This window comes from Watersipora subatra, chromosome 1 (genome assembly GCF_963576615.1).
Source record: "Watersipora subatra chromosome 1, tzWatSuba1.1, whole genome shotgun sequence".
NCBI lineage: Eukaryota > Metazoa > Bryozoa > Gymnolaemata > Cheilostomatida > Watersiporidae > Watersipora > Watersipora subatra.
The window spans coordinates 76,812,793-77,037,872 of NC_088708.1; the positions used below are offsets into that span (position 1 = coordinate 76,812,793).

General features: G+C 37.0%; 11 protein-coding genes, 1 long non-coding RNA gene and 1 pseudogene across 15 annotated transcripts; 4 read left to right on the top strand and 9 right to left on the bottom strand.

Moving 5' to 3' along the window:
• LOC137391719 (probable helicase with zinc finger domain) overlaps positions 1–693 on the bottom strand; it is a 10,083-nt pseudogene extending 9,390 nt beyond the window's left edge.
• Positions 694–8,165: 7,472 nt separating this feature from the next.
• LOC137405594 (probable helicase with zinc finger domain) lies at positions 8,166–30,828 on the bottom strand. 2 transcript variants are annotated; one of them, XM_068091905.1, is made up of 22 exons: positions 30,729–30,828; positions 19,260–19,479; positions 19,105–19,162; positions 18,883–18,992; positions 18,330–18,516; positions 16,448–16,555; positions 16,013–16,201; positions 15,647–15,846; positions 15,290–15,463; positions 14,886–15,096; positions 14,508–14,618; positions 14,301–14,422; positions 13,991–14,194; positions 13,632–13,882; positions 12,127–12,245; positions 11,824–11,926; positions 11,455–11,645; positions 10,076–10,268; positions 9,796–9,985; positions 9,597–9,691; positions 8,823–9,013; positions 8,166–8,575 (listed from the first exon to the last, which is right to left on the bottom strand). In XM_068091905.1, the coding sequence occupies exons 3-22, from the start codon at positions 19,120–19,122 to the stop codon at positions 8,366–8,368; spliced, it is 3,177 nt and encodes a 1,058-aa protein (XP_067948006.1). In that variant the 5' UTR covers positions 19,123–19,162; positions 19,260–19,479; positions 30,729–30,828; the 3' UTR covers positions 8,166–8,365. The 2 variants fall into 2 exon arrangements, with proteins under 2 accessions (XP_067948006.1, XP_067948016.1); XM_068091915.1 differs by lacking the exon at positions 30,729–30,828 and having other exon boundaries at positions 19,105–19,180; positions 19,260–19,294.
• A 395-nt stretch (positions 30,829–31,223) lies between these two features.
• Positions 31,224–60,552, top strand: LOC137399939 (regulatory-associated protein of mTOR-like). Its single transcript, XM_068086208.1, has 27 exons — positions 31,224–31,357; positions 33,536–33,823; positions 33,980–34,082; positions 35,332–35,492; positions 35,649–35,729; positions 36,045–36,203; positions 36,673–36,896; positions 37,466–37,566; positions 37,907–38,051; positions 39,607–39,868; positions 40,086–40,196; positions 40,321–40,395; positions 43,596–43,763; positions 45,611–45,844; positions 45,931–46,033; positions 46,140–46,226; positions 47,272–47,489; positions 47,917–47,958; positions 48,836–48,970; positions 49,182–49,363; positions 49,661–49,791; positions 50,620–50,724; positions 52,912–53,158; positions 56,394–56,477; positions 56,610–56,726; positions 58,752–58,881; positions 60,148–60,552. The coding sequence occupies exons 2-27, from the start codon at positions 33,629–33,631 to the stop codon at positions 60,214–60,216; spliced, it is 3,669 nt and encodes a 1,222-aa protein (XP_067942309.1). The 5' UTR covers positions 31,224–31,357; positions 33,536–33,628; the 3' UTR covers positions 60,217–60,552.
• LOC137399970 (cyclin-dependent kinase 1-like) lies at positions 60,501–77,339 on the bottom strand. Of its 2 annotated transcripts, XR_010979196.1 has the most exons (9): positions 77,257–77,339; positions 66,093–66,136; positions 65,771–65,927; positions 65,501–65,624; positions 64,931–65,101; positions 64,673–64,836; positions 63,832–63,976; positions 60,782–61,040; positions 60,501–60,733 (listed from the first exon to the last, which is right to left on the bottom strand). XR_010979196.1 is itself a non-coding variant. In XM_068086254.1 (8 exons), the coding sequence occupies exons 2-8, from the start codon at positions 66,127–66,129 to the stop codon at positions 60,936–60,938; spliced, it is 903 nt and encodes a 300-aa protein (XP_067942355.1). In that variant the 5' UTR covers positions 66,130–66,136; positions 77,257–77,339; the 3' UTR covers positions 60,501–60,935. The 2 variants fall into 2 exon arrangements, 1 of the variants encoding a protein (XP_067942355.1); XM_068086254.1 differs by having other exon boundaries at positions 60,501–61,040.
• Positions 77,340–79,227: 1,888 nt separating this feature from the next.
• Positions 79,228–80,984, bottom strand: LOC137391729 (uncharacterized). Its single transcript, XM_068078264.1, has 3 exons — positions 80,236–80,984; positions 79,886–80,002; positions 79,228–79,834 (listed from the first exon to the last, which is right to left on the bottom strand). Exons 1-3 carry the CDS (start codon positions 80,982–80,984, stop codon positions 79,228–79,230), a joined length of 1,473 nt encoding a protein of 490 aa, XP_067934365.1.
• Positions 80,985–95,940: 14,956 nt separating this feature from the next.
• LOC137401873 (WD repeat-containing protein 18-like) lies at positions 95,941–108,879 on the bottom strand. The gene is made up of 10 exons (XM_068088349.1): positions 108,789–108,879; positions 107,987–108,178; positions 107,797–107,907; positions 107,464–107,597; positions 106,717–106,858; positions 106,422–106,565; positions 103,814–103,884; positions 100,047–100,171; positions 99,485–99,651; positions 95,941–96,652 (listed from the first exon to the last, which is right to left on the bottom strand). Exons 1-10 carry the CDS (start codon positions 108,813–108,815, stop codon positions 96,371–96,373), a joined length of 1,395 nt encoding a protein of 464 aa, XP_067944450.1. The 5' UTR covers positions 108,816–108,879; the 3' UTR covers positions 95,941–96,370.
• Positions 108,880–110,079: 1,200 nt separating this feature from the next.
• On the bottom strand, positions 110,080–112,476 carry LOC137410598 (uncharacterized). Its single transcript, XR_010981227.1, has 3 exons — positions 112,406–112,476; positions 110,948–111,067; positions 110,080–110,300 (listed from the first exon to the last, which is right to left on the bottom strand). It is a non-coding gene; the product is annotated as an uncharacterized lncRNA (long non-coding RNA).
• A 3,906-nt stretch (positions 112,477–116,382) lies between these two features.
• Positions 116,383–130,713, bottom strand: LOC137409718 (cell division cycle-associated protein 7-like). Its single transcript, XM_068095585.1, has 9 exons — positions 130,663–130,713; positions 130,366–130,406; positions 124,853–124,960; positions 124,251–124,496; positions 123,809–123,970; positions 122,974–123,051; positions 121,846–121,932; positions 117,317–117,516; positions 116,383–116,784 (listed from the first exon to the last, which is right to left on the bottom strand). The coding sequence occupies exons 2-9, from the start codon at positions 130,396–130,398 to the stop codon at positions 116,766–116,768; spliced, it is 933 nt and encodes a 310-aa protein (XP_067951686.1). The 5' UTR covers positions 130,399–130,406; positions 130,663–130,713; the 3' UTR covers positions 116,383–116,765.
• Positions 130,714–144,351: 13,638 nt separating this feature from the next.
• LOC137399962 (uncharacterized) lies at positions 144,352–150,403 on the bottom strand. Its single transcript, XM_068086242.1, has 8 exons — positions 150,225–150,403; positions 149,595–149,719; positions 148,016–148,076; positions 147,563–147,682; positions 147,394–147,481; positions 147,022–147,110; positions 146,814–146,924; positions 144,352–145,195 (listed from the first exon to the last, which is right to left on the bottom strand). Exons 1-8 carry the CDS (start codon positions 150,360–150,362, stop codon positions 145,007–145,009), a joined length of 921 nt encoding a protein of 306 aa, XP_067942343.1. The 5' UTR covers positions 150,363–150,403; the 3' UTR covers positions 144,352–145,006.
• A 6,763-nt stretch (positions 150,404–157,166) lies between these two features.
• LOC137398217 (mitochondrial import inner membrane translocase subunit Tim22-like) lies at positions 157,167–175,618 on the top strand. Of its 2 annotated transcripts, none has more exons than XM_068084328.1 (5): positions 157,167–157,178; positions 168,839–169,079; positions 169,388–169,581; positions 170,250–170,322; positions 175,309–175,618. In XM_068084328.1, the coding sequence occupies exons 2-5, from the start codon at positions 168,863–168,865 to the stop codon at positions 175,389–175,391; spliced, it is 567 nt and encodes a 188-aa protein (XP_067940429.1). In that variant the 5' UTR covers positions 157,167–157,178; positions 168,839–168,862; the 3' UTR covers positions 175,392–175,618. The 2 variants fall into 2 exon arrangements, with proteins under 2 accessions (XP_067940429.1, XP_067940424.1); XM_068084323.1 differs by lacking the exon at positions 157,167–157,178 and adding an exon at positions 168,308–168,360.
• Positions 175,420–181,565, bottom strand: LOC137398213 (fatty acyl-CoA reductase 1-like). The gene is made up of 11 exons (XM_068084320.1): positions 181,237–181,565; positions 180,437–180,612; positions 180,007–180,186; positions 178,831–179,008; positions 178,559–178,603; positions 178,267–178,468; positions 177,035–177,116; positions 176,840–176,929; positions 176,177–176,306; positions 175,872–175,999; positions 175,420–175,721 (listed from the first exon to the last, which is right to left on the bottom strand). The coding sequence occupies exons 1-11, from the start codon at positions 181,420–181,422 to the stop codon at positions 175,562–175,564; spliced, it is 1,557 nt and encodes a 518-aa protein (XP_067940421.1). The 5' UTR covers positions 181,423–181,565; the 3' UTR covers positions 175,420–175,561.
• Positions 181,566–181,764: 199 nt separating this feature from the next.
• Positions 181,765–187,432, top strand: LOC137407860 (uncharacterized). The gene is made up of 9 exons (XM_068094243.1): positions 181,765–181,960; positions 182,468–182,663; positions 182,791–182,910; positions 184,351–184,429; positions 184,575–184,765; positions 184,939–185,074; positions 185,328–185,437; positions 185,665–185,762; positions 186,527–187,432. Exons 1-9 carry the CDS (start codon positions 181,815–181,817, stop codon positions 186,693–186,695), a joined length of 1,245 nt encoding a protein of 414 aa, XP_067950344.1. The 5' UTR covers positions 181,765–181,814; the 3' UTR covers positions 186,696–187,432.
• A 25,890-nt stretch (positions 187,433–213,322) lies between these two features.
• On the top strand, positions 213,323–214,726 carry LOC137385472 (muscarinic acetylcholine receptor gar-2-like). The gene has a single exon (XM_068071941.1). It carries the CDS (start codon positions 213,323–213,325, stop codon positions 214,724–214,726), a length of 1,404 nt encoding a protein of 467 aa, XP_067928042.1.
• Positions 214,727–225,080: the final 10,354 nt, after the last annotated feature.

Genomic DNA, 225,080 nt, shown 5'->3' on the forward strand with positions numbered 1-225,080 from the left:
CCTGACTAAAATAAACAATGCAGTTTCTCAGGCTGCTGAAAGATAACTTTTTAAACGGCACGAAATCAAAAAAATTGTGGGATCTGGCAGTTTTATCGAAAGCTGTAAATGTTTTTTAAGGGATGCAAGATGAGATGAAAACCAGAAATAAGTAATTTTTATTCTGATTAAACCAGTTAGTCAACTGAGATTTTTTATAAACCGACAAATTTCCAAAATTAACAAATAGAAAGCAAAAATTGGCATCTTGGCATCTTCTATTTGTAAGAAATGAAAATGATGAACATGCAATAAATTAGCATGATCTCTGCCACTACTGAACTGAGCTACTCGCCTACGCGCCACTACACCACTCGCTGAGCTACTCAAATATTCGGCATATTTCACAAGTATAGTCAAAACATTGGTATATAGTTGTTTATATCCTGCAAAAAGCTTAGAAAAATGTTTACTTACCGATTACAAATTGACATTTCCTCTCGAGCCTGCTGGCCCACATAGACTGGCTCGCCTTCATAAAATCTAACATCTATACCATCCCAGGCAGTACCAAATTGCCATGTATTCTACAGATAGAGGAGATCAACTATGTTTCTCTGAAGAGTGAAAGGTTACTTCAAGGATTACCAAACAGCTTCAAACAATGAAATCTATAAGCCTACTGCATACACTTACCCAAGTATAACCCGCCATGTTCTTCTGTAGATGTTGAGATATATTTAACCAGATGAGCCTAAAATGATAATACGACTTGTGAAATATGTACTAGCATACAGCTGTCACATCCATCATAGAGATATGATACTTATAGACAAATGACAAACATTTTTAATATAAAACTCACCGAATGTGTACGATCTGACAAAAGAGAGGAGTAACTAAGAATCCAAGTATCCGAGGTTCTTGAAAAAGAATGAGAACAGAGAGTCAGCACTCTCGTCTTTATGTCTTCATCTCACACCGGAAATAAATAACCTCATAAAAGTGCATTGCTCATTGGACGGTTTCTTCAAGGGTCCGCCTTCTGGACTGCTTTCCAATCGAGAGTTTATATGACATTCGCTTTAAATTGTGTAGTAAAAGGGAGAGTGCAAAGTTATTGGAGTTCCTTACAATGGAGACAAACCAACAATTATCTTTCCAGACGCTATTGTCAGTGTCTACCAGAATCTTTAATTGCAGTTTCTATAGTCGAAATACTGTGAAACAGTTAATATCTTAATAGCTGTGAATATAATTGAGGAGAATAATCTTTTACAGAATTAGTGACTAGCTAATGACTAGAGTAAGAAATGAGGGTGACGCATGAATGTGCCACAGAAGATACAGCTCAAGCAGGAGGTCATAATGTATATCAGTATAACTAACTAGATAGATACATGTTTAGATCAAACCTAGACATTGTCATGGTTTTGTTGAGCTCACAATAAAACTTGACTTTGGTTTAAAAAGCTTCAGAAAGTATTGCTGTTACTCATGCTCATGATATGAACTGTTATAATACTGTTATGTGTGTAACAGAAATGAATAAATATAAAATAGCACATTTGTATCAAACAATAAAGTCTATATCATATCTGATAAAACTATTTCACAATAACTTACATAGAGTATTACGGTGTGTCATTATTTTACGATGTCATATATTATTATTAACACAGGGATAAAGGATAGTGTAAATGGTGAGCACTCTATTTTCATAGGGTTTACATAAAAAAGAAGGCATCGAAGCTTTAGGAGTTCTTGTAATAAGTTGTAAGGTAGGAGGTTACAGTAAGATGTACATGAAGGAATTTCTAGGTTAGAGAAAGTAAAGCTGTTAGGAGTATACAAGTAAACAATAGAAAGATTAAAATGGCATATAAGAAAGGGTTTAAAGTGTACAATGGGTATTTATGAGGCGTGTTTGGGGTCTCTGCAATTATAGGGTAAGTCATGTCCTCTTCAACATCTTGTGAACTTCAAGAGACCATGGATGGTTGATATCTAGAAGTTTGCAATTGTCTTGCAAGTTTTAGTCACGAATTTAGCCGTGAGAAATATTGTAAAGTTGTCCATAATAACTCGCAGAGAAAGACCTCAGTTTCAAAGGCGATTATCAACAATCAGAAGAAAGAGGCCCTCAAAGATTATCATTCATATTTATAATAATGATGATGGTAGAAAAAAGATACAAATATACAAACAAGTATCATCCTTCATAGGAATAAATGGTACATCTCTTACAAATATATTCAAAATGCTTTACAGGAAATAAAAAGATGACACCATAACAAGAATACCGATAAATTCACTGTGGATAAACGATTACTTCTCCTCCGACACGTATATTCCAAGTTTACGATTGGCAAATAGTACTAAAAGGTTAAATATAAAACACATATGAATTTAGACCAACTAAATCTATGAGTAGATTGTCACACCCTAACAATAAATCCTTGAACAAACTTACAAAAAGTTTTAGTAGATTTTATCAGAAAGTATCCGTATTTTTCTATCATTTACGATTGTTTTTGATGTTTGAGGTGATCTGACTGGCAGGAAGTTTCAAGATTAAAATAGACAATCTTAATTGCGATTAAAAGCTCATATGAAGAATGCTTGAAAATTGACTTCGTTAGTTATTATCATAGCGATTGTGGATATCTACTATATCGTTGAAGCAGTAGCGTTGCAGATCTTTATTCTGTCAGTATTTTTGCAACTGCAGACGTCCTAATCGCATCTTTGCTTACTCTGAGCATTTTAATTGTGATCAAGTTTTGTTAAATTTAAGCTTCAAACATCCTGGCAGTCAGATTACTACAAATATCAAAAACAATCGCAAATGATAGAAAATTACCGATACTTGCTATTAAAATTAACTAAAATTTGGTGTAAGTTCATCATTAAATAATAGTGACAACAAAAGATGCTGACAACAAGATTAAGGTAGCGACTCTTGTAACTTTGGTAACAACTGACAAGATAGCACCGTGCTTTCTGGTTAGCATGAGGGCAGGTACCTCAGTGTCATATCAGCTATACAAAACACCTTATCAGGCTATCAACTCATTTAAAACTTACATGTAGCTCACCTTACCTATGATCATTTTCACACGAAATAATCAACCTCGTTTGAATAGGAGGAAAGCATAATAAATACGCCGATCTAGTCGAGCTGAGTTGTCAATAGCTATCTACTAAATTTCCATGTTTCTCTTGGTGATGAACTGTTTTACAATACTTTACCAGACTTTTAAGGAACTCTTGAGATGACAGGATTCCGCAATAACATGACATAGCATTTCAGATACATATTAATGGAGCAGAGAATTGGGAATACTATTACCTCTTACATAAGCGATGCAATTAATGAAATCTACAGAAGTTTATTATTCTTACATCAATTTATCAAAGTAGAAAAACTTGAGCCACTGAGGCTTTTATAAACAGAGTCTATACTAGTCAGATTGGCATTTTGGTGTATGCTTATGTGAAAGTTTAGCCAGAAGTACAGAGATTAACATCAAAAATATTTAAAACAATCTTGTCATATTAAAGTATTTACAGCAATTTGCTTACAGAAAAAAGCGAGTCTCATGAGACACTTTTCCTTGGAAGTGTCAAAGTGACAATCTAATCGCTGGAACCTGATGCTCTGCAACACAACCTACCTGACATACACTGTTAAATAGTAGAACACAAGTAGTAGAAACAGGAGCTAGTAATTACCCTAATTACATAATTAGTCTGCTAACATTATCTGAATTAATTTAAAATCCTTTATTTTCAGGACCTATCTTCAAGATTCTTCAGAGTTATCACTGGTAAATGAGAGAATATTACAAGTTCTTTAATATGATTAAAGTGAGAGAAATAGTGAGCATGTATTGCAGTATCAAGGATGTAACTGGTTAAATGAGAGGAATAGTGAGCATGCATTGCAGTATTAAGGATGTAGCTGGTTAAGTGAGAGGAATAGTGAGCATGTATTGCAGTATCAAGGATGTAACTGATTAAGTGAGAGGAATAGTGAGCATGTATTGCAGTATCAAGGATGTAGCTGGTTAAGTGAGAGGAATAGTGAGCATGTATTGCAGTATCAAGGATGTAACTGGTTAAGTAAAAGGAATAGTGAGCATGTATTGCAGTATCAAGGATGTAGCTGGTTAAGTGAGAGGAATAGTGAGCATGTATTGCATTATCAAGGATGTAGCTGGTTAAGTGAGAGGAATAGTGAGCTTGTATTGCAGTATCAAGGATGTAACTGGTTAAGTGAGAGGAATAGTGAGCATGTATTGCAGTATCAAGGATGTGACTGGTTAAGTGAGAGGAATAGTGAGCATGTATTGCAGTATCAAGGATGTAACTGGTTAAGAGAGAGGAGTAGTGAGCATGTATTGCAGTATCAAGGATGTAACTGGTTAAGTGAGAGGAATAGTGAGCATGTATTACAGTATCAAGGATGTAGCTGGTTAAGTGAGAGGAATAGTGAGCATGTATTGCAGTATCAAGGATGTAACTGGTTAAGTGAGAGAAATAGTGAGCATGTATTGCAGTATCAAGGATGTGACTGGTTAAGTGAGAGAAATAATGAGCATGTATTGCAGTATCAAGGATGTAGCTGGTTAAGTGAGAGGAATAGTGAGCATGTATTGCAGTATCAAGGATGTAACTGGTTAAGTGAGAGGAATAGTGAGCATGTATTGCAGTATCAAGGATATAACTGGGTAAGTGAGAGGAATAGTGAGCATGTATTGCAGTATCAAGGATGTAACTGGTTAAGTGAGAGGAATAGTGAGCATGTATTGCAGTATCAAGGATGTAGCTGGTTAAGTGAGAGGAATAGTGAGCATGTATTGCAGTATCAAGGATGTAACTGGTTAAGTGAGAGGAATAGTGAGCATGTATTGCAGTATCAAGGATGTAACTGGTTAAGTGAGAGGAATAGTGAGCGTGTATTGCAGTATCAAGGATGTAACTGGTTAAGTGAGAGAAATAGTGAGCATGTATTGCAGTATCAAGGATGTGACTGGTTAAGTGAGAGGAATAGTGAGCATGTATTGCAGTATCAAGGATGTAACTGGTTAGGTGAGAGGAGTAGTGAGCATGTATTACAGTATCAAGGATGTAGCTGGTTAAGTGAGAGGAATAGTGAGCATGTATTGCAGTATCAAGGATGTAGCTGGTTAAGTGAGAGGAATAGTGAGCATGTATTGCAGTATCAAGGATGTAACTGGTTAAGTGAGAGAAATAGTGAGCATGTATTGCAGTATCAAGGATGTAACTGGTTAAGTGAGAGAAATAGTGAGCATGTATTGCAGTATCAAGGATGTGACTGGTTAAGTGAGAGAAATAATGAGCATGTATTGCAGTATCAAAGATGTGACTGGTTAAGTGAGAGGAATAGTGAGCATGTATTGCAGTATCAAGGATGTAACTGGTTAGGTGAGAGGAGTAGTGAGCATGTATTACAGTATCAAGGATGTAGCTGGTTAAGTGAGAGGAATAGTGAGCATGTATTACAGTATCAAGTATGTAGCTGGTTAACTGAGAGGAATAGTGAGCATGTATTGCAGTATCAAGGATGTAGCTGGTTAAGTGAGAGGAATAGTGAGCATGTATTGCAGTATCAAGGATGTAACTGGTTAAGTGAGAGGAATAGTGAGCGTGTATTGCAGTATCAAGGATGTAACTGGTTAAGTGAGAGGAATAGTGAGCATGTATTGCAGTATCAAGGATGTAGCTGGTTAAGTGAGAGGAATAGTGAGCGTGTATTGCAGTATCAAGGATGTAACTGGTTAAGTGAGAGGAATAGTGAGCGTGTATTACAGTATCAAGGATGTAGCTGGTTAAGTGAGAGGAATAGTGAGCGTGTATTGCAGTATCAAGGATGTAACTGGTTAAGTGAGAGGAATAGTGAGCATGTATTACAGTATCAAGGATGTAGCTGGTTAAGTGAGAGGAATAGTGAGCATGTATTGCAGTATCAAGGATGTAACTGGTTAAGTAAGAGGAATAGTGAGCATGCATTGCAGTATCAAGGATGTAACTGGTTAAGTGAGAGGAATAGTGAGCATGTATTGCAGTATCAAGGATGTAGCTGGTTAAGTAGGTATTAATAATTGTTCAGTGTGAATACAGGCCAAATTAGAATAAACAACAAACATAGATAAACTCACAAAACAACAAAAACTTGTAATTATATATCAGATATGGTGCAGCCTGTGAATCTCTCATAAAATTTCTGCTAATATTGAGTCTGCTTATTATCATCACTCAATATTAATCTCTTAATATTTGAGTAACATAATAAATTAATTCTTAAACATGTAGATCCACAAATGCAACACTAAATTACTATTGCTACAAAGATTTTAATCCAACAACACCTTCTCAGAAAAGACAAAAAGACAATGGGCAGCCCTAGTTATGCGGACATCCAAATAGCTAATCACTTTGTGTGCTGGAGTATGCTTAGTATCCATGAGCATACTTCCTTTCTTATGAAAAGAGTTTGCGCCTTTTTATCTGGCACAAAAAAAATCTATGAAATTTATTGTAAAGATGGTGTATGATCATTATGATCATTTCTCATAGACTCAACTATAGAAGCAGTTATCTTCCCCTTATTGATCAATTGCGTTGCATCATGTATTTGAATACAGAATGATCTTGAGTCAGGCTGCGTGTGACACACGTATCGTATCGGTTTACGCTTTGCCTAGAGACGAATAGTGCAAAGCCCGCGACCTATGTCTACTATGTGTCTACTATGTGTCTACTATGTGTCTACTATGTGGCTATGAGTTTACTTGGCCTTTATTTTTATCGCATGATTGGCTGGTATGGATGGGCCATACTTGTTAGCCAGTGATATGTGATTTCAGGACTGGTCGTTGACCTGTGAACTCTGTTTTAGCAGCCGGGGATCGCGCCGTTAGTCCACGCAGTCAAAATGACACAATCTACTTTGCTTGCAGCTGATCATGTATTTGACTACTAAAAGAATTCTTGTTGCACCAAGTCTCCAAGCATACCTGCCAACTTTCACGCATTGGGCGCGAGACTCGCGCAATTGCCCCATGCATCTCACGCCCGTGTCACGCAATTGCCCCTTTTACCCAAGCAACCCTGTTTTTTGCCCCAATCTTCAAGTAGTAATCATATACTTACTACTAATAAACAACTATGTATAAACATATTTGTGGCATTCTCATCTTTCAACAACCTCCACGACATGTGGTTTCCATATGGAGTTATATTATCTTTCACTGTGGTGTTTTTATACGCTATGAAAATTTACCCCACTTATCAAATCCTCGCGTTTTCATTGCCCCCAAAATAGACTCTCACTCCTTTCCCCACTCCAAGGTTGACAGGTCTGTCTCCAAGGACTGGGAAGCAAAAGGTACTAATTATGAACTTTCCGTTATTTTTTAATCTGTCAGTTCTTGTTCTTTCATTTGCCTATGATTGTACTGTACGAGCCTCGGGACGTTGCTATTCATTCAACTAGTTTGGAACTCTTATGAATACTTGTTTTTGTGTTTAGAGTTCGCGGTCATACCTGCTAACTCTCACGCATTGGACGTGAGACTCACGCAATCACTCCAAAAAAAATGAAAACGCGTGAGATTTTATCACCAATTTTATATATACTATCATTGATACATCGATTGCCCCAAAACCAAATCTCAAGCATTGCTCCACTCTTGGGTTGGCAGGCCTGTTCGCGGTGGTCCTGTGGCTGAAAGTGAAGGTTCAAACGCAATAAAGATTTTTAACACCATTCACGTCAATTGTTACCTACTACTATTACCTCATCGGGTACGCTCTATTCCTTGGCTGTTTTAAGTGTAGTGGAACACTGCATCATGTCTGTGATCACACTGCTCAGTTATTCCACTATGACCTTGATTAGTTGTCAAGAGAGGGAGTCCATATAATTTATGTTGTATGAGCGACATTAGCGGAGTCTGTGTTATCAATGGCTCAGCAGCCGTAACTCAAGCTAAAGACTAGATAGAGATGTTAATTATTGTCTCTGTGTCTGTAATTGCATGTCATCGCCACTCCTTTCCTGTAACTGTGGTTCTTACATCACGGCCCTCTTTTTGTTACAAACTGCTACATTGTTGATATATTGTTGATAACATATCTGAAAACTGTTAACAATACAGTTCTGTATTTGCTAATATTTTATTTCACATAAAAGAAAAATTTTACGTAGCCAAGCAGACGTAAGCAGTTAATAAAATGTTTTATGACAACCTAAAAAGAATGCATGCACAAAGTTTCACCCTATAAAAGATTTACAAATTGAAAAGGAATATCATATAAAAATATCTCTTCAGACCATGCCCAGATGGTTTTAAAATAATTAGCTCGTGTGGGCCCTCCAAGAGGCTGAGAGCTCAGCTAAATAGTTTGACTGTGGTAGAGGGGTCAACAGTGGAGTCTGTGGTCGGGAATATACTTGCTCGCTGGAATATTCATTTGCTGCGGTGCTGTAGAGTGTCTGTGTTGGCTGGTATGGCATAGAAGGATATCCTGGGGCACTAGTGACATATTGCACGGATGGGGGTGCTACCTAGAACATTACAAAACTGATCATTATGACAGCATGAGAAACAGAAGACACTTTTTGCAGATATTGAGAGCGCTTTTAATTTTTTTATGAAAATTTAATAAATTCTAGATTTCATTGCTACAAAAGGCAATAGCTTTTATTAATGCTGGGTGGTTGCTGAAACAATGTTCAACCACATCAGAACTTGTATTAAACGAAAGATAAGATCCCAGCAACTATTATACCTACCAGTGAAAATAATGCTAACCTGTACAGGTGGGTGCCATCGAGGTTGCGTAACTCCCTGAGTCAATACGGGAACTGCAACTGAAGGTATCACTGAAGCAGAAGCTACGAACTGTGGCGGCACTAACCGATGAGAAGCTGCCACTTGTGCTCGAGCTGGTCTTGGTACAAATTCTCTAGCTTGAGGATTAAACTTGTAAGATTTCTCTATATCTAAGAATACAAGGCGACACCTGAAAGACTGAGTAATTGTTTAGGGTAGTAGCAAACCATCCCTGTTTTATTTTATTGTATAAAGTATATGACTATATGACCGACCCATCATTCAGTCATATGATAATGAGTAAACAGGGAACAAAACTGAGACTGACACCTTTCAACAGACAGATATTATTCCTAACTAAAATTTCAACTTATTGAAACAAAAATTTTCTTTGATCTGAGCAATAACCTTGTAGGGGGATATGAGTAATTATACATTTTCTTCTTGGTTGTATTTGGAAGAATGGAAAATGAGTCCAAACGATGTACGAAATCATTGTAGATTTTTCCAGAAAGTATCGGTATTTGTATCGATATGGGGTCATTGTCTGTGGGATTTGTTTTACAAAATTTTGATGTCAGTTGTTGCTAGGGTTGTGATTCAGTTCAACAACTTTACTATAAGTTTTATGTAGACAAAAACATTGGGTTTAGGATCAGGTGTGCGGTATTTAGCAATACAAAATGAAACTGTCACAAAGCCAAGTGCAGTTCAGCAGACACTGGTTCTCAAAATTAGACTGTTTATACTCACCCATATAGTTGAGGTAGTCCTGCAGCTGGGCAAACGTCACTCCGTGTAGACTCCCATTGCACTGGCATTGCTCCAAATAGTGGATCCAGAGGCTCCTAACAATGAAATAAAGTATGTGGAGAAAAACGTAGCTTGCAAGATAACCTTACATTTGTGTAAATAAGAAAATAACACTGTATTCATTTGCTGCGGAGCTCACCTGCACTTGCCGACAGTGACGAGTGAAAAAGGATCTCCTATGATGGTTACTAGGGACTGGGCGCGGGTAATGGCAGTGTTGAGCAGCTTGGGGTTGGAAAGAAAGCCAAAATCTGCTTCATTCTCATCAACATTCAGACAGGAACGATATGTGCGCACTGCATTGATGACAACGACACGAAACTGTTTACCTAGAAAACAAACCTGAATTGTGAAATACGGTTATATTTAAGCATCAGTTATAAATTTACATAAAGCAAAGCGATAACTGCATAACACACCTTGCACATTCGATATTTTTTCCACTTGAATCTCACGAAGAGGACTAGGCTTTTCTTTGAGCAACTTCCTCACAATAGCTACTTGATCTGTGTAGGGGAGGATGATTCCGACTGACTCTGGATTGAACTCACCCCATAGGTCCTCAGGCCAGTTGGCCAGCAGGTCAGTGACAAAGTCAACTGTTTCATAAACCTGGTGAGTGGTGACAGGAAACAAAGTCTGCAATGGCTTACTACAACAATTCTAGATATAGAGCCAACAAGTTTATGAAAAGAAATTTGGTTCAAACAAATTATGCTTTAAGATTGTAAGCCCGGAGCTCGTGAGCAACCTTCACAGATTTCGTGATATAAAAATTACAGACAATAGAGATGTTGTTCTTGGTTAAAGATCCAACACACCTCCAAAGCTCTCTACATGTATTGATTCTCTAAATATCTTAAAGGTTGACTTGCAACAAAATTCACATTACAGTTATTTGGTATCAAAAGATTCACCATGTCTTACTCTGTTGTGTTGTAGGTGCCAAATATGTGGAAATGTGATTACAAGCTATTAAAAGCTCAAAAATGAAAATTCGCCATAGATTGTAATCTCTTTATTTCTCTGACGTAGTCATGAAATTTATTTTTCGTCTTGTCACATGATGTTTTCACGTGAATTGAAAGGCCAATAAAAAGCTCAATATAAAACTTATCGTAGCACTAGTTTATGACAAACACTTCGGGTTTTACCAAAGACCCCGTATCAAATATAGATGCTCGCTACTTTACAGTTTTGTTTCGGTTTGGTCTAATCGGCAAGTCGTAATCTGATCGTGTGACCCAATACTTCGCAAATAATTTCTGCAGCACTTTTCGATTATCACAAGTGACCAACAAGCTCGTCATGATTATCAGACAATGATATGTACTCCTTCAAGCTAAGGCTAAAAAATTAAACAAATTTTTACGGTAAGTTATAAGATATCACTGCTAAAAGTGACAGCATTACAATGACGATAAAACAGATGCGTAAGAACAATAGACATGGTTTTATTGAATGCGTGAAGTATATTCGTGAAAATATTTCGACGAATAAGGTTGCATGAAAGTGTAAACAGAAATCATCTACCACAGTTACGTCACATTTGAGCCGTTTTGGAAAGAGAATCCAAACTACGAAGGTCTCGTGTGGCTGCAATTAACTGTTCGTTTTTGAGCTTTTAAGAGCTTGTAATCACATTTCCACATACTTTGCACCTACAACAGAACAGAATAAGACATGGTGAATCTTTTCATATCAAATAACTGTAATGAGAATTTCTTTGCAAGTCAACCTTTAACTAGTTTAGGGCGTCATCAATAGAAAAATACCAAAAGGGATCCGGAATACCAACCTCTGCCAGATTATAATACCCTGTGCCTTTATCATGTTGTAAACTCTCACCACGGGCAGCGATGAATGAGAGCGGGTAGAGACACGGGTGGCTTGGCTGATTTCCTTTAGCTTCCAGCATACCATTATAGAAATAACGAGAAGAAAACCTGACGAGAGACTCGTGGGATCTGTAGTTCTCATTTAGAGTAACTAAAACATGACCATAGAAACTTTAGCAAAAGGCCATCATTATTGGTAGGAAATATAATCAAACATGGGTGAAAGTGTCCAAGTATGATAGGCTAGGTGTGATGCTGCTAACTGCAAACATCAAGTATCTCTAGCTAGAAGCAGCAACGGTATGTTGATTAAATGTGTTATAGTTTACCTTTACATTCAAAGGTGTCCGGGTAAAGCTTGGTTAATCGCTCAAACATACTGCTAGCCAACCCATATTTCTTCGCACGCTTTGAGAAAACATCCGGGTTCATCTGCAATTTATGTATAGAAAGGAAACATGACTTTCATGGCTGACATATATGTATTTAGTTACATTATCATATTTCAACAGGTGTGCAGTTTAATATTTTTATAACACAGTCCATAACAATAAAATCAGCTGAACTAATGCTCGAGATGACATTTACCGATGCATATTGAAACAAGGCTATACTAAGCATTCTAAACTCACCTGCATGTGATCACCCGCCATTATAATCTTAGTGTTGGGTCCAGCTAGTGTGAATGGTATGATTGTATCAACTTCCTTTGCTTGTGCCGCTTCATCCACCATGATATGGGTAAAGAAACCTGTGAACAAAGCGCAGAAAGTTGCTACAAATGATCTTCCTGACTGGTTCCCTAGTTAAGCAAGATGAAATTAGTCTGGTAGATACAGAGTGCATACGTATATAAATCTCAAAGTGTGTCATCGTCTGTTGTTACCTGTCTGTCTGTCTGTCCAGCTATAACTATTAAAATCTTGGAATGAAGAGCTCTTTTTGTGCTGGATTGGAACTCACGAAGATCTGCAACTTGGATTGGAACTGCAAGTTTCTAAATGCGCCTCTTACTACAAGACTACTCAGCTCCTACAATTCCATCGCTCTCACCATATACTGTATACCCCTTTCTCGATTGCACATGCTAAATGACGTAATAACTGATACACGGGTTATAATGCCCGTTATAAGAATTTGTTCGCCTAACTCTATGAGACACGATGCTTTTTAGTTCTCGCAATGTTAGGACGAATTTTTTTTTCCCCATAGAATATTATCAAAACCAACAATTTCTTGAAATTAAAATTTGGCAATTGTTGTTCTGACTACAACGAATTAACAAAAACGTCGATATGCTATTCGCCGAAATACCTCCCACAATGATGGAAAGAGATATATGTTGCTCGCTATCTCAGTTCAGTTTTACCTATTATGGTAAAAACCATCAAAATGATGGTAAAAACCATCAAAAACCATTATGGCAAAAATTGTTATGGCAAAATTATGGCAAACAGATGAATGACAAAATTTTAGTTACAAGTTTGAAGTTTAGTAAAATACATAATAAAACATCCTTTAACTAAATGTGTTCATTTAAGTTAGATTCAGCGCTTATTCTCGTTTGTCTCGAAGGTAAGATCTTCTTTCGGCACGTTCCGCACATAGTAAATGGCAATGTTACATTGTGCATATCATAACCACTAAATACACTAAAGTTATTGTAGGTAACTATAGTTACTATGGTAAAAAAACATTGTCTTGCTACAGATTTTTAATGATGTTGATTTTGATGATATTTACTAGGTGTTTGCATTAGATATTTACCATGGGATTCTATACCACTCAACACGATATTTTTGCGTTATGATGCCAACACTGAAACGAATTAAAATCATATAATTGTATACCAAACAATTTTTCATTGTAATCGTAGCAAAGCAGACTATATTTAGCCATTACTTGCTTATGATTTCACATTTACATTTAAACACAGTTACATTTTACAGTTTTATTTTTCCTCCTAATTTATTTCAACAAAACACTTCTTTCATGATATGAAGTAAAAATGGTAAATATTTTATGTTGAATAAAAAATAATTTTCTGTCCAAATACTTTTTTATTACTCGGGCAATGCCAAGCATTCATCTAGTCACTGAACATAAAAATAAAAGTACCAATTACAGCAAAATGTACCTTTGGGTAGCTGAAGACGAAGCAGGCTGTAACAAGATGCAAGGGTGACAATGACAACCCTTACATCTTGCAAGTCGCTCATAACCGGGTCACGAAAGGACTGCGAGACACGGTCGAATAGGGTGTAGTTCTTGACAGTGGGATGAACAGCTGCACTCCATCGATGTTTGTAGTAAAGCCTCAGTACCTTACAGGATGGTTTAGTGGCTAGATACGAGTGAATATGCTCTTTGATATACAGGTCAGCAGCGCTGTAAATGAGGACACATAATCAGCTGCAACACCTTTTCATTAACTTTCTCAGACATGAACAAAGCACTGATCTAATGGCAGTCACTAGATGTGTTGTTGATAAAAACCTGTTGGAGTGGGTGCAGACAAGGATGCGGTTCTCAATGTTTTCTATAAGATGTAGCAATGTAGCAGCCAATGTCAATGTCTTTCCTGTTCCGAAAGGTCCGATAAGAAGAACAGGATGAGGCTGGACAGGTTTGGTCATCGCATTGAAGCCGTCTTTTTGTTTCCGGTTCAGTGTAAATGTTCTTGATCTGATCTCATCGGTGCTACAAGAGGAGGAACTGGTGAACTATTGCAGCTTCTCTGAATGATGAAGTTGCCCATGGAAAATAACAGTCCAAGAAAAAGAACAGCCCAAATATGGATACTCACGGTGCCTGGAATTGAAGAGCCTGCATATATTGTGGTGCAGGGAAAAACCGTACAATGTTATTCAGTTGATCCAAGGCTGAGTGCATCTCACAAAACGGTAACCTGTTCACGACAAACTGTACCTATAAAGTAATATAGGCATGAAATTGTAGAAAATACAAAAAACTTTACCAAATCTATAGCAATCCAGAGCACCATAAATATTACCTGACATCTTCTAGAAGTTTGTGCCTTTATTTTAGAGAATTTTACCATTTCAGCAGTCACCCTGAAGATCACACCAGCCTTACCTTGGTCTAATATTGGACACTCAAACACCTGGAAGGAATAAAGCAGCTGTGAGAATGGAAACGAATGCAATAAATGAGGGCCAAACTTACACAAAGATGCTGTTCTAAATTTTTTCCAACTACTGTAATATGTAGTTTTATCACACATACATGTAGTTCCTAAAGAAATGAAGCAATGAAGATCAAATACCAAAAGTTATGGGTCAATATCGGTAATAGTTTGCAGTTCAAAACAATCGCTCACACGTTAGCAGAACATGCCAAGGTACCACAAACTATTTAGAAAGATTCATACCACTGAAGGACATGGGTCTGTGTCACATGTTATCAGTAGGCTGTTAACATTCTGCAAGAGAATCCTTCCAGGCACTGTATCCTCTGATAGAGCATTGTCGAGTGGCAGTTCTCCGAATAGTTCAGCAGGCCGAGCATAATTAGTAGTGCTGTCGATAAGAGATTCTCTTGTGTAGGTCTGAGTGAAATGTACCACCCCACTCAGCTGGAGCCTAAAGACCAGCAGAACAGCTTAAGAGATTTAGTTGGTGGCCTGTGAGTTGAAATCAATCAAAATTAATACCAAAAAAGCATAACGTCAGAACAAGACTCGTTTCATGTGCAGTTGTATAACATGAAGCGGTAGAACTACTAAAACAGAATCAGGAAAGTTCAGAGTTGTAGAAGTGTAAACAGGCTACCAACTTGGAAAGTTCATGGAATTGCTCCATCTCCTCGAGATATAATAGTGAGTGATTGTAGAGTCTGTAGTTGGAGGCGGAAAGACTGCCTTGAGACTCAACGATCTCTACACAGTCTTCAACATTAGAAGGTCTCTTGTATTGTTCACTCAACTGTTCATCTTGTTCTGAATCCATTCTAAATATAAAGAGGGACTCGAAGTCACTAACAACATCATTATATATTAATCACAACATTACAATTACAAGCTATCTTTCTTATTGATCTTTGTGGCTATTTTAATGAATAAGAAAAGAAAGTGAACAGCATTAACAAGATACTTCAAATAAGAACTTATGGTAAAAGTAAACAGACACTTACGACTCCTGCCATTTAACGATGCGCAACTCAGGCAGACTGTCCCATCGCCGGCTTTCCGTGACAGCTAGGTCTGTTACAGGATTGGTCATTGTCATCGGCCGAACTGTCACTTTCAACTTCCTGTACAAGTACCTTTCTAGACCCATTGCAAAGACAACTCTTTGTTGATAGACGCCATATGCATTGCATTTGAACTCAACCTGCAAGGCGAAGATTCTTAGATGAACTATGCAAAACTCACGAAGTATGTTCATGAGGGGTAGCTGGACCACGGAGTTGACAAGATGAATTTGTGATTTCCTTAATTGTAATTCTGTGCAAACGAAAACATTGCGAGACACTTCTAATAACAAGGTCATTGCACACCTTTACTCTAAAGGTTTGTGGAGCATCCGCTCTTGTATCACAATAAGGAAACCTCCATTCTCGCTGACCACCTTGTCGTATTGGCAGTCTCTCAACGTCTCCCGATCCCGAAACATTTCTTGTAACATATTGGAGAGAAAAGTTGGCTGCTGTTTCATTGTCCATGAGAGCAATTCCTGTTAAACACTTCTACAATAACGAAAGTCACATGACAGATGCACCACTCGTGTTTCATACGCTGACCATGACACTGATTATTTATCAACATTTCAGCACATTATGTTAAGGTGATACTATACAAGAAACCAAATTTAGCAGTAATAAAGTTTCAAATAAATGATAAACATAACATTATTAAAAAGTTATTATGAACAAGTATTGATTATAATTATTGATTATAATTATTGATTATGATGCTTCTTAGCGAATGCTTACCGATGATGAAACATTAAATATCCAGCTAACCACCTCAGACTTGCTCTCTACCACAATGGTATCTTGTTTATCAAGGTACATCTCAACACCATCCATGTGCTTTGTCAACTACAACAGGCCAAAACGAACCTATCACATACGCGCAGCTGCAGTCAGCATGAGAATATACATATATAGCACTCAGTTCAGAGAAAAACCATTTACATGAGGAATATTAAACACAAGGAGAACAATGTCCAGAAATTGGTTAAACTTCATCGCCTATGTACTCTAGAACAGCTGATGCAAGTAGCTACCAACAATAACCTGTTCCCCATCTCTAGATACCTTTGACTAGTAACAGTGCAAGAAAATACTCATCAAGTGCTTGAAATAGGAGAACTTGCTGCAATAAAATTACTGTAAAACCTCTAATTGAACGCCATAGCACTCTATTTTTCAACCCTTCCTCTATAGTGTCGGTCAAATAGAAGTGCTGTTCAAATAAAGGCTGGCATTGCTGGCAATCAAATCGCTCGTCATAATTTAGGGAAGATAAAGATTTAGCGAATGTCGCCTATATTTTGTTCTTTTTCCCGGTGGAGCGATATTAACCCTTTTAGATGCAATAAATCTGCTAACTTACCTCCAACTTGTCAAATACATAGATCTCTTAATAAATATGCATTGAGAAACTGAGAAATATCTCTACAAGTTGATATCTATTGCTTGCAATTAACCAGCAAAGATATAGCCTGTGCCCTGCTTTACAATCTATTGGAGCTTTCAATTTTTATTTCATTTTACACTTGAAAACATATTTTTATTCTATATTTATAGTTAAAAATGTTGCATAAAAGTTCATTGCACTCACTGATATGTTTGCTACATTTTCAGCCAAAACTAGTTTTTATGTGCATTTGAAGAAGAGTTACAAGCGTCGATCCATTGTAAGATCAGATTACCGCAACGATGCTATCAAATTATATGCTATAAATCTGCAAATTTATTAGTTATATCACAATAACCTATTAAATGCTACAAATATATATTAATGAACAAGTGACATAAACGAACCATACTTATAATACATGCAGAAACAAAAATTAACGTTTTTAAAGCAAAAGTATTTGCATCATTTTCTCAGCCAGTTGTGTTCTGATTGTCGCTTTTGACGGAACGAACATCTTCTGTTTGTTCAATACCTTCTACAATGTCTTCTGACCTCAACTCTTTTTCTGCACTGCTAAACTAGGTGATATTGGCGTCAAAACCATGTTTTTAGCATAGAAAACACCTTCACGCGTTGCATTTGGCACAAAAACATGTAATGATAAACTTTTAGCCGCATGCGCATTAAGCACAACTTTTAGCCTAGAACTAGTTGTTCATACGCCATTGTAAATGTACACCATTTTTATATACAATTCTTCGAAGTATCAAGACCGCATTACACAAGGAACTACTATTAGTCATAGAAAGTTAGTAATTATATCTATGTTGCTATCTATGCTTTCAAAGTTTTAACAAAAACAACGAAAGCCATGGAGTTGGACAACGAGAATATTGATTGTTATTGATGTAAATGATTCATTATTAATGCAAGTTTGTGGATACTTTTCTACTGAGCACTTGCTATTATGGGTTCATAAAGATCAAAGAATATCAAAGTGGAGGTCAAATGGAGGTGGCATTCAATTAAAGGGTGGCACTCTATTTTTCAACCCTTCTCCCATAGTGTTGGTCAAATAGCGGTGGCGTTCAATGAGAGGTTTTATGGTAGGTGGTAAAATTTTAGCTTATGAAAATACTGAAGTGCTCGGAATAAGGAAAATTCGATGCAATAAAATTAGGTGTACATGTTTGTGGCCATCAAAAAGCTAAACCAAAAGACTTGACTCACAAAATGAGAAGGGTGCTGTAACAGGCTAAGGAGATGATGCAACCTTGCAGTAAGCCGAGTTGGCTCATTTCCTGAAGTAGCAGGGGTGATTAGATGTCTATCCACATTCATTCTTAACATTCGTAGCTCCAGCTCTTCCTCACTGTGTGCTCTGTTGCATGTAGGCCGACGTGAACAAGCTCCCTGGCTGAAATAAACAATGCAGTTTCTCAGGCTGCTGAAACTATTTTTAGATGCCATAGAATCAAAAGAATATGGGATCCGGCAACTTGATCAACAACTCTAGATGCTTTCAGGAGACATAAATTAGTAGAAACCCAGTTAGTCAACTGAGCTGTGTTTATGAATCTACAAATTCCAAAAGTAATAAATAGAAGGTAAAAATGAGTTATTGGCATTTTCTATTTGTAAGAAATAAAAATGATGAACATGCAATAAAGTAATATGAGCTCTGCCTAGCTTCTACTCAAATATTCAGCATGTTTCACAAGTATAGTCAAGGCATTGGCAGTTGTTTCTATCCTGCAAAAAGCTTAGAAAAATGTTTACTCACCGATTGCAAATAGACAATTCCTCTCGAGCCTGCTGGCCACCATAGACTGGCTCGCCTTCATAAAATCTAACATCTACGCCATCCCAAGCACTACCAAATTGCCATGTATTCTACATACAGAGGAGATCAACTATGTTTTTTGCAGATTGAGCTAAAAATTACTTAACATATGAGCAGACAACTCCAAACAATGAATGCTATAGGCCTACTTCAAACACGTACCAGAGTATTGTCTGCCATGTTTCTTGGTAGAAGTTGAAATATAACCAACCAGAGGAGCCTAAAATGACAACACGACCTGTGAAACATAAACTAGCATACATCGGTCAAATCCTATAGACCTGTTAAATGGCAAACATTTTAAGTTTAAAACTCACCGAATGCGAACAATCTGAAGTAAGTGACGATTAGCAAAGAATCAAAGTATCTGAGATTTTTGAGAGGGAATGAGAACAGAGAGTCAGCACGCTGCTCTTTATATCTTCATCTCAGACCGAAGTTAAATAGCCTCATAAAAGTACACTAGCCATTGGATGGTTTCTTCAAGGGTCTTCCCATAGGACAGCTTTCCAATCGAGAGTTTAAAAAACACTCGCTCTAAAATGTGTAGTAAATCTAAAATGTGTAGTAACTCTAAAATGTGTAGTAACTCTAAAAAATGTAGTAACTCAAAAATGTGTTTTACTCAAAAATGTGTATTAACTCTAAAATGTGTAGTAACTTTAAAATGTGTAGTAACTCTAAAATGTGTAGTAACTCTAAAATGTGTATTAACTCTAAAATGTGTATTAACTCTAAAATGTGCAGTAACTCTAAAATGTGTAGTAACTCTAAAATGTGTAGTAACTCTAAAATGTGTATTAACTCTAAAATGTGTAGTAACTCTAAAATGTGTAGTAACTCAAAAATGTGTTTTACTCTAAAATGTGTATTAACTCTAAAATGTATAGTAACTTTAAAATGTGTAGTAACTCTAAAATGTGTAGTAACTCTAAAATGTGTAGTAACTCTAAAATGTGTAGTGTCATGCAAGTGCCAAGTATTACTGGTACTTTGCCAACAAACATTATGCTTTTTAGCTAAAGCTTTATACAAGCTAATATTATATAGTACTGTCTCATTATAGCTATTAATAATGCTTGTAGCTTTTTACAAAGCTTTTCTATGACCAAACATATAAATACTTGGGTTTTCTGTTATCAAATCAGTTGTCTCTGGAGTGTGCAATAAACCATTTCTCTAATTTAATACTCTATTTAATTGCTTCTGTGCAGAAACATAACAGAAGCTAATTGGCGACAAGGATTTCTCTTTTGAACAGTTACAAAGAGTTTGTTCAGATATTATCATTGATAAAATCGATACAAAGCGTTCTAGTTTATTACAAGAGTAACTGTTCAAAATTGCACCACTACAATGGCAGAAGTAGCAGACCTGATCAAGCTAATGCAGAAGCAGCAGGAGGACCAGAGACAGCAGCAAGAGGAGCAGAGAAAGCAGCAAGAAGAGCATAGACAACAGCAGCATGAGGAGTTCAAGCAGCAACAAGAGGAATACAGACGTCAGCAAGATGAAAGAATGGAGGAGAATAAGAAACTGATGGAGCTACTACTACAAAACCTACAACGGAAACAAGAAACAGCTGCAACCGCTGTTCCAGCCTTCCCAGGTTTTGACCCAACAGCAGAGCTACTAACAGATTACATAGACAGATTCAACACATTCATTGCAGCAAATTCTATTCATCAAGACAAGATTGCTGGCACTTTTCTCACCAACCAACAGCCTACACTCTACAAGCAGCTTAGTAATATGGCAGCTCAGCTTTCAACACCCAAGCAGATCAACGACCTCAACATGGATGAAATACTGGAATTTCTCAAAGACCAGTATGACCCTAAGCGCTTCATTGTTAGAGAGCGTTACAAGTATTGGAGTGACATGCAGAGGAAACCTGGAGAAACTATTCAAGAGTTAGCTGCCAGAATTCGTCAAGACGCAACTACATGTGCCTTCATAGACATTACAGATCCATTAGATGAGGCTCTCAGAACAAGATTTATCTGCTCTGTAAACAATGAAGTAGTTCTCAAATCTCTCTTCAAGGTCAAGGACAATGAACTCAACTTCAACAAAGCTATACAGGTAGCACAGGAAACAGAAGAAGCAGCTAAAGTTGCCAAAGAGACAGTTTATGGAAACTCGTCTAAAGTCAACAAGGTTGCTCAACAGAAATCAAGATACAAACCAATCCAGAAAAACAACTCTACACCTGACAAGCAGAAGGAAGGAAAGCTATGCTACAGATGTGACCGAACTAACCATACAGCGGATGACTGCAGATTCAAAGCAGCCACCTGCAACTTTTGTTCTAAACAAGGTCACATAGAAAGAGCATGCAAGAAAAAGAAATCATCTGCAGCAGAAAAACCAGTAAAGATGATAGAATGCACATCAACCAAGATGGTGAAACTTGCTGAAAACATCAAACTGGAGGGAGACAACTTCACACTTGAACTGGACACTGGAGCATGTGACAACTTCATCTGTAAATCAATATGGGAGAAGCTAGGAAAGCCAAACCTAAAACCTACTACAGTTAACTACAAATCAGCCTCAGGACATCTCATAGAGACGCTTGGCAGATGTGAGCTAACTGCCCAATTGGATGCACAGAAAGAAGTCAGACTACCATTTGTGATTAGTGCTGTACAAGATCTCAACCTACTAGGAAGAACTGCTATACAGCAACTAGGCATCTCTATTGATGACAAGCTACAACAGAACCTTGTATCAACAATCACAGAGAACCAGCCAGATGGGAGGTTACAAATCAAGTGTAAGGAGATGTGCAAAGAATTTCTAGAAATATTCAAAGACGAGCTAGGATGTCTCAAGAACTTTGAACTAGAGATAAACTTCAAACCTTCAACAAAGCCAGTCTTCTGCCGACCCAGACCAGTTCCTATTGCCTTGACAGAAGAGCTCAACCAAGCATACGAAGCAGGTGTAGCTAAAGGCATATGGGAACCAACTCAATTCAACCAGTATGGAACACCAGTTGTACCTGTACGCAAATCTACAACAGGTCAAGCTGCAGGGAAGATCAGAGTATGTGGAGACTACTCCAAGACTATCAATAATCAGCTAGAAACACATAGGAAACCCATCCCACTACCAGAAGATCTAATCAGAAAACTAGGTGGAGGCTATTGCTACACAAAGATTGATTTAGCAGATGCCTACAATCAAATATTGTTGGCACCAGAAAGTCAACGACGACTAGCACTATCAACACACCGAGGAGTACTACTACAGAAGAGGTTGCCCTTTGGCATAAGCTCAGCACCAGGGTATTTTCAAGAAATCATGGAGCAACTGACACAAGACCTCCCAGGAGTAGCAGTATACCTAGATGATATACTAGTGAGTGGAGCCAATGCAGAGAGCCATCTACAAAACTTACGTCGACTTCTTCAAAGATTAGAAGAAAGAGGGCTCAGATGTAGAAAAGACAAGTGCTGTTTTGCTCAACCTACAGTAGAGTATCTGGGACACAAACTCACTTCAAAGGGAATCACTAAAGGAAAGAAGGCAGATGCAGTACAACAGATGCCAGTCCCAACAGACTTAACTCAGCTAAGATCTTTCTTAGGAGCTACACAATTCTACAGCAAGTTCATACCCAATCTGTCACAACTCACAGGACCATTGCACAAACTGACACGCAAAGGAGAGACCTGGAAGTGGGGCACTGAACAAGAAAAGAGCTTCAACAAACTGAAAGATATGCTATCAACTGATAGTGTCTTAGCACACTTCAACCCAGATCTTGACATTGGAATCTCATGTGATGCTTCAGAAACTGGACTGGGAGCTGTACTATTTCATCGTTATCCTGATGGAAGGGAGAGACCAATAGCCAATGTTTCAAAAACACTGACCAGCACACAGAGGAAATATGGACAAATACAAAAAGAAGCTCTCTCAATCATATTTGCTCTAAAGAAGTATCACCAGTACCTGTATGGTCGACGGTTTATCTTGGTAACTGACCACAGACCTCTTCTCACACTTCTAGGACCTACCAAAGGAGTTCCAGCTCTAGCAGCCAACAGACTAGCAAGATGGGCACTGGTACTAAATCAGTATGACTACACCATAGAATACAGATCTACCCAGCATCATCAAAATGCAGATGTCCTCTCAAGACTGCCAGTTGGACCTGATAAAGAGTTTGATGCAAGAGAAGATGAGGATGATGTTGATACAGTATGCACTATTCACACTATTGGACAACAGCTCAACTCTACAGACTACAATGTTCTAGCAAAGGAGACAAAGAAAGACCCAACACTAGCCACAGTAATGCGCTACACAGCAGAAGGATGGCCTGGTAACAAAGAGATGAAGGAGACTCAGCTGTCACTCTTCCACAAGATCTCAGATTCACTTTCTATCACTGAAGGTTGTCTTCTATATGGCAACAGAGTAGTCATTCCTGTCAAGTTACAACAGGAAGTATTAAAGATCCTTCACCTTGGACACTTTGGAATGGAAAGAATGAAGAAGCTAGCTCGAACTGCTGTCTATTGGCCTCGCATTGACTCTGATATAGAGGAGACAAGCCGACAGTGCACTGCCTGTGCTGAACACCAGAAGCTTCCACAGAAGTATCCTATACATCCCTGGATGCTACCTGAGAAGCCATGGAGTCGTCTTCACCTAGACCATGCAGTGAACTTCATGGGCAGCCAATGGCTAGTGATGATAGATGCCTACTCAAAGTATCCATGCATACACAGGACGTCATCTACTTCTACCAGAGCTACCACAGACATCTTAGAGGAGATATTCGCACACTTTGGATACCCTCACACCATAGTCACTGACAATGCTACCAGCTTCACCTCAGGAGAGTTTCAGCAGTGGTGTCAAGAGAGAAGCATTGTTCACCTCACTGGAGCACCCTACCATCCAGCTACAAATGGCGCAGCTGAAAGACTAGTACAATCCTTCAAACAAGCCATGAAGAAATCGTCACTCTCACCTAAATCTGCACTACAACAGTTCCTGATGCACTATAGAAGGACACCACTTCCTACAGGATACTCTCCCAGTCAGCTGCTGAATGGAAGACAGATGAGATGCAAGATTGACACCCTATTGCCATCACCCGCACACATAGCACAGTTTCATCAATCCAGAGAAGTCAACCGATCGGCAGAAAAGACAGTTAGCAAGATACACAGCTACAATCTTGGCGCACCATGCTATGCCTTATATCATGGACCTAGACGCAACAGACAACCTAGATGGGTTCCAGCCATTGTTACTAAGATATATGGAACTCGTAGTCTCAATGTCAAAGTGGTACCAAAGGGACCTACTTGGAGAAGACATGTTGAACAACTCAGACCAAGATACTCAACAGAAGAAGATCAAGACCCTGGAGATAAACCTGATATAACAGAGGAGACAAAACTGCAACTACCAGCCCCTACAACTGTAACGGAGCAACCTCCGTCTAGAAGAAGACCACGCAACCCTCGTCTACCTGATGGAGATGAGTATAGCAGAGACAAACCCCGAAGGTCTAAGAGAACCAGAAAGAACCTTTAGCTTAGTGAGGAGGTGTCATGCAAGTGCCAAGTATTACTGGTACTTTGCCAACAAACATTATGCTTTTTAGCTAAAGCTTTATACAAGCTAATATTATATAGTACTGTCTCATTATAGCTATTAATAATGCTTGTAGCTTTTTACAAAGCTTTTCTATGACCAAACATATAAATACTTGGGTTTTCTGTTATCAAATCAGTTGTCTCTGGAGTGTGCAATAAACCATTTCTCTAATTTAATACTCTATTTAATTGCTTCTGTGCAGAAACATAACATGTAGTAACTCTAAAATGTGTATTAACTCTAAAATGTGTAGTAACTCTAAAATGTGTAGTAACTCTAAAATGTGTAGTAACTCTAAAATGTGTAGTAAAAGGGCGAGTGCAAAGTTATTGGAGTTCCTTACAGTGGAGACAAACCAACAATTATCTTTCCAGACACTATTGTCAGTGTCTACCAGAATCTTCAATTGCAGTTTCTCTAGTCTAAATACTGTGAAACAGTTAATATCTTAATAGCTATGAATATAATTGAGGAAAATAATCTTTTACAGAATTAGTGACTAGCTAATGACTAAAGCAAGAAATGAGGGTGACAAGTGAATGTATCACAGGAGATACAGCTCAAGCAGGAGGTCATAATGTATATCAGTATAACTAACTAGATAGACACATGTTTAGATCAAACCTAGACATTGTCATGGTTTTGGCGAGCTCATAATAAAACTTGACTTTGGTTTAAAAAGTTTCAGAAAGTATTGTTGTTACTCATGCTCATGATGTGAACAATAATACTGTTATGTGTGTAACAGAAATAAATAAATATAATATGGAACATTTGTATCAAACAATAAAGTCTACACCATATCTGATAAAACTATTTCACAATAATTCACCAGATTCAGTAGGCAAGAGTACCAAACATTGCCCTTTATGTATACACATCATACATGTATATATACAGTATTTTTATAGTGTCTATGAGCATCTCTCGTCATAATTTCCTCTAGAAGATCTATTCAATAGTTCAAATAAAATAATGGTAGCCATGACTTTTGTCAAACCAGAATAGTGGTAGGTGAATAGTACACTCAACAGATACAGGCCACCATTTACATAGTTATATATCATTAACAACTACATACACTGTCAATTAGTGATGGTATAAGTGCCAACGGAATTTGCAATGATGTCTGATGAAAAGCATATGCTTTTACTATGTTATATTAAATCATTCTAAACTATCAATGAATTTTTCTTAATGTTGAGCCAGGAATCAAGAAGTCTTTTCAGGAATCAAGGAGTCTTGTGTTAACCATAATTAACTTTTGTTAACCATAATTACCTAAAGCTATACTTAGTATTACCAATGTATCATTTCAAATGATTTTCTGAGCAAGTTTTGATAAGACAATTTGTTAAAGGTTGACTTGCAACAAAATTCACATTACAGTTATTTGGTATCAAAAAGTTCACCATGTCTCACTCTGCTGTGTTGTAGGTGCAAAATATGTAGAAATGTGATTACCAAGCTCTTAAAAGCTCAAAAACGAACAGTTAATCGCAGCCATCACGAAAACGCCATAGTTTGGAATCTCTTATTTCGATGACGTACTCAAACATTGTGGTTATTGTTTTGACACTTGATGCTATTATGCGTAACTAAAGGCCAATAAAAGGCTCAATGTAAAACGTCTCGTAGCACTAGTTTATGACAAACACTTCGGGTTCTACCGGAAAGCCCGCATCAAATACAGATGCTCGCTACTTTACAGTTTCGTTTCAGCTTGGTCTAATCATCTAGTCGTAATCTGATCATGTGACCGATACTTCCTGCCAAATGGCGTGAACAATTTCTGCAGCATTTTTCGACTATTTTAGGTGACCAACAGGCTTGTCATGTTTATCAGAGGATGATATGCACTCCTTCGAGCTAAGGTTAAAAAATTTAACGAATTTTCACGGTAGGTTTTGAGATATCAGTGCTCAAAGTGACAGCAATACAATGATGATGAAATAGAGGCGTAAGGACAATAGACATGGTTTATTGAATGCGTAAAGTATATTTGTGAAAATATTTCGACGAAAGAGGTAGCATGAAAGTGTAAACAGAAACCATCATGTTCAACTACGTCCCATTTGAGCCAATTTGAAAAGGGACTCCAATCTACGGCGTTTTCGTGATGGCTGCGATTAACTGTTCGTTTTTTAGCCTTTAAGAGCTTGTAATCACATTTACACATATTTTGCACCTACAACACAGCAGAGTAAAACATGGTGAATCTTTTAATACCAAATAACTGTAATGCAAATTTTGTTGTAAGTCAACGTTTAAGTATTGTGTATAAATTCTTCAACCTATCAACTTTTAATATTCTGGGCGATTGCAAAAGGTGAAAGCATATGGCTGTGGTTTTTGTTGATCACGGTGTTATGTGAAAAACGTTAAATTATTATCATGACACTCTCTCACAGTACTCGGGACTGCCAATGCACTAATAGCAATAAAACCTGGTATTCTTTTGCAAAGATGTGTAGGTCTCAAATTATTTTATGTTGATTACTATTTTTGAATAAGAACGCTTTGGTTTTTGTCTCTTGAAACATCTCAGCTTCAATTTACTATTAGAAGGTTTAGATGTAGAATCAGTTTCAATTTAAATGTGAAACACCTATCAATGCTTCCTTAAAGGTTGACTTGCAACAAAATTCACATCACAGTTATTTGGTATCAAAAGGTTTACCATGTCTTACTCTGCTGTGTTGTAGGTGCAAAATATATGGAAGTGTGATTACAAGCTTTTAAAAGCTAAAAAACGAACAGTTAATTGCAACCATCACAAAAACGCCGTAGGTTGGAATCCCTCTCCAAAATGGCTCAAATGTGACGTAGTTGAACACAATGTGCTTCTGTTTAGTTTCATGCAACCTCATTCGTCAAAATATTTTCACAAATAAACTTCACGCATTCAATAAAACCACGTCTATTGTCTTTATGCGTCTATTTTATTATCATTGTAATGCTGTCACTTTGAGCACGGATATCTCAAAACCTACCCTAAAAAATTAGTTTCATTTTTAACCTTAGCTCGAGGGGTGCATATAATCCTCTGATAAACTTGAGGAGCCTGTTGGTCACCTGTCATGGTAGGAAAATGTCGCAGAAATTGTTTGCACCATTTGGCAGGAAATATGGGTCCACATGATCAAATTACGACTAGATGATTAGACCAAGCCGAAACTGTAATGTAGCGAGCATCTATATTTGAAACGGGCTTGCCAGTAGATCCCGACGTGTTTGTCATAAACTAGTGCTACGAGACATTTTATATTGAGCCTTTCATTGGCCTTTTAATTCACGTGATAACATCACGCGTCAAAACAATAACCACATCGAGTTGAGTACGTCATCGAAATAAAATTCCAACCTACGATCATTTTTTTTAAATTGTTCATTTTTGAGCTTTTAAGAGCTTGTAATCACATTTCAACATATTTTGAACCTACAACACAGCAGAGTAAGACATGGTGAACTTTTTGATACCAAATAACTGTGACGTAAATTTTTTGCAAGTCAACCTTTAACATCTAACCATGTGATCTTTGTAACAAAACTGCTGCCTCTGTTAGCAAATGGTAAGTTGTGCAGAATCATGTTCTTACCTTTCATACTAAAAGTAATTTGTCTTCATATTTAGCGGATAATATGCAGTAGAAGTCAGTTTATAAAACTATCACTATAAACTAAACTGTTGGGCAATAATTGCTCAGCTTTGCAAAACTGGAGTTTTCGCGTCATAATAGTGTTAAAGCACATAAATTACATAATTTTTTTATTATATAGTTCAATACATCAGAGTCTTGGCGGTTTGGTTGGTGTTTATAGGATTTCCCCAGAGCTCTACTGCAGAAATGTTCAATGGTATAGACTCGAAAATTGTGATTTCACAATTTTCATATGCGGTGTTGTGTGCTCTTACCGCTTATTTTATTGCTTACGGCTTATATTTATCAACTACGATAATGACGCTAGTGGCAAGCGAAGGTAGGACAACTCCAGGAAACCAATGAAGATGACAAAGGAATCAGTGTCATTAGCTCTCCATGTACAGATTATTTCTATGATAAATAATTCAGATTCCAAGCACCATACTATGTTTTCCCGATGATATTATGCACTAGCCCTCTCTTTTTATTTTGATGTTGAGGGTATGACTGAATGACAACCTCTATGATAAATAGGTTATAGTCCCCGGTCAGTAATGAACACACTGAATGCCATAGTTTTCCAAAATACTATTAATACTGTCCAAAAAATCTAATATATACTCAATGATCTTAAACTATGTTATTAGCCTGGCATATTCCTAGCGTAATGAATGCAAATTCTCATACAGCGATGGAAAAAAGTTTAGGGTTGCTTTAGAACAAAGACTATATCTTGGAAGTTCTCATGCAACATTCATGTTTGATTTCAATGTAAAGAAAACCAACATGTAACAAACGCAGTATCACTGAACGCAGAATTTTTGATAGATTCTAAAAAATCATACTTTTGTCATAAAATCGTCCGCACAAATTTCACCAAATTTAGTGTGAGGGTGTCTATTTCACCATAAAATATAGCAATAAATATTGCAGGTTTTAATAATATTTTATTTGAATACTCGATCAAATAATCCTTTTACACAAATTGGGGGCCTTGAGAAGGGCCAGTGGGGTGTAATTAGTGGTAGAAAGTTACCCTATTTGATTGATTCGCTCTTGGCTCGCCTTTTCATGATCTTAACTATCTTTTTCAGGTGCTATTATGTAACTGTGTGATGTTTATATGGTTGCCTTGACCCTCACTAGCTGCTCGCAGAGCATCTGCTATAAATTTTCAATGGGGTTGAGGTCAGGACTCTAGGTTGGTCAGACAAGGTGCTCCATTCCCTTTTCACAGTACCAATCTTCCATCACACTTCATTTAAAATATTGCAAAGTGCTTTGTCGTCTGGAAAGAACCACTAGCTCGCATCTGCGAAAAGATCCTGGAGGCTCCTCAGCCTTTTTTTCTCTAACATATATCCATACCTAATTCCATTCATCATCCCTTCTCAAACCTGCAGGCGTCAAACTGCATCAGCGGTCATACAGCCTTAAACCATTACGGACGTGCGGTGTTGCACTATCAGTTGTAGGTATTGTGGTAGAAACTCCTCACCAGAGCTTCTATGCATGTATGCATTCCCTGAGTGATTGTAGGTGATGAAAGTGAACTCCTTTAAAAACAGAGCATTCTTCAACCGAGGGTAGCTCCAGAAATGATGGGTCTTCATTCACTCCAGTCTCTTCTTCGTGTGCCTCGGTTAAGAGTGTTTGTTTTACGTGCCCTCCATCCACACAGCTAATTCTGATTGGACAGCAGAATCCGCACTTACTTTCCAGATTTTTGTGAGCTCAGGATTAGTCATGTGCCAGTTTGTACGTGAAAGCCGCACCAATACCGTTTGCTCGCTGTGTGGTCTTGCTTGGCTACCAGCTCTTTGAACGTGCAGCAGAGCTTTCAGTTTCCTAATGTAGATTAAAGACTGTGTGAACTTCATTCTTGCTGCACCCCACCTACTCAGCACACTGGCTAATAGTCTTCTCCTGCTTTTGAAGGTGGATGATCACACCTTGTTTGTACTCTGAGAGTGATTTACCCATCTGTACTGAATTAACCCTTATAAAAACACTTGAAATCAACCCTATCTCTGTGCTCCCTTTTAAAGCGCACAGTGCGCTTGTCAATTTTTAAAATCCAGTCAGCGATTGTTGACACTAGATGGACTTTTCTATACACATAACAGATTCTTTCCATGCGTCCTCAAATCTATTCTACAGCAATTTATTTCCAACAAAATCTGGGTTTTACTATGCAGTAACTATCAGATAACAATGCATATCACTAATCTCATTGTATTAATCTCATCATCAAGCAATGTGAATAATATTAATCTAGACGCATTGGGCTTCGCTTTGGTACTAAGTATGATACAATCAAAAATGAAATTACATGAATTGCATAAAAAACAAATGTCAATACTACCAAAATGTTCATGCGTTCTCCGACGCTTGTTCAACACTAACTTATAAAGCACTAACTAATAAAGCAAGGTAAAAACGTTTAAATAAAACGATTGAAGTTCAGCATCAAGCTATACATTTGTGATACGGCAATAAATATTTTATTCTGTTTACCCAAATACAGCAACGGTAGTCTACAGATGTAAGGCCAAAATGAATCAGACTACAAATAGTAGACCTGTAAATTAAATCTTTTGGCTTGCTAAATTCTAGCGATTTAGATCAGTTTCAATAGCCTTAGAACCGCAACGTGACCAAAGCTTCATACTCCGTGAAGTAATACTTTCTGGATAGTCAGTAACTTGTATCGGAGGTTAATCCGCGCGAGTCTTACAATAACATTTGCTAAGTAAAGTTCACATTTTGAAGTAAAGACCGAGCCCAACTGCTTCGGACGCGAGGGTCTAGCTTTGTCGCTTCATGTATGTCAGCTCGTATGACTTCAATTTTCGCGACGGAATTCACGTAGTTTGCGAAAGCTTGGCGAGATACACTGTGTGAATTCAATAGGACTGTTCGTCGGTAACTTGCCGTGAACTCACATGAAGGCGGCCTGGCTACGAAACGAGGCGATAAGTTCTCTGCAAACCGAGTTGTAAAAAATGGTTGTATAGGTTCATACAATCAACACACGCATAGTTTACACGCTGGTTTTAGTTAACTATTATTTATACACCATATGACATAGTCTTTTCGAAGTTTTACGTTACGCTAACTCTACAAGCTTACTCTGGCATTGTGGGGTTAGTGAGCATAACTTATCAGTTCTCGGTTGCATTGGGAAGCTTTTTTGTAAGCGTATATTTCAAAATAACAGATCGCAAGGATATTTTAGATTGTGTTTCAATGATTATATTGAATTATTGTAATACTCTTTTATCAAACCAAATAAACACGGTTCTCAATAGGTACAAATAATCTCTGAACATAGTCTTCATTTGAAACATATTTTAGCGTTTAATTTGCAAATACGAGACTGTTAAAGCTGTAACTTCTATAAAGTCGTGCTTGAATAAACTGTGTTAATATGCAGGGTTCTCACATATGAGTTATCTTTTTACGGATTGCACAAGTTCTTTGTGATCATGATATAAAATATAGAGATACTGCAGAAATAGCTTACATATACAGAGATACTGCAGAAGTAGCTTACTTATTTTATTATAATATACATATTATAATAAAATAAGTAAGCTATTTCTGCAGTATCTCTGTAATACTCAAAACATTTTGATATATTCCGTTGTTGATATGGCTAGAAATTTTACAAAGTTATTTCTTTTTACATCGAAAAAATTGTCTAAACATCACCCATGTTCAATATCTTGTCTGTGACAGTTAGTCAAAAATGTGAGATTTTTCTAGGAGATCAAATTATTGTCATTTAACCTGACAGTTTAATTTAGCGTTTGTTTCCATCTACTCTACTCACTTACAGACCATTTTCTAAGGAGCTTGTTGCAACTTTTAAAAGTTGCCATTAGGTACCAGATATATTCTTCATTCTTTTTCAAACATACTGTTGCTCAAACTTTTATTAGAGGTTAGCATGTCTAACATACGCTTACAATTATAACAGGCATATTATAACATGTACATTTACGTTGTTTACATCAAGCATACCATATACTAAAATTCACAAAAAACTGTCGAAGAGAAAACTGAACCATGCTGGCAGTCAGTAAAACTAATTATTTCATTTCTGCACCGAAGAGTGTAATAGAGCCTAAATTAGGATGTGGAAATGCTCAACCAACGGCTAGACTACTCCATGAGAAATGCATGTTGACTATAAAAAATTCAACTTCACTGCTTTTACATGTTTATATATTACCAGTTTAGGATTTTAATAAAGATCCGCTGGTGAAATTCAGATTACAGAATAAAGTTTTGTCATTAGTATTTAAAAAAATACTTTTGGTTTGAAATATGCATTAACTGTTGTATCTCAAATGCAATGGAATTTTAAAGATGTAAGCTAAGCTAGTGAGGGAGCAATTAAGGTTAGAAGGCACCCTCGGAGCGACGCCTCTCTATATATAGTGTTACAAAATGAAAAGGTCATATTCTGGTGTAGTTTTTCGAGACAAATCCAATGGTATAGGCCTACTTGGTTTGTTCACCAGACAAACGGTCCTCATTTTATGAATCAGAATGTGGTTTCGAAGTCATGTTTCTCATGCAAAATATCTGGATGAAAGTCTCAGTGTATCCACTTTAAAAGTGGTTATTATAGTGCCAAACAGTGTGCGTCATGAGAATATGGAAGTAGAATTTTCAATTAGAACTTTTATTCAGTTAAAAAGAGACAAAAAGTCATATATGCGAAATCAGGTTGGAGTTTGGATCGTGGGTTGGACCCCCTAAACAGAGAAGAAAAAATCTGAGACCATAAATACATCAGTTAGATTTCAAGGAATGGCCATACAAAACTTCAAGTCGATATCTTTAAAATGGACAAAATGACAGCGTTTTAAAAATTGAAAACACTGACAAAAAGCAAGTAATGAGAAAACGCTGCCAAAGTTTGGGAATAGAAAACGGATGATTTTTTTATAGTTATGGACAACTGGATTGTCATGGATACATCTCATACACTTTTGAAACCCTCCACTTGAATATGTATTGTTAAAACCCTCCACCTGAATATGTATTATCATCTGGTGCAGCTGACCTTCTATTTGCCTTCCTAGCAAATGCAAGGAGCTTGTGAGGTTGCTAAAGAATTCCAAAAACCACGAAGTAGTTATTTTATGTCTGAAATTAAAGTTAGCAATATCGTGAGCCAGAGCTGTTTTATGGAGTGGCCAGTAGGTGAATAAGAGGATCAGTTCAATTTGAAACTAAGTCAGCTGCCATTTATGCAATGAGGGATTTACTAGCAGAAAACTGGTTTGATTAAAACTTTTTTGTAAACACAGAACGTTGGTATATCACCACCAAGCCTAAGGGTTGGTTGCGGCAAAGAATTGTCTCGATAGCGACCACTCTATGCTAATCAGCTCAAGACAAGCATGGCAATATCAGGAGGTCGTGAAACATATGACCTTTTGGGAAGAGATGCCGCAAGCAGAGAAGAACAAAATATTACTACTGATGAGCTGATGAGGTCTGAATATAATATGCCCGTGGCCCTCATGGAAAGGAGACATCTCGAAAGAATCCTTGGTACACCACAAACCACAGGAACATGGCGAATGAAAGAGAGGGCATGTATTCTTATGTATTTTCATTACATATGTACTGACCTATTCTCCTTCAAGGAAGGGCTAGTCATATTAAATAAATGTCTGTATACATAAGCCCATAAGATTTATTCCTGGAGAATCGTTATTAGTATAGCTCTGTTTGATGATATTATGTAGATGAAGACCGTCAGTGTAGCACTTGTGCTTTGTCTCAATGTCGGTGTTGATCCCCCTGATGTTATGAAAATACAGCCTTGCGCTCGTGAAGAATGCTGGATAGGTATGTAAATCTAAGTTTCTTTTGTAGTCGGTTTGCTATATCTGAGACGACCGATGTTTCAATTAAAGAAACAATTTTTATTTAATTGATGGCTTAATTTTGGTGACAGCTATGCAATACCATTATAAAATTATTCAGGATTTAGAAGCTGTGCTCTCAGTAAACCTGTTTTGCATGTCAGAATCATCTCATTGACTAACCTTGAATTCACCTTCATGTCAAATTACCGATCAGTTAGCCATTCCTGCAGTTTGTAACGAGTTCTAGTTCGATCTTAGATTACTGGTAATACGTCTCCATCAAATGTATACAGTGGACCCCCGCCATACGACATTAATTCGCTTTGATGTTGGCATTGTAAGACGAAAATGTAATATAGAGTGGTATGGAAACCCGTAGTAATTATCTAATGCAATCTAATGCAAACACTCCCTAGTAAAGAACATCAAAACTTTGTATACAAGTAATGCCCATATTAAAAATTAATAAAATAATATATGTATTAACCTTAGTAACTATCGTAACCTACAGTAACTTTAATGTGTTTGGTGGTTATGATCTGCAATAAAATATTAAAATGTAACAGCATGTACAGTACGTCTTGTACTGAGCTCTTACCTTCGAAACAGACGTATAACACAAACTTTGAATTTAACTTAAGTGAATTTAGCTTACTAAACACACACTTGAGGCTAAGTTTTAGTATGTATTTTACTGAACTTAAATTTTGTCATCGTACTTATCTTTATTACCCGTTTCTGGTTTCATTTTCACCATAACTTTCACCTGAACTAAGAGAGAGCGAGCATTGTATCTTTTTCAGGTGTTGATAGGGATGTGAATAACATAATGGCATCTTTGTTATTTCGACTTATTTAGCACACCAACTGCTAAATTTGAATTGCGAGAGACATATTTTTTTGATGTCGTGTGGCGAAAAAATACAGTATGGAGAGGACAAAAAATCATTGTTTCCATCGCCAAGCAAATAAAACCGTAAAACAAGGAAGTTGTAACCCAGGGGTGCAATGTATTATATCACGCCATGATAAACAGTATTGTATGTTATATCATGCCTTACCAAATAGTATTATAAGTTATATCATGCCATACCAAACAGTATTATATGTTATATAATGCCATACCAAACAGTATTATGTGTTATATCATGTCATACCAAATAGTATTATATATTATATCATGCCTTACCAAATAGAATTATATGTTATATCTTGCTTTACCAAATCAGATCCATTGGTGATGAGTCCGAAGAAAGCCCTAGAAACTATAGGCTCAAGTCTGCAGAAGCAATATGAGCGGTGGCAGCCAAGAGCTCGGTCAAAGCTTAGTATGGATCCGACCATGGAGGAAGTGAAAAAGCTATGCCAATCTTTAAGACGAAATGCCAAGGTTGATAAAAAGTATTGCTGTCCCACACTGTGTCGTCATAATGAATCTGTCTTAGATTTGTCTCCCCTATGTCATACGCGTGTCATGCCGCTGTGTTAAAGATTTGTAAACTGCTAAGTTTGGAAGTATCTTTCTCAGCCGCTTGTCTTACTGTAGGAGGAGCGAGTTTTGTTCCATTACAATGGTCATGGAGTACCCAAGCCAACAGAAAATGGTGAAATATGGGTTTTTAACAAGGTGAGAAGGCCATGCAGTTTAGAAGTTTGTGTCATCGAGCATCTCATCTGTTTTTTTATTCAGCCTAACTTGTCCTGAGGAAACATCCAGTCTTTTATTTCAACCTTGGATGACTCCTTCTATGTTAGTTAGTTGGTTCACTTTTTCTATGTTAATGTTGTGAACGAACAACCAGGCATGTCATTTATTCCTTACAATGTAGATGATATTATTTTCATCTATCATGTGTTAACTCTATGATACTATTTTCATCCATCATGTGTTAACTCTATGACAATCGCAAGATCTTCAGGCTTATTCTTTGACTTTTTGCAGAACTACACACAGTACATTCCCCTGTCACTCTATACTCTACAGCAGTGGATGAGTACGCCCTCCATTTATGTATTTGACTGTTCAAACGCTGCCTTAATACTCGATAAATTTACGGAATTTCAGCAGACGAGAGATGTTAAGATGGAGTTAAATGAATCGGTAAACAACTAACAATTATGCGTCTCTTTTGAGACTGTTGCCTTTGTGATCATAATACATCGTGGTTTTGTATTCCTCACATATAAAGCATGCATGTACCGTTTGTACGGCATTGTGACTGTTTATTGGCAGACTTCTCTCAGTTTATGGTACATCTGGCCTGAGTCAAACGAGGAATAACTACTTGAGCAGCTGCTATGCAATTACGTTTTTGCGATATATTAAAACACACTTGGTGAAAAGTTAGACCTTTATCAGAGATCAAATTGGTCAATGGCTTGCTTGCACATCACAAACAGTAGTTGAATGATGTGTTTCTTTTCATCTGCTTATGATGTCAGCCATCGATATTTACAGTTGGCTGTGACATCAATTAGAATTGATTACAGTAAAGCTGCGTTAGTTATCAGCATGGCAAGCGCTTGACGAATGTGTATGCATTGGTGTTTTATTCGACAACTGATTGCAGAGTATGGCATCTAGTACTGGAAGCAGTAATAGCGGAAGCGAAGTCTGTAGACAATGCATACTCCTTGGCGCTTGCAATTCAAACGAGTTACTGCCGCAAGATCCTAACCTACCTGCGGACCTGTTTACCTCATGTCTGACGACTCCAATACGTATGGCCCTCAGGTGGTATGTCCTGCAGAGTGGGAAGCTTGTTAAAGGACTAACAAAAGAATTGGTGGATAAGTATGCTATAAAATAATTATTCCAATATGCGATTAGCTGGGTATTTCTATATGTAAGAGACTTGTTATTTCTGCCTGTAAGAGACTTGTTATTTCTACCCGTAAGAGACTTGTTCTTTCTACCCGTAAAAGAGACTTGTTATTTCTACCGGTAAGAGACTTGTTATTTCTACCCGTAAGACACTTGTTATTTCTACCGGTAAGAGACTTGTTATTTCTACCTGTAAGAGACTTGTTATTTCTACCTGTAAGAGACTTGTTATTTCTACCTGTAAGAGACTTGTTGTTTTTGAATAATTTGACAAGAATTTGAAAGCATATTTTATGTACACATCATTAGAGTATTTTGCAATGCTTTTTTTGGGTAATTTAGATAGCATTTTCTGAATAAATTATTTACTTAATTTGCTACGAAACATAAAATAGAGAATCTCCTTTGCTTTTATTCTAATTAAAGGAAAAGAGCTGACAACTCTCTCTGTCAGTTAATGGGATTTTACACATGATAACTGGTTCAAACCGCATCAAATGTAAAATAAGTTCATTGAAAATTTTTTCATGACATTTTAGAATTCCTGGAGCGTTAAACGACCGACGAACAATGCTAGGTGAACTTAATTGGATATTTACAGCCATCACTGACACAATAGCGTGGAATGTTCTCTCCAGAGGTATGGGATATGATAGTCCACTAGATCTGTGTGTTGCAATTGTAGTAATAAGTAGTCCTTTGTGTTTTGGACTTTGGCTATGCCTCTATCAACATGCGGTGGCCAATTCCAACTATGTATATCCAACTGACCTTCATTACTTACTGAAGCTTGAGCTATCTCTTTGGTTTATGATGTCTTTTATATGAAACACAGAATGGTACAACCGTAAAACTACTGGAGCAGGCCATCTGGTGCAGCTTGTTTCCATTCCCATTTTGTCTGGCCCTACCTTTATGCTGGTCTCTTGTCAAGGAATGCTTAGGACGTCATTGTGGTAGTGAGTCACCTTCTTTTGCAGAAACCTTTCAAAAACTCTTTCGCCAGGATTTACTGGTCGCAAGTCTGTTTAGGAATTATCTACTCGCCGAAAGAATAATGCGGTCTTATAGCTGTACAGTTGTGTCAAACCAACGACTCCCTCCTACCCACCAGCATCCTATGTGGTCAGTTTACTGTAATAGTCAATATATGTCATCTTCCATTAAATTTGACAACTTCCTGCAGGCTCTTTGTGTTTTCTAGAGTAACTAGACACTTATAGTTAAACTAGCTAGCTTACTCAAATTAACCAATGACAAGTTCTACATAACCCGCCGTTGTTTATAAGCTGTTTTTAATACCCGTGCAATGCCGGACATTCATCCAGGTACTGATAGCAAGTACATATTTATTTTGTAATTTGCGATCATGATAAGAGTAAATGAAGAGTTGATCGTAATAAGAATGGCTTAGTCTAGTGGTTATGCGTGCTCGTTTGGTGACATACAATTTGAATGTCGAGAGTTGAAATCTTCCGCGAAACGGATTTTTTCTTACCAATACTTTATCGCTCTAACTGGGCATACAAAGGATGACAGATACTCACATTTATATATATAGATACTAGGTACGCTCAGCAGTCCCGTGCACCACGAGAGATGAGTAATTAGCAGGTGCATAAGTATTTCTTTCGCTACCAAATTAATTTCTTTACCGGGACATACGGTACATATTCAATAAAAGCTAATAATTGTCAAGGGTGCATATGTAAATTGTCGTAGATTTTGAGTCACATGGTCTATAAAAAATATTTTGGTACCAAGGTTTATAGATTGCTTGTTAATCCATAGAAATACTACATGAAGGTTCACAAATTTATGCCACTTGATACTTACTTTTTGATGGCTCCCCATTTTCAAACAATTATATTTAGACTACAAAAATGTGGGACTATCACTCTACCCTTTCTTATATTGTCTAGCCAGTTGTATAGAAAAAGCAATGGGGGACTATCACTCTATTCTTTCTTATATTGTCTAGCCAGTTGTATAGAAAAAGCAATGGGGGACTATCACTCTACCCTTTCTTATATTGTCTAGCCAGTTGTATAGAAAAAGCAATGTGGGACTATCACTCTACCCTTTCTTATATTGTCTAGCCAGCTGTATAAAAAACTATGATAGCCAGACATAGTTTCTTTCTACTTAGCATTTTCTTAGCTCTCTTTATACTGGGACAAGCAATGGCTTGCACTATTTCAACTTGCAAGGGTTGCCATGTGGCTACATGGCTTCAAACATTTACAGCTAGCATTTATGTTGGTAGCTATTTATTAACAATGTTGTATGTTAACTTTGGATCAAATTTCATGCAGCTTCCATTCTACTATGGAAGGTTAAGTTCTGAAGGCTGTTTTAAAGAGCAGACTATTACTAGTCGTATTACAAACATGGTGTCATGCGCATCAGCGGTGATATGTAGAATTGAAACACCGAATCTTGTCAGTGATTTACCTTTTACTATGTTATTCTAGTAGCTACTGCGTATCCTCCCTGCCTCTCTCAATGAATTTGGGTAAATATCAATTGACACATTTAATTGAATGGTAATGTCAAGGCTGTTTGCATTGCCCTATGACAACTAGATTCATCGATTCCGTAGAAAACTTTCAAGCGACTCTTCAGTACTTAGGTATTTCGTACTTGTGATTATGGCTAGTTAGTGTGGTGTATGCGGTAGGCAAGCCTGGGACTACACGCTCGATGCCTGTCTCTCTCAGCTGCCGGCCATAGCAAGCAAGAAAGCAGAGTTCCAGTACAGCACTTTCTTTTCTGAGCAGCTGACAGCTTTTCAGGTTTGGCTCGAGCATCTTCATGTGAACTCAAGCTCTCCAGATCAACTGCCCATCGTTCTTCAGGTGCTGCTCAGCCAAGTGCATAGGCTCAGAGCCTTGGAGCTGCTCAGTCGTTTCCTTGACCATGGACCCAAGGCTGTCAGTTTGGTTGGTATTAACATTCAGGTCTTAAGCTATCAATTTCATTTTGAATGGCATAAGCATATAGAGTAGTTGAGTGAAAATTATTTTTGTTTGCAGTCACTCATCCTAGTAATATACTGAAAGATACATTTTACACTAGGTCATTCCTTGCAAATGTTAGTATTTCTGTAAGCTTTGTATGCGCCTCATTCACTAATACAGTTGAGATTTTCTGTTGCAGGCCCTATCTGTAGGAATCTTTCCTTACGTCTTGCGACTCCTTCAAGGTTCTACTCGAGAGATTCGACCTCTACTTGTCCTCATTTGGGCTAAAATACTGTCTGTGGATGGTGTGAGTTATTCCGAACCTATTTCTTGAACCATCTGCTTGTCGTATGGCTGTTGTTGGAGTTGTCAGTTCTTCAAAACTACTTATTTTCACTCAAGTATCACCTGGGATGTTATTATGTTTACAGTCGTGTCAGGCAGACCTAGTCAAGGATGGTGGACACAGATACTTTCTTCAAGTGCTTGAAGACAGGGAAATGCCAGTAAGTTTATCTTCTGCTTGTTTATTTACTGTAGACAGTTTTTGTATCAGTGCTTTGCAAAGGTTTTAAATTTTACACTGATGTAGAGAGCAGCATTTTCTATCTAAGGTGTTCATCACGAGGAGATTACATGTGTATTCTATAGTTATGCATTCGAGTGATTCAAAATGATCACTTATGGTAGCTTAAAGCACATCAATTACATAATTTTTTTATCATATATTTCAATACATCAAAGTCTTGGCTTTCGAATGAGTCATTGTTTGACGTGTGAGACAGACGTTGGTTGGTGTTTATAGGATTTCCCCAGAGCTCTACCGCAGAAATGTTTAATGGTATAGAAAATTGTGACATCACAATTTTCTTATGTGGTGTTGTGTGCTCTTACCGCTTATTTTATTGCTTACCGCCTATATTTATCAACTACAATAATGATGCTAGTGTCAGGCGAAGGTAGGACAACTCCAGAGAACCAATGAAGATGACAAAGGAATCAGTGTCATTAGTTCTCCATGTTCAGATTATTTCTATGATAAATAACTCAGATTCCAAGCACCATACTATGTTTTCCCGATGATATTATGCACTAGCCCTCTCATTTTATTGTGATGTTGAGGGTCACGACTGAGACTAATTAATTTCAAGCATTGCGTGATCTCGCGAAAGTGCGATTGACATATTGTCCTAAGCCCCCCCCCACGCAACCGCAGGTCACAATTTAATCGATGTGATTTCATTACTTTTATCAACGACAGCATATTTATTGAAGCATAATTAGTTAACTCAGAACATGTGTTTCAATTGGTCTATGCACGATCCCCGGGCATTGTTGATTATCTAGAATCCTAGTTTATTATTAGCGCTCTCTGGGTTTAACAGCGCCGAAGCACCGATTGTCACAGAAAAGCGCAGCCTCAATGGCAGCGAAAGGGATTGACTACCTTAGGCTAAATAGTAATTATGAAATCACATTGTGGGAACCGCAACCAAGTGTTTTTTTATTGCAGGACATACTTTTGACACCCTGTTTTTCATAGTTCTATTATTCTTTGTGTATTGAATATAGACTCATTTGAAAGCCAAGACTCTGATGTATTGAACTATATAATGGAAAAATTATGTAATTTATGTGCTTTAACAGAAATAATACAGCTGATGGGGTTACAATGATAACAATTGTAGTACGCTAACTTGGTAAAAGCGTCAGTGGTGCCAACATCTGAACATAAAACTAATATGAATAAGTATTTTATCTCTGGTTGTGACTAAATACAGTGCGCTTTGATGTTGTGTGCCACTATACCATCAACTAATCCCACGACCAAACACGAGCAAAGCGAGTGTTTGGGTGCTTTATGATAAATGCATATGTGCACGCAACTCCCGAAAATTATTCATCGACGGCCATACCCCAACCCTTGTACTGAAATCCCATCAAAAAAGTTAACCATTTTTGTGTGGAGTGTAAGTATAATAATGATACAAAACACATATAAACCTAGTTACATATGTTACCAAGTTTTTGAAAAGTGTCGCCAATATCCTAAAACTTATCCACCTGATCGGATTTTACATAACTAGAAAGAATAATTTGGCCTAAAATCGCCATTAAAACTTGACAAGTATTTTTAATCAAAATTAAGACGGGCCAACAAAACGCTCATAAAGCCGTGTGACAGATAATACAACCATAAAGCCATGCGCATTTCACGAAAAAAATGTGCACATTTCTCCAGTCTATGGGATTGTCCAGTTGCCGAAGGTTTCTATAATAAACATAGACCATTTGAGGCGTAGACCGATTTACAGGTACGAAAATGTGGTACTCAGTTTATCAGCCTATGTTTTTTTGTCCAATCACCGAAGGTTCCATTAAATTATCTAGAACATCAGCCAAATTTCTTTACATCTTATGTACAAGCTCGGGCCAAACTACAATGCCCCTTTATGACAAGAACATTTCTTTATTTTGCTCTTATTTTCTTTAGTTTGCAGAAAACTTCCAGACACGTGAATGCTAATGTTTGCTTTCTGTTACAGATTGCTGTCAAAACCATTCTACATCAACACAACCAACTTTCAAACTATATTACACGACAGCTTGCCATTTCACTTCTAATATTGCATTTCTCTTATTGCAGGGGAGAGATATAAACATACAGTCAAACATGGATAACTCGTCCTCGGATAGCTCGAACACGTGGTTAACTCGGAACTGTTTTGTTTGGTTCGTTCCCGCGATAAATTGCTTCAGATAACTCAACCTCAACTTCGTTAACTCTTAACTGTTTTTTGCCCAACGGCTACTGAAATGGTTGTTATCAATTTAGAATATCACTTTATTTCAAACCATAGAGATAAACCTCAACTTTTAGTAGTTCGTAGGCTTCGTTATTACCATCATCGGCAAAACATTTCTGTCAACGAATTTTCTGAAGGTTTGGTGAAATTTGATTTTTATCAAACATCCGCTTAGCAATGGTCCTTCAAAGGCAAGGAAAAGTGAGGTAACCTTAGCAATGGTCCTTCAAAGGCAAGGAAAAGTGAGGTAACCTTAGCAATGGTCCTTCAAAGGCAAGGAAAAGTGAAGTAACCTTCGCATAAACTTCAAGAAAAATCGGCAAAATTGATCTTGATTAAAACACTAAAAAAAAACATGTATTTTGTTCTGAGCATTTCAAAAAAGCGATCAAATTTTGCTAATTTTAATCTGAAAACGTCCTGGCAGTCACATCACCTCAAACAACAAACCAATCTCACGTGATAGAAAAAAATCTCTATACTTTCTAATAAAAAAATTTTAAACTTTACATTAGAAACATTTAATTTGAAACAAGCCATTCATCCTTTTGATTTATATTATAGTTTTTATATGTACATGTATCTACTAATAAATTCATGGACTTATGACAGCGCTCTGATAACTTGAACGCTCTGATTACTCGAACACTTTCACTCGGTCCCGTGAAGTTTGAGTTATCAATGTTTGACTGTATAATCTTTTCCTTTCATTATTGCTGTTTGTTGTACATAATAACACCCAGTACATTGCAGCTATCATTGCAGTTCTCCTATTGCACTGCAGTTCCATTTGACTGCTAATATTGCATTTCTCAACCATCAGTACACTTTCTTTTTTCCAATATCACTTTGGTAGTGGGCTGTATGACAGGGGAACTTCTAGTTTATTTATGTTCTAGTCAGAGTACAGAACGATGGCAGCATTTGTTTTGTCGATGATAGTCTACAACTACCAGCCAGGACAGGAGAGTGTGTATCAGGGCAAGGCAATCTATATCTGCTTGCTGCCTCTCGACTACACACAGGACTACAGACTGCGTACCTGGTGTGCGCTTTGTCTCGGACAGGTGTGCTTATACTCTTCATTTTGTTGGTTTTGTATTAATTCATCCTTGCTTCTATGGATCTAATCAATTCATCTTTACTTTCATGTGTCCTACCAATTCATCCTTACTTTCATGTATCCTATCAATTCTTCCATACTTTCATGTATCCTATCAATTCATTCTTACTTTCATGTATCCTATCAATTCATCCTTTCATGTATCCTATCAATTCATCCTTATTTTCATGTATCCTATCAATTCATCCTTACTTTCATGTGTTCTATCAATTCATCCTTATTTTCATGTATCCTATCAATTCATCCTTACTTTCATGTGTTCTATCAATTCATCCTTACTTTCATGTATCCTATCAATTCATCCTTACTTTCATGTGTTCTATCAATTCATCCTTACTTTCATGTATCCTATCAATTCATCTTTACTTTCATGTATTCTATCAATTCATCTTTACTTTCATGTATTCTATCAATTCATCTTTACTTTCATGTGTCCTATCAATTCTTCCTTACTTTCATGTATCCTATCAATTCATCCTTTCATGTATCCTATCAATTCATCCTTATTTTCATGTATCCTATCAATTCATCCTTACTTTCATGTGTTCTATCAATTCATCCTTATTTTCATGTATCCTATCAATTCATCCTTACTTTCATGTGTTCTATCAATTCATCCTTACTTTCATGTATCCTATCAATTCATCCTTACTTTCATGTGTTCTATCAATTCATCCTTACTTTCATGTATCCTATCAATTCATCTTTACTTTCATGTATTCTATCAATTCATCCTTACTTTCATGTATCCTATCAATTCATCCTTACTTTCATGTATCCTATCAATTCATCCTTACTTTCATGTATTCTATCAATTCATCTTTACTTTCATGTATCCTATCAATTCATTCTTACTTTTATGTGTCCTATCAATTCATCCTTGCTTTCATGTATCCTATCAATTCTTCCTTACTTTCATGTATCCTATCAATTCATCCTTACTTTCATGTATTCTATCAATTCATCTTTACTTTCATGTGTCCTATCAATTCATCCTTACTTTCATGTATCCTATCAATTCATTCTTACTTTCATGTATCCTATCAATTCATCCTTACTTTCATGTATCCTATCAATTCATCCTTACTTTCATGTATTCTATCAATTCATCTTTACTTTCATGTGTCCTATCAATTCTTCCATACTTTCATGTATCCTTTCAATTCTTCCATACTTTCATGTATCCTATCAATTCATTCTTACTTTCATGTATCCTATCAATTCATCCTTACTTTCATGTATCCTATCAATTCATCCTTACTTTCATGTATTCTATCAATTCATCTTTACTTTCATGTGTCCTATCAATTCTTCCATACTTTCATGTATCCTATCAATTCATTCTTACTTTCATGTATCCTATCAATTCATTCTTACTTTCATGTATCCTATCAATTCTTCCTTACTTTCATGTATTCTATCAATTCTTCCTTACTTTCATGTATCCTATCAATTCATCCTTACTTTCATGTATCCTATCAATTCATCTTTACTTTTATGTATCCTATCAATTCATCCTTACTTTCATGTATCCTATCAATTCATCCTTACTTTCATGTATCCTATCAATTCATCCTTACTTTCATGTATCCTATCAATTCATTTTTGCTTTCATGTATCTTATAAAGTTTGCTCCTCTGTATTCTTTTGTACTTTCTCTATAAATATCTTGTGAACTTTATATTCGCAGTATATTTTTCCAATTTTCACTATTCGTAGCATAGAGATAGATTCATCACTTATAGTTGCCTGGTTATTAAAAGCTTGCATGAAATCTTCTTGCTATTGCAGATATGGCATCGCTACCCTTTGGCTAAGTGGGCAGGTGTGCGAGACACTGCCCATGAGAAGCTGATTTGTTTATTGACTGATGAAGTACCAGAAGTGCGCTGCGCCGCTCTCTTTGCTCTTGGGACCTTCATAAATCAAGTAGAGGGTCGGGGGGAGCAGTCGATTCACGTTGACCACCATGTCGGCATACAGATATGCAAGATGTCAAGTGACCCTTCCCCAATGGTTCGAGAGGTGAGGAGTATTTGTACATTTTTATTACTATTCAATTTAACAAAGGGAGTTATATTCGCTAATAGACCATGTTTGTTCTATTTTAGGAAGTTCTTGCTGCAATCGCTGGATTCATAGCAATATCAGAGGCACCATTCTTAACTGTTGCTAGGCAGTCTATAGAAGAGGAGGCATTGGCTGTGCATATCGGTAAGATCAGCACTGCTCGATGATATTACTTGCGCCATAAGAGTTGTCCTCTTAATGTCATCAAGGGTTTTACTTTCAATCTAAGCAATAGTTTTCTCTTTTGTAGCCAACAGTCCTCCAGCCATCTCAAGCCCTAGAAGTTCACCAGTGGGCAGGTTAAAATCTCTGGTTGGCTCGCCTAAGTCTAAAAATGGTCTGTAATCGCTCTAACTCTCTACACTTTGCCTCTATTTATCTACACCTTGTCTCTAACTCTCTGAACCTTGTCTCTAATTTTCTACACCTTGTCTCTAACTCTCTGAACCTTGTCTCTAACTTTCTACACCTTGTCTCTAACTCTCTGAACCTTGTCTCTAACTTTCTACACCTTGTTTTCAACTCTACACCTTGTTTCTATCACCTTACACCTTGTCTCAAACTCTCTCGACCTTCTCTCTAACTCTCTACACCTTGTCTCTAACTATCTATGCCTTGTCTTTAACTCTCTACACCTTGTCTCTAACTATCTACACCTTGTTTCTAACTCTTTACACCTTGTTTCCAACTCTCTACACCTTGTTTCTAATTCTCTACACGTTGTCTCTATTTATCTACACCTTGTCTCTAACTATCTACACCTTGTCTATAACTCTTTACACCTTGTTTCCAACTCTCTACACCTTGTTTCTAACTCTCTACACCTTGTCTATAACTCTCTCTTACCTGATTTGCTTCGTAAGTTATCGCTAGTCTATGATTGCTAAAATCCAATTTGAAGCCATATTGACATTAACAGTGTTTAGCAGTTGTCGTGTAGGTCATTGCAAACACAAGTGGTTACTTCTCTCTAATGGTACATACCGCATGTTGGTCAAGTTTTGATGTTCTGGTGCACACGTTAGCCATCACAGTTTGAAGAATAGTGGCTACTTTCTGTGATCAAGATCTTGAAAGCTTACTGTTAATTGGTTAATTAATCGGTTAAAAGGAACAACTATTATACTAGTCAGTAATTTGTATTTTGATTTTCCGTGGATGCTGTTGTTGTTCAATGACATAAAAACTCCATTTAGTAGTATGTTTAATTTTAGTGAAATTTGCAACATCTCAATCCTTATGTACCGCAAAATAACTCGATCGACAAGTTGTACATTATATCGAAACAATGCTGAGGTGTGCGCGATCACTAAGCCCTTACATCTGGTCTGTTGGCAGTATGTATTAGCAAAAAATTTGGCATATAATGAGTGTTTTTACAGAAGGAGGCTTTATGAATGGTGGATATGGCAGCCATGATAGGTTGAATGAGCTCGCTCACTCAGCTAGTCCTATCAGAAGAGTACCGAGCACTGGCTCAACTCTGGCACTCACTAATGTCTACAACAACATGTGGCGAACTCTCCTACAGATGACAGCTGATCCATTTCCTTCCGTTTTTCAGCAGGCTGGTATCATTGTCAACTCTCTTAAGCAGAAGGTAGGCACCTCACAGTATATAACTTGAGGAAACCTGCTCTGGCCTCTTCTCTTGCGAATAGGCGTGGCCAATCGTTAACCATAAATGGCACACTCACTCTCATATACCTCCAGACTGAGTCGCTCCTCATCATGCATTCATCATGTTTATATTGTCTACATTCTGTCTATTTGATATGATGTTGTTTTTATGGTAATTTCTGATCAATTGTCACATGAAAGATGATTTGTCAAAGGATGCTAGTAGAAGGTCTAAGAAATACTATAATACAGTGTACCCAACTGTAAAAGTTCAAATGTAGGGAATCTACTATAACTCACAACTCATTATAGTTTATAGAAAGGTTCAGTTCGTGCCATGGCATCACGTGTTTGAGTTGATATAATCTCTGTCTTTTCACCACTTTTTTCTTCTGTTTCTTATGCAGGCTTCGTCTGGTACAGCTAGCCGAAACGCGTCTGAGCACCAGGTATGTATGTAACCAGGTATGTGTGTAACCAGGTATGTGTGTAACCAGGTATGTGTGTAACCAGGTATGTGTGTAACCAGGTAGGGTGTAATCAGGTATGTGTGTAACCAGGTATGTGTGTAACCAGGTATGTTTGTAACCAGGTATGTATATAACCAGGTATGTGTGTAACCAGGTATGTGTGTAACCAGGTAGGATGTAATCAGGTATGTGTGTAACCAGGTATGTGTGTAACCAGGTATATTTGTAACCAGGTATGTATATAACCAGGTATGTGTGTAACCAGGTATGTGCGTAACCAGGTATGTGCGTAACCAGGTGAGTGCGTAACCAGGTGTGTGCGTAACCAGGTGTGCGTAGCCAGGTATGTGTGTAACCAGGTATGTGCGTAACCAGGTATGTGCGTAACCAGGTATGTGTGTAACCAGGTATGTGTGTAACCAGGTAGGGTGTAATCAGGTATGTGTGTAACCACGTATGTGTTAACCAGGTATGTGCGTAACCAGGTATGTGTGTAACCAGGTATGTGTGTAACCAGGTAGGGTGTAATCAGGTATGTGTGTAACCAGGTATGCGTGTAACCAGGTATGTTGGTAACCAGGTATGTATATAACCAGGTATGTATATAACCAGGTGTGTGCGTAACCGGGTGTGTGCGTAACCAGGTGTGTGCGTAGCCAGGTATGTGCGTAACCAGGTATGTGCGTAACCAGATGTGTGCGTAACCAGGTATTTGTGTAACCAGGTATGTGTGTAACCAGAGCTGTAAAAGCTGTTGAATTTGTAGAGGATTTGGAAGGTCGACAAACTTAAGGTTGGTTACTCAAGTCTTATGGTTAGCAGTTTTTGCACAATGCCGCCATCTTTTCCTTTACAGCACTCAACCTCTAGTCGATGTGACAAGATGATCGACACGGAGTTTTTTCAGTGGTGCTGTAAGATGTTTGAGAAGTCAGTCATGGCGGAGTTCTGTTCTAGTCATCCAACCAATCAGCGGCAGCTCGAGCAAGAGGTCGGTTGTTGACCTTATTGCGCAACTGTGAAGCAACCGAAAATGTGCTTGATTGGTGCTTCAGTCAGCACGATTTGCAAGTCCTATCACATTTAACAGATCATTTTAGGCAACTTTTCAGACTGCGGTGGATGTTTGATTTAAATTGCTGAACCAGTTAATAGTTTATTAGTGTAATTTTTATGTTGAGTTTGTATGTTATTTTTTGCAGAGGCAAGCCATATATACATCTAACGTGCAAGTGAAGGTGAAAGCTGCAAGAGAGCACCTGCAAGCACCCTACACTCCCATTGACACAGAAGTTTTTTCAAATAGAATGTCTACTTTGCCTGTTCATCTTAGGTTCCATCCATATGATATCCGGCTGGCTGTGGCCGATACCGACTCTGTCTCGTATGTTGCATGCCTTTTGTTAGCGTGTTTTCCTTTAAGTTGGATGGTATTCGACAGTAAACCTAATTGTTTGTGTTAGCATCATAGCAATTGTTTAAGACATCTTTTCAAGATTGTACGAACAATTAGTGTAAATTGTATGTTTTACACACCGAATAATGTTAGTGCTTGTTTCATATTATTTTGCCTCATGCCTTACCCGTAATGCATTATAATTGTATAGCTTTATAAACCATGTGCCATTGTCTTTTCAATGTTGAAGTCATGGTCTGTCTAACGGATATTGTGCACCTGCAGGATCTGGGACTGGGAGGCGAGTGTCAAACTTCATCAGTTTTACAATCATACATCTAAATCCTGCAAAATCAGTGGTTTGCACTACTTAAATCCTCAAGAGGGAGCCAAATCTTTGCTCGCTGTCGCTTCAGGTTAGACACTTTACTACATGTAAGCATTTAACCATGTTTCACCATGTTATTCACTGCATCACCATGTTACATCACCAACATGCATCTGCATGTTATACTGTACACTTATTCGCTGTATCACCATGTTATACTGTACACTTATTTACTGCATCACCATGTTATACCATACACTTATTCACTGCATCACCATGTTATACTGTACCCTTATTCGCTGTATCACCACGTTATACTGTACACTTATTCCCTGTATCAAATAACAGATTGGTTTATTTAGGATATCACTGTCCGTGATGGATTTTCCTTTTACAAAGTAATAATCATAAAGGTAGTAACAATAAAGGGAAGTATTGGTGCATTTTGACTCGAGTCATTTTACAAATTGAAAATAGAGAGTTGAGTCAATTCGTTTATAGTGACAGTAAAGAGCTAATTCAATTTTAGTAAGTAAAATATACCAAGCAATTAATCACATTTTAGTTGAGTTGAGCCTCAACACGTTTACTGAGCAAGCATGTTAACTCGAGTGCCCATCTGTGCTATGTTATATCTTATGTACCCTGTTGTAACTTATTTGCTGTTTACATGGGCTTCCTCACCCAAACATCCATCTTTCAATTGCAATAAATAGCTAGTTTGCTATGAATTTGCCTTGATTTTACTTGATTACATTTTAGGCTTTCTAGCTATAGGGTGTCTTGTGAGGTTATTTTGTGAGTCTACACAATAATATCGGTCAGTTTACTCAGGGTATTGGCCCCGAGGCTTCCATATATATAGTAGAATAGGAGGTTCATTCAACCTCAACCTCACCACTGCTTCTTTTCCTAGATGACGGGGCCGTGCGAGTATGGACAAATTCTAGTAGTCGACATGGTGAGGTCAGCTTAGTAACAGCCTGGCAGGCCATTTCAGAATCTCCTCACAGAAAGTTTGGTTTGTACATTATTTTCTCAGATCCCTGCCTGGTGGGTAAAGCATTCTTCCGGTTTTAAGGCCTATAGATTTTACTGATGATTGGGTTTTTGATAGAACTGCAACAATAGGCCTTGCTGCTTGCTTATATTTCTTATCCTTTTACCCTGCAGCTCTCGTTTGGCAGCGTACGCTAGGCAGCATGCGCTAGTCCACTCTGGTTTCACAGCCATGGCACCAGCTATTACTAAAACATGCTTTCAACTTTGGTAAATGTTATGGAGACTTCATACTAAAAAAACTTTTCTTCTTGCTGGTTTAGTAATAATGCACCCGCTTCTGCATTGAATGCTGTCCGTGTTCCTTATAAGGTGATGACATTGTTGCTGCTGTTAAACAGGAAAGGGATGAGTTGCTGCTGTGGCAGCGACTCATCCCTTTTTTGTTTAGCACGGAAATAGGTCAAGGTTCCAAGGGCTGATCAGGATTTCAAACATGTTTACTCCAGCAATATTCTGAAACATCCTTTCCGAGTTTCTCAAGTTACCTTATTGCTGCTACATCCAGGGTCTTTTCATGAGTTCAATTGGTCAGCGTCGTTTATAACATAAACCTGCGGAATGCTTTTATTGCGTCAATACTCATTGGTTTACTTTGCCCGCTTGTTCCTTATAGTCATGGTAGATCCTCTACGTCTAGTGAAGGTAAACAACAAGTCAATCTTTCTTGTCTCACCACCGAGCTTTTCAAGCTTGAACTTAGGGGGATTACAAAGAGGTATTGTCTTTTTGTTTACCACTGCTCTCAATGACTCGGTTTCCATGCCTCGAATGGATTCAAAGTTTCTTCAACTTTGAATCAGAGAAACGGTAAAATCCGAATGGGTTTGATACCATTTCGCTTCGCAAAATTTGTGTGAAGGCATTCGCTGCGAAACTACTATTTGACATCACAAAGGCGCTCACTGCAGATGGATTTGAATCGATAATACCTATTTAAACTCTTCTCAGTGGAGGTGAAAAATTCTGTGCATTTCATCAGACTATTACGCAAGTATATTATAACTAGTATTGCCAACGACAGGTCGTTCATTCGATCAGATAATTACTTTCTTATTTATTTTATTACTTTTCTCATTAAAAAAGTGAGCCTACCGATTGTATAGATTCCCACTGCACTGGTGCAGACCGCTTTCTATGCTTAACGCTTCAAGCATAGAAACAAATGTTGTACTAAAAGCGATTGTCGTTCATGCGACCTTTCATGTAATATTTGTACAGCCAATAGTAAATTCTGTTGCTGTTTTTTAATATAGAGGGATATTAATATTATTAATAATAAGTAAAATTCTGATCAAGTATCCCGGTTGAGTTAGTGCGACGATTGTACAAGGCGTGAATTGAAGTGACCGTGACCTTGAAGCAAGTCTACTTTGATAAGTTCTGTTTTGAGGAGTACAACGATAGTCTTGGAAAAATCGATAAAGTGCAACCCCCAATCATTGAAACTTTAGCCTGCGAATTCGTCGGCAGAGGTCAACTCCGAATGCATTCGAAGCATAGAACCCAGTGAATATCTGATATAACGCTTGTCTTGTTTAACCTTACCACCAGCTAACCAAAAGAATTGGCTACTGGATCTGGCACTACTCTGAGCATTTCATCATCCACCTTTATTGGAGCCACCAAGATTACCACCATGGTGTTGTGGTGGTCTGTTTCTTCTTTCTGTCAGTCTCACTTAATAACCCAACAGAAAACACTCTCGGTTGTTGTGGCAGGAATTTTTTTGTAACTAGCTGTAGTTTACTCAAAAAAGTTTCCAGTATAGGCGTATGAAAACAATTGGTCATCATGTGAAGTACATTGAGTGTACATTTTCAGTGTTACTAGGTCATGTTCAAGTTGCTTTTCTAGATTTCGCTGTCACAACTTCTATAGAGTTGTTTTACATACAAGTGTGCACAATGTATTGCTATCTCATCAGCGTCTAATCAATATTTTTAGTCATTCACCCATTCCCTCCCGTCCCTTGCATGTGGATCATAAAAAGTCTCACTGGAATTATTGATTTATCGCTGCAATCTGTTATATATGAAATCTTTATGCATTCATGTACTTGTAATATTTTTAAATAGTTCTTTTGAACTGGAGGACATGTTTGTCATCACTAGATTTATGCCTCATAACAGTTGTTTGTATTTTATAGGGAATATTATACCGAGGATGATCATGGAGTGGCAACAATCAACAAGCTGTATGTATTTTGGTGGTGCATACAAGTCGGTGCGCATGTTTGATGTGAGCAAGGAGTGTAGTGTTATGGATATGCCTGTCGGTTATGATGCCTGTGTGACAAGTCTCAACTGCGACTCTCTGGCCAGCCACCTTCTCACAGCTGCCTGTAGCGATGGCTCCATTAGAGTATTTGACAATCGGCTCCCTTCTGACTCAAGGTCGGTGAAATGTCACTCAGACTCCTACTTGGCTCACACTGATGTTTTACCAGCAAGGAAGTCTATCATTACCTCAACTAACAGACATTGTTTTCTTCTTTGTACCATTTTATTCAGGGGATGAACAGATCCTACATACAGTATATATGAGACCATAGGAGTAGTTTTGGATACTTTAGATATGTACGAGTTATCTGCCTCACAAGAATGTGCTATATGTGTTCCGGAACTAATCACTAAAGATTAGAGAGTTCATTAAAAAATGACATTACAATGCGGTGCAGTCATACCTTGACATACTTACATAACGCTTAAAGCGTTGAGGGGCTCAGCTCGTAAGTCAATTCTCTCATATCTGAAATCAAATTTGTTGATTTTGAAGGACTAAATATGAATTAATCTGTTCTCATCCTTTGAAAAAAACACCTAAAACAGGATATTACAATGAAAAAAACACATTTCCAATTATTCTAATTTACCACCTATGCTCACAAAGGAACAAATACCAAAAATTTTGACGTATAAGTGGAAAATTTGACACCAAATCTCAAGCTTAAAAATCTATCCCCGGCTTATACCGCAGTCACGTTTTTCATGACACGAATTGTACCACAACTCAACTTCAAAAAACTATCGCAAATCAAATTACATAATATGACATAGGGATTTATTTATGAAATAGTAAAATACTAGAAACCCTACTCAACATGAGATGGATCAAACACAAACTCCCATTCATCACCATTCAAATTGTCGTTGTTAGGATTCCCTTCTGGAATACGGATTCCCTTCGTGCTTTTTTAATTTAATGCTTATTTCTGGTATCTGCCAACAAGCCCAGACATGGGAAATCCATTTGACTATCCAACTAATCCACTAGAATTAATATTTTTTGTGTACTCGGATCACAATTCTTGACAGAAATCTGTCATGTGGCATGGCTTTTCCGTCCCAAACGGTCATATTATTAAAGGTGGCAGTTTCGTCCTATTGGCTTTGTGGTCTCTACTAGAGCTATCGTCTTTCGTTCTTTTGTTAATTGTTGTATGTATTGCCGACAGTACTAAAAATACATGCGTGTTTATGTTCATGGTATTTTTAATGCCACTTCTTCAGCTACGCATCCGCCCGCCTCGAATGCTGTTAGCAATCAATTAATAACTATTAGCGATCAAGCAATTTTAGCCAGAGAAGGGGGGTCGACTTATATGGCAGGTACATGTACATGTCAAAACCAGGATTGTTAAACCAAACTTTAGACCTCGACTTATACGCCTGGTCGACTTATAAGCCGGAATTTACGATACCTATCCGTAAATTAAACCATAACTGTCACATACAACTTTGATCGTATTTACTAGGTAAACCAGACACGCTGATTCCGATTTTGTACTCAAAATAAAGATCGGTCCACTAACTCTCAGAGTAATGAAGGCTTTTTTACAGCGTTTTAATATTGGTCTCAAAAACAACACAATCGGCACAACAAGCTCCTTCCATAAATATGTGACGTAACTTAGCTTTTTAAGAATGGAAGGGATGTTCAGTCCGATTTAGAATGATAGAGATGGGTGTTTTAAAACCCATTATTATCTAAATTCAGCTTTCAAAATAATTTCAGTCGTTTCTAAAAGGTAAATAAGCTATTTAGCAATGCGTATTTAAAAATGAGCTCAAAAAAGCGCAATAACAATGCTAGCTTGTGATAAAATTGCACTTTTTTTAGCTCATTTTTCTCGGCGTTCAGCTTATTAACCATCGTGTAACAAGCTACGAGCAATTTTAAATAGTTTATATACCTTTCATAAAAGACTGAAATTATTTTACTGGCTGAATTTAGATAATAATGAGTTTTAAGACACCCATCTCTATCATTCTAAATCGGACTAAACATCCCTAACTTCTGTTCCTAAAAAGCTAGGCCACGTCACATATTTATGAGCGGAGCTTGTTCTGCCGAATGTGTTGTTTTGGAGACGGATATTGAAATGCTTTAAAAAGCCTTCATAACATTGAAGGTTAGTGGACCAATCTTTATTTTGAGTACAAAATCAGAATCAGCATGTTTGATTTACATGAAAGTTATGGTTTAAGTAAAATCCATGAATTGATTAAAATCTGCAATAAAATGTGATGTTATTATGTACCGTATTGAGTGTTCTTACCATACGGTAGCGGCTAACGGCGGTATGAGAGAGGCTTGACGGCAACATGTGCGGTATTAGAGAGGCTTGACGGCAACATGTGCGGTATGAGAGAGGCTTGACGGCAACATGTGCGGTATGAGAGAGGCTTGACGGCAACATGTGCGTATGAGAGAGGCTTGACGGCAACATGTGCGGTATGAGAGAGGCAACATGTGCGGTATGAGAGAGGCTTGACGGCAACATGTGCGGTATGAGAGAGGCTTGACGGCAACATGTGCGGTATGAGAGAGGCTTGACGGCAACATGTGCGGTATGAGAGAGGCTTGACGGCAACATGTGCGGTATGAGAGAGGCTTGACGGCAACATGTGCGGTATGCTGCACTTTTGTGAGCACAAACTATAAATTAAGCTTACATGAACTTAGCTTACTTTACAAACTCATAAAATTAACTTTTAATCATACGTTGCAAATGATTTGCACTAAACTTGATTCTAACTTCTTTTTCAGCTCTTTACTCTTCTTTTTCCGGCATCCGGTTCTTCTTGCCTCGCTTCCACCTTCAGTGGGTTCTTCTTGCCTCGCTTCCACCTTCAGTGGGTTTTTCTAAAACTTTCTCAAACTCGTTTGAAGAGAAAGATTAAGCGATGCGGTGTTCATAAGTGGCCTCTCACATACTCAGCCACCTAGTAGCCGCATAAAGAACCATCCATATGCTCACATGCCAAATTCATCTCATATCTCAAGGCAAACATTTGCTCGGGTTTTTTGTTGTATCTCAAATTTCTCATATGTTGAGGTATGACTGAAGTGTAAATATGAATCTTCAACTTTTGGGGAATATTTTGTTCTGAAGCCATGCATGTGTCTCAGTGGCTGAGAATTTGCCTAATAGAGATTTTGATCGTAATGAAATATTATACTGTCCGAACTTTGGCACTGACATTCTATAAGGTGAACTTAGATTGACTCAGTTCTTCAAGCTGATACTTTCACTCTAGGTAGGGAGGTCTGATTAGTTGTTACTTTATGAATTCAGTCATGCATCCCGGTTTCTACAACTATATTATCTACTCTCTATGTTTGCAGTCCAACTTGCATTCTTAGACACGGCTCCTATGTACTCAACTGCCAAATGCTGAAAGGTTATGGAGATTCTCTAGTCTCTGCGTGGTACGTGTATTATTGCTATCTATCTTCTCAGACAAATCCTAAGTCAAGGCATCACCTATAGCAGCATTATATGCACGCTAACTTTATCTTGAAATATGTCATAAACATCACTTCAATTTGACCTCTTTACAGTCGCTCAGGAGAAATTAAGTTTTGGGATCTTAGAAAACAGGAAAGTATTGGAGCAATTTCTACTGGATCTACTCTTCGCAACATGGTGCTACATAAACAATCTGACCTCATTGCGTGGTGAGTACATGTAAAGCACCATCCATCACTTATAGTTCTTAACCCTTTTGCAGGCATAGCGACATTATTGTCGTTTAGAGATACTGATGCTGATGGGTGTAGCGACTATTATGTCGCCACACAAACGTTTTTTATAAATTGGTTTCTGCTTAACTTATTGCTTTCTTTTGTTTAATTTTTAGCAATGGTAAACTACAATAGATTGGTCTCTGTTAACAACCAAAAATGAGCTGTTTTTCAATACTAAACGAATGAAAAATCCGAAATAAAAACGCCTTCAAATAAAACTGGGAATTTCATTTGTAGCTTGTTTCTGCTTTCTGAATGTTTTCTCAGAGTGCAACAACTCTCTTTTACTGCTATGGTGTCCTCCAAAGGCTATAGGCAAAAGCAAGGCTATAGAGAAACAAGAATAAGCACATGGTGTCAAGACTGCGGTGGAGGCCTCTGCAAGGGCAATGCTTCCAAAAGTACCATAGCTAGAGAAACAGTTAACTGAAGAATTGACTTGAAACATGTTCATTTGTATTTACCGGTATCATAAAAAACATAATTCACATATACAATATCATAAATAAGAGTGTATCAATGATTTTTTTGAGTTGATTTGTGAAAAATTAATTTGCCCAATGGGTCTCAAATAGCTCAAAAAACTCGCCTGCGAAAGGGTTATGCTGAGGCAGCTAGTTGATAATAGCAGATTGCCAGTAGTCGATGATTACCTTCAAAATGTATCATTTGTGAAGAATAGCCTCCGTTCGAAGTCATATTGAATTCTTACCTACTTGTGTATTAAATATGGGGGTTTAGTTAAGGAGATTTCAATGTTACGAGTAGTACATGTATCTCATCACCATGTATGATTTGATATATATCCAACTTCCACAACATTCTAGTTCGTCGGGATAGATCTTCAGATGTGTCGACAAAACAGAGAATAAATAGCTGCGCAATTGTTAAGAAAGAAATTTTCTTAAAAGTGATCGATTGGTGCCGGTGTTACAGCATTGATTCACCAATATGAATGCCACGAGTTGGAGTATCATCGAAAGATATCTTTTATTCTAATCTTGATCCCCTAGACTCCTAGGCAATTAGACAATGGATGGGTACACACCGTTCTTTTTATAGTGAAAATTTATTTTTGTTTTTATTGTAGACATATAAAAATATTTGTTGTTAGTTTTTTTTTGCAGAATAGGCCTTGCTGTCTAGAAAAAATACACATTTTCGACATATTTGCAAATGGATGTCAAAAATGTTCTTAACTTATTGTAAAAATGCCGCAATCATGACCCAAAAAACGAATATAAAGTGATAAGAAAAAGGAGAAAATTTTTCGATCCAAACCAATAATACTGCAGTTACAATACATGTACAGCCAACAAATTAGAAAGTCAAGTCCTCTTTTTCAAGTCTTCTTGTACAAAAAGAAAGTGTTTTTTTTGTACGGCCACAAAAGTTAGTTTGGAAACATTTTGGAACGGATTAGGCAATTTACATGTATTTTGCCGTTTGTAAAACCGTCACTATAGCGTAAAATATAATATAAACTTTGGCCAACTTTCCTGGAACCGATTATTTACAGTACATTGTAGGCCTAATGTTCATGGTTTGTGCTTAGGTTGTTTGTCCTAAATATTGATCCCCAACGTTGTGTCATACCTTGCGTTAGAGTGAAGCCTTGATTGGTTTGTTTAATTGCTCTCGCATGTTTTTAGTTCACACTTGGTGCTGAGTCTGTAACTTCAGTTCAGTGTATTAAGTTAAGTTACCTTTTGTTGGGTTCAAAAATATAAACACAGAAGTGGTAGTGACTGCTAATAATTTGGTGGCTTCGGCAACCCCAACAAAACTAAAAACTGTTCGATCAGCTTTTTTTTAGCCAAACTGATATCATCTTAATTTCAATTTTATGTTACTTCCAACCAAGCTAAACAGTATTCCCTAAACTGCCGAGGGTCACTTGACTCCATATTAATTTACACATGGCTGTGAATTATCTGCATTGCAATTGTTTTGTAGTGGCCTAAGTGAGCAGATGATCAGTGTATACAACATGACAGGTGATGTAACCAGCCTTATCAAATATCACGAAGGCTTTATGAGCCAAAAGCTTGCCAAGATTAGCTGTTTGGAATTTCATCCCCATTTGGTAAGATTATTAAACTCTTTAAATCATGCTCGATTGTATATTTCCAATGATATTGTAGGCTGTATGTATAGCATGTACAGAAAGTGGAAAAGCTATTACTGTACCTAAGTCCTCATGCTCATGCCGCGCGGCTTTTCGTTGGCCGCGGCTTCTGGTTCAAGGTCATAGACCGCGGCTAAAGGCCAAACTTTTAAAACTTATGTGGTGCTCAGGGCGGCTTCTCAATAAATGCGGTCTCTGCTAAGCTCCCGCGCTATAACCATAGAATCACATTCATGATACACTTTTATGTACGAGAGTTTTGGCGACCTCCTCTGTTATTTTCAAGGTCATGTTTATGGAATACTTTAAACTAAAGAAGAATTTATCGCTCTAAGTCGAGATGAATTTGTGACACACGAGTGAGAGACAAGTGGTTGGGGGGCGTGTTAATGCCTGCTGATATCGAAGCATAAACTATGGACCAAACTGAGTGCAAAACTCACCACATCAAACAAATTGCAGCAAGCCACAGGCGTTCAGTTATTTCACATCGTTAGCAGCAGCAAGACTGAACTCATTAGCTTGATACAACCATGTCCACTAGTGCTAAACCTTCACGAAAAACCTACAGTGTAGCTTATAAGCCCTCAATAACAGCGCAATAAAAATCTAGCTGAGACATGGCAAGTAAGTCCTTGATGCAAGGGTTCAGGAATTTTAATTCGAACTTGTAAGTAAAAGAAAATCCTTTTCACATGTACCGATGTCGGACGACAAGATGTGTACAAGGACGACAAAACCTGTCATTAGCCGCGGTCTGTGGGCATATGCGGCTTGTTGGTAAGGGCGGCTAGATACCACAGGCGGCTTGTTGAAGGATTATTTTTTCCTTCATGAGTCATCTGTTTGCGAGCACAAGCCGCGTGGTTCGAGCACGAGGACTTACGGTATATACATTCTGATTTCTCAACACGAAAGAACGTAGAGATGAGATACTGTAAGCGTTCTATCACAACTTCACAAGTTGAGAATTTTAGATCAGATACAGCTAGTAACGAACTAGCATATGAATTTAATTTAAAAATACCTGTTTAAATTCACCTCAAGGTGTGTAGGTGAGGTCACACACAGCTCACCCACACACCTTTCCACTGTATCCATCCTCTTGGCGCAGCTGTATTTTCTTAGTACACAATTTTTGTTTGATGCCAATCTTGTGTTCCAAAAATTTGTAGTTCAAGTTTTACAATAGCAAACTGCCTAAGAGGTGATTTTGTGTTTTAGGTCAAGTTGGCTTGCGGAAATCAAGATGGAATGGTCAGTGTATTCACCATGTCAGATAAAGCAAAATGAATAGCGATTTCGTGTGCCAAATTTCTAAAACTCAACATTGGATTGTAGAAAACAAAGTCTAATAATCACTGGTCCAATTTTAATTTCTGCAAATTCCTGGTGTGCTATGTTTAAATGCGTCAAACTTTTATCAACAGGGTTATTGGTCTAATCAGTTGTTAAAATCATTTTGTTAAAATATGATCCGTAGATAGTGTGTGTGCATGCTCATCTGTATTTATGTTGTGTGTACATTTTTTCACATTTTTTATTGTATTTGACCTATTTTTGTACACATATTCAGAGAGATTATTAATTGTATATTTCTACAGATTAATGTTAAAAAAGTAAAACGTTTCTCAATCATCCATTTCACTGACATACCAGCATACACTTTACATGGAATACCAGCATACACTTTACATGGAATACCAACATACACTCTACATGGAATACCAGCATACACCTTACATGGAATACCAGCATACACTTTACATGGAATACCAGCATACACTTTACATGGAATACCAGCATACACCTTACATGGAATACCAGCATACACCTTACATGGAATACCAGCATACACTTTACATGGAATACCAACATACAATCAATGCATTGCTTTCTTAGATAGCATAAAGGTTTCAAAAAGGTTACATGCTTTAGCATCAGCACTGAAGAAAATATAAAGCCTTCAAAGAGTGTTGTTAATAAACAAAAACTCAAACAACTCGCGACTGCTAGCCCATGGCAGGCTGGGTGTTTTTGTCAAGATCATTGAAGTAGGGGTGTAGCAACGCTTGCTTGCATGACATTCTTTTGCTTGGATCATATATGAATAGTTTCTGAAAATATATATGAATATACATTGAAGAAATGCAAATGCCAGATAGGACATCATATAATCTATACATAGAAATCGCAACATTTGTCTGTCGTCGTTCGTCAATCCAGCTATAGCGATTAAAAATCTTGGAATGAAAAATGCAGTTCGTCCTGGTTATGAACTCACTAAGATTGCAACCACAAGGCTACACCATTCTCACCATTCCCATCGCTCTTACCATATACTGTTTACAGTTTGAGGTTGCACACGTTACGACGCACCAGTTATAAATTTTTTTCACTGTACTTTATGAAACAATGCTTTTTCGTTCTCACCATACCACATGTAAATCGAATTTGTTTTCCGCCATATGTTATCAACAAAAACTTCCCTTGAAATTTGGCAGTCGGCGTACTGATTACGACCAATGTCCCTATATGCTGGTCGCCGAAATCCTTACCACAACGTCTAGAAAAGATGTACGATGCTCGCTATTTCAGTTCAGCGTTATTCAGTCAGTGATAAAATTTTAGACTGACAATGTTGAAGATTAGTAAAATACCTACTAAAACTTAGCTTCAAGTATGTGTTTAGTAAGCTAAATTCATTCAAGTCAACTTCAACGTTTATGTGATACATCTGACTTGAAGGTAAGAAAAACTCCCCACAGTACGTACTGCACACAGTAAATTGTAATGTTACATTTTATTGCAGATCATAACTACTAAATACACTAAAGTTACTGTAGGTAACTACAGTGACACATTAGCATTTAAACACATTTACAGTTGTTTCGTTTTTTCTTTTCATTCGAACTGCACAAAACACTTTTCTCGTGATATGGAGTTTGCAAATGAGAATGGTCACTGTGGTTATGTTAAATAAAGAAAAATTTACTGAGCAAAAACCTTTTCATTACCCGCGCAACGGCTGGCATTCAACTAGTCCCACGACCAAACCGAGCAAAGCGAGTGTTTGAGAGCTTCATGATAAATGCTATTCATGATAAAATTATTCATCAACGCCGTACCCAATCCCTTGTACCGAAATCTCATCAACAAATTTTACCATTTTTGTTTGTAGTTGTTGAAGTATAATAACGATACAAAACCTATTTAAATGTGTTACTAAGTCTTTGAAAAGTGTAGACAATGTCCTAAAACTTAGCCATCTGATCGGATAATACATAACTAGACAGGTTTATTTGGCCTAAAATTGCCATTAAAACCTGATAAGCCTTTTTAAATCAAAATTAAGACCGGCCAACAAAGCGCCGATATAGCCGTGCGACAGAGAGTAGAACTAATTGCCGAAGGTTTCTGTGATTAACGCAGAAGTACTGAAAAGTAATCGTTTCTTTTTTGCTGATTTTAAAATGAACTCTGACATTTTGGACACTTATAATGAGTACTTTGGTATTCCAACTGATGTCCAAAGCAGTGAAAGGAAATGACGATGATATTTTTCTAACGATTATTTTAAGATTATTACAATATTTAATTACAAGAATAATTATTCGATTTTACAAATTGCAAGATCGAAGTATATAGTGACCGATGGTGAGCAATATGTTACTGTTATTGTTTTTCTAAAGATTTTGTTGATGATATTACGGCTGTGCCCAATATCGCGGTACTGCCAAGCCGTTTTTAATATCCAGCAAAAATATTTAATTATAAGAATAATTATTTACTATTATAAGATTTAATTATAAGAATAATCATTCGAATTTATAAGATCGAAGTATATAGTGATCGAGGGTGTTCAATATGTTACTGTTATTATTTTTCTAAAGATTTTGTTGATGATATTACGGCTGTGCCCACTAACGCAGTACTGTCAAACCGTTTTTAATATCTGCAAAATTAAGTAATAGGCTTACATTTTCTTATAGATATACAGCTATTTCTATGACAACCAAATAAAATCTGTTTAGATTTTTAAATTGAGCATAATTTTTTGCATATTATAAATACCAAAATCTAGATAGATATCACAACTTCTTGATATTGGTTGCTATGACGTTTTGAAATGTAAACGAAATTGGGCATTGGTTTTCGTTTTTCAAACTTTAACACCAGTTTCTCAGAACTATGTTTTCACACTAATGGTAAACATGCATTCAGTTTATTGACCATAAAATCTGCTGTAATTAAGCTGGAATTAAATTTTTTTTGCAAAATCATTGAGAATTTTCTCCTGCTAGTGTAGATAACTCTAAATCTCACACACCCGACTTAACCGGGGTTTCTGTGATCATGACCCATTTCTTCACTTTGATTACAGATCGCTGTCAAAACCATTCTACATTCAATACAACCAACTTTCAAACTGTGTATATTACACAGCAGTTTGCCATTTTACTTTTAATATTGCATTTCTCCTATTGCAGGGGAGCGATATAAACAAGGGTTGGCGAAAATATCGATATTTTGAAAAATATATTACTGATATATATCGATATTTATTGATATTTTTGAAACAAATGACATTTTTGAAAAAAATTTGAAGCTAGGTTGAACTTGTACGGTGTTAACATTGTGATTGATATAATGTTTAACATGTTTAATACCAAACACTTGAGTTTTTATTATAAGCATAATCTTTTCCTTTCATTATTGCTGTTTGGTGTACATAATAACACCCAGTACATAGCAGCTACCATTGAAGTTCTCCCATTGCACTGCAGTGCCATTTGACTGCTAATATTGCATTTCTCAACCAGCAGTACCCTTTTTTTTTTCCAATATCACTTTGGTCGTGGGCTGTATGACAGGGGAATTTCTAGTACATAATAAATTTATCCTCACTTGTAGCATATCATGGCCTTTTTCATCCAGTTGAGGTATGGCCTCTTTCAACTGATCTTCAGGTTTCCAGTTAGGGAAGTTTGATTTATAGTCAGGTAGCTCTGACACACCTGGCCATGTCTCCTCTGTAGGCGTACCGAGAGTTCTATAATAGAGAACATTCGTATGATAACTCTGATTTATGTAGTTAGAACCTTGATTTGTTGAAATTAGTTTTTTCTGCTATGGTAAAAACTATGTAATTTCCTTTTTAAATATATTGACAATTTTTAATGAGATGATAAAATTAGAATTGTTGAAATTGGTTTTTTCTGCTATAGTAAAAACTAGGGATGGCATTTGTAGTTTGGAAAGTGTGATCGACTATCATTGGAGTTGTCCCACCGATAGCGATCGAATTATCAATGAGCAGACAGAGTTCACTGATAGTTATCGCGTGACTTGGCAGCTGGTAAAACTATCGTATTATCGAGTTACCTGATAGGTAACTCGATAATTACTTCATTAGCCAGATGACCACACGTGCCTGAAAAGATCGTGTAAAGGGATGGGAAAAGCTGCAGAAAAAACAACAAAAACCATCTGTAAAACTATCGATTCATATTCTTTTTTATTATTCGATAATGACATATAAGTTCCGGATGTTTTGATAGACTAAAAATAGGCAACAATCATATCGAGAAGACAACTACCGACTATCGCAGTCGACTATCGAGTTATCGTGCAATTTTAGTACAAATTATGTAATTTTCTTTTTAAACATATTGGCAATTTCTAATGAGATAAAAAAAAATTGTGGGGTTATCAAACCAATTGTCCTTCCCTCATTTGGTGCCCTTACCTGAATATCTTAAAAATTTGATCAATTTCTGAGTCTCCATGAAATAGTGGCCGTTTTGTGCACATTTCTGCAAAGATGGTGGCTATGCTCCAAATGTCCAGGGCAGCCGCATATCTAGTGGAACCTAACAGCACTTCTGGAGCTCTGTACCATAATGTCACTACCTGCGAGAAGATCAGGACAGCAAATAGTAATACAATCAAAAACAGCTTACTTCAGCCCCTTGTGATCATATCCATAATCTCTGAAATGGCCTACCTCATGGGTATAGACCCTGACTGGAACACCAACTGCTCTGGCAAGACCAAAGTCGGCTAATTTTATTGTCCCTTTCTTATCTATGAGCAAATTCTGTGGCTTGAGGTCTCTATGAAGCACTCGGCGTTGGTGGCAAAAAAGTGTGCCCAAGAGGAGTTGATACATGTAACTCTACAAAAAATAAGTCCACCTCATATCAAATGCAAGTCAAAAGGATGCCAGTTGAAGAAAATACTTGGGACCAAAATTCTAAAAGACAAACAAAACACATGGCAAAGTAAAACGCGCATTCACATAGATGTACGTGCATGTCCCTGCGATAATTTCTTTAGGTCATTGGGACAAACTTTCGGTCTCGCGTGAGATTAACACTTGCAATTGGGCATGTAACATACTATGAGGAAAATTTGGCTTCACAGATAAAGACTGCACGAGTTAACTTTAATTTATGGTAGAATAAACTATTTCATGTGTTCTAACATTTGGGGCACACTATTTGCAACATCCTTTTGAGTAGCTTAAATAACCGGACTGAGTCAAGCCATGCTATTGGTTCATATGTGCAGCAACCTTGCAGAGAGCAGGATCCATAAACTCCCCCTTGGGAATTGTGTCTAAGTACTTCTTGAGGTCCATAGAGAGAAATTCAAACACAAGGAAAAGTTCTTTCTCCTGCATGAGGACATCATTCAACCTATAACGTAAATGCCCAATTAAATGCCTGGTCACCACTGACTAGCAACAGTCATCAAGCAGTAGTTTTGCAAATGAATAATACATGGATCGACATGACTTAACGTGTTACATTGACCTACTTACGAAACAACGTGACCCACTTACGAAACAACATTCGGATGCTTGAGTTCCTTGAGAAGAGATATCTCCCGAATAGCAGTGGAAGGCACCCCTTCCTCTTCACTCTCCAAACGGATTTTCTTCAATGCTACAATCTGGCCTGTCTTCTTATTCTGACCTTTGTACACTACACCATATGTACCTGTTACAGAGCACTCTTAATGTAATCTTACATCTTACTTGTTACATAACATATCGAAAACAAAATTGTGCACCAGCCATGCATACGGCTGTTACAGTTGTTTCAAACATGCTGTTGCAACAGCCACAATATAGATTACAATTTCAAAGGAAAGCATCTTCTTACCCTCTCCAATCTTCTCTACCTTGACATAGTCCTCCATGTTGCAACTAAATAATAAAAACCATAGCAAGCTACTTAATAAAACAACAATAGTGCTATAGAGCAATCAAATGGATAAAACAAACAACTACCCACTGTCAATGAGGCCTACCAGTCTCGGTATTTTACAGCAGTGATTGGAACTGATAATTGGTCAAGCATTACATGCTACTTTCGCTTTTAAAGAAACTTTCAATGAGGCAGTGTAATTATTTGAGATGTACAGCGTATAAATATCCTTGTTTATCAGGGTTGGAAAAAACCACGGTTTTTATGAAAAAAAACAGTTTTTTTGGATTAAACCGGTTTTTATAATTTTACCAAGGTTTTTACAATTTTAAGTCTAATTAAAATCCCTTACTATAGCTGCATGATTGAGTATTGAACATACATATGTGGAATCATCTGTTAAAGATGGTACTGTGGGAGTTGTTATGGGGAAAAAAGAGAGAGAACATGGAAATTTCAGAATGAGTTGTAAATCAAACATGAGCGATGAAATACATAGCAGAAATCTTATCACATAAAGTGAATATTTTACATACAGCTCTATTTATAAGTAGAAACTTTAATCCCAGTGATTAGTCGTGTGGTAGTGTAGAGCAGAGCATAATGCAGATGCATTGCTAGTGTTTGGAGCTGTGGCAGATGACTCAACTTCTATCACTTGAATATTAGCATCGCTGTCTAAATTGGTGTTTTCAGCTTGACATTTTGCTACGTGAGCTTTAAGCCTATCTGCGTGACCTCGCGTTACGACAGCACACCTATTACATTTTGCCTTAAGACCTTTGCCTTTCAAAACTTTTCATAACACAACAAACTTAATAAACTGAATTGTAACAATCGAACTACTTTGGCTTGTGCCCAATAAATAAAACATTAGTTTGCAAACTTGAAGCTTTTGCCCAAAAGGATTTTATTGTTTTAATTTCTAATTATAAGTAATCCTTTCTCACTGGCCAGACTTGAGAAAGTATTTATTCATTATTAGAGACAATGATTGGATTAGTATATTTCACATGGTTTTTATATTTCATCAGTAAAGAGATCATCATATCACTTGATAAAACCAATTGAAAATGAAATTCACTAATTCATTGTTGTGCTAGAATTTCATGTAGTTTCAACTTGGAACTCTGCCATCAATTTACTATTGTGTCCTAAATAAACTTCCACAGCTGATAATTACATATAATTGCATTTCTACCGTACATGAACCACTAGGAGCTTAAAATATTGTTTTTTCACGAAAAATAATGAAAAAACCATAAAAACCGGTTTTTCGGGCTGGTTTAAACCGAGCCAACCCTGTTGTTTATGTCATTCAAACTGTTCTTAATAGCCAAAAAAGATGGAATTGAACTTTGCGCTGGCTTCAGGTATCCAAAAACAGCAAGTAATTTAATAAAATATTGACATGTTGAAACTGGAAGTTTGATAAATATCGTTTATCAGCTGTTACAAACTTAAATTTAGAAATAAAGCCTTTTAGGCACATGAATTCAGTGTTCTATTGACATTCGCAAACGTCGTAACTATGGTAACGGAAGCACGAAAATTAAAACTGTACATTTGCAAATATTAGTTATATAAATTTGGCCACAACGTGATGATCAAACTGGTCAGTTATAAAATTTTCAAACTCAACACAAGCACTTTTTGTGTAATAAGTTGGACTAGTTGTTAGAGGCCTTAGCTGGAAAAACTATACAGATTAAAATGACAATGCCCAAATAGATAGATATAGATAATAAACAGATAGATGCCTAAATAGATACATCGTCATTTCAAAAGATGGAAATAGCTGCTCAAAGTGAGATCCGTTGGTCAAACTGATTGGAAATCAACCTACAATCATTTTACAAATTTTCACTGTGACAAAATTTAGGTATATACAATATATTTGTGTCGACAGATACGTTAATAGCAAAGATACAACGTCTAAAGACTCAAAGCATGGCAATACCATATATAACTGCATGTTTATGCCGCTCTACTTTACATAAATTGCTTCAACATTGTTCAAATAATATTAATCCTTTGACCGGGTATAAGCCCCCCCAAAAACAACCGAGACTCGTGTAATTTATTTTCGAAAATTCAAAAAAATCGATATTTTATGAACATGCATAGCTCAAATCTTAAATTTAGTTCAATGAACAAAATTTTTTGTACATATACATTCATTCACATATCTACTACTCAAAAAAAATTACAACCATGTGCAATTGTCCCTGTATGAAATGCTTGGAAGCATCTTTTTCGGTAGAGTCAAACGCTATAACGTAGTCGTGCGAGCCACCATAACGATCGTGTTCTCTGAATATTCCAAGTATATTAAAAGTCCAAAAAAGTTTACATCACTTCTATCATTTGAATTAATTTTATTCTGATCAGACAAAAAATCACTAACGATCGCAGGATAAAATAATCTTTTATTTTACCGTTTTGAAAGTCGAGCCGATGTTGACTGGTTTTTCCAACTTTTAATCTTTTCCAAGGAATCGCGATTTGTTTAGCTTTTAGCACAAAGCAACGCCTCTCAGATAATCGTTTCATATTGTAAATCATCGACTGATATCTTGTTGATGATATTTAAAACTTACTAGTGTTCATATCCTTTGTTTAACGTTACTAGACGACAGCTTTATAAACGTCTACCGAAATAGACATAAATGTCGTTTCCCCACGCAACCGGTAAACGACATTCTGGTCGTTTCCCCTGTCAAAGGGTTAAACAGCGCTTCATACATTCTCATTTTCATTTTAAAATGATGGAATCCAAAAAGCAAGTTGAAGTAGCAACAAAAAAGGTGGCAAAATTGTTGCAAGAAAAATATATAATAGCAACAAAATTGTTCAAGCATTATATTGCATGCATGACAATAGTGAAGAGACAGTTTGGCTGCATTTATCGTCAGCTTAACTGTACCCTGAAACCGCATACATAAAAATCAGAAAACCATAAAACAGCATATGATCACAAAAAATTACCACAAGAGAATGTAAACATAAAAGCTTGTACCATAAATTAAAAAATCTCACTCCTACACATATCGGAGGGATATTAAAGAGAGTAAAGAATGAACAGAATAAAATTCAGATACAGTGAATAATATTAGCAACAAATTTCCTGGTTAGTAACAAAGCACAAGCTTTAGTAACTAGTTATGGAATGAGACTGTCCACAGATGGCATCGGAGAATCGTACACATTTTGTCTCTGTGTACGGCGTGGAGATAAAACATCTCCACCGTTGGCCTTGCCATTAACTAGTGATGTATCATCGTCCTTGTTTATAAAAGATTTACAATTAAATAGCTGGCTTGTATTGTGTTATCATTCCAGCAATACTGAAACTAACATGAGCCAACACTTAAATCTTAGTTTACAAACTTTCCGAATCCATCTGGAATCACAAAGAAAAAAAGTGATGTGAAGAGAAAAAAGTCTGGAATTAGTGCAAGTGTGTTGAAAAACAATGCATAATGCCTCAGCTAACACTAACTGACTAATGGTTGATTCATGCTAAAAACTGATATGTCAATTATCTTTTATTTCGTATTTTATCACAACAATCTCGTGTTATATTACATTCCATTTAACATTTGTTTGTTCTCAAAAATAAAGTCAAGAACCATCACGAGTTTGTCAGGTGACCTAGTAGAAAATATTAGTCTTGCACCAGCCCTTCACTTTGCTGCCAGTTAGTGACCTACCATTGATTCATGGTTACCTCGACAAAGTGTAGAGGCTAACCATGATAATCGAAAACAACATTGTAAAAAATGATGTGAAAATATTTATGCAGTGAATAAGTTATGCAATTTTTAAAGTTAACTGTGTCCAAGTGAGGCTAAATCCACACAGCTGCCATATCCTTGCAGATTGCATTTTATACTTATTATTTCGGCATTTTACTTTTTTGCGTACGCGCGCATGCCCACGGCTTTCTTTGGATTGGCCATGCCCAAAAAGTAATGTTCAACTCTACACTGTATGTGTGACCTAGAACCCTCAACTTCACTATTCATACCATAATTACACATGGTGCCTCAAGTGTAGTAAAGTTAGAGCATAACGAGTGTGTGGTCAGTCCGGACAGAAGCATGTTCTGCTAACAGCTAACATTACTACCAGTGGTGGTAACGATTTGATTTAACAATGAGATAGCTGTTGTGTCCCGAGTCGTTGAAGGAGGGTGGGCGTTGACCTCCCATATCAATGGAAATTTTTTAAAAGAAACATTGATTTATTTATCACAGCCATAGAGTTATCTTCCCTTAGAGTGATAACAACACGAGCGTTTCCGGTACCACCAAGGAGTGTTTAGGCCACGACCCTTTTTTGTGCTAGTCAATCGTACAGATGACCAGCACAAAAAAGGGGCGCGGCCTAAACGCTCCTGGTTGGCACCGGAAACGCTTGTGTTGTTGAAGGCACTGTTATCACTCTAAGGGAAGATAACTCTATGATCATAGCATCCAAAAAGAGCTAAGGAAACTTGAAGGTAAAAGTAGCTCTGCTATTGAGAATGATTGACCCTAAGAGTCTGGACATGTTCGACTCGTTGACATGGACTCAAGCAACTAATAAAGACTTTGACACAGTTTGTGAAACTTTGAGGAATACTGTGCGCCTCGGATAAATACGGTGACAATGATGGTTTGTGACAGAACTTCATAACATAGCAAGGCTTTGCAACTTGGGTGAACTACGTGAGCGCATGGTTCTGCAGGCTCTCATTTTCAGTATAGATGGTTACAGCAGCCGACACCGACTGTTTGAAAGGTCCAACATAACTCTAACACTGACACAAGACAGAGGCATTAGACATATGACCCTTGGTTGAGAGTGCAAATAAAGATTTGAAAGCATTTGAGTGTAGATTCCATAAGGAAGTTAAGCTGGTAACATATGGTAACAAAATAAAACAAAGGAGGACGACTGAGAATCCAGCAGGAGCATTGTCAACGCTGCATAACAAAGCACCCACTCAGATCATGTCCAGTCTATGGCAAATGTGGAAAGATGTCGCAAATGTGGAACAACGAATCACTATTCAACTCAATGCACATTTAAGTGGCAACTAAGGGAGGAAAGGGGAGACAAACCTAGCAGGGAAAAAGCCCACCAAGCAAGTACTACTTGGAACTACTTTTCGGATGAACAACTGAGAACTGTTGATCAAGCAACAAGGAAAAAAGCTACTGGTTTCCCCGATGGTACTACAGGCCAACTGAAAACAGTTTTGGAGTTTCAGCTGGACACCGGTGCCACATGCAACAGAGAGACCACAGATCACTGAGAAAACCAAAACTGCAGAAAACTACAACCCAGCTGACTGGCTACGTTTTACTATGTGCTCCACTGTGTTGGTGTTTCCTGGAAACCTTGGATGGAGGCAGCAATACACATTAACTAAAAGCCTGGTAATTAGCACAGCTTGTTGTTAGCCATAACATGCTTAGATCTGGTTAACCTGGTATCTAACACTGAAGTTGATGCTCTACTGCAAGAATATGAGGGGGTTTTTCAATGACTGGAACTTCTGGTGAATACAACATCGCGCTGAATGCTGACTTGAGACCAGTCCTGATATGCCCATGGAAGATACCGGTGATGATGGAAGAGAATGTCACGAACGAAGTAAGTAGGCTAAAGCAATGTGGAGTTATAACAAAGGCAAATACCTCAACCAAGTGAATCAGCCATATGCTGCCTGTCAGAAAGCCTAATGGGACAATACGCATCTGCATTGACCCACAAAATCTGAACAAAGCCCTCAAAAGGAATCACATACCCATGCTAACCCTTGAAGTTGTGTTGCCTCAGTTGAATGCTGCAAGATACTTGTCCCTCGTATGATGCTACAAATGATATCCAACAAGTCAAGTTATCAGATGAAGTAACAAAATCACCTACCTTCTGGACTCCAAATGGGCGTTACAAATACCTGATGATGCCATTTGGTAATCAAGTGCACCGGAGGAACTTTAAATAAGGCTGGCTGACACTCTTGTCAGACTGAAAAGGGTAACAGTAGTAGCAAGACCAAAAGGAACATGACTACAACTTGAGAGGTCTGCTGGAATGTACCAGAAAAACTGGTCTGAGACTGAATAGGGACAATAGCAAGGTTTTTTAGCAGTAAATGTCACAATTGGCCATGTGCTCACATCAAATGGGCTAAAACCAGATCCTAAAGAGTGAAAGCCATTTCCAAGATGGAGTGACCAACATCACCAGAAGGGGATAGGCGCTTCTTGCGACATGAGACATAAATGTCAAAGATTACTCCAAATATATCAGCTGAGACGGAGCCTCTAAGACTCCTGGTGAACAAGAGAGATTTTGTGTGGGATGACATCAGGTGGGATGATATCCACCAGGAAGCATTTTCCAAACTGAAGGAGATGCTCAGAAAAACCGAGAGATCACAATACTTTGATGTGAAGTAATCAGAATTCTTCAGACAAATGCCCAAATGACTGACCGAGGAGCAGTTTTTTTACAACACGGAAAGCCAGTGACATGTGTCTTATCCATTAAACCATAACTGTCACGTACAACTTTTATCGTATTTTCTAGGTAAATCTGACACGCTGATTCCGATTTTGTACTCAAAATAAATATTGGTCCACTAACCTTCAAAGTCACTAAGGCTTTTTTAAAGCGTTTCAATATCCATCTCGAGAACAACACGATCGGCATAACATCGGCATGGACATGTGACGAAACCTAGCTTTTTCAGGAACGGAAGTTAAAGATGTTTAGTCCGATTTAGAACAATAGAGATCGGTGTCTTAAAACCCATTATTATCTAAATCCAGCCTGTAAAATAATTTGTTTTTTTATGAAAGGTATATAAACTATTTAAAATTGCTCGTAGCTTGTTACATGTTTAAATAAGCTGAACACTGAGAAAAATGAGCTGAAAAAGCACGGTTTTATAACTGTTGGCGCGATTTTTTGAGCTCATTTTTAAATATGCAATGTTCAATAGCTTATCTACATTTCAGGAAAGACAGATTATTTTTAAGACTGAATTTAGATAATAATGGATTTTAAAACGCTCATCTCTATTATTCTAAATTGGTCTAAACATCCTTAACTTCCATTCCTAAAAAGCTATGTTACGTCACGTATTTATGGGTGGAGCTTGTTGTGCCGATCGTGTTGTTTGCGAGACCGATATTAAAACGCTGTAAAAAGCCTTCATTACTCTGAAACTTAGTGAACCGATCTTTATTTTGAGTACAAAATCGGAATCAATGTGTCTGATTTACCTAGTAAATACGATAAAAGTTGTACATGAAAGTTATGTCACATAGTATGATAGTTTTATTGGCCTGTCATTGGCCTCTTCATCACGTGTAAAAACAATAACAAGAATGTTCGAGTACATCGGCAAAATAAAAAGATTCCAATCTAGGGCGTTTTCGTGATGGCTGCGATTAACTGTTCGTTTTTTTAGCTTTGAAGAGCTTGAAATCACATTTCCACATATTTTGCACCTACAACACAGCAGAGTAAGACATGGTGAACCTTTTGATACCAAATAACTGTAATGTGAATTTTGTTGCGAATAAACCATCAAAGTTAAATATAATTTACCCCAAATCACCCGAACAGCGGCCTTTTTTCCCTTGTTTTTGATTAATATTTTGCCACCCCTACCATAAAATGAGTCTTCCATCGTTGTCACATTGTTTGACCTGGTCAATAAAATGGCACAGCAGGCAAAGTTGTGCAGTGTAGTTCTCATACTCAAAATCTAAAACCAAATTTGGGCCATTACACAATGGTGACTATTAAAGATGTGATTGCGTCAAAAAGGTCGACTTGATGAAATTAAGACCAATAAAAGGCTTAAACATCAGCTACAATTTGATGACATTTTTATCTTTATGGACCTGTCCAGAGATATAAGCGTTTGAATGAGGCCATCTTTTAAAAAGCTCAGATTCGAGGAGGTGCTTCATTCGTGATGTAACAAGTGATACATATAAAAATAGTCAACGAGCGATAAATATTAGATCTCTTCATTAGCCAATCATCAGCACGATATTTTTATATACATGTAGGTCGTATTAAATGTTATCGCTCGTAAAACGGTTTGTCTGTGATTTCGAAGATTCTCATTGTTAGGAATTTTACTCTATGACTAGTTAGTTATGCGCATTGGCTAGTAGTAGATTCTAGTAGCTACGTGCATCGACATTTAATTTACTGATTTAATTGACATCGTTAATTTACTGAATTACTGCATCGACACATTTTATTGACAAACAACAGAATTGTAACAGCGCTCAGTTCAGGGAAGGTGACTAAAGGTTTTCTGAGCGTCAGGTGATTAAAGATTTGGGTAGACAGGTTATGGTTAGAGCTGACAGGCATTATGCTGCAGAGAATGATAGGAGAATAGAGGTAAATTTATCTTCAACTTTGAGTATCCTTTACATATATTCTAAACTAACGGTAATCATTTTAGTACTCATGAATACATCTACTAATAAGTAAAATTATAACTTTTTGCGTCATCGTTTCATAACTTTTTAATCTTTTCACAACATTTTATCGTTTCATCTAGCTATAACATTTGCTTAAAATTTTTTTTGGCGTTTTAGCTGGTAGATTTATGATTAGAATTTATGTTCATTTCTCACTTGTAGAAAGTGAAAAACACCGATTGATCGATGCTCATCGTTAACTCTCAGTAAGCTTCGAATTGTTGGCTTTGCGTATTTATGCTTTTGTTAAACATTTAGTCATTTTGAAAATTACACTCACAATCTATCAAATTGAAAGCTTTCCGTAGATACGCATTAGAACGACATATATATGAATGACATTTATACATTTGTTTTATTGTTACAGGATGTTTATGTGGTTCACTAGGGAGCAGTCAGGTCGGTCTGGAAACTGCCATAAATGGGAGAGAGGGAGACACAAATTTGTGCCGCACAAACCATAATATGTTTTGTTTGAGTTTGTTGCAGTAGATTAATTTGTCCTATTATAGGAGTTGAAACTATGTGAATGGCCACGACTTGGATGGATGTTTTTAATAAAAACTTGACGATGCGATGAACATTTTTTTGGCTTGTAAAAATTATGTAATAAAATAATATTGTTGAAGACAATGCAAAACATGATTTGCAGAACATATCGAATACATCATAGCCCTGTTGCCATCTGTGCTGAAATCTTCTCTGATAGATGGATTTATGAAGTGTAATCAGAGCTGTATTGGCAGGTATTTCTGCATAGCTCGACTCGGACAGACGGAATTCCAGCAGACCAAATATTAAGTTTAAAAAATTTTATGCTCCCCCCTACTAAGTGAAAACAGGTGAGTCCACAAACCGCCAACTAAATGCAATAACCGCTTTAGTAATCCTTTGCCAGAATCGGTGGGTTAAGTGATTTCAACAAAACTGATGTTTTGCGTTCACTATTTCAGTCAAATCATAAAACCATTTGCTTTGTACTTGAATGAACTAATCGAATGTGATCAGTAAATCTTTTCTACAAATTAATCCTGATAATGACTAGATAACGTCGACTACACATTACTTTTTGGGATGCAGTTGGTTTCGCCATATATTTGAACATATTCTTTTCAAAGATGGTGGCGCGCGTATTTTGTTTAGTAGCTAGTTTCCAGTGTGGGTAGCAACGGAAAACTTAGCTGATACAAAGGCCACAATGAAATAAGTTAACTCGACGACTTAATTACCATAGACCGGGAGAATCGTAGTCGGTACTCACACATTTACACAGCATTTAGAGGAAGCTAATATGGCAAGTTTTCAATTTCCCTTATTTGAGACATTTATAATAATGTATCTAGCTGGATTTAAAATTTTAGTCTAGCCAACATGAGCAAATATAAAATAAAATATATAAATGCTAATAGGGCCACGTAGGACGAGACTTTTATCGCAATAGCCGATGTGAACACAAGCGATAGAGACAGGTTGTATCATTCGTTACATCGTTTAGGGCATGTTCTTTTAGCCTGAATGTTTTTACCGCGACCAATTCCTGCTGATATTAATCTTCAAATATCTTGACAATGAGATCGCCTAACACAACAAACAACATATCAACTGATGGACAAAAAAAATTTGCATTTAAAGTCAACTAAAATTTGACGCAATCACATCTTTAATATCATGAATGCTTGTGAATGGCAACTGACTGAACATAACTGTGACAGTATTGGGCAACTATATTTATTTGACAACAAAATGAAACCAACATATCAGTAAAATAGCCACCATTTTTCATATAAATTTGTAAATTTACAAGGGGCTTTATTCAGCATATTTCTTTGTTCTGGTGCTACGTTCGGGTTCATCGTAACAGAGCTCGATCAACAAACCCGCCCACACGATGGTCGTAACCAATCCTGCGGGGTTTTATATCATTGGTTTCATTGAATTAACCAGACATAGCTTGAAATCGTTCCTAGTACGTTGAACGATTTTACTGACAATGAATTTTTATCGGCTATTGTAGTTGCTCACAATATGCTAAAGCAAACTAATATTATGATTAGAGTGTGCATTATCGGTCCTATCGAACTCCCAACTTTATTTGGCGAAATTAGGCAGCACATATTTGTCAAAATATCATCCTATGCTAAGCGTAAATGTACTACAAGTTATTACAAGGTCAAAAGACAGAATGTCATACTTTAAATTAAAAAACTTGTCCTGAGATAAAATATATTTAATAAAAGAAGATAAAAATGCTAACACGCTAAAAAAATTCAATTATACTATAAGCAAAATAAATTAGTCAAAACATTTGCTGATCTAATGAAAGTGCAAATCCCACAAACTAAATTCTATAGTTGTCAATGCCTAGACACCCAAACAAATTAAGTATCCACGACATTAACTGCTTTACAGTTCCAGGCTGATATAACTAAATCGATATCGATTCTGACAATCTTCTAGTACCTTTTTGCCCAATTTGTCAAAAATATTTAGAACAAAACCGTAACCAATTGCATCTGCATTACCAGGGCTAATAAGAAGATTGCTATACATGTCAGTAATCAGCAATTACAGAGCTTCACTTAACTATAAAAGTAAAACACAACCAGACATACTTCGATATTACAAACTTGACAGTCAACAGAAAGCTACAAGAACAGAAGGAGTTGCTCTTCAAAATGATAGACTAGCCGCTGTTTTCAAATAAACCAATGAGTGACGGTATCTCCGACCAATCAGAATTGAGTAAATATTCTCGGCTTTAGACGAGCGTTTGCTACGCACGCTAGATGTACGTCTATCACGTTAGCGTTCTAGAAGTAAGTTATGCTACGTGTAGTTTATCGTCAATATTGCTTTCAATTGGAATTCAGTGTCTGATAAAAATATTATTATACGTACACAAACATTGAAATACACTTATAGCAAGTCTAGATTTTGTTGGACAGTGCTCTCAAAAACGTCTTTAGGAAGTTAATTGTTAAATACGTGCACGTTGTTTCTCCGAACGTCCAACCCTAGTCCGTGTGTTTATTTTACTACTCAAATTGTGCATATAGCTAAACTAACCAAATGACTGGTGTTGCACGGATAGTAAAGGGTTACACAAGAAATTTTAGCGACTTACCTGGCATACTAGTAAAGACATTACTAGGTATGCTGATGCATACATTTACTGAAGGGATTGCCGCGTTTGCAGACGGCTTAATAATCGTTCCGTTATGCGTAACTGTCAACCGCGCTAGCGTCAAGGGCGTCAGGCGTGAGTATTTCAATCGATGTAATGAATATATTTGTGGCTAGTTGATTTTCTCGTCACACACACAGAATACAATTAGTCAAAGCACTTTATTCGCAGCAAGTGATTACATGTACACATCAACATGTGCTAATTCATCTGACTCATCGCGTAACACACAATTGCTCTATCAAGCCTACTGCAATGGTTACATAAACTAAAATTCCTGTGGCATCTACTGTACTCGCTGCGAGCACTGTCAATGGGCAACTATAGTTGAAGCTGACAAGAGTACTGTAGGTGTCTGCAAGCATTACGCACACTAATGATACAGTACAAATATTAGCAAGCATTACTTATACAGCAAAGCATTACATAAAACACAAACAATATTAAATGAATACTACTTCAACATGTTCAGACAATTCCTATTTACATGAATACTACTTCTACATGTTCAGACAATTCCTATTTACACCTCCTTCTGATTACGAAATCACATCAGTCAATTACATAAAAATCAGCCAACCATTGTAGTGGGCGGCGTTCTCTATGGCTGATACGAGCTTCATTATGGTCATTTCTTGATTAGCATTGTTTTCGTTTCCAATGTCTATATCATTGTCGTCGTCGGGTGGTAATTGGTATTGTAAGTCTATAGAAACTTCTGCATCACTGGCTGGATTACTTGGTGAGATTCGGTGACAAAACCGCAGATCTGCTATGTGTCGTGGTATTTTATCTACTTTAGCAGCAGTGTTTGATAAGAGTGCTGTGATTCTGCCAGTCGGTCAAATCGTAGTACACTTTGACTTGACTGTCTTCACATAAACTATATCTCCGGGCTTAAATGGATTCAAGTGCGTCTTGGCATGTCTCAGTGAGTTGGTTGCAGTGTCAGGCAGCGATCTTAACTGATAGTTGAACAGTGATTCAGCTGGTACTACTTTAGCAAAGTTTGGAGTGTGGTTGTACCAATACAGCATCTCCTGAACACTTCCGTCAGCCCTGGCTAACATAAGTTTTATAGTCCCATGGTTTCTTTGTACAATCCCGTTTCCTGAGGCTTTATGTGCACAACTAAATAAGTGCTGCAAGTTCAATTTCTTAGCAAATGCGAAAAAGTTGTTACTCCTATAGCATGGCCCGTTGTCAGAAAGTAACTGCACTGGCAAACCTCGTTCACAAAATAACTGGTCTAATTCTGCAACTACTGCTTCAGATGTTTCATTTCGCAGCCTTCTCTAGATTGCAAATCTGCTTGGTCTGTAGTCTACTACAGTAAGGTATGCTGCTCCATTGTAGTGTGTAATATCTGTGGCTAGTCGCCACCAATTATCTTCCACAATTAGACTTCCTTTTTCCCACTTACAGGAGGTGGATCGACACGCTTGCACATTTGACACTCTGAAACAACCTGCTCAACATCTGCACGACTCACTGCTTGACCACACTTAGCCTGTGCTGCATAAAGTGTTTTGTCAACTCGGAGATGGTGTGTGTCATGCAAACTCCTTAACATATCTCTGATTTTAGAGTCTGCAGCACGCGTACATGCAGCAACACACACCCTTTCCTTCAGCCACTTCTTGGGTACTCGTGTTAGTTTGTCAGCAATATTGTCCTCCGGTCTGACCAGTCGTAATTCCAGGCTCAACTGATAAACCTCTATCAATTCACTAATCATACTCAGCCGTCTGCGTATAATCATTTCACCAAGGCCAGCTACTTTTGGCCTTTTTGCATTAGAAATGATCGATTTTACCCAGCCGTACACTGTTGCTGAGTCAGTTATAAGTACTATCTCCGTCGTACCCCACTTAATTGCCATGCCTAACCTTCTGATCACTGCTTTCAACTTTGCCACGTTAATATGCAATCCCTCATCTTTGCGTAGCCAACTTCCATCTTCTACTTGCTGACCACCTATTTCCACAGTTGCTCCAACAGCTAAACTGCTAGCATCACACCAAACTGTTGCCCTTTTGGCCTTAGAAACAACCTACTTTCCCTTTACTGGGTCCTCTTGATTCACACATTCCACTACTTCTTTTAACATTTCCACAATGAACTCTGGAATCATCTCATTCCAATCATACTCACTTGACCTGCGTTTTAAATAGCTGCAAAATATCCGTAGCCAACTTGCAACAGGATAATGGCTTGTCAAATTGCCACATACAGAGAAAAGTTGTCTTTTACTCACTGGTTTGGATATTTCTTGAATTATATCGTTCTCTCTCGACCACATAAGTGCCGAGTCTTGGCGAATGACCCGCAGACCAAGCACTCTAGCATCACATATGCTCTCAGGCTCCTTTGTCTTTAAACCGTATCTCTGCAAAGGGTTTCTCACCTCACCTCTGCTACAGTCACCATGTCTTGATTGACAATGATGTCATCAATATAGTGATCAGTTCCTTTTCTTACTGTCTCACTCAGTGATAGCACCCTAGATAGGATTTTAGACATTATTTTCGGAGCGAAATTCAACCCAAATCCCATTCTTGTCATGACATACATCTTGTTACAGTAGCGCACCACCTGAAACTTTTGCAAATCTGTAGCCACGTGTAACTGCAGATAGGCTTTTTGCAAGTCTAGCATGCATACTTTATTGCCCATCTGTCGCCACTTTCTAAGCTTTTCTTGACAAATTGCAACATCCTGGTCTGGATTACAACTAATATAGTCATTTAGCTCTCGAATGTAATCCATCACTGGTCTAACTTTCCTTTGTTTGCTGGGCTGGACCACTGCCATTAATGGAATTAGTCCATCTACAGTTCCATGTACTCTCTCATCGTGTTCCACCAACCAACCATCATGGATCCACTGCTCAATCTCGTTAGCGTACTGTTGCTTACAGTTTTCCTTGATAGTGTACTGAGCACACTGATTTGACAACAAAGGTTCATTTCCTTTCCACTTCCACTTCACTGTCCAATTTTCACCATCAAAATTTGTTGTGAAGTCTGAATCATCTACCTGACACTCTAGCTGTGGCGGTTTTGTGCATGTTGCTACTAGTGGTGCCACTTCCCTGAAAGATACATCACCTTCTTGGTTAATACATACACCACCAAGCTTCTTTATGCCATCCATTCCTAAAATTAACGAACATCCGTTCACTAATGTTTTTGATATCAAGCAGCGTAGGCCCACAGTAACTCCATTGACACTAATATTTAGACCTACTTCACCTGCACAAGTTGCTACATTTCCATCAAGCATAGTCACTCTGATTTGGTTTTGTGTACATCTTCTACCAGTCAGTCTTAGTGCTTGTGCACTCACCACCGACTGCTGGCAAACACTGTCAACTAAGGTTCGTAATTTAGTGTTATGCCCAACAATAGTACTGATAATTGGTAGCGTCGATCTTACTGATTTGATTTGGAGTGAGCATCCGACGCATATGCTCCCCTTGTTCTTTTTCTCGACTCTTGTGGACAGCTGTTTGCAAGATGTTCAGCTGAATCGCAATTGAAACACTTATGTATCTGTTTAATGGTGTTGCTATTCACTTGCTTTGGTGGTGGACAGTTTCTCGCTAAATGACCACTATCTTTGCAATTGAAGCAAATTCTGCCTTTGTAGTTCTGTTTAATAGTAGCTGCACATGCATACAATGGCCCAGATGACTTATTCGTCATCATAGCTCGGGCTTTCCCAACAATTTTGCTCAATTCCAAGCTGGCAATATTAGCTGTTGATCGTAGCTGCAATAAAATGTCACTAGGCGAGCCCGCAAAAAAAGCACATCTCAGAATCGGTTCTGCAGTCTGTTGTCTAGTCAAACTCACTAAGCGTCATAGATCTGCTAAATATACATCCACTGACTCACCATCTAGAAGCACACAATTGCATAGCTGCTCATATAAAGCAAGATAGTTCGGTTTTTATTTTCTAAAAGTCTTTTTTTGTTTCAGTAGAAAGCTGCTGGTAGAGTGCAAATGCCGATCCAGATAGCAATAGAGGTACAAACTTGGCTAGATCTGTCACCTCTTGTAATTGTGCAACAAGTTCTAATTGATCAATCCATGTAGAGAATTCACCACTAGTCTGATAGTCCTGGTAGCTTTTGATAATGTCAGAAAATCTAACGTTCGCTGCCATAGTCCCAATATTAACGGCGAAATAGCTTGTGGCTAGTTGATGATTTTTTCGTCACACATACAAAATATAATTAGTCAAAAGCACTTTATTCGCAGCAAGTGATTACATGTACACAGCAGCACTGCGCTAATTCAACTGACTCATCGCATAACACACAATTGCTCTATCAAGCCTACTGCAATGTTTACATAAACATTCCTGTGGCATCTACTCGCTGCGAGCACTGTCAATGGGCAACTATAGTTGAAACTGACAAGAGTAGGTGTCTGTAAGCATTACACACACTGATGATACAGTACAAATATTAGCAAGCATTACTTATACAGCAAAGCATTACATAAAACACAAACAATTTTAGATGAATAGTACTTCAACATGTTCAGACAATTCCTATTTACATGAATACTACTTCTACATGTTCAGACAATTCCTATTTACAATCTTCACTATTATTAATCGCTATGCTCAGTTAGACACCTAGTCTAATGGTTAAGCTAACCCCTTCTAGACAGAGGATCCTAGATAAATTTCAGTGCAACATGGATTTTTCAATGCTAGTTTTTAATCGCTATAACTGGACACAGGGATGAAGACAAAAAGACAAACAAACATTGATATTTATGTAGATAAGGGCAACCATTGTCATCGTTTCGCAATAGTCTTTTGTCTATCTAAATCTTATTTTACATTGTGTTAGCAATTACAGTGTTTAGGCAAAACAGAAGTGTCGGATTTCTTTTTTAATTATGTCACAAAATACATTTATGAAAAAGCTTTGCACCTAGCATGAGCATATAAGGTGACTGTAGCGCCAATTCCAAATGAGTTTTATTTTTGCTGGAGACCTTTCACGATCTGATTCTCATTTTTACTGTTGTTGTGTCATTAGAAGTTGAATTCCCTGTGTTATTTCTTAATGCTAATGTTATATTGGAACTGCTGTCAAGCACACTCAGTGGTGAATATTATGTTTCCTGTCTGGCTGATACTTGCAAATACTTGCACTTTACATTGTTTGTACTAATAACACCTGCTTCCATTCACTCAACTGATGGTCACTAATTAACATCTAACAATGTGGCACCATGGCAGGGAAAATATATTAGGGTGAACTAAGAGGGAAACAGCACCACAACCTATCATTATGTCACAGAATATGCACAAAGTGAAACCTGTCGATGAACTCATTTTAAATTCCAACAAAGTGAGAAATATTCAGTGGTTCAAAAGTCAATGTAACACTCACACTAGCTTGTCTACCGAAACTCAAGGTTACCAGAGAGCTTTGCTTATCTGCGCTATCGAAAATAACGCTGCTATGTGGCTGAAACTTCTCAAGTATTTTAATCGGAAGACATTCTAGTCAATTTTTGCTATGCATGGTAAATGAACTGGTAAAAGAAAGGCTATACATATATAAAAATGTACATTTGACTGCTGCCCAGTTAAAGATACAACACCAAATGTATTGGAAGAGGCTGAAAGACAATAGTTTTGAGCATAACAGATAATAGAGTAGGGAAGAAGTTAATCTCTCAGGTAACACATTGAACTCGGCAGACGGTTTCAGGATCCTTAGGCAAAGTCAGGTGGGCTCTTCGGTAATAAATTCAGTAACAAGAAAAGATAACATTAAGTAGTGACCGCCCTGGTACAAAGCTACAAGAGACAGTCATTTCAAAATGTTGCAGGTTAACAGCAGAGAGAGTCGAGCAAACCAATTACAAAACTTCATCTACTATATAAACGGCAATTGTTGTCTGTCTGCGTGTGTGTTTGATTGATTGAGCCTCCGCGTTATAGAGTACCGTACTTTTCGGACTATTACCCGCTACTAGGTATCTTGGGCGCATTAATGGGAATCTCCGGTTAGTACACGCCTCCCTTATACATAACCTAATCATCATCATTTCTACACAAAACGTCATATCCGGTTAGCGCGCACCTCTTTACGGCACCCAACGACACTGGTGCGTTTGAAACAGCAAATTTGCTGCCGTGTTAAAAAGCACCGTCCTGAGTTTGGCGGCCTATACAAAGGTGCCTATACAGCTATACAAATGTACTAATCATGAAATAAAAAAAATTAATGAATAGTAATTTACATGCGATTAATTTTTACTGCCAACATGTACCGAGAAGGTCACGCGAACGTTGGTTTCTTGCGGTCACTGGAAAACGCAGTTCTTTCCTACTAAATTTCTACATAAAGAAAGGTAAGCATTTCTTAATCAATGTTGTAATGTCTATGAATTGCAACACTTCCACCACATAACCCTTTCACTTGCGTCCGTGTACAAATTTAGCTATCGGCCTACTGCCAGCTATTTTGCCGATATTGCTTAATATGTATACATTATTTTTTCAATTTCAAACTCCATCTAGAACGTTTGTTTTGGTTATATATTTCATTTTGCCAACATGTTAACAAGCACTGCTATACAAAAAATTTGTTGTGTCTATACTTTGTGCGTTTTAATTATCTGTGTAATCACAAAAATCTGAATCGTCTATAATTTCATCAACATAAGTAGTTATTTGTTTTTTTAACTCGGACGCATTTAATGAATTCGCACAAAAAATCTCCGTTTTTAAGTTGGAAATTCTCAAACGAAGATTTAAAATTAAATTTTAGGCTAATTTTATAGAGAACTCTTTGGACAACACTGTCACTACTATAAAAGTTTTAAAGATCGTTGGTTATGTTATCAACGAATAATAAAATTCAGTTGCTAGCAATTGCTGGGAAAGTCGCAAATATGCGTCCACGGCGGTCGACCATAGAAAACGCATAAATGAGTTTACTTCGGTGAAAGGGTTAAAACGTTGGATTTGCCACTGTTTGTGACAGTAAACATGTTCATTTCCTTCCGCAGCTGAGTTACTTTTACTTATTTTCCAGCTACGAGTACTACAGAACTACAGCACTTGCACGGGCACTCCGAGCGTTGCGATAGGCGACGGTGAGAAGAAAGTGAGCAGTGTATATTACAAAAAAGCACACCATCTCATTCAATTTTAGAAATGCTTGAAGCAGTGTAATGCCTTCCAAAAAGCCTACTGCCCAAACGCAAGAACAGATTGATTCCCGTAGAGAAAGAGACCGAATTCGCAAAGCAGCAGCCAGATGAGCGGAAACTGCAGAGCAAACACAGCTACGCCTACAACGAAACAGAATAGCAGCTGCTAGAAAAGCAGAAACCGCTGAACAAACACAGGTACATCGATAGCAGGCCAGAATAGATGCTGCAGCCGCTAGAAGTGCAGAGACTACTGAACCGACCCAGCAGTGACTCAAACGGCTCAGAGCAGCCGCTACTTCGGTCAGACGTGCAGAAACCTCCGAGCAGATGCAGCGGCGACAAAAATATGATGCACTAGCTACAACAGCTGCTCGGCGAGCTGCATTTTCTGAGCAGATGAAACGGCGACAACAGCGAGATGCACTAACTACAGCAGCTGCTACCAGGCGCCGCGTATGGACAGAAAACTTCGCACTTGACTACAGTCCTGCAACACAGTATAGGGTCGAATTTTTCTATGGGACAAATGTCCAAAAATGCTCCAGATGTAATGCCTTACGTTGGAAAGGCGAGAGGCCATATATGTAGTTTATATAGTAGATTTTATTGATAATAAATTTTATCAACACAACCACATTACTGCTGCACAGTTTGTATATACCATGTCAAAACACAGGCTATAGACGAAGAACTAGTGAGTCATGATTAGTGTTTCAAGCATGTAGAAGTCTTAATTCAATAAATGCTGGTGATAGCTAAGCAGTGCAATAGCAAAATATTTTCTAGAATTTCTTAAAATATGTAAAACTTTTCAATACTGCCAGTTTGAAGAACTTCAGTTTGCCTAGCAATGTCAATTTCATTATCAGTTCTGTGTACAAAATTAGGACAGTTCCGATTTGATTGGTTCGAGACTGATGCATCGTAGACTAGCTGTAAAACCCATTGCATATTTCCATTGGTCTTTCCAACATTATGGACATGTACAACTGCATATGTGTATGCAGTCAGATCAGCACAAAAATTTTAGTAGATTGCATACTTGGAGTTGTTTTACAGTATGAAAGACAACTTTCAATAAAACTATTGCTTTACGTAAATCTGTTCCCGAACACGGGTAATGCAGCTAGTTGGATATAAAAATGCCCTGAGATTAGCTACAAGTTATTCTAAGACGTGCATCTGATGTGAGCGAAATGCACCACATCCAAACAAGAACTTGCTTGCCAAAAATTTGCAGTACCGAAAGTAATCGAGTCAACTCAGTAGCTAAAGTGGTGGTAGAATCAAAAATGAAGTTGTATTCACAAGCGAGTTGACACGTGGTCAGATAGAATCAAGGAAAGCTCAAGCAGAGGTAAATAAATGCAAAACTACTGGTAATCTTGAAACTGGAGTCGAAGAAACATTCATAGATGAGTCACGACTTTTGTTTTGGAAATGAAATTGGAAAATCTTACATCAAACTCCATAGACCTGAAAGAAATGAGATTGAAATAGTAAGTACTTGTGAATCAATCATAAATTATCTGTCTGGGTGCTTTACATTCTGAGACAATGTAAATCATGGAACAGAAGAAATGGTCTCTACTTAGCAAAAATGCTTGTGAAAAGCTCAATTCATCATCTGTCTAAAGAATAGAACACAGTCAATGAAAAAGACTTTTTTCTGTACGAGATCTCATAAAATGTGCAAGCGAATCCACCTGTATATAGAACTTGAAAAGCCCCCAATCTGCAACAACAACAAAAAACAAATAAAAAATATGAAAAGATTATAGAACAGGAAATAATCTTGCCTGTCCAAACAACAATGGTGACACTGTGATGGTCATCACATGCATACATCCTCAAGAGATCTATCAATCTGTGTCAACCTGACAAGGCTCAACAAAGCAGTCACGCGTCAAGTACACAATGCCATCAATAGACAACATCATTGCTTCATTCAGTAGAAGTAAGGCATTCTCTAACTAGACGTAGACAACAGTTTTGACCGATCGATGTGGAAAAAATCATTGTAAGCAGAAAGCCTTTTTGACACCATTTTAGCACTTGGCCTAGATACGGACAACCATGGCAAAACTTTGAGGACAGCGTTCAAATGATTGAACAAAGCTAGTCTTATTTTGAATAAAACGATATCAATTTTTGAGGTCATACCATTAACAAAGACGGTGTTAAAGCAAATTCAGACGAAGTTGCGGCTACACACAAGTACCCAGTAACAGCTAACTAGTCAAAACTGATGTATTTCACTGAGATGCTAAATCAGTTAACAAAGTTCATACCCATCTGGCATCTTTAAAAACTCTGATGAAAGAACTGCTTGAGAGAGCGCTAAAAATGGTTATGGGATCCACCACTGGAAAATACCTGTTAAAAATCACCAAGATTTTGACACAAGCTGAATATCATGGCTCTCTACAATTTTAAACTGAAAAGGGTCATCAGTACCGATGCTATTGACTTAGGGCTAGTATCTACCATGAAAGTCTGTGTATAATGCCTTCTGTTAATTAACAAAAGTGGAAAACCTTATGCTACCATAGAAGAGGAAGAACTGACCAGTTTTGTGAAAAAAGTTAATTTCAGATTGAGGCAGACCACAAGTCCTTGGTCAGTTTAATGACTTTTCAAAATGTGTACCAGATTCTAACTATACCCTTAAGAATGAAATTGAAACTTGGAATATTTGTTCAAAAATCCTATATATTCCTGACAGCCAAAATGACCTTGCAAACACCCTCTCAAGTGCACCCGTTGGGAGATTTTATTGGGTGACAGGTCTTCAGCAGAAAAGGTGAAGGCTTATAATACAAGCCTATTTTCATATGTTACCATGGTTGAAGAGCTCCATCTAGTTCATAGTGATAATCGTGTTTGTTAAGAGATACCCAAATTTTTATCTTATGGAAAACTTACGGAGGCAGCACAGACACAGCTTTACATCCCTATTGGGATGTCAAAAGTTACTCAACTCAGAACAGCGGCATGGTTATGTTTGATCAAAAGCGGTTTGTTTAAACAAACTTTCAACTTCGGGTCCAAGAGAGTTCATCAAACCTGCTTGGCACTGTGAAATGCCAAGCACAAGCAAGGGAGTCTGTATGGAGGCCAGGAATGTTTACACAGATTTTAAAAATGGTTCGAAATTGCCGACTCCATAGAATACTCTCCTTCACACCTATTGAGCCACTAAACTTCTCAACAATGCTCGAAAGAAATAAACGTTGATGACAATAATAGACACACTAAAGTTTATTTTCAGAGTACATGGCATTCAAGATTGGCCAGTATTGGATAACAGGTCTAAATATGAGTTAGCAGGATTTTCCGAATGTACTCAACAGTACTACTTTACACACATAACAAGCTCTCCAATGCATCCAAAAGGTAATGGAGAAACAAATAAAGGAGTCGAGAAAGTGAAAGAGACTTAGAAAAAGACTAATGACTCATATCTAGGTATTTTGATATATGTAAACAATCTTTTAAGAAATAGCCTCGCTCGCTTTGTACTACTGATTACCCTGCTTCTAAAAGCTAATTGATTGGCACCAAATCATTCACAGAAATCTGAAATGATTGGGAAACTTTAAGAAAAAGACAAGCGTTGTTTGAGAATGAACAATACAGAATTACCGCAAAAGATACCAAGCGAGTTTGTTGCTTGAACTAGTCTTTCATTCTCATGTATGCATTGCTCATGAGTATCCTAGCTCATAAAGAAGCGGTAATGACGTAATCAGTTTCACATTTTCCCTAATTACAAAACAAGAAAGAGGCCGGAACCAGAAAGGAACAAAAGAACCATTTTGGTAGAGACGAAAAGTTTGAAAAAGAACTGGAGGCTCAGCTAAAAGACTCTATATCGTTACTAATGGTGGTCAGTCTTTCTTAGTTACAGACTTTAAAGCAGAGACCTCAAACCTGTTTGTTAAAAAGGTTCACTCTAGAGAGACAAGATGTGAATAGATTCTAAGTTAACTAGCTGACTATTTACAACAATGAAGGATTGCAACCGATCAGAGACACTCGTGCCTGAAACATTGAATAATTTTATATTACTTTTGTTTTTTGTTTAGACATTCCTGCCCAAAAATTGAAATTTTGTGTAATAAGAAGTTATTTTCTCTGTGCTGGTTCTTCATATTAATGTTTTATCAAAATTGCTATACTATCATGTTTCTGTAGAGAATATTATACTTCTTGTCTGGTTGACTGGTGCAAATATATCACATTATTGGTTCTAATACAACTAGCTCACAATCAATTAACCTACACTTGCTCATAAACATCCAGTAAACATGTGTTAGTTTTTATTGTAATTCTGCTCAGCTAATTGTTTTTTCACAAGCATTTGGAAAGCCTTAATGGAAATTATTAAATGACTTTACCATGCCTTCCTAGCTCATTTATAAAGAATGATCAACTCAGCGAGCAGATAATAGTGAGGGTAGATAAAAAAAGGTCAGCGCATTAAAAGGCTGCGTAACCTAAGAGATGAGGTAGAGGTACCTTTGATGAGAACTTCTTCAGCTTACCAGCTTGTGTAATCTAGTTTTTCTTGGCGGTTTTATCAATTGGGCATTTTTACACAAAATTTTCCAGCAATGGTAACACTGACATTTTTCTACGGCACGTGTCATTTGTTTGTTCATTTTTTTAACAGCGCGTCATCAGTGGGTTAGTAATATTAGTAGTATAATAGGGTGCCAACAAACATAAGTCTTACTTAGCTGTTCCTCAAACAATTGGCAACTATGCTGTTTTTGTATTAGTATTCCAAGTACACCAAACGAAGCTACTATCATGGAACCCCGAAGTGAATAAAGTTTCATCTATTGTCTACATTGTGTGTTGAACGCCATCTTTGACTACATAAAGCAATACAAATTATCCTATACTAGCTAAAAAGGTAAAAACTTAAGAAAGTCTTTATTTGTATGTAACATTCTTATACATAAATAAAAATGCCTATTTTCTAAGACTTACAAACATAACACCTACAAAACCACTCAATGACACAACACTTATTTACTTTTTACTTACTAAGTTTTGAATTGAATTTCCTCCTTTAATATTATTATTACCATTACTATTATTGCAGGTAATTTTTCTTATTACAAAAACATTCATTAGTCTTTCATTCCTAGTTTTTGTATATCATTTCTAAACTATATGTATTTTTATTGTGTAATGTTGTATATTTTTTGTGTTATTATGTAGTGTTATGTAAAACTGCAAAACAGTAGCGTTTGTTGAAATTTGATGCTTTGCTGTGAAATTATACAAGTTATGTAAAAATAAAATGGTAAAAAAAATCATGTTGACTTCTGCTGTAAATCTAACTTTTTTACATTTTATCAATCAGAAAACTTTTATTAGTGGTACAAAGTTTGCCCCATCACCCGTGACGCAGCCTCACTATACATTTATGTCTAGTGAGGTTGCATTACCCGTGATGCAGCCTCACTATACATAACATACCTAATGTTTATGTATAGTAACAAAAGAACTAACATACTGATGCATGAAGTACTGTATATACATAGTAGGTGGCATACATACATAGTAGGTGGCAAGATAAACTGTGGCCAAAGCTGGATCAAAAGTTGTGAATAGAAGTATCGGCGAATTACACTGTAGCTTAGAGAAAAACATAGGTACTTTCATGTTAAAGTTGTCAAATCACTGTTAGAATCCTTCTCACACAAAACTGCACCAGCAAATTATAGTGGTGCTGCCAATGCTAGTATTTTGTTCAAAGACTAATAACTTATGAAAGTTACTATATATTGGCAGTTAACATAAAAATGTAGTACTTAGCATACTTCTGTAGAAACAGAATATTTGCCCAATGTAAAAATAGGAAGGATTTTTATCTACAGTTCGTATTGATACTGCTTGAATTGCTCTCATATTGGACTAATGAATAATGTAAAATAAGAGTTGTCTCTCCTTTTATTTTGAGTATTATTACATTACTGAGCCCATCGAGAAGATTTCTTTGCATCACATCTATATTTTTGGTGTTTGCAATGAAATATTTTCAACAAGTAGTTGTTTGTCACAAATACTAACGTTATGGATTGACTGCGGTGGCTTGAAGTTGTTCGACCTTTTTGTGCAAGAAAAGGGAAACCCACTGGCATAACATTAATTAAATCGCCTATCTTAAGGTTTTTCTATTTCTTTTGTTTTGGCGGAGTAGTTTGTGAATTACCAATATGTGGTTCAAAAATCGTAGTATTAGCTTACTGGTAAAGGTAATATGCATTTCAAGCAAATATAAACTAACTCTAAAAACTGCTTCTTATAAGTGCACGTATCTACTCCATCAAATCAACACTAACAAGACCGAAGCAACTTGTAATTGTTTTGTCTGCTCATGCATTAAAGTTTGTGAGTTATACACTCTTATTATTCTTGCTAAGAGAAATGGCTAGTATATTTGTTGCAGGGTGTGGCTGGGTAGATGAGAAGTTCTTATCAAATAGTGATGAGCATACATGTATATTATGTCTATGATTTTCAGTCTGTGATACATTACATATAGAGTTTTAGCCAAATGTTGTAAATACTATTGAACTAGGTTATTATCTGACACACAGACACTGAGTTAAAAGTTGTCAACTTCCTGTTACCAGTGGTCAATAAAACGGAGATATCGTCTCCCAACGTCCATGAATAATAAACCACTAAGGAGACCGGCGAGACATCTCATCTGGTAAGAAAAGGTTGTCGTATCTTGCATAGCCCTGCTGATTAGAGCCCAGCTGAACTGCGAAGCGGCAATAAAGCAAGCCGAAGCGCATGCTGGGTATATAACCTTCTCAAAAGCGCCAGCATGGCGTATGTGTCTCCTTCCATAGATGTAGCAGAATATACCTAGCCCTGATCCAGCAGTTAGGATATTATATATATTAGCAGCTTTGTACTCAGATCCAGCCGCCCTGTAAACACGCAAATAGATATCGCCAATTTACAAGTGAGGAATAGAAAAGATCATCATTATGATGCAAAATTAAAAGTCTACTGAGTCTATAGTTGAGCATATAGTTGAAGACTCATTTTTTTTATATTTTTTCAATTAATCAGCAAACTTGTATTAGGGGTACAAAATCTGTCACAACATCAGCAATGACTAAATGTAACATACTGCATACCTTTAATGAAACAACTAACATATTGACACATGAACATGTGGACTAAAGGAATCTGTCTGAACCAGCGTAGCTCGTTCTTAAGAACATTGCTCATTACCATTCGGTGATGAGCCAATACTAGATTTAGCATCATCAAATCATTAAATTCATATTTCTGAAATCATGAGACACTCATCTAAGTTTAAGAATGACATTCATGTAAATTATCTTGGAAATAGATATTGAGTGTAACTGCACAACTAATCTGAAATGTAATAAGCTTTAGCAAATCTGCCTAGACACTTTCGTTCCCATTTAAAAGATTGGTCCTATGATAAGTAATCATGGCGACAGAATGAACCGCATAATGAATATCTGTTGAATAGTATTGAATATCCACCTTCATACAAATATTAACACTGTCTTACCTATAATTGGATCTGCAATGGTGCTTTAATACCAAAGTCTCAACCTTTTAGTTTGCCCTCACCTTCTGTGCCAAGTTGTAAAGTCCTTATTTGCTACAGCTAAAGACACTGAATACACATATAGGTTGGATGAATTAACTAGTACTTAACTTTTGGCTAATGTTTGGTAAAACTTGCATAAGCTACCTACTTCACAAATGTCTCATCCATGGCGACTGCCCCTAAAGAGGAAGCCAGGTATGCGAACGAGCCAATTATTGGTATCGATCGCAAGTTCATCAAATCTTCGCGCGAGAAGAAACTGATACTCTTCTTGACCGTTGGTGGCGTGTGGTTGTTGTTAACGTTTTTAAGGGCGTAAAGTCTGCGTTCTTTGTCCTCATGTTCATCTTCCGATTTCTCATGGGGCAAATAACGACTGCAGGTGGCAATGTCATACCTCTTGCTGTATTTATTAATAAAAGATGATGCATCGAGGCTCGGCATTATGACGGCTGAGCAAGACAACCAATACTTGTTAGGTATATCAACTATTTAAATTATTTGCATATTTTATAAACTACTGATGAAACAAAGAGCTAACACGATTGTTGTCAGCAATTTTAGAGTGACCATTCCTAGTAAAGCAAAGTGCTGAAAACTCCAAACCCACCCCTCAGTAGCAGTAATCTCAATACCATAAGTAATTAACAGTAAAAAAGCTTTTAGGTGATGACGTATATAAACTTTTATTCTTCAGGACCAGTTGTGGATTTTGACAAAATAAGTTAATATTTATACACATCACAGGCTACCATCGGTCCACAAACTTGAGGTAGCTTCGTCCGACTGCTAGGTAAGCTGCACTCGTTAGTAAACCTCCAACAATTCTCCAGTGATAATCAAAACAGTTCCTGTCATTAAGCACTTCCCTTACCACGCCCCAACCATAGTGTGAAGCAAAGTTGAAAAATGCTGACGTGAATACAGGAAACACAATTCGTTCAAAAGGACCAGCGTGCCTTATGTGTCTTCTACCATATATATAGCAGCCGATGCATCCAAAGGATGTAGCAGAGAACAGGTTAAGGAGTACCACAGCTGCCTGTTCCGATAACAGCCATCTACAAACAAAAGAGCATATTATATTTTCCTTTCATTCTTTACAATGAAGCATAGAATCAAAGCGCTGTTATACATCCGATTTGCTACAAAAAATATTTTAATAACCAGAAATTCTATATTAATGTGTGATGTCAAATTTCTCTTACTCTCTATCAATTTATTCCAAGCATTGAACAGGCCACTTCAACCCACAACATACTGTTAAACTTGGGCTAATTTGGCAGCTGTCTATGGTATTGGAGTCTATGGTATTGGTGTCTATGGTACTTATTACAGGAGTCTATGATATTGCCAAGTCATCGCTCATTCCCAACTAGCTAGTCATCAACTGTTGTTTAAAGTTTAACTGGACAGATTACCAGCAGTTGCGGTAGTCTTAACAGATGGCAGATGTTAGCTCCATAGGAAAACTGCGTTTCATTTGAGTGTACCAATAAATGGGGGATTGATGATAATTAGCAACGACTATCGGTGCATTGGTCCATCAGTTTTTAGTAATTTGATGATGAAAGGCAAAATACTCGCTCATTTTTTTTTATAAAACTAAGTTATTAGTGAACGGTCAAAGAAGTACTCAGTCGACAAAGCTTGTAGCAATGGGACTGCTTAGTTTAGCAGGGTAACTCACTGTACATAGGTTTCCTGGTTGGCTACTGCTCCAACAGATGTCGCCAGATAGCTGACAACACCAATAGCTGGTATGGCTTTGTAGCTAAAGAGTTCTTGTGATGTCAAAAAACTCATAGAGCGTTTCAATGGAACGACGGAATTGTCGACATCATTCGGGTAAGCCTTTTTTGGAAGTTTGTCTTGAAATTGATTACATTTGCAAGGCCCGACACAAAAGCATCTATCTAGACTCATCTTTGGCCCAGGATATCAAATCAGGCTCCTTTACTGCTCATACAAGGCACAAGTTTAGAATGAAGCTCTTATCTCGGTGACATCACCAGTTATTGTGTAAACTGGTCATGAAATAGCAATGAATTACAGACACAGTAACATAGTTAGTGCAAGTGTCTCTCAGCATTATTTCAATGTATGCATAGTATACCGAATTTGACTAAGACTGCAAACCAAAATTGTGCTCAGTTTATTTTGATCAACTAATAAAATGTAACAGAAACAGATACCAATGAAGCTATGAGCAACTGCATGTGTTGTCACAAATGTACATAGAGCAGATAGTCGACTTACAACCCACTCGTATCGTAAACTATTTTGATCTGTAGTCTGTTTATAAATGAACTAATAAGCAGGAAATAGATATTGTCTCCAAGGCTACTGGTCAACAACCAGCAAACCCAGAATTCAACTATAAGAGCCATTGTGCTATAACAAGCTTGCTTGAAGACATTATAATGCCCACTTCCACTTAAGCAGTCCATACAAATTTTAGCAAAATATATGTTTTAGTGCATAAATTCATATTATTTGTTCCTTTCATTTTTGGTTTATCCATAGATATAGTAATCCCATAGATATAGGGTTTACTATATCTATGGGTTTATCATATATTAGATGTCGATAATAGCATTTTTGCACTTAAATATCAAGTATCTGATGGCTTCACGTAAATGTGTTCAAGTAGCTAACATCATGTGGCCTATAGATAGTCTATTACAGGTGTCTCTCTTCAACACACCAAACAGTTGGTGCGCTAGCACAGCAAAATTAGTTGTTGAAACATCAATTTAATGATCCTTTGCTTTTACTGAATAAACTGTGTGAGCTATTATACGCTGCGGCGAAATTGCTTGAAGACCTCTCAAGCCTACATAAAAACAGGTATGTGTGCTTCAAATAAAGCTAGTATCGTGTAAACTAATAACAAAGGCCATTGTAAGAAAACTGACATGGCTATGAATCTATTTAGGTCAGAATATTTTAAAAAATGTAAGAAATGTTCTGTCAAGAAATTACTAGCCGTGAGCTTGCAGAACTGGTAGAAGTTTGCAATGCAAGATAATTACTACAACTTTGCATCAATTTCAATTTAGCCGTCAAAGTTGAACAAAACAAAAAATAACCTAATAAAACAAATTATTAAACATTATGTGAGATTACTAAAGTAGTGCTAGGTACTTTAATATATAGATTCACGTTGGATTACAAATTATAGCTACATACAGTGCTTAAGACTAGATCCCAAGTTGGAATGAGCATATATGTCTTTCTCTGCTTAACTAAAGCCCCTAAATTCCAAAATAAGCTAGAGTTAGCTAGACATAGCTAATCAAAAGCCATAGGCTAAAATTAGCAAGACATAGCTAATCAAAAGCCATAAGCTAGAGTTAGCTAGACATAGCTAATCAAAAGCCATAGGCTAAAATTAGCAAGACATAGCTAATCAAAAGCCATAAGCTAGAGTTAGCTAGACATAGCTAATCAAAAGCTATAAATATACAAAGCCACAGCTTTATCAAACTGATGTTTAGGTTCCCAATACAGTAAACAACAATGCTATTACATTTAATGCATAAAATCTGAGAACGATCGGGCAAAGAATATAAAAGAGTTTGTATCATTGAGCTAGCAAAAGCTTAAATAAAGAAGCATCCCACAACAGCTATTATTACATATACAATACAGTTTTGACCTCAGCTTGACCTCAGCTTGATCAATGGAAAAGTGATTAAAACAAGTGGGGTCGCTAGAATTTGAGGTCAACTCGACTTCTTATTCTTTTTAGCAGACTTTGATGTAAGAGGAGTCTTGTCAGCGGAGATGAGCAGCCTCATGCTATATTCATAGAGTCCCCTATTACACGCCGCTGCCTTCCCTAACCGCGCATTGCTGTCCTCGAGCTTTCTTCTGAGCTCCTCCGCAAGCACTGACTGAGCAGGAGCCTCAGGTGGTTGGCCAGTTGTCAGAAACGTCTTTTTTTCTGCTATTGTCAACTGTCCCAAGGTAGCAGCTTGTGATGCGCAGAATTTTATGTCCTCTTCCTATAAACAGGAAATATATCTATGCGCGAAGAGGTTTATTCACACAGCCACTAGGACACAGCTATGACACGGCCAAATTAGCATTCAAAACAAGTTCTGTGAGCAGAAAGAAAATACCACTCAGTGGTAAACTAAACTGTTGATAGTACAAGAAATGAAAGACAACTCCTAATTTGAACGCTAGTATAGCACTTAATTTACAGCACAATTACTTGAGTTTACTAAGAATGTTAGCAGAGTGTTGAATGATTGCATGAAGTTCATAATTGTAACTCAGCGTAAGCTACTGATATTCTAAGATTGCTTATTGTAAGAGGTGAATAAATGCACTATGGGTAGCTAGTGCACTATAGGTAGCTAGTGCACTATGGGTAACTGGCGCACTATGGGTAGCTGGCGCACTATGGGTAGCTGGGGCACTATGGGTAGCTGGCGCACTATGGGTAGCTGGTTCATAGCAAAAACAGACTACTGATAGATGATAGCATTTTACAGTTGGGTTCAGCAGGATGTCTTGTCCATTTACAATATACAAACATTTCTATTGATAATCTTAACATACATGTATGTACTATACCTAATATTTAGATAAACTAATGGCGTGCTTTAGCATATAGACTAGCCTATCTTATCTGTAATCTCTAAATTAAAAACTAGCCCGGTTCACCGACTAATCAAACCTGCTACATAAACCTACCGATCTACTATACTATGTAAGTCTCCAGTATCTAGAGACTCGTTCAACTCATACCCTATGCTTACAAATACAACAGAGGTGCAAGTGATGGAGCAGTCAGCTTTATATTATCAAATAGTACATTTGCAACAAACTCCTGACTGTCGGTCAAATTATACTACTGGCAGAAACAATCAGACAATGTGCTATGAGCTGCTATAACGAAGTCACCAGCTTAGAAATGGGAGATAATTGAGTTCAACTTGAGTGACAGAAGAACTAGCATCACACAAGTTCACACATTAGAAACTTTTATTCTTCAGGATCAGTTGTGGATTTTGACATAATAAGTTAATATTTATACACATCACAGGCTACCATCGGTCCACAAACTTGAGGTAGCTTCGTCCGACTGCTAGGTAATGTGCTAATGTACAAACATTAGTACTAAGAGTTAGTTTGCAAACAGAGGGCACGTTGTAGCCAGAGAAGCTCATCAAAACAAACTCACACTCCAATGACAGGACATTACACAGTAAAACAGTGCAGAATAAACGCATCTCAGCACAGTATCTACATCTATATCCATCGTTTTTTTTACGTCATCACCCTGTTTGCACATGCTCTCGTTCACGAAAAAGCCGCCATCTTTGTGAAAAACGATCGTCATTCTCTTGATTAATAGTATTTTTCGGTGTTGTTCTGATACTAAAATAAAAAATTTGCAAACAAAAGTATTGTTTGCAATAATTAATTGCAGAAGCTTCGTGTTTTTAACAATAAAATTTGTCCATAAAGATGGCAGACAACGACAGAATGACGTCACGAAAAAACGAAGGGTATATATAATTCTCAAAGTCTGTTGGTCAGACTCCCTTGGTGATTCCCTTCGTGCTGGATTTGATCTCAGAACCTCTCTTTCATCAGGCGATATCCTTACCAATTGAGCTACGCGAGATGCAATGATTTATTCAGCGTTAAATTAAACGTGCATAGCATCTGGATTATGCAATTATGATTTGCTCTCACTGCTCTTATTAATAAGTTTAGCCATACAAATAGTAGCCTACTGAAATTAGCCAATGGTGATGTGCCAGGCTAATGGCAAGCAACTACATTAACTAAAACTGTTTAAAAGCTATTTTTTAATACTCGTGCAACGCAGGGTATTCGACTAGTTATGTATAATACAAACACAACTCAGTACAGTATCTACGTTGCTTCAATAGCTTACTTGCAATAAAATTCACATTACAGTTATTTGGTATTAAAAGGTTCACCATGTCTTACTCTGCTGTGTTGTAGGTGCCAAATATGTGGAAATGTGATTACAAGCTCTTAAAAGCTCAAAAACGAACAGTTAATCGCAGCCATCACGAAAACGCCGTAATTTGCAACCTCTTTATTTCGATGACGTACTCAAACATTGTGGTTAGTGTTTTAACACGTGATGTTATCACGTGAAATTAAAGGCCAATAAAAAACTCAATATAAAACGTCTCGTAACACTTGTTTATGACAAACACGTCGGGTTCTACCGGAAAGCCCATGTCAAATATAGATGCTTGCTACTTTACAGTTTCGTTTCAGCTTGGTCTAATCATCTAGTCATTATCTGATCATGTGACCCATACTTTCTGCCAAATAGCGCAAAAATTTCTGCAGCATTTTTCGACTATCACAGGTGACCAACAGGCTTGTCATGTTTATCAGAAGATGATATGCACTCCTTCGAGCTAAGGTTAAAAATTAAACGAATTTTCACGGTAGGTTTTGAGATATCAGTGCTCAAAGTGACAGCATTACGATGATTATGAAATAGACACGTAAGGACAATAGACATGGTTTTATTGAATGCGGTGAAGTATATTAGTGAAAATACTTCGACGAATGACGTTGCATGAAACTGTAAACAGAAGCCCATCTTGTTCAACGACATCCCATTTGAGCCATTTTGGAAAGGGATTCCAATCTACAGCGTTTTCATGATGGCTGCGATTAATTGTTTGTTTTTGAGCTTTTAAGAGCTTGTAATCACATTTCCACATATTTTGCACCTACAACACAGCAGAGTAAGACAGGTGAATCTTTTGATACCAAATAACTGTAATGTGAACTTTGTTGCAAGTCAACCTTCAAGTGCAAGCTGTGCGTACCTGTGATCGACAGTCAAGTGGTCTTATAAAAAAGTCACCTAGGCCATGCAAGTCATTACTGCTGCTACTCAGGTGTCTGTCAAATGGAAGGAAGCAGGTGCTTGGCTTGTAATCTTCAGCTGTAATGTGTGCTGGATACGGGGTGATGAGCAAATTTGTTATGGCACCTGTAGGCAAAAAAAGGGAGAGAGTAAAAGCCAGACTTTGAGAAGTATACAAAAATTCTATAGAACTGCAATGCAGTCTATAGAAGTACAACACAATACATCATATAGAAGTACAACACAATCCATCATATAGAAGTAGAATACAATCCACTTTACAAAGTACAATACACTCCATGCACTCCAAGGTACTCCATACACTATGGGAAGGAGTCCATACCTAATGAAGGTACTTCATACACTATAGAAAGGAGTATATACCTACTGAAAGTATTCCATACGCAATGGAAAGGTGTACATACCTAATGAAGGTACTCCATACATTATGCTGCGGTAGTAACATATCAGCATGTATACTCTACATGTACAAAGGCAGAGAGACTATTGCATTGACATACCTTTATGTGGCAAGGTTCGAATGCATTGACTAGATGGGGTGTGCCATAAACGCACTGTCATATCCTTGGACCCTGAAGCCAAAGTAACTCCATCCATACTTAACACTAAACATGTAACTTCCTTTCTAAAATTCAACAAAGAGATGCGGGTAGCGTGTCATATAGACTATAGCATGTCATATAGACTATAGCATGTCACATAGACTATAGCGTGTCCTATAGATTATATAGCATGTCATATAAATGATAGCGTGTCACATAGACTATAGCATACCACATAGACTATAGCATGTCACATAGACTATAGTATGTCACATAGACTATAGCGTGTCATATAGACAATGTTACATAGACCATAGCACGCCACGTAGACCATTTTGACATATGAAAGCTATAACAAAACCTGACTAAAATGCTTGATGGACCGCATGTAGGAAATGTATTAGCATAAGACATAGACATTGAAATCAGACTCAAATCGCCTAATGTTAGTCTAGAATTTCACACTGATAATGATGAGGGGACATCTGACAACAGTCCCGCCTTTAATATTTTCTGTAAGCAACTACTAGTTATTGAGGATTTTTATCAGCTGAAATTGGAGTTGTATTCTGCTGTATCATTTATTTGTAACATTGTGATGCAGGCCATTCTGCTGACTTATATACTTCGTTTAGCTAGTGTTGGGAATACAGTGAAACATGGATAACTCGCCCTCGGATATATCGAACACATGGTTAACTCGAATGGATTTGCTTGGTCCGTTCCCACGCAATGATAAATGGCTTTATATAACTCGACCTCGGCACCGTTAACTCGAACAGTTTTTTGCGGAATTCACAAACGTGGTTTCCGTTCAATTTATTTCGAAGGAGTTTCCACTAGTCGCGGAGCTGAGACTACTCTGCTTTCTTAACGAAAGCGCTTTTTATACGCGTATAGTGTACATATAATTTCCCCCGCACCGTATAATGGAACCAAAAAAGAAATCGTATAAAAATGATTAATAGGGTCGCTAAGACGTTCGCTTAGTTACGGCCAAGCTATAGACGTTAGAAGGTATTAGCGATAAACATTTAATAAAGATAGACACAGCATGCAGAATACATATTGTAACAGTGATTATATGCGGATACATAAAGATAAAATGTCACAAATAGGCTCGTGGCTTGACGTCCGCTATGACAGACATCCGCTTTACGATGGCATCACGCAAGCAAAGAAAAGCGTGGAAACCTTCTGACAAACCTAAAGTACTCGAGGAAATCGAAGCAGGACAAAAGCTATCAGCATTATCAAAAAGAGAAAATCTTCCAAAAAGTAAAGTGCCAACATGGATTAAACAAAAAGAAAGAATAAGATCGTTATGTGACCAAAATTCATCAAGGCTAAGAGATCGTTCAACGTCACACGATGATTTGGATGGTGTATTATTGACTTGGTTTAGACAAGTGCGTAGTGAAGGCGTACCTATCGATGGGCCAATTTTGTTAGAAAAGGCTAACAAGTTATTACAGGATTTAGGAAAGGATACTACTGTTTCTCGCGGTTGGATCGACAGGTGGAAGAAAAGGCATTCTATTGGCAGTCAGATAGTTGTTGGAGAGTCAGCTGCAGTTAATGTTGGAGAAGTGGAAAAGTGGAAAGAAGAGGTGCTTACTCCATTACTTCAAACGTACACTATGATGACATGTTCAATATGGACGAAACCGGGTTGTTTTACAAGCTAATGGTCGACAAAACGTTGCACTTTAAAGGGGAGAAGTGTAGTGAAGGGAAGTTGTCAAAAGAAAGACTGAATGTGGCACTTTGCACTAATATGTCGGGCACCGAGAAGGAAGTTCCTATTGTAATAGGAAAGTTCAAAAATCCCCGCTGTTTTAAAAATGTTACTAACCTTCCATATCAGTATTACCACAATAAGAAGGCTTGGATGGTGAGTGACATCTTTCAAACATGGGTAAGAGATTTTGATCGCCGGATGACCAGAAAAAACAGAAAAGTGCTTCTCATCATTGACAACTGTCCAGCACACCCAACTATGAATGGGCTGATGTCAATCAGGCTTCTATTTACACCAGCCAATACCACAAGCGTGCTGCAACCTACATGTATGGACCAAGGAATCATTCGAACTTTTAAATCTTACTATCGTCAGCAAGTTTTGCAATTCACTGTTGATTACATTGACACTCATGGAAAGAAGCCAGATGCTTCTATCAATGTTTTGCAAGCAATACGCTGGGTGGACAGAGCATGGAGCCGTGTCACAAAAGAAACGATTGCCAACTGTTTTCACCACGGGTTTGGTCATACCAACCTTGACCAAACAGATGCGACTTCAACTGCTGATGATAATGAAGAAGGTGACACTGTGAGAAATCTAAATCTTCTACTACACACCATAGATTCTACATCAAATGTGACAGCAAGTAAGTAATCTTGAAATAGCCAATGCTGTTACATTATTATGAACTCGAGCCGATAAAGGGCTAAATTTATGACTGTCTAAGGTGCCTAACAAATGTTTTAAAAATAGTGTTACTTTAGCTTAAATTCAAGTTTGGTTTTGCAGATGAGCTTTTAGTGGTTGATGCAGACATTACTGTTGCTGAGCATTTGAGTGATGCAGAGATTGTGCAGTCCGTGACATATTGTGGTACTCTCGATGAGTCCGATAGAGAGGATGAGGCTGAGATTGTTGAACCTGATCCACCTACCTTGGCTGATGCAAACAAGGCTTTAGATGTCCTTAGACGTTTTATAGATACGAGAGAGTGCAAGGACTATAATAACTGTTTAAAATCTATTTTTACAATAAGTCACACTGTTGATCTTTGTCAAAAAAATACCTTGTCACAGACTACACTCAATAAGTTTTTTAAATGAAACAACTGATCAGATGTAAAGCATGCTTTTTTGAATTGGTCATAAATGTTTACTTATGTCCAGTTTTAAAAATTATCAGAAGGAATAGATATTTTTCTATTGGGCTGAAATTTGTTTGCAGTTTTAGGTGATGTGACTGACAAGACGTTTTAAGATTAAAATTGGCAAAATTGATCTCGAGTAAAACACTCAGAAGAAAAAATGTCTTCTGAGCGTTTTAACCGCGATTAGGTTTTGCCAATTTTAATCTGAAAAGTTCTGGCAGTCACATCACCTAAAACAACACACAAATCTCAAGTGTATAAAAATATCTATACTTTCTGATAAATACTTTAAAACTCTACATCAGATGCCCTTTAACTTACAACAAACAACCTATACTTTAGTTTTATATATACATGTAGTTTGTATATGTATCTACTGATAAATACATTCACTTGAGACTGTGCTCTGATAACTTGAACGTTCTGATAACTCAAACACTTTCGCTCGGTCCCATGAAGTTTGAGTTATCCATGTTTCACTGTATTAGTCAAGGAGCTTTATACAGGCGCAGCAAATATGTATAGACTAAACTTAGTCGTGTAAGGATAGATAAATCCCACAAGTAGGTTTTCTATGTATAAGACTCAAAAAGTCACACAGAACAGAGCTCTAAGCAGAGTAGTAAAGACATTTTGTGATATAGCAACCTTTTATCAACCTTTCTGAAACTTGAAAGTTTTTGAGCTCAAATAACATCTACCACCAGTAGACTATATAGTTTCTGAACCAAACTATGTCCATAGGAGATCAGAATAACCACATGGAAATCTTAGCAAATATATATGAAGCGATACAAGAGTGTTTCTAAGGCAGTGCTGCTATTAAATACTTACAAATGTCCGATAAAAGACTGTGACAAATCGTTGTTATCATTCAACAGCACGTGATGCTCGTGGGTTTGCACCTACAAAAAAAGTATGTTGTTTCACGTTCAATCAAATGTCATTTAAAAAAATTGATGTAAGAAGAACACGTTAAACCTGATATTCTAGATGAAATAGAAAGGAAGTGAAATTGATTCACCATAAAATACCGGTATATTATTTAAAAATACATTTCACTTTTATGGTTACTTACTATTCTGTGCTTGCAATTAAATTCTTACATCACATTAAGTATTTTAGCTGCAGGGTCAAAGGTTAATCAGAAAGTATGCTATTTCAGGTGTGAGCTAATGTCAACAACAGTCCTAATAATTCCGGTCTGCCTGTAGGTAAGGCCTTTAGACATATTCTTAGCTAGTTAGTATTCTAGTGCTTTCTTACAGCTTTTCATAACAAATAATATTTTCTAACTAGAACTATACAAAAAAAGCAAGTTGTGACAGCCTGTAGTAAGGCTGGTTCCCATTTCCATCGCAAGTACCGGTGGCAGGATTGCAGGGCTATTGGCGGTAAAATGGGAACCCTTGCACTGAGTACCGCCAGTATTTGCTGGCAGTCAACGCAAAAGTCCAGAGCTGTTCAACTTTCGCAAGGAGCCACAGAAAAAACCTTCCCGAAATGCACTGTACAGGTAAAGGTCAGCATTTTCGAAATGGCATGGCGAGGGGCCAATTTTTTATGCGATGATCAGCGATGCAGCCTTATGTGAACATAAGCCCCCGAGCCTAGCACAAGCTTTTTGCTGTGCGAGATTACCGCCGGTGTGTCGCAACCGATATGGGAACCACGCTTGTAGTTAAAAACTGAAGTACCTTCACCATAACTTTCAGTGGTAAACCCACTTGTCTGAGCAGCAAATGACACGAATCCACAATTTTCATAAAAGTTTGAATTTTAAAGTGTTTCCTGTTACCAGCTACTTGTTTTGCTCAAACATTTGAAAGTTGAGACAAATGATAACCAGTACAGCAAAGCAGAGTAGAGGCAAAGCAACTACAAGTGAAAAGCAAAGTTGGGGGTCCTACCACACAAAGCTGTCGTCAGAATAGTCACTTTTAAAATCACTGTCGTCACTTTTAAAATCACTGTCGTCACTTTTAAAATCACTGTCACCTTTTTCAAATTGGTAACCAAAACAACCTCTTTCTTCACATTCGTTATTTTAATACAAATATCTATACTGGTGGCACTGGGTTGCGTTAAAAATCTGAAACTCGCTCAGTTTGAACTTCTGCTAACCAAAAGCATGGCTCAACCAGCGACCTTCACAAACATATTAGTGATGTTTGGGAGCGTTGCTGATTACTCCGCGAAGAGTGACAGCCGTCTTAGGTTTTTAGAGCTATATTTCTTGTACTGAAAATAGACCGAGATTGCCTTTAATAATCACTGTCAGTCACAGACTTGGAAACTGATTTGCTGTCAATGTCGTGGCATTTCATTGCTTTAATTATTTGGCAGTCTATAAATGCTGGGCCAGATGCTTCAAACCAAAACTAGTGAAGTTTCGGTTGACCGTGGTGATTTATGAACAAATAATAAGTTAGTAACGGTACGGCAACACGTAACAAAATTTCCGTTGGTTCTAACCAAAATCACGAAATGATTGAAACACACAGAATTATTCTGTGCTGCTAGAATCGTGCTAGCGAGCACGATCTCAGCAGCTTTTGCAATTAGTATAGTCCAAGAGACGTATAATGACACACGAAAGTAAAAGTATAAGTGCAAATCAACATAGTACACACGATGCAACTGCTTAGATTGCGTTATTGAATGTATTTATTGTTTGGACGCTATAGCTACAATTTGTTTATTTTTTTAATTATTTTTCCTTTTTAGCAGCAAAAGTTTTGTGGTAGAGAATGTCGACATTTCTAGCGCAAACAAGTCAGTTGCATCGTATTTACTATGATAACTTTCTGTAATAATTTTCTTGTGTGTCGCATTATGTTTTCGGACTACATATATCTTAAAATTTGCTAAAGTCGTGTTTGCTAACTAATAATAGCGCGACTTAGATAGTTTTATCGTGTGTTCTATGTTCAAATGCTTTCGTATTTTTATTGTGTGTCACGGTACATGTCTTGGACTATACTAATTACTAAGGCCGCTAGAATCGTGCTCGCTAATAATTTGTTTAATCTGTTAAAAGCGTTCGTCGACGAACTCGGTGGGCATGCACAGCTCAAATAATTCTGTGAATTTTGACCGATTAATTCTGCGTTTTTCGTGATTTCGGCCAGAACTCCGAACCAACGAAAAATTCGTTACGTGCAGCCGTACCTTTAGTAATCCTATTTACGCAATCCTCGTCACCTACATTGGTAAATGGTCGTCTCGTCTGTCACTTTTTAAATATCCCTGTCGTCGGGTCGTCAGAATCGTCACAAAACATGGGAGGACCCCCAAAGTTGAAGGTCTGGCAGCACTTATAAGACATGGGTTCACAAGAGACCCTTATGACCACTATGAGTTTTATGCAATAACTTTACATTTGTTGTTGCCTTCATCCCTCAATGACACAGACTCTATATAACTTAATGCAGAAACATACTTGTCTATGTAGAGAGAGCTTGTGTATAACACCCGTGACTGTGGATACATAGAGACAAGATTGGCAGGCTGACATGCACACCCTGGTTAGCACCACATCAAATAGAAACCTGGCCACTTCTTTTCCGGTGTACATATCAGTCAGCTACAAGAGACTGTACATGTTGAATTCAGATGGAACTGCTCGCTATCTGTATCTGATCAGCACCATCACAGTACAGCTGACTCTAAACTCATTTTACAAATGCTCAACTATAAGCTGTCAGAAGCCTATGTAAGCCTAGTATAAGCCTTACCCTGCATGACTGGTCGACAGACAATGAAACCACCCTACTCCTCGCACCTATACAGCCTACACACAGATCCGTGATGGCCAAACTGTGATTAGTTGATGACCATACCGGCTCGACTGCTGTAGAGTCTGTCTGATCAACTAGTCTACAATAATGAAAGCGCGGATTAACTGTAATTATGACACAAAACATAGAACATTAAGTAGAACAAGAAATTATATGGGCTACTTTTCTGACAAATTAACATGGGTCAAAGGTGAAATGACCACGAGCTGGTTAATAAGATGACACAAAAGGAATTCAGACGAGAGAGCTCTATGGATATCTACTATTAACTCAGCACCAGAGGAAACTGCAGTGTGCTACTATAAAACCTTTCTTCTACTTATTGTATCAGACAATTTGAAAGAGAGAACTGCACAGTTGGCGATTATATCAACTATATTGGAGCAGCATCATGGACAACGTTTTAACTTTCACAATACAAATAAGCAAGCCATTTCACATTGGTTCGTGATTGTACCCTGGTGACCACATCTTTACCAGTATTACTGCCACTCTATCATTTGTAAGCTACTAATGATTGGATTCTTCACCTTAATTAATTTCAATCAGCAAATGTTAAAGGATGATGGTGGAATTAGAGCCATTTTGTTGTTCTGAACAAGCTTTGTGGTAAGTAGTATAAAAAAGATGGATTCTTCTTCTCCGCTATTTAACCGGTCAAGAAAAAATAATGCGGAAGCTTACCTTGCCAGGGACCAGCAGTGCAGTACAGCATCCTCTCCTGCGGTTAACAGCATTGACCCATCATCACTCAGACATAAACACTTCACAGGCTGATAGTGGGCTGAAGCCTTGGCAAGCAGTTTACCACTGTTAATCTGCGCAAAATAAACTACCAATAGGTCTCATGTCTCTACTGCCACATCTTTCTGACACATCAACCTGACATTATATAACGTAAAAAGCTAACAAAATACTATGCAATATTAAAATCAGCCGTCTATGACATTACAACTACGTAAAGTAAAAATCAGGGGCACATGCATAAGAGATCAACGACCAAACAATCAGCCATACCTGCCAAACATAAACGTTTTCTGCTATCGCTGCTACACAATAGTGACCATCTCTTGTTATGGCAAGTGCAGATGCTTTGTCGGGAAGAACTATTCGTGCCTGCTTACTATCCTACAATGTGATACAGAACGGCTTGAATAAAGATGATTCTAAATTAGCCACAAATTCACAATAAAAGTGAGCCAACTACCTTTGAAGATATGCGCCAATGATGCAGCAGAGGTTTTCCAAACTCTAGGCTGACAAGATAATCATCCTTTACGAGACAAAGTGATTTCGGAGCAGACACTCCACCCTTGAAGGTCTGTTCAACAATGCCTGTGTTCAAGTCCCACATGCATGTATTCCATAGCTGCCCAGACGATTCAGTTGACCAGATCACCTAGGAATATCCCACATAAGCTTTTTAAGTGTTGATCCAATGTGGTTATATACCTCGACTAACAGTCAACAACTAGAATGTCATGTACTAATGACACATAATCGATATGAAATCAATCCAATCTAAACTCGCGCCTTTTAGATAGCTCTATACAAGTGAATACGGCTTGCCACAGTTCAAATCGATATGGTGCAAGTAGATAAGTTAAGTTAGTAGGCAAATGCATAGCATGCTTACGAGTGTACATATAGAAATGATATACAAAGATTTCTCAGCCAACTATAATAATAAAAACGTAGTAGTACGAGTAATGTCTCAGTATGTCTCAGACGAGGTAGAGCTTCCCAGCGATTTGATTGAAATCTAAAGGGAAGCCTCTATTTATTGGGTTTGTTTTGAGTCAGGGTATAATTTCGAGAGCAGCACACTGCTGCTTAGAATTATTGAGTTTTGGTTGTGTGCCCTCTGATGTCTCGAATTGTTCGAGGCAAAAAGCTAGTACATGTAAAGACACGTTGCATCGAAATATAAACAACTTAAAAAACTAATTTGAAAAACCAATATCAATATTCAAAATTAAACAATATTGTGTTATGTTAATACTATGTACCTCGGTTGCACGCATTAATTGGGCCATGCCTTACAGTTTATCGAGAAGCGAACTAAATTTATGAAGCATGGGACTGGGTGCCAGAGATTACGCCTACAAGTGATTTTGCCTACGGGAGATTACGCCTACAAGTGATTTTGCCTACAGGAGATTACGTCTACAAGTGATTTCGCCTACAGGAGATAACGTCTACAAGCTGATAGACTATGCCTACGATCTAGGATGTTGCCCCTACTTTAATTCTGTGAATTGTGATGCAGAAAATTACGAATGGCACGATGAATGCATGTTATGAACGTTTGTTGATGTATTTTATTATGTAAATTATTTTTTATATCAAATCCTATAATCATCCATATATCAAATCCTTGCAAATATATAAATTTAATTCGAGTTGATTATTGGGAACCACGGTGATTTAACAGCCGTTTATTTGCAACAAACCATGTTATTGAAGTTAAAACCACATTTTTATTGAATTATTAAGCAAAAAACAAGCGTATGTATTTTTGAAGTTGTTACTCTTATACATACAGACACATGTCAATAACTGAGTATTTCTATGTTATCAGCGGCCCATCACTAAAAGTGATCAATGGTTGTTGGTCAATATATCATTTCATAACTTTGGAGTTGTTTTTTATCTCCTATTGCATACCATTATGTTTCACTTTTACATGGAGCCTTCCTCACAGCCGATTGAGATCACCCTTGGGTATATGTGCATATATACAGAGTAAATTACAAATACAAGTTATATGATTTACAATAGTGTCATCTATCATAAATGAGCAAAAGAAGGCTCTCATAAAAATTTGATTTTTCTGCATATAACCTGTTATTTCACTTTGATACAAAATAAATTATTTACTAAACAATATTGTTTTAGCAAGAAAAAATATGACACATAAAGGAGCCAACTCTAAATTAACAAAAAGACCACGAAACAATTAAGCACGTTTGATAAAATTATGCTAAAGTGGCCATAGCTTCAACCACATTGTAATGCTGTAATAAATATCTTTGAAATGAAGTAAAAACCCATTTCTCAATCTCCTTGCATGGCTACTATAACTGCTCCTTCTCTAGCTTTGCTATATAATAAGCATACATTAAAAGACTATTTCGAAGTGAATATCATTTAGACTTATACAAAATTACTCACTTTTGTATAATTTGGAGGAATTGGGCTACTTTTGTACACACAACAGTTCATATGCTAAGTACACATTCTTGCAGTATTTTTACTTGCTGAAGTTTTCCTATTTCATCAATTGAATCAATAGATAGATTATAAGTTTAGGATTTATTCTGCAAAAAAATACAAACATCCAGTTACAGATTTATTTGCTCCATTTTCTCATTCATCACATATAAGCACCATCATGTCAGTGATACATCTTAAAATGGTAGTATCTGTACTTGTACTAGTATTTGTTCAATAACGTATGTATCGTCATATCACCCTATCTTCTGACTGTCATCATTCTTTCTCAATCGACTTTCAATGTTCTACAAAGTAGAGTAGAAGGTCATGAAAAAGCAATATGTTTTTTGAGAATATTAGAAAGTATGATAATGCAATTTACTTTCTCTAGCTTGATACATCAGAAACCCAACACTGAGCGGATAAGAAAATTTGCACAGAGAACAAATGCAAGATTTTGCAAGATTTTTGCAAGATTTTTGCAAGATACAGAACAAATCAACTTAAGCTAGGTTATAGGTATAATATTCTAAAATGTTCAAACAGTAATATAATGATTAAACTTTTGCTTCATTTTGTGAGCCAAAAGCCCTGCTAATCATTGTATGAGCTAGTTTAGCCTGTTTAGACTAGCTTTAAGAAAGGAGTCGTGTGCTCAACAACAGCAAAACTCTAACAGACAACTCCCAAACCGCTTGTTGAGTGAGTCTAGAGCTATTTTTGTGCCTGCTACATATTGCATAAAATGATGCTTGGTAGGCTAAGAGACGAGGTATTAAGGGACTCCATGCGAGTGCCGAGAAAGTGGCCGAAGATGAACTGACAACTTAGCTGATAAAACAAAGCCTCAACAGCTACACAAGACAAAGCTCCCATGCTGCAACAAGATTTATGCTTTCTTGAATCTTGAGTCAAAATTTGGCACATGAAATTTAATCCACGAAAGTATTACCATCTTTCTATTGGCAAGTTGTCTTTGCCGATGGATACAAATAACTTTCTCATCTTATATGATCACCATCTTCAAAGTGTGACATCTAATCCTTATTTTGTGGTAGAGTTGCAGAATGATCTGAAATTTAATCAACATATTTTTAAAATTGAATCCGAGGAAGAGCAATTAATCGGCATGCTTACAATGGTTCTGAAAGATGCAGATCAAAAGACAAGAAAGATAGCTGATACTTCACGAGTTAGACCTGGTCCTGAGTATGGCTGCATGGTTTGGGACCTTTACCTTACAAAGGATATTACTTTACTAAAGTGAACTCAAAACGCTGCACTGAGATTTTTGTATAGACAAAAAAGCAGAGTTAGTTTTCTTCAACTATGAGAAATTAATTATTTTGAAACCTTGAAAGACAGATGAGTTAAACTTTGTCATAATGTTTTTAGTAAAATTCTGGGTGGTGATATTGACTTATTGATCAGGACCAATATCAATATACCAATATTGACATTGGTCCCATTCACTACCTGGGACTTGTAATTTAGATGTTGCGTACAAAGCTACAAACATGGAAAATGGTAGCGTACAGCCTGCTACACGGTATTGGCGTTTCATAATTTACAGTTTTAGACTAATTGTACTGCTCAGAGGATGAAATTTTTAATGTAATGTTACTTATCACAATTAGCCATCCCAAGACAAACAGTTTTAATTCATGATTCAACCTTTCGATCAATCAACCTTGCTTGCAACACAAAATAATAAAACCACTACATAATTATATGTAATATATATTATGTATATGGTATAATATACCAAAGATATAATATTACTACTACTATGTATATATTAGCAATGCATAAGACATTGCTAAAACAATGTTTTACAAAGCAAGCTAAAACAAAGCAATGCGTAAAACATTAAAAGTGACCAGAAGAATAGAACAATTTAGTTATAAAACAACTATTTATTTTTTTGTTATTTATTCGCAAATAATCATATTATTTTGTCTCATTCATTTACCCACACTCGTTTGACTATTAAATTACTATAAGCAGACAGACCAATGCCCAATATATCGAATTATTAATACTAGTTCACCGTTAGTTGCAGACTATTAATTAATTACAAACTATCAATAAATAATAATTCGTAGTACAACGAATGGTACTACCACCCTAAGGTGGTGATGATTTTATCAGACTCAAAGCATCTACCAAAGCTTTGAGATTTTAAGCACACATCTTAGCGTTCTTGTGGCTCCGAACAGCCACCAGTAGTAATAGTAGCAGTGGTAGTAATCGTTAAGAAAGCCAAGGAGATACCGGTAATAAATTGTTTTTATTTTACACTTTCACGATTTTCGTTCTGATTGATAGATGACTTTAATCAATAGTATGTTTTTCAATCAATGTTAAGTGAAAACACTATTATTGCATTACTTTTTACCATTTTTCTTACATTTTTTCTTCAACAATCAATGGTATGCACCATCTCCATAACTGTAGACGTAATCTCCAGGAAGTGTAGACGTAACCTCTAGGAAGTGTAGACGTAACCTCCAGGAAGTGTAGGCGAAACCTCTTGTAGCCGAATCCTCTTATATATATATATATATATATATTCGAATCTGTCCAATACGCCCGAGGGCATTATATGAACATAAAATTTGAGATAAAATGATTGATAAGAACGCTAAAACCTAATTTGTTGCAACACTAAGATCGTATTAAAAACTGAGGGAGTCATCAACGCCCTGACCCACAACATTCGGTGCCATTCTATTATAAAAAGAGTGCCTATATTGGTCTATCCTAAAATGTGGGTGGACTACTCCATGACGGGTTTGGTGGGATGGGTTAAAAGAGATATAGTTATTGAGGTCTAGTTCATATAGACCAAACTCAATTCTTTTTAAAAATTTCAAATCCAAATCTTCTCTTCTATCTTTTAGTTCTTGGATGTTATTTACACGCATGCACTCTGTGACACTATCCATAGGCCCGAGTCTGAAAATCCATCGAACCCCCCGTCTTTGAATTGTTTCTAATTTGTCAGTTAAGCCTTTTGCGTGCGGTGACCATACCTGACAGGCATATTCGAGTAATGGTCGAACAATTGTGTTATAGGCGACAATTTTTGTTGATATGCTTGCATTAAAAAGGCAGCGTCGGATAAGTCCGAGTGCCTTATTACTTTTCTTAGTAATGTTTAAAATATGCTCGTGCCACTTGATGTCGCTTTGTATGAAAACCCCCAAATATTTCAGACCATTCGCCTGTGGTATAAAAATTCCGTTCATAAAAAGTTTAAAATCTGGTGTCGACCTGCCCACCTGCATGTGGATACACTTTTCTGGATTAAATGTCATGCCCCACTGTGTGGCCCAATGCTGTAATGCTGTAACGTTAGTCTGCAAAGCCAGCTGGCTGGTGTTTGTCAAATCCATGCACAGCAGAGTATCATCGGCATACAGTCGACAGTCAGCGTCTTTCACACAGAGTGGCAAGTCATCGATGTAAAGAATAAACAATAGGGGTCCCAGCACTGAGCCCTGAGGTACTCCTGATTTAATACTAAAATTATGTGATGTATAACCATTCACTTGAACCACAGAAGCTCTGTTTCTGAGCCACGCTTCTATCCATTTGAGGGTACCTGTATCAAATCTGTAAGCCTTCAATTTGTGTATTAAAAGTTGGTGGGGCACCTTGTCGAAGGCCTTTGCAAAATCAAACGAGACTATGTGATACTCTCGGCGTTCTGCCAGTGCTTTAGAAGCAAAATGTGTAACATCCAATAATTGGGTGGTAGTGCTAAAATGTTTGCGAAAGCCGTGCTGATTGTCACTTAAAAGGTTAAGACTACTTAAATGCTGCCACATAGAACTAGAGATAATGTGCTCAATTATCTTTGAGGTTATTGAGGTCAAACTTATTGGCCTGTAGTTTTGCGGTAGGTCCCGCCTACCACTCTTAAAAATTGGGACAATATCAGCCAGTTTCCAGTCGAGAGGCACATAGGATTGCTCTAAACTGGCCCTCAGCACCGAAACAAAAACGGGTAAAAATTTTGGAACGTTCTTACTGAACTCTTTAAGACAATAAGATGATATTTTGTCCGGTCCAGTTGCCTTTCTGACATCGAGATTTGTAACTAGATTTTTTACACCCGCAATATCTATGCAAATTTTACTCATCGGCTGAACTGGCGGTGATTTCAAAGAAAAGTCTGGACATGCAAGCATATCAACAAAAATTGTCGCCTATAACACAATTGTTCGACCATTACTCGAATATGCCTGTCAGGTATGGTCACCGCACGCAAAAGGCTTAACTGACAAATTAGAAACAATTCAAAGACGGGGGGTTCGATGGATTTTCAGACTCGGGCCTATGGATAGTGTCACAGAGTGCATGCGTGTAAATGACATCCAAGAACTAAAAGATAGAAGAGAAGATTTGGATTTGAAATTTTTAAAAAGAATTGAGTTTGGTCTATATGAACTAGACCTCAATAACTATATCTCTTTTAACCCATCCCACCAAACCCGTCATGGAGTAGTCCACCCACATTTTAGGATAGACCAATATAGGCACTCTTTTTATAATAGAATGGCACCGAATGTTGTGGGTCAGGGCGTTGATGACTCCCTCAGTTTTTAACACGATCTTAGTGTTGCAACAAATTAGGTTTTAGTGTTCTTATCAATCATTTTATCTCAAATTTTATGTTCATATAATGCCCTCGGGCGTAATGGACAGATTCGAATATATATATATATATATATATATATATATATATATGCAAAGGTGGTTTCATTGAACACAGAAGAAAAAAAGTCTGCTAGAGAATTAGCAATTCCCTCTGGATCTGTGTTTTCTAGACAGCTGATATTGTTTGATTTTCCCCTAGATTTGTTAATCATATTGTAAAGCGGTTTGGTGTTGCCAACTTTTAGTTCATTGGTGATGTGACACTCTATAAAATCGGTCTTTGAATTACTCACTTCCGTTTTAACGGCGATTTTCATTCCTTTAAGGTACTCAAAGTTCTGCTGTGTTGGGTATTTTTTGTAAACTTGGTAAGCACGATCTCTTTTTCTAATATTTCGTAGAAGAGATCGTGACATCCATGGCTTTCCCCTGGGTCTAGATAGTAATGTTGGGACAAATTCTTTTAGGGCGGACAAGGTGGTGTTTTTAAAAATTTTATGGCTTTAATGGCTTTTAAAAATTTAAATCTTGTAGGCGTAATCTCTGTAACCCGATTCACTGACGAAGTATTATTACCTTCTACCTCAAAGAGCCAAATCTTATAGCCTACACGCATAATTTGAAAGGCCAATGAACAGTGTTCAATGATATTTTTGACCAATAAGGTTGAGATGTAGTGGAACGGTATGTCTGTGGAAATAGAGTAAAACATTCAACGGTCTTCCGTTGGAAAACCCATTTATCGTGCAGCATATTGGCTGTGACGTATGCCTACATTTTTTTAAGATTACAGAATGACCAAATAACATAGACAGCTAAATAAAGAAAGGTTACTTATGCGGCTGGAAGATTTGCTTAAATGTATTAATTCGGAAGTATAATAAAATACTGATCAGACTAGTTAGCTGTGGCGGTAATCGGGATTTGATGGCATTTGTGTTTATCAATCAAATACAGTAGTTGGATCGATCAAAGCTTTGTATGATCGCTATAGATGCTCTCCGTTGGTTAAAGAGTGCATGTGTCAGATATAAAGGAATGTTTAGACATATTATACAAATGTTCAGTTCCAAATATCTTCATAATATTCATTAATGTGACAATGTCATTATTTCGGAGTTGAAACTGAACACTAAAATTCAAGATCATATTTCTCAAAGTAAAGCGGGCTTATTTGTGATTTTAGGCACTGACAAAGATTATAGAAAGAAGATGTAATATTTTGCCATTAACCTTTACTTGCATATTCAAAGTTTTGTGTAAACAATGTAATAGTAACATGTCAGTCTGAAACCTGTCTGTTATTCTGCGTATTATGTCATGACATATGGTACAGATATGCAGTTTGACTGCAAGAACAAGATTTTTTGCGAAACCGCTGATTTATAGACTTAAAATTTGTGCAATGTTAAAAAATTGAAATTATCTTTCCTACAATGGCCATACCTCAAAAGCTGCTGCATCATTTGCAATAATTTGTCTGTGTTAGTAAGCAAGCAATTTTTAAACAAGTTTTCTAATGTACCAATGTTCAACTTAATGGTTTTTATGGTCTGAAATAGTTTTTCTGAATAAAATATGACCACTAGATGTAAAGTGGCTTCTGTACACATAGGTCTAGAATTTTTGTTATAAATAAATCTTCACTCTATAAAGCAAACAACATTAAGAAATGGTTGAAAACATGGTCCACTTAGAAAGTTGAAGCGATATATTGGCTTTGAAACATACAGATAAAACTTTAATGGCCAGTGCTACACCAGCAATCTGCATGGCACCAAATAAACTTGCAGGACGTTCTCTACATCACAAAGAATATATTTAAATAAAACACAAAAGTAGATTAATTAGAATAATGAATGACCTTTACATAAATGTGTACAAGCAACGCTACAAATATGCACATAAAAATCTAAAATACTATTATAACACTATAAACTATAAAACTAAAAATTTGAGTAAATAAAATAAAGCAGTGACTAAAATGTATCTTTTTTGCACATCCTATTATGATATTATGATATAGTTAAGAAACTGAAGAAATGGTAAAGCCGTTTGACTAGGGAATGAATTGAAGATCCTTTTTAACTAGGTAGACGAATCCTTCAAATCTTCTTTCCAAAACTACAACGAGAGAAGACAACCTGCATTTATAGCGGAAGAATTGAGATGAAGATTACGACGAAACAAAGCTACTTTTTTATATGGAGTAAAAGTCACTTGTGATATTGGGTCAGTTAGTAAGCATACTTCATGCGTTCATGAATTACCCATGTAGATAAAATCAGTTCCTATTCACAACTAGACTGCATCAATGGGAGTCTCATTGATGCAGTCTCATGCCTCTGAACACACCAGAGAGCAGACATTATAACACAACTAAGTTTCTAGATGATAGTCTAAAATTCGAGTAAGACTGGATGCTAAAATATAATTTTCAACGTGTAACCCTTACAAACTCTCTGAAGATGACTTGACCAAACACGCACTCACAACACTATATGTGAGACAAGCATGGTGAATGACAGGCTCCGCTTAGCCCCCCGAGTTAGTGCTTAGGAGAAGACAACTCTAACTGAATGAATTCATAATCAATGAAGTCAAACCAGGCACAATGAACAGAACCGGTTTAGAAAGAGAGTGAAATTTGTGCAACCTGTTGAGATAAGAAGCGACGTCGTTGTAGCCATTGTCGCGGGCAAGATGTATGAGTATGCCAGTAGCGCATCGGCCTGCTTTTCTTCTGCAAAACGAGCAATTGCAAATGCCCCGACACGGCGGGCATATCCATTTAGAGTCCCTCAGCACCTTTCTTGCATCCTCTCCATACCTGTTTTTCAGGCATGGCCCACAGAACTGCATAGACATAGAGCGGTGTTACACAAATCATATTCGCTGTCTACCTATGTTGGTGCAGCTACACTAAAATGACACAAATCAGACTCCTATACACTCCTTACATGTATCTCATCCCCACCTGTTCGAATATTCCTATACACCTCATACATTGATATCATGCCTACCTGCTCAAATACTCCTATACACCCCTTACATATATCACATGCCCACCTGTCGAAGTACAGTTGATGCTCCTATAATGTACACCTTCTACAATGCAAATTCCAAATAACGTAAAAAAGATGTGTTGTAAAAAACTCTATACAATGTATAACGTAATGGCAAGTAAAACTCTATACAGACGGTTCCCAACCTACGAACACGTTACGTTCCGAACGATTGTTCGTAAGGTGAATTTGTTCGTAAGTTGCTTCAGTGCTATATTTTGTATTATAATTTATGTTTAAGGCCTATATAAGTATATTGAAGGTTTATATACGTATGTTTAAGGCTTGTATAAGTAACCTGTATTGGTTTGTACTGAAAAAAATATTTAATAAAATGGAGATAATACTTTGGTGGACGCCGGGCCATGACACTGCATTTCTTATTTATTGTATGTCTTGTCCTTTTTATTATATTGTTGTTTTAATCGTTATGCTATCACTTATCGTTGTTGTCTTATTTTTTGTATGTGTTGTCCGTTTATTATATCGTTGTTTCACTCGTTATGCTATTGTTATATTTGATTTACTGTCATAACACTATCACTTATCGTCACTTATATTGTTGTCATACCAACGCGCTAGCGGTCCTATTTATTCACCTTGTTAGCCGGTGTTCTCACCGTTTGCCGGAACGGTTGATATTATTCTATATAAATGAGTGCGCTCATTTAGTTGAGCAGAGCAGATAGGGTCAGATCTAAAAAAGATAACGATTTGTGAGTTTCTAGCCGCAATTCCTAAATCGGTTGCGGAATGTACACGTAAATTAATTTCGGCGCCTACAATATAACTGCGCGTTAATAAGGTCGTTTCTACGCAACTACAAAACTGCTAATGCTAGTTGCACTGAGTAGTTGTAGTAGGCTGTTGTTGTAAATGGTTTTTAGTATACCTTTGAATAGAGCTTGTACATTGATAATATTATTACGAACTATTACGTATGTACTATATTGCAAAACGGTTATTTTGTATGACTACAGCAGGTTTTGGCTTGCCCACAAAACCGTTTTACTTTTTCTTCTAATTACGATACAAATTTGAACCTGACTTTTCAGCAATTATTAGCCTAGCTACAAAACAGTTATATTTCTATTAAATACATATTGGAACCTGACTTTTCAGCAAATATTAGTCTAGCTACAAAACAGTTATATTTCTAATAAATAAATCCATTACATCCATGGTACTACTGATTAGATATAATCGCCAACACAGTTACACAGTTTTCAATCCGAGTTCGGAACTGCGGGCTAGAAACTCACAAATCGTTATCTTTTTTAGATCTGACCAGCAGATAGACGTACGCGCCTCGGCTAGTGAAATTTCCTTCACTAATTAAAAGCTGAATGAAATTACACGCACTCTCTTTTCTTTATTTAGTAGTATAGATCGTGCCAAGTAAAGGCCGGCAAATCCCTTTACAATACGTATGTAAAGTTCTAACAAATAACTCGAAAGTTATTCGAGTTACGAACAACGGTACATACGTTCGTATGTAACATTGTTCGTAACTCGAATGTTCGTAAGTAGGGAACCGTCTGTATAACGTAATGGCAAGTTGGGTGTTTTCAAACTCGATTTGAATGTTTAAGGTTGACTTGCAACAAAATTCACATTACAGTTATTTGATATCAAAAGGTTCACCATGTCTTACTCTGCTGTGATGTCGGTGCAAAATATGCGTAAATGTGATTACAAGCTCTTAAAAGCTCAAAAATGAACAGCTAATCGCCCCAACATGAACATGCCGTAGGTTTGAATCCCTTTATTTTGATGACGTACTCAAGAAATTTGGTTGTTTTGACACGTGATGTTATCACATGAATTGAAAGGCCGATAAAAGGCTCAATATAAAACTTCTCGTAGCACTAGTTTATGACAAACACTTCGGGTTTTACCGAAAAGCCCGTATCAAATAGAGGAGATGTTCGCTACTTTACAGTTTCGTTTCAGCTTGGTCTAATCATCTAGTTGTAATCTGATCATGTGATCCATACTTCCTGCCAAATAGCGCGAACAATTTCTGCAGCATTTTTCGACTGTCACAGGTGACCAACAGGCTCGTCATGTTTGTCAGAGGATGATAAGCACTCCTCCGAGCTAAGGTTAAAAAGGTTAACGAATTTTTACGGCAGGTTTTGAGATATCAGTACTCAAAATGACGGCATTACAATGATGATGAAATAGACGCATAAGGACAATAGACATGGTTTAATTGAATGCAAGAAGTATATTTGTGAAAACATTTCGACTGTACACAGAAGCCATCTTGTTCAGATACGTCCCATTTCAGCAATTTTGGAAAGGGATTCTAATCTACAGCGTTTTCGCGATGGCAGCGATTAACTGTTCGTTTTTTAGCTTTTAAAGCACATAGATTACATAATTTTTTTATTAGATATTTCAATACATCATGGCTTTCGAATGAGCCTATATTCAATACACAAAGAATAATAGAACTATGAAAAACAGGGTGTCAAAAGTATGCCCTGCAAAAAAACACTTGGTTCAGGTTCTCAAAATGTGATGTCATAATTATTATTTAGCCTTAGGTAGTTGATCCCTTTCGCTACCATTGAGGCTGCGCTTTTCTGTGACAATCGGTGCTGTTAAACCCAGAGAGCGCTAATCATAAACTAGGATTCTAGATAATCAACAATGCCGGGATCGTGCTAACGCCCGACCAATACAAACACATGTCCTGGTTTAATTAATTATGCTTCAATAAATATACTGTCGTTGATAAAAGTAATGAAATCACATCGATTAAATTGTGACCTGCCTTGCGTGGTCCTAGGACTACATGTCAATCGCACTTTCGCGAGATGACGCAATGCTTAAAATTAATTAGTCTCAGTCGTGACCTCAACATCACAATAAAATGAGAGGGCTAGTGCATAATATCATTGGGAAAACATAGTATGGTGCTTGAAATCTGAGTTATTTGTCATAGAAATAATCTGTACAAGGAGAACTAATGACAGATTCCTTTGTCGTCTTCATTGGTTTTCTGGAGTTGTCCTATCTTCGCCTGACACTAGCGTCATTATCATAGTTGATAAAAATAAGCGGTAAGCAATAAATTAGGCGGTAAGAGCACACAACACCGAATAAGAAAATTGTGACGTCACAGTTTCCAAGCATATGCCGGTAAACATTTTGTGGTAGAGCTCTGGGGAAATCCTATAAACACCAACCAATGTCTGTCTCACCATGGCAAACAATAGCTCATTGGAAAGCCAAGACTCTGATGTATTGAAATATACAATAAAAAATTATGTAATTCATGTGTTTAAGAGCTTGTAATCACATTTCCACATATTTTGCACCTACAACACAGCAGAGTAAGACATGGCAAATCTTTTGATACCAAATAACTGTAACGTGAATTTTGTTGCAAGTAAACCATTAATCTATCTCACTGCAATTGTGAAAGAAAAAATGACGGACATATAGCGTTATATCTATTATATATACAACTTCTATGACATTCTAGTTCGGTGTGATAGGCAGTCAGAAGTGTCGACAAAACAGCTCATAGGTAGCTGCGGGATTGCTCATAAATACTTGAAGGCAATCGATTGGTACAGGTGTTACAGCGTCAATCCACCGATCCGAATGTCACGAGTTGGAGTATCGTTGAAAGTTCTCCTTTACCCTAACCTTGAAATATGGATCCAGATAGACAACGAACAGGTAGTACCACTTTTTTATAGTAAAAATAATTGTTTGTTTTGCTTTAATGTAGACATAAAATATTTGTTGTTAGTTTTACCAGAATAGACTTTGCTGTTTAAAAAAAATAAGCAAATCGTTGAAAATGAACGTCGAATATGTGCAGTCCCCATCAACTTATTGTAAAATTACCGCAATCATGGTCTATAAAACCAGTGAGATTGATCAGAAAAAGGAGAAAAGTTGTTAATGCAAACCAAAAATACTGTAGTTACGGTTTATCCCACAAATAAAAAAATTCAAGTTAGGTTTTTTCCTCTTTGTATGGTCAAAGGGATGAGTTTGATTATTTACGGTGTAGGAGCGCCTACTGTACTTCTATAAACATACAGAGTCTACCTGAAACAACCCTCAAATACACCCTTTGCAGATATTCAATGCCCACCTGTCCACGTACTCCAGTACATTCTTTATTTCTGCAAATGGTTTTTGTATCAACAGTCTTCTGCCTACATTGATGGCACGTGGAGCCCTATCAGAGAGAAATACATCAGCAGCATTAAATGATTAGCATTAAACATCTGTCAGGTTACCTATGCATCTGTCAGATTACTTGTACATTTGTCAGGTTACCTGTATATCTGTCAAATTATCTGCACATCCGCCAGGTTACCTGTACATCTGTCAGGTTACCTGTACATCTGTCAGGTTACCTGTGCATCCGTCAGGTTACCTGTGCATCCGTCAGGTTACCTGTGCATCTGTCAGGTTACCTGTGCATGTCAGGTTACCTGTGCATCTGTCAGATTATCTGTACATCTGTCAGGTTACCTGTACATCTGTCAGGTTACTTGTACATCTGTCAGGTTACCTGTACATCTGTCAGGTTACCTGTACATCTGTCAGGTTACCTGTACATCTGTCAGGTTACCTATGCATCTGTCAGATTACTTGTACATTTGTCAGGTTACCTGTATATCTGTCAAATTATCTGCACATCCGCCAGGTTACCTGTACATCTGTCAGGTTACCTGTACATTTGTCAGGTTACCTGTGCATCTGTCAGATTACCTGTACATCCGTCAGGTTACCTGTGCATCTGTCAGGTTACCTGTGCATCTGTCAGGTTACCTGTGCATCTGTCAGGTTACCTGTGCATGTCAGGTTACCTGTGCATCTGTCAGATTATTTGTACATCTGTCAGGTTACCTGTGCATCTGTCAGATTACCTGTACATCTGTCAGGTTACCTGTATATCTGTCAGATTATCTGCACATCTGTCAGGTTACCTGTACATCTGTCAGGTTACCTGTGTATCTGTCAGATTATCTGCACATCTGTCAGGTTACCTGTACATCTGTCAGGTTACCTGTACATCTGTCAAGTTACCTGTACATCTTCTCAGGTTACCTGTACATCTGTCAGATTACTTGTACATTTGTCAGGTTACCTGTATATCTGTCAGATTATCTGCACATCTGTCAGGTTACCTGTACATCTGTCAGGTTACCTGTACATCTGTCAGATTACCTGTACATCTGTCAGGTTACCTGTACATCTGTAACAAACTCACCAGAACTGAGTGATAGACTTTCCCTGTAGAACTGAAAGCTACCCCTTCTATATCCTCTTCTGTCACCTCCTCTACTTCCTACAGAAGACAAATGATAACTGACTCTGTCTGCAGTTGTAGAAGAGGTTACTAATAGCTTTTAACTAGTACAGTGTTACTCTGTCTATACAGATAGTGCTCTTACTCATTGGAATGATTGCAGCTATTCACAGAGATTGAATACTAATGATTGAAATAAATGACTGTAGAGCGACACAATTTTCATCAGAACACGTATATATGATACCCGAAATACCAATAAAAAATCAACTTTATTATCTGGCAGACGAGGCTAATGAAAAACGTCCAAGTAAACTATTCTCAACTAAATTAAATGCTGGTGAATATCTAACTAGATAGGAGGAAATTGGCACTCGTGAGAATTTAGTTGCAGCTAAAACTCAGCCCGATTGAAGGAGTGATGAGACATAATACTTTGGATGCTATGTTAATGAGTACATCTGAGACAATTCTGAATCCTGTCTGAATTTAAAATAACAACACATAATATTTAGTAGAATCACTTAAATTGCGATACTAAGAAAAGATAATAAACCAACATCTACCTACAGACAGACACCACAACTGTAAACTTCAATTCATCTGATTTCACTTTAGAGTGGGTTTACTATTTTTTTATAAACATTCATTAGTTGTTGTCCTCTTGAAACTGGTTCCTACATCTGGAGTTGTTCTACACTACACAAGACTCCTACTTTTTTATTAAAATTTAGAAAACTATCAAACCAAGTAGAATTTAAAAAAATTGTCTCTCAACAGAGCGATGATGAAAGACCTTATAGAAGCGTTGAGTTGCATGAGTTCGCGCATCCGGTGCAGGCTGCCATAGATAGTGCATGTCATCATCTTCATCGCTATCATACACAGTCATACTGTCATCATCTCTCTCCTCATCACCAACAGACAATCGACGAAAGCCAAATTTGACAGTCAATCGCTAAAACATAAATAAATAAAATGCCACCATCTTATGATTAGCAACTCATTTGCACGCAACCGGTCAAAGGCTGATGAAAGTCAGTCTTTTTGATGAATGGACAAATAAAGAGCGCGGGAAAATATCTCAACTAATAAATAAGGTGCTGAGGTTATACTGCACTGAGAAACTATGCGAATAGACTGGCTTCTTACTTCAAATCTAAAATCAAGGAGCTGATGGGCTGGACCAGTAACAGGTGACACCTAATTAAACACAACGTATGTGTCATGAAACATACATTTGATGAGCAGGAATGAAGTGATCCAAAGCCAGAGTCAGGGGTGTGCGGCCTTGAAGTTTCATCGACATAGCTTTCTGGTCTTGCCGCTCGTCCTGGGTTCCGCCTACGAACGGTGTCTCTAGAAGGATAAGCTCGCGCAGACTTTGGCTTTGGACAGAATTGAGCTGGTTTGGAAATGGAGCCCGACTTGGGCTTTGCCAAGACTCTTTTGCAACCTTGTAAATCTCCCATAATTTTTGCCAGCTACAAGTAATAAGAGTGTATGGAAACAGATTAAAGTGTCACTTATGCAAATGAAGCAAAAGCTTGCCAGCTACTAGTAAGGTTCACCAAAGACCACAACCTGTACAACTTGTCCAATAAAATCTATGCAAGCGAACTTCATACCTACAGTGACAAGATGGGTATAAAACAAACGCTGACACTCCATCGCTGACACTCCATCGGCTATTAAGATTCCTCATGTCCTACACAGTGTGTTTACCATGGCTACCCAAGCGTTGAGCCAGACAACTAGCTCCTCAAGCTTAATATCAGCTTAGCTAAACAATTCCAAGGAACAAAATCATAATTATCTATACACCACTAGTATAGCTTACCATCACTTTGTTGTCAGCAATGTTTTGACGCCTCCGTTCCTCATAATCACAGACATTTGCCGGCTGGACATCTTTCTTGACATCAAGATCATCACATTGTACAGCGGCCTACATGTAAATCAAATGTTGCAAGGAAACCAGGTATCTTGCTCACCCATGATCAAGTTTACCTATTCTATCGCCTACGTGAATATTTGTCTAAAGTGCGACAAGATACAAATAAAGTTTGACAAGCTATTCTAAAATGCATAGACGACGTCTCGGCTTACAAATGATGGGTGGGTCTAAATCTATTAAATTAATATACTCTCATTGTGAGTGCGAATACGACACAATTTCCTTGAGCACGTTCACATAGTCGCACAGAATAGGAGTTTTAAAACCTGTATGTGAGTCTAGGTAGTGAGCATTGTTTGCTATGGGCTATATAATATATGTATATTTAAATTACCACCTCTTTACTATTGGGCTGAGTTAGACAGCTGTATGGATGTACAAAGCAACTGCTAAGTGTGTAACAATGAATGGAATATATCTATACTAGCTGAGCTACCCGGCGTTGCCCGTGTAATAGAAGAGTCTTTGGACAGAAAATTTATTTGTATTTAACATAATTATAACAACATTTGCCATTCTAACTTTCTAACTACATATCATGAGAGAAGTGTGTCGTGTAGTTGGAATAAATTAAGAAAAAAATGAAAACAACTGTAAAGGATTTAAAACTTTGTCAAACAACTGTACCTTTAAAGCTAGTAGCCTGGCATACTGCCAATGGAAAATTCCACTAAGCTAGTTAATAAAATTAGGCTTCCAATGGTAAGCCATGACTTCGAGTCTGCATTGTTGTCCAGCTCAGCTGTTCTAATCAGCTCTAGCCGGAAAACCTACACACATACGACATACTTTGAGAAATATATATATAGATATACAGATCTCAGTCAAGTTACCTGGAAATGTGCGTGTAATATGTGAAGAAAGGAATGACTTGAGACACTGTTAGTTTTGGGCGTAAGGCTTGACTGACTAGTGGAAATTACATACGATATTACATACTGAAAATTACATACGATGTTCATATACCGTAAAACTTGTATTTGAACGCCATGACACTTTATTTTTCGATCCTTCTCCTAGAGCGGCAATTTAATAGAGGCAACGTTCAAACGTATTTTTTAAAAAGCTCGCCAAAATTTTGGGAGGATAAATTTAATCCTAGCTCCCAAACACTCGCTTCGCTCATGTTTGGACATGGGATAAGCATTTTACCATTCATGCCTAAGTTTGTCTGAATGGCAAAACTAATTGGCTTTAAAATGATACCAATAATAGCTCTATAGCAGTGGTTTCAGCAAAGTTATTAATAATTAAAGCCAAACCTAGCTAGATAAAGCTTATTCAATGTAGAAGGATCCAGAAGGTGCTACAGTAGCTTTTCTTGTATGAAATGTGCACAAGAATCACTGTAACCATACGTACAAAGTTTGTATGTATTTATACTCTAGAGGAAAAGGCTTTAACAAGTTTCAGAAAGTAATGTAAATGCGTCAACTATCTTGAGTAACTAGTTATATGAGTTACACACATACGATGAATTGTATTCACATAGGAGGTAACAAGCCCACCTGCAAAGACATGGTTGAACAAGAAAATATAACAGAAAATCAAAAGGAAACAAATAAAATATGAAAAACATGTCACACAAGAGATAAATAATATATATTATACATGCATTGTTTTAATGTACCAGTCCACATCAGTAAATTGAACACTTGAAATATTTCTGCCAATGTGGGGTTTTCTGTATCTTCTACTTCCTCGCCTTTACTAAATGGTTGCTCCTTTTGCATGCTGATCGCGTGCAAGACCTAGCTCCTTCAAATCTTCAGTCGGAAGCTCTTCCTTGTGCTTGCTTTAATGGAGTTCTTGTTTTAATAATAATTGCAAATGCTGATTGGTTGCGATCATATTCCTTGACAATGTTAATAATATGGGTGCTTTCTTATTTACGACATCCAACTTTGTTGACATAGAAATCATTTTGCCTTCGTTTTGCAACGTTTGTATCGGTCTCAGATTTCATAGCTAACGAATAAAATGTAGATACTTGTAGTTATATACGTATGCTGACTTAAAAGTTTATAGTAAAATATATAATAACGCTAAAAATGAATATTTGCTCTCACTTGTGATATTTTAAACGAAATTTTCCACGCGGAATGCTGACATGAGCGAAGTCGATCATCGTGTCTCTTCTATACGTTCTGAAAATGTTTTCGGCAAACTATATTTCGGTGTCTTTTTTATTTTGACATGCTTTATGAGCACACCGACCGCCAAATTTTAACTCGGGCGAAACTTTTTTCAAAATCGTATGGTGAAAAAGAATTCGTATAGCGAAGTGAAGATATCACAATGTTTGACTTCATAAGGTGAAAAAAATCGTATATCAAGATAATCGTATCTCGAGGGTGCACTGTACCTGCATACTCTCACGCATTGGGCGTGAGACTCACGCAATTGCTCCATGCCTCACGCATCTCCCGCCCGTGTCACACAATTGCCCCTTTTACCCAAGCAAACCTGTTTTTGCCCCAATCTTCAAGTAGTAATCATATACTTACTACTAATAAACAACTATGTATAAACATATTTGTGGCATTCTCGGTAACTGGACCTTTGGGCGACAGTCACTAGGGCGACAGACACTTAGGCGACACTTTCGGTTCGAAAGGCGACAACTTCAGACGGAAAGGCGACACGGCAGACAAACCGGCGACAATTCTAGACTAAAAGGCGACAAATTGGTTTGCTGTTTGGTTGAAGGCAAGGTAATATACTGACAAACTATGAGATGCTGTCGTTGTGTGCTATGCTTACGTATATTTTTGAAACGAAGCCTTGAAAGTGTTATTGTTTTTTTACAGACTTTTTTATAAATCGAAATTGCAACATTTATTTTAAAACGCCATTGGTGGGATTGGGATTTCTCTGATTATGCTAGCCCAGACAATTAACAAAATATTAAGGTTTTTTTCTAAAAATGCATCTAGCTTATTTAATTAAAACACCAAAACTTGTTTTTGTATCAGCATGTTTGTTCAAAACTGTTCGAAAAGTCACGTTCTCGGCTGAATTGTCGACAATCTTGTCTCTGATTATTAAAACTTTAGAGTTATCCCATCTCTGATTGTTGAAACTTTAGAGTTATCTTACCTCGAAAAGAAATAGTTTTATGGTTTCGATCGTCAAAATTCACAGTAGCTGGGAGAAGAGTTTGCTTTTTGTGTGAGGTGAAAAGACAATTCCCTATTATTGTAATTTCTCATTTACTTGTGGAATTAATGATTTCCTTATCCTTGTTTCTTTACAATTATGATAATAATTCAATGTCATTATAATGCAGACTCAATAGGCTAAATTGCGGTTCACACTGATCTATGTTTGTTAAGATTTTATTTGAGTATGAAGAGTGAAGGCTTTTTTTGACATAGGTGTCTAAGATATATCCATATTTTACTAACTTCTGCAGCTTGTTGCAAGAAGACTAAACAGCATCACAGAAAGCTTATGGAGAAATGATCCATTCCAAAGCATAGAAATCAACTGGTCCTGATGCCATATTACCCTACAGTCACTTGAGATATTTGACCGAATTACCCTTGTCACAGATCCCGATGGCACACACAACCTGTAGTTTGAGACAATGAGGAGTGATCAACACCTCAAAGACCTTTTGATATATACTCAGTTGCAGGTTAATGCTGCCATGTACCACATCGTATACTATATTTTGCATTTTAACGCGCACTATGAATCTTTTTATATGCGACTATTTTAACAAAGGACAGACTTCAGAAAAGATGGGAATATATTACATAGACAGCCATTGGCTTGAACTTTAATAACAACTTTATTAAATAGTGGTGTAGGGAATTTCCTGCAATTATTTTTGTGTATGATTGGAAGTGCAAGTGCATTCGAGCACCTGCGAGTCACTGTGTACAATTATACTCCTGTAGTTCAAATTATCTTTTCATGTAAGTTTTAGAATTAGTAGAAAGTAATATTCAGTTGCCAATTTATAACCGTGAACCTGATCTTGTCATTCTAAATAGGAAAGAGAAGTTCTATCGCTAGATGGGTTTATCTACATAGTATCAATCAGTATAAAGTCATTGTAAAAAAAATTAATGCTGCAAACTATTGATATACGTATTTTTGAAAGTTATATATGATAAAAATCAGCTTTACTATTTGTATAAATATACCAAAAAGCAAATTTATTAAAATGTATAAAGCTAAACTCATATGTATGTATTTATTTTCATACTGCAATCAGAACAAGAATATACATTAATTTGAGATCTACTACTGAGGGTCCTAATACATGATGCATGAGCCAAAGATAGTATAATGACTCATCAACAGCGGTATGCTAGTGACTCAAGAATGCATCGCTTCAAAGGGGTTGAAAAAGTTGGTACCTCTATGATGTCATAAATTAGGCGGTAAGGAATCTCAGACTCTTGCTACACTGATAAGCAACTTGCCAGTTTTTCCAAGGAAGGAAGTGAAAAAGAAAATAGTGATTGGCTAAATGACTATTCAGCGTGTTGACAGACTCTAAAGTTAAATTTGTGGAAAAGGATGAACAGAAGAATAGTTGGGCGATTAATGACAGATTAATCTCAGCAGTTTTTTTAAATAATAACTATCTCAATTAAATAAATATTTGGTACATTCATTAATACAATAGGAAATTCTACTGTGTGTAAAAGAATAATGTAATCAGATTAATGAGGATATAAGCATGTAATAGATGCCAAGGAAATAAGGTGGAGCAATGCGTAAAAAGTATGCTAATGCAAGATTTCCAATCTGGGCATCAATAAAGTTGGTGTCTTGTTAGTGTTCACTACTAACTCACAACAACATAACAGGCCATAGCAGGACTTAATACGTGTATTTTGAATTAATCCTGCCCTCAGAATTGTCGCCTCAATGTCCAGAATTGTCGCCTGTTTGTCCGCTGTGTCGCCCTTCCGTCTGAAGTTGTCGCCTTTCGAACCGAAAGTGTCGCCTAAGTGTCTGTCGCCCTATTGACTGTCGCCCAACCGTCCATAATTCGCATTCTCATCTATCAATAACCTCCTCGACACGTGGTTTCCATATGGAGTTATATTATCTTTCGGTGTGGTGTTTTATACGCTATAAAAATTCATCCTACTTATCAAATCCTCGCGTTTTTATTGCCCCCAAAATAGATTCACTCCTTTCACCACTCCAGGGTTGGCAGGTCTGGAAGTGCAGCCCTGATCATACCTGCCAACTCTCACGCATTGGGCGTGTGACTCACGCAATCACCCCAAAGAAAAAATGAAAATGCGTGAGATTTTTGCCCCAATTTCCACAATTTTATATACATGTATACTATCATTGATACATCATATGCCCCAAAACCAAGTCTCACGCATTGCCCCACTCTTGGGTTGGCAGGCCTGCTTACTAACCTGTTGTCTGGTCCTGCACCGAGTCGTAGGCATATCAAACCCTGCAAACAAGCAAACCATGCAAATTTTTGCAAAAATGCCAAAATATTCATGTGAGGAACGCGATAGACACAAACGTGAAAACGAAATCTTTCAACGATCTGCCAAAGTAAAACCAATTTGTCTTAAATAACGCTGTCATTACATGCAAACAGCATGACATAATGATGTTACGCATTTGCAAATTGATGAAACGCTTTGCATATGCGTGACAGCATTATATCTAATTCTTCACACGAAATTAATTAAAATATATACCTGAGGACCTTACGAAGAATACACGCGCGAGAACGTTTAGCAATCTTTCGCGCCAGCATGGCCAGACAACGTAGCCCGCGATCATATTCTAGCAATATCGAAATGGAACGTCTCACTGAATTATATTACCTCCTAAAATGGCCAAGGTCATTTTTTTTGGGTGATAATTTGAGCGCCATCTTGGTTCATGCTACATGGTCACGCTCCCTTTTATAGTAACCTAGCAACGTTGTACAACATTTAATCTCAATGAGCTTGTGGGTGCTTTTATCCATCCCCAATCTTAGTCAACCTATATATCAAAGTCAAGATAAAGATCTACATATTCATTCAACCTATATATCAAAGTCAAGCTAGCTAAAGACCTACAGATTCTAGGCTATAAGTTTTTGTTGTAGATGGCTATTGCCATGGTTTCAAGTTTTAAACCATTGAACTTAAAACCTCTGGAATGGCAGAGGTCATTTGCGAGTGCGGAAATCCGGCCGATGCCATGTTCAGTTAGCGTTTGAGTTAATTTCATTGTGTTCAAAGTGAGAAAGAAATCTAATTTCAGATTTAACTGTTCTGGAAGATCACTAATACACTGCTAAGTCAAAGGAACAGACTACTGAGATTACTACTGATAATTTATGTACGAGACAGAAGGCTGTAGGTGCACAGTGCTACTGCTATTCCATAAACTGCAAAAACCGCAGGAATGGACTTTCAAAGGAAAGGGCATGACATTTCACAAGTGAGTCACTTCTACTACTAGTTCTATTACTATTGCTAAAGTCTATGACTACTCCTAGTTGTACTACTACTAGTTAGTACTGCCACTAGTTAGTTCTACTACATGAGTCACTGGGTGAGTGAGAGTTGATCAGTGTCACCAATGATATACAGCCCCCACCTACAGGCCCCCCTTGGGGGGCTGTATATCATTGTCGTCACTACTGAGTGTACGAGTTTGACTGTATGTGGTCGGTGGTTAGATAAAGTTATAAGCTAGTCTTTTTCTTTTTTCACAACGAAGGTTTTTTATTATTTAAGTTTGGAATTTTTTATTATATTAGTATTTAGGACCTGCAAACCATTACGTCATTTCTAAATATTTATATTTGAAAAAAATGTTTGTAGTGCCTATAATATTATTTATTGTTGTACATGGATATAGCTAGCAGTACGGAGATAAGAGTAATAATACTATTATTATTACTACTGTTGCTAACTAACTACTACAGTTTCATTTTAATTTTTAGACTTCCAAACAAAGCAACTGAGAACTCTCATTATTTACAATGGTATCGCAACTGCAGAAGAGTTAATAAGCCTGATCCTTAAGCACTTATCTGCAACGAACATTTCAATGATCCATGTTTTGGCAGAACAGGTTAAAATATTCGACTGAAGTCATTTAAAGGTAATATTTTTCAATGTTGAATGGTGCTTTTCAATGATTGAATTCAAAACAATGTTGTCAAGCACAGTGCTGCAAGGTTGTTCAACGTGTAGATATATCTATATGGTGCAAAATCAGATGCTGGTAAGGCAGGTAATGTTACTGCTCAAAACGAGATTCTCATCATACAGACTACTCCAGAAGTTGATCAGTTTGTGGAGCTCACAATGATTTCAGATGTCAAATTTCTGTTATAGGTAACAATATAGTCTATATAGCTGGCTACATTGTGCAAAAGCTAACTAAAGTGCTGTCACGTGACATTGGCCGTCAGTTGCTGGTTACCACTAAGTCAAGTACCCAGTACCGACATCTTTATACTCAACTCGAGCTACAAAACAATGAAGGATTGGTGCGTCCATCAGACGGTGTCATCAGGATCCTGCTAGTTGCAGATCGATACTTTCGTATTAATGCAAAGCCAGATCCATTCCATTGTGTGGTGTATGTTATCAGTAGTGTAGGATCTACTGATGTGCTATGCCTTGGGAAACACCTTTCGGGACACAGCAGACAGCATATTCAACCACTGTGTCATTGATGGAAAACCTTATTCAGTCGTTTTATGATCTCCGGCAGCATCATTATGCTAAAATTCTACATTCAAACTGCAAGGTGCATCTTTGCGGCATATAATACTAAAGCAGTACTTTTTAAAGGCCAGTAACAATGTAATCGCCGTAATATTCGTCTGTAGCTGTTGTTGTGCTGTTATTTCTAATCTGATTCAGTTCTGAGAAACTCTGATGCACCTTGGCTCAATATTCAGTGGTATACAAATCTCCTTTTACACAGTTTCTGTAACGTGTATGTTTAAGTTTAATCAACTGATTACAGTAATTCCTGCATTTCTTTGTTTGCATTATTTTTATTATCTACTATTACCACTGTTTTTAATTTCCGTTTAGTTGTTGCAGTAGTTTATTCCATCTTTTACAGATACTGTATTATACATATCATACATTCATGAGCTATTATCATTTGAATCATGAAAGCAGTTTCTGTTTTCGCAGCGCATGTGTTGTATGTATCGAAATACTTCATGTGCTAACTTTCTCCATTATGGCTTATGCATCTGTAATATAATGGAACAGTTGTTATTTGCCTGAATACATCATTTTCTGGGTTTATGCATCTGTATGTAATACAACAGTTTGTATGTATGATATCGTCCACTAAAACCTATTTTACATCTATTTATCACTTATTGTATCCTATTCTATATATTATAAATAAGTTTTCTTCTATCCGGGCACTCTGAACGTTGTGTAGGAGGAGTTTTCATTAACACCCAAATAGAAAATAACCATTCAACATGTATCTTTCTGTCATTTTTCACTGTTTATTTACCAACGGAACTAGTACACGATTAGCTCTCCAATATGGCACATGCATTACGTATCACTAATTACTGTAAAAGTCACGTGACTGCCATTCCATGGAGTTTAGGTTCAATGGTTTCAACAATAGGCAGACAACTCTATATGGGTTCTATATAATTTGCATTTCTTATCAACAGATGTTTCCACTGGATTTAAGGGTATCATTGGCATTGCTCGCCTTACCAGCTCAGTGAATTTTAGCTTTAAAACTTATTGACTATCTAATAAGAGATCACAATATGTAGTTGTTTACATCACCAAGAGCAGAAAACTGGCCAAAACTCTTGTATAAATTTGACTAAAATTTTGCAACCTACATGTTTTGTTCGAAATGGATTGGCCTCGAGCCTAGATTAGTTTTAGCTATTGCACCAGTATGTCCCAACACTCAATATATCTTGGTTTGTGTTATATTTATATGTGTTATTCGTTGATATAGACCAAAAGCAAACTATAAATCTTAACTACAGTATGCTTGACAACAAAATTTATTTGTGATTTAGAAAATAAATGATCTAAGCATAGAAAATGAGCCAGATGCTCGGATGCTAATACAGTGTCTAATAGCATTGTATATAAAAAGTATATAATAAATTAAATAACTGAATGCCTTCCAACTGTACAAATTGTATGCATATATAAAGCAAACTATAAATCTTAATTACATTATGCTTGACCATCAAAATTTTTTGTGATTCAAAAAATAAATGATTTATGCATCAAAGATTAATGAGTCAGATGCTCTGATGATCCTAATATAACGTCTAATAGCAATATATAGTATATATAAATTATATAATAAATTGAACTACGACATGCCTGCAAACTGTACATCTTTTATGCATATACATGTATATAGAGATCTTAAAAATATATACTAACTTAAACCGGCTAGAAACAATTTATGTCACAGCGACATAACAGTTCACTGTCCTCTAAATAATATGTTTTTGTAGCATTATGTCCGATGTTCACTTTATGTAAATCTAGGTTTCTTAAGTTGGCACAGTGGTGCTGTCTTAAATCAAAGTATGTTTCAACCACTAAAGCTAGTAGTGAGAAGTGATGATTATCAATTCCTACAGAAGTGTCAGAGGAATGTTGCTCTAATTCAAGTATATCATAGCGTGCAGTCTCTTCTTTTACACACTTCAGAATCTTGGGATATTTCAAACATTGATTTGCTGATGCAGCTGCCTACAGATACTTTCGGTGCATAGAACAGTTGTTACAACACCATCAGAAGGAGAAATCAAGCCACCGTTGTTCTTAACTCTTAACAGAACATGAATATCTTCATATTTGCTAACTTCCTTAGACTGAATTAGGGAGTCTACATGGCTCACAACGCAACTTTTTAAGCAGTTTTCTGACAAGCCAACCAGATAAATATACAGCAATGTTACCAAGAACAGGATGTGATGTAATGTTTAGCATTTCTTGGGGAAGCATAGTTTGTCTGTCAATAACATCTTCAACATAATCTTCACTACCAACAGTTGGTGGCACATAGGTAGTAGAAGCTTGTAACAATGCAGTGTCATCCATAGATCTGACATTGCGAGTAGCTCCTGGTGTAACACTATATCTTGTAACCAAGCGCCTAAAGATATCTTTGTAAAAAGATAAAGATATTTTTTGTATCATCCTTGATTTGGCCCACTTGATCTATTTTGTTTGAAAGCAGTGCGTGGTCTGAATAGCTATATCCAGCAGGTGAAATCACATACTGCAAAGTATAATATGTGTGTTTTCAGCTTTACTTGGATGAGATGAATTAACAAGCACTGTACTACATATTACACCTCCGCACAGCATTAAAGAACAACTCTAGATGGTCTTGTGAGAACTTGTACATCAGCAGGTAATCTAAATGACCAGGCTTCAGTAGCTTCTCAACTAAACCTAGCACTACATCAGTAGCACACACCAATCCAGTAATGCAAACATGCCTACAACCAAACCACCAAAATATGTCAATACATAAACATTGTTTATTTTTTTTACTGTACATGAGGGATGCTCAAATAGTGGCCTGTGGTGGCCCTCTATCAAATTTAACCGTGACCCACCTTACAAGGTCTCCAAAAAATTACTTTTTGCACATATTTGGAATACAACCCATCTTAGGCTGGTCTGTAAAGCTTTATGTAGAGTATTTATCTATACAAATGGCGCACATAATCTGCATTCCATATTCACTAAAGACAACTAAACATAATTTGTTATTGACACGTGGATGTAATTGTAAAGAAATATAATATATATAGTTATAGAAATACAACAATCTTCTTAAACTCATATACAACTTCAGTTCATATCATCACACATCTTGTGGCCTACCAAAGTCTCAAATATATTAAATATTGGCCTTCAATTAAAGACATTTGGGCACCCCTGCTGTACATCAATATAAGTTAATGCAGGCTTATAACAATTATGCTTTAATATCACACCCCACTACATGATGCAGCTGCTAGCCTAGAAAACTAAAAAGCAGAACAATACACACACAAAGATCATAAACTAGAAAAGGGAACAATAAACGAAGAATATTTAACCATAGAAACAAACTCAAATATTGTGAAAAAATAACAGACTATACCAGGTCACTAAACAATAGATCATTACCAGAATGTTACTACGTGCAATTCTGATTCAATCCAAAATTTGAATTATTATTTCAGTCTATTTCGGCCATGGTGAAGAGATAAGAAGCGAACAGTAAAACAAGCAACAAGTTCAACAAAAAATATTGTACCGCCTAGTGTTGTATATAGGTGTATCATCCATTGTTCTCAAACTCATAAGATATGTCTTTGTGTCTAGTAAAAACGGAGTTAGACACTCCATACTAGACAACTGTATAGGCCGTTTATAGCCACGGCCTGCAACTGACCGACTATTGAGCATATCAAATAGTCTATCAACTTTCTGCAGAAACATCACAAGAAACCACATTTACTAACATGGGCTGAATTTTAATATCTAAAATTTTTATAAATTAACCTACATTATTCTAACTGTGATCACACTGCCATGCATGAGATCAAAATTTCCAATAACAAGTCTTTGCAGTATCAAATTGCAGTTACACATGGAAAAATAGACTCCCACGCACTAACCGGAATGAACTCAACTGTGGCATCACAGTCTTTAAACTGACAAATTTAACTCTTTCAGGGTAATTAGAAAATCAGCCACTGATGCAGGTAACCCCTGGGTCGCAAGAGCAACCTTTAAAAGTTATATGCATACAGATAAGCACACTAGCTAAGTTAAATTGGCTAACCAGCTGCTAGCAAGCTACTAACCAGCTACTAGCAAGCTTCTAACCAGCTACTAGCAAGCTTCTTCTAAACAGCTACTAATAAGCTTCTAACCAGCTACTAGCAAGCTTTTAGCCAGCTACTAGTAAGCTTCTAACCAGCTACTAGCAAGCTTTTAACCAGCTACTAGAAAGCTTCTAACCAGCTACTAGCAAGCTTCTAACCAGCTATGAGCAAGCTTCTAACCAGCTATTAGCAAGCTTCTAACCAGCTACTAGCAAGCTTCTAACCAGCTACTAGCAAGCTTCTAACCAGCTACTAGCAAGCTTCTAACCAGCTACTAGCAAGCTTCTAACCAGCTACTAGCAAGCTTCTTCTAAACAGCTACTGCTGTACTAGTGCTACTAATGCAGGAATAAAACGCTAAACTCACTTGTGAAATGGTATATCATTAACCCTCCGTGTTTCAGGGTTGTCGTAGTGGTAGCAAAACCCTGATTTCCAGCAAATAAATGAGTTTTTTTTCTTGGAATAACATGATCCGCCATTTCACTAATTACAGCCGGAAGACCATGTAGCATCGTTCAAGATGGTGCTCAAATTGTCGCACGGAAGTTCATTGGTTTAAATAGGCTGATGCCATTCTAGGTTTAGTATAATTCAGTGCTAGCGATATTGAAATGGAACGTATATAGCAAAGCCATAAACCTATTTACATTATCTAAATAAATAGAACAAATAAGTACATTGCAAATATGTTTTCGCCACCATATTAATTTGGGTAACACTACATGACAAACTTCAACATTTCACCCCTGTTATTTTCTGTCCAAAAGGTCTTAACAGGTTGTGGTGAATGGTAAATTTTCAGAAATTCTGCCAGTTCAAGTTAAGATAGAGTCTCTAGACCAGCCGTAGGTGGAAGTGAGACCATCAGACTTGCACAAATATCAACTAAAATATTCGCATATCTCTGGTTGATTTTAGTATAAAACTGTTAAAATACGCATTTCGGTTAGATGAGATAGCTCTTGGCTGGCCCTGACATTTTGCCCGAGTGCCAGGACACTCATCATTGAAACACTGCTCAATAAAATCATTTAATTCTTGGAAAGAGGGGTTTTCAGACTGGATTATGTTATGAAAGGTCATGACCCTCTGAATTTTCCTACGATTTTGTAATGAATCAAGTCCCAACAATTCGTTTTCTTGGGTAACACCCTCTCTCCCCTTCAGACCACTAACAAAACGAGCAGCTTTGTTTTGTATCATCGTAAGCAATTGAATAAGAGATTTCAGACTGGGGTCGTACACCTCTGATGCAAATTTCACTTTGGGCCGACAAAGAGTTTCATATGCCAGCAGCTTTATTTTAGGTCATGCTGACTAAAGATTACATCTGAGCATGCCCATAACCTGCATCGCTTCTGAGTCTTTTTCTATATGTGCTCACTCCAGTTAAAATCACTAGTTACAAAAACTCCTAAATACTGTTCAGTTTATACAATCAATAATCTTTGAAGTTCCATAAATTATAACAGAACACTTAGATGTATTAAAAAACATTCCCCATTTTTCAGCCCACTTCTTCAAAATATTCAAATCGTCCTGAAAGACTTCAACAGAAGCGGCATTGGTAACTGGATGATGTAACAACGCATCATCGGCATATAGGCGAACGGTTGAAGTCAGGGAATGACTAATGTCACTAATAAACAGCAGAAAGAGCGCGGGGCCTTGGACTGACCCTTGAGGAACCCCCGAGGTTACTGCCTTAACTTATGAAAAAGAAACATTTAAAACCACCTTTTGCGTTCTATCTGTCAAAAAATCTAAAATCCATGAAAGAATGTCATTCCTAAAACCGTAACCTAAAAGTTTATCTATCAAAAGTGCATGGGCCACTTTATCAAACGCTTTTGAAAAAGCTATAACCGACCAAAAACGCTACCAAAATAGTTATTTAGCTCATTCGCAATGTCTTCGGACTCCTCCAAAATTTTTCCGTCATGTTCACTACTACTCAACGACTTAATACTGTTGCTTTTGCCTGTTTTGACCCTTGAAAATCGATAAAAACAGTTACATAAACGGTTATCAGTAAAAAGTAACATCTGGAGGTTCTCCGGGTTCTGTTCTAGGTCCAGCATTGTTTCTAAAACACATAAATGACATATTTACTACGATTAAACTTTAGAAAATCAAGCTTTAGGCAGATGATGTCTTGCATTACCGTGATATTAAATCAAAACCTGACTGCGTAGAATTTCAGGATGACTTTAATATATAGATAGAGGGGATAAATGAAAGATGCAGTTCAATCCTGGAAAATCAAATATTATAGTGTTTGTACCAGATTTGCTTGAAGATTAACACCTGTGCGGTCAACAAATAAAATATTTAGGTGTGAATATCAGTAGGGATATTACCTAGAATGTGCATATTGAAACGCGTAAAAGTGACTAGGATGCTTGGATTGATAAAGCTGTATTAAAATATGTACTATTTGAAGCTCCTACAAAGTAAAGCATGTAGCATACCTTTCCTTATGTAAACCGCTACTGGAATATGTAATGGAAGTTTGGGATCCATGCAGGGTAAAGCACATATATATGTTTGAAAGAATTCAGTCATTGGCTAACAGGTTTATTGAAAATGCAAAGGGGAGGGATTTCTCAGTAGCGGTAACAAGAGAAGGGGGAAATCTAGATTTGTTAAAAGACAGGAGAACTAGTGGCCGTGGAAACATGCTTTTCAAAATTCTTAAAGATCGTGATAAGTTCTCAAGTCTAAATGATGCATATGAGCAGATTATTGAGACCGTTACCAATATACATGCAAGATCAGGTACAAAAACTTTTATGTGTAACACTGATCATTCTCGTGGTATCGTTCTTACCATGTACATCAGTACGTGGTAAGAAACCTTCTCAGTTTCTTACCACTCAACAATTGGGAACTTAGACTAAATTAAAACCATCTTTTGAAGTCCTGCATACAGTTTTTTCACGCCTTTCATGTTCCGACTGAACTAATGTACATACTACATATACATGGGGTCTGGAGAATAAACAAAGGAGAAGATATCAATGATCAATAATGAGCTGTCAAACAATATTGCAGACATCACATGGAAGATGGATTGCGCTAATTTAATCTTGTAACAAATAAATTTATTAAATCACAGTCCTGCATTTAATACATGTTCAATCAACCGGAGTAAATTAACACTTAAAAAGACACCTGTATGACAATGTCATACTACAATACTAATTAAAGTAGCACTATTCTATGTGTAATTAGGAAGCTGGGTAAGATAAAGAGCCGTATTAACAATCTTAACTGTTTACAATTTCAAGCTCTACTAAAGCTTTTTCAGACTTTTCTACTAGGATGACATCAGTACTAATCCAAATGGGCCCAGTCCCTCTGAAATGAATGAAAGTGCTCAACTTGTCAAGCCAGTTTAGTTGGATGATATATCGTGCATGTGTGCTTGTAAATGTAATTTCTGCACAGCCAGCAAAATCATAAGCTATGCAGATAGCAGACGCAGTTTTTTGTTAACATAATGGCGATCAAGCAGATTTACTCATTTTATGCTATTAAAGTAGTCCTCGCTAATGATGCCACCCCCGACCGTCAAGAATATACGGGAGCTACCCTAAGTCTGACTAAGCTGGACCGAAGACTGGCCCTGACGAATTTGGACCGAACACAGGCCCGTAGAATCTGACCGAATACTGGCCTCGTAGGATTAGACCGAAGACTGGCCTCGTAGGATCAGACCGAATACTGGCCTCGTAGGATCAGACCGAATACTGGCCTCGTAGGATCAGACCGAACGCTGGCCTCATAGGATCAGACCGAATACTGGCCTCGTAACCTGGCTGCCGGTAAACTCCAACACTGTAACTCACTGAACAAAACTCTTGGAAGTTAGAGTTACCCGGCTTCAGGCATGAAATTATCCAACTATCATTAAATGTCTAGTTCCTATTAGTTGGCAGAACACTTGCCTGGCTGAGGTGGTGCACTAGCGTGGATGCAGCTGTGGTTCACTGTCTAATACCACGTGCCTACGCTCAGAGTTACAGACTCGCCAAATCTGTCTGTCGTCCCTCGAAGCCTTGTGTGGCTGCAGCTATGAAACGCAGTCTTAAGCCACGGCTTACGAGGAGAAGACAAAACAAATAAAGCTAGTGCTCCCTACTAGATAGTCTGCTATGAATCAATTAACAACACTTTGAGAAAGCGTCAAAGTTTATTCACAAATATCAGCACAAAGCACAACACGAGCAGACTGCTCTAACAACATGATTGCATGTTCTTATATACACACAAAAAATGGCAAAACTAAGATAATTGGTTAAGATAATATAGGTCAATTTCACTGACTGTAATTGGTTACACACATGGATAAGACAGCAAAACGATAAGATTCAATAAACATCCAGTCAAATCCTACCACAAAAGTCCGCGCAAAACAAACAAAACGAGTGTCTATTACCACCGCTTTACAAGTCCTCTCCCCGATACGCCCGCTTATTACCCATAAATACCGTAAGCTAGTTTTTTCGACTCGGACCATAGCCTATAGTTCCGAGCTGATTTTCTCCCAAAGGGCCCTTTTCAGGGCCACCACCTTGTACAAGAGTAGTGTTCATCTGGCTACGAGCGTTTACTTCACCATATTATATTATAGAACACTACAGTCTGTTACATTAAGCTATCCTACATATCGTTATATTGCAGTATATTATACAACTAGTTGAATGCCCGGCGTTGCCTGGGTAACAAAAAGACAGAAAGTTTATTTTCATTTAATATATACAATATTTACCATTCTAACTTTTACACTTCATATAATGAGAAAAGTGTTTTAAGTGCAGCACAAATGAATTAAAAATAAATAAAACAACTGTAAAGGTTTTCAAACAACTGTAACTTTCAAATTTTATATCATAAAAAAGTGTTTTGTAGAAATAAATTAAGAAGAAAAATAAAACTGTAAGGGCGTTTAAATGTAAGATCATTAGCAAGTAATGGCTAAGTAAGTAAGTATATAAGTAGTAATTAAGTAAGTATACTAAAAATTATATAGTATACAATTATGATTTTAATTCATTTCATTGTTGGCATCATAAGGCAAAAATATCGTATTGAGTGGTATAAAAACCCATAGTAATTATCTAATGCAAACACCTCCTGGTAAAAATCATCCAAATTTTATACGCGTACTATACTTGTTAAAAATTATTAACAAAGCAATATTATATTAACCTTAGTAACTATAGTTACCTACTTCAGTAGCTTTAGTGCATTTACTGGTTATGATCTACAATAAAATGTAACATTACAATGTACTACAGGCAGTACATACCATGACGAGTTCTTACCTTTGAGACAGGCGTGTAACATAAATGAATTTAGCTTACTAAACACATACTTGAAGGAGGTTTTACTATGTATTTTACAAAACTTCAAACTTCCAACTAAAATTTTATCACCTATCTGTTTGTGAATCCGTTTTTACTATAACTGAGATAGGGAACAACTCAGGCAGTATATCTCTTTCAGATGTTGTGGGAGGTATTTCAGCTAATAGCATATCAACATTTTTGTTATTTCGTCATAATTAGTAAACATAATAAACACCAACCACCAAATTTTAATTTCGAAAAAACTTTTAGTTGGCATCATGTGGTGCAAAGAAAATTCGCCCTAGTGTGGCGAGGAAGAAAAAGCAGCGTTACATAAATTAAGACAAAAAGGTCTTATCACCGGGGCATCGTAATCCATAGGCACACTGGATTAATTAATATGTTATTTAGCATTTGCGATTGGGAAAAGGGTATACAGTATATAGTAAGAACGATGGAATGGTAAGAAAGGTGTAGCATTGAGGTTCAATGTTCGTGTTTACAACCTTGCGGTGGCAATCTTCCCGAGTTCAAATCCGGCATGAAGCAGACCCTTCATCCCTAGATTTGAATAGCTATAGCTGGGCAGACAGGGAACAATAGCTATAGCTGGGCAGACAGGGAACAATAGCTATAGCTGGGCAGACAGGGAACAATAGCTATGGCTGGGCAGACAGGGAACAATAGCTATAGCTGGGCAGACAGGGAACAACAGATAACAAACAAACCACAAACTTTGAAATTTATATATATATATATAGATTATGGGATGGATGTAGTCTAGAAAGTAGCAAACAGTCAATAAAGAAGAACGGTGAAATACTCTGAAATATCAAACATCATGAAGCTGCTCAACAAATTGATGCATGCTGAGGGGAAGGGCAACCAACTTTGTAGATTTTCAAGCACTTGCAAAATTTGTGAAAGCTTCACCTTTTCACTGAAAACTTTGTCAATTCTAAGAAAAGAATGTTAACTGAAACCGTAATTTTGTGATATGGTGCGAGTTGACTAGTTTTATAGCTGATAACTACATTGTATGACTTCGAATAATTGTTGCTATTGACCTAGACAGGATCTCAACAGTTTGCTTGCTAAATAATTCTAGAGTCCTGAAACCCTTTAAAATACTCACCATCCATTTCTCTTTCTACTGTGGGACTTTCCTTGTTCTTATGCTCTCAGTATTCCATGTAATGAATTAGCATAACAGTAAAACTGAGCGGACCATCGTTAATAATAATTAACGATTAATTAACGCTGTAATTTGTTTTGCAAATGTAATGAATATTCAGAAAGATCATGATTAGAGAGTTTCACTGTCTACTAAAGCTAAGGTGGCTGAAGTAGTTGTAAAATAGAATTGGCACCAGCATTTCTCAGTGGATCAATAAAGCTGGGCTCACAGAAGCGTGGCTAGGTCTGAGTAAGCGATTATGACGCATAATTTCTGTTTTTCTACAGCACTAACGATAAATGGTGAAACAGAGTATTATCTCAACTTTTGTTACGTCCAATAATAAATAATAATAATAATAAATAGATATGCTTCTGTTTTTAGTCACTTTTGCTAAAATTTTAGTTAAGCCGCATACACCCAAGGAACAAAGACTAATGGCTAGCGTACATTCCTAATATTGGACCCAATATTCAATGAGCTACATTAGATGACCCTACCGGTATACTGAGATGCTTCATTGGAACGTTTTCACACATTCAAGGCGTAAGATTCTGCGAAGTAAGATGTGCTGAACATCAATAGTGCTGCATTTCTTTATTATTCCATGTTTACCCAAATAATAGATGGAAGTCAGAATGTTACAAGAGAGCACAAATTCAATCTTCAACAATGTGTTGGAGGGAGATGGGTCTGCGTTGATCATAAGAATAAATGTGCAGATACTATGACACTTAGTTGTTAAATTATATGTAATATAACCTTTATATCATGAAATACAATTATTCTAACTTAGATAATAATCATTACCATAACTGATAGACAGACTTGCTGTAAAAGATTATAATCGAATATACATGTAGATACATTTGTATAGTATTACTAGAGATGTTGTTGCTTTGTGTAAATGAGCTCAACTAACAACAGATGGAATGAGCTACAGAACAGGAAATTCATATTGTAGTCATGAACAAGTCTAGATTACCAGCGAATGTATGATTACCTATGTTATGTGTATTAACGTACAGCCAACAGGGAATTCTGATAGAATGAATGGCTCGTGGCATGTCGTACAACCACATGCTAAAAGACATCCCTAGCAGGATGACTGAAATCAGAGTAAGTAAAAACGCCATACAAACATGCAAGTCTACAGCATAGTTGTATAGCCATGTTGATGGCTTAATAATGATGCCATACATAAAGTTGCGCTTTTATTTCTGTAATCTTAAATAGCGAAGAGAATACAGCACCCTGTGGCTCTCTTAGATACAGGGATATTTAGTGACACAGAAAGACCTGAACTGTGTAACCATACATACCATACATACCCGCTACCGTCTATACCATATATATCCACACTTTGCTCAACAATAAGCAAGGTTACACGTGAACCAGATCATAAATATGTGAACAAATGAGTGTAGATTACTAGCTAATGTACGGTCATTAAACAAATTATTTCTTCAGAATCATAACTAGAAAGCTTTGATGAATCAAAAAGTGAATATATCAAGATGTTGCATGAATAATAGGAATTCTTATACAGACAGCACCGAAGATAGCTGTATATTTGTATATGAGCTATACTTAGCTATACTTTTCCATTCATCACCAGCCATAAATATAAGTAACTATTTCTGTTATAGTTAATTCAGCATACGGGTATCCTGAAAACGCTTGTTTCTCCACATGTTGTAGCAAATTGGACCAGGGAGAAGAGTATCACCAGACATAGACTCCGGTTGCACCATTTTATTTCCATCCGGATCAAAGAAATACACAATAGACTGTCTTCGTTTCTGGAAGTTCTTTTCCGATACGAGCACACGGTGGCACTGCATAAAATGCACACGACTCACAGAAACATACGGAATCCTTTAGTAAAAGGTAGTGATGTCACACATACAATATTTAATGCAAATGACTGTATTTTCTGTTGTGCATTAGCATAAAACAAAACTTTAAAGGTTGACTTGCAACAAAATTCACATTACAGTTATTTGGTATCAAAAGATTCACCATGTCTTACTCTGTTGTGTTGCAGGTGCAAAATATGTGGAAATGTGATTACAGGCTCTTAAAAGCTAAAAAACGAAAAGCGGCCATAGATTGGAATCTCTTCATTTCGTTGATGTAGTCATGAAATTTGGTTATCGTCTTGTCACATATGTTCTCACGTGAATTGAAAGGCCAACAAAAAGCTCAATATAAAACTTATCGTAGCACTAGTTTATGACAAACACTTCGGGTTTTACCGAAGACCCCATATCAAATATAGATGCTCGCTACTTTACAGTTTTGTTTCGGCATTATTCAATCGTCAGTCGTTCTCTGATCATGTGACCCAATACTTCGCAAATAATTTTTGGAACACTTTTCGATTATCACAGGTGACCAACAGGCTCGTCATGATTATCAAACAATGATATGTACTCTTTCGAGCTAAGGTTAAAAAGTTTAACGAATTCTTATGGTAGGCTATAGGATATCAGTGCTTAAAGTGACAGCATTACAATGACGATAAAATAGACGCGTAAGAACAATAGACATAGTTTAATTGAATGCTAAAAGTATATTTGTGAAAATATTTCGACGAATAAGGTTGCAAGAAAGTGTAAACAGAAACCATCTCTCACAACTACATCAAATTTGAGCCGTTTTGAAAAGGGAATCCAAACTACGGCGGTCTCGTGTGGCTGCGATTAACTGTTCGTTTTTGAGCTTTAAGAGCTTGTAATCACCTTTCCACATATTTTGCACCTACAACACAACAGAGTAAGACATGGTGAATGTTTTCATATCAAATAACGGTAATGTGAATTTTGTTGCAAGTCAACCTTTAATATTTTCATACACTGTAAGTTTTCTCTGATGATGTCATACAACAGTTTTTGTGACAAAAACCTTATTTGAACTGTGGATATCTAAATGAAAATAAACCCGACCTTCTGCTAAACAAAACTGTTTAATAGAAGAAAGAATACTGCTAAAGGCTGTATAAAAACCTACACATATAGGTACCTACCATAAATATCTACCACAAATACCTAGTACAAATACCTACCATAAATACCTACCACAAATACCTAGTACAAACACCTACTACAAACACCTACTGCAAATACCTACCACAAATACCTACCACAAAATAAGTGTAAGCAAAGTGCCAGAAAGCAAAAAGCACTGATTAAGAAGTAAGTTTGACCAACCACAATAAAGAACCACATGATTAATTGTTTCAATTTCTTTTCTCGTTTTATATGACCGTCTATAACTACTACTAGCTTTAGTAGCTTGTATTTTTATGCGCTGACCAAAGGAAGTGGGACACTGTGCTTAAGCATTGCCATAGTTGCACATATAAATTGTTCTAGTACCGCCTTCGTTTCCTTATTCTCAAATAACACTAAACTTCAAGGAGTATAAAAGACTTGATATTGTATAACTGTTTACTGTTGATTTGAGCTGTCCATTGCTGCACATGGCCAGGAAGTCTCCAATGTTTATTAACGCTGTACCGGCTAATGGAAGCGCGTCTACATACTCCCCTTCCCTGTTCATCACCTGCAGAAGAGAACGGTCAGCTTTATTTAATAACATATTGACGAGTATGAAGCAACTCTTCATCAGCTGCACACCGGGTAAAACATATTGCTAGTACCTGAAGTCCGCCACAGTCATCTTGAAATAGTATCGTAAAACCTCCATAGTCCGTGTGCGCGGAGCATCTCATTTGACCTGGCTCCAGTTCTGTAGTGAAATATCAGAATATTTCTTTTAGCATAGTAGTAGTCAAGGTGAGCTTGAATAAGGTTGGCCCCGTATACACTCTGGTGTAGCCAAAGGACTTTCTTAATGTGCCATGTTAGCAAGTAGTCGATGAATAGCACAGATTGTCCAAAAACGCATGAATAGCAAAGATAAAAGATGATTACAGAAGGCTTTCAAATTCACTCTCAACTGACCGTTTAAAGCCTGACAACCGTTGTAACCAAAACACAAAACAAAAGGAAATAGTTAATTTGCCACCCACCTGACAAATCTGCAATTTTGGGATAGTCTACTAATCGGAATATGTGACTGTCTCCCCTTTCAAAGAGATCTCGCAACAAATCTGGGTTCTAAAAAGAACAGCTTTAATCTGTAAAGAGACATCTCACCTGTGACCACCGTGCGAACATGTTAAAAACTATAAAAATTACCTCACACTTCAAGCCTTTTATGATCAATGAAAGTATACGATAGCCAAGTGTGTTGATGCTGCTTTCAAAATCCGACACGGCCTTTTTGAAACCAGGAACATGCTCCTGTGATGGCCATACCTGCAATAAAAGTAAATAGGGTGGTTGGCACAGTATGAGTCCACTCTAATATGGACAGCTGCTTCACGGTTGTTCCTCCCAAGCAGAAGGAACAACTCCCCATCAGGAAGATGGTCATCTAATATACACACAGTGATTCATGTAGAGGCTTGTTTGAGGCTTCAATTTTTTATCATCAAGTGCAGCTTAGCTTATCTGTAAATACTAAAACTCGAATATAACGATTGAGAAGAGCAGGGAGTGAACAGGTAACAGAGAGGCAAGTATTGTTTGACTAGAGACGACAACAACAACAACATTATGTAAAGAGAGGCAATAGGAACATGATCTTACGTAGTCATCATCATTCACAAGATCTAGAGCTTCTTTGACATCTAGAAGCAGGTTATCGAATCTACAAAAAACGAAACACTGAACATTTTTGGAGTGTATTTATATAACACTAGACGATTTTAACTAAAATTTCCCACAACAGCTACAACATTGTTTTACAACATCATCTTGAGGCTCGTCTTGAGGCTCGTCTTGAGGCTCGTCTTGAGGCTCGTCTTGAGGCTCGTCTTGAGGCTCGTCTTGAGGCTCGTCTTGAGGCTCGTCTTGAGGCCCATCTTGAGGCTCATCTTGAGGCTCATCTTGAGGATCATCTTGAGGCTCATCTTGAGGCTCATCTTGAGGCTCATCTTGAGGCTCATCTTGAGGCTCATCTTGAGGCTCATCTTGAGGCTCATCTTGAGGCTCATCTTGAGGCTCATCTTGAGGCTCATCTAGAGGCGCATCTTGAGGCTCATAAGGCTGCAACTGGTGGTTTGACAAAATGGCGTGGTGAAGAGGCGGTGCTCATGAAATTTCCGAGATACATAAAATACATGTTGCAGCAATTTGTTGTATTGTTGTAGAGTTGGATGTGTGCCTTTATGTTTCAAGATATTTCAAAGTGTTTGTTGTTGTCTTTCAAATTCCATATGCGCTAGTTGTTCTATGCTGTCTAAATACACCAAAAACATAATTCATCAAGCCGAAGTCACAAATACAATGGACATGAAAAGATAAACGTATATTGGATTATGCGCAACAGGATTCAAATCTAGGTACAATTACCACAAAGCTTCAGTTAATCAGAAAAGTAAACGTAACCAAACAGAACTTAGCAAACACATCTGAAATTTGAAAGATAATAACAAAAGCAACAGAACATAAAAGCACACATCCAACTCTAGAACAACAGAACAAAATGCTGCAATTTATGTCTATTAATTAATACTGCATAATATTTAAACCAGAACTAGCAACACTAAATAAAAGGAATGAATTAACATCACCATGCAGGCATGCGCGGAGCTATCTTCTCAGAAAGTTCATACACACCACGCCATCTTGCCAGAGCACCAGTCGCAACTTGATGAGCGCCAAGCGTAAAACAGCAAAAGGTTTTGGTTAAAAATGGTCTAGTTTAATATACACAAATCGCAGAGTTTGAGTCCTCTTTTAGAACTCAATTACTTTGACATGACAGATATATATATATATCTATATATACATGTATATATATATATATATATATATATATATATATACATGTATATATATACATGTATATATATACTGTATATATATTGAAGTGTATCATACTTAATACTAAAACCAGAGTGCTCAACATAGGATGGAGCAGTACAAATTAGTGCGCTATTGGGAACAGCTAAGATCTTGAGGCGAGTGCTCAAACTCCCAAGTCTCTGGTAAGAGACCCGAGTTAGAGCAGAAGTTACCACCCATATGGGTTAACCAGGGTGAGGAAACAATTTATATAAATACATCTTTATATCTTACTTATATATAAGATATAAATAAATCTTCTATATATATATAAGTGAAATCATAGCAGAGTAAAAGTAACATGGAATCAGCTGCTCACCTCTCATTTTCAGGAGGTACAAATGTATGTGGGCGCTTGTTCTCTTCTGTTGGAAACTTGTACAACATTTTTACAGCAATTGGAAGGTCGAAAAACCTTGCAGAGAGTTTAAAAGTTGCATCAAGCTAAAAGCACAACGTATGATTGCTAAAATGAGACAAATATGCATTTGTTAGCCACTCATCAAAATGAAATTATTTGATGTAAAAGTAACTTAATCAATGTTGTAAATACTTAATAGCAATATCAAAAAAAGTAATAGCGTATTTTTCTTAGCTCTTGCAGCTATTATGAGGAGTTTGCAGTTACTGACAGAAACTTACTAAAAATACATTATGTGAACCATACAGTGATCGGCCTTATAAAAACTACTACTAAAACACACAAGGAATACTACTTTAGAAGTAGTAAAATGCAGAATACAGAAATGTTTACAATTTTTACCATTTTGATTAATTAAAACGTTACTCATCACATCTTAATTGGTAAAAGTTGTGCATTTTGTCAAATGATTCTAACTCCATGAGACTTTTGAACAAGTTGCTGATGGCCAAGTCCTCATATGAGTTGGTAATATTCAGCAGCCCTTATGATCGCTAGTTTAGAAGGGCATGCAAAGTACAAACTTACTTCTTTTTGTGTGATTCCAGAATTCTTGATATATGCAAAGCCAACATCCCTAAGAGCAGACACCAAGCATCTTGAGACCTCTTCAGTTGGAAGAGACTCATCCACATCTACCACAGGAATTCCACAGTAGCTTTCCATGATACACCTTCAAACGGCACCCTACATCATACCCTATGGTGTGTGAGTAACCCTACATCATACCCTATGGTGTGTGAGTAACCCTACAGCATACCCTATGGTGTGTGAGTATCCCTACATCATACCCTATGGTGTGTGAGTAACCCTACAGCATACAATATGGTGTGTGAGTATCTCTACATCACACCATATGGTGTGTGAGTATCCCTACAGCATACCCTATGGTGTGTGAGTATCCCTACATCATACCCTAAGGTGTGTGAGTATCCCTACAGCATACAATATGGTGTGTGAGTATCCATACAGCATACCCTATGGTGCGTGAGTATTCCTACATAATACCCTATGGTGCGTGAGTATTCCTACATCATACCCTATGATGTGTGAATATTCCTACAGCATGCCCAATGGTGTGTGAGTATTCCTACATCATACCCTATGGTGTGTGAGCAACCCTACATCATACCCTATGGTGTGTGAGTATCCCTACATCATACCCTATGGTGTGTGAGTATCCCTACAGCATACAATATGGTGTGTGAGTATCCCTACATCACACCATATGGTGTGTGAGTATCCCTACAGCATACCCTATGGTGTGTGAGTATCCCTAGATCATACCCTATGGTGTGTGAGTATCCCTACAGCATACCCTATGGTGCGTGAGTATCCCTACATCATACCCTAAGGTGTGTGAGTATCCCTACAGCATACAATATGGTGTGTGAGTATCCATACAGCATACCCTATGGTGCGTGAGTATTCCTACATCATACCCTATGGTGCGTGAGTATCCCTACAGCATACCCTATGGTGTGTGAGTATTCCTACATCATACCCTATGGTGTGTGAGTATTCCTACATCATACCCTATGGTGTGTGAGTAACCCTACACAATACCCTATGTGTGTGAGTAACCCTACATCATACCCTATGGTGTGTGAGTATTCCTACATCATACCCTATGGTGTGTGAGTAACCCTACACAATACCCTATGGTGTGTGAGTAACCCTACATCATACCCTATGGTGTGTGAGTATTCCTACAGCATACCCTATGGTGTGTGAGTATCCCTACAGCATACCCTATGGTGTGTGAGCAACCCTACATCATACCCTATGGTGTGTGAGTATCCCTACATCATACCCTATGGTGTGTGAGTATCCCTACAGCATACAATATGGTGTGTGAGTATCCCTACATCACACCATATGGTGTGTGAGTATCTCTACAGCATACCCTATGGTGTGTGAGTATCCCTACATCATACCTTATGGTGTGTGAGTATCCCTACATCATACCCTAAGGTGTGTGAGTATCCCTACAGCATACAATATGGGCTGTGAGTATCCCTACAGCATACAATATGGGCTGTGAGTATCCATACAGCATACCCTATGGTGCGTGAGTAACCCTACACAATACCCTATGGTGTGTGAGTAACCCTACATCATACCCTATGGTGTGTGAGTATTCCTACAGCATACCCTATGGTGTGTGAGTAACCCTACATCATACCCTAAGGTGTGTGAGTATCCCTACAGCATACAATATGGTGTGTGAGTATCCATACAGCATACCCTATGGTGCGTGAGTATTCCTACATCATACCCTATGGTGTGTGAGTAACCCTACACAATACCCTATGGTGTGTGAGTAACCCTACATCATACCCTATGGTGTGTGAGTATTCCTACAGCATACCCTATGGTGCGTGAGTATTCCTACAGCATACCCTATGGTGTGTGAGTATTCCTACAGCATACTCTATGGTGCGTGAGTATTCCTACATCATACCCTATGGTGTGTGAGTATTCCTACAGCATACCCTATGGCGTGTGAGTGAGCCAACAAGAAGTATTTAGGAAACTTTAGGAATATATGAAGTGCTAGCAGATAGCAACTATTGATCTGCTTAGCTAAAGTATTTAGGAAGCTTTAGGAATATATGAAGTGCTAGCAGATAGCAACTATTGATCTGCTTAGCTAAAGTATTTAGGAAGCTTTAGGAATATATGAAGTGCTAGCAGATAGCAACTATTGATCTGGCTTAGCTAAAGGATTTAGGAAGCTTTAGGAATATATGAAGTGCTAGCAGATAGCAACTATTGATCTGGCTTAGCTAAAGTATTTAGGAAGCTTTAGGAATATATGAAGTGCTAGCAGATAGCAACTATTGATCTGCTTAGCTAAAGGATTTAGGAAATAATGTCAAAGTTTCTGACAATTGTAGATTTCCATTTTTAAAAAAGAGTACCGTGAAACCTCTATTTAAATGCCTTGCCACTCAATTTTTCAACCCTTTCTCTATCATGGTGCATTATTAGAGGTGACGTTGAAATGAAGGGGTGGCATTGCATTTTTCAAATAACTCGTCAGAATTTTGGGAAGCTAAATTTAACTCTTCTGCGGGTGAAGTGAATATCATCTATATTTTGCACTCTCTTTGGGTGAGCAACATCAACCTTTTCGAATGCAAGAAATCTGCTATAACTTACCTCCAACTTGTCGTAGATTTCTAAAACAAATATACGTTAGGAAGCTAAGCAATATCTCTACCAGTTGATATTTATTGCTTGAAATTAACTTGCAATGATGTTGTAGCCTTCGTTGCAATTTGTTACAGCTTTCAATATTTTATATTCTAGATTTCAAGGCATATTTATATTTTACAACTATATTTAAGATTGTTGCATAAAAGTTCATTGCATTATACTCGATGATATGCTTGCAGCCAAAACAGGCTTTTATGTGCAATAGATGTTGTGTCTTACCTGTTTGCGTTAGGTAGATTGTGTATGCAGTATATGTGTGACTATGAAAAGATTAATGATAAACCTGGCCAGGCTAAATCCCTAAATAAGTTCTCTAATTGTCAAGTTGCCATTTTATTGAGCATGCACTTTTTACGCATGTGCAAAGCATAGTCTATATTTGCGTTAGTAATAGTTCGGCACAACATCCTCCCTTCTCTTAATAATGTGCTGAGTCTATCTGTTATGTAGAGAACTGTTTATATATTGATTATTGTGTTCCCCCTTGATTGTCCATATGATCGACGCTAGTAATTAGCAAGTTGAGTAAGATATGAGTACATTATTGATATAATAATATTTAAGGTAAGTAGTAGAATAATATAGTATGTACAGCGCTGTCCAAAAGACAGCCCGCTACTCAAGGTAGCGACGAGGAAGATTGATCGTTCTTCCGTAGCGTGTGATTCTAATAGGCGTTGCCTCTGATACCTCACTCTCTCTAGTGTTGGTAGATGTTGAGTTGTCTATCACTGGTTCTGATGTTGTTGTTTCAGGAGTGCTGAGTACTTCTGGTTCAGACTTTGTTAAATGAGAGACTTGTCTAATATCCACTCTGTTCCTACGAACAGGAGCTCCTCTCTCTGGTTGTACCATATAAGATCCTTCATCCAGACGTTGTGTGACTTGAGCATGTCGCCAAACTTTCTGACCCAAGGTCACTGGTCTAAGTCGAACTACATCCCCATCCTGCAGAGGTTTTAGTTCCTTTGTGTGCTGGTCATACACAGCCTTGTCTACAGAATGTTTTTGTTTAAGTGCAGATTTTACACTATCAGTATTTGGATTTGACGGGCTTAGTAGTGATGCAGTAGTTGGCAACCTTGTCCTGCAACGACGACCTAATATTCGCTGAGCTGGACTGTATTCAAGCCCTTCTTGAGGTGTGTTTCTATGAGCTAGTAGCGCTAAATAGGCATCAGTACCATCTTCGTTAGCTTTAGTTATTAGTCTTTTTGCTGTCTTGACTGCTGATTCCGCCTTGGCATCCCCCTGTTGATGATGTGGACTTGAGGTTTGATGTCTAATGTCATACTTTTGAGTGAATTTTTCAAACAATTCTTATGTAAATTGAGGACCATTGTCAGTTATAAGAGTTTCAGTAAGACCATATCGAGCCATGTGTCCTTTCAATTTTTTTACTATAGTTCTAGCGTCTTTTGATTCAACTCTATCTACTTCAATAAAGTTGCTATAGTGGTCGACGGTGACCATATACTCTTTTTCACCACATGTGAAGAGATCACTAGACACAATCTGCTATGGATGATCTGGTAGGTCTGTCTTCATCATTGGTTCATTCTGTTGTCTTGCACTATATCTTTGACAGATGTCACATTGGGCTATAAAGTCCTCAATTTCAGCCGTCATTCCAGGCCTGTAGATGCACTCTCTAGTCCTTTTCAGCGTGGCCTTGACCCCTTGATGGGATGAGTGTAGTTCCTGTTTTATTTCAGCTCTCAGTGAGCTGGGAATCACAATTCTCTCCCCTCTGTAGGCAAGTCCATCATGCACAAGCCATTTCATCTCTCATGCTATGAAATGGTTTTGCTAGCATGTTTATTCTCTCTTTCTCTTCTGGCCACCCCTTCGCTATAACTTTCATAACAGCTTGTAGAGTCGGACAGTTTGCAGTTTCCATTTTTAGATCTTTTTTCCATGGAAAAGCTATTGTTTCAGTTAAGGCTTGAACAGTTTCTGTGAGACAGTTTATTGTTTCATTCTCCCTTGCACTGTCTGCTGGATCATTCAGGTGACACCCGTGTCTACTAAGTATGTCTGCAATATGTTGCTGCACTCCTGGGTGGTATGTTACAGTAACATCATACTGCTGAAGCCGCATACGTAGACCTTGCAGTCTTTTAGGGACATCTCTGAAAGGTTTGAGCATGATTCTTTGTAGACATCTGTGGTCTGAAAGTACAGTTGTGTGCCTGCCATATGTGTATTGATGATACCTTTCAATGGCCCACATAATGGCTAGAAGTTCTTTCTCGATGATAGCGTACCGGGTCTCTGCATCTCGAAAAGCTCAACTGCTAAACTCAAGAGGTTGATCATCCTGTAGTAAGGTTGCTCCTATAGCCATGTCACTAGCATCACACTACACAGTCAACTCTTTCTTTGGATCATAGTATTTTAGCATCATTGGCTCAGCTGCTAGTAGTGCTTTGGCTTCCAACAAGGCCTCACATTGAGCTTTGGTCCAGTTCCAAATTCCCTTATTGTTTGCATCTCGCAGACGAGCTGCAATCTCTGCTAGGTTGGTGAGGAACTTGGATAGATATTGAAGGAAACCAAGGAAACTCTTCAGTTCCTTTTCATTTTGAAGTACTTTCATTTCCGTCACACTCTTGATTTTCATGGGATCAGGCAGTAACCCTTTGTCTGTTACTATGTGGCCTAGAAACCTAATCGATTTCTGACATAACTGTACCTTGTCTGGGTTTAACTTAATTCTTAGATCCCTACAGCGCTCAAGAGGCAATCTCATTCTTGCATCATGATTTATGTGCGCTTCTACATCGTCTGAACCGCAGCCTATCACTACAATGTCATCAGCTACACAGACTACACCATCTACACCTTGCAGCGCACGATGAAGTTTCTGAAATATCTTAGAAGAGACTTTCAGATCAAACGGCAGATGTAGCCATTTATAACGACTAAAAGGTGTGTTCATGCATGTCAGTAGAGATGATTCTTCATCAAGATTCACATGCCAGTATCCAGCCTTCAAGTCTACTACAGAGAACAGTCGAGCATTTTTGAACTGTGGAAGTACATCCTCCGATGTGGGCAAAAGGTAAGATTCCCTCTGCAACGCTTCATTTAATCTCTGTGGGTCTATGCATATCCTCAGCTTGCCATGAGGCTTCTTTGCCGCTACCATGTTGCTTTTCCAAGGAGTGGGTGTATCCACAGCCTCAATTACTCTTTTCTTCACCATAGCATCTAGCTCAGCTTTAACCTCTGTGTATATAGCATGTGGCACGTGGCGCACTGGTGAGGCATGTGGTCTGACTTCTTCTGCCACTTTCAAGCGCTGAAAACCAGGTAGAGAACCTAACTTGTCGTCGAAAGCACCTGGAAATTCTTTTAAGATGTCAATCTGACCACCCGTATTCATAGCATTGATATTTCCTTGATTAATGGTTATCATGCCCATTGCCACAGAAGCTCTTAAGCCTAAAATGAGTGATCGTTCTTCGTCTACAATATGAAACGTCAGTTTGTACTTTTTGCTGTTTTTGGGATTACGAACCATTATCCTAGCGGTACCCAAGACTGTCTGCACATGGTTAGTCCATGAAGTTAGTATTGTTTTGTCTGCTGTGATTGGTACCCCCTGTGGTAACATATCCCGTCTCAAGATATTGACAGTTGAGCCACTGTCTACTTGAAACTTGGCGTCTGCGTCTATCAAAACTAAGTGTGCAAAAACCTTTTAAGAGCTGCTTTTTGTTGTGATCTAGTCTATTGATTCATGATCACTAGTCTCCCCTGCTATTGCATGTGTTGATGCATGCGCACCAGCTTTCTTTTTTAAGACAGACAGCTTCAAAATGACTTTCTGCCTTGCAAAAATTGCAAATCTTGCCAAAAGCTTTGCAAGATTCCTTCCTGGCAGCATGCCGTCTGCCACAGTATTTGCAATCCACCGACCTAGTTGCCGATTTTGTGTCCTTAAAGGAACGCGATGACTTCTCTTTGAGATTTCATTCACATTAACTGCTTCCTCTGCTTGTATCTTGTGAAGAGTAGTAGTAGCACGTTCCTCACTCTTACATAGCTTAACTACAGACTCAGTGTTTGATCAGTAGAAGCCAGCAGTTTTCTTCTTGTGTCATTGTTTTGAATGCCTAACACAAGTCTGTTGCGCAGCATTCTATCCTTCAACTGTTCAAAGTTGCACTTTTTTTCCAGACTGAGCAGTCTTGCTAAGAAAGTGTCGAAATCCTCTCCCTCCTTCTGGTCAGCAGTACCAAACACAAAGTCATGGTACAGTTCATTCTTTGTTCCAACATAATGTGACTCAAGAATATCTAGTATTTGTGTAACAGTTGTGTGTTCTTCTCCACTAGATTCTACTAGCTTTACTGCGGGTTCACCAACTGTGTATAGTAACAATGCAAAACGGTAGTCCTCGTCTTCCTTGCTTAATTTACTTACTATAGCATATCTCTCCCATTGTTTCTTGAACACCCGAAACGCTTCTTCACGATGTTCATCTAACAACAGTGCATTAGTAGGGTCAAACCTGTGAGCCATAGCTTAGTATAAGTCTTGTAGATCTTCTGTGACTAGATTTTTATTTATTTATTTTCATTAGCTTAAATTAGCATTGCACTCGTTTGCATCAGGATGATGGTAGTATATTCAGTGGGCTATTACCAGTTCACTTCAGACCCCATGTTGTGTCTTACCTGTTTGTGTTAGGTAGAATGTGTATGCAGTATATGTGTGACTATGGAAATATTAATGATTAACCTGACCAGGCTAAATCCCTAAATAAATACATACTCCAATTGTCAAGTGGCCATTTTATCGAACATGCAATTTTTACGCATGTGCAAAGCATAGTCTATATTGGCGTTGGTAATAGTTCGGCACAACAATAAATGAGAAGTTATGAACGCCGATCTATCGTAAGTCGAATTTAAATAACCGCAACGATGCTATCAAATAATACGCTATAAATCTGCTAAGTTATTATATAGATAATAATAATCTATCAAATACTACAAATATGTATTCAAGAAAAATTGACATAAGCAAACCATATTAATAATACACACAGAAACCAAAATTGACATTTTTGAAACAAAATATTTGCACCGTGTGCTCAGCCAGTTGCGTTCTGATTGTTGCTTTCATTTGGAACTATTTCGTTTTCTTTTGGCTGTTCAATACCTTACACAGTGTCTTCTGCCCACAGCTCTTCTTCTGCACTGATGAACTAGTTGATATTAGCATCCAAACTATTTGTAGCAGAGCAAAAGCTTTACGCGTTGCCATTTAGAATACACTTTTCACGCAATCAAAGAAAAACCGCGTGTAATCTTGCACATGCATGCTAAGCAGAAGTATTAGCATCAAAGTACTAGTACAGATTCCATCGTAAATGTTAAACAATGTTTCATATACATAAAAGTATCAAGACCTCATTAAACAAGAAACTTTTATTAGCCTGATGTAGTCAGTAATTATTTCTACAGTGTTGTTTTCAAAGTTTTAACGAAAAACTGTAAAACTTTGGTGTTAGAAAATAGACTTCGATACGAACAGCAACAATGAAAGGCTTAATTGTTATTGATGTAACTTAGTCATTACAGTCATACTTCAACTTACGAGCTTAATGCGTTCCGAGAATGAGCTCGTATGTCAATTTACTCGCATGTTGGTGCAACTTATTTATATATAGAACAATTAAATATATATTTATTGGTTTCCAAACTCTGAAAAATGCAAATAAAACACTCAAAACAAGATATTGTAACAAAAAGAACATGTTGGTTATTGTCCTAACTTACCACTTGCTTTCAAAAAGCAACAAATAAAAATAATGCAAGGAAATGTGTTAAATTAAAATGTAAAATTAAATACATACAATAGCAGCTAACGCTAGCATTTGCCAGAGAGAGATATATAAGTTATCCTTCATTACAACAGTTGACTTTGATAAATTTGGATTTTATCAAAGTCTTAAAAGACAAACTTGGAAGCAAATCTAAAAGCAAACTTTCATTTTTAACTTGACGTAATTAAAATTTCTTCGGCGTTCATAGTTGAAGTTTCTCGCTAGTTAGCTAATTTTTCCTTTGTTTCGCTTTCATGACTAGCCGGCCGTTTTAAGATGACCTATCTAAGGACGTTTGCCTTTGTCGCCCTTTCCACATGTTGCGATTAGGACGAACCTTTGTGTCGTCACAAAGGTTTAATGCACGACCACTAGCCAACTTGTCCGAATATTTTTATAGTTTTGATAGATAGCAACGGCCTTTTCAAATAGCGTAGTTTCAGTTTCACCGGCCAATTGTTTATCTTTTATCCAATGCCTGAGCGGTCTCCATCAGCGGTGGTGAAGATCGCTGCGCCGTTTAGAAACTACGGTTAGTCCTTTTGCGAGCTAAATGACCTGAATATAATCCTTCTGTTTGATAATTGTGGATGTATTTCTGTCATATTGCTGAGCTAGCTCAATCATGCATACACATTTCGCATATTTCTCAATAATTTTCCGTTTAATATCAATTGTTATAATTTGCTTTTTTTTGCATTATTTTTCATTTTACTGGCAAACTTTCGGTCTACGCACAGTACTTTTAATTCACATAATTCTGCACTGAAAAGCCCGCACAAAAACACGCTACAAAAGTATAACCTGTGCAGTTGAAAAATACAGATTGATGCTGTTGTCATAAAACACCTCCGGCATACTTGGCAACTGACTCACGTGCTCGTATCTCAAACATGGCTCGTATGTTAGTGCTAAAACTTGCTCAAAAGCTGGCTCGTATCTCAAGTTTCTCGTACGTTGGAACACTCGTAAGTTGAAGTATTACTGTATTGATACCATTTTGTGGACAAACTTTTACTTTTCACTTATGGGTTCGTAAAAATTATAAAATGTCAAAGTGACGTTCAAATAGAGGTGGCGTTCATGTAACGGGTGGTGTTCTACTTTTCAACCCTTCCGCTAAAGTGGCGCTCAAAAAGAGGTGGCATTTAAATAAAAGTGGTGCTCAAATAGAGGTTTTACAGTAAGTTATATATAACCAACGAAGTAGACAATTACACTAAATAACCTAGCAATTTCACTGGTTCATAGATACCAATTACTGATGTTAGTGAGTTCTGGCCTCACACTTAGGGGTTCAACATAAAGCTTTATAAATAAGAATTTAAGCAAGATAATATATTTGAGTAATGTACACTGTATATAGCAATCACATGCAAAAATGACTCTCTATAGTTAAAAATGGTTCTTTTATACTAAAACTATAATAACTTAATCGGCATCAAAGCGTAAACTATGCCAAAAACATTTTGGTATATTTGACGCAAAACATTAACCAAAATATACATTAAAATTTTTAGATACTGAGGGCACGACTACAGTTCACAGACATACTATATATCATTATTTCATTAAAAAAGATTATGCCCAGAGCTTGCAGATAGTAACCCTCGACATATAGGGAGAGAGTGCCTCCACATGTGGGCTCACTGTTCCAACTGGAGTATAACGTGCATCTTCAAACTCTTTGTGAGAAAAAGGAAACAAATCTAGTGAAAGAAGAAAATAAGTGTTGTATTATGGGATTTGTTAGGCTCAGGCTATATTGGTGTCTGAGCTCAAGGCAGTACATTTACAGGGAGTCATTTGTACAGGGAGTACAGGGAGTACATTTACAGTACATTTGTCTGAGCTCAAGGCAGTTACAGGGATTTAGAAGCCATAAACAGAAGAGCGTTCAGATGGGCAAACGGTTTTAGGAAGTATGACAGTATTACATCTTCAATGGAAAACATGTCTTGGTACACTCTTGAAGAGAGAAGATGCACTAAGGATAAAAACACTTTACTGAAAATTTTAAATCAAGACCTTATGGTCGATTTTAAAAAGTTTACACTGTGCAACTCCGCCTATATTACTCGGGGGTCTAATATTAGGCACGCTATTAATACAGATGCCATGAAGTTCTCATTTTTTAACCGAGTCATGAAGTTTTGATATATGTATGGAACAAGCTCAATAGCAGATTTTATTTAACTCTCGATTTTACAGGAATATCTGATCTCTTTTATCGTTATAGTCGCATCTTATCTCTAAAGGCTTATCGGGCCACAAGAGATATTTTATCGAGATAGATAGATAGATAGTATAGGTGGTCTTGGTAATTACAGTGAGTGGATAAAGTTGGATAAAGCTAGTGGATAAAGCTAGTAGATTAGGTAGTATAAGACAGTCTAAGGCAGTATGGGAAGGATATAAGGAAGTGTAACGAAAGACGGACGCTCGTCTGCTTCTTCAAATCAATACATTTAAGTATACACATTTATACAACAATAAGAGCACAAATTCGTTTATATTCATTCAATGGCGTCAACCAAAAATGTTCTTGATATCTGCTACCCTTAGCTCAAATTGATCGTAAGAGTTTTTTAATATGCGCTATTCCTAGTTAGTTCAAGTTTTCTTTTCAAACTTCTCCTTGTAAGACAATGATAACAAATAAACAGTTTGAAACTTTTGTTGAATTTCGCCATCGATGCAAAACGGTTTTGGGGTTTTTGTGAATAAAAAACAGCCCGTTGCTGCACAATTGTGCAGCTCATATTGCAGAGTTGTTATTGTGCAGCTGCACAAACGTGCAACTGCAATTCCTATGTGCGTAAGATTGTATACTGTAGGTATATTGACAACGACGGTACGTCGTTAAAACGTCCCGTCTCATAGCTTCTTATCCGACAGGACAATTTAATACTACAACATCGGTAAAGTAAGAGATTATGTGCTAAGTGTAGCGGACACAACAATGTTTTTTGTGGTATAGTGCTGGTCGGTCGGTTTAGATCGAGCTTAAACCAACGTGTGAGAAAGATAGGTAGATCAACCCCTCCCTGCCACTTTACCATCAACACATAGCTTGGTTTACGTAAAAGTTGCATGGGTCAGTTATGGGACCCTTCTTTTTTATTGTACGTTAATGACTTGCCAGACCTTATGGTGTCAGAATGTCGTCTGTTTGCTGACGATACTCTTATATTTAATTCCCGCGTCAACAAAGCGGTATTGCAACAAGACCTTAGGGTACTCCAAAAGTATTCTAATGAGTGGCAATTGACTTTTAATGTTTCTAAATGTGCTGTTCTTTCAGTTGGAGAGTCGAGTTCAAAAGCAAGTTATTTTTTATGCGACCAACGTTTAGACAATGTTGATTCACATCCATATCTTGGCATTGAGTTGCAAAATAACCTGAAATGGGAAATTCACTATGTAAAAATAATAAGCAAAGCTAATAGAACATTACATATGCTAAGGAGAATTTTAAAGCATGCTGACACAAAAACTCGGCAGATTGCTTATTTTTCTTTGGTGAGGCCACTTTTAGAGTACGGTTGCACGGTATGGGACCCGTTTATGAAAAAAGATGTCAAAAGATTTGAGAAAATACAGAACACCGCATTAAGGTTCATTTTTAAACTAAAGGGGCAAGTCAGTTTTACAGAAATAAGAGCAAATACAGGGATCGAGAGTTTAGCTAAACGGCGAAAAGATATTAGGTGTGCATTTTATTTAAAAGCAGTGGAAAGGAACTTTACGGTTCCTGATTTTAAAAATACTATCAAGCACCACAACACTCGACAGAAAGCAGGTCTGTTTGTGCCAACAATCCGGACAAATGCGTTTTTTAATTCTTTTTGGCCGAGAACAACTCGAGACCTGAGAGGTTTTTAGTAAAGAATTTTTGTAATAAAAGAGTTCCCACACCTTTCCTTCTTTCTAGAAGGGTGTAGTGGGAAAATTTTAGATTAGATTAGAAGTATTTGGCTATTGTGCATCATTGAAGTTATTGCTATGATCCGTTCACTTCAATTAGATATGAGTGCGCATAAAACTCTAGCCAAGGTTGATCTAGCATGGTTTACGTGAAAGATGCATAGAAGTATATGGCTATTGTGCATCATTGAAGTTATTGCTATCACGCTCTTACTTTGGTTAGATATGAGTGTGCATAAAACTCTAGCCATGGTGTTTGGTATTACGCATGTGTCTTTGTACCACTGAGTCCGTGCGCCAAGTCGTACGTGTTATTGTTATAATGCTAAATAATCTAGCCATTATTTAGCATTTCGGAATGACTGAACGTTTAAAGTTGGTAAAAGCAGAAAATAAAAGCCATTACAAACCATTGAAAAAATTATATTTAATAATTTTTGTCATGAATTTCAACTTTTACATGGCCGTTAGCTTTGAACAACTTGAAGATCAAAAATTTATTTTTTAATAGTTTCGAGCGGTTGTCATTGAACTTAATTGTATTATAACCGTCTTTCAAACTTTTTTAAATTTTTACTTTAATACAGTACTTTTATAATATCTTTTCATTTGTGTCCCAGTATATAAATTTGATTTTTCAAGTTTAAATGTGATGCTCCAAATCTCAAGATTTAGCTTATATCCCTTATATAGCCTTATTTCACCTATGCTCTACTTGAAGATTGGTCTGAATATTGTTTCATGCAATAGAATTTTTACTTTGACGCAAAACAAGAAAGTATCACTACTTCCCTATTGCTACATTAAAGTATTGCTACAATAGCCTCTTGGTTAAAACAAAAAAGTTCTCGGGGAGATAAAAAAATCAAGGTTTATGGGAACGAATGATAATGGGATTAAATGCGAAGTTGGTTCAGGGAAATGTATTAGCTCTAATAATAAATATTGAAATTACTAAAACAAATACTTCTAGGCTTAGCATTTTGACATTCATCCGCAAAAACATTGCCATCTGATTCAGTTTCATTATATGAAACTCAGTAGACTCTCATTCCAAGATTTTCAAAGGTTATCCAATGCCAGTCTGTGATGCATTTCTTGTATTATGTTTGTGCCATTGAAACTATTCACAGTTCATAAAATAAGCTTTGCTCATGTTCGTTGTAGTGACAAATTTTCATTGGTCTACAATTGTGTTGGAAAGCTCCTTATTTGATATGTATGAATACTTTAAAATATATCATACTTGACCGGTTTATCATTTCAGTTGGTAGGCCTAACCCAAGCAGTGTTTTAACAATTTCTTAAATGAATTGAGACTCATGCGTTCCTAACTACATGCGTTCCAGTTAAAGAGAACTTAGAACATTGCAATCTTAGAACATTGTACACTAGCTCATCAATGATTTGGAGTCTGAGCAAATTGCTGGGAATTTTTTAGCGTGTTTTAGCAACAAGTATGAATAGCCAAATCCATAAACACATTAAAAACAGCCTTTTCTCCTCTTGTAATTTGGGGCTAATTTATTATGTGTAGTTTACATTTTTAGCCCTAAAAAACAGATAAAATCAATAAATATATATATTAAAAGCAAATTGTAGCACGAGTTCTTACCCATTTTAGTGAAACCCGTTTACCTTTTTCTGCAAATTTTTATAACTCCTTTTACACATATATGCACACGTACAAATATGCTAGCTGAAATGCCCTTGCCGGGCAAAGGTTTTGCCTTGAATGTATTTTCTTTTCATCTCTTCCCCTCTCCACGTGTCTATCTGTTAATGTTATTAATGTACCATTTGATGTGTCTATTTATGCCCTTTGTTTAATCGTCGCGCTTGTATTTTTTGGGTTTATCTATATACAGTATATATAAATCTGTGTTTCTTCGTCTGTTTAGTTATTGCGATAAAGTTTTGGAAACGAAAAATCTGCTTTCCACTGGATTCAAACTCGGAACCTCCGGGTCTGCAGGCTTTAAACCAATAGACTATGGGCCCAACTGACCGTACTTTTGAATGATTGTAATCATGTTCATTGCATCGGCTAAAACACTTGTGCTTCAAGCATTGACGGTTATTAACTAGCACGCTTGATCATTACTGATCATTATTTAGTACGTTTAGAACATCATTAGTTACATAAGAATTATTAGGCTGGCTTCACACACTACTCTTATTGTAGTAAAAATTTAGGCTTAATTATGAGTTTACCAGGTTAGTTACTCAAATTCATTTGGTAATTATTTCATTACCCGTGCAACGCCAGGCATTCAGTGTTTGACCGTCATATGTCCAGTGAGTAGCAAGCAATTTGTTAAAATACGTTAACTGTGAAAAACTATTGTTCGCAGTAAAAACTGTCGACTTGGCATTGTTTTTCGTATAGCATTTGTTTGGATATCAGAGTTTTATTACCAGTTTTACTTCTTGCCGCGATTACAGAATACAAGCTGCATGTAAGCATGTACTTTGTATTATTAATTAATATTACCTTTTTGCATTTGTTTTTCTTTTGAAAGTTTTTAAAAGCTTTATATTCATTCCCTATTTTTTCAATTTGTCATTTTCAAATGTGCCACTTCAATTTGCCGGCCAGCAATTTCCTGCTCTACTTTTGTTTGCATTGACTTACAACAAATCCTAAGGTCAATCACTAAGAACTATCGGCCTTCACCTCTTAAAAATGATCTATACATTCTCTTTCTCTCTGCTCGGTCAGAGAAAGAACATCGTTTGATCTCATTCGCTTCAGCGATGTAACTAATTTCTGTATACGGTAAATGCCCCTATAACGTATACCTCCTCTAACAGAAATTCCAGATAGCGTAAAAGATTTATACCAGTTTTTGCTTCATACTACGTAAAGAATTTCATATAACATAAAGTGTCAAGTCAGTGCAATTTCTCAAATTCGATTTGAATGGTAACATATCTCGTCGCACCTTAAAGTGCAGAAAAAAACTATGTATGTATCACATTATATATATATATACAACTTCCATGACATTCTGGTTCGTCGTGGTAAATCGTCAGATGTGTCAGCAAAACAGAGAGAATAGGTAGCTGTACCATTGTTATAAATACTTAAACGTGATCGTTTGGTGCAGGTGTTACAGGGTCGGTCTATCAATTTGAGTCTCACAAGTTTTAGTATTGTCAAAAGTTATTTTTTATCCTAACCTTGACCCCTAGATACATATAGACGACAAATTGGTAGACGCCACTCTTACAATCTATATATATATTTCTCAAAGTATGTCCGTGGATATGTTAGTATGTTGGTACGCATTCCGGCTATAGATCTTAAAATTTGGAATAAAGATTCCATGCCGAAAAAAATTTGATCTTGGACTCTGCCATTCGCCAGTTGGACGCCCTACCCACTAGACTACAGAAATTGAATTGCTAGCTTGCCAATATAAGTCATTATATGAGAGCAAATACCTAACAGCTTTGCGTATGGCGCGGGCCATCGCATAACGTCACGAGAAGCTGTTCACTCACATTATTAAACATACTGGCTAATGGCACGCAGGCTAATAGCGAGCAACTCTCACTACTTCTCAATGTTTATAAGACAAAACACTTTTCTCATGATAATTATGTACAATAGTTTGAAAGTTAGAATGGCAAATGTTGTTATAAATTAAATACAAATCAATTTTCTGTCCAAAGACTTTTCTATCACCCGGGTAGCACAGCTAGTGAAAATATATTTTGCTATGCTTTGTTGTAGACGTACAAGGTATTTGTTATAAGTTTAACTTTGCAGAGTGAACTTTGATGTCTAGAAATAAATAAACAAATCATTGTAAATCACCGTTGAAGACGTACGTTTCACATTAACTTATTGTAAAATTAGTGCAGTCTTGGTCTATGAAACTAGTGAAATTAATCAAAAAAGGGAGGAAAGTTGTTGATGCAAAGTAATAATATTGCACTTACAGTATAGCCAACAAATTACAAAGTTAAATATAGGTTTTCCTTTTTGTATGGCTGAAAAGGTGAGTTTGGAAAGATCTTAGAATGGATTAGGCAATTTACAGATATTTTACTATTCTTATAACGTAAAATCGCTATAACGTTGACGTTCCTAAAACAGATTATTTACATATGGGAACGTCTACTGTATCAATTTTTTTACATTTGTACTAATATCGTTGTATCCGAAGTTTTGATAGCTTCTGCAACAGTAATGTTTTTATATACACACTTCTATGTAGTCATTGTTATTCAATAAATATAAATCTCAGTGTCTGTTGTCCGTATGTCAAGTTATAGCAGTTAAAATACTGCTACAGAAAACAACCGCCTCAGACAGGGATTGAACTTTGAAACTCCAGTTTTTCAGACAGGCGCATTAACCACTACACCACGTGGCCACCTTGACAAACTGTGGAATAGTTGTGTAAATGCTTATTACACCTGCCAATCTTTAAATGCGATTGGTAAAAGTCCACAAGCTTGAGCCATCTTGCTTGAACTACTAGAAGAAAAATATGTACCCAGACTTTACCAAAATGCTATAAATATATGTATATGTAGCGTAAACTTAATTAAACTTGTTGCACAGACAGAAATAAACAAGAACCTTCATTTAAAGTTTGGAATGCTAAATGTTGCATATGTTGATTAAAAATAAATTTGTTGTGCAAACACTTGATACCCGTGCAACGCCGGGCATATACCTAGTTCAACATGTTCATGATTTTTATTTTATCAGTTTGCATTAATTGTATCAGTATCAAATCAATTTTCATTGTAATCATCGTAAAAGAATAGACTTTATCTAGCCATTACGTACCAATTATTTTACACTTGAACACCTTTGCTATTGTTTTATATTCTCTCTAAATTTATTTGAGTTACACAAAGCACTTTTCTCGTGATATGACGTTTTAGAAGATTTTTATTTCCATTTTTATGTAATGAACTTCACTACAAAACAATAAAATTCTTTAAATCTTACACACCGTATAAAATTTTGGTAGTTTATATACCTACTGGGGAACCCACCACCCTAAAAATTATATTTAAAAATTATTATATATATTTAGTCTAGCTTAAGTTACTCAAATTTATTGGGTAAAGAAAATTAGCCAATGTCAACTACATCACCTGCAACTGTTTATAAACTGTTTTGACTTTTGAGCGAATATAGCATAAGAAGTAAGAAATGTTTGAATTATGCATTGGCCGGACACACCTAAATAAACACCTTCATTTAAGAGTTAGAATGGTAAATGTTGTATATGTTGAATAAAAATAAGATTTCTGCGCAAAGACATTTTTATTACTCATGCAATGTTGGGCATTCATCTAATGTATATTATATGTAATTACTCGAATCAGCGTTTACGAAAAACTGATTAAAATAAAAAAAGCAAAAATCTTTGTAACGCTTTTGTATATTTATTAAGAGGCACACAGATGAAGAAAATAAAGCAGGAATATTAATAGTCAATATCAATAATGTGGCAGACAACTAACAAAAGTTCTTGGCAGTAAATTTATAAAAAAAATCACCAAACTAATGCTAAAAGTTGTGAATCACAAAACATTTTTAGGTCCAACCCTCTATTTGATAAGAAGCAATTATTGCGTGTTAATTTTTATTTTCTCAGCATCTATGAAAAATGAAGCACAATTTGGTGACAGCGAAGTAAGTACAGAGTAAGTACAAGGTTTTTACTTCGTAACACTGGTAGTTTGATGCAATTACTAAGCGGAATGGTAAGAATTCAATATGGTGGCCAATAGGTTATTCTTTATATTTGTTTGAGATTGAATTTTTAAAGAACTTATGTTGTTTGTTTTAATTTAATTGAGATTAAATCGAAATATATCGTATCATAAAGAATACCCTTCATTAATCCCCAACTTCTTTTAAAATGTTTTTGTTAAAATCTTCACCAAGACCTCAGTAATCCACATCAATTTTCAAGTAATTCTGACCAGCCATTTAACTATAAGTCACTCTGTTTTATGCATCTAACTCTCTATCCATCAATACATACTACCTTTGTGTATACATGTATCTACATATACCAGTGCACCAAGACTAAGAAACCACCTAACAATTGTTGAGATTCTTGCGGGTATTATCACCTCTGTGTGTAGTACGCTTATTACAACCATGCTAATCTAACAGATGTGAACAAAGGCCTGCCTGAGAATGCCAGAGTCGACTAGCAACAATAACTATGTAAATGCATTACAATCGAGGGACTTTGATGTCGTGATGCAGCGCTTGATGGGTGAAAAAATGCAGCGTACACCTCGGTACATAGAGACGTGGAAAATGGTCAAGGCTTCTCGACCCAAGGAAGAAGCGATGGTTCATGCTGCCTTTGAAAGCTGCCTTTTCAAGTCGGCTCTAAGCTGTTTTGCTGGTAAAGAAAATAAAACAATGGTTGTGTAAAAAGTTGCTATACAACATTATTGATTCGATTGTACTAAAATGTTCAATGCGAAGATGGCTTATTTCTGCTTGTCAAATTAAGTTTTATCTCCTATTTTAGGCATTGGTATAAAAGCATTTTTATCTTGTTTTAGTTTTTGGTGTTAAAGTATTGTTTGTCTTAAGGCTTTGATACTGTAGTATTCTTCTCTTGTTTAAGGTTTCAGTATTTGAGTACAGCTGTTCTCTTGTTTTAGGCTTTGGGATTGGTGGAATTGGTGTACTGTCCTCATGTTTTAGGCTTTGGGATTGGCGTATTGTTTGGTGTATTTACGGCCAGTGTCGACCCCATGTCAACATATTCTACTGCCTCAGATCAACCTCCGTCTACCCGGGAATATCTTCGTGAGGCAAAGGCACGGTCAATGTCCTATGGCAAAAATTTTGCTGTTGTGGGAATGATGTTCGCAGGGATTGAATGTACTATGGAGACCGTGAGTGTACTTGATAGGTCTGCTTCTAACACCTACGTTACAATTTTTCAGCAAATTTTTTAAATTTCATTGTAAAAGTTTGCAGTTTGTTCCATGACATGTTTTATTTGCTGTTAAGCATTTATACTTTCGCAGAATGTCAGCCTCAAGTACAAACACCCCCCCTCTTTTCAAGAGTTTCTTTTCAAGAGTAACAAACTATGTAACTTTCACATTGTATTAATTTGTAGTCTGAGCATGTTCCGGCTTATTCTCAAAGCTATATTAATATAATGATGCCCAGCAGATGTATATTAGCAGGCGTTTTATAATAGTTCTTTCAGGGACAACTGTTAGCAACTTTGTTCCGCGCTTCTGACCAATCCCAGAAAATTCATCAATCAGAAGAAATTCATTGGTTGAATGGGTACTAGCAGTAAATATTGCCCTTTACTAGACATAGTCACATAGTATTTATGTATCAATCCTTCTTCGTGTCTAAGCGTCACTTCACACATACCTGGCTTCCCTGCCTATAACCCATAAGTTATTCATTGATGTTCTCAGGCGCATATTGTGCTTGCTGTCCTAGCAATGGTGGTGTTACTTCTTATGGTACAGCAGCTAATTGGGCTCAATGAATGGAGAATGAATACAAGCATATTTACTCGAAATTATATTGTTTGTAGATTCGAGGCAAGAGTGAATTAGCCAATGGAACATATTCTGGAGCTATAACAGGTGGACTTTTAGGTTTCAGAGGTGCGTCATATATACCTTTCATGAAATTTATGTATGTTGCAAGATCAAGTATGGATAGTATTATAGAATAGCATTGAACACTTACTGTGATTGCCTAGTGTACGTGCGCAGATCATGTACGTACGCAGATCATGTACGTACGCAGATCATGTACGTACGCACTTGCTGATGAACGCCTTTGTTTTGTATGTCATTTATTATCATCACGGCATCTCACAAGTAGAATCAGTTTGAACAGCGGCATCACCGATCTTCATTTACCTATATATGCCATTACTTTCTAGACTATTGAACATGTTGTTTGGTAAACCAAACCATAGAGTTATCTCCCCCCTAGAGTGATAACTGCCATCAACAACACGAGCGTTTCCGGTGCCAACAAGGAGCGTTTAGGCCACGCCTCTTTTTTGTGCTAGTCAATCGCAGTGATTGACAGAACGATAACATCAGCCATGAGAATGATCATGAATTTCCACAGTTAAGATAGTAATTATTGCTCATATTAAAGAAATGATGATTATAGTTTATTACTCTAATATATGCTTATTATTTAAAGCAATTCAATACCTACATGCATTGCAAAGGCATTGAATAGATAGTGTTAAGTAAGTGAGTTAATGCAATCAGTTACTCCAATGATATACAGCCCCCACACATGGGGGGCTGTATATCATTGGTTACTCATAGATAAGATAGATAGTCATAGTGGAATTGTATTAAATTGGTGTGATGGGAAGCTAATCGACTGCCATCAACTGAAAGTATTGACATTGTATGGTGATAGAGCGATTCATTGACATCACAGTTCACAAACAGCCCTTGCATGTAATATTAGATTTCAATACATATCAATGAAATACATACCCTAGGACACTTATATTTCGCTAGTATTTAGTTTCGTGAGTAGCTCACAGAGTAAAATTTCGAAGCAACTTAATTTCGCAGCTCTGTTAAGTGCGAAAATATAGTGATGTGAAAATAGATGCAGTGGAACAAACATAATTAGATTCCTCAGGTTGAGTTCACCGAAAAAAAAAAAATTAAATTTGCGACTAGTTTGTAATTGTGAACCGCAGGTAGAATGGTGTGGGCAAGGTCGATAATGCAATTTGATCGCTTGCTGCTATTTGTTTCTTGGACTATCAACAGACCCGTTTTCACTGGCCGGCTGAGCCGCCCCATCTTTTTGGGAATTTTTTTACGGTAAGTACAGTCTAACTCGGATAACTCGCCCTCGGATAAAATGTAACATTTCATCTCAAACACATGGTCAACTCAAACGGATTTGTTTGGTCAGTTTCAACGCGATGATAAATTCCTTCAAATAACTCGACCTCAACATCATTTATTCGAAAAGTTATTTGCCCAACGGCCATGGACGCGGTTTTTATCGCTGTAGAATATCACTTCATTCCAAGCCATAGAGACAAACATCAACTTCTAGTAGTTCTTAGGCATCATTATTATCATCATCAGAGGCAAAATATTTTTGTTAACGACTTTTATAAAGGTTTGCAGAAGATTAGGTTTTATCAAACACCCGCTTGGCCATGTCCCATCTAAAGCGTAAAAGCCTCCGAATGAACTTAAAATAAAATCCGCAAAATTGATCTTGGTTAAAACGCTCAAAAGAAAAAGATGTCTTTTTTCTGAGCGTTTTAACTGCGGTCATGTTTTCCCTATTTTAATTTAAAAACGTCTCGGCAGTCACATCACTTAAAACAAAACAAATCTCAAAAAATGACAAGTTATTGAAGAGGTGTCAGTGGTGAATCCAAACCTTTTCAGAGCCATGCTGCTTGTGTAGTACTGCGAGTGTCAGTGTGTCTTATTTTCTTTCAACACACGGTGCTCGCTGCATTGATTGATGTCCCCAGCAAACGATAGCGCTACTAATGCATGTGCATTGACATCAAATTCTTATCATTATAAATCATTCTTAATGGGAAAATAATCATAATTATTTGCAAAATAATAACGTAATAAAATTTTGGCAGTCAAATTATTTTGTTGGTTTATATTTTAACGATGCTATGGTGGTCGTTAAAAACGTTAAAATAAATGTCGTTATAAAATTCCATTCTACTGTATCAACGAACAAAGCTATTTAGTTTCGCTTTTTCGCTAGTTTGTTATGATAGTTTAGTTTCGCACATGAAACTTTCGCGAGAGGATGACACCGCGAAAACGCGAAAGTTAGATGCCGCGAATACATAAGTGTCCTAGGGTAGACTAGCTTAAAGCAAAGATGTCCACTAGTTAGTGGACATCTTTGCTTGATGTAAGCAAGCAAAAAGTTTGAAAGTTAGAGTGGCAAATGTTGCTATATGTTAGATAAAAATAAATTATTCTTAATTATACTAAATTATAATTATTTAAAAATAAAAAAGACTTTTATTACTTTATTTATTAAATAATTTTTTATTGTAATCATAGCTAAACAGAGTATATTTAGCCATCACTTGCTAATTATTTCACATTTACATTTAAACACATTTGCAGTTTCATTTTTCTTCCTAATTCATTTTAACAAAAATCTTATTTCATGATATGAAGTTTAAAAGTTGTAGTTGTTTGAAAAAGCTTGAAAACATTTACAGTTGTTCTTATTTTCTCTCTTCTCTTCATTTATTTCAATTACACAAAACTTTTCTCATAATATGTAGTTTGAAAGTGGCAAATGTTGTTATATGTTCAATAAAAATAAATTATAACTTACTTAATTATACTAAATTATAATTATATAAAAATAAAATAGACTCTTTTATTACCTTATTTATTAAATAATTTTTCATTGTAATCATAGCTAAACAGATTATATTTAGCCATTATTTGCTAATTATTTTACATTTGAGCACATTTACAGTTTTTTTTCCTAATTTATTTCAACAAAACACTTCTTCCATGATATGAAATTTAAAAGTTGTAGTTGTTTGAAAAAGCTTGAAAACCTTTACAGTTGTTTTCTTTTTCTTCTTAATTCATTTGAACTGCTTAAAAATATTTTCTCATGATATGAAATTTAAAAGTTAGAATGGTAAATGTTATATAAAAATAAATTTTCTGTCCAAAGACTTTTTCATTACTCGGGCAACTCGGGTAGTACAGCTCATAGTTGATGGCAGTCGATTAGCTTCCCATCACACCAATGCAATACAACCCCAGTATGACTATCTATCTTATCTATGAGTAACTGATTGCATTAACTCACTTACTTAGCACTATCTATTCAGTGCCTTTGCAAGTCAAGTAGGTATCAGGGATTACGTGTGTCACAATTTCCACTTCCATAATTCATTTCCATATCATTTCCATAATTTATTTCCATATTAATTCCATTTCCATAACATTTCCATAATTCATTTCCATATTATTTCCATTTCCATAACATTTCCCTACTTCATTTCCATATTATTTCCATTTTCATAACATTTCCATAATTCATTTCCATATTATTTCCATTTCCATAATATTTCCATAATTCATATCCATATTAATTCCATTTCCATAACATTTCCATAATTCATTTCCATATTATTTCCATTTCCATAACATTTCCCTACTTCATTTCTATATTATTTCCATTTCCATAAAATTTCCATAATTCATTTCCATATTATTTCTATTTCCATAACATTTCCATATTATTTTCATTTCCATATTATTTCTATTTCCATAACATTTCCATATATCATTCCATAACATTTCCCTACTTCATTTCCATATTATTTCCATTTTCATAACATTTCCATAATTTATTTCCATATTATTTCCATTTCCATAACATTTCCCTATTTCATTTCCATATTATTTCCATTTCCATATTACTTCCATTTCAATAACATTTCCATATTATTTCCATTTCAATAACATTTCCATATTTCTAAAATAAAATTTTCATATCCATCTCCCTAAAATTATGGAAATATTTGTTTATGGAAACAATGATATACAGGGGGGCTGTATATCATTGGCTGTATATCATTGCTGCATGGAGCTGTGGGGGGCCGCATATCATTGATGGAAATGGATATGAAAAAGTAAACATTTCAATAATATGTTTAGCGATCCCTGGTAGGTATTGAATTGCTTTAAATAATAAGCATATATTTGAGTAATAAACTATTATCATCATTTCTTTAATATGAGCATTAATTACTATCTTAACTGGAAATTCATGATTCTTGTTTAACCCTTTTCATGGCTGATGTTATTGATCTAGTCAATCACTACGACTGACTAGCACAAAAAAGGGGCGTGGCCTAAACGCTCCTTGTTGGCACCGGAAACGCTTGTGTAGTTATCACTCTAGGGAGAGATAACTCTATGAACGAAACAATCGCTTTCGACTATTTTTAGTTTAATGTTTATTGTTTAGTTAAATGTTGTAACCAATACATGAGGTGATCAGTTGAATGGAACATCATGTTTGTTTAAAATCTTAGAACTGGGAGATAAAGATTCAAAATATTTGCTTTGTGGTTCTTTGTGAGAATTGTGTTTCTGTTAATTGTTTTATCAATTTAAAATAGGAGAGTTTTTGCTTATTAAAAAAAAACATATTATTTTGCAGTAATTTTATGATTTATTTTTGATCAATTACAGGCCTGATAATTGTTTTGCACATTTAAAAAAGTTTCACACCAAAATGATCATCACTAATTCTAATCATTCATATATTATAAACAGAAAACTGTGTAAAGAATAGCAAAGATTACTTACAAAACATTTGCTGCAGTCGATCTTGCCAGAGAGATTTGTAACAGATAAGGAAGCTTTCTTACCAACAATGTCTTATCTGTACAGTGACCAGTACTTTTGTTCATTGGCTGATGCAAAAGTTAAAATCATCTCTAAATGTGGGAGTATTTTTTTTCCCAAAAAATTCTTATCACATGTTCAGACTAGACCATTTGTACATATAGATCTTATTTCAATAAACCATTAGTCACTGGGTTACTGTATGCATCATTCTTTTCATTTTAGCCGGTCCACAGGCTGCAGTAGTTGGTGCGGCAGGTTTTGCTGCCTTCTCTACTGTCATAGACTACTATCTGCGCGGACACTGAGTGGGAGTTGATAAGCGCGCTTGAGATGTAGAAGTCAGCCGGCCACAACCTGAGGCTACGTCATGACCAGCTTCCACTATATTTAAATCACATAAAACAATATCTAAATGACTATCAATCAGTTGTGAAAATTTGTTGAAAGCAGTTATCTGGCTATGGTATGAATATCTTTATACTGCCTTGGCAAACTTAGGAATCTTTCCATAAATAAACATGGATAACGCCAATATCATACTCCAAGTTTTCTTTGCCCACTCTAGCTTTGTACTGGCCAACCGGATGAACAGCAGGAAAAGCACAAACTCCCAGAACCTGTCCGACCACCATATCCTGTGCAAAGAAGTGACTGAATTTTATTTGAAATTACAGACATGGGAGCTTTCCAAATATCTGCTAATTTACTGTGGTAATCGTCTTCCATGAGCTATTTAAACACAACTGGTGACTATCCATTAAGTATGACCCTAACATTACAAGTACCTGTTGAGAGATGTCCGGGCTGCTGGAAGGTTTGAAAGGGACTCATTGAGCACATATTTTTTTACACCCATGCAAAGTCCTTCTATATATGTCGGCCAATGTGTGCATGAAGTGTCCAATCCAAACACCTGCAGATCAGTAACATTAACGCTATTGGGGAAAATCAACCTATCACACCAGTCATGATACACAGCAATATACAATCGATGTTAACATTGTGGTTAGTACTTTTGCGGCTAGTGATATCTCTGCAGTATGTGTAAACAGCAATATATCTACAGTAGGTGGTATTGGAGTAGGTTTACCTTCTTGTCAGCAGCATTTAACTTGGACATGAGCTCCTTTATGTTGCTGTTTTCGATCTTCCAATCACGACATGTAAAATACTGGACAGAAGCAAGGAGCTTGAGAAACTGCCGCATCGTGTTCACATAGCTAAAGCAATCCACATGAGCTTTCACGAGGAGCATAAGTTAAAGCGGCTCACACGTGCATACAAGAGAAACATTAGCAACTACAACCCACACATATAGGCATTGAAAGCATAGACTGAAGCATAGACTCGCAAAGTAAAGCAACCTGTGATTTTATGCACGAAAAGCATATGTTGAAACAGTTTTTACGATGAGCATAGTTTACAGTAGCACAAATGTTATAAGACGGAGCCTAGGTCAAGGAAACTCGCGTGTACAGAGGAATATATACATGTGTGTATATATACATATGTATATATATATGCAGGTTAAGCTTAAGCATCATATAGCACTCTGTTCCACCAGCAGTCAGTGGTAAACAGTGGGTAGGCAGTCGTAAACAGTGGATAGGCAGTAGACAGTGGTAAACAGTGGGTAGTCAGTAGTAAACAGTGGGTAGTCAGTAGTAAACAGTGGGTAGGCAGTAGTAAACAGTGGGTAGGCAGCAGATGGTATCACATTAGTTATGGCAGAGTGAAAGGGCTGAAAACTCACTGGGGGGACCTGCCGAGGAGCAGGTTGATAAAATCAGCGCCATATGCAGGAAAAATGTGGAACAATCCATTCTTCAGCGTGTAGACTAGCCTAGAAATAGCATAATTACGAGGGATACAATCAAGCATCTAGTTGAAACAAGACATTGGATTAAAATACCTTCAGGCTTGTCGCCACGAAGGCATATGACATTACCTGTTGTTAGTCATGGAAGCCTGCGGTATTCTGATCACACTATCGAAAGGATTCTTCCGGAAGCTCCTGCAAACTATTTGCTCTGTAAAAAGAAGATAAGTAAGATCAGATATGAGTCTTGGTATCGATATAAACCTACCCGAAATATTTTTTGATGACCTATCAATACATAAATCTATATGTATAAATCTCAAAATTTGTGTGTTTTTCTGTGTGTCCAGCTATAGCTATTGAAATCTTGGAATGAAGAATCCGTATCGCAAAAGATTTCATCTCGGAACTTCCCATTCCCCGGTCAACACGCTAATCCCTTAAGCTACGCAAGATTGATGGATTCATTGGGCAATATAAGTAGATACGTGAGTGAAAATACACATGCGTTACACATATGCGTTACTATGTGTTACGCAACGTAATTAAAGCTTGCTCTCATGACTCTTATTGGTAAGTTTAGCAATAGGTGACTAGCTTACTCAAATTAGCCATTGGCAATATGCCAAGCAAATGGCAAGTGGCAGGCAACTACATTGCCTGTCACCGTTTATAAGCTGATTTTTAATACCCGTGTAACGCCGTGCATTCCGTTAGCTTACTATATGCGGCAAAGTTCTTTGTCTTTTGGATCACAAATTATGTTTCGTTATTTACTTTAAAACGATTGATTTCATCCAAATATAACCCTTTTTCCAACTGGCAATGCATGTAGATATCAGAATATTTTCTACAAGCAAATAGAGTGATTGCATCACATTTGTATCTCTTAAAAACTTTACAAATAAACTTTGAAACGCATCAAACTTTGGCGTGCTTCCAAATCCACTAAATGCAAGAATGGCAAACTGCAATTATGTTTCCACCTGGCAACCAGTCAAGACTGAATTGACCTTAATTTGACCTTAAATAGCAAACTCGCTAACATTTATTCATGAGTAAAACTTGCACAAGCATCATCTTCGATTCAACTCAAGTTTCCCATGACCATAAAAGATTGTTGACATTTTGACAGTTGCTCACTATAATTTTCTTATGTTGGCTTTTCACTGATATGCTTAAAGGATTGAAATATAAATGCAATAGTTTGATGTCGCGTACTGCCATAGATATATTCGGTTGAAGTACTCAGATCATGCTTAACTACAAATACCGATCAGTTAGTAATGTGTACAACATATATATATATATATATATGTACTGTATATAAATTATGACATAAAATGACTGTTTTCACCTACCTAAACTTTGCCAAGTCAATCGACGGCTTGCGTTAGATGTCAGGTTATAGATCTGGAGAGGACTTGTGGAACCAGTTGATGACTTGCTGGCGTGCTGATGCCAGGCAACCGCTAGAAGAGTGTTTACAACTGTGTCAGCAGGTATGAGCTCAGCTGTCGATTTGGCGCGCCCTTTTAACACCCTCAGATATCCTCTCCCAGACTATCATTTAAAAATACATGTGAACATCCCTACATACGCGCAGTAGCTTCAGTCTTGCAACATTTTATTGGAAGATTTAGTAAGACTCACCGCTTTGACAATAGGAACAAGGCCGTTTGGACTGTCTATCCAATCCTAAAATAAAATATATCTGGTTAGAAACGGCCGAGTAAACAAATGTAGCTATTTTATACGAGGTGTCTATCAACAGCTGTAACCTTATCACGCATCACAGAGCCTGAAGAAAACCTAAAAGCCATCGATGAGTGACTCGCTCACATATATGGCAACGTGGCGTTCGTCGCTGAGTAGCAGAAATCACCTTTTATACATTGTTGTCAAACATCACACAGAGAACATACCTGAAACGGTTCCCGCCAGGTTGAACCAATGATGGCAGGTCTGACTATAGAAATGGGCAGGTCAGAAAATGACTGCTGGATAAGATATTCACATAAAGACTTGGAGTATGTAAAAGAATTAGCATATCCTTGCAGCAGGTAGGCTTCCATATCTCGAAATATCTCATCTGACACCCATCTAGCATAATAGGAGAGAATTTGTTGTTGCTGGTCTGCTTGCAATACAAGTTAAACACACATTGACCACTTTCTTAGACCCCAAATTATACAGTGATATTCTTTTTGAGATAGATATTAATTAAACTGTTTAATCGTTAATATAAATCATTATACATATATATACATATACATACATATATATATACATATGCATACATACATATACATACATACATATACATACATACATATACATACATACATATACATACATACATATACACACATACATATACATATACACACATACATACATATACACACATACATATACATACATATATATATGTATATATACATATATGATTAATGACTGATAATGTATACATATATATATATATAAATATACATATAAATATATATCAGTAAGAGGACAAAATGCTTAGTAAAAGTCACTATAAATCTGTTTCGTGTTACCGTGCTCTGCAGGTGATATACATGTACAGATATATACGAGACAATTTTATGACCAAAATTTCTTGCGGCAGCTACAACATTGTTTCAAGAAACAGCATGGTAGTTGAAATTTTAGTCATAAAACTCATCTAGTTTCAATATGCTCAATTTGAAGAGATTTGAGTTCACTTGTTTAACTTAATTACTTTAAAGTGACCCATTATATACATACATGTATATATGCATGCATATACATCTATACACCGGCATTTATATTTATGCCACCTACAATGGTCATACTATATCTCAGAGATCAGCGAAATCAATCAGACAATCCTATCAAGGTATTGAAAAAATTGTTCAGGTTTGCAAACTTTTCTATGATCAGAGCAGACTGTACAAACTGATTTATTTGTTAGATAGATGCAAAATAACCAAAGTGGCATTTTATAAACAAGTACTGGTGTTTTAGCATTAAAACATCAGAAAGTTTGGCAGTGCTTCTGAGGCCAAGTAGATTCCGCTAAAGAATGCTCGAACTTGTGGGAGTAAAAAACTCACTCAGAGGCGCCGAGCAGCTTGTTAGGCTGAAGGGCTGGTTGGTAGATAATCTCACCAATACTTGTTTGGCTGCTGTTAGCATATATAGATGATAGATGCACCACAGAAACAAGTTTGCTCATAGACCTGGCAAACGTGAGGACGTTCCTAGTTCCATGTACATTGACTTCCAGAGCATCCCTGCATCAGATTATAGAAAGGAAAACCTAAAGGAGACTGGTAACAGCTTTTGAGCCATGCATTCGTGACAGACATGACATCAGCATATTTTATATTTTGTAAACAGTTACCCAAGTATAAAAGTTGACAAAACATCATTCCTTGAATGATGGCTGAACTTGAAAGCTTCTACGAACTTGTTTGACAACCGGACTAACAATCATCAATCATAATAGATACTAGATAGTTCATGCCTTCTTTCAGAACTTACTTAAGATGAGCATCACAGTTAGATATCTGTGCTAGATGTATGATTACAGAAGAATTGCTCAATAACAATTCTTTATCTGATGGACTAAGACCCAAGTCAGTTTCAAGAATATCTCCTTCAACAGCTGTTATTTTCTCCTCAAATTCGCCATTCACCTCCTTCAATTTGCTGAATACCTACATCGAAAAAATATTGTTTTTAAAAACAAAGATGATCATAAACATATTTAACCCACAAAAGATTTAAGAAACTAAGATTCTTGACCATTTACATGAAGTAACATCAGTAAGTTAGGCAAATGTTCGTGAAGCATGATGTTTAACTTTATGATAAAATAATCTAATGCTAATTTAATGATGCATTCCAGCATACACTCAATAAATTCATTTTATTCTTCTCAACTACATAGGGCCTACAATTGGGTCAAATAAGTAATTAATTCCAATTGTACTACAAAGTAGATGTAGGGCCTAAACAAGAACAAAAAAGGCTGTTTGATTGTTAATTGAAAGACAGAGTTTGTGTATGTGCAATAGGCCTATTCAGAGAATTGTACACAATCCCAAAATCTCTTGTTTGTTCGTAAATTAACAGTAAAGAATGTCATGACTTGATAGTAAAATCATATAATAAACTTTGAATCTCAAAACCACCACAATTATAATAATATGTAAACATTCAGGTACAAAAGCTAAATCTCTGCCCTACCATAAACTACCCTGCTATAAACTGTGTGTACTAAAGGCAGGGAAATAAGAAAACGCGTAATCAGAATGTTCTGTTAAGTTGAAAATAATTACCTTGTTTTCTAAAATATGTGCAAGCCGGTCTTGTACCGTGCTATATGTATTCTTTCTCATCACAACAAATATACGTTCAACATCTGAGCTAGTGAGGATTTTACAAACTAGAAGTTTGCCGATGAATCCGGAAAATCCTGTTACAACGAGACTTCGCCCAGCCAAAAATTGTTGAATGAGTGACATTATTACATGAAGCTATAAACCAAATACTTGTATTTAATAATGTAAAAATACTAATCGATAGGTTTCTGAAGATCGTTAATAGCCGCCCCACTGTTTAATAGGGTAATAAGGTCAAAGCGATATTTTTTCCTGAACTTCGCCCATTGCTTAGAGTAACAAACTAAACTACAACCTTCGCTGTTATTTTGTAGAACCAAGTTTGTGTATAAAACACGATACTCATACATTGTGCCGCTTAAAAAAAACAAATATTATGGTTTTTGGTTATTATAGCGAATCAAGTAATCTTTATACCGTAGCCAAAAGTTTGTCTCGGAGATTGTCTAAGCGTTTGGGTAAATTTACACTGCGTTCAATCTGAGAAAAGAAATCTAGTTTTTAATTTTACAGTTATGGAAGATCACAAATACGCCACTAAATCGAAAAGAAAGACAAATGAGAATACTACTATCAAGGATGTAGGTGCACAGTGCTATACCATCAACTGCAAAAACCGCAGGAATGCACTTACAAGAAGAAAGGGCATAACATTTCACAAGTGAGTCACTTCTACTACTAGTTCTATTACTATTGCTAAAGTTTACTAGTAGTAGTACTACTAGTTAGTACTACCACTAGTTAGTTTTACTACACTCGTCACTGGGTGAGTGTGAGTCGATCAGTGTCACCAATGATATACAGCCGCCACATACAGGCCCCCCTTGAGGGGGGCTGTATATCATTGGTGTCACTACTGAGTGTGCGAGTGTGGCTGTATGTTGTCAATGATTAGATGAATTTATACGCTAGTGAGTGAACTTTTTTCTCTTTCTAAAACGAAGGTTTTATATTATTTAGATTTGAAATTGTTATTATAACATTTAGGCACTACAAACCATCGCGTTAATTCTAACTAAATGTTTGAAATAAATGTCTGTAGTGCATATAATATTATTTATTGTTGTATCTGGATATAGCTGGCTAGCAGTAAGGAGGTAAGAGTAATGATACTATTGTTGTTACTACTGTCGCTAACTAACTACTACAGTTTCATTTTACTTTTTAGATTTCCAAACAAAGTAACTGAGAAGTCTCGTCATTTACAATGGTATCGCAACCTTGGAAGAATAACTAAGCCTGGTCATTGGGCGCTTGTCTGCAGCGAACATTTCAATGATCGATGTTTTGACAGAACAGGCCAAAATGTTCGACTGAAACCAGATGCTGTGCCTACACTGTGTAAACTGCCTCGTCATTTAAAGGTTTGTTTTCTCAATATGTAATGGTGCTTTTCAATGATTGAATTCAAAATAATATTGTCAACCACAGTGCTGCTAGGTTGTTCAACTTAAAGTAGATACATGTAATGTATATCTAAATTTCTTTCAGAAACCTCAAACAGCACGCAAAACAGCGGTAGCTGCCTCAGCAAGTGCTTATGAATATGATGTCTGCAGCTTAGCAGAAGATGTTGATGTGAATCCCTCTAGTGATGCATCTGTGGCAATGGTTAGTACTTCTTTTCAGTATTGTTTGTTGTTGTTGACAACTTGTTTGTTGTCATTGTCATCCTGCTAGCTGCCGATCGATACTTTCGTATTAATGCAAAGCCAGATCCACTCCATTGTGCAGTGCTTGCTATCAGTAGTGTAGGATCTAGTGATGTGCTATGCCTTGGGAAACACCTTACGGACACAGAAAATGACATAACCGAACCACTGTGCTTCATTGATGAGAAACCTCTTTCAGTCAGTTATGATCTCCGACAGCATCATTATGCTAAAAATCATACATTCAAACTGCATGGTGCATCTTTTTGGCATAAGAATACTAAAGCAGTACTTTTTAAAAGCCAGTTACAATGTAATCCCTGTAATATTTATCTGTTGCTGTTGTTGTACTGCTATTTCTACTCTGATTTATTTCTAAGAAACTGTGATGCACCTTGGCTCAATGTCCAGTGATATGTAAATGTCCTTTTACACAGTTTCTGCAACGAGTATGTATAGGTTTAATCATCTGCTTACACTACTTCCTGCATTTCTTTGTTTGCATTATTTTTATTATCTACTATTACCACTGTTTTTAATTTCCGTTTAGTTGTTGCAGTAGTTTATTCCATATTTCACAGATACTGCATCATACACTCATGAGCTATTATCATTTGAATCATGAAAGCAGTTTCTGTTTTCGCAGCGCATGTGTTGTATGTATCGAAATACTTCATGTGCTAATTTTCTCCATTATGGCTTATGCATCTGTAATGTAATGGAACAGTTGTTATTTGCCTGAATATATCATTTGCTGAGTTTATGCATCTGTATGTAATACAGATATTTGTGTGAATAATATGGTCCACTAAAACCTATTTTACATCCATTAATCATTTATTGTATCCTATTCCATATGTTATAAATAAGTTTTCTTCTATCAGGGACTCTGAACTTTTTAGATTTCCAAACTAAAAAGGAGGAATTGTCATTGAAACCCAAATGGAAAATAACCATACGTAACCACTACGCAATTAACTCTCCAATATGGCTCGTGCGTAACGTATCGATATTAGTGTAAAAATCACGCGATTGCCATTTCAGGGAGTTTGAGTTCAATGGTCTCGAGATTGTCTGAGATCGTGACAATTGAAAGTGCTATTATAAAGAATTTCCAGTTTTAGACAAATTAGCTAAAAACTATTTTGCATCAAAATTGTTTGTATATTGTAAAAAGAGTAAAACTGCAAAACAAGAACAACTATAATTTATATATCAAGTAGACCGTCCTGCCAATAAAACTAAGCACACTGAAGTGGACTGATACAAACAATAAACTATACATATTCTTAGTTGTTCCTTTTTGTGACTAGTGGACATAACTCATTTCAGTCATCTGCTATTTTTTCTACGATTTTATTTAATGCCTGCAAGGGGATGCGTAAATTCTTGTTAATAGGCAAGTAAGGTTGACGGAGAAGTAAATCTGGCTTCACGGGGAGATACCGTCAAGAGGAAGTTGAATCGCTTCAAGGACGGTAAGTGAAGCCAAGTGCTGGGGCTGAGTTCTATATAGATAAAACAAAGATCTTTCTAGTAGGTAATTATGATGAAAAGTAGAAACCTAGTTATTTGTATTTCATATGTGACTGATATATTATCTATGTGAAATGAATTTTTCAGCTTCATTATGGAAGGTGTTGACATGCAGCGCAGGTGGATGCCCCAACACATCTAGCAACAAGCACCTGTTATTCCATGAGTTTCCTACTGATGCCAGTGGCAGACATCTTTGGCTAGCAAAGCTGAAGCGCGTAAATGAAGATGGCGGCCTTTGGACTCCTTCAAACACGAGTCAGCACTACCTCTGCTCAGTAAGCCCTCATCTTCTCATAGAGCCATTTTGATATACTGTTTCAAACTCGTCATTCTATTCCCTTTAATATGGCTCTGTTTTTGGTCTTCTACTGACGCTCATACACTTGTTCAACTTAGCTTGGAGGTAACTACTAGAGTTCAGGCTATCTATTGTACTACTCGTTATTAGGCCCACTTCACAGAGAGCAGCTACACACGTAGAGAGGATGATGGCAAGAAGCTGCTTAAACCTAGTGCAGTTCCCACTATAATTCCAGATACCTCGGGCTGCTCTGATACCTCAGTAGACACAGCTGATTGTAATGGTAATTCACTTCACCATTCTGAGTAGGACATTGATAAAGCAACGATTTAAATCATAATATTGGTGCTAGTGCTAGTAAAGCCGGCAAGGTTATTAGCTTTGGTTTGGTTAGTTGCGAATGTTCGATGCTAGATATAGTCTTGTTTATCATATTCATTACATTATTTTATGTAGAAAATAAATTATTGATCATTTCTACCAGCGAAGAAATCATTGTGAGGAAGGTTACTGGTGACAGTTCATTACATTTGTAGCGGAAGAGCCCGAGTGCGAGCATCAAAAGGTTTCACCGAGTGCCCCAGAGCCTTCGTTAGAGAAAAGTGCGAGAGTACTTATTCCTGAGCTTCAGAAGGAGTGTGACAAGGTTTAATTATAATATTTATTTTGTCTAATGTATCCTTCTTTGAGACTCTTAGATTTATCAAACAAACTGTAGTTTATAGAAATACTGTGTTTGTCAAATGACTTATTACATGAATGTTCAGTGTTGTGGACGGATGTATTTACACTCATCAACCATTTACCCATCATATTATATCGTGTATAGGCTTAAATTGTCTCATTTGTAACCTGGATCTATCTTTTTTCTAGTATAAAAAGTTGTATGAACAAGAAATGAAAACCACTACTCGTCTTATGGAAATATTATCTAAGATGTTTACAGAAGACCAGGTGACAGCCCTGCTCAGGTACTTGCATACATATACTCAATGCGTATAACCTCTATGCTAAGTGTGTTCCTGGGAGCCAATTCTCTTTCATTTTTATTCACTTTACTTTCATGCTGCCCTGCAATTTATAGACTAACTCTTTCATGCTGCCCTGCAATTTATAGACTAACTCTTTCATGCTGCCCTGCAATTTATAGACTAACTCTTTCATGCTGCCCTGCAATTTATAGACTAACTCTTTGCTATAGAGTCAAACAGCAATTTTATCTTAAATTCGTATTCATCTATAACAACAGTGCAACAGTTCCACCACCTGCTGGAAGTGGCAGCGTGGAGTTGTTAAGTTGCTGTAGATGAAAAAACTGGATACTAGGTAATGTCATTGCTACTTACAAAGCACACGAGTCTGCTATATAAGCAATAGCATCCTTCAATCAGGCACTCACTATCAGGCACTTGTTCCAACCACTAGAAAGGAGCATATACATGTATAACATAAATTCTCACTTTAGCACAAATCCGCTACAAACATCTGTTTTTTTAAAGTTATTATTTGAAGATTTTTAAGATTGACTTACCTTCTATTAGAACTACAGGCAATTCATTCATCGCGGACACAGACAGAGATGTTTGTAGCAGAAAGTGATTGGTTATTGTTCTTGGATCATGCTTAGCTTTGCACATTCTATCACAAACAACTCTCACATCTCAATAGTATCAAGGTATTTATAGCAGACCAAGTGTGTTTGAGCGTGGTAGATATAAGATGTCTGTGTTTGCAGAGGATATACGAGGGGCATCCTCTGGAGCGATGAAAGTATCAGTCGGGCAATCCAATTAAAAGTAGCCTGCGGTAATTCAGGCTATGAGGCTTTGATCAACCTGGGGATACCCCTTCCCTGCTTTTCCACCATCAAAAAGAGGATTTCAGGACTCGAGTCAATAGAATAAGAGAATAGAGAGCAAGTTTGCTTAATCAAAGGACCTTTTACTAATATTTATTGTATCTTCAAGGTATTGTATGTATAAGTTCCTTGTAAATATCTTGCTGCCTTCTGTTCTGACAGTGTGATGTCTTATGTACATCGCTATAGATTCTATGCCCTTCCAGAGATTGTTATAAAAGTTATTATGCATTTTTGTATATACATGTACATGTAAATAGAGTCCGTATTTTCTATTGACTTTTCTAGTGGATTTGACCTGACAAGCCTGCAACCTAATCCATTCTGTAGAGTAATTAAACTTGTTCTCAGGGGCTCTGCTATCTCGTTTTTATTGTATCTTAATATGCTTTTTAAGAGGTCCATCATCACAGCATCAGTCAATTTAGGCACAGTTCACTGGCATTTATAGATATATTTTGTTTACTTAAATCATCACGTTCTTGTCTGATCTTTCTAGTAGCAGTTAGGAGAGATTATGTAGCTCTCCATGTGAGATACCAGAACGCTTACCGTATCTGCACTTGAAATGATATCACCTGAGCCAGAGTGTGAACATAGATTGAGCTGAACATTCCTGGATTGGCTGTTTTCTTTGGGCTGATCATAGATATATTTTATCAAGATTTTAAATAACGCACTGCATTCTCTTTTCAAAAGAGCAATTATAAACAACTCCAGAAGCTCCTCTCACGCATAACGAGTGTTCAGTCTCAAACTCTACAGAACTACCAAAAGTTCCAGCAGTTTTTTAATTTTTTATGATATGCCACAATAAAGGTTTTCAAGTACAATTTTTAGTTATATTTTCTGTGATGCTGTAGAGCCCATGTGTTTGGTATTATCTCATACATGTGGGAGCTTTGATAATGCGGTAGCTTGATTTTTGGTATCAAAAATACTCAATTTATTACATATATACTCAAAATTTAGTCCTGAAATTTACTCAATATTTAAATATTTAGACATATTTACTCAAAATACTTGTGGGTTCATATTTGCTAGTTTTTCTTGTGTCACTCCTTGCCTGGACATTTGATTGCCTATGCTATTTACAAAATGGTAGAAAGGGTAGATGGAAGTTAGCAAATATTCCCTCCATTATGAGTTGCGCTCTCCTGAAAATGTGAATTAGTCTAATGCCTCTAATGAACCGTTTAAAGGAATGGTTGGTAACACCAAGCATTATATTTAAGGAAATATCTAAACAGAACACAAATATTTACATATATACATGGTTGCAGCAAAATTTTCAGCTTGCTAGCATCCTTTGTATAGAAGCAGCACTGTGATTGGTTGAGCAAGACAATTTCTCATACTAATCGATGAGTAAACCTGGAAGTTGTCTTCAATGGCTTTTTGTATAACTAGCACTAAGGTCATAATGTCATACAATTCCTACTTGAGTCATTCATTTCAGTGTTTCTCATCCTTCATCATATTCCGCTCCATCATCTTAGTATCGTTTTATAAAGTTATCTCCTCTTGGCCCTCACAGAATTTTCATCTCTAGTGACTATTCGGCTATATCCACTGCAGTAATCGCGTTTTATACCTCTCAGCTATTAGCGTCTTCTCTTCATAGCTATCCTCTAGTATGCCCCTCAGCTATCAGCGTAGTCCCTCATGTCACTACAGTCTGAGTAACTGGCAAAGAATTGCAGATGTTCTGCAACAGCCTCATAGCTTTCTTCAACTGGCTGCAATGTAAACAGTGTAGATGATGAAAATTTAAATTATTACAGTATACTTAGCCATTCATAGTTATTTGAAGCAAAATTCTACAAAAAAAAATTTTAATATTTGGAAACGTGCTTTCGTTGGTGTAACATCAACTGTATGTTGAGGGGGTGTTCGTACAATGACAAAAATTCTCTAGTGATATTACTTTGGTTCATGTCATCATCTCCTATAACACTTCTCATTTAAAGCCAACTGCTCTTACCAGATCCTCTGTAGTAGGATTTTTAATACTCTGTAAAAGTCTTTCGTGAATTGCTGGTTTCTCCGTGTTCAGAAACACTCGCATCATCTCATCGTGAGCATCATTAGCATCTGGGTCAAGGTCAACTCCAATAGCTTTGAGCACCTTATGCGGTTGCTTGCAAGGATGGGTTGGGGCTGGGATAATGATTGGCACCCCATCTCCGAGATCCATTTTGTCAGCTACAGTCTTAGCAATGGCTGAATTAGGATCCATTAGATAACCTAAAGAATGGTGGACAATATCCATGTTAAAGGAAGTACATATATAGTTGCTGATGAATTTCTTATCTTCTGAAAAGAAAGGCAGCTCATGCAACTTTTGGAATCATATATCGTACTCAAGTACATGTATATATTCTACCCGAGTGTATATTCCACCCGAGTGTATATTCTACCCGAGTGTATATTCTACTCGAGTGTATAGTCTGCCCGAATGTATATTCTACTCGAGCGTATATTCTAAGCGAGTGTATAATCTGCCCGAGTGTATATTTTACCCAAGTGTATATTCTGCCCGAGTATATATTCTACCCGAGTGTATATTCTACCCGAGTGTATATTCTACTCGAGTGTATATTCTACCCGAGTGTATATTCTACCCGAGTGTATATTCTACCCGAGTGTATATTCTACCCGAGTGTATATTCTACCCGAGTGTATATTCTACCCGAGTGTATATTCTACCCGAGTGTATATTCTACCCGAGTGTATAGTCTGCCCGAATGTATATTCTACTCGAGTGTATATTCTACCCGAGTGTATATTCTACCCGAGTGTATATTCTACCCGAGTGTATAGTCTGCCCGAATGTATATTCTACTCGAGTGTATATTCTACCCGAGTGTATATTCTACCCGAGTGTATATTCTACCCAAGTGTATGTTTTACACAGTATATATTCTAAGCGAGTGTATAATCTGCCCAATTATATATTCTAAACTAGTGTATATTCTACACAGTGTATGTTCTAAATGAGTATATATTCTACCCAAGTATATATTCTACTCAAGTGTATATTCTACACAGTATATATTCTAAACTAGTGCATGTCCGACCAAAATGTATATATATTCAACCAAAGCGTATATTGTGAGTGATGTGCACTCTGCTCACCAGTTCTTTTAAAGACACCTGCTATAGTCTTTGTGAAGTCATCCTCAGTGCAAACTCCACTCTCAAAGTCAGCCTTGACCCTCTTGAACAACTGCAGGAAATGAAGCATACCCTTGTTTGTTAGCTACCCTTTACCCATAGACTAAGCACCACACACACGGTTAGTAAGGTCAGAGTATAGAGTAACAGAAGTTTAGATTGGAGCTGTCACTTTCAAATTTATTCATTTAGTATTGGAAGCTTTTTTTCTCACCTCTGGTTCATCGATGATGCTGAAGAAACCATTGTCTTCAAGACGTTGAAACAATCTTTTGATATAGTAATGGTTTCTGTTTGAAGCCAGAAAAAGGTACCTCTCCAGTTCAGCTGAGTGTTGGGTCATTCGTATTCTGCAGGCTGGATTGTTTGACTAGAAAGTAAGTTAAAATCTAGAGATTAACTGTACGTTCCGGTCATACAAAAAATACCAATTTATTTAATTGAACGGTGAAGTACAAAGTCCCTTTTTATTTCTCAACACACCCTACCGATTATGCCTCCATTAGCAAATACCTCTATGGGCCCTTTCTTGTTCGTGAACTGTAAGTTTCAAGGTGTGGTAGGACACTTCATATGGGTGTCTTTGGTTACACAATTGGCAATTGGAGGCACTTTAGGTTATACACAGAGAAGAGGAAGTTTGCCTACCTGCTTGCGGGTGTCATATACTCCCGTTCTAAAGAAATTGTGGAGTATTACATCATCAGAGGAAATGATCATGCGCCGAAAAGGAATCCCCATTTTCTGAAAATCCAATACTAATAATTGTAGGATATACCAAATTAACATTATCATTGATAAAATTAACGGTGTTCTCACAAGTTTATCAAACATTGACACCAAGAGGTCAATGTCATGTGTTAAACATTGGCACCAAGAGGTGCCAATGTTGACCTCATTGACACATTGGCCTCATGTGTCAATCACTGACACCAAGAGTTCAATGTCATGTGTCAAACATGACACATGACTCTTCTAATGATGTTCTATTAGTTATCATGACTAGTAGCCCCTACGACTGTAGATACTATAAAATATACGGTGGACGTAAATCCCAATGCATTATCTTAAGACAGAAAGAGTATTCTAATGTTATTTTATAGCTCCAGCAACTCACAACAAGCCAATCAGGGCAATGATGCTAGATAGGTCAGAGTTCATTAGCCATATTCGATAACATTGTTATCAGATAACTCTTGCACAAGCTTGTATTGACCTACATGGACATTGGTACATGTCTCAACAGGCTTCTGTACATACATGTACATATCTTTGCATTATTGAAAATTGTAGCCTACCTTTGCCAAATACGCTGCCAGGAAGGAGCCTGACATTGATGCCGAAAAACTCACATCTATTGCATCACCGAAGTTGACGTGCTTATCTCTGACCATCAGCATGTAAGAGCGGATGTAGCTGACTGTTTGAGTAAGAACTTTAGCAAAGTTAATAGAGTTGCCTGCACTGAAAGTTAATGCATGGAGAATTATTAGTTTGCATGAGTGATAGTAATTTTTACAATATGGCGTATTAAGTCAAACATTTGCTAAGAATAGTTAGAGAATAAGTGGCCAGTTGATTTTCAACTTGAGTTTAAGCACTGCAGCTGCTTTTTTTGGAGACCTTCAAGAGAAAAAACAACTCTTGCTGGGTTGGCTCTATAACTCTAACAGTGGTGCATTGTTATTTAGGGGTTAGTAACTTGGTACATTGTTATTTAAGGGTTAGTAAAATTTTCTCAAAAATTCATCAACTTATTTTGTAATATTAAAAAGTATTTTTGAAGAGGTTTGGTGAGATAAACACAGTAAAGTTCATACCAAAATAAAAGATAGGGCAGAGCTGTTCTAGCTAGTTTCCTATTTGGCCAACTCGAGAAATTGTTTTTCTTGGGTTCAAACATTTTCAATTTTCTGGTTTACTTGAAACAATGTTGATAAGTTATTTACCTGAGAAGATAACCGCAGCACCATCCTAAGGTTGAATGCAAGTCTTCATCTCTGAACAGATGTTGAAGGACATGTTGACAATGATCGTTATGTCCCTTCACACCTACATATAAAGACCACCCAGTTATAATGAAGAGACTCCATGATAATGTAAAAGTTGGGGTACAACTAGCTGGTGGTAAATATTATGAACAGGCTAAATGATTCCACAGCTCACCTAAAGTCAGAAACCTTGTATCCATGGCATGGCAGAGTTGTGCTCTCTCTATTGCACTGAGGCCTTCAGTAGGATACAGTACAGCGAGCTCTACTTTTTCTAAAGGCAAAATATACTAATTTGTTAAACTTGTTACGTTACAACGAGTTAACAACTTATATGAACATTGGCAACAAAAGTTAGCGCATGCAGGAGATAATTCAAGAAGTTAAGTTTGAAGCATATTAACAACGAACCGCTATACTTTGGGAAGGCGTGTACAGCAGCGGCCCCGCTGTTCCCTGAACTTGCTACTACTACCATTGGCCTAAAAGTACAAACAACTAGTTATACAGATGATCAACTAGCAGCAGACAAAGCCAAGGCTAATTATCCACTCATCATTCTTTATATGATACTTTTTTCTTGTCCGTTTTCTTCTTTGTCAAAATAAATTGTCTAGCCAAGTTCCACGAGATTTACCTGTAATTATCTTTGCGTCTATTGGCAGCCCAGTCTAAGAGGCGTGCCATAAGCGGAAAGAACATATCATGATGTGACCCTGTTGGACCATGAAAGAGCTCCAGCAGGTACTGTTTTTGCTCCAAGGCTAGTACTGGAGTAATATCCTCATGCATAAAGTTTTCTACTGCATATGCGCTCTCGATGAATAGCCTCAGTTCCTACAATATAGAAAACTCTCTAGCAACCTTCAGTGCTGGTTCATCGGTAGTCTCAGCCAGTATTAGTCAGCTCCCACCGATCACGCTGTATGATATGCCCGACATACATGTAGCAAGTGACAAAAAACTTATTTTCAACACTGAACACCTAAGAAACAAGTTACAACGTTACTACTGCAGTAAAGGCAGCGAACATCATTGAGTAGCATTTGTCTGCTTTTTTGGCAATGGTTAGACAACTTCGATTCATATGGTATTAGAGAGTAAAGCTGCAAGCCACAACTTGATAGGGCAAAATTTTGTAAGTTGCTTATTCTCCTAAAAACTGCTGACACCAGCTCCAGCTATGCACTGAAAATGTATAAGTGTTTGGCAGCTAACTCACTCGATGGTAAATCTCTTACAATGTGACTCTAGCTAAAATATTAGTTTACAATTATTTTACACTCATTTTGTAGCCATTATTCAAGATTTAAAACATGTAACCTAAGCTACCAAGTTGTAATCTAAAGATCTCTGCATGTGATTGACACTACAATTAGTGGAAGTCTGTGTAATCTGCTAGTACCTCTAGGCGCAGGTAGCTGGTATCAGAGTGCATCTCTGCAACCTACTAATCTACTTGCTTTATTCTGCATGAAAATAAACTAGGTTTTTACTAAATTGTATTTTTCTTTAAAGCATACACGTACTGTGAATAGTTATAAACTTTATGGACTAATAGAGTATGATCATACATACCATACATCATCATACCTTAGGTGAAATACTCTTAGAAGACAGCCAGCGTTCAAACACTGCGAGGGTACAGTCAGAGTGAGAGAAACTAGAGATTCTCTGCCACTCCTTTAGGGTCATAGACGGCAGCTCGCCATTAGTAATAAATAAACCATTATCGGAGGAGAGACCTCCTAGCATTACCTCGCACAAACTCAGCATGGCTTTACGATTGCGCGTTGAAGAAAACCCTATAAATAGAACATGACGTGTTTTGAATCAATAATCATAAAGAAGTTGAAAGACAACAATATAGCACACAGTAATATAGCAGGACAACACATACTAATCTAATACACAACAATGCAACACAACATTACAACAATACGACACATAACAATATGGCACACAATAATGCAACACAACAATATGCAACAATACAGCATACAAAATACCAGACATACTAATAAAACATACAACAATAAAACACACACTAACACAACACATAACAAACAGCTTTGGAAGGGCAATGTAAAATATACAAAACATGTCATTCACTACAGCACATACCAAAGCAGCACAGAAAACACAACGATGCAACACAACAATACAACCACAACAGTGCAATACAACAATATGCAACAATACAGCTTACAAAAATACTATACACACTAATACAGCACACCACAATGCAACACACAACATTACTATACAACAAAGCAACATATAATAATACAATCCAACAAACAGCTTAGAGAATGGCATAACAAATAGAAGATGTTTGGTATTTGAAAGAGAAATACAATAATATTTCAGCTGCAGAGCTACCTCAGAAGCATACCATCTATATTTCAGCTGCAGAGCTACCTCAGAAGCATACCGTCTATATTTCAGCTGCAAAGCTACCTCAGAAGCATACCATCTATATTTCAGCTGCAGAGCTACCTCAGAAGCATACCATCTATATTTCAGCTGCAGAGCTACCTCAGAAGCATACCATCTATATTTCAGCTGCAGAGCTACCTCAGAAGCATACCATCTAACAGTGTTATTTAAGCACCCACCTTCTTTCTTCTGGTAATTCATAGCAGCATGAATAACTTTACTCGCTACAGACTGTGTGGACTCATTTATTTCACAAATAACTCTGATGTCATAATTCGTCTCCAAAAGCTGTTGCTGGTAGGAGAGGTTTGATTTGTACTCGAATCCTACATTTGATATTCGATGATGTTATGGAAACAATATTTTACTCTATTTCTCAACTAAGGACATTGTCTAGAATTTCTCAGCTAAGGACATTGTCTAGAATTTCTCAACTAAGGACATTGTCTAGAATTTCTCAACTAAGGACATTGTTTAGAATTTCTCAACTAAGGACATTGTCTAGAATTTCTCAACTAAGGACATTGTCTAGAATTTCTCAACTAAGGACATTGTCTAGAATTTCTCAACTAAGGACATTGTCTAGAATTTCTCAACTAAGGACATTGTCTAGAATTTCTCAACTAAGGACATTGTCTAGAATTTCTCAACTAAGGACATTGTCTAGAATTTCTCAACTAAGGACATTGTCTAGAATTTCTCAACTAAGGACATTGTCTAGAATTTCTCAACTAAGGACTTTGTCTAGAATTTCTCAACTAAGGACATTGTCTAGAATTTCTCAACTAAGGACATTGTCTAGAATTTCTCAACTAAGGACATTGTCTAGAATTTCTGCGGTGTCTGTACATCTTAAGTGAAACAGAGCAATAGTTTTAAAGACTAGAAAATAAAAAGTTTCTCTGACATCTTATACTCTGTGCAGACCAGTAACTAGCATACACTGTAAAGTAATTTTTACAAACCTCTTTGAAGTTGCTTCAGCTGCCTATCCTCAGACGAAGGATTATATTTTTTGACAGCTTCTTCTCTGTGAACATCGAGGTAAACCACAATGCCTTTAATAAATAAGCAAGTGGTATTTTAAAGGCTGTTGAATGCAATACTTTTAAACTTTCAAAGACAATCAATTTAGGAGACCAAGTTCATTCTGCAGCCATCTAAAGACTATGCAAGTGCAATCAGCAGCAAGCTAGTAGGGAGCTACTGACAGTGAGTTAAGCCACCCAAGCCTTGACTTGTTTCTTAAAAAGTAATTTTATTAATATGTGTGTGAGAAGCTGCCAGAGTGAATTCATTCTACACCGTCTTCAGACGGCATCATGCTTTTGTAACAAGTAGAAGATGAAAACTACTCCAATGATTTTTATTTCTGTTTGAGGAAAATAACTATTTAACTAACAATTTCAAAATGAGATAAATCCCTAAACTGTATGGCTCAGGCACGCCATACACTCGAGTCTCTTTTGTGAATTTTACAAATTTAGTTACTTACGTTATTATATTCTGACTAAAGGTTATGATGAGACAATTCCTCACCTAGCTTCTGCGCGTGCTCTATGACTCTCTGGTGAGTAAGCAGAGAGGAAGTCAATGAAACTATTGCATTGTGGAACTTGTATGACTGGAAGGTTTCTGGCTTTATCTCGGTAGACTTTTGAGTGCCAAATTTCTCTAGCTGTATGTAAAAAACCTAACCATTGGTTAATTGTTACAAGAATAGCTATAACCTACAAACTAGTTTATGTCTGATGTTTCACATTATTATAACAGTCTGTTGAGCTCAGCTAGTTGAATGTAAGTTTTTAAGTCATCCTCAAGTACAGCATACGCTTTGAATTGTAAAAGTATGTATTATGTGTAAGTTCGAGTTTAATATTCGGTATATTACAAGTCACGGTATATTACAAGTCACGGTATATTACAAGTCACGGTATATTACAAGTCACGGTATATTACAAGTCACGGTATATTACAAGTCACGGTATATCACAAGTCACGGTATATCACAAGTCACGGTATATCACAAGTCACGGTATATCACAAGTCACGGTATATTAGTAGACAATTTTAGTAAGGCACCTTGTAGCTACTATTAAATCCTCCTGCAATCTGTCCAGGAGCTGAACTTGGATGATCGTCTTTGATATTAAAAAGACGCGTGTTGAGCCTCTCGGATAGCTCTTTTGCCACTGAGGTTCTTGCAGCTGGAAGACTTGCAGTCAAGAATATGGTACTCTGCAGCCGACATTAAGTGTTAGCGAGTGGCCATAGAAACTTTGATTTGACAGGCACTCGGCAGACTCATCAGACAATTAAGTAGTATTCATGTAGAGATGTTTGGTTGTAACAAAAAATGTCGCCAAAGCATTTATTAAAGAAATAAAATTTATAGAACAGGTAGTTGTACCAGATGTATCATATTGATGAAACTATAATCATTGCGAATCAAAAATAAATGCGCTATGAGCAACATACATGTAAGTACAAAATGGAAAAGAAGTTGTCTATCTTCTTTACAAGAGTGTATCACAACTCCTACAAAGGTAGATAAGCTTTTTTTCCAGGTTTTCAATGCTGGTAAAAACAATGAGCAGTACTTTTCATCTATATTTGTATGCAGTTGAGAATGATTCACAATAGACTGTGATCCTCGATATGGAATCAGCCAGCATTTGATGTATACATATATATATATATGTGTAGACCTTGCAATTTTACTAAACTATAGGTAAGAGAAAATTAGCTGTATAAATCTCTAGGTAAGTACTTACGCCTTTTCCTCGCAGACTAAGGGATCGCAAAGGATTATAAGTGGAGTAAGTGGCTAGGTGATGGTTAAAGATGATAGCATGTTTTGGTGCCAGCAGACGGCTTTCGCCCGGTAGAAAGGAGAAACAGGTAAAGTAGTGGTTGTACCTCACTACTGGTAGAGATCTCCTGTTCGTAGCATGATTATTAATCGGCAGTGAGATTTCATGCATTTTGATTGCTTCACTGCATAGTGCCTTTTCACCTTCCTTCTCTTTTTTCCCATCAGCGAGAAGTTTGTCTGCAGAAGAATCTCCTCCATTCAGAATTGTCGATGACGACGCTATCTTTATATTTTTCATCTCAGCGATAAATTTTTTACATTGAAACGCTGTTGAGCGTAATCCGACTTTGTTTAAAAAATTTTCTGTAACACGACGAAGGTGAATCATGGTTGATTCCACAATTCTAAATAAACTTTCCAGCAATTGATGCGTTAGAAACGTGTATGTAATACTGTGCTCAGCGATGTGAACCTTTACCCACGATCAATCACCAACAACAACACCGGGCACAACAATAGTCAGGTCAGCATATGCTGCAGGCAATAAGCACTGAGGGTTGTGTCTAACAATGGTCTCCTGCATAAGGTCCTCCTTGCCTCACAAACTTCTTACAGGAAAGATAGAGTCATCATTGTTGAAGTTTAGTACTTTTGGATTAACTTGAGCAATGCTGACCCATTTTATCAATAGCTCTGGCTGGGATTTTGTTCTATTATTTATAATGCAATTTAGTCTGTTAGATAGAGTATCAAAAACACTTTCATTTTAAGGGAGATGTGATAAACAGTAATGTAAATAGGTAGCTTTAACAAAAAGCAAAGTTGAACTAATAGCGGGTGAATTAATTTATTGTTTGAGTCTGTGGGGATCAAAGATAGATATCTTATTAAACTAAAATATAATGTTTGAGGTTAGTGTAGCTCTAGAGTTTACATAGCTTTATTGTAAAATCTCAATTTTTAAACAGCATACTGCAGTTTATGAACGAACAGTCAAAAATATGGACAGCAAAGGATCGGCATAGATCTTAAGTAAATATTTGTATTGGCATGGTTCACAAGTTCACAAGTTTCACAAACAGAAGTCAGTACAAAGAATAAGGTAAACCTGTCCAATTGAATTCTATGAAGGTATGAAACAGGCACAGATGACAAGAGTTTAAGAAACATACAGACTATTCAGAACGGATACTAAGCGAAACATAGAATGACTTTTGTGCATAGTAATCAAAAGCATAGAAATCATTTAAAGCAGATATTAATAGAAAAAGCAGATATTAATAGAAACATTCATGCAAAGGGTGAACAACTCCCAAAACTAAGTGATACATATAGCAACTTGCATTCCCAAATTTTCAATCCGCGATTTACATATAAATACGCGTGTTACTATATGCTTTTAAAATGCATGTATCTGCCTAATATAAGTATCCTGCATGTTTGAAAACTTGAAATATTTTTCCTTTTGAAAAATTGTTCATTAGTTTGCTTGTTTCTGTGACAACAGAAGTCTAGAGCAAATGTAACAGGCTTTTAAACCGATATGCGATCTTTATTGCATATGACAAACCTATGTTGTGAGGCACCATACTGGCACCTTGATAAACACAAAGCGTAAATAAACCTTTAAGCTACAGGAGTAAGTTCCAGATGGAACCATAAAGAAGCATTTTATATAAACCCTAAATTGATCATGAGTAATTATATGCAACATATTGGCTGCGGCCTCACTACCTTTTTAGCACTTAATGCAATTTTGAGTGTAATTGTGTCTGTTTTCTACAAGAGGGTCAAGGACAGATGCAAAACCTGCTTGCGAGTACCTTGAACCTCAGTGTTTTATTAATAAATATCAAACAATTTTCATTAACTGCATGAGATGGCATAAGTGAACTACATATGCAAAGAGTAGAGATTAGGATTCTACAGTTGACGGTAATACAGATATTCAAAATGCTTCTGATGTGATGGTGCAATCTCAGCATCAACTATATCAGCATCAACCATGTCAGCATCAACAATTTCCGCATCAACAATGTCAGCATCAACAATGTCAGCATCAACAATGTCAGCATCAACCATGCCAATTCTAATTTTCCTTAAAGACAAGCGAGTCAAAACTAAAAAGCTATCAGGCATTGACTGCTGATTAAATATTATGCACTGCTTTATACTAAAGTAAGACAATGTTAATGTTGGCTAGAGCAGGCTCTGATGGTTTATAATAAAATAAGACCATGTTGGCTAGAGCAGGCTCTGATGGTTTATACTAAAATAAGACCATGTTGGCTGGAGCAGGCTCTGATGGTTTATACTAAAATAAGACCATGTTGGCTAGAGCAGGCTCTGATGGTTTATACTAAAACAAGACCATGTTGGCTAGAGCAGGCTCTGATGGTTTATACTAAAATAAGACCATGTTGGCTAGAGCAGGCTCTGATGGTTTATACTAAAATAAGACCATGTTGGCTAGAGCAGGCTCTGATGGTTTATACTAAAACAAGACCATGTTGGCTAGAGCAGGCTCTGATGGTTTATACTAAAATAAGACCATTTTGGCTAGAGCAGACTCTGATGGTTTATACTAAAATAAGACCATGTTGGCTAGAGCAGGCTCTGATGGTTTATACTAAAATAAGACCATGTTGGCTAGAGCAGGCTCTGATGGTTTATACTAAAATAAGACTATGTTGGCTAGAGCAGGCTCTGATGGTTTATACTAAAATAAGACCATGTTGGCTGGAGCAGGCTCTGGTGGTTTATAATAAAATAAGACCATGTTGGCTAGAGCAGACTCTGATGGTTTATACTAAAATAAGACCATGTTGGCTAGAGCAGGCTCTGATGGTTTATACTAAGATAAGACCATGTTGGCTGGAGCAGGCTCTGATGGTTTATACTAAAATAAAACCACGTTGGCTGGAGCAGGCTCTGACAAAGACCAACCGATTCTAGAAGGTTCAACATCACAATAAACTAGCTCAATGAACAGACTCTGTATCAAACAGTCTCTGCTTGCGGTAAGCTACGCAGACATCCTACTCGATCTTAGGGGTGTTGCTCACCCACCTGTGTTTGAGAACCTGAGACGCCATCCGTGATAGTGAAGCTTTTCTATATGATGAGCTTCTTTGGCTCATTTGAATGTTTATTCATTAGAAATATCTGATATGTTACATACGTTACATGTACATGTATATTTGCATTATTATATGTTACATACGGTACATGTATATTAGCATTCTGATATGTTACATACGGTGCATGTATATTAGCACTCTGATATGTTACACACGGTACATGTATATTAGCACTCTGATATGTTACATACAGTACATGTATATTAGCACTCTGATATGTTACATACGGTATATGTATAATAGCACTATGATATGTTACATACAGTATATGTATATTAGCACTCTGATATGATGCACACGGTATATGTATATTAGCACTCTGATGTGATACACACGGTATATGTATATTAGCACTCTGATATGTTACATACAGTACATGTATATTAGCACTCTGATATGTTACATACGGTGCATGTATATTAGCACTCTGATATGTTACATACGGTACATGTATATTAGCACTCTGATGTGATACACACGGTATATGTATATTAGCACTCTGATATGTTACATACAGTACATGTATATTAGCACTCTGATATGTTACATACGGTGCATGTATATTAGCACTCTGATCTATCTGTAATTCTGCACATAGGGTTGATGCGAACATCTGCTAGTAAGTAGTAAACATTCATCTGTTTTCACATAGCCAGATGCTATGACCTTAACTAGCCTGGCGCCTTGTAACGCTTTCTTATCCTGTCCGTGATTCTTGTGAATTATTTATAAACTGTTTAAATCTTGTTTATCAGCAAGTGTACAAGTTTATAACCTTAAAAATAAAAAATTATGCTAGAAAATAAAATTATGCTATTTTTAGAATTATAACAAAATAGGCTTAAAGCTGCTTAAGTATTTTCATGCGCAGACGTTTCTTCGGCCTTAGTGATTCTTCCCGTTTCATTAATAGAAAAAACCTATTTAAAAATTGTAAACATGGTTATATCTTTGCTCTACATGTAGATGGAACTGTTTAGTTTGAAGCAAACAAGTAAAAGAGTGATGAAAATTCTTGGGTGATCGAGTTTCTAATATGTTTGTTTTTAAAAACAATCTTCAAAGAAACACCACGCACGTCACCAACTGTTGTTGACTCCGTTACATATTACACGTTAGCTTGCGCAGTGTCTCAATCTAGACGCTCTATTTTTAGCCGGTTCTTGATCTCTCTCTGACATTGCGAATGCAAATGACTGGTAGGAAGGGGCTAGCTCAATGCCTGCTGCCTCGCTATAGAATAAATTTAATTCCGTCAAGTCTTGCGCGTGACAAACAGCGAAAAAATTTAATTACGAGTTGACGATGCGATTTATAGGCAAATGACTGGAGCAGTGGAAATGAGGATCAATTATCATGCACCCACTCATTCTGCCAACCTTTCTTTGTGTTATATTCTGCTGCCTCTACATCAGCCCGCTTCTACTCCTTTATCTCTTTTTCCTTTTCCAGCGCTAGGCATGATATTAGATTTAAACTGATGTTATTTAATAAGAAAGACCTTGTCTACTAGTATCTAAGCACTATTTGTTTAGAGTAAGCCGTTTACATCTTACATCCTATTATCGCACTACGCACCACATTTCATCTCATTTAAGCCTCTCTTTACGTAACAGATTTATAGCTAGATAATTATAAGCAGCCAGTTCGCAACACGCGAATATAGATATGCTTCCTGAACTGCAGTGTAGTTTTATAGTTTTATCTGGAACTGGCAGGCTAAAGAGATCTGTAATCTAGACTCCACCAACCTTATTCAATGCTGCTGCAAACACGAGCTCTTTTATGCTAAAGTAGTTTAATTTTATTTATCAATATTGATTGGAGAGTTGCGGTACAAGCGCTGCCGACACTTGAGTTAGACGCTGTGTATATGTGAAGCGACGTGAAGTACTCGCAACAGAAAGAAGCATCAATCAGGTGAGATATTCTTTGCGTGCGAGTGACAATTATAAACAACAATTTTTGTCAAATTTCCGAATCAGTTTAATTTATTTTTTAACTTTTTACAAAATGTGATGAGTATTCACACTTTGAATGTATAACCTTACTGCATCCGAATATATTTCTCTGTATTTCTGCAAGAACTGCCCAGCTTCTAACAGAAATAGAATAGGCTTGTTTCGACAATTTCGCAGCATAAACATGACATGTTAACCATGCTGGCTAGTCATGTCAATTATAATTTTAAGTTTCTGATAGACAACTATTTTAATAAAATGGTGAAATTACAATAGATTATTTTACAACTAGCCAAACTTACTAACCTCTCATAAAACCCTACATTTCTAAATATAAGTTAAACTATAGACACTAATCTTATAATCTTGTAAACTCCTCATAGACATAAACTTTACATAGACATAAGCTCTGCATAGACATAAACTCTACATAAACATAAGCTCTACATAGACACTGCATGGACATAAACTCTACATAGACACTGCATGGACATAAATTCTGCATAGACATAGACTCTACATAGACATGAACTCTACATAGACACTGCATGGATATAAATTTTATATAAATGTAGGCAATACATAGACATAGACTTTGCATGCATGCAATGATCTCTATGACCCTACAAGATTTTTGCAAGGCTTCATTGAATAAATGGTGCGATGCCAAAGTTCTCTAATATTTGCTTACTTGAATGAGTCGGAGTTTCCTCAGAAACAAGCCTTACATGCCTGGTCAAGTTACCATTGTCCTTTGTCGGTTCCCAGCCAACATATCGTATGCTTAGAGTCTGTTCTATAAATGTCACCAGCAATTTCCTTCTTAAGGTGTTTGATTACCTGTCAGTAGGCATGTCTTTGCATGTGTCTGCTAAGCGACTTACACTGTTGTCAGCCGGACATTGAATGTAGATACACGACAAACAATTTACTTTTCTAAACTTATTTGTTTTAAAACTATCTTCTCTTCTACCATCAACCGACTGGGCATCATATTGTCTGTCAAGTCTGGTAGGAAAAACAAATACTTGGCTTTTTACTTCTATCACTAGTTAAAATCTGCATGTTGACAGGTAAGTTGCTCTGAAGGAATATATGCAAGTGTAACGGTTTGCTGTTTTGGAGAGCACACGACTCTGAGATAGCATCTTATGAGACCGATATCTCCTTTTGAAGCTGTAGGTTTGATAATCATATATTCCGAGAAAGAACACTCGAGACTTTTTTTGTGAATTTAATTTGATGACTGGTATAATTTCTCCGCACTAACTTTTCTGACTTCCATAGAGTTATTGTGAACATAATTTATAAAGAGAGTTATTGTGAACTTAATAGGCTAGAACCGATTTTGAAAAAACGTCTGCAAAGATTTTTATAGCTGTGTTACATGTCTTGCTGGCAGCCCTCGGTTGGCAACATACCACTAGATACATTTGATGAGCTTGTCCATGACATAAAAGCGTTTTATCATTCGTAGGTTTACGAAAAGTTTACCTTTGTGACATTAAAAAATCTCAGAAGGTCAAGGTAATTGTAGATGTTATTAGCTTGCTAGTACCCTTGCCTCATCAAACTATTGCATTTGTGAAGCATTGTACAATTAGCTGCAGCGGATAAACGCATAGGAAAACAATTTTTAGTGCAAGAGATTGCTCTAACTTGTTTTATCCTTAGTTTAGGAGTCAAAACAGCTCAATGGGTGGGTACTAACACCCCCGTCCTACTGAGAGCGTCCTACTTTTAACACTTTTCAACGCCTTCAACTAATAATGTTGCATTTCCTCTGATCTCGTGACACTTTCCTTTTTTCTAAGAGTCGTAAAGGCAGAACTGTAAGTCGAGACTGACAGATAATTAGCGCAAACACACTCAGTTAAGTTAGGAATTTGGAACTTTGGATCGGTTATTAGTTTTAAGTAGATCATTAGCAAAAGTTCTGCCAATTGCGTAACATCTCAGCACTAAAACAATAGTGAACCGCATGAATATGCTCCTAATAATTGCACGCAATAAATTCCTATGCGTGCAGCGTACTGATGTCGAGCCGTGTTTGAAGCCATGACAGCTCGGGATCAGAGACCCATCTGCAGTGAAAGGAGATAAATATAACATTTTTATGGGTGTAACTCGGGAGTCTGGAAGGTCAACATTACAGACAACGTTCATAGCACACGCGGAGTCCTATCCCATCAGCGATTTTGCTTTGCAGTCATCTAGAACAGTCTATTTAGGAACATCTAAGATGTATTAGCAACAAAGTATTTTCTCACCACTTGTAAACTTCCACAAAGATATTTTGCGGTGTTCTTGAAATGAACCACGGTTGTTACCAGACACAGCAGTTGTTAGCTTGAGGATTAAAGTAAGAGACTTTAGAAAGGTAACCCGGCCCTTCCGATCTCATGATTAGTAGGACCTACTACTTTCTTGGCACAGGTGAAACTTTAACCAAATTAATAACATTTTTTTATATTCTTTCAGTGTCAACTACTTCTGTTCATCACTGACAGTTACTCACCCACAGTTCTGAGCTCCAACTTACCATCTCATAGCTCGAGTGACTCACAATTTGTTTTAGCAAACTCAATCATAGTTAATGAGTAAATCAATCGCTGTGACACGAGTTACTCGGGAAAATATAACCTCATTACATCAGAGTCTATTCATCCTACTGCGATATTGAGAGTTGTACGGATATCTTTGATTTCACACTCATCTCGGCGGTCTCTGGCGCCAACGATCTTTTCATTTTTATCATTGCTAAACATGAAGTAATTGCGATCAGGATCGAACGGTCAGCAAACCATGAGATAAGATGTGTGATTGTCTATATTAGAGGGTGAGTTATTTTCAGCTAAGACTTGTTGCTCGTAGCACCCAAAATAAGCTGGTCGAATGTACTAGATGTATTTTGTGAACTACAGATGTCCTCAAATCGTTAGAAATGTAAAACATGAACTATGTGATTAAAAACAACAGCTACTTGGAGTAACAAGGAATAGAAAGAAACAGAAAAAGCTTGTAAAATCTTCCCAGAGAAGATTTGTGATGTTCAACTGCGATTTAGCTGGTCGAGTACTACATTTTCCTTTATATATAAACGCAGTTATATGCCAAAACGTGTTGAGACTATTTGTTGAAACTCGAGTTGAAACAGTTGAGGAGTAAAGTAGTAATTTGCTAATTTATGACTAGCTTTAAATAGAGATGGCTAATTGGGGTCTGCGATAGCAGAAAGCGATGCTCAGGGTGCTAATTGCAGCCAGATAAGCATGGAGTATTGTAAGATAGAAAATGTCATGAACAGGTATAGAAAAGCAAAGCTATTAAAATATCTTGAAGCGATGCTAAAATATAATTTTTAAATACATTTATTCATATTTACAGTCATAGGAAAAAACTAAAAATTTAAATTGATTTTTTTGAGTTTTCAAGTGGAGTGATTTTTGTCCGTCAGTAAATTCTTGCAGAGGCCTATTAAAGGTTCGTCTTTTATGAGTAAAACAACAACTGTTTTACATTTAATTGAATGTTCCAATTACAACCAGCAACCTTTTTCTCTTTTCTAACATAAGATAACAACTCCTGCTGCAACGAAACTTGTTCTATAACTGTTTGCTTTACTTTCCTTTATGAAAATAGCTAACTACTTCTTCAACATATTTGGCAAAGTACAAGCTCAAACAGGTTTTGTGTTTATAAACCTTCTCAGACGTTAATTTTATGTTGTTTTATTTGATAAAAAAAGTTTTTTGGGTACTTTTCTAATAACTTCAGTTCTGGTGAATTGAATTTTTTGAACAAACGAAGATACAATTATTATTGTAGATCATATTACTAACAGACTTTATAAGTTAACATCCTACTACAAATGCAGAGGTTTATGTAGGTTGCTACTCATTAAGCAGACAACTCCTTATTCTTTTTGTAGATCGGCCACACAGCGTAGTCATCTTGCGTTTATTAGAGATAGCGAGTGCTCTAAATACATGTAGACACATTGTAATAGCTGTCATACTGTGAAGTTGCTAAAATTGTTGGTCGCTTTTTAATTAAGGAAATTAGATTAACTTGTTTTGATAATTTAAAATACAAGTTATGAGACGATTCAACAAAAGCTTTGGAAAAAACAATGGTAAGCCTACTTTGTTGGCTTGACCACCTTCATCGTTGCCTTTCCTTTTATAACCCCTGGTGGAATATACGTACTGCTTTATCAGTAGTTATAGCGGTTTATCGCTAACAGAGTATTACCATCACGTGTCTTATGATTGGCTGAAACCCTGTTGTTATAGAAATTCTTTTGTCTTACCATTTAAGGTAACAGTAAGTGTAATTGGAGTGAATCATACAAAGTCAATGTCTGGAAAAAGCCTTTTCTGGTTGGTTATGATAATAAAAATGCCTCGCATGACATAAAAATATTGTTCTATGCATTACTTTTTTTATTGTATTAGACTTCCTCCTTCGCAAGTTTAACAATTATTGTCTTCAGCAAAAGATTGAATCACGTTTTTACCTTTTAAAACTATGAATAAAATGTTTTTGAAAATAATGCTTTACCAAGCTACATAACGTTAAAGACGATTCTAGTAGTGTCTAATGAGAAGAAGGTAGAAAAGCAACTCTGGTATATTTGATTAGTGAGGCTGACAAGCCAGACCGTAGTATCTATTAAATCTTTTATATCCAGTTTATAGTCTTGTGGAATTTCGGTAGCAATATAGCCTACCATAACCTATCATAGCCTAACATGAACTTCATATGTATTTATCACAACAGAGATCAACATAGAAGAAGGTTAAATGCTATGAGCGCAAAATTGAAATTAATTCTCAAGTGCACCCGATAATAACACTGCAGTTCTACGGGATGCCTCAAAGCTTGACAGACTGAATCAGAGTTTTAGGCATGTATTTTAGCCCAGGGACCACCTTCACCTGTTCTGTCATTGTAAGAGGATGATGAGGGCAGACCTCAAAGTTGAGATGTTGATTTTCTGTTTGCACAATTAAGTTCAGACTGCGTCCTGTTGTCAACGCTATGCTTATCTATTAGGAGTATGACTGATAACTTGATCAACTTGATGCTCATAGGTTCATCAAAAGACTGCCCTCTCTGGCCGCTAAAATTGATATTATTGCTACACATAGCTTTTTATATAAAATAAGAAACACTAGTTTTAATACCATAAACACAAATCTTGTGACACATATAAATAGACCGTGATTAATGCTTGAGTTGCAGAATGACATACTAAGGCTAAACAAGAGTTGCAGAATGACATACTAAGGCTAAACAAGTACTGTATTTATTTAGATGACATTGCTCTTTTTGAAGTTGTAAGGAAATTGTTTTTAGTCTAGTCTTTTTTATTCATGATAACTGGTGCAAGGCTTGTAGGGTTTTTGCTCAGAAGGCTAAAGTGGAATGTTTTAACTATTGCGATAATTTTACTAAAGTTTTATACAGAAATAAACCATTTGCCATTGTCTGTCAGCAAAAGTTGAATGAGTTATTATCCACTTTAAAACAACTTTGACATAGCCTCAGGTAATTGACATAGCCTCAGGTAATTGACTCAGCTAAGTCTAATTGACTTCCATAGAATAAGATCCATAGAATAAAATTATAGGTCTTTATCTCTGTTCACTGGCGGTCAAGTATATCCTCCTTTCACAAAATTTTATTACAGTGAGTCTTTGTGGGCAAGTTTTATAAATTCATCACAGGTATAGATAGATTTTTATGTTTTCTCTACTCTGATTTATATATCGCGGTAATACGAAATGCTGAAAAAATTATAGGTAATGTCTGTGTGCGCGTGAATATGGGGAGCATGTTATGGGATTCAGAATGAAACAGCGTGCGTGTGTCGTTTTATTGGAAGTATTCTATCCTAAATAAACAGTTATATTTTAAACTAGTTGAAAGTTCGGCTTTTCATAAGTAATAAAAAACAGCTTATAAACAGTGGCAGGTAGTGTAGTTGCCATTGGCTAAGTTTTTTATTCAATGATTTTGAGTAACTTAGGCTAGTAAATTAAACTAGTCGAAATCTTTACTATAAGAGCCTTGTCCAGCCCTCCTAAGCCAACGTTAAAAAAAGATTGTGTCATGATCTCTCACACAATCATGATCTTCAAGCATGCTACATAATGCATGTTGCATGCTATTTTGACCAATCAGTATTAAATATTTGCAGGTATAATAAGTATATGCACAATTATTTCATAGTATAACCAACTGGGCGCGTAATGTAATGGATCGAACGCCTGTGTGCAGAAGTGGAGGTTCCCATTTTAATCCCAGTGTGAAGCGGACTTTTTGTATCGCTATAACTGGACACACGAATGAAAAACAAACACTGAGATCTATAAACATGTATATAGATGAACCAGATGTGTATCTCCATTTACCAAGTAAGGCAGCAATCGACATGATCAAAGAATAGAATTATGGTAAGATCGAGTGATAACTTTCCCTTACATAATACAACTAGCTGAATAATATTGCTAGCTGAAATACACATTGTTGCTCGAGTGATTTTTGCCTTGAACTTAGTATCTATATGTATATATATTTTCTTTTTGATGTGTCGTATGTCAGTCTACATGACATGATGTATGTATTCATGCCATATGTGCTCAGTTTCATCACAGTGTGTTATATGTCAGTCTACCTGACATGATGTATGTATTCATGCCATATGTGCTCAGTTTAATCACAGTGTGTTATATGTCAGTCTACCTGACATGATGTATGTATTCATGCCATATGTGCTCAGTTTAATCACAGTGTGTTATATGTCAGTATACCTGACATGATGTATGTATTCATGCCATATGTTTGTTTGACAGTATATACTAACTCTTATCTTGGTAAAAAGCCATTTAAATCAGAGTTGGTGAGAAACTGTGATTGCAGAGAAAAAAATTAATGCTTTCTAAATTTGTCCAAGTATATATGCGGAACTTAACAGCAATAAGGAGCATGAAGAAGAGGAGTAATCAATGGTAATGGTAAACAACTATTAAAAGTAGTTAGCAACAATGAATAAGAAATGCTGTTATTAATTAATGAGTTGAATTAAAGTCAGAGGGTATCCATGATTGTCACAGCTAGTCCGTAGGAAAGTATTTTTTAGCAAGAAAAACTTGTCAGTAATAGCAGTAATGTCTTATCCTAGTTTTTAAAGCTCTCGTGAATGGGAATGGTGATTTTTGTGTCATTCTTGGTGGAGATTCTATCAACCGGAGATGCTGCCAGACAAAATGCCAAAAATGGTGTAGGCTCAAACAAACCAAGGTTATTCGCATCACCGATTCAGCAACTAAAACCGATTGAATACAGAACCAGTACTGGAATGAACTAGTTATTGGATGAAAATTTCCGAAGATCAATTTCTCTTCACAGAAATTCTTTACATTCTGTATCCTTTTCCAACCTTACCACAATAAACCATGAAGGGCCATAAGGGCCATATGGTTTAACACTTAAAGATTAAGGGTTGACTAAGAATAATCAAGTTCAAGAACCTTGAGAGATTAAAGCCCTAGATCTCTCCATCTCAAGGTTTTTGAACCTGTCGGGTTGCCAGCCTAGGCCTAACTTTTTCCATTATTTTTTTAAGACCCTCAACATACTAGGAAGTTGAAGAGCGAAGAGCTTCGTTTGGTTAATGAGCATACAAGTATTGAGGAAATCTTGTCTCTCTTTCCAGCATTGACTGTTGCCTGTGGCCCAATGTATGGTGGCACCCCAAAGTGGCCCACAACAATCATACACTTCATATCCATAGTCTGCCAAAAGGACTTAAAGGACATTCTCCACAATCAGATTTAAATTCTCACCATCCGAATCTCCTGAGGTCGGTAGAGAGTCATCCAGGCCATTTTGCAACTGAATTTCTCATGACAGGCTTGATCTAGATTGGACTGAAACAGTTTTCTCTAATTGGAGTAGGACGTCTCAGTGGTATTGAAAGAGGCAAATATGCATGTGCCTAAAATCCTAACAGCTGTAGTTGCCCTTACATTAAAAACCAAGATGAAATGATTGGTTAACACCAAAACTATACTACCCTCTACCATTGTTGATAGAAACCATACTACTCGTGTTCTCTATCATTGTCTATCATTGTGGATGGAAACCGCATAGGTCAACGGAAACAGTTTCCTAAGGGCTTATGTCAAAAAGGCAGTTATCCGCTAAAGGCACCTTCTTGCTGACTTCTTTATCATATTGGCATGTGAGACAATCTCTGAAATAGTGTTTGGTCTTGCTTGTCATCTTTAGCCAGTGCCATTTCACTAGTTTGTTCATAATCAGCATTCTGGCTTTCAGGTGCGCTTTACGATGGTGGGCTCGGAGTAATGCCTCTCAGTTCAAGCCCAGTAATCTGTAGTCTCTAGCTTTCATCGAGCCATAGTGGCTCTTACAATCTCTATAGCAGATATATATTTCCACTTTTTCTTTTTCTTTCCCTTCTATACTCTAGTTTTTAGAGCCTTCCTACTTTGCAAAAGTTACATGATTGGTCGCAGCTGCAGGTCGACCCATTGTTTTGCCACAACTTGAGATTTTATTCCGCAAACTCGAACAGAGATAGCGAGCCTGCCTTGGACCAATTGGTTTCAAGAATATACATACTAGAAAACATTGGTTTTTTCTACTGGATACCTGGTGTATCTGTTCTGTTTATTCTCATATCTCTATAAGTGGTAGTGACTTACACTTGCTCAGGTCAGCACTTAAAAAGAAAGCGAGTTGTTGGTCTTCAGAGGCATCCTCAAAGTGCCTTTTCTGAGTGAGAGTTGGCTCTCTTGGAGATGATGGCACTGAGTGAAGAAAGCTGCCGAACATGACTAACTACACCTAAAATGGTCTAAAATTTGTCTTACTGCTGTTACAATATCCTACTACCGCTGTCATATTAGCTAGCAGTTCCACTTTTTTGCAGCCATGGATTAAAAAAAAGAAACCATAATTATTTATTGTCCTTTTGTAACTGCAGAAAAAAATTCCTCAAAATCTCATGGCATCAGCTTTGTATAACAAATCAATAATTTAATATAGTTTGGTTTGCACCAGTCTATTTTGCAAGGCGTCAAAAGGCACTGACAATCTGAGTTCAAGGCCAAGGTAATATTTTTAAAACAGAGTCAATTGGCTGGTTTGAAGATTTTTGAATAGTACCAAATAAAGCGTTTATATTAATCGCATGTGTCAAGGACATGTGTCAAGGACATGTGTCAAGGAAGGCACACGCACACACCTCCATTCTAGTCAGAACATAACTATGACTGAATGGTTTTCACCTTTTCAGTATTGGTCTCCACCCTCTCAACACTGACTATATGTCCAAACTACAACCTAAACTTCTATGTCTTAAATTATAAGTTAGCCTTGGGTAATCTGTTGAATGCTTCCTCCAATCCAAAAATATGTGTTTTTAGAATCGGAGAAGAAAACAATAATATCATTATGTTATATTTGTAGTGTTTCCCTTTGTAGCTCTCTGCGAGACACCTTCATCAGCTGATCATACGGTAGAGGTGCGAATATCAAGCCTAATGGCAGCACTTCCTGTTTGTAGAGACCCTAGCGAGTGCTAAGGGTGTGGCCCATTCTTCTGCTTCATCACGGAGCGTCACTTGTCCATAGTCGATAGTTAAGTTTAGTCACAACTTTGCTCGGAGCCAACAAGTCCAGAAAAGTGTTGATGGTTGATTGTTGATAGGCGTCTAAGGTGAGCTATTGCTCGCCACAGGTGTAGCTATTGCTCGCCACAGGTGTAGCTATTGCTCGCCACAGGTGTAGCTATTGCTCGCCACAGGTGTAGCTATTGCTCGCCACAGGTGTAGCTAATGCTCGCCACAGGTGGAGCTATTGCTCGCCACAGGTGTAGCTATTGCTCGCCACAGGTGTAGCTATTGCTCGCCGCAGGTGTAGCTACTGCTCGCCACAGGTGTAGCTATTGCTCGCCACAGGTGTAGCTTTGCACACTGAGTAGATGAAGAATAATAGTAAATTTAGAAGAGCTCCTCGCAAACAATAGATATAAAACCTAGTATCATATTGCCACTGAAGAAAAAGGGTTATTCTATGGATGCAAGGCTAGGAAAGCGCCAGTTTAATTTGATTATAAACAGTTGTGTGTTTGAATCCTGAGCTCTAAGCAAACACTAGAATCGGCATTTCAAGTGAGTAAACCAATAGAGTCACAGAGATTGTATTATTTTAATACGCCTGCTTCTCTAATCGATATTGGAAATTAAAAATAGTGAGAAGGATACAGGGACTCTGACAAGCAGGTATTAGACTTATCAAAATATTTAATACACAAACTCTGACAAGTTCTATTAACTAGCTAGTAAAGTTTATTATCATGCTACCAGCGATAATTTGACAATCTGAATGAAAATCTATTTTTGATCTCATTCTCTAAGTAGGAGCAAAGTAAGCAGAATTGTGTCATACGCAGTCTCGGCAGCTTTTTGAGAGATATTTAAGCAGTGCCAGTGTCTGCATCTTGTTGAGATGCTGGTTTTATAGTTGCCGATGAGTATCATAGTTCACATAAGCTCATTAGCTGTTGTTTGCTCAAGATGAATCTCTTACAAACGTAATGCTGCCACAGTGTACTATTCATATCGTTTGTCAATATACCACGATTTTAACCAGCATCCTAGCTGATGTTATTATTAATAGAAAATGTGATTTGCACGTTGCAATTAGCTTTAGTGGAAAGTGCGAGCTTGCGATTAATTATGTTGCAAATTTTGTTTCATTATTTTTGAGAGAAAATCAATTAGTGGTTATTAAGTGTACTGACTAGCTAGAAGAGTTACTGGGGTGCGGCTCAACATGAAAGGTGCGAACGGCTCCAAACTATTTTTCTGGTTAAATTGATTATGTTTAGTAGTTAAACATATTATGTAATATCTTTGTATCATTTATTTACAGGTTAACGGTCACCGATGGCAGGCAACTCCAGCGGTTTATTATACATAGCTTCTTATGATAACTCTTCACTTCACCTACAAGAACCGGCGAAAACGAGCAACATCTCGACCCCCTTGATGATAACAGAATTTGAACTACCTGAACTCTTATATTCACATGGAATTACCGCTCTTCTCGCGTGTATGGCAGCGGTTACAAGTATCTGCACCGCTGTAGGAAACATTTTGGTAGTTTATGCATTCATCGTTGAAAAGAACTTACGCCAGGCATCGAACTACCTGATTGTTAGCCTAGCAGTAACCGACATACTTATAGGCATATTCTCAATGCCTCTCTACACACTGTATCTCCTCAAGAGGTATTGGCCTCTTGGTCAGATTCTATGTGACCTTTGGCTGTCCTTGGATTTCACTGTGTGCCTCGTCTCACAATATACAGTTTTCCTAATAACCCTTGATAGGTTCTGTTCAGTTAAAGCTCCCGCTAAGTATAGAAACTGGCGAACGAAGAGGAGGATGAAGATTATGATTGCCATAACTTGGCTCTTCCCAGCATTCATCTTTTTCACGAGCATTATGGGATGGCGCACATTTACTGGCAGCGATCCTCCGACTGACAAAAGCTGTGTCGTAGAATTTCAATCGGACCAGCTTTTTACTGTTGTTCTGGTGATATCCTACTATTGGGTTACTCTTATCATCATGGTTGGCTTGTATATCGGGATTTATAGAGTCGCATGGGCTCTGCACGCCAAGGCGGAGGCGAAAAGAAATCGTATGAGTCAAGTGAAGCGGTTTACCAGGAGCCATGGCCGTCAAGTGAATGATGATTTTAAGCTGGCGGATGTCGTACAGTCGAATGGATCAAAGTCAGGGAAAAACTACGATGAAGGAAAAGCCAATTCTAAAGTTCATCATAATGAAGCGGCGAGTGACTCGAGCAACGAGCTTTCATCTCAAAACAGTAGCTCCGCCAAGCAGGACAGCAATGGCCCCGAACCACCATCTACGAGTAACACTGAACAAACAGAGAATTTTTTTCCGAGTACTTCACTGTCAGAATCTCCCCTTTGGAAACCTCGTGATTCATTCGAGTCAGCAAATGTACACTGGGAGGTGAACGGAAACAGTGTGTGTGAAGTAGAGGGCAGCGGTCTGCTGACTAAACAAACGGAAGAAATGGAACTGCAATGTGAACTTGAGCCGAACACCGGAAAGAACAAGTTATTAGCTCATTTACGCAGAGTCATTTTTTCTCTCAAACCGTCAAAGTGCTGCGTAACTCCTCAGAACAATAGACAAAAGTCAAAAAGTGAAAACCGAGCTCGGAAGGCTCTTCGAACAATATCCTTTATTCTCGGTGCGTTCGTTGTGTGCTGGACGCCCTATCATGTCCTTATTATCGTATACTCTTTTTGTCCTAACTGTGTCAACTCGACATTCTTCGATTTCACCTACTGGCTCTGTTACATGAACTCCCCTCTCAACCCTTTCTGTTACGCCTTTTCCAATGTGCAGTTCAAGAACACTTTCATAAAGATCTTTCAAGGTAAATATTTCAGCTCTAGACATCGCTGTCGACGGTGACTACCTTAATCTCTAGTTCTAGGTATCAGCCGGTTATCCGATATGTATGGCTAATATGTCTCCAGTTAGTATTATGAGTTTGGTTATCTGCATTGCAAAATGTTACTCAAATATATTTTTGTTATTTTGTGATTCACTTCCTTGTGCTGTCTTGAGTCTCCTGCTCTCAAAACAGCGACGATTAATGATCAATCAATTTAATGCACTCTGATTGAAGGATAAACTTTGGTACATGGTCTAAAGATAAATGAGTATAATGTGACACTTAGCTGATACATTTTGATCACTTTTAAAGAGTAAAACGTTCATAAATGCGTCAAATTTGAATGCAGATTGCTTTCGCTAAAAGAGACCTCAGCTAATTGGTGCTACGAAAATTGCCTTAGGCCAATAGCTGACAAATATGGGCTGGTGAGCTGTCTCCACCGTGTTCTGTCTACCATGGCGTCATCCTCTGCTTGCTTTTAGACACACATTCTTTTAAGAAAGATGCAGGTCAGAGAACAATTATGGTGTAGAGGTAACGCATATCTGTTGAATAGATGACATTTAACTTCATAAACCTGCGATTTGCACTTGCAAATCAATACACTTCAATTCCTGTTCAGCAGCTATTACCATCTCCTAGATTCCATGGAAGATAGGCTATTTGTGCTAGTAAAGATGAGTCTATAGAACTGCATGTAAGACAACAGTGTGTTCACTTCTTTCATGCGTCATATCAATGACTTATTTTTATATACACACATGTGATAGATCATGGGCTAAGGTGTGTAGATTATGGGCTAAGGACAAACCTCAGCTGCCTCATATGCCTTCAATTTTTCATAAGCAAGTTACAGCCTTTCCAGTTTTACTAAAAGTGACAGATGGCTTTGAAGCTGCAACTATACTCTGAAAATTGATGAAATCTAATGCTATTTATAATGTCTTCCTGGCACCACAGGTTGCTAAACACTGTCTAATTATGAGACCTTTAAAAAGTCATATGCAGACCACAGAAGTGGCCCGAAATAAACATGCATGTGCATTTTATATTTTGAAATAAATGTTAAGCTCCAGAATACCGTAAAAGACACCTACTTGGCATCTCTACAACAATATCACATTATCAAACATATGCAGAGCTCATCAGCCTTTCTCGAGTTTCTCCTTCAGGAGCTCATCGTGTATCAAAGGAAGCAATTGCCACAAGTGTAACTATTCTTGTCCCAGTCTATTTGAAGAGACAAGGTGTCTGTCCATACAAAAGCAAGTAATACTAAAAAATCCAATTCAGGCTCTGTTACCCTGTTGTTCTGTTGTACTGTTGTACTGTTACCCTGTTGTACTGTTGCACTGTTGTACTGTTGTACAGCTGTACTGTTGTACTGCTGTACTGTTGTACTGTTGTACTGCTGTACTGTTGTACTGTTGTATCCGAAAAAATAATGATAGACTAGTCAGACACAAATACAAAATTAGCAACAGAACGAATGAATGCCATCAACATAGGTCTAGGGATTTTTTACAGTTGTGGCTGTACGTGTGCCGTTCCACTTTAAACATGTACCGAAACAGCAAGACACCCTGAAATCTTCTCCCAAATGTATTACAGTTTTATTATTCAGTTTTTTGCTTGAATAGTTTATGTGACGAAGATGGGACAAACAACGATCAGCAGTCAACTATTTTGCTAGTCTAACGTTACCAACTTAAGTCACACCAACTTAGGTACACATGCTCTTTCTTACAGTGATTTAATTTGATGTTGTGGATCTACTGGCAGCCAGCATGTCCATGGAGATTGGTGTGTAGAGCAAAAACTTCAAAACCTAATAACTATTCATAAAATTTACCTAAACAAAAATTATACATTTCAAAGCCGTGAGATCAAATTCCTACCAAAATGAGAGTCTGATGTTATAAAGATGTCCTATATAAGATCATTTATAACTCAACTATAACTCAACTATTCTATATAACATCCTTTATAACTCAACTATTCTATATAACATCCTTTATAACTCAACTATTCTATATAACATCCTTTATAACTCAACTATTCTATATAACATCCTTTATAATTCAACTATTCTATGAACACTGGCAAGACTAAGGAAACTGAACCTGAAGGAATGCTGAGTATGAAGGATAATAAATATCACACGGCATCTGATGCTTCATTCAAACAGTTTTCTAAACACTCTCTTGCATCATTCCAATTGTAAGTAGAGCTAAAGAGGACTGGCTGTTTGTCTTGCCTACTGCAGTGTATTTTAAGTCTGGCTTGACTAGACAAATGTTTCAAAAATTTTAATCGGTGCCCCAATTTCATTATCTACAAACTAGGTAAGGTCTAAAATACAGCCAGGGTTAGTATAATAATAATAATTATATTAACAATAATAATAAGAGAATATAGAAGGAGGACAAATCTGATACTAGAATTGAAACTAAATGAAGAGAATACAATCAAAGCCATCAACACATGGGCTGTGGCTGTTCTTAGATACGCTGGTGGGGTACTGAGTTAGACACAAGAAGACAAGAAAGACAAGAAAAAAAGACAAGAAAGCTGATGACTATGAATAGAGCAATACATCCCAGTGTGAGTGTCACACGACTGTACTTAGCAGGAAGTGAGGGTGGGAGAGGATTGAAATTGGTAGAGGTGATGGTACAAACTGAAAAGCATATATATTGTTGGATTACATCAACAATGAAAACAAGGAATACAACAAACTGTTGAAGGCACTAACAAAGAACAGCAGCAAAAGGAGTACAGCAATGGATTCAAGGAAGAGAACGAGGAGGATTCGTTTGAAAAGGTCCTGCAGAGGCAATACCAGAGCTGATAAAGAATTACGGAAGAGAGAATTGTTACAAGTGGATAAAGAATGGATTTATGAGAAAAGAAACTGAGGCACTGATAACTGCAGCATTTGACTAAGCGTTATATTGGAGATGGCAAAATATGTGTTAAAAAATGGCAAAAACAGTGTGGCTTCAATTATTCACTGGGAATTGTGTGGTACCCACGGATTCCCAAACAGCAAGAACTAGTTTGACCACCGGGCTGAGTCAGTGTTGGAAAATGAGAATGTAAAGATCTTGTGGGATTTCAATATACACACTGACAAGGTCGTAGAGGCTAGGAGGCTTGATATTGCGGTAGTTGAGGTCAAGCTGAGGTCAGAAACACTGATTGTAGATATTGCTGTCCTTGGTGATTTCCGAGTGAGAGAGGAGTTGGAAAAGATTGGGAAATACCAGATCCTGGCATTTGAGGTAACCCAGGTGTGGAAAACAACAGCGCGGGAGTCATCCCCATCGCAGTAGGAGCTTCCAGTGCTAAACATCGGATGACTGATTGTTTGGCTCTACTGAGAGTTGATGTGAAGAAATACACTTTGCTACAGCAGACAGCCCTGTTAGAATAGGCTAACATCCTTACGAAGTTCCTGTAGAACTTGGTCTGCGACAAAAAGCAAGACCAGCTTAAGCTGTGATAAAACCAATAATACTAATAGTATGTAATAGAAATGAAACAGGAATATCTGAATACAGATAAATGCACATGTAAATTAAAAATATAGCGCTCTTGTAGGAAACTATGTAGGTGTAAATAATGACAGGTGTACTGAAATTCTCTCTCCTTCCTGCTAGCAGTATAATGAAATATTGTCTTATTCTTTGATATTTGTTGCTTGTCATTCGGGTGCTTTGTTAGCAACCTACAAATCAAGAGGCATATTAATAGCACAACTACAACCAGTTTTAAGACTACGGATGTTTGCGGCTGACATCACTCTCAAAATATATGTAAGTCAGTAACTAGTCAGGCCAAGTGCAGTGTCTCACTACGGATCTTGTTGCCATTTCCCTCAGCCGTGTTTCCTTGAGTTCTTTACAGTTTTCAGCAGATTTGAAACTTGTCAGGTTAAAAGCACATTAGAGATGTTGTTCTTTTTTACAAGCTTGCTGGTCTACCTTTACAGATCGCAGTATTCTCAAACATTTGCTCGAGTACCAAAACATTTTTCGCTTTCATGAGCTAATCAGCATTTTGTAATTTTGACTGAGTCTCTCGCAGCACTTGTACTTGCTGCGGGAGTGGCCAGCGAGACAGGTTAGTTCCTACAATCAAAGTTATTATTGAGTCTTCTTAGATGTTATGTCATTCTCAAGAGAACGGTATCACAAGGGCTTCTCTAGATGATACATATTGAATCATATTACCCAAACTTGAAAAACTTTGGCAAGATAAGACAACTCTCACACTGGTATTTGCTCAAAAGTTTCATTGTTTGGCAGAATATTTGTGGAAGTTGTAAAAATGCAATGTACTAAATTGTATCTTTACTGTCATACCTATTAATGTTTTACGCTATGGAGCAAGGTGAAACCACTTAGTTTTTAGTCTTGGATTTGTTCCAAGCAGCTTGTGTGATATGAATATATTTCTCAAGTGAAAAACTCTCTGCAAAGAGGAGAGTGACTAAAAAACAATAGCCAATGATAAAGAAAGCCTACAACTTCAAAACCTGTTGTAGGTGCAAGGTCAGACAAATCTTCACAGTCTTCTGCACTCCACTACATATGATTAGTAAAAGAAAATATTCTCTAAATGCAATTTGTAGCTGAGCCTTTGGTTTACTTGTATTATCAGAGGATTTATATTACATGTATTATATCAGAAGACGATGCTGACCACACATTTTAAACAGATTTTCTACACCTTGATGATACTAGATCTGCTGCCTTGAAAACTGTTATGTGAGCTGCAGCTCTAAAGCATTGACTTGCCTAACCTGTTTATCAACTGCTACCACTACTCTGTTAACAATCACTCACATTTGTAGCAGACTTGAACGCCTCATAGAAGGCCTCATGCTCATGAAGATTGCAAAAATACAAGAATATTTTGAATATCCTTTTTATATTTTAGAAGTTTTTCGTTTCGAAAACATGTCTCATGGCTATCAACAGTTCATAGCAAGGCCTGCCAGCACTTGACCGTATATGTTTTGACTCCGCTATAGCACTGTTCTATTTTAATTTTCTGTGTCATGGCTTATTTTAGTGTCACACCTCATCGTTATAAGACACTTTCAGTTTATATGTACATGAGTCGTGGTTTACTACGAGATAATAATATAGCATCTCTGTACCAGTTGTATATACTTTTAAAAGCGCGAAGCACATGTATGTAAATTTCCTTCATACAGTTATTTTCTAATTGTATATTGGGATACTCCCACTATCGGAGATGTTTACTCAATACACAGATTTCTGTTTTTATTTTCATTGCGAAATTTTGACTTTTCCTTTCTCAGACCAAAATTAACTGATGATAGATTCTTATGATCATTATTTGAGCAGCTTTAAATACTAACAGAACAGATTTACTGAAGGAGGCAGTTTAGATTTAGTAAAAATGAAGTGATTGCTATGTAACTTAGTAAGCAGTGTGGTGTATCCTTGGCTCAGAATATTATTGATGCACTGTCTTCTGGTCTACACAACTATTTTTGAAGCATGTTTATGCAAACACCATACATAATACATAATAATTGCAAAAACATGATGAAGTTTATGAGTTTACCATATGTGAGCTGAGATCACGAGGAACCAGCCTATGTAAGGGGTTGATGGGATTCTCACCATTTTTTGTCAACTATGACTGGAAGCCAGCCAACTTGGATCTTCGAGATAAACATAGCATTAACCAAGTCGTGTAGCTCTGGGTGGATGAGTTGATATGAGAAACATTGTCAAATACATTCAATCTTTTAATCAACAAATTTTTATACTTCACTAAGCATTTTGTTGAAGGCCTCTGGAAAGAAGTAGCGATCAAACATTTGTAGAATGAGAGAAGGAACTAGGGCTACAACTTTTGTTGACAACACTAGCAGTTATGGCTGACTCATAGTTTCACGGCACAGAGATAATGAGAAAATAGAACTTACCGTATTTACAGATTCAGCCGTGGCGTGACTAGACTAAAGCATAATAACAGCATCATAGTAAACCAATCAGCTTTGAGTATTTAAATTATTTGACCAGTCAGTGATAAAACAAAAGCAATATATATATATATATGCTGATTCTATTTCAAATAAAACCTAAGATGCTCTTTAAAATGTCGAGTTAATAAGTTATAAACTGAGGAGCTCATTTGTAAGAAAGGAGAAGATGTGGTGGAGTCAAACTATACAAATAAGTTCATCAAATGTGCAAAACCTTCCCTCTCCCCTTCCCGCTTTTCCTTTCCGTTTCTTCTCTTTTTTCTTTCTTTCCCTTTTCCTCTCTCCCATTTTGCTTTCTCATTTCTTTCCCTCCCCCTCTTTCTCCTTTTACTCACTCAGTATGGCGCCTTACAGTGCCTCGCGTTGCGTGTTCACAACTCGAGTTGTACAACTCGAGTTGCACAACTCGAGTTGTGAACACGCAACGCGACTTTGTAGAAGTAAGGTGCTATATATTGGTATTACGGTAGCATAACCGTGTAGATCTGGTTATATTAACAATGGTATATCAATAGGCACCCGTTATCTAATAGAAATTAAACTGTATGTACTGTAAAACTAGAGCTAATGGTGAATTATAGTGTGCCGAGTTTGCAACTCGAGTTGTACAACTCGAGTTATATTAACCAACTCGAGTTTGTAAATATAATTCGAGTTGTACAACTCGAGTTACGCAACTCGAGTTCATCAAAAATCCAAGCCGAGTTCTTTTAACAGCAACTCGAGTTCAACAACTCGGCTTGAGAACATCTCATCATTTCATTTTCTCTAGCTATATTTTCTATATGGAATTTATTTTGGTGCATCATTAAACGCCGTTGAAATAATTTCTATGTTCATTTTCGGTGTTCATTCAGTTTCTTGTAAGGTGCTAGAGAGATAACTCTTTTTTCATTTGAAAAACAAGTGGCCCAGCTCCCACATAGATTGTTTTTTAGTTTGTTTCTTACATTCTACAATTGTTTTTGTCTCGTTACATTTATAGAAATAAATATGCGCAAATATCGCCAATATATATAATTTAAATGTGCATATATATTTAAATTATTATTATTAAATTTCTGTAAATATTCTGTAAATGAGATACTCCAATTACTCACTTTGCTTTTTTTACAAATCCGTGTTAGTTTTGCGTAACACAACTCGAGTTCATCAAAAACCCAGGCCGAGTTGTACAACTCGGCAACTCGAGTTGTACAACTCGAGTTGCGTTCACGCAACGTGAGGCACTGTGAGGCGCCATACACTCAGCCCTTTCACTCATTCACCTTTTCTCTGACAACTATCTTACTCTCTTCTCTGCTTTTCTTCTCTCCTTTTTCTTTTCCTCCTCACTTCATCCTCCCCCTTTCCAGTTGTTGCTAGATATTGATGTCATGTGATGACTTCGGAGAAAAACAGAGGGTGATAGATAGAGGGAGAGATGGGGAGAGGGAGAGAGGGGTCGAGGGAGAGAGGGGTAGAGGGGAGAGAGAGAAAGAGAGAGAGGAGAGGAGGGGAGAGAGAGAAAAGGGGAGAGGGGAGAGGGGAGAAGGGGAGAGGGGGAGAAGAGAGAGAGGGGAGGGAGAGGTAAAGGGAGGCAGAGAGAGGGAGAGTGAGGGAGAAAGAAAGGGAGGCAAAGAAGTCAAACAATTTTGTAACCCATGATTGATTGATCCATGTAAAGACAACTCAACATTTTGGTACTATTTACAACTAGCTATATCACCACCATCTTTCTCTCCCTCTGTCTTCCTCTCTCTCCCTCTCTCTCATGGTCTTTCTCTCTTCCTCTCTCTCTCTCTCCTCTCTCTCTCTCCTCTCTTTCTCCTCTCTCTCTCTCTCTCTCTCTCTCTCTCTCTCTTTCTCCTCTCTCTCTCTCTTTAATTCTCTCTCTCTTTAATTCTCTCTCTCAATTTCTCTCTCAATTTCTCCCTCATTTTCTCTCTCATTCTTTCTCTTTTCTTTCTAACACTCTGTCTTTTTTCTCACACCTTCTCTTTTGTCCTCTCCACGAAAATGTTTTCATTTTTGTAATTTGGTAGGATTAACTGTCAATAAGTATAATAAACTGTTTAGACTAAAGGTAAGAACAATAGAGTAGCATAGCAAGCATGATACAATATATTTTAATACGAGCAACAGAAGTGTATGAATAGATTAGCAAATTTGTGCAGGATATTTTAATTCCAGTTACAGACAGTGGCAATAACTCAAAAACAGTTGTCGACCCCGCTAGCTGTTGTGGTCAGATAAAGTGATTGAAATGCCAAAGAGGAATGGCGAGCTGTAAAACTAAGTAGCAGAGTTTAAAATGCATGATGTAAGGCTGTTTGTTTAAACGCAGGCTATACTTGTGTTATGCTATTTCAATATTTTAACCAAACCTGATAAAATGATGAGATGATAAGATACGATACCAAATAATAAGATACAAGATTGGGAGTAATACCTAAGCATAGTTGAATAAAAGTGGCTGCATGATGGTTTCTGCAGATTGTTTTTCTCTAAAGAATTAACATAGCGAATCATCTTTTTCAACATTCTGAAATAAAATGCATTTAACAAGCATCTAATTATCAGGATTACTAGAGGCAGCTCAAAGTTCAATACTGCTGCCTGAAAGATCTTAGTTAAAACTTGTGAACATGTTTTTTTCACTGTGGGTATTCCCATGTTTAGACAAATAACGAAGTGTAACTTTTCCTTATAGTTGGGAATAAGACATTATATCCTATTATATGATAATAAAAATTGATAAAGCGTAAAAGTAATATTAGGACGTGATTTGGTTACAATCATTTAAGAGCAATCGAGAAAGAAAGAAAAAGTGAGGCATTATTAGACATTTTTCTGAGGAAATTGATTTAAAAAAATTTCAAGTTCACAGCAAGCTGCGCAACACCCATTATGCGTATTACATTATTTGCTAATTTGGAAAATTATTTGCCTGAAGTTTTTGTTTTTAATGATTGCTTCTAAAATATATTAATTATTTTTATATGCTGTTGCTTATCCTCTTTACTGCTGAAAATATTGTTGACTGCTCTAACCATCATATTCAGAATTTTTTAAACAAAATTTTTAATGATGAAATGATACCTTTTTAAACCTCAAAGAAACATTATAGTTTGTTTACAGAGGGTGGATGGTTCAAAATACAAAAATATATTGTTTTCAATCTGATGTTTAAAGGTACTAGCTAAACAACTCAGACATTTCGTATAAACACAAATTCATATTGAAATAGATAGAAACGCTTTTTCCTCACAAAAAAGATGTTATTTTTATCAAATTGTATTATAATTTAAATTTCTTTTAACAAAAAACATGCATTTTTTTAGACTGAGTGTTGAAGGCCCCATATTCAAACTTAGTTGCTGTCCATTTGACCTCCTATGTTATAGCATTGGTTATAATTATGATGCAGGTAAAAAGCCTTAGCCAACACTAACGAGTTAGTTTGCAATAAATTCAGAACGCACACGAGTTGCACATTTGTTCGACTAACTGTTTTAACTCAAAGATATAAAATGAGTGGCTTTTGTGAAGTAAAGATATGAACTAACAAACCTTTATATCATTACTAGACATTTGTATGATATGATCTACTATATGTTATAACTACTCTTCTCGTCTTGTTTATAAGTTGAATTGACCTTGATTTGAGTTGAGTTGATTTTACACTCTATATCATTGAATGAACTTTAACATAAACTTTGAAAAATTTAACTCGCTGATATTCCATTTTTGCTAGTCACTTTATGAGATGTTATTTTTTCTTGCTTCAATTATATTTCGATTTCCTTTTCAACATTTATAAGAATTGAATGGACAAAAATAACTTGTTACAAATTAACCTAAACAATCTAACATTAAATAGCTAAACCAAGCAAAACATTTTAATTTATATGCAAATATAAAACTGTTCATGTACATTAATAATTACATTAAGAAAAAATGGTAGTGTAATTACACTCGTGATTCCAACTTGAAAATAGAAACGATTATACAGTTGATTGAATGAGACTTGTTTGATACTGTAAGCCGATGTGTTTTTTGCTTGATTTGATTAGAGTTATGAATTATGTTACAAACAATCATATGTTATCTGGTTGTGTTCGTAAGCTTTACAAACAGTGCCAATCCGTTTTTATGGTACATGTAGCTGCAAATTTACGCGTTGACTGAAGTGATTTCGGAGTTGTCTGCTACCATCAGTGAAACAAACGACAAAATAACGTTGATTTTGGGCATTGAGCTCTTCAGCACTGTAAGTATATGTACGATATTGTATTGGTGAGTATCCGTATGGAGTAGTGCCATTTTTCACGGGCGAGATATCCGTATCGCTGAATTTA

Bases quoted from the DNA above. Each gene is read 5' to 3' on its own strand.
- LOC137399970 (XM_068086254.1), bottom strand. From the start codon at position 66,129: ATGGAGGACTATGTCAAGGTAGAGAAGATTGGAGAGG. The intron at 64,837-64,930 runs GTAGGCCATTTC...ATCTTCTCGCAG, and splicing joins TCAGGGTCTATACCCATGAG to GTAGTGACATTATGGTACAG. The intron at 61,041-63,831 runs GTGAGGATAAAT...ATATATTTTCAG, and splicing joins AAGGCCATGATATGCTACAA to AAACTATTCATATATGATCC.
- LOC137398213 (XM_068084320.1), bottom strand. From the start codon at position 181,422: ATGTCACTCATTCAACAATTTTTGGCTGGGCGAAGTCTCGTTGTAACA. The intron at 180,613-181,236 runs GTAATTATTTTC...TTTTCGATGTAG, and splicing joins CACATATTTTAGAAAACAAG to GTATTCAGCAAATTGAAGGA. The intron at 176,930-177,034 runs GTAATGTCATAT...TGCTATTTCTAG, and splicing joins GCTTCCATGACTAACAACAG to GCTAGTCTACACGCTGAAGA.
- LOC137391729 (XM_068078264.1), bottom strand. From the start codon at position 80,984: ATGGATGGCATAAAGAAGCTTGGTGGTGTATGTATTAACCAAGAAGGT. The intron at 80,003-80,235 runs GTGAGAAACCCT...GATATTTTGCAG, and splicing joins GTGACTGTAGCAGAGGTGAG to CTATTTAAAACGCAGGTCAA. The intron at 79,835-79,885 runs GTAGGTTGTTTC...TGATGCTAGCAG, and splicing joins GAGGACCCAGTAAAGGGAAA to TTTAGCTGTTGGAGCAACTG.
- LOC137401873 (XM_068088349.1), bottom strand. From the start codon at position 108,815: ATGGCCCAATTAATGCGTGCAACCGAG. The intron at 107,908-107,986 runs GTAGTTGGCTCA...ATCACATTGTAG, and splicing joins ATTGGCGCATATCTTCAAAG to GATAGTAAGCAGGCACGAAT. The intron at 96,653-99,484 runs GTACGCACAGCT...TCCTGTTTATAG, and splicing joins CACTTGACTGTCGATCACAG to GAAGAGGACATAAAATTCTG.
- LOC137409718 (XM_068095585.1), bottom strand. From the start codon at position 130,398: ATGCCTACGACTCGGTGCAGGACCAGACAACAG. The intron at 124,497-124,852 runs GTAAGCTATACT...TATTACTTGTAG, and splicing joins TTGCTGACAACAAAGTGATG to CTGGCAAAAATTATGGGAGA. The intron at 123,971-124,250 runs GTATGTTTCATG...TTTATGTTTTAG, and splicing joins TTCATTCCTGCTCATCAAAT to CGATTGACTGTCAAATTTGG.
- LOC137399962 (XM_068086242.1), bottom strand. From the start codon at position 150,362: ATGGAAAGCTACTGTGGAATTCCTGTGGTAGATGTGGATGAGTCTCTT. The intron at 147,683-148,015 runs GTAAGATCATGT...CTTTTATTGCAG, and splicing joins TTGTGAATGATGATGACTAC to GTATGGCCATCACAGGAGCA. The intron at 145,196-146,813 runs GTAAACAGTTAT...CATTTTATGCAG, and splicing joins ATGGACAGCTCAAATCAACA to TGCCACCGTGTGCTCGTATC.
- LOC137399939 (XM_068086208.1), top strand. From the start codon at position 33,629: ATGGCAATATCAGGAGGTCGTGAAACATATGACCTTTTGGGAAGAGAT. The intron at 39,869-40,085 runs GTTGGTATTAAC...TTTCTGTTGCAG, and splicing joins GACCCAAGGCTGTCAGTTTG to GCCCTATCTGTAGGAATCTT. The intron at 40,197-40,320 runs GTGAGTTATTCC...TTATGTTTACAG, and splicing joins AAATACTGTCTGTGGATGGT to TCGTGTCAGGCAGACCTAGT.
- LOC137407860 (XM_068094243.1), top strand. From the start codon at position 181,815: ATGGAAGATCACAAATACGCCACTAAATCGAAAAGAAAGACAAATGAG. The intron at 181,961-182,467 runs GTGAGTCACTTC...TTTACTTTTTAG, and splicing joins AAGGGCATAACATTTCACAA to ATTTCCAAACAAAGTAACTG. The intron at 184,766-184,938 runs GTAAGCCCTCAT...ACTCGTTATTAG, and splicing joins GTCAGCACTACCTCTGCTCA to GCCCACTTCACAGAGAGCAG.
- LOC137385472 (XM_068071941.1), top strand. From the start codon at position 213,323: ATGGCAGCGGTTACAAGTATCTGCACCGCTGTAGGAAACATTTTGGTA.
- LOC137405594 (XM_068091905.1), bottom strand. The intron at 16,556-18,329 runs GTGAGTCAAGTC...GGCCTGTTGTAG, and splicing joins TACAGCACCCTTCTCATTTT to TTGACAAAGCACATGGATGG. The intron at 11,646-11,823 runs GTAAACTATAAC...GTCATGTTTTAG, and splicing joins GGACACCTTTGAATGTAAAG to TTACTCTAAATGAGAACTAC.
- LOC137398217 (XM_068084328.1), top strand. From the start codon at position 168,863: ATGCCAGAGTCGACTAGCAACAATAACTATGTAAATGCATTACAATCG. The intron at 169,582-170,249 runs GTGAGTGTACTT...TATTGTTTGTAG, and splicing joins TTGAATGTACTATGGAGACC to ATTCGAGGCAAGAGTGAATT. The intron at 170,323-175,308 runs GTGCGTCATATA...TTTTCATTTTAG, and splicing joins TGGACTTTTAGGTTTCAGAG to CCGGTCCACAGGCTGCAGTA.